A 288,358-nucleotide genomic window follows, 5' to 3' on the forward strand; every position below is an offset into this window, starting at 1 on the left:
AATATCTGGACGAGTGGCTATTATGGCATACATTAAACTGCCCACGGTTGAAGCATAAGGGATCTGGGCCATCTCGGCCCTCTGCTCATCTGTCTGTGGACAATCGGCCTGTGATATCTTCACATAAGAAGGCAATGGACAGCCAATAGGCTTTATGTCCTGCATGCGGAAGTGCTCAAGGACTTTATGAATATACTCCCTCTATGACAAGTAGAGGAGTCCCTGATGCCTGTCACGTCTAATGTGTATACCAAGGATGTGAGAGGCCTGTCCCAAATCCTTCATCTCAAAGCTCTTCTTCAGCTGAGATTTAAGAGCATTTAGCTCATCATGAGCTTTTCCTGCTATCAGCATATCATCCACATAGAGTACCAAAATAAGCAATGAACCATCACGGGCTTTCTTCGTGTAAAGACACGGATCCATAGCACTCCTGCTGTAGCCATGTGACTGCATAAAGGCATCAAACTTATGATACCATTCCGTAGGTGCCTGCTTCAAGCCATAAAAACTTTTCTTCAACTTGCACACTAGGTGCTCCTTGCCAGATTTTGCAAAGCCCTTAGGCTGCTCCGTATAGATCTCATCATGCAAGTCCCCATGTAAGAAAGCCGTCTTGACATCCATCTGATATAGATCTAAGTCAAGCTGAGCAACCAAAGCCAAGACCAAGCGTAGGGTGGTCATCTTAACCACAGGAGAAAAGACTTCATCAAAGTCTATACCATGCTCCTGCTTAAAACCCTTTGCTACTAGTCTAGCCTTGTATGCCGGCTTGGGGTATCCAGGGGTACTTTTCAGCTTGTACACCCACTTGCATGGCAAAGCCTTCTTGCCCTTAGGCAAGGCAACCAAATCCCAAGTCTCATTCTTATGCAAGGAGTCGATCTCAGATTGCATAGCCCTCTCCCAGGAGTGACTGTCACCCCTGCGCATAGCCTCATCACAAGTGAAAGGCTCTCCTACATCTGTAACCAAAACATAATGCATAGAGTGTTGAAATCTATCAGGTGGACGTTTGTCTCTAGCAGATCGTCTCATTGCAGGCTCTGCTGCCTGCCCAGTTGCCTGGCCAACACCCTGACCATGAGTATTTGTTGCAGCTGTAGGTTGTCCAACTGGCTATGCAGGAGCTCTAGGCTCCTCTTGAAAGATTACTCTGCGGATCTCAACCACCTTCTGAGGCTGCATGTGCATCTTGTCTTCATGGAAGATTACATCATGGCTGCGTACTATTTTTTGTGCCTGCGGATCCCATAGGCGATAGCCCATCTCTCCTGAATCACCATAACCAAGAAAGATGCATTTAATACTCTTTGGATCCAACTTACTCCTCTTGTCCTTGGGCACATGGCGGAACGCCTCACATCCAAAGACACGGAGATGCGCATAAGAGGGTGGCTTACCAGCCCAAACTTCCTCTGCAACTTGGAAATTTAATCCACTTGAAGGCGATCAGTTTATGACATGCACTGCCGTACTAACTGCCTCAGCCCAAAAGCTCTGTGGTAGGCCTGCATGGCTAAGCATAGAGCGGACACGCTCTTGAATAGTCCTGTTCATGGGCTCAACCAAACCATTCTAGGGTGGGGTGTAAGGGGCAGTCAACTGACGCTTAATACCCCTGTCATCACAAAACTGCTCAAAAGCACGTGAGACATATTCTCCCCCATTGTCAGTCCTAAGGCATTTCAGCCTATACCCAGTCTGGTTCTCAACAAGAGCAAGCCAACGTTGAAAGACTGCCAAGACATCAGACTTTTGCTTTATGGGATAAGCCCACACTTTCCTAGAAAAATCATCAATGAAGGTAACAAAGTACTTCGCGCCACCCATAGACATACACGGCATGGGCCCACAAACATCTGAATGCACCAAAGCCAAGGGCTCACTCATGCATGGCCTACTCGATTTCTTGTGCATAGACCTATTCTACTTACCATAAAGACAATGATCACACAAGTCAAAACGTGCATAGTCCAAAGGCGAAAGATACTGCAAACCAGATAACATTTTCATTCCCTTCAAAGACATGTGTCCCAAACGGGCATGCCAAAGTGATACATGTGGGATAGAGCCCACTGCCAAAACATGGTCTACAGAAGACCTAGATACAACAAGAGGATAGAGGCTGGCAGCCTTGCCGCCTCTAGCAAGCACAAGTCTGTCTCTGGTAATCTTCCAGGCAGAATCCCCAAAATAGACATGAAACCCTGCATCATCCAACTGTCTTGCAGACATAAGACTGCGCGTAAGCACAAGTACATGACGTACATCCCTGAGCAAAAAGGAACTGCCAGTGGAAAACTGCAACTGAATATCTCCACAACCCACAATATCAAGAGATCTGTCATCTCCAAGTCTGACTGATCTAGATACAGTACGGTAAGAGTGATACCACTCACGGTAAGGCGTCACATGGAGGGACACACCTGAATCCAATAACCAACACTGTGCATACATACTAGGTGTCTCAGTCAAGTGTGAGGCATCAGAAGAACTAGCTGCAAGTATGAACTCATCACCACCATTGGAATCCTCGGTCTGTGTGACATTAATTTTCTCAATCTTGACGCTGGACTTCGCAGGTACTATGCTGCGATCAGAGGACTTCTCCTGCAGTTTCTCTTTCCCCTTATCCTAGCACTTCTCATTGCGCAACTCATGACATTGTGGTCTGATATGGCCCTTTTTCCCACAATGATGACAAGTGACATTAGCATTGCGCCCATGCGACTTACTACGCGACTTTTCATGAGATTTAGACCGACCCTTCTGCGAGTCACGGCCAGGCCATGACCACGATCATTCTTGTCATTCCTGCCTCTAACTATCAAAGCATGTGAAACACGAGAGGCATCCAAGTTTTTGCGATTAACCTCTTCCTGCAGAAGAGCACTCTCAACATCATTCAATTTTAGAGTAGCACTAGAGGCACATAGGGCAGTGCGGAATACATCCCATGACTCATTTAGTGTCCCAAGCAAGAAAGGAGGAGTTACTTCCTCTCCAAAGGTGATATCCTGCGAAGTCAGGTTCTTCAGTATAGCATGGAACTGGCTCAATTGAGCAGACATAGTCGCATTATCCTTCATGCGCAGATCCATAAGCTGCTTCAACCAGTACATCTGACTCGCCGGACTTTTCTTATCATAAAGAATCTTGATCTTATTCCATAGATCCCATGCACTCTGTGCTTCGTCAAATACATTATAATGTACCTGTTCAGTGAGAGACAATACAATCGTGGACTTGCATAGCTCATCAAGTTCAAGCTAGTCATCATTGTCCATAGTTTCAGGCTGATCCCCGCTTAACTGAAGTGGCTTAATCTGAGATTTCTGTACCAAGACCTGCCAAATTTGACTCTTTCAATATGAGTAGTTGGTACCATCCACCTTTGTGATGTTAAATATGGCATTATCAGTCGAAGAGGACGCCATAATGCAGGCTGGAAATACACAGACAATGTAAAACTGTTGGCTATTTTATTGCAGAAAATGCCCAAAATCCATTGAAATGAGCTCCAAATGGCGAGAAAAGTGTGCCAAAAAGATGTTGCTCACTTAGTACTAGGTGCGGTACACCAAATCAAGATATTTCAGCATAAAAAATACTGCTCAGTCCACCAATAAATGGTTGCTGTAATAAATTTCAGAACTGCAATAATGAGAGCAAACTATCCCAAAACTGGATCTAATGTTAACTAAACAATGCTAGGTCCAAAGCCGGAATGAAGAGGACAAAGCAAAGCCAAATGACAGTGAAAATACATGAGCATAACACCGAGAGATGTCAAATAGCATCTGCCAGTAAGAGGCACACCCCTAGACAATCTAAGCAAAATGTACCTGCAACTGCCAAAACCTAACACAAATAGGTGTCTGTTCAAAAGAAAGCGGATCCAAAACAGAGACTCAGCTCATAAGCATCCTGTGAACCAAGATATATACTCAATGCAACATCCAATTGTCGGAGTATAATCCCAAAGTCTCAATACATTTGTAACTGCTCAATGACATAGACTGCTCCAATAGCATGTAATCCCTGCTCAAGGTCAAGTAAACATGCAAGATGCTCCCACTAGCACAAAAGGCGTACAAACGAGCTCAAGGGCTTAAGCAACCCAGGACAAAGTACCAGTGACAAGTGACCAAGTCAATGCGTCATACCCAAGAGCATGACATACATGAAGCAACTGATGGAAGCAACCAACGAGCAATACATAATTCCAAAATAAGATCTCTGTCAACTCAATGACATCCGATAGCAACCAAGTAAATGATCAAACTGAGTCGGAAATGCTCAAATACATCTAAGGAAAAGCTCCCAATGTTGGTAAAGCATAGACGAACCAAGCGGCATATATCACGAACCAAAGCATGTAATGTATGAAGCCTAACTGTCAAGAATAGACATGCGGCATAAGCGGTCCAAGAGCATGCCAAGTCGGTCCAAATGCCAGTGAATACCAACCAAGATGGAGCTTATGCATAGCTCAAATACATTCCATAGATTCAAACATGAGCTCAAAGTTGTCCCCAAATGTCAGATACATGATGGCAAATCCCAAAGCATACATCCGGTACCAATAGGTAAGTGACAAAGCATCCAAAGTACCTTCAGCCCACTGTTATTACAGCCAAGTTTGACTATCAAAACTGAGAAATTTCAGCCAATATTTTAGGCCAAAATCATGGCATAATCATGTGCATACATTCCCAAGGCACTAGGCATCATGTAGACCACATACGGGCATCAAACAAGGTAACGGGAGTAGACTATAAGCATCAAATGCCAATGCCAAGTGTGGTCCCTGTTTCCAACACTGTATAACAGTAAAAATCTGAGCAAACAAGGGCTCAATCGAGCTCCAAAAGCCTATCCAAACAATGCCACATCATCCCCAACCATATAGGCATTTACCGAGCACAAAAGGGGCATCATCGGACCATCACCACTGATCTCAGGCATGAGAAGCAGGGGGTTGCCCTGTATTATAGCATGTAGACTTATGATTTTTAGCCTATCTGAAAATGTGGAGCTCAAAACTCAAAGGTTAAGTGCCATAGATCAGTATCAAAGGGCATAGAGCAAGGCCAAGGTGGTTATTGAGTGCCCAATGAGCTCCAGGAGGAAGTGGGAACTGGAGGAAGAGGAATGCCACGTGTGTAGATTGTTGCCACAGCAGGGCGCAGCCTGCGTGATCTCTGAGCAGGCCTGGACCACCACGTGTGCTGGGAAGACAAATGGGGAGGGTAGATAGGCACTAGTAGTGCTCCAAGAAGCCTTGAGTGGGCTCAAACCACATGGAGCACAAGGGGGAACTGTTGATGGGCTGCCCGGGGAAGCTTCAAATGATGGCTGCCCCTCTTCTTCCACCTGTTTAAAACTGAGAACTGAAGTAAAACCCTTCAAACTCTGATGCAATACCTCAAGGGCAAGGCCCTGAAGAAGCCCAACAATGTCGGGAGGGAGCTCGGGAAGCCGAGAGTGTCGGAAGCTCGAGAGATCGGCTATGGCTACCAGGATGGAGACCCAATGTGTGAAGGGAGTCGATGCGAAGGTAGAGAAGCACCGAGTCGAGCTCGAGCAAGAGAAAGCCAAGCTCTGATACCAGTTGAAAGGTGAGAAGGATCGAAGCTTGCACGCGAGCTATGGCGGGAGAGCAAGAGTAAGAAAGAGAGAGACATGAAATGGGAACTCCAACAGTCACAATGTGTGACCGGGCCTTCCTTTATTTACTAGTCACTAAAATGAATGTAAAGAATAAAGTGACGTGACGGGCGGCCGCCACCTGCAGTGTGCAGTGGTGGGTACTGTCAGTGTAGTAATACACAGGGTGGCATGGCCGAGGCGCCTTTACCCCAACAGTAATAACTTTTTGGGCAGCAAGCTATTAATAGTAAGCTTATGCATTTGAAGTCTACATGCTATACGGGTACACCACTTGAATGTATTGATGCTTAGCATTGATGTTTGGACTCGGATATGATTATGGAATTCTTTGGCACTTGGTTTGAGCTACACTTGATGTCTTGGAGCTTTGGCTATATGATTTACTTGCTTTAGTGATTATCATTACGAGTTTGAAGACTTATTTGGGTTTTTTGCTATTGGATGTATTGATTGATGTCTAATGACACCTGAATGTTATGTATTCAATGTATCAAGCCTTGCATTGCTCTTTTACACTTTGGATAATGTTAATAGATGCACTTTTGAGATATTTACATTTACTTGAATACATTGCATTAGAGCTTTGGATTTTCTATGCAGTTGAGCCTGGTTTACTGAGATAGTGGGACTTTGACCTTATGCATATGCTCTCTTGAAAACTCTTGGATGAAATTACACCTACTAGTGGGCTAATTTGATTTACATGCTTTAGAAACTGGCACTTACCTATGTCGAAAGGATTCAGTGATGTATACATGCTTTTTGGTTATGTATTGAGCTTCATTACTCTTTACTTAGTTAGTTATGTATTTGATGGATCTTTGTACTTAATCTTGAGATCTCTTACATACAGAATATCTATGCCTATGGGATGTATTAGTTATTGACTCCCTTGAGTTTATGATAGAATTCAATACCAATTGTATACCTACTCAATCACTGCTAGTTGCTTTTACATACCCAAGTTGTTACTTGGATATCTTGGTAGGTCATACTACTACATTTATTACAATAGTGCTGTAATTACAACTTGCAACATTGCCTTGGAGAGTAGACATTGTACTTTGATAGTCTATTGCTTGAAGTTGGTGGACAACTCTATACTTTGCTATTTCCCAATGTTTTGTTCTTGTTTTGAGGTTGTTTTGTAGTTATTTACAACAGTCCATTCTCTTGGATTTGGATAATGCCTGGCAATTTGGGAAAAGATTTGGAATATTTATGATAAGTATCATAGTTGTTAAATGAAAGAACTTATGCATAAGCTTACAATGTATACTTAGGTATGGATGTTTGGTATTCATGTATGCTTTTTCATAAGTCTTTTCTAAAGTGATTGCTTTGGAATTTGCTAAGTGAAAGGTCTATAACTCAAATCTTGCAATTTTAACCAATGTATATGTAGGTATGGGATGTTTGCATTTTGTAGGCCTTTAATGAAGCGATTGCTTTGGAATTTCCTTATTGAGTTGGGACCAAGTGAAAGTTTATAACATAATTTTTTTTTAATTTTATGGCTGCTAACTACTCAAATATCTCAAGCACATTAAGAAAGCATATCATTCACAAACAATGACTTCTAACATGATTGCTCAAATTTGTTGAGTAAATTGCATAATTGTTACACATCATTTAATGCAAATTTAATTTGTGTATATATTTGGAATTAGTTATGTTGTAGAGAAATCTGCCCCTTTTTTTTTTGCTAAGTCTAACCATTAGTTCTCATCTAGTGTACTTAGTTCGTATATCTTGTTGCAAGTTTATTCATAATGACCATAGTGTTTTGATGCAATAGAAGATCTCTCTCTCTCTCTCTCTCTCTCTCTCTCTCTCTCTCTCTCTCTCTCTGTCTCTCTCTCTCTCTCTACTAGGATAATTTCCCTTAAATTAGCTTTTAGAAGTGTTTAACTTTTGAAAGTATTGCATGTAAGAGCATTAAACATTGGTTAAATTAATACATAACCCATAAAGATAGTCTAAATTGTGCATGACCCTGATTGGACTACACAGGAGTTTGGTTGTTTTGTAAGATTTTGAACATTTCTTGGACATTTCAAAGTACACACAAGAGAACTTTAAGCTTTTTCAAACTTGACCCCTTGTAGAGCTTGTCTAGACTATCCTATCTAAGAAAAGTTCCCATGAAATCAGCATAATCTTCTTAACTAAAATGGATTTTTTATTCTTGTACTTGACTCATATCCTAGTATGAAAAAAGGTGAGAGGAAGAGCTTTTACACAAGCTCTTCTCCTATCATAGGATGAAAGAAGTTGAATGAAAGAGCTTTTGTATAAGCTTCCAATGTATGTGGAAGTATGGGATATTTGACATTTATGCATGCATCTTATAAGTCTTTTCTAAAGTGATTACTTTGGAATTTACTTACTAAGTGAAAGGTTCATAACTCAATACTTGGAATATTAATCAAATTTCTTGATATATAATTGAGTTAAGCTTTTGATCCTATTGGTAGCCAACACATTGGTTGTTTTCAAACTCAAAGTCTTTGTTGCACTATACTTTTTTTCGCAATACACTTTATTTCTTATTATATGACTATTATTGACTCCAATATTGCAAGTTTATTGTAAAAGATATCGTTCGCAAAATGACTTTTAGCACAATTTTTGAAATTATAAGTAAACAATGGCATAACATGTGCATATCCTTTTATGCAAATTTCTTTTGTGTATTTGGAACTAGTTATAGTATAGAGAAAGCTCACATTAGTTTTCATTATGAAGTCTACCATTAGTCTTAAATATCCACATTTATATCCTAGTTTGGACATGACTTTAGATTGTTGGACACTAAAAACTATACTAACATGTTCTCTCTTGTATGAGTGACCACTACATGGCCAATAATATCGTTTTCTATTATTACCAAATAGTTTTCCAAATTTAAATTTGTGATATAGATTTAACATAGAATTGGTATCTCATAAATATTTTAGCTTCAGTTCTCACTATTTATGAATATTTTGTGCTGTATACCGTGGTAGTTGAGATATAATTGAGGTTTTCTACAACTATTTCTCAAGTTCTCACATGAACCTTTTTCGTGCATGTCTTATGTTAGCTACCATGATTATATATAGTGTTCCAAAATCTCAATGGTTTCTTGAGCATACTTCCAAATCTTATCTAGGTTTTACATCCGCATATCATGAATGTCATGATGGTAACATTAATTTGCACCTTGAGGGTATCCTTTCACCTCTTGAATCATAAACTACAATTGTACCTCAACAAAGGTTGCAACTAACTAATCAAACCACTTGGAGTACTTGTGGAAGCCTCGTTTTGCATGAAGAGCTATCATCTCTTAGGAAACTATGAGAATTCACTATTCTAACTTAATTCCACCCAAAAACCACCCTCAAGGTGAACCACATCCATGGTAGAGTTTTCAAGTTTTAAACTTTTTAGAGTACATAAGTAGCAAAGCCTAACATAAGCCTTGACCTTGTAGGTAGTTCAAAACCCTTTGAGAACCTTCAAATGGCATCCTTCAAGAGAGAATATATAATTTACACTATGACTACTAGGTGCTTTATACTATGACTTCTACAAATGAAAAGCTTTAAGCTACTACCAAGGTGATGGTATATCAAGATAGAGTATGGATGTGCATGAAGATGTAAGTTGAGAGTCAAAGCTTCATGATATAAATGATAATAGATAAGTCATATATCTTCTCAAATAAAACTTTCTTTTAGTTGAGGTTGGTAGGGTGCATGGAAACTCTATCCTTGATTCAAATCAAAATTCAATACAAGTTTGCAAGTAGTCACGATTATGGTGCGTGATTCTAAGTAATCACTAGATGCAATTCTTGTATATAATCATTCCTAGATTGGTTTTGGTTTGCAAGTATTTATTGAATAAGGGTTTTGAGTAATGAAATAATATGGTTTCTAATGTGAATATGAGCACAAATCTTTATTTGTTTTTTTTTTTGTTTCAAAAAAGTTATCTAACAAGTGATCTACCATGTGAGTAAAGGATTTGTTCAACTATCTATGTGAATATGGACTACACTAAATATGGTGTCACTAGATGCCATTGTTGTATATTATCATTCCTAGATTGGCTTTGGTGTGTACACATTTATTGTGAATAAGGGCTTTGAGCAATGAAATAATATGGTTTTTAATGTGAATATGGGAGAAAATTTTTTGTGTGGTTTGTTTTTGTTTCAAAAAAGATATCTAGCAAGTGACCTACCATATGAGTGAAGGATCTGTTAAATTAACTATATGATTATAATGGATCACACTAAACACGGCGTCTATGTCCCAAGTCTTTATGGCTTTGCATTGCAAGATACTATATTTAGTGTTGTAGCTTTTCCATCTAAAGAGATCAAAAGTGATCTATCACGTGAGTAGAGCATTTGTTAAATTATCAATGTGAATAGGAAGGATTACACTAAACATGGTATCCATGTCCCAAGTTTGTATGTCTTGGCACTACAATATACTGCATGTAGTGTCATTATTTTTTCATCTAAAAAGAGGCAAAGTTTACCTCATCTTACTATGCAACATGTTATCCAATGTAGTAACTATACTTAAATGTGTGTAATCTAATGCAAATCTAATGGAGAATCCAATATACAATATTACTAAAGAGATATGAATATTATCAATTTTGGTCAATTTATAGAGTTTAGGAAGAATAGCAAGCAATGACTTCCATTAAATATGGTGTCTATGTTCCATGTCATAATGATTTTGGCACTAATAGATATCATATTTAGTGTGGTTAATTTACATATGAAAATATATAAGTAGTGTGCAAAAGTACACTAGTAAATTTACTTTCTTTATAAGAGCATTTGTGTTTTGTGTATAATCCCTAGCATATTGTATATTGTCGGTGATCTTGCTACAATGCATTGTCTTCCATGGCTCTTCGCCCATTCCACATCATCAACTCATGCTTGCTATTAGTTCTATTTCCAATAGAGCCACATATACATGTTGAAAACAATTATCACAACCATGGCATTAAAGCTACATTGACTATTCAACTTTAGCTTAGCATCCTAAAGTATACTATGTCTTAGCATGTAGTTTATATGGACTAAAGTTATATTTGAACTTCTTGTTACTACATAATTATGTATATACATATTTTAAAGTAAATATTCTATAATCCACATTACACATTAGTGTTTGCCTTAATCTCAAAATTTAATAGAGTAATTTTCAACCATATGAGATGGGAAGATAGAGAGGGGGAGAGATAGCAAGAGATTTTATTGATATGTTCTATTGGTTCAACTTGTCAGATATGGATGCTAAGGAAAAAATTATTCCCAAAGCAATATGAGTAAATTGGATAAAAATATAGTTTTGGAAATATGTAGGTATGAGATATTTAGAGAAATATACTTTCTAGAAGAGAGATGTGATAAATGTGTTGGAACATTAGAAAAATACACATACTAAGATGTAAAGTGACTTCACAAATAAAAAGATACATAGAAAACAAAGGATTGCATGTTCATTTGAAAATATGGATTTGGATGCTATTGCTACTAGATAGATTTCTAGCATGATTGGATATCTTTTTGAAATTTAGAATGTTGGTAAGTCCAACACTTCCAACAAGATTTTGATGTTAAAAATTTACATGCATGGGATGCATTGTATGCAAAAGCATGAATCATAGAATCTAAATATGTTAAAAGGATGAAAAAGTCAATATCATGGGATAATGAGACGTGGTCTACATATGTTGAGAGGATCCGAAGTATAGACCCTTCAAAGTAATTAGAGAGAGAGAGAGAGAGAGAGAGAGAGAGAGAGAGAGAGAGAGAGAGAGAGAGAGAGAGAGAGAGAGAGAGAGAGAGAGAGAGAGAGAGAGAGAGAGAGAGAGAGAGAGAGAGAGAGAGAGAGAGAGAGAGAGAGAGAGATCATGCAATATGTAGTACTTTTTCTTGCCAAGAAGGCATCACCGGTAGTCCCTTCCTAGATTAAAAAATGTTGCATGCTCTCCCTCTCTCATCACTCTATTACTCTCTCATTCCCCCATGCTCTCTATTCTCAGACTTGTGGAATCTGTCTTTTCGCCGAGAAGGGGTTGCCATAGTCCCTTCTTGGGTGAAAAAAACCCACACTCTATTGCTCTCTCTTCTCCCCATGATATCTATTCTCGGAACTGTGGTTTGTCTTTTCACCAAAAAGGGGTTGCTCACAGCCCCTTATTGGGTGGAAAAAATCCACAAATCTAATTGAGAAAAAAATTAATCTTGCCAAGAATGGGTCACAAAAAAAAAAACATTTGATAAGGGGTTGCTAATGACCTCTTTCTGGTGAGAAAAAATTACACATATCGCATGCTCTCTCTCTTTCCTCACTCTCTCTCATCACTCTTTCTTTCTCTCTCCCCCCATTTTTTCTCTCCTTCACCTTTAAAAGGACCCATCCCCCCTTTTCACATTGCGAATCATTCCCATGACTCTCGGTATGTGACTCTCTCTCTCTCTCTCTATCCTTCCCTCCCTCCCTCTCTCTTCTTTGTCTTTAAAAGGACCCCCTCCCCTTGCAATTCAAGTACATGTTTTCTGTTCCCTACCCTCGGCACGGTTCTCTCTCTCTTCCTCCCTCTCCCTCTCTCTCTCTCCATACCTCTTCCCCTCTCTCTCTCCACCTCAAACACACACACACTCTCTCCCCACCTCCCTCCCTCCCTCCCTCCCTCCCTCCGTCTCTCTCTCTCTCTCTCTCTCTCTCTCTCTCTCTCTCTCTCTCTCTCTCTCTCTCTCTCTCTCTCTCTCTCTCTCTCTCTCTCTCTCTCTCATCCCAATGCCATCTCTTCCTCTCCCCCTCCCCCTCCCTCTCTCTTCCTCTCACAATCGGTATTTGATGGTAGGAAATTGAGGTAACAATATATCTGCAACAAGAAGTAACCCTAAGCCCCTCTATCATGGCTAAATCAGATTTCAAAAGACAAGATCATGTCACCCTTTTCGAGGGCGATGAAAGGGTTGTAGAATGTTTAATCTGACAAATGTTCCCCTCGTCGAGCTTACTCCCTGGACAAGCGAGAGTTCTTGTCACCATCATGTATTGGAGAGGTGTGAAGGCCCATCGCAAAGGCAATACTGAGATTGAAGTTAAGGAAAATGCAATTGCGTAATGACCAATGGAACATATGGTAAGAAGCCCCTCTCTTGATTTTTGTTTCAGCTGCTCTATCTCCCCCTCTTACCCTATTTCGGATCATTGTTTGAAGGAAAAAGAGCGCTGACTGGACGAATCTCCCAAGGACTCTGACTTGCCTCCATGATCTAGAGCAGGACAACTATTGTCACTAGCGACATGCAATCACAAGGGGGGAGTTGCCCTCCAAGAGTTAGGGGGAGAGCAACACAAATGTGATCATTGACTTCCATCGAGCTACATGCAACCGTTGCAATTGCATGTGGGAAAGGAGTGACATCAAGAGAAGGTGGTCACACTTTGATGACGCAGACGAGGAAGGGCAAGAGAAAGCTCATAGTATTAGAGAGTGATATTGATGAGGAAAGTGACGACCATTGAAGCATCGAGTCCTTTTGTGCACACAGGAGGGGTGTGGTTGCACACAAAGTAAGAAGAAGAGAATGCAAAGAATTGAAAAGGAGCACATGATAGAGGCTGGTGAAATGACTGGCGAGATTGCTCTCATAGTTACTTGTGATAAATGTATTGTGCGAGCATGCATAGAAGACCAGTTGGAAACATTGATGGTGAGTGCTTATAAGAGATGGTAGCATGATTTAAATTATGGTTTTTATTTCTTTACATTGGTGTGGATATCCACCCCTTTGCCACCCATCCCATTATGTCATTTGGTTTCCATGTCTACAATTAGACAAGTCGCATCAAGGTACAAGCAACTCTCAGAGACCTTTTTCAACAACGGGTACATTAGAGGGATGGGTATATTCATAGTATCATTAGAGACTCCAAGGCACTGATGCAAGGAGGTTGGTGATATGATTAAAAATGAGTGGGACCCCCATTAGCTAAAGAAGCATGAGGACTTTGAGGAAAAAATCAATGGTATCAATTGGGCCTTTTTGTCAAATTGCATATTTTATGTGTGGGATGGTAACCATCGGCTCATAGCATGGATGAATGAGATACACACATGTGAGTGGCCCTAAACCATAGGACCTTAACATTTTGCAATGTGTTTGTTTCTTACGTCATCATTAACATAATTTATTGTTTGCAATAACCTTTCCAAATAACGCGAGGCAATATGTGCATATTGATTGTCGCCTTGTGAAAGTGACAAGTGTAGCAGAGAGGGAGATTTTATTAGCTATTTCTCGTACAAATAGGTATCCAATGGACCATATTCTCATATGCTTGGATTACCTTTGTGCACTAAAGGTCACATGGATGATGAAATATGCATGAGATCCTAATATAGAATGTATGTACACAAGCTGGCACAAAAGGGGGTTGTCCATACCTCGTATCCAGACCTTGTTTGTAAAGCAACGATGCTAGGACAAGCCACGCCACTATTTTTGACAAGTTAATTGATGAGGCAAAGGCATGGACGCAAGTACATAGAAAGCCGGCGCCCATATCCTATAATGTACAAAAAGCACCATTGATTGCACTTACCCATGTTATGTGGAAGGTAGATAGTAGTTCTTCAAGCTAACTTAACACTGTTTTTCCTAATCCATTTTTTCCTAATGCAATGACATTGTCCTTAATTACCAAGTGCAAGATGAGTATGATATGGCAGTGCAACCAATCGAACAGAAACAGGCACAACTCTCCAACTCTAAGTTTAGAACCAAGTGGGGTGAGGCGTAAGTATTAATGAAAAGCTCATCAAGAAAACTCGATGTTTGCTAAGATTTGTAGACCCTAGTCTCAGAGAGAAGTGGTATTAGTAAGTTTCTACCTCTTTGTACCTACCATTTATATGTACTCAAATTACATTGGTCCAAAGTAACAATCTTTTTGTCAATGCAGAATTGTCTCATGCTTGGAGTGGGGCTCCAAGACAGGGGGTGTATTGAATGAGGAGAGAGTATACACATTGGTATCCTCAAAGCTAAATGAGGTAGATCGTGTAAGGATATTAAAGGCCATGGAGAGTTCTGACAAGAAAATTCGAATGTTGATGGGCATGCCTAAACGTAGGTTATTCTTGTTCATCTAAATTATGTGCATCATAAGTCTAAGGAATTGGTATTGAATGACATAACTTTGATTTGAGTGGATGGAAATGCACCGTTTCGAAGTTGGGTAAGACAAGAGACCTTTTGGGCTATGTTGCAAGATGGTGAAAAGAGATTACTTTTAAGTTGGGAGAACTACTGTAACATTTGAGTGGAACACGATTTGTTCTTCCAATACACCTAGAGATAAAGATAAAACATAGAGAAAAAATGTTTTGCACTGTCTTCCATGATTTCAAGCCAGATGAAGATATAGAGTCATAGAAGTCAATGAAGTTGGCAACATGGATGTTTCTGTACAGGTAGTTCACAATATCCTTCTTTAGTAGCATGTATGCGGTTCTAGCTTGCCAATACATTCTAGAAATGTAATGGTGACTTTGAAGTCAGGTTCATGTATGGGAAAATGGAGAGAGGGGCTATACAAACTCTACTAGGGGGAGAATGTGAGGACTGGTGGGAAAACCTGTAGGAGGATCAATGCATTTATGAGGATTACCAAATAGAGAAAGAGTGGGATGATGAGGCATATCAAAGATGCCCTGTTTTCCTTGACTATCCAGAAGGTGAATACCCCTCCAATGAGAAGGGTTTGTACAAAAAATGCTCAAGGAAAAAACAAACACAGGAGAGACAAGGATCCAAAGGCATGGTAAGTAAAACGAGTTGCATTCTTAGGAGTATATTGCAATTTGTTGTCTTCTAATAAAGAGACTGTGATAGGTTCACAAGAAACTGATACTAGTAGTGCACTTACTAAAAAAAGAAAACAGAAGAGCAAGCGCACATCTAATATCGTTGAAGAGAGGCCAAGCAACCCTCATCACCAATTAATTTGGTTTCTCCACACCCAAAAGGTTTGATGTTTTGAAGTACTATAGCCAAGACATCTCTTGTGTCCCTATAGTGAAAATATTTCTTTGAAGATGAATCGTAACCACCAAACCATGTAGGCCCCTTGATTGATACCACTGAAGAGCAAATTGCAATGGAAGGCACCACTGAGGAGGTTCATGCCATCGGTATGGATAGAAGGATACAACAAGTTCTTCCAGATCTTGCAGTGATGGAGAGTGTTACTTTACACACTGCTACATAGAGATGCACGATAATGATGAGAAGCAGTGAGGCATTACATCGAATTGACACACGTATTATAGAGCACTAAGATGGTAAGCATGCTTTTGCATGAAACTCATGATGTGAAGGCACGTAATTCTTGTTCATCACCAAAGTAACAATAAGAATATTTTTTACCATGTAGAGGGTGGAAGAATTGAGTGTCTTGGATTTGAGGTCACATCGGACGTGGCTCATAAGTAGACAGGTAAATAAATGATGCTCGTGAATTTCACACATGTCGTGATTGGATGATGTCAGAACGTTAAAACATTATATCATTATAGGATGTTAATAGTGATGTGTATCCCTGTGTAGGGAAGGAAAGAATGCAAGAATACAGACTAGTTGTGGTAGGGGATGTGGCAGCTATCGGTAAACAAGTGTGAGTCACATTAGGAAAAAAATGAACTCACAAATGGGCCATTAAAAATAATATAGTTTAAGATGTGGGTCTTTTGGATTGTCCAATAGGAAGGCTAGATGTTGACATCCATGGAGGGTGAATCTTTTCTCTCTAAATCTTAGGTTTTTAATTAAAAAAAAGGGGTAGTGGGGGATTAAAAAAAGGGAGAATGAACAGTGTACAAAATTTGAGTTTCTCTCATCTCGTATTTTTTTCATTTTTTGGAGATTTTTCAATTTTGGGTGTTTTTCCTCTCAGGAAATCAGTTTGACCCAAAAGTTGAGCAACAGACCACTTTCCCTCTCTTCTCTATAGTGGCGACTTTTCATGTCCATTGAAGCTCCTTGGTGAGAGTAATTGGGGTTTTGAGTGTTCTACTTACCTCTGCACTTTCTTCTCCTTGAAGCTCTAGATTTTGGGCAAAACACACATGCCGATCTCTCTTTGCATTTTCTCTTGTTTGCTATTTTTTCAATAGAGTTTGATGTCATTTCTTAATGTTATTGTTGTTTTATTACAAAGGTCGTTTTGGGTAGGAGGCACATGTGTGCTCATTTCTCTCTCTCTCTCTCTCTCTCTCTCTCTCTCTCTCTCTCTCTCTCTCTCCCTTTCTTCCCCCCTCTCTCTATATGTTGTTTCTCTTTTATGTTGTGTTTTCAATAGAATTTGATGTTAGTTCTAATTGTTGTTTTCTTGCAAAGTTTATTTGGAGCAAGAGGCAAAGGTGTTAATCTCTCTCTCTCTCTCTCTCTCTCTCTCTCTGTGTGTGTGTGTATGTGTGTGTTTGGTTTTTTTTGGAAGCACACCACCAGGAGGAGAGTCCCCAGCTTCCAAGGCCATGGAAAGAAAGAAGGCATCGTCCAAGGCCTCGTTTATTGCCTATGGAAGCATTTTGACTGTGCTCATCCAGGAGGCAGTGAAGGAGACACAAGATGTAGAAGAAGGGGAAGGAGAAACACCTAACAGGTCACCCCCTCACTAGGACCAAGGGAGGTCCAGCAACAGGACTGAGACTGATAAGGAAGGGCAGGAACAAGGGGAACAATCGGGCAAAAAGCAGGCCAAGAAACCCAAGAAGAAGACGGCACAAAAGAAAAAGAAGCCGGATGAAGGCCGCAAGAAGGAGAAAGAGAATTTGGAAAAGGCAAAAAGACAATCCCTTAAGGAGGTCGAGGAGAGGGAGAAGAAGAAGAAATAGGAAGAAGAAAAAACAAAGGAAGAAGTCAACATGGCTAAAAAGATATCAAAACAGGAGGTCGAGAAGAGAAAAAGGGAAGAACATGAAGAAAAAGAGAAACTGGAGGAAGAGTATAGGAAACCTAAAGAAGAAAGGCAAAGAAGAGCTACTAAGGAAGAAGAGGAACTAAGAAGGAAGGAGGAGGAGGACTTGGCCGAAGCCACATGATGGTCCTTTGAACAATAGTGCATGGCTAATGAGCTGGGAGCCTGGAGCCCACTAAGGGAAGAAGGGCCTAGTTCTAGCACGCATGTACCAGAAGTCACACCGCCCACTGTCCTTGAAGGCAAAGGCAAGGCCCTTCTCCATCCTATCCCCACCCTCATGGTGCCCTCCACCGAACCAACCACCCTCACCCTTAGCATCCCCACCAGCATGGAGGTCTCCAACTTTGTGGCCTGGATGCAATATTTTATCAATAAAGAAATGGCCCGAGGAAAGAGCATGGAGACCACGACCATGGGGCAAAAGAGACCACGCAGATTGTTGAGTCGAGACATGACTAGAAGCGTCAGAGAGTGGAAGCCTCGACCACCCCAATCCACACAACAATGATGCCACCAACCAATTACGACGAGTACGTCATTGAGTTGCTCTCCCAATTAGAGAGGGCTAAGGAGGAAAAGAGGATGGCTGTGGTTGAGTTGGTGGCGGAAAAGGAGTCAGTAGCCACTTTCCAGCTTGAAAAAACCCGCACGATAGCCATGTAACAATGGCAGATCTTTGACCTCAAGTAGGAATTAAAGGCCAAGGAGGACATGGAAGAGAGCTACAAGCAACGGCTCAAGGATGAGAATCAAGAATTGGTATAGATGCAGAGAGAATATAAGCTCCTCCTGATGCAACATGGGGAATTGGAGGCGAAAACTGCCAACATCGAGCAAATGATGGAGGAATTGAATGCGAAAGAAGAGGAAAGAAAGCAAGAGAAGGAGCAGTAGAAAAAGGAGATTGAGTCTATGACTGATCAGCTACACTCGGGAAGGAAAGAGCACGAGAACATGAGCAGGGAACTCAAAGCCCAGGAGGAGAAGCTCATAACCCTGGCACAGAAACATGGGGAAAGCATGGAAGAAATGAACAAGAGAGCAGAGGAATGGGCAACGCAGAACGAAAAAAGGATGAAGACATTGGCACGACACCTTGCTTTGGTGGACAAAGAAAAAATCCTTGCTGAGAGTAAAGTAGACGCCGTCTAGACAACCTTCAGTGCCCAGCAAAAGGCCTTCATCAACACACTGTTGGACACAACCCGCCCAGAGGAAAATGAGTCATTGGAGGTGGTGCAGAAAAAACTGAGCATCCCACGCAGAGCCTTGCATGCAAGGCTACAGATGCCACCCCAACCTGTAGAGGTTAGGCTGAGCCTAGAAGAGCAATGGAAGTACCTGCTACTGGCTGGCCTAACCCCCCAGGAAACGGACACAATGGGCTTTGAACAAGGAGCACACTAAGAAGACCGGTAAGGGGAGGACGCTGAGCTAGAATTCATTATGGGGAGATTCAGAGAAAAGGTAATCCCCCAACCCCCCTCGTCGCATGTCCAAGAACAACAACATGTTGATCCATCCACGGAAAGACAAGCCACACTAAGGGAGAGATGGAGAAAGTTAGTTGAAGAAACCAGGAAGTGGCTGAGAGCCAAACCGGTTGTGCAGCCATCCACACCCCTCCCATCGTGCCTCGATGACCTCCCTGCTGGATTCCATGCAGAGCTAGTGATTTGGGAATGGCAAGAAAAAGAAAAAGGCCCATTCACCTTCACCTTCCTCATGCCCAACAGCTTGTGGAGGGTCCTACCGATCAAGGTGATGGAGGAGGTGATCGTTGACTGGCAGCCAACTGGGACAGAAATGGCTGGAAGAAAGGGAGAGGACCCCCACTCTGTGGGGAAAGGAAGAAGCAGAGTTTTGGCAAAACAAGGTGTTCAAAATACCACATACTATACAGGGCTAAAACTGCTAACCCTTGTGGAGGAGGCGAGTGTGCGACATTAGCATGCTCGCCTGGATAACTTTTTATAACACCCTGCCCTATGAGAGGAATGACCCCACATTCATGGCGTATCCTCGTAGGGTAGGTGTGGATTTTGTTGCCATCCTCCATAAGTGTCATGATTTTCCCATCATCTACAACTCCAATGCCGCCTCCTTCGAACATGCCCTCCTCTTTGACTTGGAAAGCCTAAATGATTCTATGATGCATTTTCTCACAGACTTCTCTTCATGCCCCAATCCAGCCTTTATAACTACCTATAATTATCTTAGGTTACTTAAGTTACTACTCAAGCACCACCAGATCCCACAAGAACGTAGCCTGCCTCCCCTCTTTTTTGACCCTAACGCCATCGACAGCTGTGCCATGGCACGTTTAATGATGAGGGCTAAACTTCTCCCCTCTTTTTGCCTAGCTCTCCTAGAGGATATGACCAATAGCCAGTTCACTAGGTGCAATCATCCCTTCCTCTCCACCACCTCCCTCCACGTCCGCATGAATCTCAAAGGATACATGCAAAGCCATCAATTTTTGAGCAAATCCATCTGACCCCCTTCTCCGCCTAAATCAGACGAGGAAAATTAGGCACAGGATATCATTCTACTAGTGTAATACTATTCAACAAAAAAAAATAGAAAACAAAAGAGAAAAAGAAAAAGAAAAAGCATCCAAGGAAGAGCAAGAGGAACATTACGCATGGGATGGACAAAACAATTAGCACCACATAAAGCACGATCACTGCACCTAGGGATCCTCAAGTTAGGCGTGCCCGATGGCTTCGGTCGGCTGGCTCCGTTCCTAACCCCCTAGCCTTTTTTTCTCCCCCACTTCACGCTTAGGGCCCATCAAGGGTAGGACATACCTAAGGAGGTAACACTCGCCTATGGTTAGACTTGTCACCCTAAGCTACTTGCACTACACCTCCCTTTGCACGAATGGGATCCTCAAGCGTGGGACATCACCCAGGCTAGCCTGTGGTTAGACCCAACTCCCCATTCCACCAACATGAGCACAATGCACTACACAATAAGGTAGACACCCCCCTTAGATAGAGCATCGCATCTTTTCCTTCCAAGCATCACAAAGGTGACCAACCCCATCGACTTCGGAGGCCTCGTCAACCACTTGCTATCCGTTTGGCTTCTCTAACAAACCTTATTACCAAGCTTCCATGAGCAACCGAGTTTACATGTGGCCCTGCCCTTACACGACTATTTCGCCAACTGCTTAAACCCCAACAGTATAGCCAAGAGTGCCATAGGACTGGCACCTGTCTCGGAGGGGATTAATGTTAACTCCAAGCCAAGAAGGCGAAAGAATGCCCAAGCCGGAAGATGAAATAATGAATGAAACACTGGGAAGAAGATGGAAAAGGAGCAAAGACATACATGCGGCCTCTAAAGCTAAGCAGGGGCCAAAAGCATAATTTTAAATGAAAGGTGCCTCAAAAACTCTAAAAACTCTTATAAAAGAGCGCCAGGTTCCCTCCTGTGCCACTTGTAAAAGAATAGATAGGTATAGGCTTAGGGCATGAAGCAAGAAGATGGAATTAGAAAAAGGGGCCTTGCCACAATGGCCGGTCATGTAAAAAGGGATGGGCACCCATGGGGTTTTAGGGTTTGTATATATAAAGTTCAAAAAGTGAATGGAAGCCCATTCTTTGGTGTATGGCTAACAAGAGTTCTTCTCTTCTTCTCTTCTCCTTGCTTGTGTGTACTCTTGAGAGAGGGAGTGTGAGAGTATGAGAGAGTGAGTGTGTGGGAGTGAGGGATCAAGAGGATGAAGCTCTTCACCATCTCCTCTCCTCTTCTTCTCTTCTCTTCTCTTCTTTTATTTTATTTTCTCTTCTCTTCTCTTCTTTTGCGCACACGGCTATGGTGGATGGAGCTTGGAGATGGAGGAGGCTTGAGGATGCTTGAGCTAGCATCTAGGATCGTGGAGCTACCAGTGTCTGCAAGAGATAAGGCAACTCATATTGGTATCAAGGTAAGCTCACTACACTCATAGGATCGACGACGCGTCAGCTATGTGAGAGGTAGCCATTAGAGCTCGCTTGGAATGCTTGAACAATAAGCGGTCCGTGGGTCTTAGCAGTTGAGTGAAAGCTCCCATAGAAAGTAATAACAAACGAGCTTATGGACAAGTAGGTTTTCGCCCTGGTCATAACACCATAGACCGTTTGGTTACTTTATGTGTGCTTATGGATGAGAGTCGACTTGAGGAAGCAATCTTGTATTGTTGTTTTGTGGATTTTAAGAAGGCTTTTGACACTGTACCAAGGGTTGGCTTATGGCAACGAACGCAAGAATTAGGGGTCCCAAATGATCTATGCATGGGAATTTACAGGATATATCAACAAGTGGTGTGCCGCCTCAAAGGTGGCAACGGGCGGTCACAAGTATTTGAGAGTAATATGGGAGTCAAACAAGGTTGCCTACTCTCCCCTACATTATTTGGTTCATGCATTTGATAAGTTAGAGGAAATACTTCTCACGACTGTGAATGAAGAGGAAGCCAAAAGCTTGCATATTGGTATGTTTGCCATCATGCTCTTGCTTTACGCAGATGATGTGGTCGTCTTTACATATATTGGGAAACGTATACAACAGTTCATGGGGATTCTTGAATGGTTTCGTAAAGTTAGCGGTTTGATGGTGAATGTATAAAAAACAAAGCTAATGGTTGTGTGTACCAAGCAATTAAAGACCCCACCAAAAGTACATTATGCAGGACAGCCTATAGAGGTAGTATCTACTTTCAAATACTTGGGGATTGAGATACTTGTAGACCACACATGGCATACATGTGTGGAGCGGCAATTAGCGGCAGGGAAAAGCAAGTATTACCACTTTGAAAACGACATATACTAAATGCTAGAAAATACGTTGTATGATTTTTTATGCATATGTTCTACATATGATATCATATGGAGTGGAAGTGGGGGGGAGCATCATTTGCATGGAACGACATTGAGAAGCTGCAAAAAGCTTTTATTTGTAGACATTTGGGCATCAAAAGTACCACACCATATGTACTTATGCTTTTGGAAATTGGCCATCGGCCAATTGAGGTATATGCTATGATCGAAGTACTGAGATATGCCACACTGGTACGTCAAATGGATGACATTAGGCTCCCCAAACAGACATGGGATGCTAGCACACACCTATAGAAAACATGGAAAAGTAAAGTGCTTTCAACAGGATGGGTGTTGGATATGCGAAAATGGTTTAAAGGGTGGGGAGTGGATAGATATCTAGATATGGCATCCGAAGACATATCCATGGACACATTTCAATTAGACCTCTTACGACCATATTAAGAAAAACGTCAAAGCAAGGGAGCAAATGGAAAACTTGCTTATTACAATATGCATATCTATCCTTCATGTTGGGAATCCTACATGCAAGCAGAGGCACACACGCAGCTATACATAGCCAACCCGCTCTTAGTGCTATTTAGATGGAGTATTGCATGACTTTGAACTCGATCACACACTTTATTGATCGAGACAGGTGCATGGAGTGGACAAGCAAGAGAGATGAGGTTATGCAAGCTATGTGGACTACAGAGTGTAGAATTAGAGAAGCACATGATTATGACATGCCCAACATATGCACACATACGGGTTGACCTTGATATCCCTTTACAAGGGCCACTTCACCAGTTTGTGATCACTACTCCTATATGAAAGTTAGGGGCTCTCATCACCCGCATGTTATGATTTCGAGAGAACCACACTGCATAGATCGTTCTTTCACCGTAGCTACCCTTTCCTACCATGGGGGAGGAGAATCATTGTATATCTGGAAAGGTCCCATGGGTCATAATTTGGCCTTCTGTGGGTGATAATAAACTACTCCACTCTACTCTCTCTCTCTCACCCACATCCACTAACAGACACACACTCTCTCTATCTCCCTCTTTTTCTCTCTCCCTCCCATACTAATCTATATATCGTCTCTCTCTCTCTCTCTCTCTCTCTCTCTCATATGGCACCCACATCCATACACAGACATGCTTCCTCTCTCATCCCAAATACTTTATATACTACGCACACACACACACACACACACACACACACACACACTCTCTCTCTCTCTCTCTCTCTCTCTCTCTCTCTCATGCACATAATTTATATATCCTTCTCTCTCTCTCCATCTCTTATATGACATACACCCCCACACTAAGTCTTTCAATGACACCCATATCTAACATGCATATTCATACATGTGTAGATAGCTTTGGAAATGGATGCAGCATCAAGTGCTAGACCAAACACTGAGATCCGCATATATGTATCCTCCCTCTCTACCAAACCGATTATGCACTACACAAGTAGTCGGTTCCTGATGTTGAAGAAGAAAGACATTTGCAATGGCAATGGCTATCGTGTTCTTGCTATCACCCATGTGAATGACTGAATACAAAGCATGTCGATCTATTGTAACAATGACCACGAGGATGGCTAGGTATATGTTTTGGATACCTTGGTCTTGCAAGAATATCTTATTGAACAAGGAAATGGGCCTATGTTACAGTCTTCCCGCACCATAGACCTCACCCAGAGCCCTTGCAATGTTGAGAAAACTACAATCACCGTGGAAGCCTTACCACCCCCTGGACATTGAGAAAAACAAAACCATCCCTATCGCACTTGATGTGGAAGAGGAGGGGATGCAACAATCCTCTTATGTTGAAGTATGGTCGAGTACATAATGTCTTTGGGGGGTTGACACCGAGTGTTACGCCATTTGCTTTAGAATACAAGTGCTATAGAGAGAGTGGAGGAGATCCTAGTTTTATACGATGGTAATGTGGTGTATGAGCTTCCACCAGTAGTAGACAATATGCATCCAATGGAGGGTATGGAGCAAAAGTACGATGGCCATTGCTGGTCAAAGCCTGCGTCAACATTAAATTATGCTGGCAGGTCAATTTTTGACTCCCCAAATAAAGTGGCATGGATAGGTATAATATTCTTCATTCATCCCCCTATCATTAAAATGATTACAAAGTCACATGACATGGTTCTAGTATCCTATTGCAAGTAAAGCATACTAATAAAGTCTCAATACATGCCATGTAGGTAAACTCAATACCAACATCCAACCGTCGAAATATCAACTGATGGTCTCGCAAGCCTTGGATGCTTCTATTGCAAGAAACCCTCCATCCTACTCTCCAAGTGTGAGTGTGTAGTGTATTATGTGATGTCAGTGAGGCCAATGCCAAGATTGTTCATCCATCAAGGCACACATAACCATGAGGTGCAAAGAGGCACGTGTAGAGCTAATGTCAAAGAGGTGCGAAAGACCATAGAGAAAATGGTAAGAGACTTTAGTGCAGCTAGACCTTGACACCTACAAATGACTGTGGCTAGAAGGCTAGTGATGAGTACCTTGGCTCATGAGCAAGGTGTCTCCATGTTTGACACTAAACTCTCGATGATGCTCAAGGGACTGCAACCACTCATTTAGAGGAACACGTAATATATTATTCCATTCACAACACATTCCAAAATATCATTAAAAAATCCATGGATATGAAGATCAATATTATGTGCATGCAAGTTCAAACACATGGTTCGTGCAACATGTGTTGAGAGTGATCAATCTCATCTTCTAAAGTTAAAGTAATGTTATGCATACATATTTTTCAATGGTAGCCTATTTCTTGGGCAAGCCGTTGACAATGATAGTAGGTACTTTATATTCAAAATGTCAATGATTGGGCCAGTCTCAAGGGTTGACTTAGTGAATCGTATGTGAAGGAATGGCATTGGGGACCTATGCAATAGCTGGATATGCTTCGACCACATGCATCACATTAATGATTGGATCACCATGGCAACACATGTGTATGACCTAAGGTAGTTTCTCTTACACAATTCTACCATCACAACATGAACTTAACTAACATAGTTCTCCTTACTCTTCTAATCCTATCTTGTGTTTCTGTAGTGTACAAGAGTTGATGACTCTGGAAATATGTAAGACGAAGGAAGAGGATACAAATGCACAAGCTCTCTTTTGGACAAAGATGAATGAAGTGATGGAGAAGTGTGGATGCCTAAGCACTGATATTTGAGGATTTATGGCAGACGAGAGGTAGTTGCCAACTAGAGAGCCATCTACACAGTGTTCAATGGTGGTCGAGACAATGTAATGCAAGGAAGGGAGAGATCTTGCTTATTTTATTGGGACCAAAGTCTTCAGATATACACATCATAGTATGTGCACAAGGGTTTCCAAGATGAGCATAAGTGCTTCTTTCGCATGTGGAGGTGTGCAACCATAGAAGATGATGCAACAATGCCATATTGATTCATTTGAGCTTGGTGGGTGCCTCAAGAAAAGTTGTGAATTGCAATATACCAGCAATGGATTGTTGACTTAGTTGGTGGCATACCAAATATCTACGTTGGAGGTGACACTTTGTTGGGGTAAGACTAGTTTGTAATAGTAGGATGTGACGTGTGGTGCATTTGTTTTCTCACACTCCATACCTTCTCATGTTGTATTTTTGTCCAAGTGGTGGAGGACATTCCTCACATGCCAACCATGAACCTAACAGAGCCAATGCATGTAAGTTGGTGGTGGCAGGGGAGGGATTCAAGGAATCTATGAGCTTGTATAAGGCATGTGTCAGTGATTTGGCCAATGCTCTACTACAAAGCACAAAACAACATGCATTCATTGGTGGAAAGTTTCATGGTTGCAGGACCCAGTGCAGAGAAGCTTTTGAGTTGACTACAATAAGGAATTAGCCCCACACCTTGAGCAACGACAAGGATGGTTGAGGAGGTGACAGGAGGAACTAAATTGTATCAACGTCCTAATTTTCAAAGGGACAATGTGACTGTAGCAAGAAAATGCAAGGGTGATGGGAAAGTGGGGTCCGAGGAAGCCAACCCCTCTCATAGGCCTCAGTATGTGATTGAAAACATACCTAGAAGAAAGGGTACAAGAAAACTAAACTTTGAGGACCCTTTGCGTTTCGATCAATCAAGGGCAAGATCACCAAATTATTCGGATGAAATGGTGGTGGAGATAGTCCTTCATGACATAGCTTGGGCTATAAAAGGATTCCAACTCACAGTTGTGTACAATGTCAAGGATGGTTGGGAGCTAGAGAGGGAAAATGCAAAAAACTTATAAAAAATAGGACACATGGGGTGGTTGCATCTTTGTTTTGGGGTATCATGGAGTGGTCTAGTTCAAAAGGAGAAGCTAGCAATCAATATGGAATGCGGCGCCGGTTCATGTGGTTTTGTAATGATAGTGTGGACAATACATGGAATATTTGTTCTTCCATTCATCACGCACCACCCAAGGTTCCATAAGTATGGACAGTGGCATGAGGCATAAATTTGATTGCAGAAGAAATCCACATGTTAGAGAGTGGTGGGTTTGTTTTATAAAATGCATCATAAGAGATGGATGCTAATGAGGGCTTGTGTAGTTATCGAAGAGGTGTTTCACAGGATGTAGGGAAAAGGATAGACTCAACATTGGCTCTAGATGCAATTGTGAAGGACCACAAAGTGGTGAAGCCCTTGAAGCATGAGGTTTTCAAACTAGAGACATCTAACTCAAGTGTCATGCATGAGTATTATGATGTGCACAATGCAAATAATCCAACATGTAATTACCAGGATTTCATGGACCGTGTCACAGAAAGAAAAGTGTACTTGGCATGCAAGCAACTATACTATGTGTACCTTCGAGTGTTTGGAATGGATACAAATGCCAACATGTTTATACACTAACTCATGCTCACTGAAGAAAACTTGCACGTTCTATTTGGAAAACATGAGAACTTTTCCAACACCACCTATACTATGATCAGCAATGCAATGCCAACTGTACCTCTTTGCACAACCGCATTTTATTTTGCCAAGAAAGTATTGTTATACAATCTAGTTGGATGGCTTGTGTTAAAATTTTGACAACACTTTGGTGACCTTGTCTCTCTTAATTTTTCAAGCAAAAGTACTTTTTCCAAAGTTAACACAATATAAAGGAAGATAGATGCATTGAGGTAGAGTAATCCCCAAGCCTATAGGGGCACAAGATACCTCGACACACTTGACCCTTTTAAATAACCTTACACCCAAGTTGAACAAAGGGACCTAGATCATCTTGTAGTCTAGCATAAACATATTTTATTTTATATTTATCAATCACAAAACATAAAATTTAAGTGAATTCATCATGAACTCTAAGAAACTCTTGTAAAGAAGATGAACATTCTAGCAATCATGTTTGAGTTATCATATGTGAACATTTGGAGTGTAAAGATGTCTTTATCTAGGAGAGAAGGCCTTCATAGTTTATTATTGTGTCTTTTCAAGTTAAGGTGATCCTTGAGATTGTCTAACCAACACAAACAAGTGGGCTAAGGAACACCCATGACATATTGATCTCTCAAAAGAAAAGGAAAAACATTTAGAACCACTAGTTCTTATAGTTGTTGTAGCATCTACACCTATATCTTAATGCTTACACCTTAAGACCTTACATTGCTACATCATAGCTTATATCCTTATAGCTTTTACATCATAGAGAGCTTGCATTTAATACGTTGGAAACATATCCTTTAGCTTGAAAATGGAGAATTATGCCTAAAAAACAAGATCAACACTATTAAGAGCATGTATTTTATACTTTGAAAACATCCATACTAAAGGAGAATTGTGCACCTATACTAAAAGAAAAGGAGACCAATTCACAATATTTTATCCTTGTAATTGCATGAAGAAATGTTTTATCACACTTCTAGATCACTTCCTAAAATGCCCTCATCACAACTTGATGACCTCTCTCCACTTGCAGTTGCTACTACATTTAACTTGCCTTGCATGCTCACTCTTTTCTTCTATACAATAGAGGGGAAAGGTTTGGGATAATCATTAACTAGGCCACATCTTCTCCTTGAAGCATGAGTGCTCTCAATGGAAGGTCTTGCTTTTCTCAATGTATTACCAATCCCATCCTCAATGGACTTGAATGTAGTGTAAGGATGTACACGTATATGTGAAAGAGATACTTTGTATTGTCAAAACTCCTTTTCTAGCCACATCAAAAGTGTGTGGGCATATGTTTGGACTCTTCTATCATTCCCTTCATGTAAAGACCATGTTAGCATTTAATTTAATAAAAAATGATAAATAAAAGTATGAGTTATACATACCTATATTAGCACGAATTTGCATGTATAGGGTATCCAAATCTTGCATTGAGGGAGCATGTTCTTCACCCATGGTAGTTACTTGGTCAATATCAATCACACCAATATCCTCTATAGTGCATATATCAATTGATTCAACATGTGACACAATCTCCTTTGAGGGAAGTACTTGTCCAATATCAAAAATAAGATAGAACTTAGAGCATGGATAATAGGAAATGACTAGACAATTTCTAAATTAGTCATGATTGTGATATATTGAATGCATACTTTCATGCTCATGAAATTGTGCACCAAATAGCTCCATGGACTTTCCTACAATGGTCTCCACTTCTATTTCGTTAGCATAAGAACCTCGGTTTGATGTTTATGTATATTTCCTATTTATGACCAATCACAAGTACAACATACCCAACTGCAATCAGCATTTTGAACATGGTAACATTGGCCATTTCTTGTGCAACTTTGTACAAAAGCCTGACTTCTATCACAAGGAACAAACTTCACGTGTGAAGAATCTAGTATGTCTTTTGCTCTTTGAATAAAGTTTTCCACGACCTTCAGAATATTACACACTTAAATTTTATGTTTTGTGATCGATAAATATAAAATAAAATATGTTTATGCTAGACTACAAGATGACCTAGGTGTGTCGAGGTATCTTGCGCCCTTGTAGGCTTGGGGATTACTCTACCTCAATGCATCTATCTTCCTTTCACACACACTCTCTGAAAAAGTGTAATGTTCTAAAGGCCATGTATTTCACACACTCTCTTTTCCTCTATTTTTTGCACATTTATACTTTGTATATGAGACACATTTTAAGCTATAATTGTACTTCTACAGTTAGGTATCCACATGATTCAAAGAAGATAAGGAAATATAAAGTGATACAATGTAAGAAACCCTAACCCTTGCTTATGTGTAGCAATGCACATCTACCTTGTTAAGAATTAAACCTTGTGCCCTAATGCTATCCACTATATGATTTAACTTAAAATTCTTTGAATAATACTTTTGTTCTAATCGATATCACTTGTATTTTGAGAGAGAGAGAGAGAGAGAGAGAGAGAGAGAGAGAGAGAGAGAGAGAGAGAGAGAGAGAGAGAGAGAGAGAGAGAGAGAGAGAGAGAGAGAGAGAGAGAGAGAGAGAGAGAGAGAGAGAGAGAGAGAGAGAGAGAGAGAGAGAGAGAGAGAGAGAGAGAGCACCCTATCCTCTTGGGATTTAGAGTCACTTGTGTGTGTGTGTGTGTGTGTGTGTGTGTGTGTGTGTGTGTGTGTGTGTGTGTGTGTGTGTGTGTGTGTGTGTGTGTGTGTGTGTGTGTGTGTGTGTGTGTGTGTGTGTGTGTGTGTGTGTGTGTGTGTGTGTGTGTGTGTGTGTGTGTGTGTGTGTGTGTGTGTGGGCGTGCGCGCGTGCGTGTGCGTGTGTGCTCGCACACGTGTAAGAAAATAAGATAAGCACATTTGAACATAAACTCTCACATGGATGGATGAACATAAGCTAATTAGCTCTCACTTAACACTCCAAGCCTAGCACAAAATTAGGGCACCCAGCAGTAAAATATATGCATAGAACTTAGCCCTTCACCATGAAACCTACAAATCAACCTCCCTTTCCATGAACACATATAAAACACTCAAGACATGCCCACACTGATCAAAATCTAAGATCAAATGGTCTCCTCCTCTTCCTCTATACACACAAGGTCCATAGTTTTCTATACAAAGATAGAGCAAGAAGAAGGATGGACAAAGAGAATTTGAAAAAGAAAGAAGAAAGAAGTTAAAGAGATACCACAAAAAATAAGTAGTGCTCCAATCTCCTCAACTACCTTTTCCCAAGAATCTCAATTTCATCCTTTTAGATCTTTATTAAATTCCAATGTTTGACCATACAAAAGGACTAAGATATAAGTCTTTAGAGTGTTGTATGCATTTAAGGCAAGTTTCCTAAGGTTGTAATAACAAAAGACATATGCAATGACTTTTGTAATTCCAACCCAAGATTTTACAATCAATGAAGTACAATGAATATGCATATAGCATATGATCTTGGATAAAATCAAAGATTTATTGATGTAGATCCACATGCTTTTGGCGTGTGAGAAAATAAGAGAGTGGGTATGAGTGCATGTGTCATGGATGTCTCTTTGCACACAAGAATAAGAACACATGTATATTTAGTACTCTTGCATTGTATAAGAAACCCTAAGCCCTCGCTTATTTGCAACACTCCAACAATCCCTTTCTCCTTCTCATTTTCAATCTAGCCATTTTAGCCTATCTCTCAAAAGACACATACACATACTCATATACAAAGCAAGAGAGAGTATCCTTCTCTCTTACCCTAATCCTAAAATGAGACAATAAGGTTCCTAAAATACATCTATTATTTATTTTTGAGGTGAAAAGAGTTTAGTACATCTAATAGTTTAATATGGAAATTATTTAACTTTAGTGATAGTTTAATATTCTCTTTCTCTCGATTTCTCTTTTTCTCTAGATCCATACCCTTGCTTATATGTAATAGTCTAGGTTTATTGTGTTAATAATTAAACCTTACACCCTAGCTTTGCCCACTATAGGATTTTGTTTGAATTATAACACTTTTGTTCTAATTGATATCAATTATATTTAGAGAGAGAGAGAGAGAGAGAGAGAGAGAGAGAGAGAGAGAGAGAGAGAGAGAGAGAGAGAGAGAGAGAGAGAGAGAGAGAGAGAGAGAGAGAGAGAGAGAGAGAGAGAGAGAGAGAGAGAGAGAGAGAGAGAGAGAGAGAGAGAGAGAGAGAGAGAGAGAGAGAGAGAGAGAGAGAGAGAGAGAGAGAGAGAGAGAGAGAGAGAGAGAGCACCCTATCCTCTGACAAGATTTAGAGTGACCTATCACACACACACACACACACACACACACACACACACACACACACACACACACACACACACACACACACACACACACAGAGTGCGAGAAAATAAGATAAGCACATTTGAACTTAGACTCTCACATGAATCGATCAAGATAAGCAAATTTGAGCTTAAACACTGAGAAAATACAAGAGTATGAGTGCATGTGTTCATGGATGTCTCTTTGCACACAATAATAAGAATGCACATATATTTTGTACTCTTGCACTATGTAAGAAACCCTAATCCCTCTCTTATTTGCAACAATCCAAAAACCCCTCTCCTTCTCTTTTTCTATCTAGCCATTTTAGCCTATCTCTCAAAAGACACACACACACACACACACACACATTCATACATGGAGCAAGAGAAAGGATCCTTTTCTTGTAGCCTAATCCTAAAATGAGAATTTAAGGTCCCTAAAATACATCGATTATTGTGTATTTTTGAGGTGGAAAGAGTTTAGTACATCTAATAGTTTAAGATATTGTGTACTTTAGTGATAGTTTAAGATTTTATTTCTCTTACTTTTTCTTTTTCTCTAGATCCATTTCAACCTACACCACATGTACACAGTGGTACATAGACACACACATATAACCATATTCTCTTGGGGTTTAGAGTTCTCTCTCTCTCTCTCTCTCTCTCTCTCTCTCTCTCTCTCTCTCTGCCTCTAGGTGTTTATAGTCATCTCCCTCTTCCTCTTTCAAACCTACACTTTGAGAATATGTGTAGATAGGGTAAGGTAGAGTAACACATTGCTACATGTGAGACATGAATAACCATATGCCCTATTTGATTCTTTCACTCTTTGTATTTTCTTTTTGTAAGTGATGAGGTTTTCTTTTTTATGTGTAGAGTGGATGTGAGTGCATGTGTACATGGATGTCCCTGTCCACACAAGAATAAGAATGCATGTATATTTAGTACTCTTGCACTGTCATGTAAGAAACCCAAAGCTTTTATTTATTTGCAGCAATCCAAGAACCCCTCTCTCCTTCTCTTTTTCTATCTAGCCATTTTAGCCTACCCCTCAACACACACACACACACACACACACACACACACACACACACACACACACACACACACACACACACACACACACACACACACACACACACACACACACACACACACACACACACACACACACACACACACACACACACACACACACACACACACACACACACACACACACACACACACACACACACACACACACACACACACACACACACACACACACACACACACACACACACACACACACACACACACACACACACACACACACACAAGCAAGAGAGAGGATCTTGTTCTCTCACCCTAATCCTAAAATGAGAATGTAAGGTTTCTAAAGTATATCTATTGTTTATTTTTAAGATGGAAAGGGTTTAGTATATTTTTGTTAAATATAGTGATATCTTAAGATAGAAATTTAACTTTAGTGATAGTTTAATATTCTCTTTCTCTTGCTTTTTCTTTTTCCCTAGAGCCATTTCCGTCTATCCCACATGCACAAACACACATACATATAAACAACCCCTTCAAAATCATAAATGTACTATTTTAGAGAGAGGGAGACAACCCTAGGACCTATTTAACCTCTATAGAACAAGTCTTCTCTTTTAATAATAATAGAAGTTCATTTCATTTCAGCCACTACATACGCATTTGCCCTATATTCTAATGAAACGAGGTGAAACCAATATTGCAAATGGTATATTTTGTTAGAGAGAGAGAGAGAGAGAGAGAGAGAGAGAGAGAGAGAGAGAGAGAGAGAGAGAGAGAGAGAGAGAGAGAGAGAGAGAGAGAGAGAGAGAGAGAGAGAGAGAGAGAGAGAGAGAGAGAGAGAGAGAGAGAGAGAGAGAGAGAGAGAGAGAGAGAGAGAGAGAGAGAGAGAGAGAGAGAGAGAGAGAGAGAGAGAGAGAGAGAGAGAGAGAGTGTGTGTGTGTGTGTGTGTGTGAATCATGGGCTCTACTTGCCCCCATAACCTAAATGTGAGTCCTATCTTTCTTATCCTATTTAGCCTTGACATCGTAAAATTTCTCTTTCAATGTAGAAGTTTATATTCTAATCAAGTGAGGTAAAACCAATACTCCACATGTGGAGCCTATTTTTCTTACCATATAACTTTAATCGTAGGCTCTTCCACCATGAACCCTTATAATTGTAAACCTGGGCCCTATTCCCATTACCTCTTTGAGAGGCAAAAGTAGAAGATGAGTGCATGCCAACCACATTGGTGTTTTACCCCCTTTAAGAGTTGTTTGTGTTGTTTGTATAGCCATCTAGTTACAATTTAAGAGGCTGTTAAGGAAACTATTTTCAAGTGGTTTCATGGGCCCTTCTTATTTCTCTCTTTGTCTCTCACACATTATACTTTGAGAATATGTGTATATAGGTAAGGTAGTAATACACATTGCTATGTATGTGACCACTTACTCTCATAACACACACACACACACACACACACACACAAAACACAACACAAAGAGAAAGAGAGAGGATCCCATTCTCTTCGGGTTTAGAGCCCCCTCCAAATGGGATGTTTATTCTAGAGAGGGAGAGAATCCTTGGCTCTACTTTCCTCTGTAGCTTAAATCTGGGCCCTATCTTTCTTACCCTATGATTTTAACCCTAGGCTCTTATAGCATAAGCCCCTATGATTATAGGCTCCCTTTAATCTAGATTTTAATTTAGATATACTACAATTATTGTAGCCTCCTCCTACCAACTTAAAATCAAGCGAGACAATGATGCCAACTTTTGTTTGTTGCTTGCCTAATTAATGTGAACTACATGGATGTGAAATGCAATTTTTTAATCCCTATCCATGTGAAATGCATGTTGAAGCTCAATATTTTATATGTTTTTAATGCCAATCCAAATGCATGTTTTTTATATGTGAAATGCATGTTGAAGCTCCATATTTTATATGTTTTTTTCTCCCTATCCATGTGAAATGCATGTTGAAGCTCAATATTTTATATGTTTTTTATGCCAATCCAAATGTAGGTTCCAAGAAAGTGAATGTTGAAAACATAAAAGAAGGAGCAAAGAGACACAAGAAATCTTTCATGGAAAGCGTGCACGCATTATAAATAGTGGAAGTGATGGTACAAGATATGTTGCTAAATATGATTCCTTTGGTTGTTGAAAATATGTCTTCTCTTCCAGAAGCTGGTTACCATAACATTTGACAAAGAACAAAAGCCTCTATAATGAGACATAATATGCTCATTGATATTATGTATTTTGGTCCTCGATGCTCAAAATGATCAAAGTTTAGAGAATCTAGTGATCATTGACTTGGTGCCAACATAATCAATTAGTTCTACATTCAAAAGTTTTGTTAGGTTTGGTGGATATGATTAGAGCAATGGATAACCAATTAGCTTAATTGACTGGTATCTCTAGGGGTAAAAGAGTGATTTTACCATCTTTGTTTACTGGTGGGCAAAGTCATATGTATCAATTATATCAAAATACCATGGTCATAGTGTGAAATAAGGGGAAATTAGACCTTTTTATAACAATGCCATGCAATCCCAAGTGGTTTGAGATAACTAATGAATTGTTGTCTAGAGAGAGTACTCATGATTGTCCTAATTTGATTGTGCAAGGATTCCATATAAATGGCATGTTGATAGGTTATGTTAGTGTGGTTGAGTTTCAAAAGTGAGGGTTGCCACATTCCCATACTTTGTTGATTATGGGGGCATCCTTTTAAACCCTCTAAAGTGTGTCACTATTATGAATTCGTTTGTGTTGAGATGCCTGATAACGATAGATTTTTACATTTATTTTACATAGTTCAAAAAAGCAATATTCTTCCTTGTGATACAATGAATCCCAAGAGTCCTTGCATGCATGATGATCAATATACTAAAAGATTTACTTGAAATTTCACACACATGACAACTATTGATGACAATGGCTATCCTCTTTATATGAGAGATGATCGTGACCACTAAGGTAATATTCTTGACAACCAATGGATTGTTCTTACAACCCTTATTTGACTTTTGTTTAAAATGCACATATATAGGTATTTTCAACTATGGCTGTTATTAAATATTTATATACGTATATATATAAAGGACATAATTGTGGAACCATGGAAATCTATGTTGGGTTTGGTTCAACACCTAACATTACAAGTGTCCATGAGGTGGAGGAGATCCAAAGCTCCTTAGATATAAAATATATTGTTAACTACTTCTGAAGCATGTTGGCAAATGTTTGATTTTTTGCTACATAATGAAAAGCCCAGTATATAGCACTTACAAGTGTATTTGCTGGGTGATAATTCTATGGTGTTTCAAGATACAAAGAATATATCCAATGTTATGCAAAAAATGAAAATATCCAAAAAACTACTCTTACCTAATGGTTTATATGCGAAGGAGTTCATCTAGAGGCTAGGACTATTCTTTATCAAGATTTTTCAATGTTTTGGATATGGAATGCACAATGAAAGATTTGGACCAAGAGAAAACATGGAAATACTACTGGTCAAATATACTTTGTGGCACCTACCTCTAGAGAGTGTCATTACTTTTACATATGCTTTTGACAATATTTAGAGAATGTACTTATTTTGAGGATTTGTATACATATGATATATGATTCTTTTAAGGAGGCTTGCATTGCAAAAGGAATGCTTTAAAGTGATGATGAACAAACTTTGTGCTTAGAAGAAGCTACATTTGTACAAACGGGTATTCAACTTTGAATGTTATTTGTAGCTATTCTAGTCTTTTATGAGATTGCTTGACCTCATCAACTTTGGAGAATATTTTTGGTGTTGATGATGAGAAACATTTTGTATACGTTCAAGAAGATTAGGGAAATGTATCCCATTATGCTCTACAACAAGAAATATCTAACAAGGCTTTATTAGAACTCCAAAACTTTCTACATTAACATTGTACAGTAACAAAGAACTAATATGTGTATCTAGATAGTACTAAATGATAGACAAAGAGTACCACATTGTATAGTTATCATTGCCATGGATCAAACTCTAAGGACATATTCTTTTTGTGGATGGTCTTAGAGGATCTAAAGTTCAATCTAAGAAAAGGATTGCATAGTGGCACAATATTGATATACAAAGTTTTATTAAAAAGTTGATCATTTCAAAAATAATAACAAGAATAACATATACGAAAGGGTTTTTATTATTAGAATCACAATTATTCTTAGCAATTTGCATTTCATTTACCATGAAAGGAAAACAATTTTCTATTAAGTAAGCATTTGCTATGACAATCAATAAGTCTTAAGGTAAAACTTTGTCTATTGTTGGCCTTTACTTTAAAATACCAATATTAAACTGATAACCGATTGTATGTAGCATTTTCAAGGATGAAATCATGTGGTGTAAGTCTTGCTAGAAGAGAGAGTATAGATGAAATAAACATCACTATAAACATTGAGTATAAGGATGTACGTCAAAAAGTGTAATAATGTAAAAATGCTTCTTTTGAGAGATTTTATTGGTATCCCCTGAATCAGTTACGTCAAGTATTTTATGAACATTCTTTATGATGTGTCTAAAAAGTGGTTTCTTAGTACGAGCCTCTTTTTCTTAAGTTTTTTGCTCAACCATTGTAGATATATACTCCAAGTTATGGCTATTATCTTGCTTGTGGGTATCAAAAGCATCTACAATGTGCTTTGCCAACTCTTACTTGCCATGTCGTTATAAGGACTCTAGCTAGAGTCTTTAAGCATGTGGAGTTTAATCCAAATATAGACATTATCTTTCTTCTATTTGTTGAGACCTCAACATAGATTACATTCAATGTTTTCGTGCTCACTTGGCTACCCATGACAAGAACCATAAGTATAATTGACCTCATATGAATAAGATACCCATGGGTTGGATGAAGCATAAAAGTAAGGACTCGGACTACTTCGTAAACATACATGACCACATAGCTCCTACCGAATGGTCTAAGAATATCAAGCTAAATATTTTGATTTTTTGATGACCATATAATATAATGATCTTTGTTAATTTTATACTATATTCTTTATAATCCATGGTATTTAATTTACAAGTTTTTGTTGATTACATGTACAAGGACAAAGGTTGACACATCATCCATTATGCCACTACAAGAGCATGTTGTAGCTTCACTTGCCTATGTTAGACATGGATATCAAAATGTTTTGAATCATTCAAGGGGAAAGAGAAAGCTTCACTTTGATTAGCTAAGTTATATATACTTTTGTTAAATTGGCATTGGAGATTTTCTATATCACTTGGACACATTTTGGGTGGTTTATATATTTTTAATTTCATAAAAAATTGAATATATGTTTTAATACTTTGGCTTTGCTATATTTTTATGTGTGGTGAGATATATTGTTTAATTCTCATGAAAATAATAGATGCAAAGGAAAGAGAGAGAGATTGAAAACAAAGAGTATGGGCAAAAGAGGCAACAAAAAAAGGCCAACAAATGATATAAGTGAAAGGTAGGTTTGTTCCTTTCTCAATGCCTCTTTGTGATACCTTCATGTAATAACCTACCATGAGACCTAAAGTTCCTTGCTAAGAAAACAAATAAGTAAAATACAATGTGCAGAAAAGAAGTGAGGAAAGCAAAGTTTCAAGGGCAAGGGTTAGCATCTTGGGAGAGTAGCTCAAGAAAAGTTTCAAGGGTAAGGGTTAGCATCTTGGAAAAGAAGAGGAGGAGAAGATGGATTCACAACACTACTTCACAGTAGCTTAAGCGGCCTAAGCATGCAAGGAACGCTAGTATATCTTAATATGATACCGCATTGGTTCCATAATTACTCCTAAAATGAGGAAGAGTCCTGTTTCCAAAAGCATATGAAATGAGCCAACATCAAGAATTTGCTAGTAGTAACAATACTGAAATGCACATAACCAGCCCATCATTGCAGGTATCTAATCAAACTTTTAACTTCTTACAAACTCATATACGCATGGTACAAATTGTATTGCAGGTGTTGTCAATTGTGGCTAAGCAAAAAATCAAGCAAAAACCCCGTCCTCCCCTTCAATTACAACCATCTCTGTGAACTCTAGAGGAAGTTTGCCTCCAAAATTGTACGTCATGCCTATGTATAAACATTGTGTATAAGGATGTACATCAAAAAGTGCAAAAATGTAAAAATGCTTCTTTTGAGAGAGATTTTATTTGTATCAGCTTATAATCAGTTACCTCAAGTATTTTACGAACATTCTTTATGATATGTCTAGAAAGTGGTTTCTTAGTATGAGTCTTTTTCTTAAGTTTTTACTCAACCTTTGTAGATACATACTCCAAGTTATGGCTATTATCTTGCTTGTGAGTATCAAAAGCATCTACAATGTGCTTTGCCAACTCTTACTAGCCATGTCATTATAAGGACTCTAGCTAGAGTCTTTAAGCATGTGGAGTTTAATCCAAATATAAACATTATCTTTCTCCTATTTGTTGAGATCTCAACATAGATTACATTCAATGTTTTCATGCTCACTTGGATACCCATGACAAGAACCACAAGTATAAATGACCTCATACGAATAAGATACCCATGGGATGGATGAAGTATAAAAGTAAGAACTTGGGCTACTTTGTAAACATACATGACGACCACATAGCTCCTATCGAATGGTCTAAGAATATCAAGCTAAATATTTTTATTTTTTGATGACCATATAATATAATGATCTTTGTTAATTTTATACTATATTCTTTATAATCCATGGTATTTAATTTACAAGTTTTTGTTGTTTACATGTACAAGGAGGACAAAGGTTGACACATCATCCATTATGCCACTACAAGAGCATGTTGTAGCTTCACTTGCCTATGTTAGACATGGATATCAAAATGTTTTGAATCATTCAAGGGGAAAGAGAAAGCTTCACTTTGATTAGCTAAGTTATAGATACTTTTGTTAAATTGGCATTGGAGAATTTCTATATCACTAGGGACACATTTTGGTATACATATTTTTAATTTCATAAAAAATAGAACATATGTTTTAATACTTTGGCTTTGCTATATTTTTATATGTGGTGAAATATACTGTTTAATTCTCATGAAAAATAATATTCTAGCTTTGCTATATTTTTATATGTGGAGATATATTGTTTAATTCTCATGAAAATAATAGATGCAAAGGAAAGAGAGAGAGATTGAAAACAAAGAGTCTGGGCAAAAGAGGCAACAAAAAAAGGCCAACAAATGATATAAGCGAATGGTAGTTTTGTTCTTTTCTCAATGCCTCTTTGTGATACCTTCATGTAATAACCTGCCATGAGACCTAAAGTTCCTTGCTAAGAAAACAGAGAAGTAAAATACAATGTGCAGAAAAGAAGGGAGGAGAGCAAAGTTTCAAGGGGAAGGGTTAGCATCTTGGGAGAGTAGCTCAAGGAAAGTTTCAAGGGTAAGGGTTAGCATATTGGAAAAGTTTCCAAAAGCATATGAAATGAGCCAACATCAAGATTTTGCTAGTAGTAACAATACTGAAATGCACATAATCAGCCCATCATTGCAGGTATCTAATCAAACTTTTAACTTCCTACAAACTCATATACGCATGGTACAAATTGCATTGCAGGTGTTGTCAATTTTGGCTAAGCAAAAAATCAGGCAGCAACCACGTCCTCCCCTTCAAGTACAGCCATCTCTGTTAACTCTGGAGGAAGTTTGCCTCCAAATTTGTACGTTATGCCTATGCCGCCTACAAAAATCCAGCATCACTTGTCGGGCAAACAGTCGATGATCAAGCAGTGGGAAGACTAGCACATCAAGCTCCGGCTGTGGAATTCTTGAGCCTGCAAGGACTATAATTTGACAGCGTTTGTGCTGCATCAAACATTTGCCCCATTAGATGCTGGTGGTAAGAGGAGACGATCTGCACCAAACGTTAATCTTGCTGACTCTATTATGTCGCCAGTCCTCAGTTGTGAAAGAAGCTCCTTTCCGTTGGTGACATATCTATGGCCGTAATAACAAAAGTTAGTGCAGACAGATCTATGGCAGTGCAGACAGATTATTCTGTTTAAACCTAGCAGCTCACCCGAACACTGAAAACTGACCCTCGTCAAATGATAAGCCGCCAAGTCCAGCCTGTAACATAAGCGCAATGCATCAGCCACTTCCAATTGGAAGCAAAATAAACATATTCGGCGGCATTGTAATCGATTTGAGGTTTGAAGCTTACACTGCGCCGGTCGTACAGATAAAAAAAGAATTGAGATGGGGCTGAGTAATCCTCAGAGGTTGGACTGTGTGCCATGGCTACAGCCCCATACACAGACAGCGGAAGAACTGGAAGCTCTCCATCCTTTCGAATAAGGTTTACAGCAGAAACAAACCGTATTCTTTGTTATTAGAAATAGTAGTGCACACAAATTCTGCAGTCATAGCTTCTGAGGATTGAAATGTATGCAGATCTTGTTGGTTTACTATTGCAACGTGACATCATTTTGTCTTGCCGTAATAAAAATAAGTATCATTCCGAAAGAAAAGAGCATTACAATCCAAAGACCCAGTATCAGACTATCTTATTTCTTGGTAATGAATTCATGTTATTCTTCACTCGTACTTCACATCCTCATTCGATACCTAGAGTGAACACGGTACACATGCATTTCTGAACAACCTACACTCACATCTGCACCTAAAATATGTCACAACTGGAGACTATTTGCTGCACCAGTTTGCTGTCATCTAAATGTTATATGGCTAAAGCCTAAGTGATGTGCACTTCAATTTTCATATTACCTACACAAACTGCACAATTGAATTTCGCTTTGTAACTCTCGATACATTTAAATGTAAAGACATGATTAAGTTGAAAGTAGAGGTGCCATGTGCCACAAAACACGAGAAAAGCCTTCTGTTATGATAGTCACAACATAGTCCTGCCTTAAGTTCAAAACATAACATTGAGAGTAACACAAGCATGCACACTTACAAACATAAGCATACCTGTACATTAAGTGTCGTGCGATAGAGTGGCTGAAATTCACCAGCTGGCATGATTTCAATGGGTAGACTTGCCCCTGCTTCACTGCGCTCATTGTCTGATAGAACAGCTTGCTCAGTTGCTCTTAATGTGATGCCATTGTAATTGCCTTTCATGACCTAAGAATGCATAACAGAGATGATTCTACTAAGACCCGAAATGTGCTGGTGCTTTTTGCTCAACAAAAACAAGATACAGTCTCTCACATTTCAAGTGAAAGCTCAACCTATACATATAAAGCTTCGACAAGCATATACCAGATTAGCAAAATTTCCAGCTGTCAAGGGAGCTGAGTAACCATCCAACACTACCTGGAGATCCACAATTAGACAGAAGTCAAAAATTTGAAGTAGGGAAACTATGTCAGTCTGTAGAAACTCTAACTTCTCCCTGTTTGAGGCATGACAACTTTGCGATCACTCATCAGCAATCATTTTCCAATATGAAACCAGCAATAATCTACTCTTCTGTTGAACTTACTTTATGAGAAGTTCTCAGGCCTCAAAGCCGGTATCCCAAAAGTAAGCCTAGCACTTAGCACTTACTGAATATCCATAATGTTGTGGGTTCACATGGTCAAGGACACCCAAGTTTCTTGCAATGCTGTGGTGGCAGGCATTGCCATTGTTATCTTCTCCAAAAGCATCAGCTTATTAGGGCCTATCCAAACTGTGGTAAGAGCTTACAGACAGTGCTGACCCCCTTAATTTCATTTTAAAGCAAGGCTGTTGTGAAACATTTCAGGGATGAAACATCATCTTCCTTTTCAGGGCCAAATGTTTCAAAGGTAAGTGAGAACCCAGAGAAATGGTGGCCTGACTATTGGCACATTATTTGCTTGGATATTGCACATGCATATGATCATGTCATTGTATCACTTGAATGAGCTCTTCTATGCATAGCCATGTTGTCATTTGAGGTTCCCGTGGCTCTTTGCTCAGCATTAAAGACACACACATCATCTGATATATTCAATGTTTCGGTAAGCCACAGTGGTAGCTATTAGCATGTTATCCAGTTAAATTTTGCACATGCATATGATCATCTCATCGGATCACTTGCTGGGCTCGTATGCACACAGGCATGTTGTCATTTGAGGTCCCCATGGCTCTTCACTTGACATTACAAGATCACAATGCCAAGGCTTCCAAGTAACTTCTTATGTAGTCTCCCATCATTGCCAACATATATCCATGCATCATAACATTGAAAACCATGGCGAACCATGAAATTAAGTCAACAAATCATTATCACAGCACAAGGAATTTGCTGGACATAAACATGCGCATATGGTTCATTGAAAGATAGGAAGAAGATTACCTCAATTGTTCCCAGTTTCTTGGGCCCACCACCTGCAGCAACTGTGAAAGTTGATTCATCTCCTCGTTTCAATGTAAACTCAACTGTTGCCCGCCCTGTCAACCTGAAATTTCAGAACGTTATAGTACAGATAATTTTTGACTGACAGCACTTATTAAATCTAGCCCTCGGACTTGTCATAATAAAACATCTCAAGACAACTCTCTGGGATTGCTTATTGGATTTCTTATTAACAAAAATTATTAAATCATCAGCATTCGACCATACAGGAATTCTAAACATAAAAGCCAGGAGTTTTGCACATGCTGGATATGAAACAAGTTTCCTACGGTATTAATGCCATATTACTTTACAAATGCATACGTTACAATTACCCTTTCAAAAATATCATTGGTTAGGACATCAAGACATGATATTCAAAAGACAACTTCGACAGATAATATTAATGAGCATGAGATGAGCACGGTATCTCAAAGATTAAAAATACTAATGAAAGTGTTAACAAGTGACTTGAGTGAAAGTTCAACATCTAACACATAAGCAGTGAGTACTAGAGTCTTGGTAGCAAATACTACCCTCTTAACTTCAAGCCCTATCTTCAGAGTTGCTTTCTTCCTAGGTAGTTACCTACTCATATCCTTGGATTTCTTTGGTTCTAATATTATTAGATTCCAGAGGCAGTCTTTGTTAAAAGTTTCTGATATTGAAATTACTGTAGCTAAAACATTAAAACCACAACAAATAAATACATAATTAGACAAAATGTCAGTATCCTTTACCTTGGATATCCTTGGTAATCATTTGGCACAAGATATGGCAAGCCAGGAGCCTGTTCAAAAGGAAACCTTGTCACATATAAAACAACATATCACTATAAGTACTCCAAAACATGACAAATCTTCACACGACTGACAGCAATTGAACCCTATGCAAAGCATTCACCTGCAGAAGCTCCAACTGAGCTATTGTTTCTAGAGAGGATGCCAGCCGTAAAGATACTTTATCTGGATCTTTATCAGCAATAGCATCAAGAAGTGCCTGCAGTCCTCCCTGCGTAATGATCATGTCCAAAAACAAGTTATTTTTCTGAAAGGAAGATCACTTACTCTATTTCGAAACAAATCCTGCTTCAATAAGCTCCTATAAAAATCGTATTGGTGCTTTAGAAACTTGAAGAAAACAACAAAAGGTCACCTCAAAAAATATAAGAGCCATCCATCTAGACAGCAACAAGAGTTCACTGCACTTTTCTACCATCAAAGCATGCTTCAATGCAAGACAATACATTTTATGGACAGCAGTGTTTTTCTAACTCCAAAGAATTTCCACAGGTTTCATGGGATAATGCAAGCCTATGCTGTAAGACTGCTCACAATCACAACTTAGTGACTACAAAATTGTTACTATTTCACATGAAAGATAACATATTTTCTTGCTTACAACAATTTCCTAGTTCAATACTTCAGAGAACTTGAAGAAACAATAAGGATGACACAGCATCATGTTTGGTACTCATAGTAGATTTCCATGTATCCTCCCAGAACTTTGTTAAAGGTCATAAGTGTTAAATCTTTAATCGTAGTTCACAAGGAAGACAACAAAAAACACGCACAAAATCTCGATAGATTACATCATAAGTTTCTAGATTATGCAGAGCATTAAGTACTTTGGTTCAATCTTTGAAATATGCAGATGACAATAGCAAGTTGGATTGATCCAAAAACTGGTATTAAGGGGAGAGAGGGAGAGAGAGAGAGAGAGAGAGAGAGAGAGAGAGAGAGAGAATGGTATATTAACATCGATGTTTGGAGCTCTAGCATTGGTCATGTCTATGAAGTGTTCATTCCCAACATTTGAGATTTGAGATGGAGGCACATGGGTGTTGACCCAAAAATTTGCATTATATGCTGATTAGCCTCTTAAACAGCCCCAAAACATGCTTAATTAATGAAAAACCCTAAAATGGGACCCCCCCAAATCTATGTAAACCATGATTTGGGGGGGTCCATCCACATCTATAAATAAACAAGCTGCCCACCATTCAGCCCATCCTTTTTTGAGGTTTTCTCACTCTACTGAGCAGATTTCAACCATCAACCACAGTGCACCTACCATCTCCTGTCCAGCCATCACCAATTGCCACCCATCACCATCAAGCCCTAGGTGGCTTGTTTCCTCCAACCATCGCCCTACTGTTTGGACTTCGGAGGTCTACATCTGCTGCCTCATCATAGCACCGCACAACCTGCAATTTTAGCATCTGGTGCTAGGCAACACACTACTGCCATCTCTCCCACTAGGCGACTGCTACAATCCTGTGTTTTTGTTGTCCAGCAGACCACCTACATCAGCAAACACTTCTTCTATTGTCCAATGTTGCGTGATAGTTCTCTACCTTGGGTGATTATTTTTCAGCCTTTTCTGGTGGTATGCTATTGCATTTACAAGATTTTAGCCTCTAACTATTGTGCCTTGGTGACCAACCTGCTGCCCTTCATTATTCATCACTCTTTCATCTCTGACTAGTGGTTATAGAACTTGGGGTCCGTCTCCAGTGGACGTTACTCTTCGACACTCACCATTGTGCACTCGAGCATTTTGTACAATCTTACATTCATTTACTGCATTGATTCATTCCAGGGTTGCATTCCATATGCACACGGAACGTTTCATGTGGTACCGTACCGTACGGACATTCTATACGGTAACGTGCAATGTTCCATGTGTTCCAACTGGCGCTGACCAGATAAGACCATTGCAGACTGCACACGATTTTCGTTTTTCTCGCCCTTGCACTCATGAACGTTGGGCCTTGGTTGATGGGCATTATGTACCTTTTGAAGGTTATTCTCCTCTAGGCTCTTTCTAGCTTCTCTCCTCTCCTCTCCCTCACCTCAACCCACTATAAAGGGAAGCGCCCCCTTCTTACCTCTTCATCCAAAATTCAACCGCCTCCTTCAATCTTCCCCTCTTGGGCTCAAGCTTGAAGAACCTCCAATACCTTCTCTTCCTCTCAAGTCTTCTCCCCTCTACTATCCCTTTCCCTCACCTTCTCTTCCTCTCCTCTCCCTATTCCTTTCCCTCACCTTCTCTCCCTCTCCTATCCCTATCCCTCTTCCTCTTGCTCTCCCTTTCCCTCGCCTCCTCTCTCTCCTCTATCTCTTGCCCTCTCCCTCCCTCTCTCTTCATTCCATTCACCTCCCTCTTCCTCTCCCTATCCCTATCCACAATGCCGAAGCTCATGAAACTTTTGGTCTCTGCACCACAAATCTTGTGAACACCTCCAACAATGCAAATTGCTATCGTTGGACTTGCAAGTTTTGTGGAAAGACAATGGCTAGTAGTGTGACGAGACTCATCATCCACTTGACAAGTGGGTTGTCAATGCAACCCATGTCCTTCCATCCCTCAATCCATAGTGGATGAGATCATGAAGAAGTACTCTCCCCTCTCCCGTCAAAGTGGCCATGTGTCATTGAGCATGGCAAAAGCTCAAGAGGAGGTGGTTCCCTCCGACATGGAACTGGATGCTTCCGAAACGTCTTCTCCTACACCTACTCCTACACATTCTCCTAGCCCATGCGCCTCAACAACCTCAGGCTCCACCACCACCATTGGAAGCAAAAGGCCGTGTAGACAAGCTTTACTACAAGAAGCTACAAGTGGTGTTTCCAATCCTTTGTCCTTTCTCAAAGAGAGGAAAAGGAATGCGGAGATAGAGATTGCGTGCACTATTATTGAGTGCAATCTCCCACTCCACTTGGTTCGAGTGGATAGATAGAAGAGAATGGTCAAAGCCATTGCCTCAATTGGTCCATGCGAGAGGTGGTATGGTGTTAGCTACAATGACATGTGGACCGAGAAGCTTCATAAGGAGAGAGAGAGAGAGAGAGAGAGAGATCAATAAATCTCTTGAGCGTGTGCAGGCAGAATGGGCAAACTATCGTTGCGCCATACTTTCCGATGGATGGAGCAAATAGAAGAAACAAGGCACCATCATCCTTGCTTTTTCACCTCTTTGCACATTCTTCTTATGGGCCGTGGATGTAGGGCAAAGAGAACGAAGAACTATGTGCGCATTCATATACTCATATATTCACCGAGCTATCATTGAGGGAATCTTTTTTTGGTTTATGATTCAATGATTTGTTACTCGTATTATGTTTCAATATTCATAAATCATGATTCATATTTCATTAAACATTTTATCTCTTCAATATTCATAAATCTCTCTCTTCATTCTACCTTTTCACTCTCCATCATGTTTCATAAATCTCTATCTCCATGATCCATGATTCCATCATAACTCAAACCTATCCCCTCTTTCACTTCTGCCATGAAGGTTGATGTGACCAACATGGTACAAGTGGTCACCAACAATGCTTCCAATTATCGAAGAATGGGCTGCTTCCTTGAAGCGGAGGTCCCCTCCATTGTATGGACCCCATGTGCCACCCATTGCATTGATCTCCTCATGGAAGACATAGGGTCATTGGAATGGGTGAGGACGCTTGTTTCATAGTAGATTTCATCATCGAGAAGGTAAAGGTATTGGCTATCTACCGAACGTACAATGATATAGAGTTAAAGAAGCCATCCAAGACCTATTTTGCCACCGTGTGGTTGCTTTTAGAGCGACTATACGATGTGGAAAACAAAATTCAGCAAGCCATGGTATCGGAGGAGTTCAAGTCATGGCAACAGGAAGATCCACTATCAAGCATGGAGGAGGGAAAATCCATTCAAAGTCTTTGCTTCAAAGAGGAATTTTGGAATGATGTACAAGCACAAGTCATTGCTATTACTCCCTTATATAGGGTTCTATGCATGACTGATATGGAGGGTGCCATCTTGGAGCTTCTCGTGCACTTCATGAGGAAGACCATTGAAGAGATCAAGGCATGTAAAGCACTAGATGTGGAGGACCCAAGGTAACTACACTTGTTTTTGCATAAGTTAATTAAGTTTAAAGTAAAGAGTTTCAATTTTCAAATTCGAATGACTAAATTAAATGTTTTTTTTTAAATGTAGTGTTGACATATTCGATGCCATGCCAAGGTGTGATGACATCCTTTACTTAGTGGAAAAAATATGGAAGTGGATGAGAAGACCCGGCTGCCCTCTTACATCCTACTTTATAAATCTCCACTCCTTTTCATGGATCAAGAGTTGGCAGCCAATGGAGATACCTACCTCCCGAAGGCATTGGATGAAGACCAGCACGCAACATTCTTACAAGAAATCATCAATTATAGTGACCAAAGAGGAACCGTTTTTGCCAGCACTCTATGTTGGAAGAGGGTCTCTTTGGTCAAGCCTCTTTTTTGGTGGGAATCTTTTGGATATCAAGTACCCACTATCCAAAAGCTTGCCCTTAGAGTGCTTGCACAGGAAAATTGTAAGTACCCACTTGTAAGTTGACACCTGAAGCTGAATTGTTGTGTGATCATTGAATTTGAATTTTTTGTCTAATGTAGGATGGTGTGTGTAAGAGAAACTGGTCAACATATTCTCTCATTCACACCAAGATCGAAACAAGCTGAGCACATGATAGTTACAACAACTAATTTATTGTCGCTCTAACTTGCATATGCTTTGAACTATGTATGAGATGCCCATGGCTAGACAAGTAAGTTAGAAGTAACAAGTTGTATTCCACTTATTACATATTCTAAATAATGAGTTAGATTCTAAATATGCAAATTATCATTTTATTTTAATTAGGTGAATGTTGATGAGTTAAGTGGGGCTACCTTGAAGAGTGTCAATAAGGAGCGAAATGAGGAGAATGAGGCCATTTTCATAAATCTCTACATGGAGTTGGAGGAGATCAACCGTCTAGTTTCACGCACGCGTAGGGGCCATCGAGTTGTTGCTCAAGTTGCAAGTACTAGGACCAGCCCTACACCAACCATCACAACCTATGTTAGGCATGTAGTTCCTATAGAGGATGCTCCAATTAGGAAGCCTAGCTATGATGATGATAGAATGTTGTATGTATTGGTGACTTTGGTGAGCCATCTGAGATCTCTACCTTCCGATGTATCTGAGAGCCTAATGATGAGAAGTCCTCATGAGTCTAGACATTTTGTACTTAGTCCATTTGTCATTATATATTTTGAGTCTTTTCATGAGCATTTGTGATTGATGTATCTTTTTGGACCACTCATTACATGACTCTAGTTTCAACTCTTTAGATCTATATGGTATTGCAATTGTTTTCTATACTCTAGTCTCTAATTCATAAAACTTTGTGATCATTTATCTATCTTTAAGTTGCACATTTTATATGTATTTTTATATATACATATATATAATTTTACGTGTATTTTTTAATGAACGTACAAAAAACGTATTTTGTTTTTGAAGTTTTTGTATACGTTCTGTACCGCACTAGTTCACGTAGGAATCGTATCATACTAAACATACAAAACCACCCTAAGTCATTCACTTCAGAATTATCCTTCTCTCTCTATATGTGTTTGTGTTTTTGTGTTTTGAGTTCTAAGTTTGGAGTTTTGCGTCCACGGTTTGAGTTTTGCACGTCACTACCTCTATCTTTGTGTTTTTGTTGTGGTTGTAGACTTTGTATTTGCTCAGTGCAAACCCTAGCAATCTCTACACATGGTATCAAATCTGATACTCTTGTAAAGAGTATCTTGCAGATATTATGGAGGGTTGGTTTTATGCAAGGCACATGAACGACTTGTAACCGAAAAACAATGCCTTAGATACCTTCTTCTCGGGACCCCAAGATGTCTTATAAGGCTTCTCCATCATTGGATGGCCCTGAGCAAACATCATGGACTTAGTGGAGGAAGATGACACTCCACCTTTACATTCGCCTTCTTTGTTTTCTCCTATTCTAGATTTCAATCTCACGACAGAGGAGTTTGAAGAGTACTTGCACATTACATAAAGTCTCAAGCTTACATCCCTTCTATCACCTTCGCTACACCATCCAAACCAATTGGGGAGGCTAGCCACCTCTCCGATCATGGAGGACATACGACATTTGGCATGACTGGTGACCCATCTTCTTCATCCCCATCGCGCCGATGTCAAATTCATACAACCCCTTATAGTTGTATGAATCAAAACCCTCTTATATTTCTCCTTTTCATACGCAAAATCGAGAATATTTTCTATATGTGAACTTCAATAGAGGGGACTCTCGAAGCAAACATCCTTCATAATGTATATCTACATCTTCTATTTCATTTGAGCATGTAAGCCACTCTTCTCAAATCGCTCCCACCCCACCCTTTTCTAATCCACACCTCAATTTTCTCTCTTCATTCCAAAACCTCGGATTACACTCCATTTCAAATCCAGCACACTAGGAGTTGGATCCTCCATCTCCGCTCCTAGTACTTTCTCTTTCTCCATACCATCTTCTACCTACCATTACTTCACTTCCCCTTTGCATCCCAATACATCGTTAGGGAAAATGCCACCCTTTAACATTGGGCCTTTCACATGTTGAGAAACCACTCCTTCAGTTTCCACACTTCGGTTAGGGTTTCGCACTGACAGTCCCAAAAAGGGTTGGCGTCCTCATTCTAGTCATTTTCGTCAGTGGGCACCCCTCGGTGGTGCACCATCCTAGATAACTGAGGCCTATAAATAGGCCATCACTTCATTCATTCTTCACCACTTCAGCCATTCTTCACCCCTCTTCTTCTATCACTCTAACATTCTTCCCTTCTCTCTCCTGCCTCTCCACTATCCTCACACCTCTTCATGCAGATCTTGTTGTTTGTGGCGAGCATCTACCCTTCTCCCCTCAATTTGGCATCATCATTGTTACCTCGCGGCATATCTACACCTTGTGTTGCTGATCGAGGGCACTAACATCCGCTTTCCTCATATAGGCATCAGCCTCCACTAGCTGGAATCATCATACACCAATGTGTTTGGCAATTAGGAGGCATCTACATCTTGCATTTGTCATCATCTGGCCCTAGTTGCATTCCTTCTGTAAACGGAATCATCTTGTTCGATCCGTCCAATCTCGTTGGATCTATCTAATCCGTCAAGGTCAGTCTAGACTGCACCAATGCAAGTGACCTTTTTTTGACCGTTGTCCAAGGTCAAATCTGACCGTTTTTGCCCTTTTTTTTTAAGTTTTTCCCCTTTCAAATTGTTTTTTCGGCCTTTATGAACAGCCCCCTCCCACTTCAATCTTTACCCGTAGCTTTCAAGCATGTTGCCTTCTCCACTCAAGCCTCTTCCTCAAGCTCACAAGTCATCTCCACATCTTCCTCTTCCTTTCTACCAACGTCCAAGTTACCACCTTCTCTTCCTCTTCCTATCTTCCCACCACTTCCTCTTCCTTCCAACTTTCAAGTTCCATCTCCCTCTTCCTCCTCCTCTTCCTTCCAACTTCCAAGTTCCATCTCCCACTTCCTCTTTCTCCATTACCACTTCCAAGTTACTCCATACTACCTTCTCTTACCACATCCTCTTTCACCTCTCTTACCACATCCTCTATCTACAACTCAACCTCTCTTACCACCTCCATCTCTTCACCATGCCTAAAGCCCTTCATGAAGCCATTTCTCTTTACACCTCACACCTTAAGAAAGCCACGAATTATACCAATGCCTATCGTTGGACTTGCAAGTATTGCGGTAAGGTCCAAAAGAGTAGTGTGACATGGCTTCTCACCCACTTGTCCAAGATAGGTGAAGAATGTGGTTCATGCCCAAAGATCCCTCATGCCATGGCTGATGAGATCATCAAGAAATATTCCCCCATTTCAAAGGCATCGGGCAAGGTATCCTCTAGTACAATGCAAGCTCAAGAGGAGATAGTCTCCCCCGACATATGCACACCCACAGCCACCACTTTGCTACTCCTACAGCTACTATGAAGGGATTCATAGATCTGAGTAGTTCCACACACGTCGAACTCATCTACTGATGACCACGAGTCTCATTTGTGTGACACGTCCAAGAATTCATCTAAGTAGTATCCCTGACAGTCTCTACTATCTAGATATCTTTTCAGTCTTGACATTTGTATCTTTTGCCTTTTTGTACATGAGTCTTGCATATGATACTTGTTACTTGTGACTTGCCCAAGACTCTTTTGTTGACTTATTGTACATGTCTTCAGACTTAAATTGGAGTATACACTTTGTCTCAACTACTTTTTGTATTCATGAAGTATTGTTGAAACTTCAAACTTGACTCTCATGTGTATTTGTGATTTTTAAAGGCTAAAACTAAGACTCTCATGTTAAAACAAGTGATATTTACTATACACTCCCTTAATTTTCTATGTATTTTTAAATGGTTATACAAAACACCAAATTTTATCCAACATTTTTTTGTGTATGTTCAATACCGTACCAACTCCACAGACTAGACTGATCATACGGATCATACCTGAGTACCTTGCATCTAGCATCGCCTCCACATCTGGCAACCTTATTCCACATAGGTGTTAGCATCCAAGTTTCTAGAGTTGCATTTTCAGCATTCAAGTCTCTGGGATTTGTGCTGCCTAGGCTATCTCCTCGACGTCCAAGGGCTGCACTTCGCTCCCTCGACAACCCACGCTCATCTTCTTCATCTCCAACTACATCAGAGAAGTGCAATTCACTCCCTCAACAGCTATCCTTCGCCTTCCAATGATTACTTCGATAGCCCACTGCACGAAGGACTCTACTTCACTCCCTTCACTGTGCAAATTCCCCACAAGTGTTGTTGCGTGAGTCAAATAGAACAGTGCAATCATCTTTTGAGCTTCAGCTCCACTATATCAACTTTTCTTCTCATAATATGATTCAATGCATCATCGTCGTGTTCTTTTGTGTTTTTGAGTTTCTCTTCTCTCTTAGTGTTTGTTGTACACACTTTGTGCTTCTCTCCGCAAACCCTACTATTTCTCTGCACCATCATATATCTTGACATGGTATCAGAGCACAATAGCTCAGAGAGCTAAAGACAATGGTCATTAGAGAAGGCAAAGACAAGTTGCAGCTTCAAGAGGCCACCTTTAGGAGCTCTTGGATATCTTCGATACCCCAAATACCTTCTTCGACATGACCGCTAGCACTTCCTTCGTCATCAAATGATCCAGAGTTTGTGATCCATGAGTTTTTAGATTCCCTCTCTCACTAAGGGGAATTCAAAGGGGGATGTAATCTCTTTGCCCTCAAAGGGGACTCCTACTTCGGCTTCAAAGAGGGCCCTTATTTACAGTTAGAGGAGTCACCTACTCATCATAAAGTTCTTCACCCACCATTTACTTTTTGGGGATGGCTAACTTCAAAGCAGTCATTTCTCCTATTGATACCTAAGATCTTCACCCACAGTTTACTTTTTGGGGATGGCTATCTTCGAGTACTCATTTCTCCTATTGATATCTAAGATCTTCAAATACCACTTAGACCAAGTCCTTGGAGGTTCAGCCGCAACTTGGTAATGAGGCCTTCGAATTCCTTCTAGCATGGAGTTATGGAGCTAATGGCTTCTCTCTCCAGGTGGAGGATCCTCTTTATCTTTTTTGTATCTCTTTGCTCTTCTTTCTTCATCCCTTTTTGGGTCTAAGAGGGAGTGTTGAGAAACCACTTCTTCAATTTCCATACTTCAATGTGAGTTTCGCATTGTCAACCCTAACAAGAGTCGGTGTCCTCATTTTTGTCATTTTCATCAACGGGTGCCCACTCAGTGGTGCACCACCCTAGATAGCTAAGGCCTATAATAGGCCATCACTTCATTCATTCTTCACCCCTCTTCTTTCGTCACTCCGGCATTCTTTCCTTCTCGCTCCTATCTCTCCACTGACCTCACACCCCTTCAAGTAGATATTGTGGTTCGTAGTGGGCATCCATCGTTCTGCCCTCAATCTAGCATCGTCATTGTTACCTGGTGGCAAGGTTGTCACATCTGATGGCATCCAATTAGTACCATCTGGTACCAGTACGATACTAATCAAACTAATAAATCTTGGACCTATGTCAAATGCTCGTCTGATGAAAATTTTTTACATATAATTTAAAATCTTTACTTAATGTTTAGACATAAAACATACATTTAGAGACTTTATTCAAAACTAATTGCAAAAGAGAGTTGAAATAAGACTTAACTTTAAAGACTCAAGAATATAGTATGAAATGGTAAACCAACAACTTTATTATGGACCAAATGGCAATCTCATACATAAAACGTTTACAAAAATGGATCATGTATGGTGTGACAAAGATTATCAATCTCATATAAGTCATGGAATAAGCTCCAGAGTCTAAATACTCATATCACTCTTGACATCGGAGCTAGAAGCATCATCGCCGATACTTGAGGGGTCATTTTTCTCCACAACAAAATTACCTTCACTAAGTACATTGCCCTCCTCATCATACTCAAGCTCTCTAAACTCTACACGAGATATTGATGAGTGTATCCTCATGCGCCACACTAGGAGTGCCTCTCGAGCCACTCCCATGCCTCGTATAACACCTAAGGGCCCCATGATCACCATGGGTAGCCGGTGTCAATGTCAAAGCAGAAGCTCCACCACTAGCGACGTGAGAGCAAACAACACGCCAACATGCACGAGTGCGAAAGATCCGCTACTCAAGCTCCTCAAGCTCCAAATAAAGCTCTCTAAATATTTGCTCCTTCTCCAAGTCCTTTTCAGGACTAAATAAATAAAACATATCTAAATATATTAGATGATTCAATTTTATATGGTATACTTGTCTTCCATAGACATCTCATACATAATACGTAGCATACGTAAATTTGCATCCATAAATAGGGAGGGCTCCTTGAATGCAGGATGCAAGAGTATCACAAACCCATGGATGGATTGCTTCATCCAGTCCCATCTCTTTTTCATCAAAAAAGGAATATCATGTTGGAAGAGAGGGGCACAACTGAGAGAGATGGAGGTCGAGCAGGAGTGAGTATGAGTGTGACGGCTGGAGAGAGTGTAAGCAGAGTGAAAGTACAAATCGATAAAAGTGTACCAATAATTGTTGGTACATAAAGAATAAAATGTATTTATACTTAGGACACGTAAAGGGTGCATTCACATGTACAGTGTGCATCTACTATACACGGAGGTTACCGGGCCTTTATATCCCAACAACCTCGCACTCAAAGGTCCGATATGAACCTCTAGCTAACCAACTCCCACTAATCGAATGAAATGCTCATGCTGAGCTTTGCTTAGATTTTTAGTGAGAACATCTGTAGGGTTATCTTGTGTTTTAATCTTGGTCAATGTGATTTGACTATCTTCTAGTATATGTCTGATGAAGTGATAGCGCACATCTATATGCTTTGTGCATGAATGATACATGGCATTCTTAGCCAGATACACAACACTCTGGCTATCACATCCCAAAACTGCAGTAGCCATAGACATGCCGAGATCATCTACAAGTCTGCTCAACCATATAGCTTCCTTAGAAGCTTCATTAGCGGATATGTATTCAACTTCAGTGGTACTCAATGTAACAATGTTCTGCAACTTGGAACACCAAGAAACGGCCCCACCAACAACTCTAAAGACATACCCCTGGTGGACCTACCAGTGTCCAAATCACCTGCCATGTCTGCATCACAATAACCCTACAAACTAAGTGCACCCTGCCCATAGCAAATACTTTTTCTTTGTGTACCCTTAAGGTATCGAAGAATACACGTGACAGCTTCCCAATGTACTTTGCCAGGATTTGACATAAACCTGCTAACAACTCCCACTGCATAAGCAATGTCTGGACGAGTAGCAACCATAGCATACATAAGGGAGCCACAAGCTGATGCATAAGAAACTCCCTTCATAGCATTTGCTTCTACGTCATCTTTCGGGTTGTTGGCTTTGCTAAGCTTAAGATAAGGAGATAAAGAGGTATGGGTACCCCAAAAGGCTTAGCTTCAGCCATGTTAAATCTGTCCAATACCTTTCCAATGTACTTTTCTTGAGATAAAAAACAACAATTTCTACATTCTATCTCTACAAATCCTCATGCCCAAAATGTGCTCTGCGTTCCCTAAATCTTTCATGGAGAAAGCTGATTTCAGTTGATTTTTGGGAGCATCCAAGCTAGTCTTTCTTTTCCCAACTAACAACATATCATCCACATATAAAACAAGTATGATGGGGCTGCCATCTGTATCCTTTTTCATGTACAAGCAATTATCTGCATGGCTGCGTGTAAACTCATGAGATAGCATAAAAATATCAAACTTTTTGTACCACTGCCGTGGTGCTTGCTTCAGTCCATACAAGCTGCATTTTAGTTTACACACCATTTGCTCTTTTCCAGGAACTACAAAGCCCTCGGGCTGTTTCATGTAGATTTCCTCATCAATATCACCATGCAAGAAAGCTGTTTTTACATCCATTTGATACAGCTCTAAATCCAAAACAGCAGTAAGTGCAAAAAGCACACATAAAGTGGTCATCTTCACAATAGGTGAGAAGACCTCTTGGAAGTCAATCCCTTCCTTTTGTGCATACCCTTTAGCAACTAGCCTTGCCTTGTACTTGGGTTTCCCATCAACTGTCTTGACTTTGTACACCCATTTGTTTGGAAGTGGCTTCCTTCCCTTGGGCAATGACACAAGATCCCAAGTATCATTTGCATATAGAGATTTAATCTCTTCCTGCATAGCTAGCTCCCACTTACTGCTGAACTCACATGACTAGGCCTCTTTGTATGTAAGAGGCTCACCCTCATTTGTAAGCATCACATAATGCAAGGAGGGGTCAAACCTACGTGGTTGCATTCTTACGCGTGTAGACATGCGTACCCAATGATCAACATTTTCAAGAATTGGGCTTGCATCTGGAGATATATTATTTTCAGCATTTATTGGCTGTTGTAAGCCATTTTCAGCATGCTGTTCACGCTGTATAGCACCTTCATTTTCATTTCCGACACCTGCATTTTCATAATCAGCAAGCCTATCTTGCTGTCCATGACCTCCTTGTGCTTCTATTTGCTGTCCATCATCATCTGGCTCAAAAATAACCGACTGATCATCAGTTTCAGCCTGTGGTACAGCACCTTGAGGCTCATTTTCTGAAGTAATAGGTGGTTGCAAACTCTGAAACTTCACCTTTTTCAGATCTTCATTAGAGGCTAAAGTGACTTTCAGCAATTGTGCCTCATTAAACATAACATTACGGCTGCGAAAAATTTTCTTGGACTGAGGTAACCATACTCTGTAGCCAAAGTCACCCTCATCACCATAACCCATGAAAATGCCTTTGGTGGATTTTGGTTCAAGTTTATTCCTCACCTCATATCCCTAACGTGCACAAAAGCATCATAGCCAAATATGCGTAAATGGTCATATGAGGCCGATTTCCCAAACCAAACCTCCTCAAGGATGCCATTATTTAAGGATCTATTTCGAGAGCGGTTGCAAATGTGAACTGCGGTTTTCAATACCTCTCCCCAAAATGCATGAGGGAGATTAGCAGTGGACAGCATGCATCGCACTCTTTCACATAAAGTCCTGTTTTATCTTTCAACCACCCCATTTGAAGAAGGGCTGTAAGGGGCTGTAAGCTCCCTCTTAATACCATGCAAGTCACAAAAGGACTTGAATTCAATCGATGTGAACTCACCCCTATTATCAGTTCTCAAGCGTTTCAACTTTCTAGCTGTCTAAGTGGTCACAAATGCATGAAAAGTTTTAAAAACAGCAAACACTTTACTTTTCTTTTTCAGCAAGTACACCCAAATCTTCTTGGAACTGTCATCAATAAAGGAGATAAAATATGCAGCACCACCTAACGATTTCACGGGCATGCTACATACATCAGAATGCACTAAGTCCAAGGCATTGGACTTACGAGAGACACCAGAGTAAAAGGAATTTTTTATTTTCTTTCCAAACTGACACTCATTACAAAAATCAAGTTTAGAGCCTTTTCCATCAACCCTCTTCAGAGAGGTAAGGACATCAAGTCCTTTTTGGCTCATATGGCCTCATCTTTTATGCCATAACTCCAAGTGGCTGCAAATTTCAGCAACTGCAAGAAACTTGCCATTCAAGGCTTTACAATGCAAGCAATACAAAGTGTCCTTCTTAGTTCCTTTTGCAATCAGCATGGAACCCTTTTTTACTTTCCACAAACCACCACCAAACAGTGTGGTGTAGCCATGCAAGTCAAGCTGACCAACAGATAGTAAGCTCTTTTTAATGCCAGGCACATATCTGACATCTTTCAACACAAGCTCTTGTCCATTGTCTAAAAACAAGTGTACATTGCCAATCCCATCAATGCTGCAAGCATGGTTATTTCCAAGATATAGCTTTCCATAACTGCCTACCTTGAACATAGCAAAACACTCCAAGCAAGGAGTCACATGGAAAGAGGCACCAAAGTCTACAATCCAAGTTTGAGTGAGGCCATCATCAACTAACAAGAGTGCATCAATCACATTAGCCTTGGTAATCTGCATATCCTGCATTTGACATACAAGGGCATCATAATCAACTGCATATAATACATCAGCCTCTATATTTGAAAGCTCTTCTATGACCACGCTAGAGGCCACATTGGCCTTCTCTTTGCCTTTGGTTGTCTCCGATGCATCTGTCTTTTCTTCCTTCTTTTTATCTCCTACATTCTTCTTTCTCTCTTGTTCCTTCTTGTAATACCTACAATCAGGTTTCTTGTGGCCCTTATGACCATAGTGATAGCAAGTAATATCACTCTTTTCCTTTCCTTTGCTCTTGCTCCTGTTTCTCTGCTCTGCATTTGCATTTTTCTTTTCAGCCCTGCCTCTTACATTATAAGCTGAGTTGCTGCCTTCTCCACTAGACATACGTCTAATTTCTTCATTCAAGATAGAAACCCTCAACCCATCATATGAGAGATTGGAGTTATTGTTGAGTCAAACCACCAAGGTTTCCCAAGAGTTAGGCAGTGTCATGATTAAAAAGATCGCCCTCAACTTGTCATCAAAGTCCAAATTTGCATCTTTGAGCTGATTTAGAATCCATGTAAATACACTCAAGTACTCAGCTGCAGCCTTTGACTCATCCAATCACATATTCATCAACTTATGCATTAAAGGCACCTGATTAACAGGTGTGGTGATCTCATAAGTAGTTTTCAGCTTCTCCCATATTGCATAACCTGTATCTAAACCCTTAATGTCAGTCAGAATGTCATTAGTGACACTCATCTTTATGTAAGCCACAGCCTTTTTATTCACTCTGGCCCAATCTGCATCAGACATTAGTGCGGGTTTATCTTCCTGCAAAGCATCCTCACAATCCTTAAGGAATAAAATGCCTTGAATACGGTCTTTCCAAAGGTCAAAGCCATGACCATCAAACCATTTGATCTCCATCAAACTCTTGATGTCTGAACTGGAAGAAGTTGCAGCCATTTTATCACAAACACAAAAGTTAATGCACTAATTTGCAAAAGCACAAGCTGTATCAGCAAGATGCACTGCTATTCTTTCTCAACCCTAAGTAAATTTCTGCTGTTTGTACATGAAACAGCCAACAAACGGGTAAAAGATGCAAAAATTTACCAATTCTACGCAAATCCCTAAAATTTCAAGTCCAGAATTGCATTAATGTCATTCAATCTAACCCAGCTAAGTAAAGCTTTGCCAATACATGAAAAGCCCCAAATGTCTGGGATCTAATGTTAGGAAATTTTGCTCAAAGGGGCAAAATTTTGACTAATTTGGCAAAATCCCCAAATTAATTTGGATCACCACTCGCAATGTCTGCAATTTTTGACTCGATAGTCACTGACAGGCATGAGCTATGTCAAATCTAGGAAAAGACCCAAATTTCTAGCTCGAATCCTCACAGATCTAAGATTTGTGCTTCTGGCGTGTGAACTCCCATCAAAAGGGAGAGTGTAATTGAAATAAAAAGGATTTCAAAAAAAAAAAAAAAAACGAGGAGTGTTTGACCCGTTGACCTATAATATCTAACGGCCTGCAGGCGTCCGTCCCGCGCGCAGTGCTGTCAACTGTCGTCCCGTGTGCGTCTGGTTATCATTCCCTGGTGGTCTGCTGCGTGCACCTCATTGTCACATGCGCCTGCAAGCACTACGCTTCAACATCACAACGTCTCCTTGCCCAATCATGTTGATCGCCTCCCCTCGTCGCTCGGACTACCACGTTGGTTCCTCGTGCTGAACCCGCCTGGTCGCGACCTGTCTGCTAGTTCCCATCGGCAGCAGGACTGGTAGTTCCTGTTGGCAGCAGGACTGGTCTCGCCTAGTTGCCGCGAGCAGTTTTTTGCTCGGCTGGTCTTCTTCACTTGTTGACTGTGTATCACCTGTTAGCTATCTGTCGACTGAGAAGACGTTGGAAAGGGTGCACAGAACCTTAAGCTCTGATACCAGTTGTTGGAAGAGAGGGGCACAACTGAGAGAGATGGAGGTCGAGCAGGAGTGAACGTGTGTGTGATGGTTGGAGAGAGTGTGAGCAGAGTGAAAGTACGAATCGATAAGAGTACCAACAATTGTTGGTACACAAAGAATATTATGTATTTATACTTAAGGCACGTAAAGGGTGCGTTCGCATGTACAATGTGCGTGTACTATACAATACGAAGGTTACCGAGCCTTTATATCCCAACATATCATCTCTTTTTGGCGTGGTATCCAAGACATCAGTACAAAGGGATAAAAGTAAATTTTAGAGAGACAGAGACGGTACATCATTCTTAAGACTTGAATGGTGGAAATAGAGAGAGACAATGTGAATTCCAAAATTAAAGAATCTTTGAATCATGATTTTTTTTAAAACTTAAAAAGAGAGATTACCACAAAGAAAAAGCCTCCTCATCCAAGATGGTCAATGCTTCTATCTCTGCTATTGCCTCCATCATAACATGATAGAAGAGACCGATAGTCGATCCCTCCATGTCAATCATGCAAAGCACCTTGTATATGGATGTGATGGAAATGACAATGCCCCTCTCATCCATCCAAAATTCCTCCTTCAAGCAACGATGTTGAGCGGCCTTCACTTCTACTTGGCTCAATGAGAACTCGCCTTCAAGCCACTCCTTGAACTCGTCAAACATTACCTCTTTTGGAGCTTGTTGCAAACATCATAGAGATGCTCAAAGAGAAGCCACCTGGCTGCAAAGCGTGTCTTTGAAGGCTTCTTTAACTCCAAGTCCAAGTACGAGCAATAAATTGCAAGAACTTGGACCTTGCCATTGATGAAAGTGATGATTGTGCAAGCATCATCCACAATCCTCTTCACCCAGTCAAACTTGCCTATATATTCCATAAGAAGATCTAGGCAATGTGTGGTGCAAAACTCCGCCCCCGTCGCGTCGCGTAAGCTACCCCCGCCCCGACTGTTTCACCGCGCCACCATCGCCTGGTCAATCGCACCCACCCGCCTGTTCCCTCTCTGTCACCAACGCTAGAGCCCCCCCTTGCCTACGGCCCACTCCCCTGCCCTAGCCATCACCCCTGTCCTCGCCATCTGTCGCATGTCCTATCACCCCCTGCCTACACCCCCGCCTGCTTAGCAACTGCCCTGCCCATCCCCCCCTACCTGCGCCCCTTGCTTGCAGCCAATTGTACCCACCAACCTGCCTCCCCCCCCGCCTGCGGCTCAGTAGCACGCTTGCCCTACCAAGGGTGGACATTTGATGAATGAAGAAAGAGGCTTAAAGAACCAAGATGCCATGGCTATGCTTATTGTAAAGTCGAGATATTAAAGGAGGCTTTAAAGAACCCCCTGCGCTGCCCCTGTCGCCTCCGCCCCGCAGCACACAGCCCAACTGGCAGATCCACCACTTGTACTCCCTCCCCTCCAGTTGCTCCCTTTCTCTGCAGCAATTTTTCCCCACAGTGGTAGCAAAGCAATGCGATAGGTAGGTTCTCAACAGGGATGTGCAATGGAAACCTCTAGTCAGATACCGGTGCATTCTGTGAGTGCCTCCCAGTCAAACACCTTGCGCATCATCCTCTCTGAGAAACACCTCTTAGCTGTCAGTTTCACAAAGCTGGAGTTGAAAGAAACAACGATCTTGAGTCAAGTCGTTGGACACTCCCCATCAAGGGCCCAGCTTCAAGATTGGCTCCACTCCACGCTGCACATTGGCACAGCACAGATCGTGGATGCGGTCTTCATGGACCAAGGGATCTTCATGGTATGACTCAACTTTGCGGACGTAGCTCGTGAGTTAGTGGAGAGCTCACCCTATGCCTCCACAAAGGGGGTCATTTACATGGTTCCCTGGTACAACGACTTCACAGTGGAGACATTTGCGCTCCATAACAGGTTTCTCAGACATCCAGTCACTTTACTTTTCCCCGGACTGGTGATAGAGTACCGCCAATTAGTGGAGAACTTTGGATGGCTCTTCGGCACAGTTCTTCCTACCTCCTTCGCGGATGCAGTGACAGCTGCAGGAGTCCCAAAGGTACGAGTGGCCATGAAAGACACAAAGAGTATATCAAAGTTCTCGAAGATTGAAGCAAGAGGTCACTCCTTTGGGCGGTAGGTCATTGTGACTGGGCAACCAGGGCAGCGCCTGGGCTGCCGCGACTTTGGGCATCAAGCAGCAAATTGCATGCATTTCGGAGCTAAGGCGACTCTACCGACAGGCCCGCAGGTGGACACTGATGGTTTTACACGAGTCCAGAGACGACAAAGAGGGAGATAGCAGTAGGGCTGTAGTCAGCTCCTCAGACACAGCCACAACAACAGGGAGCAGGAGGGCGAGCAACGGCCCCCCAACAAAGCACCCCGCAGCCCGCCCCACCCGGCAAAACCATAGTCCCCCACATCCACTACTCACACCACAAGCTACCTCACCTGAGATCCCACAGCCCCCACACCCACCCCTCCCATGTATCCCCCACTAACCCTAGTCTACAGCGCCCCCCCCCCCCCCCCCCCCCTTCCAAGGCCACCAAACCCCCCCCCCCCCACACCTGCCATGCACGTCTGACCACCCCACCATCCCTCGATCTTCTTCTCCCTATCACCTCCCCTCCCAAGCACCTCCCTTGATCTGCACCCGCTATAGGTGATCCCCCCCGGCCGCCCCTGTCCCCCCCTCTTCCCACAGGAGGTGATGAGCCACACACACCTACATCCTCCTCTCACCAGCAGTCTTGCCCTCCCCCTCCCCACATAGCCACCAGCTCATCTGTCCTTGTCGCCTGTCACACTTTGCCCGAGACAGGTGCAACTATTACCATAGGAGTCTTCCGTAGTGGCCCGTGGTCCTGCCTGCAAGTTGCGAAGAGTTCCCACTACCTCTGGAGATGGGGATCTTTGTGGTATGCAAGTCAAGGAGTGGCAAGGTCCATCTACTAGCACCATTGGATGGACCAAACTACGCCTTCTTCCTTCAGTCCTCTCACTCAGGCAACTAGACGATGACACAAATAGAGCAGGTGAAGAGTTAGGTGGTGGACCATATCTCCCAGTGGATGGGAGAAAGAAGGACTAGCACCGTTGACACAACAATGGCCAAGTTGCATGATGGACATTAACTCGTGGGCTGGTACCGAGGTCCCACACTTGAGCATTATCTTTCGAGCCCCTCTATAGTGGAGAGCTCCGATGGATGTGATCGAGTGGCCCCTAGCACATGGAGCCCGTTTCTACCAGTGTACAGAGTCACAACTCTCAGCCTGACTGATAGATGCATTGGTGGTATCACCGGGAGCATCTATCACCCCCATGGTCCACGACCATGGGGGACTGGAGTTCGCCGTCCGCGCCTATGGCAAAGCGTATTCGCATGCCCCATAGTTCATCCTCTTCATCAGTAGCTTCCACACCGAACTGATGCATGTTCGGTCAATCACAGGTTTTCCCATGAGTTTACATCTTGCCTCCTAGAATATGAATAGCCTCCACTATAGTGGAGCATGTGGTTCTAGGAAGTTGATTGATCGGCAGGAGGAAGAGGTCATTGAACGTCTCTTGGGGATATACACACCTAGGTGGAGTCCTACTGGAGCGGCTGGACAGGTTCTATGTGGGAGAGTGGAGATGCTCTCGTGGAGGCCACGTAGCGCAAGGGCAGTTGGCAGGCACCACGTTGTCCACTACCTGGTTCTCCTGACACTTGATCCCCCAGCATCGGCCCTAGACACACGACCCTGTCGGATCCTTGACTCGATCTATAGGAGGGAGGCGATGAAGAGATAGATTGAGTAGATCTGGACTAGGGAGTGGGACAAGAGGGACCGCATCGCAAAGAAGGTGGCTGAGATCCTAGCCAAGTCGAGCAGTATTTGCCAGGAGGCAGCCCTACAGGCCAGGCAGCAGAGTTGGGAGGAGGGGAGAAACACTCCGGCCGGACCTTGCAGCCACGCAAAGATTACTACAGGAGGCACTAGGGGATCCCACCCTCCATGCACAGGAGGTGCGTGCGCAAGAAGCCATCACCGGTCTAGAGGACAAGCGCTCGCAATTCTCATTTCGCACCTCAACAACCTTCTGGGTGCGAAAGGAGGACACAATGTGCAAGGATTTTTTCCAAGTGCACCATCCCCGCACCTTAGGAGAGAAAATACGCAAGCTTCGGGATCAATATGGAAGGACTCATTCTAGCGCAGACGAGGTGATGGAGATTGCCACTGACTAATACAGACGCCTTTTCGAGTAGAAGAGAGCCTCAGCGAGGACAGTGATGTAGATCGTAGGTCTGGGATCACATCCCATCCCTCGTCACAGAGGAGATGGGACGTTTCCTCCTAGCCCCCTTCACAGAGAAGGAACTAGAGGAGGCTTTCCATACACAAGACGGGCAGAAATGTCCAGGAGAGGATGGCCTCTCTAAGGCCTTTTTCACTACCTATTGGGAGGTGGTGAAGGACCCCTTACTACTAGCCTTCCAGGAGATTTTCACTTCAGGACACATGCCAGGAGGTCTTTTGCCAGGCCTCATCAATCTCCTCCCCAAAGGGGGAGATCGGTTGGAGCTTTCCCAATGGAGACCGATCACCTTATTGGCAATGGCCTATAAGGCACTGGCAAAGATGATTGGTAGGTGACTCTGCCCTATGCTTCCAGACATCATTCATGACACACAGACAGGCTTTTTCCAAGATAGGAGCATCCTAGACAATGTATTCACCTTCTTTGAGGCGATAGAGTAAGCTCAGCACAATGGGCAGGGACTGGCCGTACTACTCCTGGACTTCGAGAAAGCCTATGACAAGGTGGACTTGGACTTCTTAGAGGGCACCATGTTGAGGCCCCCAGGCATGGATCTGCGAGGTCTTTGTACTTTACAGATCGGCTACTAGTAGGGTTCTCATAGGTGGTAGGCGAGGGGTGGAGTTTCAGCTAGAGAGATCGGTCCGGCAAGGCTGCCCCCTAGCCCATACATGTTCTTACTCTTTGTAGAGGCGATGTCTCACTTCCTCAGGTCACGTGTGAGCGGGTTACGCGGCCTCAGACTTCTAGTGAGAGAGGAGACAGAGTTGTTAGATTCAGAGTATGCAGATGATACAACACTCTACATAGAGGACGATGAGTTGATACTGGAGAGAGTGAGACTAGCTCTTGAGGTGTTCTATACTACAGCGAAAGCAAAAATCAACTAGCGAAAGCCAGTTGGATTCCTTACAGATCCGGACTCTAGCACGGAGAGGGGTGTCCACCTGGGATTTAGATGGGTGTGCAGAGGGCAAACTGTCCGTTACTTAGGGTTCCAGGTGGGACTCGACATCACTCCCGCCCAGTAGTTTCTTCTAGTCCTTGACTCTATTCGGAGGAAGTTGACCTACTGGAGTACTGCTCGCCTTTCCCTAGCAGGCCGAGCCCTCGTGGTTAACCAAGTCCTAGCGACGGCTTGGCACATCGCCTCGTGTTGGTGCTTCTCCTCATCGTGTATAGTTCAGCTTCGCCGCCTAGTACGGAACTTCCTTTGATCTAGGTCAGATGGTCCCAAGGATTCCCGGGACAAGGTGGTATAGGCAACCATCATCCGCTATCGGTCAGAGGGAGGGCTTGGGATCATAAACCCAGAGTATCAAAGTATGGCTCTCTTGGGTAAGCTAATAGTTCGCGGCCTCACACCAGGAGGGCAAACCTAGAAGGTCCTACTACAGGAGGGTCTCCAGGATTGTAGACCGAGGCTTGGTGGTGATTGGAGGCCATCCCTAAGATGAATCTTCACGACGGCCTAGATCCCCCCTCTCCACAGACCCCCCTTCCTAATGTGTTTCATGTGTGGCAGGGCTTCCATAAGGCCCTAATTCAGAGCCCCCCACGCTGCCAAGAGGAGATAGACCATCAACCAGTGATCTGGAACCCCCAGGTCAGAGATTGGGATGGGGTGCAGATTGGCGAGCGCCCCTACATCGAGTGGGCTGGTTGGGAGGTCGGCCCGGCTCGTACCATCAGGACATGGCAAGAGGTGTACAGGATGGTGGACGAGGAGGTGTTGTAGCGAGCATCAGGCTGCCAGAGAGAAGTTGAGTTGAGAAGAAGGGAGATAGACGTAGCAATATCTTAGGAGTGACTTGCCCCCCTGATACAAGAGCGGGTAGAGCCCGGGGAGGTATGGGCTGCTAGGTTTTCACCAACAGGTATCCCCCTACAAGTGGCAGGTAGAGTGGGCGACGTTCCACACGGGACCTTGTTCACCGTGTAGGAGGGGGGGCATCTATGGCCCTTGACAGAGGGCAGCAGGATGAGGGGATAGCTGTCCTTTCATGGAGGAGGATTCGGGTGGTTGTCCTTCAAGGGAAAACATGGCGGCTCGACCCTTATGTCTTCTGGAAGGACAGGCCACTTCATGAGCTGAAGTGGGATTCGAGAGAGTGGCTATGGCCGGCCACTGCAATCGCCAAGAAGCTACTAAGATTCCTGGAGTACACAGCCACGATTGGCAGACACGTACTAATGCAAGAGGACATGGATTGGGCGCCATCACGTAGCAAGCACTGGGCAGAGCACAGCATCACAGAGACTTTCCGATGGACCTTTTGACGCCGCCTATGGGATAGCTGGAGACCAAGGAGGGTATCGTATTTCTTATGACTGGTGATAGATGGAGGCCTGGCAGGGGAAAGTTGGCTAGCCCAGATACAGAAGGAGGGAGGTTGTAAGCGCTGCACACAACCTCTGGAAAGTCCAAAGCATTGCCTTTGGTCGTGTGAGGTGGCGCAGCTCGTGTGAAGAGGAGCATGCCGCATCCTCCACCAATAGCACCCAACCTTGGATGTATCTCATGGGAAGCTTTCTGTTGACAGGCAATCAGCCAAGGCCGTCACCTTTTGTATGAGGCCGAGATGCAAGACACAATATTCACTATTGAGGCAGGGTTGTGCACAGTGGTCGGTTTGGAGGCTCTACCCATCCGCCAGGTACTGGAGCCCACAGCAAACCGCTCTAAGGTATGAAGGATCATAGGGAGTCTTATTGGATGGCATATCTGAAAGGCACGGTGTCAAGAGGCTTTTGGCAGAGAGAGACTTTCAGCACAAGCAACCTTAGCAGAGCTCTGGACCTCTATCATCCACTCCCTCTGTGGCCAATGGAACCAGATGCATGGCAAGTCTAGAGATTGTCAGGAGCTCCATTTCCATTTCATGTGTACTTGGGGCGGCCAAGACCTATTTTTCGTGATACAGGCAGGCAGCCCTAAATGGCGATACACGGTAAACCTTCCCACCATGGCTTCTTGCCCCCATCCCCCCTAGACCGCCGTGAGAGGCTTGTACATTTTATATATCTGTGACTCTGCATTAGCCCCAGCTAGTCTGTTGAGTATGAGCATTTCCTTGTTTTCAGGTTTTTTCTGAAGTAATATAATTAGCCACACTTTATTTGCAAAAAAAAAAAAGGCAATGTGTGGCGCATTGTGTTCATACTATGGACGGAAACCCGGCCTCAAGTTTCCATCCCATAAAGGCACAATTAGAGATATTGTCTGTGACAACTTGCGCAATGTTTTACGCACCAACCTACAACAATCAAGATCGTACATAATGAAGTTAGACTCAATATGTTTGGGAATTTTCAAGTAAATCAATTAATATATTTGAAATTTTGTAACTTGCAAATAAATAAATCAATTACCTCAATGATGGCTTGTCATATGTGTTGATACATAAAGGAGCCTGTGGTTCCCCTTCCCCTTGTGCTAACATGTACCACTCGTAGGAAGTACATACCAAGCCGCCAAGAGACAAGGATATTGATAATCCCTCCTTTTTTACGATTACTCCATCCATTGAATAGGATAGAGCATCCATACTTTCCCCAACCGACACACATAGACTCAATTGACTTATCGATCCTCTCTCTCTTCTCATCAAGCTTCCTTGAACGCATGTCATGGTATGTGACACTATTCCATTCTTCGCATGGACCTGCGTCGGCAATGGCTTCCATTGATCCACTTTAAGGATGTGGAAAGAGAGATTGCACTCAATTATGGTGTGTGCAATCTCTATTTCGGCTTGTCTTTGCCTCTCTTTGAGAAAATAAAGAGGACCAGATACTTGGCCCCTTGCTTGGGCAAGTGTGGCTTGCCTCTTTGGCATAGGTCCCCCTTGAATGGCTCCTTATTGATGGGATAGAGAAGGCTCCTCCAACGGAGGAAACGGAGATGGTTGGAGAGGGATCTTATTCATGATCCAAGGCCCCATGATCGGGAGACACCACCTCCTCGCTTGCCCTTGAAATGTCTTTGCACCAATCAATGGCAAGTATTTTCAACAACATTCTTAGTGGGCATCATTGGGAATGTTGGGGAATGATATGGCCACCCCTCCCAATTTGCATATATGAACGAGAAGGTGGGTGACGGATGAGGTTTGGATCTTGGGACAATACTTGCATTGCCACTTGCAAGTGTTAGATTTCTCCTTCACCCACTCGAAGTAGGCACAATGCAAGCGAAAGACCTTATGAAGAGAAGGTGCCATTGATGATTGAGTGTATGGAGAGAGAGAGAGAGAGAAAGTTATATTAACGTCTACAAAAGGCCAAGTTGGCCTATGAGACCAAAAGTTACATATAAAATGTCTCGAGAGTTTTTTGAGTCCCAGTGAAGCTACTATCTAGTGTTATGGTGAACTAGGTGAGTAGGTACAAAATGGTATATAGACTCCATACAATCTAGAGAGAGAGAGAGAGAGAGAGAAGGCGGATGGGGGGGGGGGGGGGGGGGGATGGCGGCGGGGGAGAGCTTGAGAGTAGAAGATGGAGACTCAAGAAGATGGATTTGGAGACTCAAGGGTAGAGGGTAAGGTGATTGAGGGACTAGAAAGGGTAGAGAGGATGAGGAAGTAGAGATTTTGGGTCATGTCACATCAACATGTGTGAGAGAGAAGGGGAAGGAGAAAGAGAGAGCAAATGAGACAGAGAATGTGTGGACAATTAGTGACAAAGCTATTGGAGAGTGGCTACTGCAGCCTACAGAAAAGACGTAGGGAAATGGGCAGCAAACGCACAAGAAAACGGGCTCAATTGATCAGGCGGCACACCAAGCGAACACACAGCAAGGAATCCACCAGTCAAGTCCATGGGACAGATCGATCTATCCATCGAAGATAGACAACGCTACTTCACAACACATCTACAACTTGCGTTTGCTAGCCAGGGGCACTAGCATCAACTTTCCTCACATCCGTTAATCTCCACTAGGTGGAGTCATCGTATACCAATGCATTCGGCAGTCATGAGGTATTTGCTTCCTTCGTTTGTCATCATCTAGCATCACCTCTACATCTAGTGTATGTATTAGCATCCAGGTTCCTACAGGTTTTCAACATTCAAGCCTCTAGGCTTTCCATTTGCTGCCCATCCCATCTCCTTGGTGTCCGAGAATTGCACTTTGCTCCCTCAAGAGCTGGTGATCATCTTCTTCATCTCTAACGACATTAGAGCACTATTGTTCACTCCCTTGATAGCTATCCTTCACCTTCCAATGATTACTTCAATAGCCCACTACCCAAAGGACTGCGTTTCGCTCCCTTCACTATGCACATTCCCCACAGGTCTTGCTGCCTGAGTCAGACAAGATAGAGTAGTCATCTTTTGAGGTTTGGCTCCACTGTATCAGCTTTTCTTCTCATAGCATGATTTAGTGCATCATCACTGTGCTTTTGAGTTTCTCTTCTCTCTCAATGTTTGATGTACGCACTCTGTGTTTCTCCTCACAAACCCTATTGTCTCTCTACATTGTTGCATATCTTGACATCACATATCCACAAGTGAGCACTTCTTTTCACCCTCGGACCAGCTGCAATGGGTGTCCCCCTCACTACCCCAAGATGGTCACATCCCCACTCATCAACCTTCCAGACACGAAGATTTCCCTCCTCTGCTTATGTTGTGTCATCACACATTCCTTGAGTCACTCCTACGCAAGGATTTCCATCTTTTGCTCCACATATCCCTATCCCTCCTCCATGGGTTCCTTGTGCGGTTACCATACCCATGCCTAGTTAGTCCATGCTCACATTCAAATCCACTATGCACACTTCCCGCATGCATGGTAAGCACTTTGCGATTAGTTCCCAAGTGTACTCCACTTCCCCATCCTATCCACACTACCCTCATTATACCCCTTATCCATCTCCTAGCACTACCACCCTATTGCATTGGCCAAGAATACCTTCAACAATAAGACTCATTTTAACGAGTCGAATTTCACCACTTAGTCGAACTTCATGCAACAAGTACTTGAATCTCACGGACTTTAGGACCTTGGTCTTGAGTCTATGCCGAACCCTCAATCAACTCACCCTGATCACATCCTCAATGGAGAACCTGCAATGCCACAACCAATGTTGAGTTAATGCAGGGGTTGCTTCCTACGTTCCATTCTCAATTACGGCATTTTTCCCTCACATCCGAGTATTGGAGTCATCTCATTGATGACTACTATACAATGCAAGATCATACTCCGCATATCAATCTCCACCTTGAGCTTCAAGAGTTTTCCATTAATGAAGGGGATGATCTGAAAGTCAAGTTGGCCGAATATCGACGCTTACTCTTGCTCTCCAAAGTTAGATGATGATCAAGTTAAGTTATTTTTTTAATAAATTGTCTGGAAAATACTTCCATTTCATTCAAAAGTTATCTCATTGCCCCAATTGCCGACCTTCTATGAGCTCAAATGTTAATTCTTGCATTATGCAAGGCTGCATGATCAAGTCCACAAGAAATCCTCCACTCTCATATTCTAAGAGGGGTCCAAGGTAAAACCAAAGGTGGAAAGGACCACCATGATGCAAGACAACTCAAAACAGGGAACCAAAGAAACAAAATCCATCTTGCAACAACTCCCTAAGAAAAATAGGTTTTGCACATAGTGGCGAGATAGGGCCATGTGGATGAGAAGTGTCATACCAAGGCCCAAGATCTTCCTTCTTAGAAACCCCCAACACATCACTACGACTACCTCCACTCCTACTAGACAATTCAGTGGGGCTATGTCTATTGTTGCTAACCCATCTGCTCCATCTAACCCCACACCTTCTCGACATGGCACATGGATAGTCTTGGCCCTCAGCAACCTATATCTTTTGATACTCTTGAAGGATCAGTTGATTGGTCTACTAGCTCCACACTCATTGCACTCTTTGCATCCATTCCTAGGTCATCCTTTGCACCTTCATCTAGAACCACTTCTCCACCTTGTGACACATTTCATTGGTAGCAACCTGTTGATGAACATATGCAATGGTGGCCCCATCTTTAGTCTCTTTTTTTCTTTAGTCTTCCGTTGCATTCACTCATTTATACACAATCATTCCATTGTCTTCTATTTAGCTCTCATTTTCTATTTTGTTTTGCTTTGAAGCATCTTACTACTAGCCTTTGTTTTGTAGATTCAGATCTCTTTTGCACATTTTTGTATTTTCTTAATCCTCAGTTGGCATTCTTTATGGTTTCATCTTCCTAGGAGTTTTGGTCTTCTACTAGTATGAAGGCTTTCCCTCCCACGGCGAATTGTGCAATGTCTCTCTTGATGCTATCATGGCAGTGACTTCTACCTTGCTTTTCCAATCGAGGTGCTTCATCCTCATATTCATCTTCATCATTAAGGTTCTTGGCACCAAATCAAGACCAACATTAGGCTCCTCTTCCTCCTTCAACATCGCCCTCCCTCCCTTACCTATTGCACCTTCTCCCTTGCATTGCATGATTTCATCCTCTTTGTGGCAAGGGAGCAATTTCCCCATGAGAGACATTGTCCAAGTGGCATCTCCTGCATGAGCATTCTCAGTATGTAGCATACTATGCATCTCATTGAGCAGAGTACCCTTAAGCATGTCCCCACTGGGGGTTCTTACACAACACCACCACTCCAACACTTTTTTCCTTGTCCTCGACACCGCTGAGTGATTGGGTAAGCTTGCTTATTTTAAGGTGTATGGAACCAACCATCCCTTCTCATTCTGTTGTATGGGCACAATTACTCGATCAATCACAAACCATATGTAATTACTAATTACCATATGTAATTACTAATTACCATATGTAATTACTAATTACCATATGTAATTACATCTTTCACCTTTTTTTTCTTTTAAAAAAGTTCAATATGGTTGTATCCACCTTTGCAAGACTTAATAGGCCACTGGGCAACCGACAACAAGTACCCTTTTTCTTATTCCATGTCTTCTCTAGGGTGACGACTTGGACTCCCTCTGTAAGATAGCCATCCCCTCTCTAGTCTTGGTAGGCCACTGGGCAGCCATTGTGCACCCTTTGTCCGATGCCCTCGCTACTTTAAGATGGGATGCCTTGGGATAAAACATGGGTTGACCTTCCTTTCTAGCCCTATTTTTGGCTTAAGAGGGGGTGTTGAGCTCAAAAATGCATTACATGCTAATTACCCTCTTAAACAACCCCAAAACATGCTTAATTAATGAAAAACTCTAATCAGGGAGAGCGATTCGAGAGAGTTTCTGTGTAAACCCTAATTTGGGAGGGTCCATCCACATCTACAAATATACAAGCTGCCCACCATTCAACCCATCCTTTTGTGCAGGTTTCTCACTCTACTCTGCAAATTTCAACCATCAGCCACCTACCATTTGCTATTTAGCCATCACCAACTACAACCCATCACCATCCAAAGCCTGTTTCTAACCATCACCCTACTATTTGGACGTCTCCGTCTATTGCGTCATCGTAGCACCTGATCGACCTGCATTTCCAGCATCTGATCCCAAGCAACAAGCTACTGCCATCTCTTCCACCAAATGACTGCTGCAATACCTACGTTTTTTATGTCCAGTAGGCCGCCTACATTAGCAAACACCTCTCCTACTATCCAATGTCTCCTCACAATTCTCTGCCTTGGGTGATAAGTTTTCAACATTCTATGGTGGTACACTGTTGTGTTTACCAAATTTCATCCTTCAACTGCTATGTTTTAGTAACCAGCCTACTGCTTTTCATTATTCAATACTCTCTCATCTCTGACTAGTGGTTAAAGCAGTTAGGATCCGTCTTCGGTAGACATCACTCTCCAACACTCACCGTTGTGTCCTTGAGAATTCTATACACTCTTATATTCATTCATTGCATTGATTCATTCACTTCGAAGTTCTCCTCTCTCTGCATTTATGTTTGTGTTTTTGTGTTTTGGATTTTGCATTTAGGATTCGAGTTTTACATGTCACTATCTGTGTCTTTGTGTTTCTATTCATGGTCGTACACTTTGTGTTTCCTCAGTGCAAAACCTAGCAATTTCTTCACATTGGGCACCCAATTTTGGATATTTTCTATTCATTTAGGGCTACCCAGTTCACAACATTAGGTTGTTTACACATGGCCTTTTTTGTTGCAAGTTGGCCACCTTTTGGGATAGTCAACCAGTTTTTGCAAGCTTACTTGCACTAAATGCAAGTCAGGTAGTTATGTCATGAGAGCTCCACTTCCCAGTCACTTTCAACTAGAGCAACAATCTTTTCTTTCATTTTTCGCAAGTTTCTTAAAAAACATCTATGATAGACTAGGGGTATCATATGGATTGGGACCATGAGGATGACAACCAAGACCATCAAGACTAGAGTTAACAAACCATGATTGTGAAGAGTGTCATTCAGACCACCAAGATCAACACACTGATCGTGATGTCGAGACGTATAATGGACTATGATTGCGTCCCTTCCCACCCACCATCTTATCATTCTCTCCCTTCTATAACTACCAGGGGTACCCATCTCCCATTGGCTATTATGGCACCCCTTGTGCAAGTGCTTGTTGTACCCTCTCTATTCGCATCAAAGAAGCAGGCTAGGATGAACCTCCCTCTATGGTCATGCAAAGTCGAGTGCATTCTCAACACTTTTGACCTTTTGAGCTTTTGTGATAGTCCGTATTTCTTGACCTACCATGGATCCCCATGTTAGAGTGACCTAAAACTAAGCAGCTTTATAGAGCGACCTGAATGCTAGAGCCCACTCTTTTCTTTTCTTATATTGTGCAAATTCTATGCTCATGCCTATGAGATACATTTACATTGTTGTAGAGCTCTGGAAAAGATTGGCATATCTTAGCTAGGTCCAAACATTTGGGAATCGCATATTCCTCAACTTTAAGGTTGGACAGCTCTCTATCGCAAATTCCCATACAATGAATGAATGCAAGACCACATCACTAAGATGCAAGAGATTTGGGATGAGCTTACATCACTTGGAAGTTGGTAAGATCATGACTTTGGAGGACCTGCCTATGACACTTCTCTCACATCTCCCATCACCAAAGTATGATGTGTTCTAGATCAACCTTCTCACCCTTGTACAAGGAACATTATCACTTGGGAGAAGCTAGTCTCAATGGTCATAGCCATGCCTTTGCAACACATGAGTCATTGTTTCCTTACATCCATGAGCTCAAGGAGCCTTCTTCAATTACATGGTTTTCTAAGAGGCCTTGGCTCATCAACAATGGTGCTTGGAGTCATATGACTGCTCAAGGAGATTGGTTCTAGGATCTCCATTTATCTAAGGGTACAATCACTGTAGGTGGCATTTAATCGATGCCCATATATGGTGTTGCCACCTTGCCTCTATTACCAAATTGTTGATCTTTGAGCTCTGTTCCAACAGTCCTTATGTTGCAAACTTGGGCTTCCATCTCCTCTCAATTCATAGCCTTTTGAGATTCAGTACGTGGGTTGTCTTCACCAAGCAAGAAGTTGTTGAGGGCTCTTCTTCACGAGCTATTCTTGCAATAAGTTGGCAAGAGAGGGGGCTATACATGCTCCATTCCCCTCCACTGTGAAGGGCCCTCCAAGGAAAATTTCCATTGCCCCACACAATTGTGCATCACCCATCCCACATGTTCTATCCCATCCCCCACCTCCTCCAATGGTTCCCTCATACCTCTCATTCCTTTCGAATGGGAACGATATCAGTGATGCCATTGTGGGTTCCTTGGCCCTTTGTGTTTCAAAGAGGGATTCCCAAGATCACAAGGAGCTTATCCTCCCTATTGCTCTTCTTTGGCAAGTTACAGTTTCTTTGATAGCTCCTCACTATCATCTCTTAGTTGGGTTTTCAAAGGCTTGTTGGCCCATCCATTCCCAACAGGAGTTTTTCGGAGTTATCTGTTTGAGGCCTCTCCGCTCCCTTTGGTATATGATGGCCGCCCATTGCATCGGACTTTCACCTCAATGATAGAGGCAAGATGAGGGAGGGTGCCGAATGGAGATAGAAGACTTCATTGAGGAGAGGAGAGAATTAGAGGCTGGAGGGAGAAGACTATGATCAATAGTAAAGTGACCACGACCACCAACAAAGAAACATGAGAAGATGACATAGGCACAACAAGAGAGGAGCCTAGAAAGAGGACTAGTTGACCGGCATTTGATGCTGGTGGTGTTAAAGATTGTCACCTTCAGGGTGGGGCTTAGGCAGGGCAGTTTAGGTTGGCACCATGGTGTATAGGAGCCGGTTGGGCAAGTTTGCAATCGCCTTGGCAGTTTTGGGCAGTCGCCAAAGCAGTAGGAGGACCCCCCCATCAGCACAAGCAGCGGGCAGAACAGTCCGGCAGGCTGGGCAGGAGTCAGCAAGTCAACGGGCAGCAGATTGCACTGTGCCACGTGACAACAGTCAACAGTTTGCTATAGCCACATGACCTGCATTATTTTTTCATTATTTCGCGCTATTTATAGCAAACTTCCTGCCGAGTCATTTTCACTTCTAGTCATGTAGGTTGAGAGAGATCTTCAGCTATATACACATTCACAGCCCGTTGTACATACTACCTTATATATTGAGCATTCATTCTTTGCAGTCTATTGTCTCATTCTCTCTTCTCTCCATGTTCACTCTTCCCTTTTAGTCTAGTCACACGCTTTTGCATCGCTGCACTCTAACATGGTATTAGAGCAATCTAGGTGTCTATTGTAATATACTTACTTCAAATGACACAAAACATTGTTTCTACGGTCCACGTTTTTTTTCCTACATTAATCCAAAGTGTTACTCCTACATCAAGTGTAGCTCCTACAACTTGCCACATCACCAGATCTTGCAACGTGCCATGTCATATTTTTTGCATCGACTGCTATGTCAAACAATCACACCATTACAGCTATCACTAAACGCAGCACCAGCTAGCTGTCACATCATCATTTCAACCAAAGACCGCTATGTTTCAACTTTTTACTGTCCTTCCCTTCTATGGAACTAATGGACTCATCTAAAGCTGATTGTGCAGCCTAACAACCAAGAGGCAGCTGGCCACTTACTCAGGATCTACTTGTATGACCCTCCTCATACCAATTCATGGCATCATCAACTCCTTCAGCGCCCTAAAATAGCCCATACCTCCACTAATATATTCTCATTTGGTTTTCCACGTCTACTTCAAGACTTCACCTCTACTCTAGCCACACCACTATTGGCTTCCTTAATCCTTGACTATCTATTCATTTGTACCTCATTGCTTCATATGTTTTATGATGCTTTCATTTCATTTCACCTAAACATGCATTTGTTAGGCTTGTTGTTTGTATACTATGTGCATTCTGCCCTAGGGTTCTCACTAATGGAGTCAAGTGCTCTTGAAAAAAAACCCATGTTCCAAAAACTCGTATTAAAGTGTTGAAAGCAACAAAGAGGAGCCGAGAAAATGTTATTACCAAAGGGAAGCCCTTTCGCTGTGATTGCCTCATGAGGATAAGTTTAGAGTTCTTTTTTCACCTTTTGCTAGAGGTAGAAGTTTGGCCAAATTAGTAGAGTCAAATGTTACATTGGACCACACATGGTAGTGTCCCATTGGCCTTTTCACGAACCTTGTCAGTTGCTGACACCAATCAAAAGGTCCATTTTCCTCAAAATTGGCCATGCTGCCCATGAAGCTAGAAAGTGACTAGGGAATATAGCTCATTAATCAAATTGTTTGGCATTCTCTCTCCATATTCCTAGTTGTTTACCAAAAATATGGTCCATATTATCCTCAAGAAAATGGCCGAGAAAAAATATACAAACAAAATCTTGATCAACAAAATATTTATCCAAAATATGGTCCATATTATCCTAAAGTAAATGGCCAAGAAAAAAATCTACAAATAAAATCACAACAAGCTCTATCTCTAGGAGCTATAGGGATAGCTGTTAGACAGTCATTTCTTGGACAGTTGTACAGCAGAGGACACGTCAGCAGTCGGACAGTTTACTGTTTGCGCATGCAGCATACAGGTGACACAGCACTGCTATAGGTGCCATTTTTTTATGGGAAGTCGGACAGATTCTGCAATTATTGAGGTGCAGTCGGCTGCATTTAATGCAGCTTAAATGCAGCCAACCTGCTGCTGGTGATTGCTCTTTTCCTGGCTATAAATAGCCAGCCCCTGGTGCACACTTCTATTCATTTCATTTTCAGATTCTGATCTTGAGATCTGTTGGCTGAGACAGACTGTGCTCGGGCTGACAGAGATCGAGGTCATCCAGTCGAAGACATACACAGATATTTCCTCTGCCCCCTTGTATATTTCTGCACTCTTATATAGCATACTACACTGCAGATTTTCTGCGTTTACAGTCTCCTTTTCTCTCTTTCTCCTCTCTGTGTTCACTCTCTCTTAGTCTTTGTCCTACGCTTCCGCATCACTGCACTCTGACAATAGCAAGATCATTGCAGATTTATGGGCCTATGAACAAACAACCATAGCTCTAAACCTTGAATGCATACATATTTTTAACAAATTATTTTTATTAACGGGATTAAGAATGAGGAACTCTATAAAGCACTAGCAAAAGTAATTTGAGTCTGCAAAGAGACATGCTAGCCAAAGTTTTCGAAGAAGTGATCCATGTCGATGACCTAATGAAGGAGAGGAATGTCAAACCTCTATTCGGCATCATCATCATTCTGTGTTGCTAACAAATCACAATGAAATTTTGGACCGCAAACACCATCACCAATCCTTTCCTCTTAGTCAAGGAGTATTTCATCTTTGTGTGAGCGAGTTGTCACCTAGCAAAGCCCATTGATAATCCGAGTTGCACTCTCCAAGCTAGCATAGAACTACTGCTATGGTAAATTTTGAGGCATGAATGTGCACATTGTAGGGTAGAGAGAGAGAGAGAGAGAGAGAGTGTGTGTGTGTGTGTGTGTGTGTTTTTTTACGAAAAAGAGCGGAGAGAGTCTGACGCTAGTGAGGAGCTCCTAAGGCTCCACAAGGGTTTTTTGCCCTATTGCCGCCCTGGGACCAATTGTCCCTCGCCCCCCTGAACTGGTGCAGTGAACTGGTGCAGTGCACTAGCTTGCCTACCCTGTCAGCCTGGTGGACCTGCACCCTAGCATGATTGCACTTCCCTGATTGCAGTGCACAGACCCTGTCCGTTTGCAAAGCCTGCCAAACAATCTATCACAGCTTTTTAACACTAGCTAGATTGTGTTTTGTCACCGTACCCTGCTTGCGACCAAAGAAGAGATGATATTGCTAAGTCATCTGTCCTGACCTACACCACTCTTCCTGTGACCACCTACCCTACTACAATAATAGACACACTGACAGATAGAGAGAAAGAGAGAGGCATGCCACCCTGAAATTCAGCTTACAACTACCTTCGACACGGGTCATCTCTGCCGTATGCACATCTGTGAAGGCAAAGGGATAGAGAGAGATAGAGACATTGAAGAGTATAGTAGGAACCCCTTAGGCAGCCTTGTTGTGGGTCACCTTGTGTACTTGTTCCGGATTTGAGCCAACCCTCAACCCTAGCCTATGCACTGTTTGTGTCCCTTGTAGGACAACGTGTGTGCTCCCCCATGGTTGAGCTGAATAGTGCTTTTAATAATGGAGTGGTAGACGCCTTGCAGCCGCACATGGATGAGGATGAAATGGACTCACACTCCGACATGGAACATGCTAAGCCCCTTCTCAAGCATTCCAAGTTTACTAAGGTCCCCCTGGTGGAAGAAACAAATGTATTGCCTTGTGAGGAATCACAATCATTGCCTAGTTCTTCAGAGATGGCTCATACTTTGTCCTATGCTCAAGCAACAAGGCAACGAGATGACTCCCAAGATTTGGATTGGAAGCATCTTTTGGAATTTGCCAAAATGTTGCTTGGGATGTATGTGCAACATAATCAAGATAATTACAGTGACTTTGAAGATCATCATTACTACTATGGATACTAAAAAGTTATTGCACTTGTCTTCCTCCTTTCATGAGAAAGCGGTCATCCTATTTTTTACTCCCAAAACTCCTACAATGTCTTCAGTAAATTCATGGGTGATGAGCATTGCGCAAGAAGACTGTGTGGAGAACATCTTTGTGAGCTCAAGGGGGTTTTATGAGGTCCTACTCCAATCCCCTCATCAACATGAAGCACTCTTAAGCAAGCCACCATTGTTTTATGATCGCAAATTGATGCATGTTCAGGGCATTTGTTCACGTGGCAGCATGTTATGTGGCAAACCTTGCACTCTAATGCCTGGGATGTTTTGGTATGAGGGAGCATAAAAGTCACCAAGAAGTAGGAAGACTACTACACTACCATGGCTTTAACCTTTTCTATGCTAGTGTTTCAATGGGAACCCATTCAGGCATCCTACTAATTGTCAAAGAGAAATTTCAGCCAGTAGTGATCAAGAGAGATGCATCACAAAGATTCATAGTTGGGACAATTACTTTTGTTCCTGGTTGTTGTGAGTTAAGGCACCAATTGAGAGCATGCCTCTACCCGGAATTATCATGGGTGATTTCAATATGTACGTTGACCCATCGCATTCGACTTTCAAACCTGGACTCATGGATGGCTGGGAATGCCAAGACTAACACCTTTGCATCAACAGTTTTGAAACAGGATCTGTGGTCTTGGTTATCTCCCCTAGACCACGGCTACACCTTCCATTTGGTGCAACACCTAGAAACTTGGAGCCACTTAAATCGGCTCTACATTATGCATGATGATTCCTTTTTTCCAAAGGTTTTGGAGATCGGGGTTTTGCAAGGTTACGGTCTCTCGAATCACTTCGCCGCAATATTTGAGATGCATATGCATCCAGTTGATCCCTTTCGAGCCCTTTCGAGCAAGCTACCATTGCGTTTAACTCCTCCTTCGTATGGCATGAGATATTTGATTGCTACATGCAACAATTGCTACATCAATTTTCATTGGATCTTCCACTGCAAGGGGTAGCTTCCCTTGACCAATCGATATGCAATGTGCAAATGGTCGCTAGACAATATGGCATACACCATGCTACCTTGCACAACCAACGGTTGCAAGCTGCCAAGCAACTCTTGGCTCTGACACAAGATGGATTGGCCACAAGATCCCCTTTTGCTTTCCATCTCCACATGATTGGCACAACTTGATCATACCACCAAGCCAAACTTGCGGCACTATCACAAGGATTGCAAGACAATAATTGTTAGTCGCACAAGTTTTATCATAGCTTGCATGCTTCCTTTGCCGCTTGAGCAACTACAACAGTGAAATGGTCACGGATCCGCGAGCTACTTTGCAAATGTGTAGAACCTATTTCATGGACTTGCTTGGATCACAACCTTTAGTTTCTCATGCAATCCATATGGCCCACTCATTTGGATACTGATATTACGTAGGATGAGGTCATGGACGTCCTCTTGCATTTGCCTAAAGACAAGAGCCTGGGTGCGATTGTATCATCAATGAGATTATGGAGAGCTATACCACTCACTTGGCTGCACCTTTGACAACCTTGTGCTAGTCAGTTTGAATGATGAGACACATGCCGTCCTCTTGGAAGGAGGGTCTCATTAAATTGATCCCTAACGAGCTATCCCCCTTAGCCTTGAAGCATTGGCGACCAAACTCATTGATGGGCTCTACATATAATATCTTTACCAAAGTCTTGGCTAATAGATTGCATGAATACCTCTTGAACATTATTAACCTTGCCTAGTATGGATTCATCAAAGGGAGAAATATTCTGCACGACATCTTGAATGTCTAAGCAGAAAATGTTGATGATTCATCTCGACCTTGAAAAAGCCTTCGACCGTTTGGAATGGTCCTTGTGTTAGCTGATGCAAAGCATGGAATTCGGTCCGAGGATGTTTGGACATATCAATACTATTAGCATGGATTCCTCTTCAAGGGTTCTCTTGAATGGTGGTGTCACAACACCATTTCTCCTTCGTTGATTGGTTAGGGAGGGTTGCCCATTGAGTCTTTTGTTTTTTGCCTTGGCCACTCACCCCATTCCGATGATGTTGTCTCATCTAGTGGCTAATGGTGAGGTGGTCAAACTCTCTCTCCCTCCACAGGAACAATTGGTGGGGCAAGCCTTGGCACACGACACCATGTTTCTTAAGGCTAATCCAGATAATATACAAAGAGCGATGGCCACATGGGACTTCTTTGCCCTTGCCTCGCCACTACACATTAATGCATCTAAATATGCCTTTATGAGTTGCACTAAGAGTGATCTCTAAGCCTTGGGCTAGCAAGGCGCGGTGGTGCTTAAAAGCTCTGTCTTCGAACACTTAGGCTACCCCTTGGGGGTGCAGGTTTCACCTAAAGTGCTAATGGATTGGATTTCCTCGCGCATTATGGATAAGTTTGTGTATTGAAAATCACAAGCTTGGCCTTTCCATGTGAGATTAAAAATAGCACGAAAAATCATGATACTAATGGTCTCATATTACCTTCCCTTGCTCCCTTGGCCAAAGTCTCATTTACAACAAATTACTCAACCCGTCTAGTTTTTGTTATGGAAGAAAGATTCTACACAAATGGGTATTTTCTCAATTTCCTAGCACCATGTTTGCGCTCCCAAAAAAATGGGCCATGGGGCTGTTCTGGACTTGGAGACACGTATGATTGCACTCCATTGGTTGTTGTTGCTTCAAGCTTTGTGCAAGGGTAGACAACCTTGGTCGTTGATTTCCAGGGTTTTCATTGAGACTCAGGGTATGTGGTTAATATTGAGCAACCTTTCCATCTTAAATCTTCCATGCTACTAAATCATTCGGTCCACTCCTAGAGATCAATTCTTGTCAAAGCTTCTTGGAACCCACCTCCAGATCAAGAGGCAACAAACTCCTTGACATCAAAAGTACTAGCGGTTTCAAAGCTTCTCTCCAAGGCAAAGAGGAACAATGGCCAATTTTGAATAGAATGGCGTGTTGCTGATGTTCTTCTACCGGTCTTTGCCGTTTCCGTTTCCCCGTTTCCAATAATTATGCTTTGGACATCCCAAGTTTGTGGTCATGGATCCCATGGAGGCTGATATGAAAGCCCTCTTTCACTTCTTATGCTTCTGGGGCTGTTGGCATATATGGACCATGAGGAATGCAATCATTTTTTATGCTTCATTAGGAATGCAAAGCCATATAGCCCACTTGAAAAGGACTTCTTCATTGGCAGCTGAACTTGATTAAGTTAACAAATATTCTCCCTAGGCAAGATTTGCTTGCTTGGTACACTGCAGTTTCTTAATCCCCCCTCTAGTGACTCTACATCCTTTGTACTTTGACTATGATGTCTCAAATTAGTTGAGTGCTAGTCCCATGGCATTTTTCATCGAAGGAAACAGCATGTTATAACTTGCACTGTAGACAAGGAATGTTGGGATAATGGGATGGCCATTGTGAGGAGAGCAATGCTTGTCATTAAAGCTCGATGTGCTTGGTGGAGTTGCCTTATTAGATGTCCAATAGGAATGGTTGATTGGGATTAGATGGGACTCTTGAGATTGGGATCTTCTATTGCTAGACTTGTTGAAGTTAATGGTCAATGCTGGTCAAATCACTAGTGAAAGATTGGTTTGGGATAGAAGCTATAAGCTAACATGCTTGTTTGTACCCATTAGGGCACAACTAAACTTCTTCTTGGGGAGGTCTTTAGGAGGGGAAAGTGTCTCGAAGATGTCTCTTAAGGCACCAACAATCCATCATGATTTCTACAAGGAGACAAGATAGGCTTGATAGTCAAAGTCCATAGACGGTCCAACAAACTTGTAAGTCAAGTCTTCGGGAGTCTCAAGCAGTTTGCTAATTGAGAGGGTTGACCATAAACCACATTGCTATTAGCGGATCTCCATTAGTTGTTGTGGGGATGGGGATTGTAGCTTGCAAGTAGAATGCGGTAATGTGCATGATTAGAACCCCTTCTTAGTTTTTGAGGATCAATACGATTGCTTTGGAAATGAATGTAAAATCTATTTCATTTAGAAATGTTATACTAGGCATGTTTCTTGTTTAAGGATAATTAGAGGAGAAATCACTCGTTTGAGGACTTGTGTTCCCTATAATTCTTACCACTCCCTAATGTCCCCTTCGATGAAGTGAAAGGGTTGGGTCCGCTCTTTAGTAAGAGTATGAGAAGTACTCTGTGTGGACTTGGTCATGCAACCTTTTGTAATGTAGAGCTAACACTCAAAGAAAGTCAACGATTTTGTCAAGGAGATGACATGCAATATAAAATAAAAGCTTCACAAGTTGGGCAAAGAGGTGACATGCTACATAAAATGAAAATATTAAGGAGAAAGCTTGTTGAGAAATGATATGGCATGACTATCATCTAAGTTGGGGGAACAATGGTAGTGAACTCAACGAGCAACTATTGATATGAATCACAACTTGATTTTCCAATCATCCCCTTCCTTAATGGTAACATGTTCGTGTCACAACAATGTGAATTAATGCTTAGCTTTGATATTATTAAGCTATGCACATGTGAAGTGCAAATCAGTTATGTAATGTTGATGGCCTAAGTACCCTAGGCAAGCAAAAGGTAACATTGATAAAAGTTGCATAAAGTTATATTGGACAAGTACTTGTGGGTGCTGGTGTCAGCTTGGGTTTAGACCATTAATTGGTCCATTAAAATATACAATGGTGACATCGGCACACTAGACATTAATAAATATATTAATGCTGGAAAATGCAATTAGAAGGCTGTCCAATGGCAAAAATAGGCTGCCATTGTAAAAATTGCCTATGCAAGCCTGAGAGAGGGCTGTTGGGGCTCGCTGAGAGTCATTCCAGCCCTTCAGAGGTTGGTGGAGACTCAGAGAGTCAAAGGAGAGGCTGGTACTACAGGTGCTAGCAGTTCCAAGGCAATTCCAACCAGCTAGGGGGTCTCCAAGAGCAAGCGGCAACTTCCAGGGTGGCCAGCAGCAGGCAACTGCCTTTTGGTGCTGGTGACAGCATTTTGGAGGGGCTAGGCAGCTGCTGACAGCAGTAGATGCTATCCCACAGCAGACGACAGTAGACTTGATCCTGTTTTGGTGACAAAATCGAAGAATTTCTCTCTCCTCAGCTTCCTCTCATCTATTGATAAACCTCAATAGTTCTAAGCCATTCAGCACAAGGTGAAGAGCAATTGAAGAAATTGCTGCTGAAACCCTAATTTACAGCAGGAAACCAGGAACCAAGGTTTCCACAACCACCTCAGGATCAATGGCCAATGACTGAAGACCTCGTACTGAATGTAGCAGCTGAAGGCAAGAAATTTGTAGCTCCTTCGAGAGGTAGCCCATTCTTGATTTATTGTAGCCCACATGCAAGAGACTGAAGACCAATTGTGTCCAAATTGTAGTACAATCAAGGGGCAATTTGAACTTGACAGCAATTGTATTGATTATTGAATGAGATCAGCCCGTGTCTTAGTGTACTTCAACCTTCTAGTAATACCAGATAAAGAAATACCGCAAGGAGTGCCAGTTGTTGGGGCCAATCTTTTGCCAGCTGTCCAAGATCAAGTGGTATAGTTTGCATTTTCAGATTTGTGTATCTGTTGCTTGGTGTAATTTCTGGTAAATCAGGTCATCTACCACCCTTTCCAAGAAGGAAGGCTCGTTTCAGGCTGATTTTGCATGTATGATCTCTTGCTGCGTAGCCATCAGTAAGATGAGTCCAATCAGCTGATGCATAAGGAACCAATGAGCTGATGCATAAGGAAAATGTTGTAATTGATGAGAGTGAAATTCAGGCATCCAACCCTACATGAACTTAACATTTGCTGTACCATTGCAATGTGTCCATTAATAGACAAGTTCAGGATGAAAGATCAGAGTATCAGGTTAAGGCTTTCACCCCTAGACAAATTCCTGAAGTCCTCGAAATGGAACTTGGGCACTTGCTTCATAAGATTTGACCAAGTTGTGAAGGTTTACGCATTGAAGCGAGTCTCTTTATCAAATGCATTCTTGGCCACAATAATGGATATGTAAGTGCTAGGTGAAGGATAGCTTGAAGGGGTGAAGTGTAGTTGGGGGTTTACTCCATAGTGCCCACCATGCATAATAGAAATTCTTGTCATTGTGGTTCCATGTGTAACTTTGGGAATAGGATGAGTGGTAGAGGCTGCACAATAAGTGTAGTAAGGCTGACTTGAAAATGCATGGAAATCATTTGAGTAGCCAACAGATGAGGAGTAACATAAGCAAGGCATGAATATCCTTGAATTTGAGCTATATAAGAGTGGAATGCAGTCTGTGAGCATTGGAACACTATGAGTCAAAGTCGTACTCAGCTAAGGGTAGATGGAAGGTGCATAGTATGGAGTGGTGTTCTTGGCAATGAAGCACCATAGGCTAGAGTGGTACTCACTTGCCGATAGATGCAAGCTAAAGGTAACCTAAAACTTACATTAGGACCTAAACCTATGTGAGGTAAGGAAGCTCAAAATGAAAGCTAAATTCACCCAAGAAAATGAAACTGAACCTATATGAAAACTTGGAAAGGGTAGGAGCAGTAGGACTTTAGAATGTGAAGTACCGCATGAAATAAAATGTGAGATTTGAGCAACAACAAGTAAACCTAATTGGGATCTTCCACTTCTAGAGCCTTCTGTATTGATGTTTTAGTTACTAGTACAGGTCTAGGTATCTGCAGTGACTTACGATTAATATTTACATGCGGTAACTTACAATTTATCTGCACATGTTGGGAAGAGCAACACACACACCCACACACAGAGCTTGGCTCGTAAAACCATAAGGTATATACTAGTGTGCATGAACCATTGTACCTCATATACAGTCATGCAAGACCTTCAAGGCAGCTTGGGATATTTTGGAATGCATGTTAGCAGCTCATAATAAAGCCAAAATCTCCTACTTTGGGAGCGAACTGGCTAATGTTTTGGTAAAACAAATGTGCCTTGGAAGTCATTTCACTTCCTCTCTGAATCTACCCCTAAGAATCCAAATTTCTCTTGTTGAATGATGGTCCCCCGCTCCAGATGAAGAGTCAAGAGAACTATGAGAAAGCTATACAGGAAACCTACGAGGAAGCAATGCCTGGCTGTGCCTAAGACCTTGGATCGCTACTCATCTTTGAAGTGGTTTGTCCTCCCCCATCTCAGAGCTACACAATCTTGCTAGTTGACTGCTTTGACTGAGATGCACTTCCCTCCAGCCTCATCTTAGGTGTGCCAATGGTGATGCTAACGTGAGAAGTTGGGATGAACAAGATGGAGGATGATGTAGAGGAGGGGAGATATGCCTCAATAATGATGAATACTTTTAACTCATATATTCCCAAAACTCTGCTTCTGTTAATTGCACAGGGTTTGTGTCCAGAGCACTTCGCTGTGCATTTCGAAATATATGAAGCAGCGATGTACAATGAATAAAATGCTCAAGATGCTCATGCCAAAAGTCACCACTAGTAGAAAAACAAGTTTTTAGCCTGACTACCCAGATTTTTCAATGCTTATCTTCTGTATCAACAGGACAACCCACCCAAAAAGAAGAGTAATTGAGGAGAACTCCCACGTAAGAGACCATCAGCCTTCTAACATGCAGCTTCATATCATACCAATAGCAAATAACAAACCACCACATTTTTAAAGACTATCAGCAAATGGATCAAAAATTGGTAGTTTGTTAAACAACATCATAACAAATAGAAACTACCTTGCCTGATGTTAGATTATCAAATAATTCAGTGCCTTTCTCTTTCTGATCAAAAGGCACTGAAGCCAAAATAGAATCCTTCTGATCATTTGCAAGCTGCACATAAAAAATTGCAAATTTTTAATCTGAGCTTTATCATGGGAATTCAACCATAGTAAAACTTTTATATCACGCAAATTCAACATTACCAAGAAAGACAGAACAATGTGCATCTAAGATATGTTTAGTCGACAATGAAAAGCTGTAAAAGTGTTCAATCAGCAGGACACACACTAGGCTATAGACTCTAAAACTAACCATTCATAATGTACTTGGACATGATATAAGGTGTATTCTTCCATGGTGGTCCCCAACTGCTAACCTAAACTAGGAAAACCCCCCTTTGTAAGGGTATGGACTTTGTAGCTATACCATGGCGTTAGAGCCAAAAACACCTATATAGGGAGTACTAGTGACTTTGAGCTCTACTTGGATTCCACTCTATGTGTGATTCCCTATACTCAGTGGTGAACCCTTACATGCCAAAAACACCTATATAGAGAGTAGTAGTGACTCTGAGCTCTGCTTGGTTTCCAAGGCAACAATGGCAGAAAGAATGAAATCATACTAATCATAATGCATTGAGCCACTTTTAGCCTAACATGTAGAGGCCAACTCTGAGATTTCCGGTACATGAACCTGTCATGAGTTCGAGATGCCATCCAATCCAACAAGGCACGAGGAGTAGCCTCTACACCATAGGATATCCCATGTGTCTGGTTATATTGCCCCTCGGGATCACAATTCCATTCCATCCCAAGACCTGCAGATCATTCTTTGTATAGGAAAGAAGGGTGGATTTCTGAGTATTAATGTGAAGACCCGATGCCAAAGCAAAAAGGTTCTAGCCTCTAGGCCATCATTGCCCGATTGACATTAATATGATCCGCCTTGAGGAACATGAAGGAATCGTCTGCCAAAGATTGACCCACCAGCTGATCACCGCCAGGAAGAGATAAGTCAACTATCTCACCTTGAGCTACCAACTTATCCAATAATGAGAGCATCGGGTGAGTTACCAAAGCAAACAGCAAGGGGCTGAGTGGACAACCTTGCCGAAGAGACCGAGATAAGGCGATTTCCTCTATAATCCCTCCATTAAGAGCAATAAGGGCCACAACACCCTGACTAATGGTATCAACTAGAGAAATCATACGGGGCCCAAAACCCATTGTGGACATCAATTGCCATAAAAATGACCAACTAACATGATCAAATGCCTTCTCAATATCTAGCTGAAGCATAACAACCTGCTGGCTAGAAGCTTTGGCATAATCGATTCCCAACTGGACATTCAAAATGTTGTGCATTATATTCCGACCTTTAATGAAACCGTATTGACGTGGATGAACGAGGTGCGGAAATACTTTCTGCAATCTATTGGCAATAATCTTGGAGAAGATTTTATATAACGATCCAATAACTGAAATGGGTCTCCATTGTTTCAAAAAGGTCGGAGAGGGAACTTTGGGCAACAACCTGATGATTGCAATCTTCCAATCTAAAGGCATCATACCTAAGTTCCACACCTGCTGACACAATCGAGTTAATGGGTCCTTAAGTAGTTGCACATTGGCTGAAAACAGCTCATTAGGAAGCCCATCCCAGCCTAGACTTTTCCTTCGAGGCAAGTGAGACAGCACTTCTTCCACTTCCTCTTCAAAAATATCGGCCTCCATTAAATTCACCCATTCTGGTTTGACCTGATTACTAACCAGATCACAAATGTATGTTCGAGCAGAGAGAACAGCGTCCAAAAGAATCTCTTGCGGATCCAACAAGGCCCTATAAAAGTCAATTGTCATCCGAATAATGGACGCAAGATCAGTCACCATATTACCTTGCCCATCCTTTTAAGCGCACAATATTTTCCTGAGCATATTTCTTATGCAAACGAGCCAAAAATTGATAAGTTTGATAGTTGTTATCATGTAAAGCTTCGGCTCTAGCTAACAGTTTGTATTTTGCATACTCCTCTTCCTGAAGAGATTGGACCCTGCCTTTCAATCATTCAATGCAAGTGAGCAAGTCATCATCGGAATCTCCAGTTTGACACAAAGACAAGGAATGAGCATGTTGCAATTCAGCTCGAAACGAGGAAGCATGCTGAATACCATATTATCCCTAATAGCCGCCCATGCTTCCATCCCTCTACATAGAACCTTCAAGCTAAAAGAAGCTATCAGGTGCTGAACAACTTCCAAAAGCTGATTTTGCTGCAAAAAAGATTGATTAAACCGGAGAGGCAAATGGGCAAGGAGAGCCTTGAATGCATGAACAGGCTCATGGCTCATTTCCAGGACCAAACGGTAATGATCTGATAGAACATGTTGTCTTTCCACCCGCATATCAATGACTGCAAGAAGAAAGGACTCACTTTGGTAGATGTAGATCCTATCCAATCTGGCCCAAGTATTTGGATGTTGAAAAGAGCGATAAGTATATCCGGCTTGTGATGGATACATCCAGGACCACATGTCCTATTTCAAAGATGCCGCTACAAGCGCATCCCAAGCCTGTCACTCACGACCATCCATAACCGAATGCGGAGAGGTCGCTTGATCTGCAAAAACACGAGCATTAAAATCACCCCATAACAAAGCCTTGACGAGCCAAGGCAAGGCAATGCAGGTCATCCCAAAGCTGATGATGATCCCTTGCATTAGAAGGAGCATACACACCTACAATCCACAAAACCTCCCCCTCGTAACATATTTCCAAGATCAGAAATCGGCCACGGGTATCTTGAGAAACCAAAGCTAGTTGCAAGGAGGATTTGGCAATCAACATAACTCTCGATTTATGTGGAGCACGACCACTAAAAAAGACCGCATAATCCTTATACACATAAGAAGATCCAGCCAAAGAATGTTGTTTGTGCTCCACATCACAAAAAACATCCCAATTTCCGGCAAGCACAACTTTCCACAACCAATACTGCTTGCTGCCTGAAGAAGTACCTTTCACATTCCACAAAGCAAGTTTCATGATCAATCAAAAAATAAGAAAAACTACTAAACCAGTGCTTTCCCTTTTACATCAATAGCCTTGGCAGCCCGAAATCTCTCCATTTCAATACATATAGCATCTACAAGATCTGCCCTCTGCAGGCCTGCAATTGAAGCTCAGGAAGGAAACTGCAGTTGCTGGGAGGGGAAAACGTCTCGAGAGGGCACAAGCCTTCCACGAGCATTGAATCACAAGGCTGAATCAGAAGCCCTTCTATCTTCCACTGCTAGAGTACGCAAAGATTGAGGTTTCATATAAAAACCCCTACCTCTGATTGGAAGGTGTGAGTGATTAGGGGCGGCAGAGGATGGGCAGGATTCAATCGAGAATCTTGCCTAGTATTACGACGAACCACAGTGACCCAAGAATCCTCCCAAGGAGACAAATTTTGCCCAAGCACATTTAAAGGATACTCCCCACCCTCTTGCGAGTCATTCTTCTTGCCTTCCTCGCGACCTTGTTGGGGAAGCTGCTCTGGATCAGGTGTTGTTTGCTGAATCATCTACTGAGGGTGGTGGTCTTGCATTTCCATATCTTGATCCATAGGGCCCTGCACTACACCAGTAATTTTGTCGCATTCCAAAACGAAATGGCCCAACTAGCCGCATTTGAAACAGTGTCATACAAAAGTACCCCATGTCAACTCATACACCAACATTTGTAAGCCTGGAACTTCAAAACGAATTTTTATCGGGCGAGGTTTGCCTGTACTCCATAGCATATATGCCCTGTTCTTGTTGCAAGAAGCCAGCCGAGGTTCCATCAAAACCTCACCAAGGGTTCTCAGTACCATAGGGAGGAGTCTCTAAAGATGGGCAGGAAAATCCACCACCTCTACCCAAATCGGGCATGCCTGTCTCAGCATGTCTTGAAATTCAGCCATGGGCCTCCAAGGGACCACGTGAACTAGCTGCCCAACCATAAACAAAGGAATGTGTTGCATAACAAAAGCCCGTACTTCCACAGAACGAAAAAGAACCCCTTCAGGCCTTCATAAATCTCTTCAACCAGGGGAACTTGCATATGCCCTGAAGCATCATTTGAGCACTGTTCAGAATTGACAAGCATAGACTACAGCCAAGCACGAATTCTGGTGATCAAAGGAGTCCTAGTAAAATAAAATATGAATGCCCTCTCACGGAAAGCAACTATCTATTGTAGGACCAGGTCGGCTCCCATGACTGCTACTACTTGATCCCCTTCAGATAATGTGTTAGCTTTATCCTCATTACAATGGACATAATACGACATAAGATGATTGGCAGTTGCTACTAGCATGAACTGTAAAGACCCATTAGGTTGCGGACGCGAAACATGAACCTCAAGCTAAGGCAAATTCGGGCCGAAGGCCAGTTCTTCAATCGACATCCTACAACGTTTGCCCATCTCTTCACTATCCAACAACAGCCCAAGTTCGTCTGCCAACGAATCAATATCCCAATCAGCCAAGTCTTTGTCATTCCCTTGCCTGATCTATTGATCAAGAAAGGCCATATCGATACCATTAGATTCTTGCAAATTCGCCATAGCAGAAGAAATTCCAATCCCAAAATTATTCCTCTCTCTCTCTCACTCTGTGCAAAACCCTCAGGATGTGCTGCAAGCTCTCTACGCCAGTCTTGGAACTGCGAACTGACAGTTCGCTATTAAGTAGGCTGTCTGAAGTGGCATTCTCTCTCTCTCTCTTTTTTTCGTAAAAGATAATTGTATTAATTACGAAAAAAATACAAGATTACTCGATTACAAGATACATGATGACACTAAGCCATCATGTGAAGAGGTTCTCTCTCTTTTTTCTGATTACAAGAGACACGAGGGTCCTAGGCCAACTCTCTCTCTCTCTCTCTCTCTCTCTCTCTCTCTCTCTCTCCTATATATATATATATCGCAAAGCAGGGCAGCACAAGGAAGAAGGGCACGTATCACAAGGCGAAGACTGCTCGTAGGCAAGGTAGGCACAAGCAGATCCAAACGAGCCAAATGGGCGCACAGAAGAAGGGACTCGCAGTGCCTTGGTCCGACAGCAAGGCGACCCAGAACGGCAGGTCACACGCCAGTAGACTGTGCCAATAGACTGTGCAGGGTGGCAGGGTACTTACAAGTCAGCAGGGCGACGACTCAATGTTGACGCCAGAGGTTTGAGGGGAGAACTCCCGCAACGCACGGAGCATGACGCACGTCACCAGGTTAGGGGGGATCCAAATCGTCCACACACACACACACACACACACTCTCTCTCTCTCTCTCTCTCTCTCTCTCTCTCTCTCTCTCTCTCTCATAAAAGGTAATTGTATTCATTACGAAAAAAGGTACAAGTTTACATGATTACAAGATACACGATGGCTCTAAGCCATCGTGTGTAAAATCTCAGCACTAAACCACCAAAGAGTTACAAAAGTCATGGCAAAGACCGAGAGGAAATTGCCATATGCCAAGGAAGTAAGTCCTCCCGAGTAAGTCAGAGTGCTGAATGAGATCCATCTGCCAAAGGAAGAGACCTTTAAGCCTCGCAATATATCCCAGAACATTAGAGGTGGAATCAAAAAGAAAGGCGTTCCGAGTGGTCCAATTGTGCTAGCATCCCCAAAATCTAAGAAAGTGAAACAAGATCTTCATATGCGATTGTGCCAGTGTGGGGTATTTTGGCTGTACAAAAACCCAATCAAAAGGGCTTAGCGAGAAACCAACCACTGCTTGCCAAACCGCTGACAAGAGCGACCAGATATTCTTAGCGAGAGGGCAAGAAATAAATCGATGATGGGCCGATTCCACAGTAGTGGTGCAAAAGAAGCAATTGCCGTTAGAGATTCAACGCTTGGAAAGGGCTGAAGCAAGCGGAAGACCACCAATCATCACCCTCCAAAGAAAGACCTTGCATTTAAAAGGTGTCTTGTTCAACCAGCCCTCCATCACAGTTGCCTTCCACCATGATTGCAATTACCGCAATGCCCATACAGTATTAGCTTTAGTAACCAGCACACACACCTTCTCTCTCTCTCTCTCTCTCTCTCTCTCTCTCTCTCTCTCTCTCTCTCTCTCTCTCTCTCTCTCTCTCTCTCTCTCTCTCCGTAAAAGGTAATTATATTAATTACGAAAAAAGGTACAAGTTTACATGATTACAAGATACACGATGGCTCTAAGCCATTGTGTGTAAAATCTCAGTACTAAACAACAAAAGAGTTACAAAAGTCATGGCAAAGACGCAGAGGAAATTGCCATATGCCAAGGAAGTAAGTCCTCTCGAGGGAGTAAGTCGGAGTGCCGAATGAGATCTATCTACCAATGCAAGAGACCTTTAAGCCTCGCAACATGTCCCGAAACATTAGAGGCCGAATCAAAAAGAAAGGCATTCCGAGTGGTCCAATTGTGCCAGCATCCCCAGTATCTAAGAAAGTGAAACAAGATCTTCATATGCGACTGTGCCGGTGGGGGGGTATTTTGGCCGTACAAAAACCCAATCAAAAGGGCTTAGCAAGAAACCAACCACTGCTCGCCAAACCGCTGACAAAAGTAACCAGATCTTCTTAGCGAGAGGGCAAGAAATAAATCGATGACAGGCCGATTCCACAGTAGTGGTGCAAAAGAAACAATTGCCGTTAGAGATTCGACGCTTGGAAAGGGCTGAAGCAAGAGGAAGACCACCAATCATCACCCTCCAAAGAAAGACCTTGCATTTGAAAGGTATCTTGTTCAACCAGCCCTCCATCACAGTTGCCTTCCACCATGACTGAGATTTCCTCAATCCCCATACAGTATTAGCTTTAGAAACCAGCCATTGAAGATCTTTAATCAGAAGATGATATACCTGGTTAGCCGAGACCTTTTCCAAATTCAACCGACGTGCAAGATCCCAGTCCTGCCAAGAATGATCCAAAGCAAGGGCAGGAAAGGGTTGCCTGCACTGGAGCACTAACAAAAGTTGTTCCCATAAATCACGGTATCCACGAGGGATTCTGAAAAGCCTCCTGGATGTACGAAACGATATCAAGACATTACGACTGGCAAGGGTGGCATCTAACTGAAGTCAAGCCCAAACGTGCCATGCGGTTAAATTTTGGTCTAAGCTCATATTTGCCTTCCCAAGAAAGTAATCGCGAGGCTACCAACAATTTCAGTATAAAAGAGTTAATATGTAAGCGGTCCTCCGTTGGATGCCAACGCGCCTTCTGGAGAACCAATTTCCAAGAGCAGACCAAATGAACAAGCAGGGATGAGGAAGGACTAGAAAACCCGGAGTCTGCATTAAGAACATGCCACCACGAGCTCCGAATTTATGTATTACCATGCACAAGCCCGTGATCCTCAAGAAAATAACGGGCTATAACGACCCACGGGTGATGATTGACGCACATGGCACGAAAAAGAGACCAACGAAGTGCCAGCATATGAGTTTCGGCATCGAGCCCCACCACCCATGCGTTTGGGGATACATGTATGTGACCAAGAAATCCATGAAATGTTTGCATGCAAGAAATCCTTCTTCCATAACATGAAACGAATGTGCCGAGTAAGAGCATTCAAAATAGTAGTAGTCCAAGGCAGCAATGGCAAGAAATATGTGAGCATTGGCAATATAATTGTCTGAGCCACTTTGAGGCGAACATGGAAGGGCCAAGCCTACAACTTCCAATACAGAAACTTAGCTGCCAGTTTGGGTGAAATCCACTCTAGTAGTTGCTTTGGCCGAGCATCAACACCCAAAGGGTACCCAAGATGCCTAACAATGGAACCACGGGGAACAACTTGTCCCTGCCAACCCAATGATTGTAAATTGGACTTCGTGCATCTGAGAATGGCTGATTTGAAAGCATTGATATGAAGACCAGAAGCATGACCAAAGAGCATCCAAACATCTAATGCTTTGCGAAGATTGTCCTTGTCTGCACGCAAAATCATAAAGCTGTCATCAGCCAAAGATTGACTAATGAAGTGTTGTCCAAAAGGAAGAGGCAATCCAGCCAACTGAGCAGAAGCTGCCATAGAAGATAACATCGAAAGAACCGGATGAGTCGCAAGGGCAAAGAAGAGAGGACTCAAAGGGCAACCCTGTCTCACCAAGCGTGCAAGGACAAATGGCTCAGTAATACCACCATTTAGCATAACTCACGAAGAAGCCGCAGCACTAATGGTGTAGATCAAGTGGGACATCCGAGTACCAAAGCCCATAGTAGACATAAGTTCTGCAATGAAAGACCAGTCTAAAGAATCAAAAGCCTTTTCCAGATCCAATTGAATCAATACCACTTCCTGATTAGAGTGCCTTGCATAGTCAATAGCCATTTGCACATTTAAGATATTATGCAGAATGTTTCAGCCCTTAATGAAACCATATTGAAGAGGATGCACAATGGCCGGAAGATGCTTGTGGAGCCGATTCGCCATCACTTTGGAAAAGATTTTATACATCGAACCCATCGAAGAAATTGGTCTCCAATGCTTCAACATTGATGGCAAAGGAACTTTTGGAAGCAGTTTGATAAGACCTTTTTTCCATGAGGAAGGCATGAACCCTGTTTTCCAAACCTGCTGAAATATAGTCGTCAAAGGTTTCACCAGTTGGGTAGCAGAAATCTTAAAGAATTCATTGGTGAGACCATCCCAACCGGGACTTTTATCCTTGGGCAGGTGTAACAAAACATCCATAACCTCCACCTCACAAATATCTGTCTCCAAAGTAGTTTGTGTATCAAGTGAAACCTAATTGCGGACCAGATCATAGAAAACCGAGCGTGCATGAGTAACTTAGTTAGAAAGTGAAGGAGAAGAACCAAGAAGGTCTAGAAAATAATTCATGCACATATTCACAATAGTCTAAGGATCAACGACCATTTGACCTTCTGGATCCTGGAGTCTAGTCATATTTTCTCGAGCAGGAGATGCATGTAGAGCTCGAAAGAACTTATGAGTCTGACAAGCACTATCTTCCAAATTCTCAATCAAATTGTGCAATTTGGCCTGCTGATAAGATTTCAATTGAAACTCTTTAATAAGATCAGCCAAACGCATCGCCAGTGATAGCAGAAATACATCATTTGGAGTATCCACCAGCAGAGAACGAACCAAAGCCAATAAGTCCTCCGCTGCTTGTCGACGCCGCCGACAAAGAGAGGCGTGATGGATCCCATACTGTCGAACAACCCGCTGCACATTAGAGAGCAATCGTTCAAAAGAAGCATTGTCCTCAGAGGCAAAGTCCAATAAAAATCTATCAATCAATTGCTGCATGTAGCCCTGAAAGATTGAATGCTTCAAATAAGAGGAGTTGAAACGCAAAGGGAGTTTATCTAAAAATTGCTTAAAAGGTGCAATGGGTTGTGCAAGTATCTCAAGCTGTAGCAGGAAATGGTCCGACAAGGCATATTGCTGCAACACTTTCATTTCCAGCATCTCAAGAAGAAAATCATCATCTTGCATGATGTACATGCGGTCCAACCGCGACCATGTAGTTGCATACTGCGTAGAATGGAAAGTAAACCCTGTAGAAGAAGGGTGTAGCCAAGACCAGAGATCTTGCTTAAGTACAGCAAGAGCAAACGCATTCCACACACGGCTTTCCGGAGCGTCCATCACCGAACACTCTGATGTGGACTGTGAAGAATCAACACACACATTAAAATCCCCCATCAAAAAACCCTGTCTGCCAAGTGACAAGGAGGTCTGCAAAGTATTCCAAAGATCCCGGCGGGATAAAGGGTCATTCGGAGCCTAGAGACCCAGCAACCATAAGATCTCTCCTTTGAATAAAACTTCAATCACCACAAAATGGCCATGTACATCATTTTTAATAAGAGCAGGCTGATATTTCTCATGTACAATCATAAGCACACCAGAATAATGCATGGCATGTGTCCCTGCATAAAACAAGCAAAACCCATGGCAATCCACAACTTTTCCTGCTTCACCATGACTCTTATGCTCAACAGCACACAAGACACCCCACTGATTCTCATGCAATATAGTCCACATGGCATGTTGCTTATGGCGAGAACAAATGTCTCGCACATTCCATGTGGCTATCTTCATGTGTAACAAAAAGAAAATCATGGACGAGACACAGCATGCCTCGATTTAACCTTTTTTGCTAGAATGTCAAGGACTCCCTCATCCAAAAAATCAGCTAACACGGCAAAAAAGTTCTGATGGCCAGCTTTAGAGGTAGACGAAATATCCAGTATCTTGGGGATGGAACGGGGATGACAACGATCCCATGGGGTAATCACATTACTTCTAGTATCAAAAGTAGTAGACTGATTACGGGGAGCAAAAGAAACCATAGTACGAGCAATATGCACTAAAGACAACATTTCTTTCCTGCGCATATAAGTGCGCATGGAATCCTGTGAAGCATTAGGCCCAGTATCCGCCAGGCCAGTATCAAACCTTTTACCTTTTTTGGCACATACATCTACCCAATCATTGCCACGCGAATCCAAACCCGAAACATGTTGTTTACCTTTATCCAAAACTTTAGGTGGCTAGGTTGCATCCTGCGACGGAGCATCAAGCACCATATCTTCCATGGGCAACACAACATGCTCAGCATCTGAAGTCGGTTGCTTCTCTGGGCATTCGGCCATAAAATGCCCCAATTTTCCACACGAAAAGCAATGCCCTGCAAAGTTGCCCCATTTCAAACGAAAGTGCAAAGGATGCATGCCAGAGCAATTAAGACGTAACCAAGCAGGCCTTTTCCTAGCAGTGTCCCATAACATACACAAACGGTTACGATTCATGGCCCTTAGGCTTGGGGGGACCAGAACAGTGCCCACAACAACCATGGCATCCTACAACAATGGCCAATAGACCACCAGACAATTTTCCACTTCAACCCACACCGGGCATTTACGTTGAAGCAGGCGCTGAAAATCTGCCATTGGGCGCCATGGCACAACATGGACCAAACGGCGATCAAAGAACAAAGGCAGTTTAGACAGGAGATCAGCACGATGCTTGTTAGATTTCAACAGCACCTCATAGAAGCCTCAGGGCCCAACAAAAATCTACTCAACACACTCCCCTTGTAGTAGATTGTGCAGCCACTGGCGAATATGGGAAAGCACTGGGATCCTGCCAATGAAGAAGAGTATAACAGCACGGTCATAAAACACCAAAAATGAGCGCAAGACATTTTTCGGGTCCACCGTGGCTTCCAAAACATCTTCAGTTCCAGAGTCAGAAAAAGCTTCATGATTATGTTGGTCATAATCGCCAAGTAGAGTGTTGGCAAACTCCAGCATAAGAACGTTCCTAATGATCCATTGTCTCTTCGAAGTATGCTTGGTGTGTTTGCCCGCAGGCTGGAAGTCAGGACCAGGAGGCATCTCCTCTGTGCAAGGAATCTGGTTCCTCTGTATCAGAATCTGGACCAAGGGCTGCCACTGTTTGGTCGATAAAAGCCATGTCCAGACCAGCCATGTTGTATCACCACTTGTGCAATGCAGAGCCAGGAGCACACGGGAGGTAGAAACGAACGCAGGCCTCTCTCTCTCTCTCTCTCTCTCTCTCTCTCTCTCTCTCTCTCTCTCTCCCCCCTGTACAGAGGCGCTGTCCAGGGACGTATTCTGCCAGCACACCCAATTGAACCTGGAAAATCTGCGATACGCTGGTCAGGGCGTCCACGCTGAGTCTCTGCAGGACTGCACCTCTGCAGTACCACGTCACTGCAGGCCTGGTGCAGAACAAACAGCAGCAGCAGTTCGAGCCTATTCCCTTTGACGGTCTGCCCTGTGCTGCAGTGCGCTTGTGGCAGAAACCCTATGCGACGATTCTCTGTCACTTTCTGGCACTTTCTCTCTCTGATGCAGGTCTGCAGTCCACACAGGTAGAATCAGGCAGTCCTGAAGCGGCACAAGACTGCTTTACAGCCAGACGGGCAGGTATGGTGGGCGAGACCTCAGGCCTAATGCAGGCTTATCTCGTGCAGCATCGAGCAAGAACACTTGAGCCTCTGAGATATCTTGTTTGCGCTGATCTCTGACAGCACTCTTGGAGGGTTTCAGAACGGTCGATGAGCAGGAAGGGGAGACGAGACAAGTGAAACAGCAGCCCCTCTGACGAAAAAGCAAAGCATGGTACAACGGAGATGCAAAGGCGGACTTGCAACAGAGACCGAAGGTTTGGCTATGGCGATGAAGCAAGCCGTGAATTTCCATGTCTAGGGCGCAGCGATCGTCATACTCTCTCTCTCTCTCTCTCTCTCTCTCTCTCTCTCTCTCTCTCTCCCACCACCGAGCCCCCACCAGCCCCACCGGCCTCCCGACCCTGGGGGACCACCTCAGAAATAGCCACAGCGAGAGGCAAAGCCCGGCGCCCACGCCCCACCGGCCCCCGTCCCCACAAAAGACACATGTCGAAGATTCAAGGGATACTACGCCGCCACCGGAGGGCCCTGCCCGGCCGTTTTAGTCTCTCCATGTTAGACCGACCCATGCGGGACATCCTAGGATGAACACTCCAGGAGCACTTCCACACCGCAATGGGAGTACCTCTAGACTGTATCCAGCCTAGATATCATTTTGTACCCACTCAATTTAGTTCAACATAGTATAAACGTTAGCATCACTAGGACTTTTGAAATCTCCCAGACATTTTGTATGCAACATTTTGGTCTCATAGGCCAACTTGGCATGTTATAGACGTTAATATAACTCTCTCTCTCTCTCTCTCTCTCTCTCTCTCTCTCTCTCTCTCTTCGTAAAAGGTAATTGTATTAATTACGAAAAAAAGGTACAAGTTTACATGATTACAAGATACATGAGGGCTCTAAGCCAACGTGTGGAAAATCCCAATACGAAGCCAAGAAAAAGTTACACAAGTCATGGCAAAGACATAGAGGAAATTGCCATATGCCAAGGAAGTAAGTCCTCCCGAGAGAGCAAGTCCGAGTGCCAAATGAGATCTATCTACCAATGCAAGAGACCTTTAAGCCTAGCAATGTGTCTCGGTACATTAGAGGCCGAATCAAAAAGAAAGGCATTCTGAGTGGTCCAATTGTGCCAGCATCCCCAACATCGAAAAAAGTGGAATAAGATCTTCATATGCAACTATGGTGGTGTGGGATATTTTGGGCGCACAAAAACCCAATCGAAAGGGGTTAGTGAGAACCCCACCACCGCGCACCAAACCTATGACAAGAGCGACCAGATATTCTTAGCGAGCGAGCAAGAAATAAATCGATGTCTGGCCGATTCCACAGTAGTGGTGCAGAAGAAACAATTGCCATTCGAGATTCGACGCTTGGAAAGGGCCGAGGCAAGAGGAAGACCACCAATCATCACCCGCCAAAGAAAGACCTTACATTTGAATGGAGTCTTATTCAACCAGCCTCCAGCACAGTTGCCTTCCACCATGAATGAGATTTCCGCAATCCCCATACAGTATAAGCTTTAACACCCAGCCATTGATGATCTTTAATCAGAAGATGATACACCTGATTAGCAGAGTCCTTTTCAAGACTCAACCGACTTGCAAGGGCCCAGTCCTGCCAAGGACGATCCATAGCAAGGGCAGTAAAGGGTTGCCTGCTCTGAAGCACTAACAGAAGCTGCTCCCATAAATCACGGTATCCACACGGGATTCTGAAAAATCTCCTAGTAGTACGAAACGATGTGAGGACATTGTGACTTGCAAGGGTGGCATCCGCAGCGGAAGTCTCACCCAAACGGGCCATGCGGTTGAATTTTGGTCTAAGCTCATGTTTGTCTTCCCATGAAAGTAATCTCGAGACTGCCAACAATTCCAGTTGAAAAGAGTTAGTATGCAAGCAGTCCTCCGCTGGATGCCAATGCGCTTTTTGGAGCACCACTTTCCAGGAGCCAACCAAATGCAGTAACAGAGAGGACGGATTGGAAACCCGAGAGTCTGCATTAAGGACATGCCATCAAGAGCTCCGAAGTTGGGTATTGCCATGCCGAAGCCCACTCTCCTCAAGAAAATAATGGGCTATAATGGCCCACGAGTGATGATCCACACATATGGCGCAAAAGAGAGACCAACGAAGTGCCAACATATGAGTTTCGGCATCCAAAATAGCTCCACCACCCAGGCGTTTGGGGATACATGTATGTGACCACGAAATCCACGAAATACCTGTGTGCAATGAATCCTTCTTCCATAACATGAAATGAATGGAGCAAGTGAGAGCCTTCAAAGTAGTAGGAGTCCATGGCAGCAATGGCAAGAAATATGTGAGCATTGGCAGCATATATGTCTGAGCCACTTTGAGGCGGACATGAAAGGGCCACGCTTGCAACTTCCAATACATAAACTTAGCTGCCAGTTTTTGTGAAATCCACTCTGGTAGCTGCTTTGGCCAAACATCAACACCCAACGGGTACCCAAGATGCCTGACAATGGAACCACCTAACCCTGCCAGCCCAATGACTATAAATCAAACTCCGTGCAACTGAGTGGCTGATTTGAAGGCATTGATACGAAGACCAGAAGCCTGATCAAAGAGCGTCCAAACATCTAATGCCTTGCGAATGTTGTCCTTGTCCGCACGCAAAATCATAAAGCTATTATCAGCTAAAGATTGGCTAATGAAGTGCTGTCCCAAAGCAAGAGACAATTCAGCCAGCTGAGTAGAAGCTGCCATTGAAGATAACATTGAAAGAATCGGGTGGGTCACCAGGGCAAAGAAAAGAGGACTCAAAGGGCAACCCTGTCTCACGGAACGTGCAAGAACAAATGGCTCTATAACCCCACCATTGAGCATAACTCGCGAAGAAGCCGCAGCACTAATGGTGTAGATCAATTGGGACATCCGATTACCAAAACCCATAGCAGACATAAGTTCTACAATGAAAGACCAGTCTAAATAATCAAAAGACTTTTCCAGATCCAATTGAATCAAGACCACTTCCTGACTAGAGTGCCTGGCATAGTCAATAGCCATTTGCACATTTCAGATATTATGCAGAATGTTGCGGCCCTTAATGAAACCATATTGAAGAGGATGCACAATAGCTGGAAGGTGCTTGTGGAGCCGATTCGCCAGCACTTTGAAAAAAAATTTATACATCGAACCCATCAAAGAAATTGGTCTCCAATGTTGCAACATTGACAGTGAAGGAACCTTTGGAAGCAGTTTGATAAGTCCTTCTTTCCAAGAGAAGGGCATGACCCCTGTTTCCCAAACCTCCTAAAACATAGCCGCCAATGGCTTCACCAATTGGGTAGCCGAGCTCTCAAAGAATTCATTGGTAAGACCATCCCAACCAAGACTTTTATCCTTAGGCAGGTGTAACAAAACATCCATAACCTCCTCCTCACAAATATCTGCCTCCAAAGTAGTTTGCATATCAAGCGGAACCTAATGGCAGACCAAATCATAGAAAACAAAGTGTGCATGCGTAACCTGGTGAGAAGGCGACGGAGAAGAACCAAGAAGATCCAAAAAATAATTCCTGCACATATTGACAATGGTCTACGGATCAATGACCATTCGACCTTCTGAATCCTAGAGTCTAGTCATATTTTCTCGAGCCGGAGAACGGGCACGAAAGAACTTGTGAGTCTGACAAGCACTATCTTGCAAATTGTCTGTCAAGTTGTGCAGTTTGGCCTGCTGATAGGATTTCAACTGAAATTCTTTAATAAGATTAGCCACACGCAGCGCCAGTGACAGCAAGAATTCACCATCTAGGGAGTCCACCAACAATGAACGAACCAAAGCCAGTAAGTCCTCCATTGTGTGTCGACGCCTCCGACAAATAGAGGCATGATGTATCCCATACTGCCGAGCAACCCGCTGCACATTAGAGAGCAGTCGTTCAAAGGAAGCCGAGCCCTCAGAGGCGAAGTCCAATAAAAACCTCTCAATCAATTGCTACATATAGCCCTGAAAGATTGGATGCTTCAAATAAGACGAGTTGAAACGTAAAGGCAGTCTATCCAGCAACTGCATAAAAGGTGCAATGGGTTATGCAAGTATCTCAAGCTAGAGAGGGAAATGGTCCAACAAGGCATATTGCTGTAATACTTTCATTTCCAGCATCTCAGGAAGAAAATCATCATCCTGCATGATATACATTCGGTCCAGCCGCGACCATGTAGTTGCATATTGTGTGGAATGAAAAGTAAACCCTGTAGAAGAAGGGTGGAGCCAAGACCATAGATCTTGCTTAAGTACCTCAAGAGCAAAGGCATTCCACACTCGGCTTTCCAGAGCATCCATCACCGAATGCCCTGAAGTGGACTGAGAAGAGTCAACACACGTATTGAAATCCCCCATCAAAAAACCCCTTCTGCCAAGTGACATGGAGCTCTGCAAAGTCTTCCAAAGATCTCGTCGGGATGATGGGTCATTCAGAGCATAGAGGCCCAGCAACCATAAGATCTCTCCTTCAAATAAAACTTCAATTACCACAAAGTGGCCCTATACATCATTTTTAATAAGAACAGGTTGGTATTTCTCATGGACAATCATAAGTACGCCAGAATAGTCCATAGCATGTGTGCCTACATAAAACAAGCGAAACCCATGGCAATCCACAACTTTTCCTGCTTCACCGTGGCTCTTGTGCTCAACCGTACACAATACATCCCACTGATTCTCATACAAGACAGTCCACATGGCATGTTGCTTGAACAAATGCCTCGTACATTCCATGTGGCTATCTTCATATATCTTCAAGAAGGAAATCAGGAACGAGGCACCGCTTGCCTCGATTTAACCTTGTCTGCTAGAATGTCAAGGACACCTTCATCCAAAAAATCAGCTAACACAGCAAAAGAATTCTGACGGCCCGCTTTAGAGGTAGATGGAATATCCACTGCATTGGGGTGGAACGGGGATAACGACGATCCCAGGGTGTAATCACATTACCTCTATTATCAAACGCCAACTTAGCAGGTGGGCCCTGTGGACCGTCTGTATATACTTTCCTGGTAGACTGATTACGGGAAGCAGAAGGAACCATAGTACGTGCAGCATGCTGTGAAGAGACCATTTCTTTCCTGCACATATACGTGCGCACAGAATCTTGTGAAACATTAGGCACAGAATCCGCCAGGCCAGCATCCAACTTTTTACCTTTTTTGGGCCGTGCCTCTAGCCAATCATTGCTACGGGAATCCAAACCCAGGACCTGTTGTTTACCTTTATCAAAAATATTAGGTGGCTGGATAGCCTCCTGTGACCGAGCATCAAGCACCATGTCCTCCATAGGCAGCACAACATGCGCATCATCTGAAGACGGTTGCCGCTCTGGGCATTCGGCCATAAAATGCCCCAATTTTCCACATGAAAAGCAGTGTCCTGCAAAGTTGCCCCATTTCAAGCGAAAGTGCAAAGGATGCATGCTAGAGTAATTAAGGCGAAGCCACGCAAGCCTTTTCCTGGCAGTGTCCCATAACATACACAAACGGTTTCGATTCATGGCCCTTAAGGTTGGGGGAACCAGCACCGTTCCCACCACGGCCATGGCATCCTTTAACAATGGCCAATAAACAGCCGGACAATTTTCCACTTCAACCCACACCGGCCATTCACATTGAAGCAGGCGCTGAAAGTCTACCATAGGGTGCCATGGCACAACATGGACCAAGCAACGATCAAAGAATAATGGCAGTTTGCACAGGAGCTCCGTCCGATGATTCTCGGATTTCAGCAGCACCTCATAGAAGCCTCGGGGCCCAACAAAGATCTCCTCAACACACCCCTTGTAGTAAATGGTGCAGCCACTAGTGAATATGGGAAAGCACTGGGATCCTGCCAGTGAAGGAGAGTATAACCGCACGGTCATAAAACACCGAAAGAGAGCACAAGACAGTTTTCGGGTCCACCGTGGCTTCCAGAACTTTTTCACTTCCCGCGTCAGAAAAAGCTTCATGATTATGCTGGACATAATCGCTAAGCAGAGTATTGGCAAACTCCAGCAAGTGCTCCCAGTCAATGTCCTGTGAATCCACCGAATCAGAGGCAACCTGCGCATAGGAACGTTCCTAATGACCCATTATCTCTTCGAAGTATGCTTGGAGCGTTTGCCCATAGGCGGAAAGTCAGAACCAGGAGACATCTCCTCTGTGCAAGGAACCATATCCTCCGATTCCTCTGTATTAGAATCCGGACCAAGGGCCGCCACCGTCTGGTTGATAAAAGCCATATCCAGCCCAGCCATGCTTCTGTCCTCTCTCTGTTTCACTCTCTTGCTCTCACACACACTCTGTGTGTGTGTGTGTGTGTGTGTGTGTGTGTGTGTGTGTGTGTGTGTACAGGAGCAGATCAGCTCTCTGATCTGCGCAGGGTTGCAGTCACGTGCCGCCAGGTTAGGGTTCCCTGTCTCTGTCGCGGCCCAGCAAGATGCACAGGGCAGGCACATGCGGGCAGACGCCATGCAGATGACTGACAGGGCAGCAAAAACGAAAGGTACCTGTTTCTGCAAACGAAAGGCGTGCAGTCTTCAGGTGTCGACGAGGCAGTTTACCAAGGCACTGCACGCTGACGCAGGGTAAGCGACCACAGGCGGATCAGGCGGGCACAGGCGGATCGTCGAGCGTCGACGGTGCGGACTGACGGGGCGCCAAAGTCTAGGCGACGGCAGGGCGGAACGAACCAGCAGCACCATCGCGACAACTATCTCTCTCTCTCTCTCTCTCTCTCTCTCTCTCTCTCTCTCTCTCTCTCTCTCTCTCTCTCTCTCTCTCTCTCTCTCTCTCTCTTTCGTAAAAGGTAATTGTATTAATTATGTAATATTTCCGCACACTCCGTACCGTAAATATTAACTGTCCGCACGCGGTGTAAACCCTGTGCAAAGGTATTCCCTACTTCGCAAGTTATTAGTAACTTAAACCATACCATTCACGAGGTCTCCACGTCGATAATTAAAAGCCGGGGTTGAAGACCGTATAACCGCAAGGGAACGACCGCTTGGGAAGGGCAATAGGATAAATTAAGGCAAATTTTTTTTTTCTATTATCCCTTCCCCCAGCCGATGCATGGCTGGAGGAGAGGGAGTGTGGAGGGGGGATGGCCAAGTGAGGGACTGCATGAGGGGAGTCCTCCACGTGTGTGGAGGCCCTCTTCCCCACCCCCATGCCTATATAAACACCCCCCATCAAGGGGGTGTGCTAGGAGGGAGGATTGTGGGAGAGGAGCTGAAGGAGAGGACGAGCCGTGGAGGAGAGGAAGGTGAGGTCGCCGCCAACGCCGCGCTGCAGTCGCCCAGCCCTGTCCGCCAGCCGCCATCGCTGCCGCTCAGATCGCCGGCCCGCTCAGGCCGCCCCGCCACGCTGATCACAACCCCCCCCCCCCCGTGCTTCTGTGGAAGCTCAGAAGCTTCTTTAGAAGCTTCTAAGAGGGGGGGCCTCCTTAAGGTCCCTTCCCACCCCATTTCCAAGAAGACCTCTTCATACCCTTCCCGGGACTTTGAAGAGGGGACGGTGAAGCCATAAAGACCCCCGCAAGACCCATCGAAAAGGCTTTCGCAAGAAGATTTTAAAGCCGCAAGCCGTCCGAGATTAAATTCCGTGCCGATTCGAGTTTTCTTGAAAGACTCCTAAAGCCTTTGCCGCAAGCACCATCCCGAAAAGGAAATCTCCCGCATACAAGGATAAAGGCAGAGGTCGGAAGGCCGCATTCCGAGGGCCGTCACTCCGTAGACCACAAAGGCAAATCGGAAGTCGAATTTACGACTACGATGGCCCCAAAAAGATCACAAGGTGCGACCGCGGAAGGCTCATCTCCGAATGTACAAGTGGACATCTCCCCGACTCCACAAGTCCAGGTTCTTTCGAGTTATTTCCGCATAAGGAAAAGATTAGGCGCGCTTAGCTCATAAAGGCAATTGCATTTTTACGTTTAATTTTAATGCATACGGAAATTGGAAAGAAATACATGTGACAAAGCATCTCCTGAAACATTAGGTAAGATTGAAATATGTCGTGAATTTGAACGAGTAGAAGGCTAGTTGCATGTAGTTCTGGTACCTTATCAAGGTAATGAGTCTAAACTTAGGCAAAGAAATGGAATTTATAAGTACATTATCTTCCGTCCTAGACATGGTAGAAATAACCGTGTGCCGCACATTAGGCAACATACTTCTCGTAATGATTTCATGAGGCAAGGTTAACCCCATAAGGTATTATCCGAAAAGGAATAATAGAGTACGAAGATGATCTTATGAACTTGCAAATAGCTTGTAAGATGGAATAAATTAACACTAGTTTTCTATGAGTTTCATTGACTACTTCGTAGCTAGGAGAATGTTGTGTATTGCGTAGCCGTCATGTGAAAAATGTCATTCATTAAGAGCCGCAATTAGGAGTCAAAAGCATAAGATGCCAAAGTGTAGACAACAAGGTTGTAGGTACGACTATTGATGTAAGACCTAGTAGGTCCTAGGCAAAGTTAGTAGCCAGATTATCGTGCACCAAAGAAGGATAAAGTTATCATGGGCCATGTGATGCGTAAAGGCAATAAATCGCATGTTTACGCGTGTTGGTGTAGTTGTAAGTATTGATACCCGTTAGATTTAGATTATTACCCTTGAGAAGGATCATCCTTGTCGCAAGACAAGCATAATTGAATTGACTAAGTAATCTAAACCACAAGGATTCGTATGGACATGATTGAGTCGATATGATAGGAATCCTAAGTGTTAACTAGGGTTTAGTGCAATAATAATTCGACCTAGCTTTAGACAAAAACTGTGAATCTAAAGATCCTACACACGTTCACAAAATGTCGAAGCAATTGGATGTTCATGCATGAAATGATCTAAGGTTTTATCCTAAGGATCATGATGAAACTCCGACGGAGTTGCCTATTTTTAGAATCATGGGCCAACATAATTAGGAATGGTTTGGAGGATACCCTAAAACCCTGCCACTCGGCTGGAGGTAAATTCCGTGACCGGAAAACGCTAAGCAATTGGGTAGAATGATCCCGTGGAATAGATGCAATACATGTGCAAAAAGCTGCAACTTTGTATAGACTTGAGATTTGCCCACAAGAGAGCTTTTTCATCTCTCGAAATGAGGTTGGCAAGTTATTGAAAGAATTTAACTTACAAGAGGATGGGTAATCATCCTGTTACTCACTTTTCTTGGGGGATAACTGCCAAGGAAAAGGAAAGGTTAGGTGTTTGCCTTGAAGCAAATGACCAGACAATAAACTAAAGCGACATGGTCGCTGGATCCTGCCACAACAAAACCTAAAGTATTGATAGGGTATAACCCTAACCCAAGAATGATAGGAATCTTGCCAAGTTGCAATTGATTCCGGATCGAATGCGGGTTGCATTCAGAGGAAAGGAGTCACTCCTTAACAGTTTGCCAACCAAACAACCATTGGAATTTGATTGTGCTTGTAACAGTTTAGAAAGCACTGTTTGCATTGTTTGCTCAATGAACTAAAGGAGGAAAACATATCTAAATACTTCAGGTTGAAGCCTGAAGGGAGAGGCAGCTTCAGTTACCCCCGACTGCCTGCCTAACCCTAACCAAGGGGATTGTTAGCCGCGCCGGGAACGTGGACCGAACCCGCCGCGAGAGGTCTCTCCGTTGAGTTCTACTTGGAGCAGGAGGACGCTTGGGTGCCAGAGGGGGTTCTGGCCGTAAATCCCTCGCCTTCCGGGCCCTGCACAAGAGACTAACGTGACTCGGGATTGGATCTCGAGGCCCGCATACTAGTCTACGGGCGGAAACTTGGATTAGTGATCCTTGGTGGATTACTGGATAGCCTTCGGGCGGATTATGAATACGCCTACAGGCGGGAACTCCTTGTATTGCAAAGATAAAAGGATAAAATGATAATAAAGAAGTTGTTTGGCATTGTTTTCTTTATGTCCTGTGATAAGATTACGTGAAGGAACCAGTGCTTAACAGGGTTAATCAAGGAAGCTGTTTGTTATATGTCAAACTAATGTGGTAGGTAATTACATAACTAAAACAAACCGAGGAAAGTGCGGAGGATGGACCATGGGTCCGTCCTATGGATGGGTGGTCCCGGTTAGCCGGGAACTTTTCTCAAAGCATTCGACGAACAGAAGGACGATCGACATCACCGAAACAAGTAATGAGAACGATGACTCGAAATTACCGATTACCCGATTCAAGCTGTTTTAGGGAAACGGAATGGGACTATGCCTTTTGGCAGAGAGGTTGAGCCTTGCATCCCTCTCGTTTCCCATTCTCCTTGAACCAAGTGCAGCGTGAATCCGCTTCGGACCGGGCGCTTCTGCGTAAAGTAGTTCGCTCGGGTCTGACGCTAGTTGTTGCTAGCTAATGACCAAACAGGAAAACCCAAATTCAGGTCGATCCTAAGTGGGAACGGCCAGGATACTTCCGCTACGTGGCAGACGCGGGAAAACCTAGATCGCAAGTCCCGTAACATTCCATGGGAGTGCCGGGCGGAGCTTTCTAGACATCCTTCCCGATGGACTGCTAAGACGTGTCCAGAATGATTCTAGCGGACACGTTACAAATTACGAAAAAAAGTACAAGATTACATGATTACACGAGTACAAGAGACACGAGGGCCGTAGGCCAACGTGTAGGAAATCCCCGGACTAGTATACTAAAAAGGTTACACCAATCATGGCAAGGACCCAGAGGCAATTGCCAAATGCCAGGAATGCAAATCCTCCCGAGGGAGCAAGTCAGAGTGCCTGATGAGATCTAGCTGCCAATGCAAGAGCCCTTTAAGCCTTGCAATATGTCGCGGTACATTAGAGGCCGAATCAAAGAGAAAAGCATTTCGGGTGGTCCAAATGTGCCAGCATCCCCAGTATCTGAAAAAGTGAAATAAGATCTTCATATGTAACGGTGGCAGTGTGGGATACTTTGGCTCTCTCTCTCTCTCTCTCTCTCTCTCTCTCTCTCTCTCTCTCTCTCTCTCTCTCTCTCTCTCTTTTTTTTTCTTTCGTAAAAGGTAATTGTATTAATTACGAAAAAGTACAAGATTACATGATAACATGATTACAATAGACACGAGGGCCCTAGCCCAACGTGTGGGAAATCCGCGTACTAATGTACTACAAAGGTTACACCAATCATGGCAACGACCCAGAGGCTATTGCCATATGCCAGGGATGCAAATCCTCCCGAGGGAGCAAGTCGGAATGTCGAATGAGATCTAGCTGCCAATGCAAAAGCCCTTTAAGCCTGGCAATATGTCTCGGTACATTAGAGGCCGAATCAAAAAGAAAAGCATTACACGTGGTCCAAATGTGCCAGCACCCCCAGTATCTGAAAAAGGGAAATAAAGTCTTCATATGTAATTGTGGCGGCGTGGGGTACTTTGGGCGCACAAAAACCCAATCGAAAGGAGTCAGTGAGGACCCCACCACCGCTTGCCAGATTTGCGACAAGAGAAACCAGATATTCTTGGCGAGCGGGCAAGAGAGAAAACGATGTCTGGCCGATTCCACGGTAGTGGTACAGAAGAAACAGTTGCCATTCGAGATTCGACGCTTGGAAAGGGCCGAGGCAAGAGGAAGACCACCAATCATTACCCGCCAAAGGAAGACCTTGCATTTGAAAGGTGCCTTATTCAGCCAGCCTTCCATCAAGGTTGCCTGCCACCATGTCCGCGATTTCCGCAGTCCCCAAACAGTATTAGCTTTCACACCCAGCCAGTGGTGATCTCGAATGAGAAGATGATACACCTGATTGGTAGAGGCCTTTTCCAGACTCAACCTGCCTGCAAGGTCCCAGTCCTGCCAAGGACGATCCACAGCCAGGGCAGGAAAGGGTTGCCGACCGTGAAGCTCCAATAAAAGCTTGTCCCATAGACCACGGTATCCGCGCGGGATCCTGAAGAGTCTCCGAGCAGTCCGAAACGATGCAAGGACGTTGCGAGTAGCAAGGGTAGCATCTGCAATCGACGTCAGACCTAAACGGGCCATGCGGTTAAATCTCGGTCTGAGCTGATGCTTGTCTTCCCACGAGAGTAATCTGGAAACTGCCAGCAATTCCAACTGAAAGGAGTTAGACTGCACACGGTCCCCTACTGGATGCCAACGGGCCTTTTGGAGCACCACTTTCCACGAGCCGACCAAGTGCAATAACAAAGAGGAAGAGGGACTGGAAAAGCGAGAGTCAGAATTAAGGACATGCCACCAGGAGGCCCGAAGTCGTGTGTTACCATGTCGTAGCCCGCTGTCCTCAAGAAAATAACGGGCTATGATGGTCCAAGGGTGATGATCGACACACATGGCACGAAAAAGAGACCAACGAAGAGCCACCATGTGAGTTTCTGCATCCAAAATCGCGCCGCCACCCATGCGTTTAGGGGTACATGTATGCGGCCATGAAATCCATGAAATGCCTGACTGCAGGGAGTCCTTCCATAGCATGAAACGAACAGGATGAGTAAGAGCCTTCAAAGTAGTAGGCGTCCATGGCATCAATGGCAAAAAATACGTTAGCATGGGTAGCATAATGGTCTGAGCCACTTTGAGGCGCACATGGAATGGCCACGCTTGCGACTTCCAATACATAAACTTCGTTGCCAGCTTTTGTGAAATCCAGTCCAGTAGGTCCTTTGGCCTTACATCCACTCCCAACGGGTAGCCAAGATGCCTGACAATGGATCCACGGGAAACCACCTGACCCTGCCAGCCTAATGACTGTAAATCAGGCTCCGTGCAACTGAGAATGGCCGACTTAAAGGCATTGATGCGAAGACCCGAGGCCTGACCAAAGAGCGTCCAAACATCTAATGCCTTTCGAATGTTGTCCTTGTCTGCCCGCAAAATCATAAAAGTATCATCAACCAGAGATTGGCTAATGAAGTGCTGCCCCAAAGGAAGAGACAATCCGGCCAGCTGAGCCGAAGCCGCCATTGAGGATAACATTGAAAGGACCGGGTGAGTTGCCAGGGCAAAGAAGAGAGGACTCAAAGGGCAACCCTGTCGGACCGAGCAAGCAAGGACAAATGGCTCTGTAACCCCACCATTGAGCATAACTCTTGAAGAAGCCGCAACACTAATGGTGTAGATCAATTGGGACATCCGTGTACCAAAGCCCATAGCAGACATGAGATCTGCAATGAAAGACCAGTCCACATAGTCAAAGGCCTTTTCCAAGTCCAGTTGAATCAAGACCACTTCCTGACTGGAATGCCGCGCATAGTCAATAGCCATTTGCACATTCAAGATATTATGGAGAATGTTGCGACCCTTGATGAAACCATATTGGAGGGGATGCACAATAGCTGGAAGATGCTTGTGAAGCCGATTCGCCAGCACTTTGGAGAAGATTTTGTACATCGAGCCCATCAAAGAAATTGGTCTCCAATGTTGCAGTTTTGACGGCGAAGGGACCTTGGGAATCAGTTTGATAATGCCTTCTTTCCATGAGGAAGGCATGACCCCTGTTTCCCAGACCTGCTGACACATGACCGTCAATGGCTTCACCAACTGCGCGGCCGAGTGCTCAAAGAATTCATTAGTGATACCATCCCAACCAGGACTTTTATCCTTAGGCAGATGCAACAAAACATCCATAACCTCCTCCTCGCAAATAGCCGCCTCCAAAGTGGCTTGCATGTCAAGTGGAACCTGCTGACGGACCAGATGATAGAAGGCCGAGCGGGCATGCGTAACCTGGCTAGAAGGCGAGGGAGAAGAGCCAAGAAGTTCCATAAAATAATTCCTGCACATGGTGACAATGGCCTGCGGATCAGTGACCATGCGACCGTCCGAATCCTGGAGCCTGGTCATATTTTCGCGAGCCGGAGAAGCATGCAAGGCGCGAAAGAACTTATGAGATTGGCAGGCACTGTCTTGCAATGTGTCAGTCAAATTATGCAGCTTGGCCTGCTAATAAGATTTCAACTGAAAAACTTGAATAAGATGGGCCAAACGCCTTTCCAGTGACAGCAGAAAATCATCATCTGGGGAATCCATGAGCAAGTGACGGACCAAAGCCAGTAAGTCTTGTGCTGCCTGTCGACGTCGCCGACAAAGAGAGGCATGATGAATCCCATACTGCCGAGCAACCCACTGCACATTAGAAAGCAGGCGCGCAAATGCTGCCAGGCCGGCAGAGGCAAAGTCCAATAAGAATCTCTCAATCAATTGCTGCATATAGCCCTGAAAATTTGGATGCGTCAAATAAGAGGAGTTGAAACGTAAAGGGAGCCTATCCAGCAACAGCGTAAAAGGTGCAATGGAGTGTGCCCGCATCTCAAACTGGAGGGGGAAATGGTCCGACAACGCATATTGCTGCAAGACCTTCATTTCCAGCATTTCGGGAAGAAAATCATCCCCCTGCATGATATACATTCGGTCCAGCCGCGACCAAGTAGTGGCATATTGTGCGGAATGAAAAGTAAAGCCTGAAAAAGAAGGGTGAAGCCAGGACCAAAGATCTTGTTTAAGCACGCGCAAGGCAAAGGAATTCCACACCCGGCTTTCCGGCATATCCATTACCGAATGCCCCGAAGTGGACTGAGAAGAGTCAACACACATATTGAAATCTCCCATCAAAAATCCCCTTCGGCCAAGTGACATGGAGTCCTGCAAAGTCGACCAAAGATCCCGTCGGGAGGCAGGATCGTTGGGAGCATAGAGGCCCAGCAACCATAAAATTTCTCCTTCAAATAAGACTTCGATTACTAGAAAGCGGCCCTGCACATCATTTTTGACAAGAACAAGCTGGTATTTTCCATGGACAATCATCAGCACGCCCGAATAGTGCGTAGCATGTGTCCCTGCATAAAACAGACGGAATCCCTGACAATCCACAATTTTGCCTGCTTCAACGTGACTTTTGTGCTCAACTGCACACAATACATCCCACTTATTCTCATGCAAGACAGTCCACATGGCATGTTGCTTATGGCGAGAGCAAATGCCTCGCACATTCCAGGTGGCTATCTTCATATATCTTTCAAAAAAGGGAGTCAGGAACGAGGCGAATAAAGCTGTTGCCTCGATTTCACCTTTTCCGCGAGAGCATCTAGGACACCCTCATCCAGAAAATCTGCCAATACTGCATACGAATTCGGGCGACCTACTTTAGAGGTAGAAGGAAAATCCACTGCCTTGGAAGCAGGGCGGGGATAGCGCCGATCCCAGGGTGTAATCACATTACCTTTTGTATCAAACGCCAGCTTAGCAGGTGGGTCCTTGGGGCCGTCTGTATAGGCTTTCCGTGTAGACTAATTACGGGGGCCAGACGGGGCGATAGTACGCGCAGCCGGCAGTGAGGTGAACATTTCTCTCCTGCGCATATACGTGCGCACGGAGTCCTGTGAAGCAGTAGGCCCAGGATCGGCCATGCCTGCATCCAACTTTTTACCTTTTTTTGAACGGGCCTCAATCCAATCAGTGCTGCGAGAGTCCAAACCCAGGACCTGTTGCTTGCCTTTATCCACAGCATTTGGCGGCTGAAGGGCCTCCTGTGTCGGGGCATCAAGGACCATGTCATCCTTTGGCAGCACAGCCTGTGCATCCTCGGAAGACGATTGCCGTTCAGGGCATTCGGCCATGAAATGCCCCAATTTACCACATGAAAAGCAGTGGCCTGCAAAATTGCCCCACTTCAAGCGAAAATGCAAGGGATGCATGCCAGAACAATTGAGGCGAAGCCACGCAAGCCTCTTCTTGGCTGTGTCCCATAACATGCATAGACGGTTGCGATTCATAGCCCTGAGGCTTGGGGGCACCAGCACTGTGCCCACAACGGCCATCGCATCCTTCAACAATGGCCAATAAATTGCCGGACAATTTTCCACTTCCACCCATACCGGGCATTCGCGTTGAAGCAGACGCTGGAAATCGGCCATCGGGCGCCATGGTACAACATGGACCAAGCGGCGATCAAAGAATAATGGCAGCTTGGACAGGAGGTCAGCGCGATGGGTTTCTGATTTCAACAGTACCTCATAAAAGCCGCGAGGTCCAAGGAAGATCTCCTCAACACATTCCCCTTGCAATAGATGATGCAACCACTGGCGAATATGTGAAAGCACGGGGATTCTGCCAGTGAAGAAAAGTATGACTGCACGGTCATAAAAGACTGAGAAGGACCGCAAGATTGATTTCGGGTCCACCGTGGCTTCCAGCACATCATCAGTTCCCGCATCCGAGAAAGTTTCATTGTTGTGCTGGACATAGTCGCCAAGCAGAGTATTGGCGAAGTCCAGCAAATGCTCCCAATCTATCTCCTGCGAATCCACAGGATCAGAAGCAACCTGCGCATAAGAACGGTCCTGAGGACCCATTGGCTCGTCAGGAGTATGCTTGGAACGTTTGCCCGCAGGCGGCAGTTCAGAGGCCGGAGGCATCTCCTCCGTGCAGGGCACCATATCCTCCAGCTCCTCGGTATCGGAATCAGGGCCAAGGGCTGCCACCGTCCGGTCGAGAAAATCCATATCCAGGCCAGCCATACTACTGTCTTCTGGCGTTGCCCGCTCTCTCTCTCTCTCTCTCTCTCTCTCTCTCTCTCTCTCTCTCTCTCTCTCTCTCTCTCTCTCTCTCTCTCTCTCTCTCTCTCTCTCTCTCTCTCTCTCTCTCTCTCTCTCTCTCTCTCTCTCTCTCTCGCGCGTGGAACAAAGACGGAAGGTCGCACGCAGGGAGGCAGCACGGGTCGAGAGGATAGACAACGGCAGGGTAGAACGACCTGTGCACGAGGCTAAGGGGGGACGTCAAACAAGACGCAGAGCAGTGAGGCACGCTCGCACAGTAGGGTTCCGATCTGGGCAGACGGCGAATGGCCAAGGCAGAAGGCGGGAAGGCAGGAAACGAAGCAGAGACGAGGCAGAACGTGCAGGTACGGGCGTCGAAGCAAAAACGAGGCAGAACGTACTGGTACGGGCGTCCGCAGCGACTTGGAACCAGCCACAGGTAGGCGCCCGCAGGTCGACATCCGGCAGCAGGAGGCGAGAACGCGGCAGCTAAGGTCGTCGTCCGGCAGCAGGAGTCGAAAACGCAGCGCCTGAGGTCAACGTTCGGCAGTAGGAGACGATAACGCGGCGGCGCAGGTCAACGTCCGCGGCAGAAAGCAGCAACGTCGACGGCTCAGGAAGCGGGCATCCACAGGTAGGTCACGGACAGGGCACGACGGTCCTCCATCGCGTTCCTCTCTCTCTCTCTCTCTCCACAAACCTCTCTCTCTCTCTCTCTCTCTCACACACACCCTCTCTCTCTCTCTCTCTCTCTCTCTCTCTCTCTCTCTCTCTCTCTCTCTCTCTCTCTCTCTCTCTCTCTCTCTCTCTCTCTCTCTCATATAAGTGTATATTAATGTTATAAATGTTGGAATATTTACATATGGCCTTCAAGCCAACCAAATAGAAACGATACAAGTCTCACATCAAGTCTTCTCGCCAGCCAAGAAAATTGTGCACAAGTCAAAATCAAAAGGCTATTACAAATAGCATATAAATATCATGCTGGTTGCGGAATAATTAGAGTAGAGCAAATAATATCCAGCCAAGGAGCAGCCACATCAAGGAGGAGAACATTGCTGCAATCATGGAAGAAATCTTCCATAAGAGTAATCCTTGAACACGGGCTACATGACCACAAATACCTGAGGCGGAGTCAAAAATAAAGGCATTTACAGGTACACCAAATATGCCAGCAAGCTGTCCATCTGAGGAACTAGAAAATGTAGGCATAATCTAAATGCAAAGAAAACAATGAAGGCATGCTTCCCAAGACCCAAGAACGGATGGCTGTCTGCTACTGACGAGTTCCTAAGATCCACACACGAGAAACAAAGCTCCAAATCTATCTCACTAGAGGGAAGGAGATGAAGAGGTAAATCGATGTCTCATCACACATAGTGCAAAAGACACAATGGCCCTGCAAGATCTTGCGGGCACCCAATAAGCAACCTCCACACAAAAGGAACCTTAGACCTCCATAATTGAAGAAGTCTATTCCGCCACTTATATTTGCTATCCTAGGCACACTATACTTTATTTACTTTCTCAATGACCCGTCACACTTGTCCTCTACCATCTCGTGGTAGATCTAATTAGCCAATCTTTTTTAAAAATCATTGATGTCACAAACATCCAATCCTGTCACGGTGAAGCAAGCTGAAGAGCAAGCAATGGAATATACCACTGAAGCAAGTCTTGTAGGGTCGACCAGATCTGGCTATAGCCTCTAAGCACCTGAAAGCGTTGGCGTATGCACCGGAAAGAATAAAAACGGGACTGCCTAGAAATCACAGCATCCTGTAATAATTGCAATCCATATTGAGCCATCCAATTAAATTTATCTCGCTGCAAATCTTTGTATGACCAATGAAGCAACCAAGATGTGGCCAACACTTTTGCCTTTAATGAATTAGCCTCCTTTCAAAGATCTGGATGATGCCAGTTTATAAGGCAAAGTATCTCTTACCAAGAGACAATCAAATGAGTCAAAAGAAAAATGATAGTTTAAGAGGCCTAGTAGAATTCAGTGTGTGCCACCATGATGCCCAGATAACCATGCGACCATGGGAGATACCAGTCTCCTACATAAAGAATTTTGCAACTTCAGTCAAAGGATGAGTCTACATGCAAAGAGCTTGCAAAAGCGCCATTCTCAAAGTTGTCATGTGAAGATTAACATCCAATAAAGCAACGTTGCCCAACCGTTTCAAAGTTCCTTTCTTGTCCAATCGAGATCTCCAAACGTGCTAGCAAAGACAACTCAGGGTCCTTACATTGTTCCACATTGGCTAAAACCACCTCATTAGGGAGGCCATCCCAAACCGGGCTTTTCCTATGGGGTAAATGGCATAGCACTTCCTCCACTAATTCCTCTGTGATATCAGCTTCCATCAAATCCCTCCATTGAAGCTTGACTTGATTTCAAACCAAGTCACAAATGTATCTTTGAGCAAAAGAACTGAATGTAGTATTCAAGGCATATCCGAATGATCAATGTAGGCTCAACAACCATTCTCCCTTGCTCGTTTATCAATCACACAACATTTTCCCAAGCACATTTCTGACAGAAACAAGCAAAAAGGTGATGAGTCTGGCAATTATTATCATGCAAAGCATCTAGATAAGCTAGCAATTTGAACTTAACAATTCTTCCCCTTGCAGAGCTTGAACTCTGCCTTTCAGCCATTCAGAATATGTGACCAAATCCTCAAAGTTGTCCCCAGTCTATTGCAAACTGAGAAAATGTCCCATGTCTAGACCTAGTAAGTTTCCCCGTGTTGAGTCAAATTAAGCCGCAGTCTCCACTCCTGGTGGTGCCCTCCGTCAATTCCTTGAAGTTTCAGCCTTGCGACCATACTCCCACAAGGAGTTCAAATACGAAAAGTAAAGGCATGCTAAATACCATACTCTTTGGACAAGACACATACATTATCCCTAAAAACAGGCCATGCATTAATGCCCCCAAATAGAATATGCATGCTAAACTGACCAATCAACTACTGCATATACCCAAAAACCTAATCAGTCAAAAGAAGAGACTAATTGAAACACAAAGGAAACGGGCAAGAAGAGCCTTGAAGGTATGCAACGGCCATAGCATCCCACGCTTGATGCTTAGGGCCATCCATAACAAAGTGAGTCGAAGTCACCTGTTCCATAGCTACACAAACATTAAAATCACCCATAAGATACCCTTGATGAGCCATGTAAAGAGACTCCAAATCCTCCCAAAGTTGACAACGGTCTCAGGCTCTATTAGGTTCATACACACCTACCAACCACAGGGTCTCCCCCTCATACATAATCTCCACCACCACGAATCTACCCTGCACATCCTAATGAACCAATGAAGGCTTCAATAAAGACCAAACAGCCAACATCACTCCCGATTTATGAGGAACCCAGCCACTAAGAAAACCGTAAAGTCCTTATACACATAGTTGGAACCGGCCAACAAGTGCTACTTATGCTCCACCACACAAAGTACATCCCAATTGCTAGCAAAAACCGTCCACAATCTGTACTACTTACTAGGCGACGAAACCCCTTTGACATTCCATAAGGCAAGTCTCATGAGGAACAAAGAGGAGAAGATCCACTAATTTGGCAACTTGAAATCTCTGCATTTCATTGCAGATCACATCCACAAGATCCACCCTCTGCAATCCAACAATCGATGCACAAGAGGGAAAGTGATGTAGATGAGCACAAAAGTGTTGTTTGACCATAGAAACCTAAGGAGCATCCTTCGGCGTTTGATCCTGACATACAGCACATGACTCACCAGCAAGCCTGGCCTGAAATGAACCTGTATTAGCATTTCCGTGTTGCCTCAGAGGTGCAGGGGGAGAAGTGGAGTGTTGCGGCACGGGTTGGGGTTCACACTCCTACATATCCACCTCAACATCCAAACCACACTGCAAACCCTCTAGAGCATGATCGCATTCAATGACAAAATGACCCAGCTGCAAACCCTCTGAAGCATGATCACATTCAAGGACAAATGACCCAGCTGGCCACATTTGAGACACTGTCCTACAAAAGTTCCCCATTTTAGCTCAAAGACCGACATATACAATCTTGTCACCTCAACGTGAAGTTTGTTGGGCCAAGGTTTGCTTATATCCCAAAGGCTACAAGCTTTGTTTCTATTCAAGGAGGCCAAATGAGGCTCCACCAAGACTTGACCTAGAGATCTCAATACAAGAGGAAGAAGCCGCCAAAGGTGAGAAGGGAAATCAACCGCTTCCACCCAGATCGGGCATGCTTGCCCAAGGATATCATGATATTCCTCTATGGGCCTCCATGGGATGGCATGAACCAACTAACCATCCAGATGATGTGTGCCCGAGCACCTGAAGAACGAAAGAGAATCTCAAACAACCCTTTAGGACCATGATAAATCTTCACTAGAAAAGGGGCTTGTAGTTGCCCAAAGCATAAATTTGACTTGCATCATCAATCAAAAGCATGGACAGCAGCCACACTCTAATACAGGGAATCAAAGGAGCCCTTCTGCAAAATGAAAGATGGCTGGCCTCTCATGGAAGGCAGTAATCTGCTGTAATACAATTTGTCCCCATGGCTGCTACCACAAGATCACCATCTAGCAAAGAACATGCTGTTCTGTCATTTTCATGTGCATAATCATGCATGAGATTATGCTGAGACGTGTCACCTTGGTACTTGTCCCCTTACTCCTCCAAAAGTGGGCAACCACCTTGCTGTGGGGGTTCCAAAACAGTCATATTTGTAGGCTCATTCACTACCTTACAACGTTTGCCCACTTCATCAGTTTCAGCATCTTCAAGGATGTCCTCAGCCCAAGACTCCTCATCCAAATCCAAATCATCTTTACCTTCTACCCCAGCCAAGTGCTGATCTACAAAATCCATATGGATGCCACAGGTCTCCATCAGTCTCTGTTTCTCTCTATCTCACAGGCTTGGTCAAACATCTGCAGATCTGTAATTCACACAGGCTAGGTAGACTGAAGTACTGACTCTACTCTGCCTATCTGATTTTCCAACAGCCTGCAGTCTGTCTGCCTCTCTCTCCCCTCATGTCTGTCCCCTGCAAACTGATCGTCACTGTGCTGCAGATGTATTTCCGTCTGCCTGCTGGTTTGGGCATGCACAAGGTTGGACACCTGTGCAAACTGAACACAAAGGAAGGTAGAAATAGCGTGCTGCAGGTAAGCATCCACACAGGACTGCACACCTGTCTGACCTGAAGGCAATAGAGCACAAGATTGAATGCCTGTCTGAACCCTTCTGTAGTACACACAGATCGGACCCCTGCAGGCGGGGTGCAGGACAGGTAAGGCACAGGGCAGGCTGCATGCTGGGGTGGCAGGCCCCCAAACCAGGGCAAGGCTGCAAAGCAGGGCCCTAGGAACAGGGTGAGGGGAAGAACAGGCAGCCTGAGGGGCACATGCCACACAACAGAACCCCCAGCCCACGAGAAAACAGGCAGGCTCACCTGAAGGTCAGGAAACCAGCGCCAGGCTCAGTCCCCCCCCCCTCTCTCTCTCTCTCTCTCTCTCTCTCTCTCTCTCTCTCTCTCATAATGGGGTTTTTTAATTAATTACAAAAAAAAGTACAAGATAACAGGATTACAAAGCTCAGGGTGGCTCTAAGCCATCATATATAAACCGGTTACAATGGATTCAACAAAGACAAAGGAACGAGTGTGCAAGAGGTCCCTCAGGACTCGGTAGACACACAATATCAAGAGGGTTGACCAGAATTCGCCATATGGGCCTCGGCCTTCACTGCCAATGTCTCCAGTACACCATCTTCAAAGAAGTCTTCCAATAGTGCAAAAGGATTAGGTCTCTGAGGATCAGCCCCTAAGAAAGAGGGTCAATCTACAGTGTAAGAGGTTGAACCTAGGTGCTTGCAATCCCACAGAATAATCACCCGACTATCAGCATCAAAAGCCAAGAGGGATGGTGTTGTTGCAGCTCTTTCGGGGGACTGAAGTTCCTTGAGAGTGGTAGGGACTGAAGGAGACAGCACATCTTGAAGACACAAATAGGTGCAAAGAGGATCCGATAATGAAGAAGGACCAACAAGCATTGCAGGCACAAAAGTCTCCTTGGCTTTTCCTTTAGTACAAAGGACCTCCATCCATCCCATTGTCTCAAGATTTTAGGGCGGAGCCGGTGGTTTGGATTTAGACTAGCTGGGTTCAATAATCTCTCACTCAGCAAGCAGGACGGGGAGGGGGGGGGGGGGGGCGGGTGGTGGGGATGTGTGCAATTTCTTCTTTCTCCATAGGTTGTTCCACCATGCTAGTCTTTCTATGTAAACATTCTGCAAGTGACCTAATTGACCACAAGAGAAACAATGCCCAGCAAAAGTACCCTACTTGAGGTGAAACCAAAGAGGCTGCATACTATTGCAATCAAGGCACAACCAGTTGGGCCTCTTTCCGGTTGTATTACAAAGCATGCACACCCTATTTCTATTGGCTACCTACAGACTAGGGAGCACCAACACATGGCCCAAAGCAGACATAGCATCTTTGAGGAGGGTCCAATAAACACTTGGGCAACACTCCACCTCCACCATACCGAACCTGCCTACTTGAGCACGCATTGAAAATCTGCCAACAGGTGCTAAGAAACAATATGCACCAATTGTTTTTGTCAAAAAGGAGGGGCTGCTAATGGAGAAGAAGTCCCGTGCTAAGGGAGATTGAAGGACAACCTCATAGAAGCCCTGCGAGCCAACAAAAATCTCCTCCACACCATCTATTTGAAGAATAGATACCAACCACTCACGGATCTTGATAAGGACATGAATCTGGCCTATGAAGAAGAGAATAATCCCTCGCTCATGAAAGGCAAAAAAGGAGCTAAGAACCTCATCAGCATTCACCCATGCAACCAAAATCTCTTCCTTCACACAAGCAAGAATATCTCTATAATTATGCTCAGCATACTCCTCCAAAAGAGAGTTAGCAAACTCTAACAGCTGCTCCCAATTGGCTATTGCAAATCCGGTAAGGTAGAGGCCACCTATGCAAATGAACGTAGCAGAGAATCACCTAGATCAGGGGCCTCAAGGGCAACAACAAATTCTTCATGCTTGCTACATTTGATAGAAGGCTGATCATCACGAGGTGAGGAAACCATCTCATTAGTGCAAGAGACCATATCTACTTCTGTTACATCAGCTTCAACATCCATGGTTGGGCCACCGAAGGCAAGTCAATGCAGTCCATGACTAGGTATCAGCCTCTAACTGAGAAAATGCAACAAGGCCTCCAAAGGGCAAGGCAAATGCACAGCCGAAAGCAAGGGCTTAAGGCAGGTAGCCCAGGCCTAGTAATGGGCAAGCAACACGAAGGTACCTGCTCATTGTACAGGGATCGCTGCCTCCAATAGACAAGGAGGGTGGGGGGCTGGTGGTCATGGCCAAGGCAGCCACACTAATTTGCAAGACAGCGCCCTGTGCACAGGGCAATCACAGCTTGTCACCTAGTGGACAGCAACAGTTGTAGGTCTTCAGTAAAGGTTACAAACAGGGCAGTCGCAATTGTCACCTAGCAAGTTGTGGCATTGCTGACAACTGCCTCCACAAGAGTACAGGACCTGCACCCAACAAGCAGCGTGGCATGGATAGAAGACGAGCAACACGAGGCAAAGCAAAGGCAGAAAACGAGCAACAAGTGGAAGACAAGGCACACACACCCTAGGCCCTCTGTGTGTGTGTGTGTGTGTGTGTGTGTGTGTGTGTGTGTGTGTGTGTGTGATAGGTAATTGTATTAATTACCAAAAAAGTACAAGATTACATGATTACAAGATGTAGGATGGCTCTAGGCCATCGTGCATAAACTTGCTTTACAGAAGATCAAACAACTAAGAGTACAATAGTCATGGCAGAGAAGCAGCTGAGATTGTAGTATGCCAAGGAGCAAAATCCTCCCTAGGGAGAAGATCAGCAAGCTACACAAGATCTAACTACTAGTGTAGAAGACCCTTGAGTTTGGCTATGTGTCCTTGGATGCCCATAGTAGAGTCAAAGATGAAGGTATTCCAGGTGATCCAATTATGCCAACAGTCCCAAAATCTGAAAAATGGAACAAGACCTTCATATGTGGCTGCAGCAGGGTGGGACATTTGACCCTAGCAAAAACCCAACCAAAAGGGCACAACAATAGACCAACAACTGCTTGCCAAATATCTATCAGAAGAGTGAGAATTTTCCTAGCCAAAGGATGTGAAGATTCCACGCTGATTGTACAAAAAAAGTAACTGCCATTTGAGATTCAGCAGTTAGAAAGGGCCAAATCAAGGGGAAGCCCACCAATGATCACTCTTCAAAGGAAGACCTTGTATTTGAACAAGGTCTTGTTCAACCATCCTTCCATCAATACCATTTTCCACCAAGCTTGGATTTATGCATGCTCCAAATTGCATTGGCTTTAGTAACCAGCCAATGCTTGTCCTTAATCAAGAGATGATACACCTAGTTAGCTGAAACCTTTTGAAGACAAAGATGACTGGCAAGATCCCAATCTTGCCAAGGGCAATCCAAGTGAAGTGCAAGACTCTCTCTCTCTCTCTCTCTCTCTCTCTCTCTCTCTCTCTCTCGTAAAGGAGCTTAAATTAAATAAAAGCATGTACATCAAGCCTTCTGGCCAGCTATAAAAATCCTAACAATCACAAGTCAAGCCAAAAAGCTTTCGAAACATAGCACACAAATATCATGTAGGTGACACAATAGAAGTAGAGCGAATAGTATCCAACCAGGAGCAGCCACATTAGAGAGGACCAAGTCCACTAAAACCATGGAGGAGACATGCCATAAGAGTAATCTATGAACATGGGCCACATGGCCACATATACCCAAGACCGAATCAAAATTAAAAGCATTATAGGGGCGCCAAATATGCCAAACAGTTGCCAAAATTAAAAGCATTACAAGGGCACCATCTAAGAAAATGGAAAAGGCAAGGATGATTTGATTGCAAACCGAACAAAGAAAGCATTTTTCCCAAGCCCCAAGAATGGATGGGCGTCTACAGCCAAGTCATCAAGGTCTACATCGGAAACAGAGCTCCAAATTTGTCTCGCTAGAGGGCAAGAGCTAAAGAGATGAATCAATGTCTCATCCCATGTAGTGCAAAAGTTACATCGGCAATGTGAGATCTTGCAGGCACGTAGCACATTCCCAATGGGAAGACCTCCGATAAGCAACCTCCATATAAAAACTTTCCCTAATAAGGAATCTTGGACCTCCACGATTGAAGAAATCTATCCCACCACTTCTCTCTATTATCCCGAGCACGCCAAACCTTATTGGCTTTCTCAGTTACCCATCTCTTATCCTCTACCATCTTACCATCTCATGAACATCCAATCCTACCAAGCAAAAGTAGGCTGAAGTGCACACAATGGATTATACAATTGAAGCTACTCCACCAAGATCAACCAAATCTAGCTAAAGCCTCTAGGCACCCAAAAGTACTAGCCTATGCGATGGAACGAATAAAGAGGGGACTCCTGTGTTAACTCAAAATTAATGTAGCATTGCAAGCTCTCCATTGACGGATGTGATCAGGATGAGCCAATCGAGGATCCCCAACAACAAGGTCCCAAAGTCCCTAAGATTCAAGCACTTGTTGTATGAAGCTTGACCAAGTGGTGAAATTCGACCCATTAAGACGAGTCTTATCAATGAAGGCATTTTTTGCCATTGCAACAAGAGTGGTAGTGCTAGGAGATAGAGAAGATGTGTAATGGGGGTAGGGTGAATAGGGAGGATAGGAAGGTGGAGTGGAGTACACTTGGAAAGTAATCCTAGAGTGCCCACCATGCATTCAAGAAGTGTGCACAACAGATCCAAATGTAGGCATGGGTGGATTGGGGATGGGCATGGTAACCACCTGAGAAGCCCATGATGGAGGGATAGACATACAAGGAGCAAAGGATGGAAATCCCTATGTGGGAGTGAGCCAAGAGATGTGTGACAATAGACCATAAGTAAAGGATGGATATCCTTGCATCTGAAAGGGCGTGTGGGGAGTTTGTGAGTGTCGAGGAGTAGTGAGAGGGATTCCCATCACAATCGTCCCAAAGTGGAAGGATATGGTAAAGTGGGGGTACGTGGAAAGTACAATGTTAAAGGGTGGCATTCACCCCTAACGATGTACCAAGAGATGGAGTGATTGGAGGGTAGATAGATGGTGGGATGGAGAAAGAGAAAGTGTTAGGAGCAGAGATGGAAGATCCAACCCCTAGTATGCTTTGAGCAGAAGTGGAATATAATCTAAGATTTTGGAATGAGGATGTAAGTAGGATCAAAATGTGGAGAAGATAGTGGTGGAATGGAAGGGAGTTGAGAAATGTGGTTTACGTGCTCAAATGAAACAAATGGTAGAGATATACATGATGAAGGGTGTCTACTTCGAGAGCCTCCTCTATTAAAGTTAGCATGCTGAAAATGGTTTGGATCCTCCACAACAAAAGAAAAAACACAAGAGGGTTTTGTTTCAAACATCTCAAAAGCGCTATACGAACCTAACACAAGGCCTGGCTGAGATAAAGAAAATGGATCACCAGATGCGCTGAATGTCGTGGTCCCTCCAAGATCAAAGAGGTGGCCAGTCTCACCAATCGGTCCAAACCGAGTAGTGGCACTTATTGGAGGAGTGTAAACCGAGCTATACATGATGTGCAAGTACTCGTCAAACTCTTCATCTGTAAGATATCCAAAACCAAAAGAAGATGTCTATCTCCTCCTCAAGACCATAATGGCTTCTCGAAGCCTCCAATGATGAAGAAGCCTGATAGGGCATCATAGGATCCCTAGAAAAAGGAGCCTGAGACAATAGGAGCCAGAATTGAGTTGCATGTAAGTCTCGCAGAGACTAGCCTCCACAATCACCACAAGATACTCTTTAGAAGAGCATTGTTGCTAATACCATGTGAAGATATACTAGGGTTTGCACTGAGGAAACACGGCACGTACAAACCAAGACTGAAATACAAAGGCTTAGACAGAGACAAGCAAAACTCAAACCCTAAACGCAATACGCAAAAACTCAAAACTCAAACATAAAGAGCAAAAAATGTTGTTGCCCTTTGAAAACCAGGCCACCCTAGATAGATCGCAAATGACTCGCTCCTAACTGCTGGAAATTGTGACCTACATGATGTGAACACTCCTAACACTAACCGAAAAGGAAATGCACACAAACTAAGTGCTCTACAACAATTAGATCTCCAATGTCCTTGTCAAACTCTAAAGAGGCCCACAACCAGGAGATGACAAACTGAAAAAATGTGGCAGGCTAACAAAGACAACATTCAAAACTTCATTTGGATTGTATAAGTTTTTAGTGATGCCATTTGATCTCACAAATGCTCTAGCCGAATTTAATCAGATGATGGATAGGATTTTTCAACCACATTTATGGGTACATTCTTGAATGGCATGATAGTGTGTACGAAGAATGAAGCAAAGCATCATAAGCATTTGGCAATTGTGTTCAATGAACTCAAAAAGCACCCAGTGGTCATTAATGACAAGAAAAGTGAATCCTTTTTGCATGAGATTCATGTCATGGGTTGTATTCTATCAAATGATGGTATTTGGAAGGATCCTACCAAGGTCAATGCTATATGTACTAGGCCTCATCATGAGGTTCAGAGCTTCTTGGGATTATACTCCTATTTTCATTGGTTTACTCCTCTTTTGATGAAATTGTATCCCCTTTGCATGCTTTTAAAAAAAGGGAGTGCCCTTTCACGCAACAAAGGTGGAAATTTCAGCATTTGAAAAGATGATAGAAAAGTCGACTTCAAATCATGTACTTATCTTGCCAAATCTTATGAAGTCCTTCATGGTTCACTGTGATGCTTGTGGTAACAGCACTCATGCTATTCTTCTACAAGGGGGTCATGTCATGGCATATGAAAGTCGTGTTTTGCATGGCACTGAAAGGAATTCACAGATTTATGAAAAAGAATTACTCGTAATTCTAGCCCTTTCCACATGGAAAGACTATCTTTTGAGGTCAGATTTCACCTTGCAAACTGAACATCAAACTTTGAGATATTTTCTTAGTCTAAGAAGCATGTGAGACAAGCCAACTTTCTCTATGTCTTTTATTTTCAGATTTTGCACATTGAAGGTTTTTTTTTAAATTAGTGGGTGGTGCACTTTCAAGGAAACCACAAATTTCAGCAATTACAATGGCTTATCACTTAGCTTTGGATGTCATAATGGAATAGTATGCTATTGATTCAGACCTTGTGAATGTGTATGATCAACTTTGCAATGGCCAAAGACCTAAGAATTATGTACTTGAGGATGGCTTTCTTATGATGCACGGTTGGTTGTGTGTCACGAAGCAATTGCAGCCAAAAATGTTGATTGAAAGTCATGCTCCTCCTTATGCAAGACATACATGGTAACATGGGAGAAGTTTTGGGAACCGTAATGCAAACAAGAATGGGGACAACTACCATCCCTGTCACCATGTGAAGGGATTCTGACATGGGGATGAGATTGGACCAGTATGGGGACAAGATGGGACTAGGATGGCCGGAAGCTAGCAAATGGTTGTCTCATCTTACTATGGGAACATAACGGTGTTGATGCTACCATCAAGGCAATTGAACACTTCTTTTTTTGACTAGCTTTGAGGCAAGATACTGAGGAATTTGTTCACACAGGCATCATATGCCAAAAGGTCAAATAATCCTTTGCCTATTCCTGATAGGCCTTGGTAGAGTATTTGCCATGGATTTCACTTCTTAGCTTTTGGCAATGATGGTATTTTGGACTATTATTTATGGGTTTAGCAAATGAGCACATTTCATTCCAGTTCACAAGAACATGAAGGCTGATTTTACGGCATACATGTTTATGCGATAGATATTTCTATATCATGACATGTCAAACTCCATAGTCAGTGGTAGAGATCCATCCATGACTACTTGCTTTTGGAAGGGCATGTTTGAAAACATGGATAGTATGTTGAAATTTTCATCTTCCTTCCATCCATGGATGGATGAACAATCAAAAGAGGCAAATTTCACAGTTTTGGATTTTTGATATGCTTTCTGGGAATAGTATTTGCCATTGGTTGAGTTTGCATACAACAACACTATGTATATTTCTACTGGTAAGGCTCTGTTTGAGACTGTGGAAGATGGAAAGAGATTTCCACCTATCTTGCAAACCAAAGACAAGATCTTTGAGGCTGTTAAGTATGTGTAAAGCATGGGTTTTGCTTATCAAAAGGTTAAACATCCACTTCAAAGGTCACACCTGAAAAGAAAAAGAGGGCAGTTGATCATTGTAGATGTGCATTGAAATTTACAAACGGTGATTGGGTGCTTCTACGCTTTGAGAAACCAAGGCTGAAAAAGATGAAACACAAAATAGCACTTCTATCCAAAGCTGAATATGTAATACTGTGGGGTGTTCCAGGTGTTGGAAAAGATGAGTAATGCGGCTTATGGGTTGAAATTGCCTCAGCATTGGAAGATACACTATGCCTTTCATGTTAGCTTGTCGAGACCCTTCCATGGGGTAATACTTTTTGGGATTGTATTGAGAGCCAGAAATATGCCAGAATAACTGATAAATTTGTGGCAATTTGTATGTTGCTTAACAATTAAGGCTCAAGAAAATGTTCTCCAAGACATCATGTACAGATTTAGTCCTCTCTATATAAGATGATCTTTGCAAAAGCAATAGGATTACTACGATTGCAATCATGAATAGAAGACTTATTTGTACAGCTCAAGCTGCTTTTGATTGTTTTCTTTAACAAATCAGGATCTGCTAAACAGCACTCCATCTCCATATTCTCTTGTCAGGGTCCGTCTTATGGGAATCATAAGAAGCTCCAAATATTGCAATTTGCAATAGTGTTAGCTGATGAAGTAGGTTCAATATGGCTGTTATGAGCAGTCCTTTGCAAAGCTCTCTCCAAAAGAAGCAAGTCTTTCACAAGCAGAGCTGTTACCATCACTCCCTGATGAGGTAAAACAGTATCTTCATCTATAAGAAGTCATAATCTCTGTATGTGCCAATTTCAACCAGCATTTCAGCTGGCTCCCAAGGTCACCTTTAATTTGACTTGGCAAGGAAGAACTCATCCTTTAATCCCATTGAAACTCAGAGCCAAACATACCAGCAACTAAAATCTGTTTTCTCCTCCAAATCTTGCTTCAAGCTGCTTTTACAGTTTGAAAGTAAGAAAAACAGCAATTATCCCCGGAATGGTCAACACACCAAACACCACACTCACTCAGAACATCTGCCATCAAGGAAATGATTCCAATACAAAGAGTAGTGATGACTGGTCTACCACCATGATAGCCAAAAAAAAAACACGATCTAGACTACCTACTATATACTCTGCAATCTAGACTACCTACTATGCAAGATAGCTACACTGCAATACACACACTCTTTCTCTCACTATCTACCCAGCAACAATCGTATATGGTCAACAAGTAAACTGGTCAGGATATCTTATTGTAATACTCCACCCTCAAGGTGGCTAACCAAGAGGAGCAAAACTACGAGTGCAAAGGAAACGCCCCTTGTCAAAGCAGACTTCCAGCAGCAACTAGAACTTCCCTCACTCCCCACCTCAACTGGCAGTAGGAAGGATGTGGCAAACCACCAATGTTTGAGACTACATGGCTGCCTTTTGATCCAAAGCCCTGAAGAAGAATCTGACTGCACACATCGAAGAGGGATCAAATACCTAGAACATTTGCTGAAAAACAACTTGTATCACTAGTGCTTGAAATTGTAATTATTGGCACTTCTCAAATATTAAAAACTGTGCACAATGATGCTCGATCCCATAGTAGGAAACAAATGTTCCTTCTTTTAAGCGCTTTTCTAAAATGCACAATTATGTCATTTCCTCAACTAGACCACTAGGAATAAAAACATAGAATTTACTCAACATGTGTTTGATGAAAATGTTTTGCATGCAATGAGTGCTAACATCAAATGCGGCACCTAAAAATGATTTATAGGCCTAAAGATGTTCCTCATGCTCCCTTCAAAATCCTTTCTTTCAGCATCCGCTTGTCCTTTCATGACTCAAACCATCATTATCTTCACACATCATGATGGCAAAATGTACTCATTTGTTGTTCACATAATTAGCCTGCATTCTTGTGGCTATGCATAGCAGCAAATAGCACAATATAAAAAACATCCTTCTTGTAAGTTCTATCAGCTCGACCTTTTTCCTTAGTGCAAAAGGGTGCTCGGTGATTTTTCATTAGTTAGTTGATTGCATCTTTGCAAGGATACCATAGCTCTCTCTACATATTTCCACGTTCTATTGTCTTAGGGTGCTCAGTGATTTTTCATTGGTCATGAACCCCAGTGATATAAAGCAAAACAGTCTAACTGGATGCCAAGAACCAGTGTACCCATCAGATGAGCTTCACAGCCACCAAGTTCGGACTTGAAAAACTCTTTTCCTTAAAGTGGATGTAAAGATGATGCTGTTGAATGAAGGGTGTTTTTAGGTGTAAACCATCAAATTGTGCATTTTGAGAGCTTGACACAAATGGCGCACAGCCACTTAACTGAGTTGACATCCTTACATAAGACACATCAAGATAGTGTTTTTCCAAGTCACAAAAAATCTTGATAGATAAAACAAGGTATCACTTCTTTAAAGTCTAGATAAACAAACAAACATGCACAACCACTAATCATTACATTCGCAAGATCCTTATAAACCAATAAAGCTTGTGGCAAAAATTCCAGACATAATCTTGATTCCCTATTGAAGAGTAAAAGGCCAAAAAGTAATAAAGCTCACCTTCAAGGCTTTCTTGACATCACTTTCCATTGTACCATAAGGCTTTCTTTGAGGAATTCGAAGCAGATAAAATATGTCTTCAAGTGAGTCCTGTTGGCAAGGCATTCAGTAAGTAGGCTTTCTTCCTTCATCCTGCATTCTTCAAAAAAGGCATGTCATTTACCTGTATTTTCCTTACAGCTGAGTTTACAGCAGGTATTGCTCTTCTCAAAGCAACTTCTGCACTTCGAGGCACCTTTGTATCAGGGGAATATAGCACAGCCTCAGCTGGCTTCACTGCCCAGTCAAACAAAAAATCTTCCGAAGATACTGAAGTGGTGAGTTGAATAACAGTGAAAGCAACCACTGCTGCTTTTCCAACAGAAAATCTCCATTGACTGTGCACCTGAAAGCAAGTAAGAAGAACAGCTCTGTGTGTGTGTGTAAAGTTTGCTGGGATTAAAGAATAATGTCACAAGGATGTGAGTTTTGGACTTAGTGCTCTTTAGACACTTGAGCTGTGCACACAAGGTGCACATGTGAGGTTAAGTTGAATTCATCGCAATGATAGATAATCCTAGCTTTGGCAATCAGGGACATTGCTATCTTACTAAGAATGGTTTTTAGCAGAAAACTACGCATGTACTAGATCTCTTGGGATTGGAGATGTCATTCTAGGTGGCTACAACTTATCATGGTTGTAGAATTGAAAAGAGAGCTATAATATTCTTTCTATTGTTACATATTGAAATCTAAACTAGTTGCATGCAGCAAGTCATAATGTATAGACTTCTCCTTGAGCATACTCTTGAGCTCTATGTATGTACCTAAGACAAGGAGGGGGAGAAGAAAGTAAATGGAAGGGGAAACCATAATCAGGCCATCTCTTTCTTTCTTTTTTTTCTTTTAAGATATATAGAAAGAACAAGTAGCACACCCTTTTGGTAGATTCTCGTGGAATTTGATGGTTTTGTTAGAGATTTGGCCATCTCAAGGAAAAGCACAAGCATGTACAAGGCAATTTAGGGCAATTAATGCAATCGCATCATGATCAGGAGCAGGTCGGCCGCAGTTTCTGCAATCGTGAGCAGTTTGGGCACGTTTCTAGGCAGGTTGGTCAGGCTAGACAGGGGGGACAGGCTGTGCCACGTGGCAGGCAGCTGATTGCTGCATTTATTTTATTATTTTATGAGCAGTCGGCCACTACAGTACCTATCAGCCAACTAGCCGGCCTGATTTATTTAGTGCATTTATGGCTGGCCTACTTGGGGTCACATACACTTCAGTTTTTGGCAAGTTGAGAGAGAGCTCCGGATGTTGATACTCCAACAACCCATTGTATATATCGGCCTTTAGTATTCAGCATTCATACTCTACAATCTTTTCCACACACACTCTCTCTCTCTCTCTCTCTCTCTCCATGTTCGCTTCTTTCTTTTAGTCCAGTCATACACTTCCACATTCACTGCACTCTTGACATAGTATAAGAGTAGTGTTGAAAGGTTGATTGATTGTAGGTAAATCTAAAGAACAAGTTTCAACACAACAGCAAGGCTGCATTTTTAGCGTTTGAGGGCAGGCAAGAGGGCTACACATCAATACAAGGCTAAATATGAGCAGAGACGCATGGGAAACGAAGTGTGTTGCGAGGACGTGTAATTTTATTGCTTTGCTTAGCATTTGATTAAAAAAGACAAATGTTCAAATGTGACTTGCACATGTGAGGTGTACAACAATTATTTCACAATGTGGGACCCACAACCCTAAGATATCAACTGGTGCCAAAGGCAAAAGTTATAACAATTATGCTCATAAGTACTAGGTGGTAACGAGTGTCAAAACTTGGCCTAAAACATTTAACATTCAATTAGCCATTAGTGTCGATGGTGACACTAGGGAATTGGTGTGTGTCACGAGGATGTGAAATTTTATTGCTTTGCCTGGCATTTGATTAAAAAAGTTATTCAAATCTACAAAAGTGTTCAAATGTGAGCAATTATTTCACAATGCAGGATCCACGACCCTAAGATATCAGTTGGTGCCGAGGGCAAAAGTTGTAACAGTTGTGCTGACAAGTACTAGGTGATAACAAGTGTCAAAACTTAGCCTAGAACATTTAACATTCAATTAGCCATCAATGTCAATGGTGACACTAGGGAATTGGCATTCATTAATTAATTAATATCGATTTGGAGCTAATGAGTATTCAAGATCACTTAGGTGATAAATTCACTTAGCCAATTTAATTGTTGGCTAGTTAGATATTTTTGGGGCACAAAATAATTATTAAATTAATTTTCAAATATCTACATAATGGGATGGATAATGCTCGAAATTCAATTTAGAAGGCTACTACTTAGTAAAACTTGCCCATACAAGTTTGGGAAAGTTGAATTGGGGCTCAAGGGAGAAGGACATCTCATTTTTGCATTTTGGAGTTGTTGGAAAGAGAGGTCGGGCTGTTGTTGCCTACTTTTGGGGCCACTTCTCAACCATTGGAGACCATTTTGGTAAAGGCGATTACACATCCCTGACCAGGGCAAGCTATAATCATGGTCGATGTACTCTCTCTTAAAAATTACAGCCTCTAATGCTCCTTTTGCTGTTGATGAATCCATTTAGGGCTTGAAAACTAAGTCAACAACTCAATTTCACCCAAATTCTTGCGACAAATCTCTAAATCTTCTCTCTCTACAACACTCTCTCTCTTTCTTCAACCATTGAAGGTGGAGACTTTGGCGAATCTCTACTATAAACCCTAATTAGTAAAAACTGGGGTTTGACAGCCACCTTGGGAAGCGTTCCCACATTTGAAGGCTTTAGACTTGAATTTTCAAAGCTGAAATTAGTGTATTTCAAGAGGATTCAAGAGGCCAACCAATCAGCATTAAACTAGGGGCTAATTTATTTCCCAAGGAGCACAAGTGAAGGCTAATCCCTAGCAAATCAAGGGGTAAATCGATTTGAAGCCTTGTTGGTCATTTATGATAGTAAGAGACACTTGGATTATTAAAGGAGATTGAAGAATCTCAATTGTACTCCATCCACTTGCAATACAAGTTAAAGAAATACTCCAAGGGGCGCCAAGTTTTAAGGGCAATATATTGTCTAATATCCATTACTAAGTGTTAACATTTGCATTTTCAATTCAATGAATTTTTAATTGCCATTCCAAGGAAGAAGGTTGGTTTCAAAGTGATTTTGTTGTTTTTGTTCAAGATTTATTTCCAAAGAAGGAGAAACCCTGGTACGCTTCCTTTTCAAAGGCAAAGGGTTTGCTACCCTTTATTTTGTGAAAGCTATACAGGAGCCATATCTTCAGAAATTGAAGTGGAGGAGATTATGGAAGGTCTCGATGTTACCAGCTCTTCCATAAGATAAAAAGCTAGATGGGGAGAACTGCCGCATTTGGCAAGCGATGATGCTTGCCATCCTAGAGTCTTATTGAAACCAGCGTTCCTTCTCAAATAGGGTGGTATTTCCCTAATCAAGCACTTAATTATAGCAATCAACAAATAAACATAAATTGAAATGCACAATTTACCTTAATAATCTTGAAAACACCCTATTGGCCCCAAAGCTAGCACCCCTTTAGGTATTTCTTTAACTTCAATTGCACAAGCTAAGATTCCACAATTTCCTTGGCTAATCCAAAAGTCATTTTCTGATACAACAATTAGCACTCAAATTGGGCAATTTGTCCCTTGATTTTTACCCAACACTTGCTCTAATTGGACCCAACTGATCAAATGCTAACCCAAATTTACAATGGACGTCTAAGCATTTGAAATCCCTAACAATATAACAAATTGCAACTGTTGATTCCAATATACGATGCCTTCTCCTATTGGCACATGTCTTAAGGTGGCTACTAAACCCTAATTTTTGCAAAAATTTACGGGTTGCAGTAGAAATCCTCTTACTATCCACCAAATCTAGCTAAGATCTACCCCAAAATGGCTGAAGATAGCTGAGATCTACTGAGAATGAGCTAGAATAGATGAGAAAATGTCAAAGAGAGAAAATTCTGACTTTCTTTGTGAGGAAACCCTAAAGTCTGTCTGCTGTCTATTCCAACCTACATTAAATGCAGTCATCTACTGCAAGAGATACCAAAAATTGCTGTCACCAACCATTTGCTACTCTTGCCAACTACTGTAGGCTTTAAAATTGTTGTCAACTGCCCTAGACCAATTGGTTGTTGTTGTAGCAGCCTCCAAAAGGTCACCCACTGCAAGAAAATCAAACCAGCAACTTCCTCTCTCTCTCCTGCAAGTTGAAAAAAACTCCTACATGGTTGAGACAAACACAAAAAACATTTTCTCAATTTGCATGGGCATTTTTGCCAAGTGACATGCAACCTTCTAGGCCCATTTTTCAACATTATCCAACCATTAAATTAATTTTTAAATTTAAATAATTCTAAAAATTAATTTCAGTCATTTTAACTGTGCCCAACATAAGTATGTCCATCCATAATTAAATTGAATAGGCCATTTGCAACCTAGAGTGGTCCCCATTCTTTGTTGATCCTTAGACTGACATTAATAATTTAATAAATGCTAGTCCCTAGTGTCACCACTGATACTTATTGGCGAAACAACTGTCCTAGGGTCAAACTTGACACCAATTCGCCACCAAAATTCAATTGGCATAACTTATCACAACTTTTACCTTCGACACCCACTGCATCCTCCGAGTCCATTAGCTTGTTACCATGAAATAACTTGTGCATCACATGTGCTAAACAACCTTGCATATTTGATTAGTAACTTAAACAAATGTTATCAACAAGATTAAAACATCTCAAAATTTTACATCCCCTTGACAGACCTTGTCAAAACACAACAATATATAATCACCCTATGCAAACTACAAAGCACGTCTATGGCAATTAGCTACCTTCTTTTGCTTTTCTTGTGATCTTTGAAGTGCATACTTTGTATTTGCATAGGCTACATCCAAGTTTTTCACATAACAATCAGCCTCAAAGATCTTATCCTTTGTCTATAAGATAGGTGATCCCTTCTTATCACCCTAAACCACCTCAAATGAAGCTTTGCCAATGGAACTATGCACTATCTTGTTGTAAGCAAAATCAACCAATGGCAAATATTGCTCCCATTATGTCTTGTAGTTTGAAATCTAGCATCTCAAAAGATCCAACATTGTGGAATTTGCTTCCTCAGACAAACCATCTATCTGCGGATGGCATGATGATGAGAATTTCAACATGGTACCTTTATTCTAAAACAAACCCTTCCAAAATAAACTGGTCATACGAGAGTCTCGATCACTTACGTCCGGCATACCATGATATTTAAAGATCTGCTGCAAAAACAAGTGTGCCATATAATCAACCTTTATTTTCTTTCTCACCGGAATGAAATGGGCTTGTTTGCAAAACCTACAAACGATAGTCTATATCCCATCATTAGGTGTCCTAGCAAGCTCAAAAATAAAGTCTATCACAATGCTCTATCAACGCCTATTTGAAATAAGCAACGGCTGCAACAAGCCGAAGATCTTTTACCTATCATGCTTTACCTTCTGACAAGTGATGCATGTCCTAACAAAGTGCTCTACATCATGCCTCAAAGCTAGCCAATAAAAGAAATGCTCCACTACCTTGACTATGGCATCGATACCTTTGTGTCCTGTATACGAAGAAGCATGACTTTCAGTTATAACTCTAGGCCTCAACTACTTTGTGGCACACAGTCGTCCATCCATCATCAAAAATCCATCTCTAAGCACAAAATGCTCATGTCTCTGGCCATTGCAAAGTTTATCATAAAAATTAGCAAAGTCTGAATCAATAGCATACTGCTTTTTCATGGCATCCAACTTAGTGTGATAAATCATGCTAATGGCTGAAATTTGTGGCTTGCATGGCAATGCATCAACCACAACATTCTTTTTACCATCAATATGTATAACTTAAAAATGAAACATAGAGAGAAAATCTACCCATCTCATATGTTTCTCTGGCAACTTTGTTTGTATCACAAAGTATGTAACCAGTCTTTCTTCCGTGGATGGGTGGTAAATCCCTGATTACAACTTAATTACAGCAGCAAACAATAAATGCAAATCTGAAAGTATAAATTTACCTACTGATCTTGGACAATGTACACCCGATTGGCCCCAAAATTGGCATCCCTTTTGGTATTTCTTTAGCTTTATTGAAGAAAAAGTTGATTTACAATGGGATTCTCCTGATCTCCTTTGCAATCCAAACTCCCCTTACTGTTCAAAGTGACTAGCAAGTCTTCCATCTAATTTGTAAAAGGAGAGAAGGATCAAAGCTTGCTTGGAAGAGTTATTGCGGGAGAGCAAGAGCAAAAAAAAGAGAAAGACCAAATGGAAACTCCAACAATCACAATGTGTGACCGGGCCTTCCTTTATTCAAACTATCACTAAAAGAATAAAAAATAAAGTGACGGTGACGGATGCCCGCCACTTGCAGTGTGCAGTGGCAGGTACTGTCAGTATAGTAATACACAGACGGCTAGGCGAAGTCGCCTTTACCCCCAACAACCTCCCACTTAAAGGCGAATCTACCCCAATGAGGAGTGAAAAGAAAAAGCAAAGACAGTACAATGTGCATATGTATAACAAGATGAGGAAAAACATCATCTTATCCAACGTCCATCAATCTCCTGAGAAAGCAAAGCGTTCAATAGTGAGGTTTTTCATAAGCAGATCTACAGGATTTTCGTCAGTGGAGATCTTGGCAACATCAACAAACTTGTCCTCCACAACCCCCACGTATGAAGTAATACCTCACCTCAATGCGTTTCGTCTTCGAATGGAAGACTAGATTCTTGGCTAGCAAAATAGCACTTACAAAATTCGAATGCAGCATAAGTATAGAATCAATCCCAAGGTCATGAACCAAACAAGCCAACCATATGGCCTCCTTGCAAGTCTCAGTGGCTGCAACATACTCGGCCTCAATGGTAGAGAGAGCCATACACTTTTGAACCCTGAACATCCAACAGACACCACCTCCAGCATAGGTGAATACATAGCCAGAAGTGGACTTCCTACTATCTGCATGTCTTGCATAATCGGAGTCTGTGTACCCCACAACTCCTGTATCCTAGCTGCCATGGCAAATACATATATTTGCTGTGCCTTTCAAGTATCTCATGATACCCTTCACACCATCCCAATGTTTCTTGCCAAGTGTAGCCATATAGCGTGCCACAACACCAACCGCAAAGGTAATATCTGGGCAAGTGGCTATCATGGCATACATCAAACTGCCCACGGCTGATGTATGAGGAATCTTGGCCATCTCAGCCCTCTGCTCATCTTTCTGCGAACAATCGGCCTGTGAGACCTTCACATAAAAAGGTAATAGACAACCAATCCTGCATACAAAAACGCTCAAGGACTTTATGAATGTACTCCCTCTATGAGAGGTAGAGTATTCCCTGATGCCTATCGTGCTTAATGCACATACCAAGAATGTAAGAGGCCTGTCCCAAATCCTTCATCTCAAAGCTCTTTTTCAGCTGAGATTTAAAAGCATCCAGCTCATCATGAGCTTTCCCTGCTATCAGCATATGATCCACATAAAGTACCAAAATAAGCAATGAGCCATCACAAGCTTTCTTCGTGTAAAGACACAGATCCATAGCACTCCTACTGTAGCCCTATGACTGCATAAAGGCATCAAACTTATGATACCACTCCCTAGGTGTCTGCTTCAAGCCATAAAAACTTTTCTTTAACTTGCACACTAGATACTCCCTGCCAGGTTCTGCAAAGCCCTTAGGCTACTCCATGTAAATCTCATCATGTAAATTCCCATGCAAGAATGCAATCTTGACATCCATCTGATACATGTCCAAGTCAAACTCCGCGACTAAGCCCAAAACCAAGCGTAGGGTGGTCATCTTGACCATAGGAGAAAAGATTTCATCAAAGTTAACTCCATGCTCTTGTTTAAAACCCTTAGCAATAAGTCTTGTCTTATAATCCGGCTTGGGATGTCCAGGGATACTTTTCAACTTGCACACCCATTTGCATGGTAGAGTCTTCTTGCCGTTAGGCAATGCAACCAAATTCCAAGTCATATTCTTATGCAGGAAGTCCATCTTAGACTACATAGCCCTCTCCCAAGAGTAACTATCACCCCTGCGTATAGCCTCATCATAGATGAGAGGCTCTCCTACATTTGTAACCAAGACATAATACATTGAGGGCTCAAATCTATCAGATGGACGTCTAGCTCTAGTAGACTATCTCACTGCAGACTCTGTTGCATATCTAGCATCCTGTCCAACACCCTAGCCATGTGTACCAATTGCTGCTGCAGACTGTCCAACTAGCTGTATAGGAGCACGTGGTTCTTCCTGGAATATAATCCTATGTATCTTACCACCTTCTCAGGCTGCCTATGCATCTTGTCTTTATGGAGGACTACATCATGGCTGCGGATGACTATCCGCGCCTGCGGATCCCAGAGGCGGTAACCCAACTCGCCTACATCTCCATAGCCAACGAAAATGCATTTAGCACTCTTAGGATCCAACTTAGTCCGCTTGTCCTTGGTCACACGGCAGAATGCCTCACATTCAAAGACACGTAGATGCGCATGAGACGGAGGTTTCCCAGTCCATACCTCCTCTGCAACCTAGAAATCCAAACCACTGAAAGGTGATCTATTGATAACATGCATAGTTGTATTGACTGCCTCAACCCAAAAGCTCTATGGTAGGCCTGCATGGCTAAGCATACTGCGTACACGCTCTGGATGGCTCTATTCATCCACTCAGCCAAACCATTCTGGGGTGGGATATAGGGGATAGTCAACTCACGCTTAACACCCCTCTCATCACATAATTACTCAAAGGCACGTGACATGTATTCTCCCCCATTGTCATTCCTAAGGCATTTCAACCTATGCCCACTCTGATTCTCAACCAATACAAGCCATCTCTGAAACACAACCAAGACATCTGACTTAAGCTTAATGGGGTAAGCCCAAACTTTATGCAAAAAATCGTCAATGAACGTCAGAAAAAACTTTACACCACCCATAGACTGACAAGGCATGGGGCCGCAAACACAGCCACAGACATATGAATGTACCAATGCCAGCGGCTCACTCATGCATGTCCTACCATACTTCTTATGTGTATTCCTAGTCTTTTTGCCATAAAGACAATGCTCAAGTAAATCAAAACATGCATAGTCAAGGGGCAGTAAGTACTGTTGAGAAACCCTTCACCTGCAATTTGCGTTTTTGCATTTCTGCGTTTTGCATTTAGGGCTTGCAACCCCAAAAAGGAGCGCTATCCTAGACTGACTATGCCTATTTATAGGCCACTCTCTCATTCATTCCTCACGACTGATTCATTCAGTCCGTCACCTCTTCTCTCCAATCTCTCCACTACCCTCATACGTCTTCACGAGGACATTGCGGTTCGTGGTTCGTGGCTGTCTTCATCATCCTCCTTGTGCTACGGCACCCTTATTCCCTTGTATCACATTCACTCCATGATTCACAACTTCCTCATCCATTCATCAGAGTTTTTTCTCTCTTCTCTTCTCTTCTCCATTTTTGCCGAGTTCACTCCGTATTCCTCCCCGCAAACCCTACTGTCTCGCTGGTATGTCATCTTTTGACATGGTATCAGAGCTGGATCTGCTCACCTAGCAGCAAAGATCCTCCACTCCAGTGAAGGCAAAGACCGGTGGGGGGTTCGGCTTTCACTTCTCCTCTTCTTCTGCTACATCAAAATCTCGTTTTTGCAGGTTTCAAGTGTTTTCAGTTTGCTGCCCACACCCCTTTTGAGAAGGACATCGCAATCTCAACTGTCCCTTGCTGTTATCTACAGTCTGGCGTTTGTTTCCAACCTTCCACCTGCAGTTTGCAGCTGTTTACAATAGAACAGCTGTTGCTGATCACTCTCCATTCAGAAAACAATCTCGTTTTTGCAGATTTCAAGTATTTCAGCTTGCTGCCCACACCCCAAACGCAGAGAACATTGCAATCCAAGTTGACCATTACTGTCTACAACAGTTTGGCGCCTGTCTCCAACCTATCACACACTGTTCGAATCTGATTTCAGCATATTGACTGCTGCTGCTGTTTTTTCCTGCATTTTTAGTCTCTCTTGCATGCTGCCCTGCCTGCATTATTAGTCTTTCTCTCTCCTGCTACCTGCGTTTTTTGTCTTTCTCTCCTACTGGCTGTCATGCTTGTGTTTTTAGTCTTTCTCTCTCTTGCAGGCTGTCTTTCCTGCGTTTTTAGTCTTTCTCTCTCCTGCAAACTATCTTGCCTGTGTTTTTAGTCTTTCTCTCACCTGCTGCCTGCGTTTTTAACTCTTTCTCTCTCCTCACCTGCCTTTTTCTACTGATTCAATCTCTTACTGCTGGTCACATCCTCCTCCCATTGGCAGCTCACTTCTAGCCCTTCCACTACCATTCCACCCCTTGAGGCAGACATTGCGGTTTGTGCTTTACACTGTCCTCACACCCCTTGAGACGGACATCGCGGTTCGTGGTTCGTGGTGCCTGACCTCTTCCTTCTTCCGCAAGGCACACTGGTATCCATGGCTTGTTTACCAACAGATGACCAGACTACTGGGTGTTCTTGCTGTGGCATCACCGGACACACCACCAATGCTTGCCAACTTCAACCTTTGCTCCCCACCCCCCGGAGTATATACGTCTTCCACCAGGCACTCCTTGTGCCACCTCTCCTTTCTAGGCCACAGAGATCATTCTACATCGGCTATTAGAGTACTATGCTCAAGGCAATAAGACGCATCTGATGCGCACTAAGTCCTTTTGAGCACATGGAGGATCGATTGGCGCTACGACCTCCTGGAGATCATCGCAATGCCAACGATAGTCTTCTTCCACTTATTTTCAAGTACAGTGGCTTCCACGACCTACGGATCTGCAATCTACTCCATCGAGAGACAGTGATTATTTGATGCAGTCTCCTTGTCAGTTTGCTCCTTCGAGAGACAATGGCTGCTCGACTCCTTCCTCTTCTTCGGCTACCCAGTCTGCTCCACTGAGAGACAGCGACGGTTGCACACCTCTTGCTCATTCCGAGCCCTACCCTTCCCCGCCCTCAACTACTCAGGTTTGAGAGACTACCTCTGGGAGCTCTTCAGCACCCCAGATACCTTCTTCGGTACGACCGGCGGTACTTCCTTCGTCATCAGACATTTCGGAGTCCGTGATCCATGAGCTTCTGGATTCCCTATCTACTTCAGAGGGGGATGTTATTTCTTTGCCCTCAGAGGGGACATCTACTTCTTCTTTGACTTCAATGGGGGCCCCTCCACTTCCCACCTCAGAGGGGAACCCTATTCCACATGACGTTCCTCACCCATCCTCTACTTTCTTGGGGTGGCTGTATTCGACCAGTCATCTCTTCTACAGATACCCAGGATCTTCAGGTACCACTTAGATCGGGACCTCAGAGGTTCAGCCGCGACTTGGTGACGAGGCCTGCGTATTCCTTCCAACATGGATACACGGAGCTAGTGGCTTCTCTCCCAAGGTTGTGTTTCGGATTCTCTAGTTCACTCTGTCTACTGGTCTTTACTGCAGGTTTCCTTTCCGGTGGAAATCTTGGATCTTAGGGATCCTCTACATCTTCTTTCCTTGGTCACTTGGTCAGCTTGGAGCCACCTCCTGAGATCGAGTACGGGCATATTCTTATGGTTCTCCACACCACACAAAGTCTAACATTCCTCCTATGCATTGCATGTTTTCCTCATCTTTGTACTAGGATACTTGGGCAAGTGAACAATTTTCCCACAAGAGACACTGTCCAAGTGACACCTGTTGCATGCATTCTTCAGCATGTCGCATTGCATCTCCACCTCACTCTTCTCTTGTTCCCCTTTTTGGGCCTAAGAGAGGGTGTTGAGAAACCCTTCACCCGCAATTTGCGTTTTTGTGTTTCTGCGTTTTGCGTTTAGGGTTTGCAACCCCAAAAAGAGGCGCCATCCTAGACTGACTATGCCTATTTATAGGCCACTCTCTCATTCATTCCTCACGGCTGATTCATTCAGTCCGTCACCTCTTCTCTCCAGCCTCTTCACTACCCTCACACCCCTTCACGACGATATTGGGGTTCGTGGTTCGTGGCTGTCTTCATCATTTTACTTATGCTACGGCACCCTTGTTCCCTTGTATCACATTCACTCCATGATTCAAAACTTCCTCATTCCATTCATCAGAGTTTCTTCTCTCTTCTCTTCTCTTCTCCATGTTTGCCGAGTTCACTCCGTATTCCTCCCCGCAAACCCTACTGTCTCGCTGGTACGTCATCTTTTGACAAGTACTGCAAACCAAAAAGCATTTTTATTCCCTTCAAGGACATATGGCCCAAACGGGCATGCCAAAGAGATACATGTGGGATGGACTTTTCTTGTCATAGAGGTTCTTAATTTTATCCCAAAGCTGCCAAGCACTCTGTGCTTCCTCAACCGCATTGTAATACACATGTTCAATAAGAAACAAGATGAGGATGGACTTGCATAACTCATCAAGCTCATTCTATTCATCATCAGTCAGTGTCAGGCTGCTCGCCATGCATCCTTAGTGGCTTGATCTGAGATTTCTGCACCAATACCTGCCAAACTTGGCTCTTCCAATAGGCATAATTCGTACCATCAAGCTTAGTGATGTTGAAGATAGCACTGTCAGTGGAAAAATATATCATACTGCAGTCCAAAATGGTACAAACAGTTCAAAATTGCTTGCTGTTTTCTACTGTAAATAGCCAAAATACCACCAAAACCAAGGCAAAATGACCATGAACTGATAGCTAATTATGTTGCCCACCAAGTACCATCAAAAATACATAAAATTAGAATGATTTAGTATGAAAATTCCATGTCAGTCCATGCATAATTGCTTGCTGTAATAAATTACAGCCAAGTACAATGAGAGCAAACTATAGACAAAATGAATACATCAAGTCAACCATTGACTGTCAAAGCGTAGCCAGCATCAAGCGGGCATAAATCAGGATGTGACAGTCATACGGATATCAAGCAAATACCCAAGCATGTCAAATGAATCCGTCAGTAAGTCGGCACACCCCCTATGTAATAGGGCAAAGTGTACACAACACTAGCAAGACCTGACACAAAGGTGTATGCTCAGGGAGTGCAAAGCCTAAATCAACCCAAGTACATCTATGAGGACCACGGCATATCAACTATGCAACATCCAAGTGAAGATCCCAGTCTCAAGTATCCGAATGCTCAAGTAGCATAAACCACCTATCAAGCATATCAAGACGCTCCCACTGGCACAAAAGCTGTAAATATCAAGTAAAGAAGCTCAACAAGGGCATATAAGAGCACCGGTACCAGAAGATCCAAGATCAAGCATCAATAAGACCTCATGAGCATATAGGCCGTGTAGCATCCGGACATAGCATCCATAGACATCAAGTACATCCACTATAACTTTGACAAGCCGATAAATAGCCAAAGTAAGCTTCGAGCAATCAAATGTCAAGCCAAAGCAAGGCTCAATAGTATCCAACTCCAAACAATGTAACAGGTATATAGTAGTGGCATAGGCCAAGCATGTCAAGACCGGACAGACATAAGCAAAGTACATACCATAAGTACGTAAGAGATGAAGATCCCAATGCTTTGCGAAGGGAGCTCAAGCTCAACCAATGATTCGAGAGCAAATCCAAACTCTATGTCGATCCTCAAGTGTCACTACATCAATGTATACATCTAAGACAACGCCCGAATCCAATAGGCATATCCAAACATAAGCAAAAGAGCTTCAGCCCTGAATATTCCAGCAGCAAATAAACGTCCAAAACTGAGCAAACAGTGGCTCAATCCAAGCTCAAAATCATAGACAAACCATAGGCATACTTTCCCATATATAAAGGCACCAACCAGATATAATCGAGCATCAAATGACTATGTAGCATGAGCATAGAGTGTAATGACAGAGGGCTGCCCTGTTTTCGGCTGCCTGTGAACTGTGTAAAACAGTTAGTGGCTGAGTAAATTCAGCCCCAAAAGTATCTCACATCATAGGCATACATGTCCCTAGCATTCGGGGTACATTCGGGACCAACCGAGCAACCAATGTCAATGCCAACCAAGCATAAACATAAAGTGTGATGTAACACTGTTTGTGGCTATCTATGGAGTGTGGAAACTGTCTTGGACTGAGGTAAATCAGTCCACAAATCAATGCCAATGATAACCACCAATGTCGAGCATCAAGGGGGTATTCCCAAGTTCCAAATGAAGTGTTTTCAAGTTGCCAATGAGTGCCAAGGGAGGGCTTAAGTAAAAAATGAATTTTTGCAGATCTTCAAGCTAGCCTAAATTGATCTGGGGCCTGTGGAAGGGCTGGGCAAGGTCAAGGCAAGGTTGGGGGAGTAGTCAAGGACCCCCAGGAGTTCCCTCTTGAAAGGAAAAGTCACCGGTAGAGAGTAGGCATCACAAGAAGCAAGAGGATATGGCTGCCTTGCTTCGCAAAGCCTATGGACTGAAGTAAAACAACAAAAGAGAGCTCCAATATCTCTAAAGAAATGCCCTGAGGGTCCCCAAATGGGTCAGATAGGTGCTCGGGAAGCCGGGGAGTGACGGGAGCTCGGGAGAGTTAGCTATAGCTACCGGAAAGAAGACCCAAATTGAAATATTTATTAGATTAATTTTTAGTATTTAAAGATTCAAAATCGATATTTAATTATTGATAATGCTGGAAACACAATTTGGGAAGGTTGCCACTTGTCAAAAATGCCCATGCAAGACTGAAAAACCTCTGTAGAGGTTGGAGAGAGGCAGTTTTAGTGTATTCAGCTTGCAAGAGAGAGGAAGGAGATACTATTGGTCTGATTTGTAGCCATTGGAGGACCTTTTTGAGGCAGCTAGGGGCAGGAGAACACCAATCAACAACAGGAGACAGCATCTACAGGCTGTTGAAACAGGGGAGCAGCAGTAAATGATTGATTTTCTTCAGTTCTTTGCATCTACAAGCTATTGTGGAAGGGCAACAGCTGCATTTGACTGATTTTCAGTCATTCTTTGTGACAAAACTCTGAATTTTCTCTCTCTACAGCTTTCTCATCTCCCAGCCATTTCACAACCTTGCTCCGAAGATCTCAGCATTTGGATCCTTAGAGGCAGAGAAATTGCAGATTTCTCTGATGTAAACCCTAAGTCACAGCAAAAATTAGGCTTGAGTAGCAGCCTAGGAAAGCGTGCTAGAAATTGAAAGCAAGGTGAATTTCAGCTAAATTCAGGTGGAGAACTACATAGCCATTGAATTTGGGGCATTTCCATTGTCTATGAAGTCAACGAGAGAGAGAGAGAGAAGAAAAAGCTTGAGAGAAAAAGATGGTGTGAGAAGCTTGAGAGAGAGAGAGAGAGAGAGAGGCTTGGGGGAGAAATTTTTTAATAAATGAAAAAAAAAAAAAGATGTAGACTTAAAGGAGTGGTAAAAAAGTACTCATTTTTTCGTACTACATCGTATGGATATGTATCGTACCATACCGTACCGTACGGATCAGTTCGTACTACATATGGAGACAACCCTAGAAGTGGGTGAAGGCCAATTAAGTGCTCGAATCAAGGGGCAAATTATTGGGGGTAAAAGTACCTCTTCCTACCCGCCCGTGTATTACTACACTGATAGTATCCGTCACTGCACACTGCAGGTGGCGAGGACTCGTCACCGTCACTTTATTCTTTATTCTTTTGGTGACAATTTGAATAGAGGAAGGCTTAGTACAACTTCCATTTCCGAGTGTCTTTGCGCCATCTTTGACCATCACATTGACATTAGGTACCATTAAACGTCACTTCTCTAGTGTCACCAATTGACAATTATGACCAAAAGAATGAACTAGACCAACAACTCGTACCAGATACCACAAAGTACCTGTGTAGCATAACTTATAGCAACTTTTTCCTTTGACGTCCCGTGATTTCCTGGAGTCTTGGTCTCGTAAATTTACTCTAACCCCAATTGCACCTCACATGTACAACCTTTACTTAATCATGTGATTAAAAATTAATCCACATGTTAAGTGAGGTTTTAAAAATACATGTCCTCATGACAAAGTACCTCAAAATATAATTGTCTATCTGCACTGTAAAATCAGCCCCCAACAAATAATGTTTCCATGTAGAAAGTTCATGAATTACAGCTAAGAGCTCTTTCTCAAAGACCTACAAATCTTTCACTACATTATGGAGCATTCAGCTCTCACAAGCCATAACTCGGCCATCCTACATAAAAAGTGCCCCAATGTTCTTAACACATGCATCACACTAAACCACCAATGACTTTCTTAGATCACACAACATAAGCACACGATTTGAAGTCATCTTTTATCTCAATTTTTCAAACTGTGAAATTTCCACCACTGTCTAGCTAAATGGCAGATTCTTCTTCTGCAAAGCATGCAAATGAAATACACAAACCCAAGAAGTTGCGGATCTTACATACATTTCTCAAAGGTGGACATGATCATATTGCCTCAACCCTTGCAAGATCCATGCGAATACAATCAACCAATACAATATACTCCAAGAAGTAAATCTCATACAAAAAGAATTTACTTTTCTTATCATTGATAACCAACCTATGCTTACACAGTTCATTGAACACGATGTCCAAACATTTTCTATGCTCTACCTCATTCTTTGAATAGACAATCATGTCATCAAAGAAAGCATTAGCATCATCATTGGGCTCATCACTGGTAATCCATTGCTATTTTGGGCTTCTTTTCATTTGAATCTCCTTGATTTTCTAATTTTCCAACTTGTTGCCTATTGGGACAGTCCTCTACAATGTGACCCTCCTATTCGCAAATAAAACATCTATTTACAGCCATCAATTCCATACACTATACCAAGGTTTCCAAGCCCTTTCTTTGCTGTTTTTCCCTCTTTTCAAACTGAATTTCAGATTTTCCCCTTTTCTCAACCTTAAAAAACTTTTTATTTAGCTTCTGCCCCACCCACTCTCTAGGAAACTCCAATCCTTTCCACACAACAAAGCATCTGCTATAGCGCTAGTCTCTATGAACTATAAGACATGTTAGAGATGGTGGATATAATGCAAAAATCCTTGATTCCTTTAGGCAACCCACAAACATATTGTTTAACTTGCTCATGAAAGGATATGGGGGGATAAAAAGTAACAGACAACAATGCATGCCAAAACTTCTTATTGTATTGCTCCAACTTTTTGCATTCCTTAGCATTCAACTTATTCCAAGCTATCAGGATGTCCACCTCAAAGGTACTTGCCAACCAATTCATTCCATGCAAATAATTGCTTGAATTGTGTCCATGCCGACAATGCTCTACCTTGCATCAAAAGAGTGGACCACTACTACAATGCATTCCCCTTCAAGAAAGTAGCTGCCTTTTAAATCTTTGAGGACTCTGTGAAGTTCCTCACTAATAGGCTGTAGCATCAAACTATTGAATGAAAGTCAAAGCTTCCAGCCTATCTTGTAGGCCACTAAAGAACTCAAACTTCACTACTTCTCCACCCTCATCATAGTCTTTTGCTGCCCCTTTGGGTGTCAAGTTGTTATACACTAGCTGCTACAAAAAGGATGCATTTGCTGAATTTACATCAAAACCAACACCAAACGAAGCATTTGCATGACCAACACTCATTCCTTGAGCCCCATAAGCATTCACGGGTGCAAATGCATTACCAAACATGCTACTTTGTGCCCTAAGCATCAAGCCAATGCTGCCATACATAGGGTTTTGCACATTTCTAGCCATACCTGAATACATTGGGCCTTGCACACCATGCATTAGCTATTGCATACCATAGGGATTCATGCTATACATTCCCATATGCGGTCCCTCTCCAACCATAGCATGAAAAATCGTGCTACCACCAAAGTATCCTGGCTACCCTATTATAGCATGCATGCCCAATTGTCCAAAATCCATTGGATTGATACTTCCATCATGACCTTGTGTTTGCATTCCTTACCTATAGATACCAACTGTTTTGCTTTATTAGCATCTTTGGGAGCTTCAAGTGAAGGCTTTGGCATTACCTTCAATGCGCATTGTTGTCCTAAAGGTGTAAAAGATGACTTCTTCTTCTTGCCCTTGCTGTCCTTCTTGAAAGCATTCAAAAATCAGGTGACTCACGATCCTTTGCCAATTCAACAAAGACATTTGCTGTTGTCCTCATTCGATTCTTGAACTGGTCATCAAATTCCTCTTCACTTTGCTGGTCATCAGCCTCATCATGCCTTAAAGGCCCTGCATCTTGCCCCATAGCAAGATTTTCACCTTGTTGTCCATGGTTTGAGCCTTGTCCAAGATCAAGCATTGCATTTCCTTCTTTCCTATGTGAGTGTCCATACTCTAAGGCATCATCACTACTTGATTCCATCTCACTATATGAAGATACATTGCTGTAATTTCTCAACTAAGAGCAAAAATTAACACTAGCACAGCTTTGCCTTGCAATCAAGTGTTTCAGGCCCAACAAATGAAGGAATTGAGTGGTATCCCAACAAAGGAACAATAAAACCAACCTCCCTTTTTGGATAGGGTGATAATTCTCTAATCAAGCACTTAATTACAACAATCAGCAAATAAACATAACTTGAAATGCACAATTTACCTTAATAATCTTGGACATTGAATACCTTATTGGCTCCAAAACTAGTGCCCCTTTTAGTATTTCTTTAACTTCAATTGCCAATGGATTGATTACAAGCTGAGATTCCACAATATCCTTAGCTAATCCAAAAGCCCTTTGCTATTCCAACCATGAGCAAACAAATTGGGTAATTTATCCCTTGATTTTCACCCAAGACTTGCTCTAACTAGATCCCAACTAACCAAATGCTGCCCCAAATTTAGAATGGATGGCTAAGCATCTGAAATCCCTGACAATATAACAAATTGCAAGTGCTGATTCCAATGTACGATGCCTTCTCCTGTTTGTACAAGTCTTGAGGTGGCTACTAAACCCTAATTTCTGCAAAAGTTTATGATTCACAGCAAAAATCATCCTATTGTCCACCAAATCTAGTTGAGATCTGCTCCAAATGGCTGAGACAAGCTAAGATCTCCTGAGAATGGGCTAGAATAGATGAGAGAATATCAGAGAGAAATTTTTGAATTTCTTTGTGGGAAAACCTTAACGTTTGTTTGTTGCCTGTTCCAACCTGCATTGAATGCTATCTACTGCAAGAGATGCCAAAAATTGTTGTCGCCAGCCATCTGCTATTGTCACTAGCTCTTATAGCCTATAGGCTTCCGAACTACTGTCATCTAACCCCAACTGATTGGGTGATGCTGTCCCACCCTCCAAAAGGTCACCCACTATAGGAAAATCAAACCAACAGCTTCCTCTCTCTCTCCCACAAGCTGAAAAAAACTCTTGAATGTCTAAGACCAGCCCCAAAAAACGTTTTCTCAATTTGCATGGATAGTTTTGCCAAGTGGCATGCCGCCTTCTAAACCCATTTTTCAGCATTATCCAGCCATTAAATTAACTTTCTGAATTAAATACTTTTGAAAATTAATTCCAACCCTTCTACACCTACCCAAAATTAAATGAGCCCATACATATTTAAATTGGTTAGGCCATTTGCAACCTAGAGTGATCCCCAACCTTTGTTGACCCTTAGACTAGCGTTAACTAATTAATGTTGGTCCCTAGTGTCACCACTGGCACTTATTGACCAAACAATTGTCCTAGGGTCAAAACTGACACCAAAACTAACCACCAAAACCCAATTGGCAAAACTTATCACAACTTTTGCCTTTGACACCCACTGCATCCCCCCAGATCCATGAGCCCGTAACCATGAAATAACCGACATGTGCATCACATGTGCTAAACAACCTTGCATATTTGATTAGTAACTTTATCAAATATTATCACAGCAAGATTAAAGCATCTCAAAATTTCACGTCCGGTGACACTTATGATTTGGTGAAGCTTGTGACAGAGACCATTGAGAGTCATGGGCCAAGATCTTACCAATCTTTCTTCTTTAAAGAAAGCGGAGTTGGCAACGATAGCAACACACTGGGACAAGCTAAATGCCTATTTCTCTCATGCATACCAATTGTAATAGCCCATATAGAGCATCTGACCAATGCTCACGAGATATGGCTGCACACTCGACAAGCACAAGGCATGGTTCGTTGCCAAGGTTTTTGCATGGCGGCCAAGTGTTGACTTTGATAATATTTTTGCACCCAGAGCTTATATGCCCACAATTTGAACAATACTTTCCCTTGCCAACTATGGGACATGGCCAGTTTATCAGTTGGATATCAAATCCACATTCTTGAACGGTGACTTAAAGGAGAAGATCTATATTCAACGACTTTTTTGCTTTTCTTTCTTAGAAGGTGAGGTATACAAGTTAAAAAAAGGCCCTATATGGTCTCAAACAAGCTCCCTATGCCTGGAATGAGGAGATAGACTCATTCCTTGGAGTCAAGTTAGGTTATTGCAAATCCACATCCAACCCAAATTCATACATCCATACATCAACTGGAGAGGATGCAATGCATGTGCTTTATGTGGACAATCTCATCTTGACATGTGACCATGCCCAAAAGATCAATCATACTCAGCAACACTCCATGAGAAGTTTGAGATGCAAGAGTATCGAGCCATTTCCACTCCCATGGATCCGAATTAGAAGTCTATGGCTCATACAAATTCCCCATTGATGGCTGCTTCTTGCTATAGACAGTTGATTAGGTCACTGATTTGGATTTTGAATACTCAAATTGATTTGTGTTTTGTAGTTGGTCTGCTTGCTAGCATTATTAATGAACCTACGAAGGTGCATTGCCAGGCTCCCTTACGAATACTACGGTTCCTGAGGCGGACTCCCAACCTTGGCCTATTTTATCTAGCAAGTGCAAATGATTCAATTTTGGTGTTATGAGGCTAGACGAACTCAAACTAGGCTAGAGATGTTGATCACAAGAGATCAACTATAGGCTACTACTTTCTTCTAAGTACAAATGCAATTTATTGGAGCAGCAAGAAACAGCCTACAGTTGCACTTTCATCTATAAAGGCTAAGTGCTGAGCTTGTTCTACCACTTGTGAGACCAATTGGCTTCCAAGGTGGTTAGAGAAGCTTGGTTGTTCATAGGCAAGAGCTACTACACTTTTGTGCGCCAATGAGAGTTGCATTGCCTTGGCACGGAATCCTATTTTCCATGCTAGGACAAGCATATAGAGATCTAGTATCACTACATTTGTGAGAAGATTTTGGATGGAACCATTGATATGGAGTACTGCAACAAAGAGGATAATGTAACTAATTTTTTTACCAAGGCACTTTCTTAGGCCATTCTTCATCATCATTCCAGATCCCTTAGCCTTATGCCACATCCGAGATCTGAGAGGGGTTGTTAGAGATTCGCTCATCCCACGTCAGGGCAACTTACGCAACTGCATCGTGATCAAGAGTAGGTCAAGCAGTAATATATGCAATCACCAGCAGTTTCATGTTTCCAAGCAGGCTAGGCAAGCTAGACTAAGCAGACAATCTGTGCCATGTGCCAAGCAGCTGATCACTGCACTTATTTTATTATTTTATTATTTTATGAGCAGTCAGCCAGTGCAACACTTGTCGACCAGTTTTTTACTGGCTGACCTGATATATTTTATGCATTTATGACAGCCTATTTATGGCTAGTCTGCCTAGGGCCACATACACTTCAGTTTTCTACAGGTTGAGAGAGAGCTCCAGCTGGTGATTCCGATAGTCCATTGTATATATTTGCCTTCAATATTCATCATTCATACTCTACAATCTTCAGCATTCTCCTCTCTCTCTCTCTCTCTCTTCGTAAAAGGTAATTGTATTAATTACGAAAAAAAAAGTACAAGATTACATGATTAAAAGAGACACGAGGGCTCTCTCTCTCTCTCTCTCTCTCTCTCTCTCCTTGGTTACTTCTTTCTTTCAATCTGGCCATATGCATCCACATTCGCTGCACTATGACACTATTTGAGGATATGGATATGGATGTTGGTCACTCTTTTTATGACCCAATTTTAACATGTTTTTGGGAAAGATATGGATGTTGCTCACTATTTGAGGTCTGAATTGCAGAATTCTCTCTCAATTGCCTCTTCTCTCTCACATATGCTTGATGTTTGTACCATTTGGTGAAGGAAATTTGAGACTTCAGCCTTGGATTTGAACCCGATATGTTGTGGATTGCTGATTTGTTACTCTCAGTATTTCCAGCAAGGATTAGGATTTGCATAGCAACATAGGGATGCCTCATGCATGCCTCTGAATTTGATGAGGGTCGTTGATGCAAATTTGTTTAGTGTGTCAAAGTGAAGTAGTGCGGAAGCATATGACCAAGACAAAGAGTGAATTGAGCGAGAGAGAGAGAGAGAGAGAGAGAGAGAGAGAGAGAGAGAGAGAGAGACACTGAAACGCAGAAAATCTGCAGTGAAGAATGCTGTATAAGGATGCAAATGTGTACATGGGTGCAAAGAATATGTTTGCGTATATCTCCACCCTGAAGATCTCACACTCCATGAACCCCAAGGGCAATCTCCACAATCAGCAGCTTGGAAACCCTAAGGTCAGAACTGAGAATGTGTGTTGAGACTGGGGCCAATAAATAGCCAACAAAAAACGCAATAAATAATGCAGGTCGGCTGCAGCCAACTGTACAACAGCTGTCCCAACCTGCGTCTGACTGACCTGCAGTAAACTGTCCAACCTGTCCTGTGCCACGTGGCACCTATATTGCCTGCCACCTGCTGATGTCAGCTATACGAACTGTCTACCATGTGGCCTGCCTGGTACAACTGCAGAAAACTGCTCAGAACTAGAGCTGCCTGTCCAAGGAATGTCAATCTTTAACCCCCCTCTCTGATCCTGGACAAGGCAGAAGGCTAAGGGATCTGGAGTGCTATGAAAGTAAAGCCTAAGGAAGCCCCTTCATAAACAAGTCTACAAGATCGTCCTCTGTGTTGCGGTAGACCAAGGCAATAGTCTCATTCAAAATCTTCTCCCAAATGAAATGGTACTGGATCTCAATGTGCTTCGTCCCAACATGAAACACACGGTTCTTGGCCAAGGCAATGCAACTCTCATTGTCACACTAAAGAACAATAGGACCTGTCTATGGGCAACCAAGCTCCTCCAAGAGCCTGCGAAGCCACACTGTCTTACATGTAGTAGAAGACACCGCCCAATGCTTCGCCTCAGTCAAAGATAGGGCAACCGTGGATTGCTTCTTGTTGCTCCATGAAACAACACCGAAACCCAAGGTGAAGCAATAACCTGTCGTGGTCCTCCAATGATCCACGTTACCGGTCCAATTTGAATCACTCCATCCTATAAATACCAAGTCTACATCACTTGTACTTGTTGGATAATAGATCCCAAGATCAGGGGTCCCCCCTAGGAACCACAAAATCCTCTGAGCAATGTACAATGCACCATCTAGGGTTCACTCATCTCACACGTAGTCAAGAGCTCCTATATATACCGTTGCTGGAAAATAAAGATTCCTCTCGGAGTCTAATAGATCTCATGATCGAAAAAAAAATGAACAAGTCCCATATCCGTCATCTCAAACTTCTCATGAAGCGTTGCCTTCATCTACTTGACCATCCTGGCATGGTCACCTATCACAATCAAGTGGTCCACATAAAGCACAAACAACACACGACCTCCACCTGAGATGTAAACAAGCCAGGAACAAGTCAATCTTCTCATTACAAGCACATATAGCCTACTTAAGGCCATAGGGAGCCTTCCTCAACCTACACACCTTACCATCAAAAGAACCAAAGCCGAGAAGCCCATATATCTCCTCCTTCAACTCCCCATTCAAGAAGGCAAACTTCGCATCCAATTGATAGACCAACCAACTCCTATGGCTAGCCAAGGAAAGAACTATGCGAATAGTAGCTATCTAAGTTGTAGGGGCAAAAGTATCATGGAAATCAATGCCTGGGCACTGTGCAAAACCTTTAGCAACAAGGCAAACCTTGTGCTTGTCCAACATGCCATCAATGTTGTACTTGGACTTGAAGACCCATTTGACTCCAATGATCTTCTTATGAGGAGGCTCCAAAATAAGGGACCAAGTGCCATTCCTCTCAATTGACTCCAGCTCTTACTCCATCGCTCTCTGCCAATGATCATGCTGTAAAGCCTCCTTCATGAAGGTGGACTTCCGATCCTGCATGGCATGAGTCATCAAACAGTAATAACTGTGCACAAACTCAGTGGGGTGTGTTCGGTTCCTCCGAGAACACCACAGGCCATCTTGTGGCTACCACTCCTCAAGGACCCCCTTAATCCCTACAACACAAGAGTGTCACGAGCCCAACGAGCAGGAGGTCGAATCTCACCTTGTCGTTCACTATTTGCTAAAGTTTTTGGAAGGTCCACTAACTGCAAGGGCACAATTGGTGAGTCCGGTGGCTGAGAACTAAGCTCCTCATTAGAAGAAGAGTCCGAAAGAGGCACAGGCTCCAAAGGAACATTCGTTGGCGCCCAGCTATCATCGAGATCTCCGAGAACAGGGTGTTCCCCAATCCCCTCTAAGGCTAGAACTTCTACGAACCGAACATCACGGCTCGTATAGACCATTAACACCTGTCTTTTCAAAGCCGCTTCAAATTTGTCACACTGTGTTTTCGGGATGTGAACATAGGCATCACACCCAAAAACCCTGAAATAAGAAACATCTAGCTTTGACCCAAAGTACACCTCATAAGGGGTCATACCAACAACAACAGAAGTAGGGAATCAATTAAGAATGTGAACTGCATTAGCCACAACCTCAACCCATAGACATTGAGGTGTCTGCCGATGCTCCATCATGGTACCGGCCATCTCAATCACATTGCGATTCTTCTGCTCCAATATGCCATTCTCCTAAGGGATGTTTGTGTTGGCAAACTCCTGATGAATACCACGATCTCCACAAAAATGAGCATGCTTACCACAAACAAATTATCCACCCTTATCCAATCGTAAAGTCTTCAATTTCCAACCTGATCAGTTCTCCTCAAAGAGTAACCAATCCGTAAAGTTAGAGAAAGCCTCCGACTTCAGCTTTAAGAAATAAGCCTATGTCATCCTGCTATAATCATCCACAATTAGCACAAATACAAGCTCCCTCTAAAAAACTCCATCCGCATCGGTCCACAAAGATTGGTTAAGACAAGCTCCAAGGGTACTAAAGACCGCCTTGAAGCAGAGCTAGGAATAGCATTACGAGTTTGCTTCCCATGGATGTAGGATACACAAGGCTACTGGCTCACCACAATATCCGGCAAACCTAGAACAAGCTGGCCCTTAGATACCTTCCGAAGGTAATCATAGTTAAGGTGGCCAAACCGAGCATGCCAAAGCTCGGACTGTGTTTGAGAGGTAAGAAAAAGAGAAGTCAAGGCAGAAGAAGACCACAATTTATAGAACTCGTTCTCCTCATAACCTAAAGCAAGGACCTGTGTTGATCCACGACCAAGAATCTGAAAAGAATCTGCATTAAACTCGACCAAAAGACTGAGGGCACAAATCTTGTGCACTGAAAGTAGATGGTATCCCAAGGCTGGCACATAAAGCACCTCGGATGTATGGACACCACCTCTCTCATCTAGAATAAGATGTATGTTACCCCGTCCTTGAATAGGGATAGAAGAACTATCACCAATCAAAATCTAGCCTTGCAAAGGCCACAAATTATCAACACCTACTAAAGATGGAGTCATATGCCGTGAAGCACCACTGTCAACAATCCATTCCTAAGTGGATTGGGTCATCAACGCAATATCAAAGGCCTTCAAGGTCAATGCCTCAACCTCCTCCAAGTGGAGGAATGCAACTTTCAACCACCTCCTTTGAAGATTTCTCCTTCTTCTCCTTTTCCTTTTTCTCCTTGTCGGGACAATCCTTCTTCCGGTGACCTATCTTGCCACAAATGTGACAAGTGGACTTCTTTTCCTTATTCTTTTTTTATTTGTCGTCCTTCTTTTAATCCTTCCCCTTCTTCTGACAAGACTGACTAACCAAGGCCTCAAATTTAGAAGCATTGGTCCCTTTCAACTGCTGCTCTTGGTCCAAGACCATAGGAACCAACTCCTCCCACCGAAGAGTCTCAGACCGCCCTGAAGCAATCAAGGCGAAATAAAAACCACAAAAACGGGGTAATAACTGTAAAAGAAGAGTTATCGCCATATCTTCAGAAGTGATCACCTTCCCTGCATTTTTTACCTCCTCTGAAACTGCCTAAGCTTGTTAATATGCTTCCGCATAGAAGATGACTTTTTGACACTCATGGTCCTCATCTGCACTTCCAAAGAAACTTGTTTCATGATGGTTATGCGATTATACATTTGATCAAGCTCCAACCATATCTCCCAAGCCACTGTCAAATGCTCTATATAAGAGAACACAGCTATAGTGCATGAGAGAAATAAAAACAATTGGATACGAGCATTTAGTTTATCCCAATTTGCTTAAGCCTTTGCAAACTTCAACTTATCACTAGAAGAGAGTTTGGACTTGTCTCATGAAGAAAAATGATGAATAGTCTCCGTAACAAGCTCCACCAAATCATAGGACTCCAAAATGGCAAGCATCATAACCCACCAGATGCGATAGTTCTCGCCATCGAGCTTTTGATCTAATGGAAGAGCTGGTGACACAGGCACCTTTCGGTCCATGATCACCTAAAACTCTGTCTCGGCCTCAAAAGATATCTCCACCTACAATGCCTGCACAAAACACAAAAAGCAGTCTCCTCTAACTGTATACAGCCTGCTATGGCTCTTCACCACTCATCCCGCTCCTTCACCTCCGATAGAGGCAGTGGAAGGTAAATCTGTACTTGAAAGGCCCAAAAAACAACCTTCTTCCTTCTCAAACAGCAAAAATCAATAGCAGATTCAACAAATCTGCTCCTTTCTCACACGCCACGCTCGCCTCAGCCTTCTTCTAATGCGTAGCCCTCCTGCTCACCCTTGAATGCTGAAAACACAGCCTTGTGTCGCGTTGAAATCTCCTCTTCAAGTAGATCCACCCTTGGTCACTCCTTCAATGCTCTGATACCATGTCAAAGTGAAGCAGCGCAAAAGCGTATGACCAAGACAAACAGTGAACAAAGAGAGAAGAGAGAGAGAGAGAGAGAGAGAGAGAGAGAGAAAGAGACAGTAAAACACAGAAAACCTGCAGTAAAGAATGTTGTATAAGGATGCAAATGTGTATACGGGTGCAGAGAATATGTTTGCATATATCTCCGCCTCAAAGATCTCACACTCTATGAACCCCGAGGGTAGTCTCCACAATGAACAGCCTAGAAACCCTAAGATCAGAGCTGAAGTGTATGGAGGCTGGGGCCAATAAATAGCCAACAAAAAATGTAATAAATAATGCAGGTCGGCTGCATTAAATGCAGTCGACTGTACAGCAGTTGTCCAACCTGCACCTGACCAACCTGCAGTAAATTGTCCGACCTGTCCTGCTGTACAGCAGTTGCCCGACCAACCTGCAGTAAACTGTCCGACCTGTCTTGCTGTGCCACGTGGCACCTACGCTGCTTGCCGCCTGCTGATGTCCTGCTGTACAGCAGTTGTCCGGCACCTGGCCAACCTACAGTAAACTGTCCGACCTGTCCTCCTGTGCCACGTGGAACCTACACTGCTTGCCGCCGCTGATGTCAGTTGTACAGTCTGTCTACGACATGGCCTGACTGGTGCAACTGCAGAAAACTGCTCAGAACTGGAGCTGCCTGTCCAGGGAATGCCAATCTCTAACATAGTGAAGAACAAAATGGGAGAGATTCTAGGTCTACAAGAGGACAGATTTGCAAGCAACAAGAATGGATTTGATTTCAGCCCCCCTAATGGTGGAATCAAGGGGCAAATTGAATATTGTGATTGGTCGTTACAAAAAACAGCAAAGTATTCCAAGTGTCATTGGACAATTGGCTCAGTCAATAGAGGAAGAGAGTATTCTTGGAGAGCACACCTCTAGAATTCAAGACAAGGCGTGACTCTTCTCGAGGATTCCAGGAAAATCTCAATTGTACAACAGGTTTTTGGAATTAATTTGAAAAGAAATACCACAAGGGGTACCCACGTTTTGGGGCCAATCGTATATTTACTGGTCTCAATTTCTAGAGTTAATCGTGAGTGATCGAGACCCTCGGGCAACCAAATTGTTTTGGAAGGGGTTGTTTGACAATACCACACTGAAATTTTCTTCATCCTTACATCCGCAAACCAACGGTCTTTCAGAAGAGGCGAATTCTACAGTGCTTCTTGAGATGGTATGTATTTGAGCATAAGTCACAATGGGAGTAATATTTGTCTTTGATAGAGTTCGCATACAATAATACAGTGCATAGTTCCACTGGCAAGATCCATTAGAGGTTGTGGAAGGTGGCAAGAAAGTACCCTCTATTTTTGCACACAAATGACAAAATCTTTAAGGCTAATTGCTATATAGAAAATATGGATGCAACCTATGCAAAGATTAAGTATGCTCTTCAAATGTCTCTAAGAGAAGGAAGGAAGGCAATTGATCACCATAGACATGCTTTGCAATTTGCATAGGGCGATTATGTGTTGCTACATGTTGAAAAGGCGAGGCTAAAAAAGATGAAAGGTAGAGAGATTGTATCCCAAGCTCAAGCACTTTCAAGTGTTGGAGAAAATCAGTGGTATTCCTTATACGCTAAAATTGCGTCCACACTAATAGATACACAATGCCTTTCATGTGAGCTTATTGAGCCTTTTCATGGTGATATACCTAAGGATGTATCTGCTGAAATTCAGCCAAAGGTTGAGAAGCTAGATGAGATTTTCATACCCAAGCAGATTTTGGCACATAAAGAGAGAAAGATCAAAGCTAAAGTTTCCAAAACGTATTTCATGAAGCTTCAAAATTACTTGCCAATGGATGCTAAGTGAATGGAAGAGGTTGACTTAGGACCATCCTTGGTTATTGCAACTTTTCCTCGAGGCTTTTCAATTACAACTGACTTAGGATAACCGACTTAGGATGATGGAGTGCAATCAAGTTCAACAAAGGAGGGGTTGAGAGTATTACCTGATGCTCAAGGAGGAGATAGAACTTCCATTCCTCCAATGATGGACAACTATCGTCTAAAGCCAATCTCAGATATATTTAGCATGCACCCAAGGTACTATGCTGATAGTCTGTCTGCCATGAGGTTTGTCACAAGAATGTGAAATTTTGAGATACTTTGATCTTACCAATAATAGCCAATGCATATTGTGCAAGGTCCAATGTATTCGGGTATGGCTGGAAATGCGTAAAACCCTATGTATGGCAGCACTGGCTTATTGCCTAGGGCACAAAGTAGTATGTTTAGTAATACATCTACACCCCCAAATGTATATGGGACTCAAGGAATAAGTGCTGGTCATGCAAATGCTCTGTTTGGTGTTGGTTTTGATGTAGATTCAACAAATGCACCCATACTTAAGTTTGAGTCCTTCAATGGTGCACAAGATAGACTAATCAGTTTGATGCAACGTATTCGGAGGAAAACTTCATTGAGTCCTTGAAGATTCGAAAGGTAACCGCTTTTTTTAAGGGGGATGCATTGCAATGGTGGTCCACTCCTTTGATGCGAGGTAGAGTACCATCAACGTGGGTACAATTCAAGCAAATGTTTGCATTGAATTGGTTGACACGTACCTTTGAGGGGGACAACATGACAACTTGGAATAAGTTGGATGCTAAGGAATGCAAGAGCAATACAATAAGAAGTTTTGGGATGCATTGCTGCCCCTCACTTCTTATCACCCCGTATCCCTTCATAAGCAAGTGGAAAAATATGTTTGTCCATACCTAAGGGAACCAAGGATTTCTGCATAAAATCCACAATCTCTAGCATGCCTCAGCTCATAGAGACTATTGTTACAGCAAATACTTTGCTGTGTGGGAAGGATTCGTCGGGCTTCCTAGAGAGCGAGGAGAAGCCGAATAAAAAGTTGTTTAAGGTTGAGAAAAGGGCAGATCTGAACATCAGCCTAAAAGAGGGCAAAATAGCAAAGAAAGGACTCGAAAATTTTGGCACAACATAGGAAGTTGATAACCACCTATCTTCTAGACTAAGGATGAGATCTTTAAGGCTGATCGTTATGTGGAAAACTTGAATATAGCCTATGCAAAGATAAAGTATGCACTTCAAAGATCATGTGAAAAGCAAAAAAAGGCAACTGATCGCCATAGATGTGCTTTGCAGTTTGCAAAGGGCGATTATGTATTGCTGCATTTTGAAAAGGCGAGGCTAAAAAAGATGAAAGGAATAGAGAGATTGTATCCAAAGTTGAGTATGAGATACTATGTGCCCTTCCACGTGTTTAAAATTTTTAGCAATGTGACATATCGGCTGAAATTACCTCCACATTGGCAAATGCACAATGCCTTTCATGTCAATTTATCGAGGCCTTTTCGTAGAGATGTATGAGACGATATATCTACTAAAATTCAGCTAGATTGAGAAGCTAGATGAGATTTCGGGATCTGAGCAAATCTTGGCATATAAGGAAAGAAAGGTTAGAGGTAAAGTTTCCAAAAGATATTTGGTGAAGTTTCAAAATTATTAACTATATGAGACGATATATCTACTGAAATTCAGCTAGATTGAGGAGCTAGATGAGATTTCGGTATCTGAGCAAATCTTGGCATATAAGGAAAGAAAGGTTAGAGGTAAAGTTTCCAAAAGATATTTGGTGAAGTTTCAAAATTATTAACTAATGGATGCAAAATGGATGGAAGAGGATGACTTGGCAAACCATCCTCAGTTGTTGCAGCTTTACCTAGATGCCTTTCAATTAGAGCCAACTTCAATTAAGCCTCAATCAAATTCTGTAGAGCAAGGGTCCAAAGTATTACTTGATACTAAAGGGAGAGGTAGCACTTTCACTCCTCCAATTGTGGACAACTCTCATATGTAGTGGATTTTAGATGTATTCAGCATACATCCAAGGTACTGTGCTGACAGTATGTCTGCCATGAGGACACTACTCAATGTTGAGCTAAAACATGCATTACTAGCTGATTAGCCTCTTAAACAGTGTCCCGAAACACACTAAAAATGCTCTTTTAGAGTAAAACCCTAAAACAGGGAACGGTTCGAGAGAGTTCGATGGAAACCCTAAAGCGGAGAGCAGTTCAAGAGAGTTTAGTGAAAACCCTAATTTTTGGGGCGCCCTTCCATATCTATAAATAGACATGCTTCCCCCATTCAATCTCATTCCGTCTATGCAGGTTTCTCACTCCACGTACAAATTTCAGCCATCAGCCTCCTCCCACGTGGCTGTCCATCCCTTGAGACTATAGCCACTCCATCCGTGTTTGCTCCTGCTGCTGGCGCCTTCATCCATGATGACGTCAGTTACTAGCGACATCATTATTTGCTGCGATCTATTCATCCAATCATCGCCCGCCAGATTAGACAATGTTTCAGCTTGCTATTTACAACAGACTGTGCACAGTTTCCAGCCTCTGATCGGTGGTACACTACTGCGTTTACCAGTTTCCAGCCTCCAGACTGCTGCGTTCTGGTGACCAGCCTGCTGCCATTTACTATTCAGCACTCCTACACTTCGACTGGTGGTCACAGACTTGGGATCCGTCTCCGATGGCCGTCACACTCAGACATTGCTCTGCCCTTGAGCACAATGTACACTCTTACATTCATTTACAGCATTCATTCGCTTCAAAGTTGTGTTCTCTCTCTTCCTTCTTCTGTTTGTGTTTGAGTTTTGAGTTTTGCCCTCTGTGTCTGTGTCTGTCTCTCTATGTTTCTATCGTGGCCGTACACACTCTGTGTCCTCAGTGCAAACCCTAGCAACTTTCTTCACACTCAATGTACTAGTCACTCTGAGATGTATGCAAATGAGTATGGTTGTTACCGCAACTCTAAGACTATACTTTAGCATCAATTTGGGATGAGTTCATAAACAGTTGGATATGAGCCTTTGCCTCAATTTTAAGATCAATTTCTATTCAATTTCAATTTAATTTTTGATGAGTTTGAGAACCATTTATGGTCACTTTGGGATCAATTTTGCATCAATTATTGATCAATTTTGCAATGACTTTGTGATTAGTTTAGGATCACATTTGCAGCCCTTTGTAATCAGTTCTCAGATCAGTAAATGATCGGTTTATGATCAGATTGTGCTCAGTTTTCAATGGTTTACAGCTGGTTCCATGGGCAGCAACATGTTAGTAAATACCATTGACAATTTCAACCATGGTTTATGTTGAGAATATGCTTTACTATGGTTGTGAAGTCAAAACAGTTGAGAAACGTGAAGTCTGTCGTGGGGACGTGAAATTTTGAGATGCTTTAATCTTGTTGATAACATTTGATTAAGTTATTGATCAGATATGCAAGGTTGTTTAGCACATGGCAGTTATTTCATGGTAGTAGGCCAAGGACCCCAAGGACACAATGGATATCAAAGGGAAAAGTTGTGATAAGTTATACCAATTGGGTTTTGATGGTCAATTGGAGTGAGTTTTGAACATAGGACAATTGTTTGGCCAGTAAGTATCAATGGTGACACTAGGGACTAGCATTAATTAATTAATTAATTAATGTCACTCTAAGGGTCAATAGAGATTCGAGATACTCCAGATTGCAAATGGCCTAACCAATTAAATTATAGATTGGCATATTATTTTTGGATAGGGTTAGAAGGGCTGAAATCAATTTTCAAAATTATTCAATTTAAAAATTAATTAAATGATCGGATAATGCTGAAAAACGGGGTTAAAAGACTGCCACTTGGCCAAAATACCCATGCAAACTAAAAAAACATTTTTGGAGGCTAGGTCTCAATCATTTAGTCAGTTTACAGCCTGAGAGAGAGAGAGAGAGAGAGACGGAGAAACTGGTTCATTTTTTTATCAAAGAACAGTAATTTGCTACAGAAGATAGCCATCTAGGGGCCTCAATAAGCAAGGGATAACAAGGAAACACCTTCTAGGGGCTAGCAACAACATTGTTGATCAAGAAATAGCATTTTGGAGATGCCTGGCAGTAGGTGATTGCATTAAATACAAGCTGGAGCACACAATAAAAGATCTCGGTATTTCCCAACCATTTTGAGTAGATCTTAGCCAAATTTGGTGAACAGCATAGGGATCTCCGTTATAAGCCCTAATTTTTTGCAGAAATTACGGTTTAGCATCCACCTCGAGACACGTGCCAACATGTAACATGCCTACCTATCAGCTGTCCAGGCACATTTTTAGCAATCCATCGAGAGACAAATCTAAACATCGCTGCCCGACACTCCCATGGAATGTTACGGGATTTGTCACCTAGGGTTTCTCGAGTTCACCTTGCAACGGAACGTTCACGGCCAAACCCACTAGGATCGACCTGAAATTTGGGTTCCTAGTGATCAAGGTCTCCTAACAACATTCTAGCGTCAGGTCTTGGATATCCTACTTTACGCAAAGATACCCAAGCCGAAGCAAATCTATGCCACACCTGGTTCAAAGAGAATGGAAAACAAGAGGCATGCACCGCTCAACCTTTCTACCCGTAAGGCATAGTCTCATTCCAGCCCCCTAAAACGGCATGAATCGGGGTTCTAACCTAGCAATTTCTAAGGGTTGAACATCGGTAAAACCTTGTGAAAAGCCTTCCAATTCTTTGTGACCACCCTACCGTAAAGACCCGTCAGGGGTTTCGTCCACCCACTTTCCTCAATAGGCGTTCTTTAGTTATTTAATTAGGTCCTACCATATTTATGTGTGATATTTAAAATCAACTTCCTTAATTAAGCCTTTTAGGAAACAACGTTCGTTTGTGTAATTTATAGCACAAACACAAATACAGAGCAAGTAGTCCTTTCGACAAACAAAAGTTCCTTAACTTATCTTCAAGTTAACCTTTGTCTCCTGCCCATACAGAAGAAGTTACATATCCCTTCTACCCTGCAAAAGTAGCTAGTCCAAATCACATGGCACCACAATTTCCATCTGTTATCTAAAATAGGATCTTCCAACGCCATAGACGTTGGGGCCACGGATGTCTTTCAACTCCATTCCGGACTTGGCAAGGGATGTCTAGAGCTCCCCTAACCCGCAAGCTGCCTACGAGTGAAACATTATCCCCGTGGTTAGCCTTTTCACCACTCGACCTTTGGCCCGTGAATCAAGCAGTGCTCTTTTCAGGTTGATCCGTTGTGCGATCATGGAGGTGATCCACCCGTGCAAAGAACCTTTCCTTAATCAATTCATTTAAGAATCAAGCACAGTCAAGGTGGTTAGCCCTAATATCATCTTCCAAGAAAACATTCCTTTATTTCCATGGCAATTTGTCATTACAAACCCCCGCCATGAATTTACCATCACAATCACTTGGAATAATCATCCAAACGACAATCCAACAATCAATTGAATGTAAAAGCATTTTGGATGTTGTTTGATCAACCAACAAAACCAATTGTATTTTTCCAAACAATGAAAAAATAGACTCAATAATATTTCCATCCGCATATTCGCTCTCCCCCTTGGGATATAAAAGTGATACTATGCACAATTTTACTTAACACCCCCTTCCTTCGGCTAAGGCATATGTTAAGGTCTCATACAACTATACAAGATGTTAAATCTATTGATCACTTACATTGATAGACAACCCAACCTTCTTCCCAACAAGTATAAAAGTATCAGTCTTTTCTTTAATTTAGGGTTTCCTAATCCTTAAGCTCTCCACTTGCCTTTGAGGCCTGGAGTTGCTGTTTGTATCTAGCCTAACTCCGAAATTGAATTGATGAAACTAGTAGTTAACTGAAAGATCTCAAGGCATCTTAGTTTTAATCGTTATGATCATTGCTTGTACTAACTATGCACATCATCAAGATCCCAATCTATCAAACATGAGCTATCAGTTCGTGATATTAGCAAGAGCTTAGGCAAAGATCTAGAGTGTCTAAAATGAATTTCCTTTAGGCTAAATCACTAACCATGCAATCCGTAAGGTGTGTAGGCTACAACATATCCCTTCAATGTGGCGAAAACATACCTATTAATTGGCAAGAAGAGGGAGTCGACAACCCTCCGACAGGATCAAAAAAGCTGGTATTAAAGTTCCAATCGGTTAATAACATAGTAATCGCACCTGCTAATACAGGTAAAGATAATAAAAGTAGAAATGCACCTTGGAACCTTATGTGTTGTATATACTATGTAATAATTTATCGCATAGCATCTAGGTGCAATTTACTTCTCTTGGTACATGCATTTTGAAAACTCAATCTTTCGAATATTTAAGATGAAATTTAAAAGGGGAGGTGTGTGTATTCTCCCTCTAAGGAGGGGGAAAAAAAACCTTCTAGAACCTTCTCCCTCTCTCCCTCTCTCTCTCAGTAGCGTACCAGGCATCTCCTTCATTGTCTTTCACTTTTGGGGGGGGGGGGGGGGGGGGGAGGGGTTTGGTTTTTATGGAACACACAAAGGGGGGGGTTATTACACAACAAGAGACTACATCGTACACTAAAATCAACACCTAAAATTCGTGGAATTGATAGGAATTTCAAATGCCATGCCATCCATTGTGAATTGGGGAAACATTTGGCCAGTTGGTGGTTCCATTTGTGCAATTCCTGGATAAAAATCAAGGGAAAATTAGCCCAAATTGCTTATTGATTGTATGTACAGTAAGGGGCTTTTGGATCAGCAAAGGAGATTGTCAAATCTCAACTTGTAAGCTTGTACTCAATCAATTAGCAATTAAAGTTAAAGAAATACCAAAAGGGGCGTCAGTTTTGGGGACAACCAGGTATCTATTGTCCAAGATCGATAAGATAATGTGTCTATTTCAGTTTATGCTCATTTATTAGTTGTTGTAATTAAGTGTTTGATTGGGAAATCGCCACTCTTTCCAAGAAGGAAGGCTGGTTTCAAGTTCACTATTCAGTGTACTAGTCACTACAGTTGGTATGCAAATGGTTATGGTTTTCACTGCAGCTCTAAAACAATACATTTGCATCATTATGCATTAGTATGCATCAATCTATGATCATCAAAGATTGATATCGGTTTTGGTTTTCAATGATGATTATCAATTTTTAGTAGTATTCAGCTGGTTTTGTGGACAGCAACGTATTTTATGAATACCATTGACAATTCAACAATGGATTATGCTTAGTTTATACTTTGCTATGGTTGTTTTGCTTGAACAATTAAGATATGCCAATGGAAAATACATTCTATGGATCTCTGATAATGGTATTAGATTCTTTAAGAGTCTTATGTTTTATGTATGCTGGTTGGAAACTTTCAGCAAGTCTTTGGCACTAGAATGGTTAAGCAGCACTAGCTAATTTTGTTTCTACAATGATGCCTTTTGGAAAATTATAGTACAATATGTTTTGCTTTGGTACATTGAGACCAGCCTTCTTCTTCAAATAGGGTCGTAAAACCTGATCGAGCACTTAATTATAGCAATTAATAACTAAACATAAACTAAAATACACACATTACCTTAACAATCTTGGACACTAGACACCTGGTTGGTCCCAAAACTAGCGCCCCTTTCGGTATTTCTTTACCTTTGATTACTAATGGAATGAGCAAAAGCTGATATTCCACAATCTCCTTCATTGTTCCAAAAGTCCCTTACTATAATAACAATCAGCAAGCAATTCGGAACATTTGCCCCTTGACTTTTCACCCACGGCTTGCACAATTTGGAACCATAAACTAGCAAAATGCTGCCCCAATTTACGATGAATGGGCTAGTATCTGAATTCCCTAACAATTACACAAGTTTCAACTATTGAATTTAGTGTATGATGCCTTCTTCTATTGGCACGGGTCTCAAGGTGGCTGTCAAATCCTAATTTCTGCAAAAGTTTAAGGTTTACAGCAAAAATCCTCCTATTGTCTACAAAATATGGCTGAGATCAAAAATGTTTAGGTCTTTTGAGAAATTACTAGACAAGGTGATAGAAAACCAACATAAGAGAGAAATCTGATTTTCTTCGCAAGAAAACCCTAAAACCTATCTACTCCAGCCTGCATTTAATAGAGTCACCTATTGCGAAGCACCTCCAAAATGTTGTCACCTAATCAGCAATTCTATTGTCAGCCCCTAGAAGGTGTCTCCCTGCTATGTCTTGCCTGTTGAGGCCCCCAAATGGTTGTGTTCTATATCAAGTTGTTATTCTTTCATCAAAAAATGGACCAACAGCTCTCTCTCAGTCTCTCCCAAGCTGTAAAACTAACTGAATGGCTGAGACCAAGCCCCAAAAAACGTTTTCTCAATTTGCATAGGCATTTTTGCCAAGTGACAACCTTCTAAACCCATTTTTCAGCATTATCCAACTTAATAATTATTCTAGTGCTCAAAAAATCAATTTCACCAACCAACAATTAAATTAGCTAGGCCAATTTTTTTCCAAGTATCCCTGGGCAGCTATTGACCCTTAGACTCGCATTATAAATTTAATTAATTAACGCCTAGTCTCTAATATTACCACTGACATTAGAGGGATCTAGACCCAAATCCGACACCAAGTACCACCTAGTACCTATTGAACATAACTTATTACAACTTTTGCCTTTGGCACCCGCTGCATCCTCAAGATCCTTGGCCTGTTACCATGAAATAACTACCATGTGCATCACATGTGCTAAACAACCTTGCACATTTGATTAATAACTTAATCAAATGTTATTGGTAAGATTATAGCATCTTCAAATTTCGCGTCCTTGTGGCACACATTGCAGTGTAATGGAGAACAATTATAAGGATTTCAAGGGGGTGATATGTCACGAGAACATGAAATTTTATTGCTTTCCTTAGCATTTGATTAAAAATTAATCAAATGTGCTAATGTGACTTGTTATATAAGGTACAAGTTAATTATTTCGCAATGTGGGACCAAGGAGCTCGAGATATCAATCGGTGCCAAAGACAGAAGTTGTAATAAGTTATACCTGATAACTATTAGATAGTACCCAATATCAAATTTGGACCTAGACTAATTTATTAACCACTAATATCACTAGTAACATTAGAGACTAGATACAAATTAATCAATTAATGTCAATCTAAGAGTCAATAACTGCTCAAGGACACATGGGAGAAAAAATGGCATAGCCAATTTAATTATTGGTTGGTGGAATTATTTTTTTAGACACTAAAATAATTATTAAATTAATATTTAAAAATTAATTTAATAAGTTGGATAATACTAAAAAATGAAATTAGAAGACTATCACTTTGCAAAACTTGCCCATACAAGTGGGAAAGACATTTTTAAGACTCTTAAGAGAGAGAGAGAGAGAGAGAGAGAGAGAGAGAGAGAGGATCATTCCAGGCTTGTGCAAGCACAGAGAGAGAGAGAGAGAAGGCTGCCATAACTGCTAGAACAATTAACATGCCATTTCTAGCCAGCAAGACACCCTCCAAGAGCTAGTGACATGCCTTAAAGAGACTACATCAATAGTGAAAGCAGTTTGAGAACTGTTTCAACCAAATAACATCACATTCAGTGTGTTTCATCAGTTGAGGTTGCTTTCATGGCTGTCTAGATAGGGCACCAACCAATTTCTTCTATTTTCTCGCGATGGATATCTCGACTTCCTCTCTCTAACGTTTTCTCTCATCCTACAGCCATTTCTCAACTCCCCCCAACATTCTCCAACAATTTGAGTTATCAGAGGTGAGAGAATGGAATATCTATATTGTAAACCTTAATTTACGATAGAAATTACAATTTGACAACCACCTAAGGATGCATGCTCAAAATCGAAGGCCTAGAACTTGAATTCCAACAATAGAAATTAAAAAATTTCATGGAGATTCAAGAGGCCAATCAGCCACTGTCAATTTGGGGCTAAATTTGGCTCGCAAGGAGCGGAATGAAGACCAATTCTCCAAGCAAACCACGAGGCAAATTGATTAGACTTACTGGTCAGTTTCGATAGTAAGAGACACTTGGATTAGCAAAGGGGATGAAACTAGCCTTCGTTCTCGGATAGGGTGATACTAACCTGATTTACCACTAATTACAGCAAGTAGACAATTCACATAAACTCAAATGCACACTTTACCACTTTAATATTGGACAACGGACAACCTGTTGGCCCCAAAACCAATGCCCCTTGTGGTATTTCTTTTACTTTTATTGCAAATGGATGGAGTACAACTGAGATCTTCTGATCTCCTCCACTAATCCAAAAGCCTTTTGCTATCAAAACTGACAAGAAGTCTCCAAACCAGCTTGCCCCTTTGTTTGCTCAAGGATCAGCTCCTTGAAAGACAAATTCTAAATCTGATATTGGTTTGTTGGACTCTTGAATCTCCCTCAAATTCCTCAATTTTAGTTGCTAGATTTCAAGTCCTAAATCCTCAATTTTGAGCACACATCCCAAGGTGGCTATCAAATCCTCATTTCGACTATAAATTAGGACACAACAAAGATTGACTGAAATCTCTTCCTCTGATGGCTCAATCTGCTACAAAATGCCAAGATAACTTAAGGAATGGTTAGGGATGAGAGAGAAGTTGTACATAAAGAAATTTCATAGTTACAACACAAGAAATGCTGAAAAACTGTTGCTGCCCTTCTCAAACAGCCATGGAAGCTGTCACCTATAACTTAGGACCACCACAAAGACTATTGCTCCCTCCTGTATGCTATCACCTATACCAGAAGGACCTTCGATTCCGGTCACCTACTCCTTTAGGGCTCCAAACTGCTGTCACATGTGTAGGACTGATCCTTGGTGGCTACAAATCATATCAACAGCCTCTCCTTGCTCTCTAATACCCTCCTCTCTCATAATGGCTCAAATAGATTTCCACTAGCCCCTAAAAACGTTTTTCCCACTTACATGGGCAAGTTCTACCAGTAGCAACCTTCTAATCCCATTTTTCAATATCATCCAACTTATTAAATTAATTTTTAAAATATTGCTAATAAGTTTAGTGCTCAAAAAATTAATTTCACCAACCAATAATTAAATTGGCTAGGCCAATTCATCTTCCAAGTATCCCTAAGCAGTTATTAACCCTTAGAGTAGCATTATTTAATTAATTAATGCCTAGTCTCTAATATCACCACTAACATTAGTAGACAATAAAATGGTCTAGGCCAAAATCTGACACTAGGTACCATCTAGTACCTGTCAGGCATAACTTATTACAACTTTTACCTTTGGCACCAACTAACATCTTGCGGCCCTAGGTCCCACATTGTGAAATAATTAACTTGCACCTCACATGTGCAAGCCATATTAGCACACTTGATTTAACTTTTAATCAAATGCTAGACAATGCACTAAAATTTCATGTCTTCCTAGCAGAAATTGATAGTATCCCAGTGATGGAACCGTGAAACCAACCTTTCTTCTCAAATAGGTTGGTACTAAACTAACTTAACACTAATTACAGCAAGTAAACATTCACATAAACTTAAATACGCACTTTTACCACTTTAATCTTGGACAATGGACAGTCGGTTGGCCCCAAAACTTGTGCCTTTTCTAGTATTTATTTAACTTTTATTGCAAATGAATGGAATACAACTAAGATCCTCTAATCTACTCCACTAATACAAGTGTCTCTTACTGTCAAAAGTGACAGTAACCCTCCAAACCAATTTGCCCCTTCATTTGCTCACAAATTGGCCTTCACCCTGCTCCTTCAAAGACAAATTCAGCCGCAAAACTAAAATTGACTTGCTCGCCTCTTGAATCTCCCTAAAATTCCTCTATTTCAGCTGCTCAAATTCAAGTTCTAGGCCCTCAATTCTGAGCATACATCCCAAGGTGTGACCATCAAGGCCTAATTTCTACTGTAAATTAGTATTTACAACAAAGATTCCACTCTCTCATCCTACTCCTACTATTCTTTCATCGGCACAACCACTCCTATTGCTACCTCAAAGAATGCCTTCACAAATAAAACTCGTTTTAATAGATTAAGCTTCACTACTTGGTTTAACCTTATGCAACAAGTGCTTGAGTCTCGTGGTCTTTGGAATCTAGTAGTTTGTTTAAAGTCTATGCCGAACCCTCAATTAGCCCACCCTAACCGCACTCATCAAAAGAGAACTCGCAATGCTACAACAAATTTAGAGTTAATACAAGGATTACTTCTTAAGTTCCATTCTTAGTTACAACAGTTTTTCCTTGCATCCAATCATTCAAATCCTCTCTTTGACTACTATACAGTGAGATCACACCTGACGTATCAATCTCAATTATAAGCCGCAAGAGTTTTCTATCGAGGAAATGTATAATACCAAGGCCTAATCTAATTTAACATTAATTACAGCAAGTATAAAATTCACACAAACTGAAAATGCAAATGTTACCACTTAATCTTGGACATTGGACAACCTATTGGCCCCAAAACTTGGCACCCCATGCAATATTTCTTTAACTTGTATTGCAAATGGATAGAGTACACCTAAGATTATTCGACCTCCTCTACTAATCCAAGTGTCTCTTGCTGTCATAAATAACCAGCAAGCCTTCAAATCAATTTACCTCTTGATTTGCTGGAGAATTGATCTTCACTCGTGCTCCTTGGGAAATTAATTAGCCCGAAATTCAATGTTGACTGGCTAAGCTCTTAAATCCTCTTAAAATACACTTATTTCAACTCTGAAAATTCAAGTTAGAAGCCTTCAAATTTGGGCTTGCTTTCCAAGTTGGCTATGAAACCCTAATTTCTATTGTAAATTAGGATTTACAGCAAAGATTCACCAAAATCTTCTTCTCCAATGGCTTGCTGTAAAACTTGAAGCAAAGCTTGAAAATGGATGGAGAAAGAGAGAGAATGTTGTAGAGAGAAAATTCAAAGATTTGTGACGAAAATTTGGTGAAATTGAGCTGTTGACCTTGTTTTTTATCTCCAAATGGATTCACCAAGAGTGAAGGGAGTATCATGGGTTGAAATCTTTAGGAAAAAGTGCATCAACCGTGATCATAGCATCCCTTGGTCAGGAACATGCAACCATCTTTACCAAAAAGGCCTCCAATGGCTAAGAAATGAGCCCAAAAGCAAGTAGCAGCAGCCCCAAACTCTCTTCCAACAACTCCAAAATGCAAAACTGAGATTTTCTTCTTTCTTCAATCCCAATTCAGCTTTCCCATAGTTGCCACGGTTTCTAAAACAAGACGTATGAAATAGGTTTCATACGAGTTTCATAAAATGTTTGAAACAAGTTTCATTCGAGATATAGAAGTATGAAAGTTTGATATACATATATTGTATGACTCATGTGACGTAGAAAACACAAATTGATATTATTAATTATTCTATACAAGGCCAATGAACATTCAACATAGCATCAAAATTTACATGCATCATAGTCCACTATCCATGCCCAACATCAACTTTAGCTGTAAAAGAAGCCATTAATATATGCAATCATCATGGATAACAACTCAAAACAAAACTCCAACGATCAATGTCAATATCCATATCAACATATTAAGTAAATCCATGAAAAACGATAATTACAAAAGTACTAAGACATTTAGGGTGTAGCATTTGTGAAAGTTTAAACAAGTGTTTCATATGTTTATGAAATGCCTAGGTATGAAACGAGTTTGCTAACCTTATGAAATGTGTTTCTTAGCAACCATGAGCTTTCCCAAACTTGCATGGGCAAGTTTTACCAAGTGGCAACCTTCTAAACTGAATTTCCAGCATTATTCAGCCCATTAAATTAATTTTCAGAACATAAATTCTGAAAATTGATTCAATAATTATTTCTATGCCCAGAAAGATAATCTAACTAGCCAACAATCGAATTGGCTAGGCCAATTTATTACCCAAGTGATCCCGAGCACTCGTTAGCTCGAAACTAGCATAATTAATTAATTAATATCCATTCCCTAGTGTCACCACTGACACTAATGGCTGATTAAATATTCTAGGCCAAGTTCTAACACTCGGCACCACCTAGTATCTGTCATACATAACTTATTACAATGTTTGCCTTTGAGATCCAACTGATATCTCAAGGTTCTAGGTCCCACATTGTGAAATAATTGACGTGCACCTCACGTGTGCCAACCATCGCGAACACTCATTAGCCCAAAACAGGCATTAATTTATTAATTAATGTCCATTTCCTAGTGTCACCACCCACACTAATGGCTAATTAAACGTTCCAGGTCAAGTTTTGACACCCAACACCATCTAGTACCTATGACACATAGCTTATTATAACTTTTGCCTTTGACACCAACTAATATCTTAGGGTTGTGCATGCCCCACTATGAAATAATTAACGTGCACCTCACATGTGCAAGTCATATTTGCACATTTGATTAGCTTTTAATCAAATGCTAAGCAAAGCAATAAATTTCACGTCCTCATGACAATAGGCCACCATTGCCTCCACTCCCCTAGCACAACCAAGTGGGGTTGCACCTCCCACAATTGTCCCATCTACTCCTCCTAGCATGCATGCCACTAAACATGTGGCACACGAACAACCTCATCTTCCCCCACCTTACAATACTCTAGTGTCAAAATAGTGTAACAGAACGATATGCACTCATACCATATTAGAGAGAGTAGGGTTTGGGGAGAGAAACACAATGTACAGCAAACACTGAGAGAAGAAAAAAACCAAAGAAAACATAGAAGAAGACAATGATGAATGACGAATCATTGAATCATGCTAAGAGAAGCAAGCGAATATAACAGAACCGAAGCTCTAAAGAAGCAAGCTAATACAAAGAAGCCAAAGCTCTAAAGATGGCTGCACTATCTTGTCTGATTAGGCAGCAACACCTATACAAAATCTACACTGCAAAGGGAGCAAAACACAATCCTTTGAGCAATAGGGTATAAAAGGTAATGTTGAAGATGAAGAACGACTGCCAAGGGAGTAAACTATAGTCCTCTGAGGCCGTCGAAGTGAAGGAAGAAGATCACCAACCTATTGATGCAAACTCCGAAGGGTGAAGGACAAGATGGCCTGCCAAATGAAGAGATCCAACCCCAAATGGAACAAGAGCTGCAAAACACAGCCTCCTACAATAGCAGGTGGCCACCAAAGTTGATGCCGATGCCGATGCCGAGAAGGTGTCTAGACGGCAAAACATAGCCTAGTAGGTGACACTAGATACTGGGAGACACACCAAATGGAAAAATACTACAAACGTAGTATTGATGATGGCGCCAAGTGAGGAGGGTTGATGCTAGATGATGTAGGCTGCAAAATTCCAGGTGCAAATGGATACAAAATCCACGAACCATAATATCCTCCTCATGGGATGTGAACAACAGTGGAGAGGATGGAGAAAGGAAAAAAGAATAAGGAAGAGAGTGACAGTGTTAGATGGAATGAATATGTGTGTATCCCTTGATGATACACTAGAAGTGGAGGAAATTTGAAGGTGATGCCAAATCCGCAACCTTTGTTTGCCTTCGCCAATGAAGAGGATCTTTAGATCTCTAAGCTTCTCGGCTCTAATACCATGTCAAAACAATGTGATGCAATAGTATGCACTCATACCATATCAGAGAGAGAGTAGGGTTTGTGAGGAGAACCACAATGAACGGCAAACACTGAGAGAAGAAGAAAAACAAAGAAAACATAGAAGATGATGATGATGATGAGAATGATGAATCACTTAATCAATTATCATACTAAGAGAACCACGTTGATACAACGGAGCCAAAGCTCTAAGGAGGAGTTCATTGTCTTATCTGATCGAGGGCAATACCTGTAGGGAATCTACAATGTAGAGGGAGTAAAATGCGATCCTCTAGGCAGCAAGGTATAGAAGGTAATGTTGAAGATGAACGATAGCTGTCAAGGGAGAGAACTGCAGTCCTTTGAGGCCACTAGAGTCAAGGAAGAAGATCACCAACTACTGATGTGAACTCCGGATGGTGAAGGACAAGACGACCTACTAGATGAAGAGATCCAACCACACATGAAGCAAGAGCTGCAAAACATAGCCTCTTGGGATAGCAACTCCCTACCATAGTGGATGCCAATGTGAAGAAGGTGTCTAGACAACAAAATGCAGCCCAATACGTGACAGCAAATGCTAGAAGACTCACAATAGATGGAAGAATGCTACAAGCACAAACTTGATGATGACACCAAGTAAGGAGGGCTATCACCAAATAATATAGGCTGCAAAATGCCAGGTGGAGATGGATGCATAAGCCACAAACGGTAATGCCCTCCTTGTGGGTTGTGAACAGCCAATGGAGAGGATGGAGAAGGGAGAAGAATATGGAAGATAGTGACAGAGCGTCAAAAGAATGAATGTGTGGCATGATCATTGGGTGGAGTCAGTGCCATATTTATAGGCACAGACTATCTCAAGTGGCACCCACTGAAGTCTCTTGGGTGGCACCCGAACACTAACTAGTGATCCAAATAAAGCCTTTTTGGGGCTGTACATGGAAACCAAAATAGGAATGGAAAAGAAGAAATGTAATGAATGACTTGGTTTCTCAACATCCAAAAGGTTTGGGTCACTAGTCTACTAACACTACTCGATTTGCACTCATTGCATCCATTCCTGCATCTCCTCTTGTATCCCCACCTAGGACCATTCCTTGCCTTGACATCAGGTTTTTGTATTTCAATCTAGGACTGATATGCAGGTTTGCACCGATCCTTCTTAAGCTAGAGACATGGGGAGTTCACCCTTCCTTTGTGGTTTCATATTCCTAGGAGACTTGCTCTTTTACCAACATGGAGGCTTCCCCTCCTAAGGCGGATCTTGCAACATCTCTTGATGCTATCACAACGGTGGCTTCTCCAACTAGGATGCTTGATCCACATCCTTCTTCATGGTTCTCATCACCACACATCCCCCACATCAAATTCCTCTTCCTCCTTGGACATCAATATCCATGGTTGAGAGGGGGTTCATACCCTTCCTTGGTATTCTACAAGTTTTCACATTTGTCTTGGACATTAGCCTCCCTTCCCTGTTGTACCTACCCTTTGCATTGCATGATTATCATCATCTTTGTAAAAGAGCCCTTGGGCAAGTGAACAATTTCCCCATGAGGAACACTGTCTAAGTGGCACCTTGTTGCTTGCACATTCTCATCATGTAGCATTACTCTTTGTATCTCATTGTATAGAGCACCCCTCAACAGATCCCAAGCTATCTCCGTCGATGATTCTTTTACCACCTTACCAACACACCCCCTTACTTCTTCACCCCTTTACCTCTTCTACATTGTACTTCGTCACCAATACCCATGGACCGTTAGGATAGCTTGTCTGTTTTCACCATCCCTTTTTATTTTTCCCCTCAAGCATGGTTACTTGATACGACAAAAATATTTTTTCAAACCATTTACCCACAGAGAGAGAGAGAGAGAGAGAGAGAGAGTGTGTGTGTGTGTGTGTGTGTGTGTGCTTCCATCTGCCTTTACAAGTCTTGACAGGCCACTAGGCAACTGCCACCAACAAGCACCCTTTGTCCAATACCTTGGCCTCTCTGGGGTAATCACTTCGGCTTCCTTGGTTAGATAACCATCACCTCTATAGTCTTGCCAGGCCATTAGACAATCGATGTGCACAATGCACTCTTTGTCCAATGCCCTAGCTACTTTGGGGTGGGACGTCTTTGGGTAAAAATGGGCTTGAGCTTTTCTTACAATCACTTTCTAGCAACAAGTTTAGACATGAGAGGGGGCATTGAGATAAAAATGCATATTAAAGTGATTAACTCTTTTCAACAACCCCAAAACATGTAATTACCAAACTTTCATTAAAAAAGAAATCCTTACTAGACAGTTTCTATGTCCCATAAGCCAAACCCTAATTTGGAAGGATCCACTCATCTATAAATAGATAGGCTGCCCATCATTCAACCCCATCGCATTTTGCACATGCAACCCCAAATGATACATGCCACGTCACCATCAACCCCCTAGCAGCTCCTTCAACCCCAAACAACCACGTTTTCAGCTCCTATTGGCCACCCTCCTAATCAGCTTCCTTGTGGGCATCTAACACATGGAGTTTTGCTCAGTGCAAGCTCATACAACATCAGACTCATCTTCCTTAGCTATGACCCTATTGTTCTCAGCCTCGACGATCAGTTTCCAGCATTTTTTGGGTGGTACACTACTACGTTCAGCCAGATTCAACCTCCAAATTGCTGTGTGTTGGTTACAGCCTTCTGCACTTCCTATTTCAATATCTTTTCATCCCTCTAGTGGTTACAACACCCTGGATCTATCTCCGGTGGACATCACTCCTTGACTCCTTCCATTGCTCTACCTTTGAGCAGCTTGTACACTCTTTCCATCATTTACAGCGTTGATTCAAACACCTAGAGCTTTGCTCAATGCAAGCTCGTACAACACCCGACTCATCTTCCTTACTAATCACCCTATTGTTCTCAGCCTCAACAATCAATTTCCAGCAGTTTTTAGGTGATACACTCCTGTGTTCAGCCAGATTCAGCCTCCAAATTGTTGTATTTTGGTTACAGCCCCCTGCCCTTCTAGTTACAGCATCCTTTCATCTCCGACTGGTGGTTACAACGGTTGGGATCCATCCTTGGTGGACTTCGCTCTTTAACTCCTCCCATTGCTCTACCTTTCAGCATCTTGTACACTCTTTCCATCATTTACAACATTGATTCATTCACTTCAGAGTTCTCTTTCTTCTCTGTTTGTGTTTGTATCTTTGCATTTTGCGTTTGTGTTTTTGCATTTTGTGTCCTATGTTTTTGTGTTTTTGTCTTAAGTTATTGTGTTCTAGCCATTTTATGTCCTCTCGTTGCAACCCTAGCATATCTTCACACGAATCGCTCACGAACAATTAGCAACACACCAGAATGAGTTCTAGCAAGAACACCAATGTGAAAACACTTGAAGCCAATGCCCCTTAGGGACACAAACCTCCCAGCTCATTGCCATCCTACACTCAACCACTCTCCACACTCCACACACACTAACAACTTACACAACCTAGAACCATGGCCCAGAACAAAAGGTGAGATGATGAGTGCAAGGAGCTCTATACTCGCTCTATATCACCAGCCATAACAAAGTACACAACATGCATCCAAATAGACTACCTAGGAGAGCCTTCCAGGTCTCTAGGCAACTAGCTCAGGCAAGGCATGAGACTTCATGGTATACACAGGTCTAGCTATGGCTCACAGGCTATGGGATCGACATGGACCACCTCCCCCTTTCAACATGACCCTGATTCCCCTTTCATATCCTTCAACATGGACCACCTTCCCCTTTCAATATGACCTTGGCTCCCCATTCACACACCTCTCCTGCATTGAGAGAAACTTGGTCATGCAACGCGACCTTTACCAACTACACATGCAATATACATGGATTTCACCCCAATAACTCCTTCCCCCAAAGATGTCGCATTACAAGCTTCTTTATGAGGACTACAAAAATTGCTTCATTAAGAGACCAAGATACCTAGACATATACATGCCACATGAGATGCGAATAGCCATTCGCCACCTTAGGTTATCCTCTCATCAACTTGAGATCAAGACAAGAGAACAACCCACATTCCTAGAGATAAGTGGATCTATAGACCATGCCGAGAGCAGGTGGAGAGTGAGAATCGCATCTGCAGAGGCAAAGTCTATAGTACAGTCTAAGCTACATACCCTACGCTATTTGCAGGAGAGACCTCCCTCACACTAGTCATGGAGTCCCTAGACTAGTGCTGCTTGGGCCAATTCCTAGTCGAGATTGTTGGCAATCATGTGTCATGCATAGTCATCTCCTATCTGTGAGCCTCCGTCAGAATCAGACAAGGACATTAGGAGCTCTGACACTCAGTCTATCGTGTGTTTTGACAGAGGAGGCAGCTCTTTCTATAGCATGGGTTTCTTTTTCAATCGGTTTTTGGTGTGTTCACACTAGTTGAGGTTTATTTCCATGCCTACATTTCTTTTTTAGTGGCTAGTGGGGTGGGCAACCTGCATTTATTAGGGGTGGCTTGCTGTTTATTTCTGCCAGAATTATTTTATTGCTCCCACATTTGATTAATCATTCACATGTTCATCTTTTGCAAGTTTCAACACACTCCAACATACAAGACCTCTTCTCCATCTTCCGATGCTGCCTTCTATCATCAGCCTAATCCAATGTCCTCAAGGACGCCTTGGGCTATACACAAGGACTAATCAATCCTCTTTTGTATTCAGCCTTCATTCAGTTCAGTGCAGATTTTCTCCTTCCATTATCTTCTTCTTTCATTGCAGTCTTTCTCTTCCCTTCTCTCTCCATGTTCATGTTTCCTCCTTTGTTGCACTCTCATATGGTATCACTGCCAAAGTGAGGACTTGGAAGTTTTACAAAAAAAAGGACCACACTCAGCTTGCTGTTTGGAGCAGAAACGTCACAAAGAATGTAGAATTTATGCATTGTTCAAGCTTTCTATATAAGTGTGCAGGCCAACTACAATCTTCATTTTGAAGGGTCTAACAGGGCTTACCTCCCTTTGGCCTCCTGACACAAAAAACAAATTTCCTAGCATGCTTGCAAGTCCTTTTAAAGAGTTATGAACTACCAATTTGACAGGTTTAATGACTCAAATGCGGAGACCGTTTAGTCTTCCATCGTTCAATTGTCACAAAGAGCAACACGAAGATCGACATTTAGAGCCTCATTCTCGATTTAATAGATCAAGGCCCCCTTCTTCCCCCCTATTTCTCTACATCGTTCCCACACATCCCATACTATTGGTCCTTGTGTAGCCATGATGGCTCCTTCTGTTCAAGTGCCCATGCTTCCTTCTCTCCTCAAAGAAGATCAACTTGATGGTGCAAACTACTCCCATTGGTCCAACAAAGCAAAGTATATCCTTAGCACCTTCAACTTATGGGACTTTGTTACTTACCCAATCCATTATCCAACGGAGGATCTTTGCATTGGTTCTACAATGGACCTAGCAGCCCTCTAGGATCTGCTCAATTCTAGAGAGCAATCTTCTCTCTTTACAAGTCTATAGGATTCTATCCTTGTCATGTCCCTAAACTTCGCACCACAATGGAGGTGTGGACAAAGCTCTCTTCTCTATACCACCACAAGAGCTTTGCCCACCATATCTACAATCCCCATAGAGAAGAATCTCCGAATGCTTTCAAGTGATGATTTCCTTTTTATAAGTTTTTATGCAAGTTCATATAAACAAGATGGAGGATGTGCAAGATGAGCTTGCATCCCTTGGAAGGACGATTTCATCAGAGAACATGGTGATGATTCTCATTACTCAATTGCCATCTCCCAAGTATGATGTCTTCTATACCAACTTGCTTACCTCCACGGTTCGAGAGACTCTTCTATGGGAAGAGCTAGCTTTGCTTATTTTGAAGCACAAAGAGTGACTCAAAGAGATTGGTACCATTGGATCCAACCTTATTAAGGCTTTTACTGCAAGTTTGGCTAGGGGGCAACAAGAAGGGCAAGAAGGCAAAGAATAAGAAGAGTTTGTAGGTTCAACGTTTGGCTTTTTCCTCAAGCTCTAACACAAATTCAAAGACATATAAATGCCCAGACAGTGGGAGGACACTCATCGAGGAGAAATATTGGAAGAAATACCCTCATCTTCGTCCAAGAGCGAAGGATAAGTCCATACTCCGTCACATCCATGAGATGGAGGAGCCTTCATCAACTATCTCATCTTTAGAAAGGCCTTAGCCTATTGACAATGGTGCCTTTGAGTCATATGGCTCCTCAAGGAGTTTTGTTGCAAGATCTTCATCCATCTAAGGCTATAGTCACTGTTGATGATATTAGTTCGGTGCCTACTAGAGGTGTTGGCACTTGGCCGCTATTGCCTAACCGTCCATTGAGCTCCATTTCAAAAGTCCTATACATTCCAAACTTAGGCTTCCCCCCTCCTCACAATTGATGGCCTTAATAGACTTAGTACTCAAGTTGCCTTTCCTGAGCAAGCTATCTTTGTTGAGGATTCTTCTATAGGAACCATTTTAGTGATGGGTTGGCAAGAGAGAGGGCTTTACAATCTCTATTCCCCTTCCCTTGTGCAAAGTCCTCCGACAATTGTCTATTGCTACACCTAATCTTGATTATGCACCATCTATCCCACAAGTTCCGTCCCATCCCCCACCATCTTCTCTCATGGTTCCCTCATATTTCCCATCCCTTACAAAGGGGGTGATATCATCAATGCAGCTCTGGATTCCCTAGCCCCTTGTGTTTCAAAGGGGGACTCCTGGGATCGTGAGGAGCTTCTTAATCGACGGGTTTCATTGAGGAAGGTATCATGTGAAGTAAGAAACTACGAGCATCTTTGGCGTCAAAAAACGAACTAGCAATCCAAGGATCAAACTAGGAAGTGCAGCACTAAATATGAAAAATGAAAATCTAATAGGTGGAAGACTCTATCTGCTTGTAAACTTACAATGATTGTTTGAGTAAGAAAGAGCTGCAATCCCTTGTTCAATGTGTGACTATGGAGTATGTTAGGAAAAAGGTTAAGAGAGATAAAAAGTGGCAATCTAACCTTCACTAGCTAATTTTTAGTGAAATGAAGTCCCTCAACTTTCATACATATTTAACATTGTTAAAAGATGAGCTTAAGGTGGAGACATAGAGACGGCCAAAGCAAAGAGAATTGCTAAGAGACTAAGAGCACATCAGAAAACAAAATAGATTTTCGCAATAAGCAACAAAATAATGTTAGTCGCCCAAATGAGCTCTCTTCATTAGACCTTGTAGTACAAGGTAAGATCTAGATATATTTGACAGATATTCTCAACCTCCTTGTCTCTACTTCTCATTAACCCCTAAGTCAACATTTGCACAACAATCGTTCACATAGGCTACTGCATAGAGCAGTGGTAGGATTAGTCTTAATAATGCAGATGGTGCATTGTAAGCCTCATCCAGCAAGCATAACAAGCACATCTCCAAATGCAAGATGTATGCCCTTGTCCTCCAACCATTATAAGCAGGATACCGTAATTTGTTGCATCATACAAATCACTGAATAGGGCATCAAGTAGGTTCAAGAAGTTTCTGAAAATTGATTGCAGCAGTAATAGGTGATGATAAACAAGAGCAGTTCTCCTGTGCAGCGACACAAATATGCTAGATAATGGATACGAATAGCAGAACCTAACCACGATATTCAGTGCCACAAGAATACAGAACAGACACACAACGTCATCCAGTTAGCCTGTATACATCGACCAAATATATGATGTGACACAGCAGTATGAAGCGGGCTTGCATACATTGGACACTAAATCCTTTGCCTGGCTGAAACACGTTATCAAACTCGAGCAGGAGGATGGAAACATGAGGGAAGAACTGTTGCTGCGTCCAGGGACGACGTGTGATAACACGGCGCATTTTGCCCCGTGCTCTGGAACAGAAGCACACAGCCTACAGTCTGGAATGCTTGTTTATTTAATGCATCGTAAGCGGCTTGTATTTTCAAGCCCCATACCCAAACAACAGAAGCACGCTGCGCATGGTCTATATATGCTCGCGTCGTGCATTGAACCGAGGAGGGGGGACGATCGATGGCACCTGTGCATTTACTTCCTCTGAAACCTGAGCTCTGACGCGAATGAGGCGGTTACTGCGCTGGGGAAGACGATCGCGAAAGGCATCTGGATTGAGTGGCGAGCGCGCGAGGCACCAAAGATGTTGAGGGTGTAAGATGGCCATCGATGATCGAACTTCTTTGTTCGCGGCGCTGGGTTTCCCGGCAAGACAACAAGATCAAATCAGATAAGGTACGTACCAGTTACTAGCGAATCGTGTCACTAATGCTTCACCATCACCCTTGCAATGGCCTAACTCCCTTACCCAACTTGCTTGGTGTGGCGTGGAACACTAGGCAAGACTTTCATGACCTAAGATGTCCGAATGTACAAGAAGTTCCATAAAAATCAAGGTGGTAGAATGCAGAACCCATTGTTGTTAGGACAACGCATTTTAGTCTCTCTCTCTCTCTCTCTCTCTCTCTCTCTCTCTCTCTCTCCATGTGTGTCTTTGAGTGTACATGCACACACAGGACACTGCATGATGTTTGTTAGCATTCCTCCTAGTCCAAGCTATTAGCATGTGAACATCCTTTGATGTGGTGGAAATGAGGAGGCTATGCACCAAACGATCACTTGAGATAGAGAAATGAGATGTTGTGATGACGAATTGGAACAAACATAAGCATGTAATGTGGTAAAACCTTGCATGGACTCCAAAGGCCTAGCATCAAAGAGCCTAAGTGCTCAAGGGTTTCGATATGCACAATGTGCTAAACCCTTGCATGAACTCCAAAGGGCTAGCATCGAAGAGCATAAGTGCTTAAGGGTTCCAATTGAAACAATGTGCCTTCATGCAATAGGGAAGTGTGTCGGGATAGCTTACGAGTTGTAGTCCTATTGTAGCTTCTACATGCTACCCATGCAACTCATTGCATTAGCTAGTATCAAAGATTCTGGACCAATGGCATAGCAAGTGGATCCAACCTACAATTGAATATGTGAGGTGTCTATTTAAGATGTTGGAAATTTGATAAGAAGGCTATCCAACAAATCAAAAAAATATTGTTCGAATGCCACACACCCATTTCTTGCCATTGTACAACAATAGTGTGGATCTTATGTATCTGTCACTAAATTGATTGCTTATTATGTATTCTCTATTTTAAAAATTTATGTAAATAAATTAATAACTCACTTTTCTTTAAGTGTTGATGATGATCTAGCATGGCCATGAGACCATTTAGAGACCAGTATTCCTAGTGCATCACTTAATGGGCTGATCAAAGCACTATGACGGGGATATTTAGTACAAGCAGTACAAGTTATGAAGGGCAAAAGAAGTGTTTGCCAAATGTAATAGTGTACACAATAACTAAGGAGTTACACATAATGAAGATGGATTAAGTTCTAAGAAGAGAAAGTGCATTAGTATTGTGTATATGTATTTTGTGTGCATCGAGGACACTTGGGAATGTTTACTTCTGTGTAATGAGCATTGCATTCATTTGGGATCATTGTCTCCCTTACAAGTCAAGGTTTAAGGTATTTTCTTTCATTAAGAAAGACGAGAGAGGGAATTCTCTCACTAAGAAAGATGGTAGACGTGATCCTCTGGAAGTGAGGAGAGAATTAATTTTCTCTTTCTAAGGTCTAAAATGACACAAGCTTTTGTGTGGAATTCAATCTTAAGATTGAGGCCCAAAGGCAACTTTATGAACTCTCCTTAAGGTGGTTGCATGGACCACAAGTTAAGAGTACAATTTAAAAAACTTTTTTTTAAAGACATGGTAAATCCATTTTTAAAATATCTCACGATAGAAACAGAATCTCTAAAAATGGCTTGTGAAGGTTATTAAAAACAACGAGATCTACAACTTTTGTGTTGGACGTTTTTTCATCCAAATAATACACAAAGAGATATCTTGAAATTGGTGCTACAGAGTAGGTCCTAGAACAGCCACATCTTGCATGAAGATCAACTCAAGTCTCTCTCCAAGAAAAGAAGCTCTTGAAAGCCTATAAAAGAGGAGTCTCTCCTTGGGTGTGAGAGAGGTGAAGGAAGCATCACTTTGCATGCATCCAAGAGGAGAAGAGAAGGTGCAAGTGTTGCGGAAGCTCTGCTGAAATCAAGTGATGCGGAAGCTCTACTGAAATCAAGTTCTAAGAGGAGAAGAGAATATGCAAGTGTTGTGGAAGCTCTGTTGAAATCAAGCGCCAAGAGGAGAGCCCTACACATATTGTGTAGGAGAGAAGGAGACTCAAGAAGGATCAAAAGGTGCCAACTTCCAAGTTATGCGAGTGTTAGCCGGTTGTATACCGTGCAAGGAACCATAATCTTGTTTCCAATATCTACAAGAGCTGGTTTATGTGTGACAGAGGGGCTTGCTCCTTGTCAATAATATAACTCCAGAAGAGGGGGGGGACTTGCCCATCTTCCAGTCCCTAGTGCGTTGTCAATCTCTCTCTCTCTCTCTACATCTTTCTTTTCTCTTATCTGTTATCTCTTTGCGCCAGCATAATATTCACCATACATATTTTAAGTATATAAGAAAGTCGAGTGTGTATCTCGGATATTATAACAGTGGTATTAGAGGAGGTCTCTTTGCTTTTCTCAAAGTAAAGGCGATCCTTGCAAGAAGAAAGTAAAGATGGCAATTGATGAAGTGCCTACAAGTGAGCAATTACATGCTCGATTGATAGAGTATCGTAGCTTGTTGGAAATTCTCAAAGTAAGTCAATTGATTGACAGCTTAATGGCAAGGGAAGAAGTTACTTATAAAAAACCAAATCCTCCAAAAGATGGTGATACTGGAGGAAACACCATTGCACCAATTGATGGTGAAGGTGCAAAGTATCCAATTGCTAAGAAGCTTCCTAGAAGGAAGAAGGACTCTCGGGTCAAGAAAAGTAAAAATACCTCACCTTGAGTGAGGCAGATAAGGAGGGAGTCATCTCAGCAACCAGCTACTCCCTTGATTACTCAAGTTCCTCATCCTCCTCATCGTCTTCTAGTTTCTACTCTCTTGGTTCTAAGTCTTGTGCAATCCGTAAACAGACAAAGAGGGACCATAAGAGGAGCAAGCTTAAGAAGACTAAGACTTTCAAGTCTAGGGATAAGGACATAAAGTTTGACTCTTACTCTGGTAAAAGAGATCTTGCTAAGGCATTAGCCTTTGTCAAGCAATTTTAAGTTACTTTTTCTTATGGTAATTTCTCAGAAAAGTCCAAGCTCATGCATGTAGGTATGCACTTGAAAGACACTGCTAGCAAATGGTGGTTGACTCTCATTTTGGAGGGAAGGAAACCTACGACTTGGAAAAAGTTCAAGAATAAGTTTTATGCTCAGTTCTTGTCTCCTGATTTTAAGAATGATGTCAAGGAGTGGGATTGGCTAGGTCAGAAAGAGCATGAGAAGGCCATTAGTTATGTGAACAAGTTTTGGTCTACTCTTCTCATGGTTACTCCTTTCATGGAGATCAGTCATGAAGAGAAGAAAAGGAAGTTTGAAGCTGGCCGACTCACTCATTTACACAGAACCATAAAGGTGTATCCACATGAAACCTTATCTCGCATGATGGAGTCTGCCATCATAGTTGAAAGTTTGCATACACCTGGTACATCTCAAAAGTTGGAGATGAGTTCTTATAGAGCTAGACAAGATCAACTCTATGGTTAACCAAGAGATAGGACTAATCGAAGAAGACCTACCTTTACCCGTGACCAATATTCAAAGCTAGAGGGTAACAAGAAGAAGCGCAAGTATCTCTCACCCTTTGAGATACAAAAGTACAAAGAGGAAGGAAGGTGCTTTCTATGTGGTGAATTAGGGTATATGAAGCCTAATTGTCCTCACAAAAGGAAGCAATAAAATGTGGCTAAAGATCCTCCTCCTCCATCTTCAAATTCTATTCCGGACGAGGAAGCTAATATCATTCAAATGAGAAGAAAATACAACTGTAAAAGGGTTGGGGAACACTTAGCAATCAACGAGTTTTGATACTCTTTGATCCAGGGTCCACATATAATTTTGTGTCAGTAGATATTGTTGAAAGGCTAAAATTCCACCGAATTGATTGGGAACACCAATTGGATCAAGTTCAGACTTTTAACCAATTCTACTCCTATCCAAGGGAAGTTAAATCTTAGAATTGGGGAATTACCGTGACCAAGAATATTTTCTACTTGCACCCATTGGTAACTGTGATGTTATCTTAGGCATGCCTTAGCATTACAAGATTAGACCTCTTCCCGATTTTGTTAAGAAGACCCTTGCATTTCAATTCAAGGGTCGGAACATAGTATGCATTGGTGATGCTAGAGATTGGCATGTGCCAATGGTTAATCATGTTAGCATTTCTAAAGAAATGAAAAAAGCTATTTGTGCGTACATGATTTTTGTGAGAGAGTCAAAAGAAGGTAATGATTCAAGGGCACTTGATGCCTCTAATGAACACACAATACCAACTAATGCTTCTAAGTCTTAAACTTTAAAAGAACCCCTCTCTTCAATTGATCAAGCCAGTTGTTAAACAATATGAAGATTGTTTTAGTGATTCACTCCCAGGAGAGTTACCTTCTAAGCACCCGGAAGATCACACAATTGATCTTGTCCTAGGCAGTTCACGACCTAACCAACCGCCTTACCAAGTAAGTGCAAGTTGGCAAACAACAGGAGATCCTAAAACAAGTAAACAAACTGTTGGAAAAAGAGTTAGTTCAACCTAGCTCCTCTCCATACCGCTCTCCAGTCTTACTTGTTCAAAAGAAAGATGGTTCTTTCCATATGTGCATAGATTGCAGATCTTTGAACAAGATCACAATCAAGAATCATTTTCCTATCCTAAGGATAAATGCTATCTTGGATAAGTTGCAAGGGGCTAGTATCTTTAGTCGCATTGATCTCAAGAGCAGCTATCACCAGATACGGATAGCACCTGAAGATGTTCATAAGATAGCTTTTCGTACAACATTTGGACTATACGAGTTTTTAGTCATGTCATTTATTTTGACTAATGCACCCACCACATTCAATCGAATGATGGAGAGAATTTTCAAACCTCACTCAAAGTTCATAGGTGTCTTCTTTGATGACATTGTAGTATTTTTATGGTCTGAAGAAGAGCATAGAAAACATCTATCTATTGTTTTTCAAGAGCTTCGCAAGCATAGACTACATGTCAATGCTAAGAAGAGTGAATTATTCCTTTCGAAAATTCATTACTTGGGCCATATTTTCTCACAATTTGGTGAGAATGGATATTGAGAAGATTCGAGCCATTGTTGATGATTGGCCTACACCTGCTTCTGTACATGAAGTTAGAAGTTTCTTGGGCCTATGTTCATACTATAATAGGTTCATACGAGGTTTTGCAAATGTTGCATCTCCTCTACATGACCTTACTAAGAAGCGAATGCCTTTTTGCTGAGGATCAAGGCAACTACAAGCCTTTGAAAGAAATTAAGTTTCTTGTAGCTCACTACGATGCTTCTAGGGATTGCATTGGAGTTGTGCTTAACCAAGAGCATCATGCAGTAGCATTTGAGAGCCGACACCTCAAGGATCATAAGCTACATGCTCCAATATATGAGAAAGAGCTTATGGTAGTGGTACATGCTCTTCAAGTATGGAAACACCATTTACTTAGTGCAAATTTTGTTATTAAAACAAATCACCAAAAGTCTAAGATACTTCCTCGCTCAGAAGAAGCTCTCAGAGAAACAAATGAACTAGGCAAATTTATTATCTATGTTTCATTTTTAAATCCTTCATACATCTGGAACTAAGAATGTGGTAGCAAATGCTCTATCACGGCGACCTCGAGTAGATGCAATCACAACTGTTTACCGTAATGAGTTCATGGATTTACCCAAAATGTATGCAACTAATTCCGACTTCTCAACCATATGGAATTAGCTTAACTCAAGTCAGTCGATTACACCTTACTCAATTCAAGATGGTTATTTGTATCATCATCAAGCAATTTTTGTAGCATTACCATCGCGACACAAGGTAATGGATGAAGCACATGCATCTCCATATGTTGGACATAGGGGTATTCTACCCACCATTCAAGCATTGGAAATACATTTCTTTTGGCCCACTCTTAGAGCTGACATTAAAAGACATGTCCGTGAGTGCAAAATATGCCAAAAAGTAAAGTATCACATGCATAAACCACCTGGTCTACCGAAGCCATTATCTATTCCCAATGAGCCTTGGGAAAGTATAGCCATGGACTTTTGTAATGGAGGGGAAATACTTAGGTCAAGTTGACCTAAGTATAAAAGGTGTAAGGGACACTGCATAGGCACCATTTGATGAATACACATTTGTCCTTTCACCTTCTTCCCTGTCCTTCCATGGCTGCTAGCCATTTCTCTCTCCTCTTCTTGCCTTTCTATCTCCTCGTCACCCTCTTTCTCTCTCTTCTTCTTACCTTTCTCTCTCCTCTCCCTCTTTTTCTGTAGTCCTTCTCTCTCTCTTTCCCCTTAGTTCACACAGTTAGGTCTCCTTCATTACAATTGGTATCAGAGTCTAGGTTCTTGGTCCCAGTTAATCCCTCATTTTACCCAATTACAACTTTCTAGTTACATGGAATTTTGAGTCATAGGTACACAAGTACAGGGAGCAGTAGGGGAGTTTCCAAAGATCTCTAGACCACAAGGACTGCATGCAGAAGCATTAATGGCAGCTTTCTTGAAGACCACACAGACCATGGCAGCCTTTCTTGGAGTCTTAAATGGAGCTTGGACCAAAAATGGAGGCAGAAAGACAAAAATGGCAGGTCATTTTTCAACATTAAGATAAAAATTCTAAGGGTTTTAGTGGAGGAGGACACTGAAGCATTTAGAGGGAGCACTGGAGTGACCAGTGGGCATTCCCAAGAAGAAGACTGGCAGCATCGAAGACTTTTCAGAAGAAGACAGGCAGCATTGATCCTTCCTTTCTCTCTCCTCCTTCCTCAACCCTTGCACTAGTTTTGTTGGGTCTGAGTCAAAGTAATGGCTCACATCTGTGAGTGATATCTTTGAAGCGTCCAAATTCTGGAATTGAGCACCCGCAGTGACAAGGGCCATTTCAAACACTTGCCGCTTCTCTTTCACTCCTATGCCAGGAGCATCTGAGTCAAATTCGAATGACTTACGCTTCAAGTACATCTCCTGGAGTTTCGCCTCCTCCCCATCACCAATTCGGTAGCCACAGGTTTGTTGTCGTACTCCTTCCACAGCCGCCATTGTTCAATTTGCTTCTGCCTCCCTCACAACTGCGATGGAAGAGAAGTTAGGGTATCCCAACTCCTTGAGTAAGGAGGTTCATGTGGCCGCCAAACTGCCTGTTCTATGCCTTGAGGTTACAGGCCCCAGTGGCAGCGGAATCAGTGTCCATCTCCGCTGATTACACATTGTGAGGATTCTGGGCTTCTCGCGGTTCAATCCATGGCGTCTCTCTCTCACTCTCTTTGTGTGTGTCTAGTGCTTCTGAGAGGAGCATGTGCAGATATGCCCTCACTTGACTCTTCTGGCCCCTCTGAAGCTCGGCAAGTTCAATCTTAATCACAGGGTTGTGTTGGCCCTTGTAACTCGTTGCAGAGCCCTTAATTATGTTCCACAGTGTGCCCACATCGACTATTATGCCCAAAGAACAACCCCTGGTGGCCTGCTCATGTCTGAAGCTGTAGCAGTCTCTCAACAAGGTAGTGGGTTTCCTCATTCCCCTGGTATTTGGAATGATGAGCAAGTGGAAGCATGGAAGAAGGTTGTAAAAGATGTGCATGATAAGGGGGGGATCATCTTTTGCCAGCTATGGCATGTGGGCCCGGCAACTTGAAGGATGTAAATCTGTTTCCTCAACTGAGAAGAAGATTAGTGAGGATTGGTCCATAAGGCTTCCTGATGGACTTATGAATCAGTACTCATAGCCACGTGCCCTTGCGAGCGAGGAGATACCAGCTATAGTCGACCAATTCTGCCAAGCTGCCAAGAATGCTCTTAAAGCAGGTTTTGATGGGGTTGAAATCCATGCAGGACATGGGTACTTGGTGGATCAATTCTTCAAGGATGGGATAAATGATCGAGATGATGCATATGGTGGTTCTATTGAGAATAGGTGCAGGCTTGGGTTGGAGGTGTTGTCTACTGCGGCAGGGGAGGTGGGCCCAGAGAGCACTGCCATACGAGTGTCACCTGTCATTGACCACATAGGGGCCACGGACTTGGATCATCTCTACCCTCTATATCAACTACATCCGGACCAGCATTCAAATCGAGGGATGGCCTTGACCAGGATACACTGGTATCTCCACCAGGCAGATCCGAAATGCCCACAACACCCTGAGACATGCCACTTCTTTGCTGAAATGGGAGTTGATTCAATGTAGGTATGTGCAAAGAACTAGGTCCATCATCTCTACCCTCTATATCAACTACATCTGGACCAGCATTCAAATCGAAGGATGGCCTTGACCAGGATACACTGGTATCTCCACCAGGCAGATCCGAAATGCCCACAACATATGACCTCCCAGAAGCACCGGTATGAGGCAAGGAACTTATATTGATGACCTCATCCTTGTGGCTCTTCCCCTTCTTGTCCCCCTCCGGAGATACCTCTACTTCCATATCCGTCTGAGTTGCATTAGAGACTAGGATCTCGGGCAGCTCAGACACTAATGCCTGAATTGTTGACTAATTGTGCAACCCCACAGCTTTGACCATGCTACAGCAGTTCCTGAGCCAGCTGCAATTGATGGAATTGTTGTAGCTCAACCAGAAAGGAAGCATTCTGTGGCGGTGCTGCATTTTTGTAGGAACAATTCCTCTTCTGCTCCTCATAATCGGGATCGTCTATAGGAAGCTCATATCTACACACAGGGCATGAGTTTCTTGAATTGAGCCAAGGAAGAATGCAGACACTGTGATAAAGATGCAGGCATGATAGTTGCTTGGCAGGATCACCAAGTGCAACCACTTCTTTGCAGATGACACACAATGCTGAGCCATCCTCAAGATTGAGTTGTTGTATAAGAATGGAGGGAAGGCACTCCACAGCCGACTTAACTGCTGGGGGAGCTCACCTCCGAGAGTTTTCAGTATCAATCTGTTGAAGCAGCTCTTCAAAACCTTGAGCATCCACATAATCCCCTGGATTTCCCACATGATTGTCCACATCAGAACCTTCCATGTGAAATTCTGAGTCATAGTTCTCTAAATCTCTTCGAATCACTTGCAGGCGCCGTGGGAGAGTCTGACGGAGAAAATTTCTGGCACGGGACCTATTGTTCTCAAAGCTGAGCCAATCCTGATTGTTGCTGCTGACCAGAGCACTTAGCTTGACTGATTGACTGATGGCAACCTACTGAAGGCCAGAGAAATTTGAGACTGCAGCTGTTGGTGCTGCTGGTGCTGCTTAATCAGCTGTGGTTGCAGCTATTGTAACACAGCTTCTGTTACCTGCTGCTGCACCATTTGATAATGATGATGTTGTTGCTGCTGAAGAAAAGCCAATGAGTTTGGGTGGTATTGCTGCACCATTTGCTTGTGAAGATGCTGAGGTACAGGCATAGAAAGATCCAAATGTCCACCAGGTATTGATTGCTCCACTTTGATTGAGCCCCTGAACTATTAAGCATGGCCTTGGTCTCTTCACCAGTGTATACAACCACGCGTACTACCCATGAAGTGTTCTTCAGCTTGCAACCCGTAAGTATGATATTGGCGGGGCCCAGAGGCAGTTGTTCCCTGTCATCCAGCTCCAAATAGGCGATGAATCCATAAATGTTTCTGTTGGGTTTTTTCTGCCAGCAATCGACCTGTCATAGGACGAGGATTTGACACACTTTGTGATTCCTCAAGACGGGTAGCTGTCTCCAGCGGTGCATACCTGCTTTTAAGATTGGACTCACCATCAAGATTGATTGTTTGAACAAAGGCTATGCCATTTGGATCGCTCGTTCTCAGAACCGCAAGGTCACAAGTGATAATCAGCACAAAGGCAAGGGGAAGAGCCGATGCAAATCTTCCAAAAACAGCAAGCTGAGGGATCTGGTTCAAACATAAGATGACCAGAAAATAGATATAACCCGCTTGTTTGGAGAAGCTCGGATCATTCAGAGTGCTACAAACTTTTTCTGAAGCACAGTGACACATGGCCGCAAGTTCAGGTCTAGGATGCTGTATTGAATTGCAATTTTAGTTTTGCTGCATGCAACAGACTTTTCTGGTGGGTACCTCACTAATCCAACAGGAGGATAGCCATGAGTACCAGAAGCATAAGTGCTACCGCGGGCCTGAGGATAGCCAATGTTTCCAGTATAGTTATGCTAGTATGGAGTATGCATGTATGCATAACGAGGCAGGACAAACTGGTATCCAAATATATTGGTGGGGTATGGTGAAATTGTGAGCATTGTGCTTGCATGTTGAAGCATCCCAAGACGGCTGCTACCTCCCAGCTCCGCAACAACAGCAAAAATTTCATCAATAGCTTTGCTATCTCCTAAGTCAGCAAGGATGAACTGAAGTCTATCAGGCTCTGGAAATAACTCTTTCAAAGTCAGAATAGCTCCCAGATTGCCTCGTGAGAGGCTGTCCACCATCGAGCAACACGCAGGCTGGAAATCTGGTGTTGGGCATGTTGGTCAGAGATGCAATGCAGCTACTTGCTCACCATCAAGTTTTGAGCTAGTAGGTCACTGATATAATTCTGAGCATAATTCTCACCATTGTCTCAACAGGTGCTCTCTTAACTGGAAGAGCAAGCTTGGGGTCCTTGAGACATCCTATTATGCTTATTGGATTTTATATGGGATGATTTGCAATGCTTGAGAGTTATATGGTCAGAGGAGTCCACTGTTGATCTTGATGCGGAACTTGACGTGTATACTCTGAAAGTACTATGGCATCCAATCCCTGCATGGTAAGCATGTTGATTGCTCAGCTAACAAGTGCTTAGCTTGGGGAGCTTGTTTGCTGCCACCAATGCCGCAGATTTGCAGATGCTAAGTGGAGAAAGCATTGGATGATAAGTCTAATTAACTCTTAACACACAGTGAACAGTGTGTTGTATAGAGTGAGCGACATACAATAGCAACCAGCATCGTGCATATTTGATTTTCAGCGGTAACACTAGGGATCTTTGATGCTCTGATGTGGCAAACAATATAGGTTAGTTGCTGGTGCTAAGCTAAATCACATATGGGCAATTTTGATAACCAAAGTATTGTACAATACGACTTTGGGCAACACCTAGGCTATGTACCTTGTCATGAGGGTGGATCATACTCCAATGGAGTTGATCAGCAGTATGGCTATCATGGGTAGCATGATTATGGCCGCTATGGACATCATGATTACGCTTACAAGCACTCTTATATGCAGCAACACAGTTCTTATGCAAGTCATGATCATGGACATGTATATGGTAGCTCATACAGCATTGGTCAGCATCATGCATATGGAGATTCTTACGCCACGCAACCATATGGGCAGTTGCCTCATGGAGACCCTGATGCAATGCAGGAGCGGCAAGCAAGTGATTATGACCAACATCATGCCGATACCTATGCTCATGGACTTGCCAATCATCATACTTATGGTCAGCCTAGGATGCAAGGACACCATTGTAGTCATGTTGGACAGTCATCATGCAATCTTGGGCAGCATGTTTATGGGCAACAATATGACCAAAATTTTGGTAGTAGGCAACAACAAATAGATGTATTTGGGCAGTAGCATGAACATTCTTTTGGACAGTCATCATGCAATCTTGGGCAGCATGTTTATGGGCAACAATATGACCAAAGTTTTGGTAGTAGGCAACAACAAATAGATGTATTTGGGCAGCAGCATGAACATTCTTGTGACATGCATTCTCATAGAGCTTATGGACAGCATGACCAATGCTGTGGGATCAATGATCAAAATTATCACCACATGCAATATGGACAGCATGAGTATCATTATGAGCAGTAGCCTCATTGCTACGACCATCCATATGGACAGCATGAGCATTATGGTCATGAGCATGGACAGCCATCTGTTGAATATGAGCAGCATACTTATGTATGTGAGCAACAAACATCAGTGGAAGCAAATGCATATGCTCAACCAAATTGTCCCTCTAATGCGCAGCAGGGCTATTATCACCATATGCAATATGGACAGCATGAATATCATTGTGAGGAGCAGCCACATTGGTATGACCATCCATATGGACAGCATGAGCATTATGGTCATGAGCATGGACAGTCATCTGTTGTACATGAGCAGCAAGATGACTATGAGCAGCATGTCAGAACTATTACTGAGTTGACCAATGGTGATGAGCAGGTGTGTAAATTGCTATCTAAGACTAAATGCATTAGACACCTTACTAGTGATACGATACGGGAATTGCATGTTGCGGGCTTATGCTATCGATGTGCTAAGCCAATATCTTATAATCATCAAGCCACATGCAAGGCAAAGACTGCCAAAATACTCTTGGTATTAGATTATTATGATGCAAAAGATGGAGAAGATATTGTTGAAGACCATTTTGGTATGGGTCCACAACAAGAACCTCAGTTTAAGAAAGAAGACCATGGGCAGCATGTGGATTTGGATGATCATGACCCCATGCGGGAGCCCCTTCAGTCCACAGACCTGCAGTTTAAATGCTTGGACAGCACTAAGAATGCAGGGTCCATGAATATGCAGCACTTAAGAGGTTGATGCAGTCCATGCAATGGTGACTTCAACCTCATATGCTGCAGTCATACAGAGCATGGTGATGCCTGAGAGGCTTATGGAAGAGTTAGAGAATACCACCATGCTGATCATGCTTCCAGCTGTACTTGACTTTGACCTTATGAAAGCTGATCCAATGCATGGCAGCGATACCACTTTCCCTTTTGACCCGGGTGGCTACAAGCTGACCTTGACCCTCTGCATAGACTAGTACTACTCTTGAATATTAGGCAATCTTTTACTGGGTCTATGCCAAGAACCTTCCCCTCCCCCCTATCTTTTGCCACTTGTAATGCTGTACAGAGTAGTATTCTACAGCCCACTACTTGGCTATACCAATAAGTCCGATCTTTGTTTTTTAGGACAAAAACTTCATTTTGAGTGGGGATGGATTGTAATGGAGGGAAAATACTTAGGTCAAGTTAACCTAAGTATAAAAGGTGTAAGGGACACTGCATAGGCACCATTTGATGAATACACATTTGTCCTTTCACCTTCTTCCGTGTCCTTCCATGGCTGCTAGCCATTTCTCTCTCCTCTTCTTGCCTTTCTCTCTCTACTTTTAGTCTTTCACTCTCCTCATCACCCTCTTTCTCTCTCTTCTTCTTACCTTTCTCTCTCCTCTCCCTCTTTTTTTGTAGTCCTTCTCTCTCTCTTTCCCCTTAGTTAGGACAGTTAGGTCTCCTTAATTACAACTTTATCGTGGAGCTTCCTCGCACACAAGCAAGCAACGATGCAATCTAGACTATCATTGATAGATTCAGTAAGCAAGCTCACTTTATACCTGTGCGAAAGACAATCAAAGCCGATCATATGGCTAAGCTATTCATTGCTCTATTTTCAAGCATCATGGCATGCTTAAGTCCATTATAAGAGATCGAGATCCCCGCACGACCAAACTCTTTTGGCAAGCTCTCTTCGAGAACCTCGGGACAAAGTTAAAGTTTTCATATTCTTATCATCCTCAAATTGATGGGCATAGTGAAAGTGCTAATTCTACTATTCTGGACCTCTTGAAATCCTATGTCTTTGATAATCAAAGAGAATGGAAAAAGTATTTGCCTTTAGTAGATTTTGCATACAATAATACGGTGCACTCTAGTACTGGTAAGGCACCCTTTGAGACCATCTATGGTAAGCCACATTTACAACCCATTTTTCTTACGAAGGATAAGATATTTGTAGCAGATGAGTTTGTTAGAGACATTGATACAACTTTCACTCAAGTAAAATCTGTTATCCAAAGGACACAAGAGAAGCATAAACGCGAAGCTAATAAGCATCGTCGTAAGTTAGATTCAAGTTGGGACAATATGTTCTTCTTAAGTTTGAGAAGGCTTGCTTGAAGAAGCAAAAAGGCCAAAAGGGTAAAGTGGTTAAGCTTTCTAATCGCTATTATGGCCCTTTCAAGATCACAAATAAGATAAACGATGTGACTTTTTGTTTGGATCTATCAAGTCATTGGAACATTCATAATGCTTTCCATATAAGTTTGCTACGTCCCTATATTGGAGAATCTCCAATGAAACCAATAAAAGAAGATTTACCTGACATAGAAGAAATAGAAGAGTTCCTCGTGTGCCTGAAAGAATTTTACACCATCAGGACAATACTCTAAGGTCAGGTAAGATATTACAGAAGTAACTGGTTAAGTTTAAGAATTATCCCCCATTGGAAGCTCAGTTTATGACTGAGAGAGAACTACAAGACTTTCCAGATCTTCTTAAGGACTATGTATCCCCTCTAAAGTTGAGGTCAACTGTTTAGAAGCTAGAGGTATGTCACTAAATTGATTGCTTATTACACATTCTCTATTTAAAAATTTTATGTCAATAAATTAATGACTTACTTTTCTTTAAGTGTTGATGATGATTTAACATGGCCATGTGACTATTTAGAGACTAGTATTCCTAGTGCATCTTAATGGGGTGATCAGAGCACTATGATGGGAATATCTGGTACAGGCAGTACAAGTTATGAAGGGGGAAAGAAGTGGCTGCCAAGTGTAAGAGTGTACACAAGAACCAAGGAGTTACACATAAATGATGATGGATTAAGTTCTAAGAAGAGGAAGTGCATTAGCATTGTGTATATGTATTTATGTGTGCATTCGAGGATGCCTAGGAACGTTTACTTGTGTGCAATGAGCATTGCATTCATTTGGGGTCATCCTCTCCCTTATAAGTCAAGGTTTAAGGTATTTTCTTTCATTAAGAAAGACGAGAGAGGGAATTCTCTCACTAAGAAAGACGAGAGACATGATCCTCTAGAAGTGAGAAGAGAAGTGACTTTCTCTTTCTAAGGTCTAAAATGACACAAGCTTTTGTGTGGAATTCAATCTTAAGGTTGAGGTCCAAAGGCAATTTTATGAACTCTCCTTAAGGTGGTTGCATGGACCACAAGTTAAGAGTACAGTTTAAAAAGCTATTTTTAAAAGAAAAGACATGGTGAATCTATTTTTAAAATATATTACGATAGAAAAATGATCTCTAAAAGCGGCTCATGAGGGTTATTGGAAATAACAAGATCTACAATTTTGTGTTGGATGTTTTTTTTCATCCAAACAACACATAGAGAGATATCTCGAAATTGGTGCTGCAAAGTAGGTCCTGGAACAACCACATCTTGCATGAATATCAACTCAAGTCTCTCTCCAAGAGAGAAGCTCTTGAAAGCTTATGAAAGAGGAGGCTCTTCTTAGGTGTGAGAGAGGTGAAGGAAGCATCACTTTGCATGCATCCCAGAAGAGAAGAGAAGGTGCAAGTGCTGCGGAAGCTCTGCTAAAATCAAGTTCCAATAGGAGAAGAGAAGGTGCAAGTACTGCGGAAGCTCCGCTAAAATCAAGTGCCAAGAGGAGAGCCCTACATATATTGTGTAGGAGAGAAGGAGACTCAAGAATGATCAAAAGGTGCCAACTTCCAAGTTGTACAAGTGTTAGCCGGTTGTATATCGTGCAAGGAACCGTGATCTTGTTTCCAAGATCTACAAGTAAGAACTAGTTTATGTGTAATGGAGGAGCTTGCTCCCTGTCAATAATATAACTCCACAAAGGGGGGGGGGGGAGGGGGGACTGGCCTATCTTCCAGTCCCTAGTGTGTTGTCAATTTCTCTCTCTCTCTCTCTCTCTCTCTCTCTCTCTCTCTCTCTCTCTCTCTCCATCTTTCTTTTCTCTCATCTGTTCTCTCTCTCCGCCAACATAATATTCACCATACATAATTTAAGTATATAAGAAAGTCGAGCGTGTATCTCTGATATTATAATAGCATCACAAAGTTTCTAACTAATGGGGGGAGGAAGGGGGGATTTGCCTTTTGTGTTCTTCATGGTTTTTCTTGTCAAATTGAGTTACATTATATATCTCGATTGATTTGTCCAGTGGTAAAACTTTGTTCCATGGTTTATATTAAACAGTAGTATGTTTGTCCACAAGTGCTTAATGGTGGTGGTTAGATATAATGCTGTAAGTGCCATGATTAATTGTGTTGCATTATACATTTATAGCAAGTTTTGAACTGTGGTAAGTTCAATTATGGTTTTACAGTCATCAATGTTAAAATCTCTTGAAATGATAAAGAATCCTCTCTTTATTATTCTCTATTGTCATTTTGTTGATATTGTTACTAAAGGTGTGATTGAGATAGAGTTGTTAGTATTTCGATATTGCTATTGAATGTGTATTCTACATGTTTTAGTGCTTGTGACTTATCATATTATAGGGAGATGTCTTGTCCATGCATAAAGTTTACCTTATTAAAGCTAGGAATTATGTGTATTTCTTTAAAAAATTGTATGTTCAAGCTATCGATATTGTTGTATTTGTTATGCCAATAATATGTTTACATAGCGATGACATGTTTAGTGTTTGAATAAGCATGCTATTAAGTTTGCTCTTATGTTGCATTTGTGTTCATTAAGGCTCGTGGTTACTCATTTACAAGTCTATTAATTTTTGTTTTGTCATTGATTTAGTAAAACAATTTATTAGGTAAAAAATGCATACAATGATGTGTAAATAAGACCATGGGAGATTATCAATATTGAATCGTTTGTCATTATAGTATGTTTGTGATCATTGTACAATGCATCCAAGTTATTGTTGGGCAAATGTTCTATTCAACTAAATGGTAAATATAGCACACATTTCTTGAGGTAATAATTGTTTGGGTCCTTATACTAATTGAAATGCATAAAGAGTATTAGTTTGTGTTTTGTTGCTTTAATGGCTTTTCATTTCACAATTAAGCATGATATTTCTTATATATTGGATTGTTTTTTACAATACTTGTATGTAATATCAGTAAAGAGAATGTATATATCAAAATAGTTGTTATATTGCATGTTCTCATTTTAGTAACATTGCAAACTTAAAACTAAAAGTAGTTTACAAAATTTGTAACACAGAATGCCAGACATAGAAACAATCTCTTCCATGCACCATACTTACAAACTTTCCTCTTAACGTCAATGTAAGCAATCATATGCTTGCATGCGCGATACTTAGAAACAACAACGTTATACTGAAACGGGTTATAATCGAGACAAAGACCAAGTACCACGAAAAGAATTTCTATAAGATACCAAGTCAAAATGAAGCCACAAAGGCCAAGTATAAGGCACGGGAGTGTTTCCAAGCACCATAGGCAAATGGCCGATGCTAACAAAAAAAGACAATGTCTCCAAGATGCCTAATAGAAAGAAAGCTTCATCTTCTTCGAGTAATCATTAACAAAACCTTCCTCATTGAGCAAAATATGCGAAGGCGAAGCACGAAATGATCCCATAGTTTCCATTGCTAATCGCATGGGCGATGCAATAGTCCTACCTCTCTCTTTACCACCAACGTTAAAACAAAAATCACAATATAAGTATGTGAAACAACAACGTTACATTGAAATGGATCATAATCGAGACAAAGACCTTTCTAAGCACCACAAAAAGAATTTCAATAAGAGACCTAGTCAAAATGAAGCCACAAAGGCCAAGTATAAGGCATCGGAGTGTTTCCAAGTACCATATGCAAATGGTTGATGAAAAAAAAAAAAGACAATGTTTCCAAGATGCCTAATGGAAAGAAAGCTTCCTCTTCTTTGAGGAATCATTAACAAAATCTTCCTCCTTGAGCAAAATATGTGAAGGCAAAGCAGGGAACGATCCCATAGTTTCCATTGGTAATCGCATGGCCAATGCAATGGTCCTACCTCTCTCTTTACCACCTGCATTGGAACAAAAATTACAATATAAGTATGTGGAACAACTAACAAAGATCATTTCATCCCAACAATAATAATACCTAGTCGAGCATTTGTGAACCATTCCTAGTCGAACATTTTTTTTTCAAAGTATGCAAGTTGCAAGTGTGTACAATCAATGCCCCATCAATCCCATCCACTCAAGTGGACAAGCCTCATATTCCATCGCATCATAGAACGTGAGAGCCTCAATGGTTGCACCATTCTTGGTCCAAGCAATGGAACCAAAGTGTTAGACTAAACACACAATAGTTAGGACATTAGATGATTTTCTATTTTTTAAGAAGCTGCAACTCACTTCGATAATAATCTCTCACCTTGTCTCTTGATACTCTAACTAACCATGCATTCTCTCCAAACCAAGAAATCAAGAACACGAGACAAGCTTCGATGTATTGAACTCACAAACTTACCCTCTTGTGTTATAGTCCAAGATCTTGAAGGCTCGAAAATGGTTCCACAACCCAAACAACACAATCTGATACCATCACTCCTTCACATCCACCGCCAAGCATACTAACGATGAGAGAAGAAGATGGAGAAGAGTAAGAAAATGGAGAAGAGCTTCACCTTTTCAAATCCCTCTCTCCTGCAATCTCATAACCTTGTATACAACTAAAAACTCAATCCTCTTACCATGAATGGGAAGAAGATATAGAACTTCACTTTCCCTTAGTCCTTCACTCAACACATCTCTCACTCTCTCTCTTATCCTCACTTTTAATAATGGAGGTAAGGTGATAGAATAGAAGAAGAGAATAGAAAGCTTCAATAGTTGCACTAATAGAGCTTTTGTGGCATGGATGTACCAAAAGGCTAAGGTCTCCCACCTTTATATCGACACAAATTAGGGTTAGGGTTAGGTCACTTCTCTAGGATGACACCCCATTTGTGTCTTAGGGTTTGCACCCCACTTTGTGTTTTAGAGTTTCCACTAATATGAATTAGGATTTGTGCCCTCCTTTGGGCGTCCTATCCACTTTGTGGGATCTATGTCGATCCTTCCTTATATGTTTGCACCTTAGCCTAAATGGGGCCAACCTATGCTATTCTAGTCACAAATCCATGTGCACAACCCACACAACTATTGCGAGTGCAGCAAATACAATTGTGGGTGATGATACAATGTGCACGGGAGTGAGCTCACTCTCACACAATAATATATCCATCAATATAATGTATCCATGAAGTACACAAATACTATAAGAACCCAAAAATAATCACTAAAGTGCTCCAAAATTAATAATTCACCATTAAATATATTTGTCACTTATGCTTTGATGTTTCTTGACTTTACCCTTCACAAAATACTATTAACATTGATTTGGTTGATTGAGTGAGATAAGCATTATGGAAGTGTGGAATTGTCACCCAATTTATGGGGCATTGAAGAGATCGACAAAATGCTTTCATAGCCTAGGCTTAGCAATTTGATTTGGCAGGGGCTCCCAATAGCACAATTCAAGAGATTCATTTGCCAGTGATGTGAATTGGCAGGGGCGGAGTTTGGAAGATTCATCTTTATTTACCATTAATGAAGTAAACCTTAGGAATTAATTAGATTCCCAAGAAAGTTGTGTGCATATGCAATAGTGTATGGGAATATGTTTGTGGGCACTCCTAGTATGCAAGTATGTGCCCATGAGTTGCTTCTTTTGTTGGCTTGTGGAGTAGATTCATGGGTGTTATTTTTTTATGGAAGTAGGCATACATCAATGAGCTTTATGCCATATCCTCTAAAGTTTGCAAGTAGAGTACCACATTTATGTGTGAATGTCTTTTTCATGGTAGAGAGAACAAGTTTAGTGTAATAAGCAAATGCTAATGATATTGATTTTGTGAAATTAAATTATCAAAATTTTTTTTTTTTTCATATATGTGGTATGGTGGTGACTTTGCTATAAGTTAGTGGGTGGATGTTCTTATTTCGTGTGTTTATTTTGTTTTCTTTTTTAATGTTTTATTGTCCATTCAAAGTGCATATATGTTTGTTGGTTTAGTTTTAGTTTTTTGTTTTTTAAAATTATCATTTTCAAAAAAGATTATTTGTTTTTTTTGTTGTTCTTTATTGGTGGAAATATGGATTGCTTGATCGTGGATGTGTAGGTGGTTGTTATGAATAGATAAGTTTGGTTATTAATTTTTTCAAAAAAGCATATTAAAAAGTAATATAGTTTTATTTATGAGTAAATTTTGTATAAAAATAAGCAAAGGTCTAATATAAGAAAAGTAAAATAGGTTTAATGGTGTGATTGAGAGTATCAAAATGATGGAGTGTGGAGTGCATGAACAATCATAAATAGAAAGGGAGATCGTGTAGAAATATGCTAAGCAAATAGCAACTAAACCACATAGAGAAAATGTATGTGAATAGTGGCAATTTTTTTTTGCAAAATAAAATGTGTATAAGCAATGCCTAAAATAAAAAAGATCTCTACACATGAACAAGGGTAGAAAACCTATAGAACAACCGATAAAAGAACATTGTAAGTCATACTTTGTGTGTGAACAACCACTAACTAGAAAATTCCTCAACACATGCTACACATGAACTAACTTTGCAAAGCACAAAATGATGATTGGCATGCGAACACTCGCTCTTAGCAGGATAGAGAGGAGGGGTGGTGGAGGGGAGAGGAGAAAAAAGAGAGGGACATGGTTGAGGAAAAGGAAAGAGGTGGGAGGGAAGGAGCAAGGAGCTAGAGGGAAGATGGAGTTTGGAGGAGGATGGTGGAGGAGAGAAAGATGAGAAGAAAGAGGAGGAAGAGGAGGAAGGAGGTGGAGGAAGGAGGGGCTAGGGGGAAGAGAAGGTGTAGAGAGCAAAAAAACCACAAGGTGGGTAGTGAACACGCGACAACGAAGAAGGCCATAAGTGGACTTGGGGATGGCCGGATGGTGGAGGGGTAGCCTAGGAGGACTGATGGGGATGGGGGGAAGGCTAGGGGATAGGGAGAGGGAGAGAAGGAAAGCAGAAGAGGGAGGGAGGAGCACGCAGAGAGAGAGAGAGAGAGAGAGAGAGAGAGAGAGAGAGAGAGAGAGAGAGAGAGAGAGAGAGAGAGAGAGAGAGAGAGAGAGAGAGAGAGAGAGAGAGAGAGAGAGAGAGAGAGAGAGAGAGAGAGAGAGAGAGAGAGAGAGTAGTTTATTATCATCCACGAAAGGCCAAATTATGACCCATGGGACCTTTCCAGATATATAATGATTCTCCTTCCCCATGGTAGGAAAGGGTAGCTACGGTGAAAGAACAATCCATGCAGTGTGGTTATCCTAAAAGTGTAAAATGCGGGTGATGAGAGCCTTACTTTGATATAGGAGTAGTGACCAGAAATTGGTGAAATGGCCCCTGTAAAGGGATATCAAAGTCAGCCTGTATGTGTGCATATGTTAGACATGTCATAATCATGTGCTTCTCTGATTCTACACTTTATAGTCCACATAGCTTGCATAACCTCGTCTCTCTTGCCTTTCCACTCCATGCACCTATCTCGATCAATAAAGTGTGTGATCGAGTTTGAAGTCATGCAATACTCCATCTAAATACCACTGAGAGCGGGTTGGCTATGTATGGTTGTGTGTGTGCCTCTGTCTACATGTAGGATTCCCAACATGAAGGACAGATATGCATACTGTAATAAGCAAGTTTGTCATTTGCTCCCTTGCTTTGATGTTTTGCTTGATATGCTAGTAAGAGGTCTGATTGAAATGTGTCCATGTATATATCTTCGGATGCCATATCTACATATCTATCCATTCCCCACCCTTTAAACCATTTTTGCATATCCAACACCCATCCTATTGAAAGCACTTTACTTTTCCACATTTTCTGTAGGTGTGTGCTAGCATCCCATACCTATTTGGGGAGCCTATTGTCATCCATTTGACGTACTCGAGTGGCATATCTTAGTACTTGGATCATAGCATGTATCTCAATTGGCCGACGGCCAGTTTCCAAAAGCATAAGTACATATGGTGTGGTGCTTTTGATGCCCAAATGTCTACGAATAAAAGCTTTTTGCAGCTTCTCAATGTCATTCCATGCAGATGAGGAGATGCTCCCCCCCCAACACTTCCACTCCATATAATACCGTTTATAGAACATATGCATCAAAAATCATACATCGTAGTTTCCAGCATTTAGTATCTGTACAACTACAGTCATTTTCAAAAGTGATAATACTTGCTTTTTCCTGCCGCTAACTACCGCTCCAATGTATGCCATCTGTGGTCTGTAGGTATCTCAATCCCCAAGTATTGGAAAGTAGATACTACCTCTATAGATTGTCCCACATAATGTACTTTTGGTGGGGTCTTTGATTGCTTGGTGCACACATCCATTAGCTTTGTTTTTGATACATTCACCATCAAACCACTATCTTGACAGAACCGTTCAAGAATCCCCATGAACTGCTGCATACGTTCCCTAGTGTATGTAAAGAAGACCACATCATCTGCATAAAGCAGGAGCAAGATGACAAACATACCAATATGTGGGCTTTTGGCTTCCTCTTCATTCATAGCGGTGAGAAGTATTTCCTCTAGCTTATCAATGCATAAACCAAATAATGTACGGAAGAGCCGGCAACCTCGTTTGACTCCCATATTACTCTCAAATACTTGTGACAACTCGTTGCAACCTTTGAGGCGGCACACCACTCGTTGATGTATCCTATAAATTCCCATGCATAGATCACTTGGGACCCCTAATTCTTGCATTCGTTGCAATAAACCAACCCTTGGTACAACGTCAAAAGCCTTCTTAAAATCCACAAAATAGCAATACAAGGTTGCTCCCTCAAGCCAACTCTCATCCATAAGCACACGTAAAGTAACAAAATGGTCTATGGTGTTATGACCAGGGCAAAAACCTGCTTGTCGTTTGTTATTACTTTCTACCCATTTACTCAATTGCATTTCTAGGATAGTGCTGAATAGCTTTGCCATGGTCGAACTGACCATAATCATGTGGTAGTTTGTGAGTAAATTGTGATATCCTCCCTTATACAACGGTTGTATCCAATTCTCTTGCCATTCTTGGGGAAAACCATATGCAAATGCATGATGTATCACATGCGAGAGAGAGAGAGAGAGAGAGAGAGAGAGAGAGAGAGAGAGAGAGAGAGAGAGAGAGAGAGAGAGAGAGAGAGAGAGAGAGAGAGAGAGAGAGAGGGAGGGAGGGAGGGTAGGTATTTTTAAATAAAATATATTGTTTAAATTTCACCCCCTCCCCCTACCCCAAAAAATGGGTGGTTAGTCCTAGATGAGGGGTGTACATAGGGTTTTTTAAATAAATAAAGTTGATTAAATATAAGGTGTGGGGTGGAGACAAGTTCGAGTGTTAGGTGGGTTTTGTTTTAATTTAATGTTGTTTTTTGGTTGTGGTCATGTGGTTTTTGGGGAGTCATTTATATTTTTTATGTTGTTTTCTAATTTATCAATAATAAGCTAAAAATAAAAACGAATTTCTTAAAAATTCTAAAGTAGAATATTCATCACATTGACAAGGGAAAAGTAAAGAGAAAATATGGCAAAATTTTATGGAAGAAAAAGAGAAAGGAATGCATTTGAAAATATGAAAAAGTAGATATTCACATAAAAATAATAATAATGGAGGATCCATAACTCAAAATGGGACACTATAAAAAGGAAGGATGTCCAATTCAAAGAGATGAACAAGATAATGATGTCAAGTCCCACTTTGAGGTTGAGTCACAAGCATTTGCATGAAGCCAAAAAAAAAAAAAAGATAGGGAAAGTATAGAAACACTATTTTGAGTGGTGGAAGGGTTAAAATAAATTGTAAAGGCACCTTGAGAAAGGTAAATGAGGCTTAAAGGATATTGAGAAGCCAAAAGGATACACATGCATGGAATAAACCATAACAAGTAAAACCTAGGGGTGTGTCCCTACACTTAAAAAACCAAAAACCATCTAGGGTAATTAATCATGCATATATGTTGGAAATACACAAACCACATTACCTAGATATCCCTACACTTGAGATGACATATAGACACATATGCACAAATAACCTAGATGTCCCTACACTTGAAACGACGTAACCTAGATGTCCCTACACTTGAGATGGCATACAAACACATATGCACAAATAGGAGGAAGTAGGGGTAGAAAAAATTGGCCTATCTAATTGTTGAGGGAGACCATGGGAGCCGTGTGAAGTGTTCCACCTCGAAACAATAATATACAATGAATGTGGAAAGGACTACATGACCTTTGGATTTGTTGAAATACAACAATATTTGATAAAAACAAGTGGGAAAAATCTGCACGCTACCCCCATCATATGCTCAACCACAACCCACTGTGTAGTGAATTAATATGTTACTTTGAATTGTGCCACGACATGTTTGATCCTAACAATCCCCAAAATTGGCCACTCCGTAAATTGGAATTTAAACTACCAATGCCCAAAGGATAAAATACTTCTTATAAAAAAGAAGATCATGTTTTCAATGTGCACATTTGAGGGTGCATCAATGTGTCCCATTCTATGTTGGCATAGATGCAAGAATTGAAAACTAGGGAACCACATGGTATAGTGCACCAAACAAAAAGTGTCATAATGTGTTTGAAGGAGGCTCATTCCATGTGTGCATAAAGAAATGAGAACATACCTAACTCCAATTTTCATAACATCCCCCAAACCTCACATCTCATTTGTTGGAAAGAGGATTGGTCACACTGAACCCCCTACTGTCTCATGCTCTATTGAGAATATAGAGGAAAATACTTACTCATAATGCCATCTAGTTAGGATGAAAGTTCACATTGCTCAATTTTTTGCTAATTAAGATACTGCTATTGATAGAGAAATTGTTAAAGAATAGGCATGCCACCCAAGGAGGTAATCGATGTAATAGAAATTAGTAATGTTGTTGGAAATAATGCACTCTATAGGGGACAAAAGTACAACAATGTATAAAAGATGATCTATGCACCAAGGGAGGCACATTGGGGTATAGGAGTGTATAACTAAGGAAGCAAGATATAGTGCATTAAGGGAGGTAACTTAGGAACTATATCCATAATCCAAGATTGTTGAAGAAGGATTATTCTACACAAGGACATAGATTGTACTAGCAATCATTGAATCAAAGGGTTTGAACTAAGGGGTGTCACCACCTTTTCCTTAGTTAGCTTCCCACTCTAAGAGTGTTGCCACTTTTTCTTTGGTCAATTCCTATTATGATAGAGAATTGCTTCCTTTTCTCCTTGGCTTTTTTTTCACTCTTTTATTTCTCTACTTAGCTTCTCTCTCTCTCTCTCTCTCTCTCTCTCTCTCTCTCTCTCTCTCTCTCTCTCTCTCTCTCTCTCTCTCTCTCTCTCTCTCTCTCTCTCTCTCTCTCTCTCTCTCTCTCTCTCTCTCTCGGGTGTTTCCACCTTTTCCCAAAGAATAGCTTGTTATGGAAAGGACCAAAGTCATTTTCTCCCCCTTTTTGGTTTTCTTTTATTTTTCATTTTCTTTTCAAGAGGGTAGTAGTATTGTTTGTCAAAGCCAACCATACCACGTTTTTTACTTTTTATTTTTATTTATATTTTCAAGAGGGTAGTAGTACCATTTGTCAGAGCCAACCATACTACATTTGCAAGATTGAAGGGGTAGCCAATGGAATTGCATGGAGGATACTAGGGAAGAGGGTACGAAAGGATTATACTACTCCATCAGAATCATTGTGAGGGCTACTATCACCAGTACTATCAAAAGATCAAAGAGATCAATGCTAAGAGATAGAAGGTACAAACTATCATTATTATCTAAAGAATATGACTCTTTGCTGTAAGAGTTTACCTTAGAGGAGTTGGAGGAGGCCTTGAAGAGTTTAGGGACGAGTAAGTCTACCAATTTTGATGGAATCTCTATTAGAATGATAATCCATTTTTTGCTTAGACGTTAGCATAATTTATTGTCCTTGATCAATGAGAATTGAATTGAGGGCTTCTAGACTCTTGGACCAAAAGCATCATGTTCCTTATTCCAAAGCAGGAGCTTTGTACTTAGTTGATCCAAAGGAGGCCAATTCCCTCAATGGGGCATTGTACAAGATTTCCACCAAAGCCTTAGCAAGAAATTTGGCCCTTCTTATGTAGAGATGCATTAATCCACATTATTAATGCTTCATAAGACAGATGAATATTTTAGACAATATAATCAATGCGATCTTGGCATCTGACTGGGCTTCAATCTCTTTGACCAAAAATATATTATGCTACAAATTGATGTAGAGAAGGATTTTAATGAGGTTAGTTGGGATTATTTAAAAGAAGTGAAGTCTAAGATGGGGTTTGTTGACCAGATTTCCAATCTTTTGTAGTTCCTTGTAGATAGTGCCCTTTATCTCGATCAATGGCTAAAAAAGGCTTTGTCCTTGGTTAGAGAGAGGAATCATTAGGTTCAAGCAATGGATAAATGTAGATGGCAATGTCAACCATGCACTCTTGGGTATTATTGCACAAGGTCTTTTGAGGTCCTTCATTCCAACTTTGGAATATGTGGCTAGAGAGATTATCTGTGTGGTAGGGCATGGCAATTGGATGATAATAGAGAAAAATCTCGCACTCATTCTAGGCAAGATGATTATCATAGACAACCTCAACACTTCAATGGTCAAGTAGCTTTCAAGGAATAAGAGTATTGTGGTGGCTAGAATCAAAAAGTTGTGGAGTTTGGATCATTACGAAACTCACTGACATCTTTGGGGGAGTTTAGGCATTGAAGCTTCCCTATAAAGATAGGCTGTTTGCTTAGAGGGTCATCACATAGGTAACATCTTGACTACTAGCAAGTCGAACTAGAGAGAGTTCACTAATGTGAAGTGTTAATGTGGAGAGTAAGAGACCATGGAACATGTGTTTAGAAATGGGTGCTTGGAATAGTTTCTCACCATATGTTGGGATTTATGCTTTTAATAAGATAAGGCTAAAGCTATGCATTTTCAGATATAAAGTACGAGTGAGTAGAAGTAGGTTGAATGATTTTCACATAGAATTGCTTTTTATCTCTATTTCTACGTCAAAGGATCTTGCTAAATTACTAGTTTTGCTAGAATAACTGCTTAGGCGAGGTATATTCTATTTTTTAAATAAACCCTATCTTTTAGCATGCAAGTTATTGATTTTTCATTTGCAACAAAGTTTCAAAATAAAGGAATTCAACATAACCATGTGACATCAAGATGTAACACACACAAGACCAAAACACAAATTATATTATTAAAATTGCAAGCAAATATATTACAATAAACAAATCTAAATTACATTATGTATACAAAGAAATTTAAGCACTACAACTTGTAGAAGTAAAATGATACGAGAACTAATGACATCAATAGCTAACAATAAAAGTTAACATTACAACAAACTAATTAAAAATTAAAGCACACACTCAAAAACACTAACATGAATGGCTCTATGATTGCATATGACTAGCTTTACATATATTTGCAAACTATAACCTACAATAACCAAAGGCTCTCAAATGGAAAGTGTGCAAAATAAAAACAAATAAATTTCATGAAAGATTATCTCTACTTGAGGCATGGACATTGATATTCAATATATCTTATGTTAACCCCAAGCCGAGAAGGCGGAAGAATGAATGAAAAAGCGGAAAGAAGATGGAAAAGGAGCAAAGACATGCAGGCGGCCTCTGAAGCTAAGCCGGGGCTGAAAGCGTAGTTTTAAATAAAAGGCACCTCAAAAACCCCAAAAACTCTTGTAAAAGAGCGCCAGGCTCCCTCCTGTGCCACTTGTAAAAGAATAGTCGGGTATAGGCTTAAGGCATGAAGCAAAAAGAGGGAATTAGAAAAAGGGACCTTGCCACAATGGCCGGTCATGTAAAAAGGGATGGGTGCCCATGGGGTTTTAGGGTTTGTATATATAAAGTTCAAAAAGTGAATGGAAGCTCATTCCTTGGTGTGTGGCTAACAAGAGCTCTTCTCCTCTTCTCTTCTTCTCCTCTTCTTGCTTGTGTGTGCTCTTGAGAGAGGGAGTGTGAGAGTGTGAGGGAGTGAGTGAGTGGGAGTGAGGGATCAAGAGGGTGAAGCTCTTCACCATCTTCTCTTCTCTTCTTCTCTTCTCTTCTCTTCTCTTCTCTTCTCTTGCGCGGGCGGCTATGGTGGATGGAGTTGGAGATGGAGAAGGCTTGAGGATGCTTGAGCTAGCATCTAGGATTGTGAAGCTACTAGTGTGTGTGTGAGAGATGGCAACTCATATCGGCATCAAGGTTAGCTCACTACACTCGTAGGATCAATGGTGTGTCGGCTATGTGAGAGGTAGCCATTAGAGCTCACTTGGAACACTTGAAACAATAAGCGATCCTTTGGACTTGGCGGTTGAGCGAAAGCTCCCACATTTTGGTTCCATTACCGGGATCAACGATTTCAAGCTTGAGCGCTTGCGCGCCCCATATCGAGCATCGAAGTAAGGGATTCACCCCCGAAATGGAGCTTGAGCTAGGTAGGAAGGTTGGGTGTTTTGATCTTTGAAACAAGTAAGTATTTTGGGTTAGTTAATTTGTTGGATGATTGGAAAACATAGAGAAATCATTTCAGTTTGTTGCTTTCGATTCTCGTTGCATTTAATATAGGATAGGATTAGGAAATCGAACCGGGAAAGGGTAGGGTGTGATTGGAAGCGTCAAAGCCTTGCCTGGGAAGGGGTTTAAGAGCCAAGAGGCCAAGGGAGAGCTCATTTGCAACCATTGCACAAAGAGAGAGAGAGAGAGAGAGAGAGAGAGAGAGAGAGAGAGAGAGAGAGAGAGAGAGAGAGAGAGAGAGCCCTTAAAGATTCGATTCGATCTCGTCATCGGAGAGTCTAGTGCTCACCCCAGGTATACCAATCACTTCCCTTGGTGCCTTAGCCAGGATTTGGAAGTCTATGCTTGGAACGATTGCTTGACTCAGGAGATTCGATCAAAATCGTCATTGCGTGGCTTTCGTCGCACCGTGTTTGGCCCATCAGAACGGCCTTTGTTAGGCCGAGTCCCAGAGTCGGCCCTTGGACCCGCCCATTCGTACCTCAACCCGAAAACCCTAATCAGCCCCCTCGGCCCATCATTTGATTCGGCCTGTCTGAGTTATGCCACTCGGCCCTTTGACCAAACCGACACTCAACCCTCGGCCCAACATTTGACTCAGCCCGTCCAAGTTACGCCGCTCATACCTCGACCCGCGAGAAACTTTCTGCACTCGAACAAGTGCGATTCGGCCTGTCCAAGTCACTCGCTCGGCCCCTGCAATTCGGACTAGTTGGGCCGAGTATGTGTCTACCCCAATTTCTCAGAAAATTGACCTGATCCAACTAGAGCTCAGCAGTGCAACCTGTCATAAGCCCTCCTGACGTTTAGAACCTGATTCTGGCGCATAGAGTAGACAAAATCGTAAGGCGTAGCCGCTTAACAGTTTGAGTGGGCTCTCGCGATATCTAGAAACCCAGAGACCTAGAGGCAACCCACTGAGCCATAAAACCCTGATTGAGCCCAAAAATGGCAAGGCAACGTAATCGAAAGGCCCTAAATCCCATCTAGACGGCTAGAGAATTGATTGACCAAGCCTATCAGGCCCGAAATGAAGCAAGGGTGCGTAAGACACTTAGAGGCTGTTTGCCGCACTCACCTTGAATTTCCACACTTGAAGTGCACTTAAGAAAAACTGAAAGCCTGTTTGAACACAAGTGCACCAGAAAGAACACACGCACTGAGTGGAGATAAATTGGGGACTATATTTAATAAGTCAAGGGACTCACTTAGATAAGCCACTCAAAGAACCCATGAATAAGAGAGAATCCACAGACAGAGACAAACCATCAATATGCCAAGGAGGATCAAGCAAGTGGCACAAGCGAAGGGGATTTGACAAACCCACTCAACCTGATCGATAGCTTGGCGAAGCACAAGAACTCAACTATGGCAGAGGAAAACCCAGACTGTAGGTCTAACATCGACTTAGGTGTCTTCCCAGAGGTCATTCAGCAACTAGTCGACAGCTATGATGTGCATGCCCGGTATGAGCACCGCGGTTGGACAGCAAATGCTATCATCGCAGACTTAGAAGAAGAGAGGAAGCTAGCCCACAAGGCTTTGCAAGGCATAGCCACATATAATAGAGACCAACAGGCCAGGAGTCAAAGGCAAAGCACAGAGTTGCGTGAGGTACAATGAGTGCTAAACTTAGCCGATAGAAACCGAACGGATCAGAGAGAGCCCTAGAATGAGACTTAATGCTGAGTGAACTTCTTATGAAGCGATTGTTCGACAACACTGCAGTAGAGCAAAGTGTTGCAGTATTGGCAACCTCACTGCTGGCAGGGTTAGGAGCAACCCAAGGCTCTAAGAGCCAGTCTAAAATCCCAATAGTCACGAAGCAGCTTGACAAGTACCAACCCCATGACGACCATATAGCTTTGTAGAGCAGTTCGAGCAAGTTTGCGAAGCCAATGGCCTCAGTGACTTGACTCAGCATTCTCAAGCATTCGGGCTCTACTTAGGTGACAAGGGTAGGACTTGGTATACAAGCTTAGACGCCATAGAGCGGGCAAACTTCAATAACCTTAAGAATCTCTTCATTAAGAGATTTGCCGAGCCTGGATACTCCGACAATTTGCTAGTACGACTGATGAATGTCAAGCAGAAAGAGAAGGATGACATTTACGATTACATAACCCACATAAGGAGTCTCTTCAAGAGAATCCCTATAGGTGAACGACTGACTAAAAGAGTAGTATCAACTGTGTTCATCAGTGAAATTTGAAACGAGGAACTATATAAGGCTTTGGCAGCCAACTCGAGCTTGCAGCGAGACACGCTAGCTAGGGTTTTTGAGGAAGCCAACAGAGTTGATAATCAATTGAAAGAGAGAAGCTCCAGGAGCTCCAACTCAGAAGAAGTCATCTCGCGAAGTTTAGAAAGAACAACAGCCTCTAATGAGCGACCAACCCCATCATCCCAAGATAAGGGGAAAGCCATCCAGACGAGATGTCAAGATGGAGATAGTCAAACTGCAAGACCTGTGGAGACTACCAACGCGGCCACACGTTCAATGTGTGTACTGTGGCGGAAACCATTTGCTGGCCGAGTGTCAAGAACCTCGGTTAAGACCTTGCGCTAGTAACTGCGGTAGGTTCGATCATGACATTATGGCCCAGGAGACTTCCATACTCCCAACCATACAGTTAGCCTTATCTAGCGAATAGATCGCAGTCACCTTTCAGAAGGGGAGCCCCATTGGACCTTCCTGTGCCTAACGACATTAAGCCGGCTGTCCCCAAGATGGACATAAACCCTACAGGTATACCTAGGCCGCCCGGTCCCTATGTGACCCATCCACCGAGTGACGCTCTAGTCCACTACGTGGAAGAGCCAAATGAGGAAGAGACTTACTTATACCCTTATGTCTCTCATGACGACGAGGGCAACACAGTCCTTATGGACTATCGACCAGTACCAGTGATGGCGTTAGGGAGAGGACGAGGTAGAGGCCTAGGAGGGCAGACGCAGGATCGAATCATCTGTTGGACTTGTGGTCACCTAGGTCATGTCTCATCACATTGCTCTGAGAGAGAGCAGCAAAACAGAGATAAAGCTGACCTAAGGTGTGTTGAGTCCGGAACCACCCATCTCTTTGTCGACTGCCCAAAGCGGAAACCTTCTGCAAGTTCGGCCAATATACCATCTGTTCCATTGGGACTGTTTGGTGTCGAGAACCTTGATGGGGAGGCCATATCCATCCCATTGCGGGTCATGACCCGTGCCTAGATAAAGCAAGTCGGTATATTACTACCGAGACCCAGCAACCTCGATGCAGCCTCGATAGGGAAGAAGAGCCGCATGCGAAGGAAGAGGAGGCCGGAGGCTAAGATTGCACTGAAAGCTAAGAGTGCTACAATTGTGCCTGTTGGAAAGAAAGTCACAGACGCAAAGGCAGAGACTTCAGCCCCCAAGATAGCCGAAAAGGGAAGTGCCAAGATAGGGGAGTACCCCCATCCGGAGCGCCAATGCGAGGCCATAGAGAAAGTGAAGGACTGGGTAGAAGAGGCCCAAGAGCACTTAAGGGATGCTGAGCCCATCCTAGAGGACGAGATCGAGGATCTCACTAGCATGAAAATGACAGTCTCACCCCCGCAACCAAAGTCAAGAGATGCAACTACACCACAGACAATACCCCTTAGGCCAAGCCTTGATGCTGCAAACCCATAAATTTGTCACGGCTGTTTGCCAAGACAACTTGATGTAGGAGAGGAACGAGTAGCCGATACCCTCCTTACCACGCCAGTGACTACCCCAGTGACATTAAGCCTAGGAGACCTGCTTAAGCAGCATCCTACCCTATGGCAAGACCTCAAGCAGTCATGAGAACAAGCTGCGGATTTGCATGATCAAGATGTAGAAACACAAATACTGAGTCTAACGCTACACTCTGTGTCAAAATCCTTGCACATTAATGCTTTCTGGGAAGGTATTGAGATGCATGCAGTGCTACCAGTCCTAGCCTTAGGGGACACAACGAGAAAGGGGATCGTAGACACGGGAGCCAGGGTTAGTGTGCTAAGCCATGCAGTACTACAAACCTGGGGAAACCCACCTGTTGAGACCGCTTGGTTTAATATCACATTAGCAAACGGCATGAGGGTGAAGCCATTCGGGGTACTTAAAAACTGGCTAGTGAAAATTGCAGGTGTCTAGTTCTCTGTCGACTTTATAGTCATGAAGGGGATGGACTACAATGTCCTGTTAGGCCAGCCTTGGATGCGCAATGCCAGAGTTATCGAAGATTGGGGTAACGGCTTGATATTCTTAGGCAACAGGACGGAAGCTATGAGGGTAGAGATGGACACTTGGAGGACCTCACCAGTCAACTTGGATGCCATCTCCACGATGCTCAAGGGTGACGGTCAAGTCAAGGAGTCTTATGGGTCCTTGACCAAGTATATTCCATGCCCAGAGGATGAGCGGGATTGGGTACATGTCCTTGCTATAGTCGACCTGCCGTTCTTGGATCAAGAGGTGTATGAGCAAGCCACCAAGATGATGGGCACGACTAACGGCACTCCCTTTATACCGGTTTGCATGATGGAAGGAACCCTTCTTGGGAGACCTAAGCCCGTCACCTTCCAAGTGCCAGGCAACAAGAGAGAACTCCGCTGGGAGGCTATGGAATACTTAACAGACAAGCTGGCTGACAATTCAGCAGCAAACTTCAAACCACTCTAGGATCTCTTAGGCGAGTCCAAGTGGCAATGGACTAGGGTGCATGACTTGAACCTTATTTACAACTGGGCCTTAGTCCCGCATCAACGAAAAGGGATATACCAAGCCCTACGAGACGATGAGCAATTTGACGCAGAGGACTCTGATGACGAGTATGAAGACTGCCAATCCTTTAGTGATGGAAGTGAGGGTGAGATGGACTCGGTAGAATACGACACTGAGGGACGTGAAATAGAACAAATACGGGCAGACTCCAAGCCGCAAAAGAGAAGTGTCTACAGGACAGAGCAAGGACTCATGGACATAAATTGTGATCGCACCTGGTTAGAACATGCAGGAGCCATAGACCTTGAGCAAGTGGGCCTAGCTCAGCCAGGAGCGACACCAGTGCTTAGGGCATAATCACCATCTGAACTACAACCACTAGGGGAGACCCCCTCTTCTAGCGAAGACGACGAGTTAGACTCTGAGTCGGTGGTAATCTTGGATAGCGACCCAGAAATACCTAGGCCGCTCAAGACCCTCACGCACAATCGGGGACTTACCTATCCACCTGAGGCACAGACAATTGAAGCAGGGAAGGGCGAACCAACCCAAGGACACACGAAGAGACGAACAACAAAAACCGCAGGACCTCCCTAAACGATTTACGAAATTCAAGAAAGGAGATAGGGTAGTGATCTTGTTGGGTGCCAAACGATAAGGGCAAACGAACGAACCAATCAAGGGATCAGCCAGGGTTAAAGAGGTGAACTTAGCCCGGGAAGGGGAGACACCCGACCAGTCTTCATTGCCGATGACTTGACTGAGGAAGAAGAAGCGAGTTTTGTTGCTCTCTTGCGAGAGTATATAGACGTATTTGCATGGTCCTTGGAAGAGCTTAAAGGGGTAGACCTGAGTGTAGTAACTCATAACATACCTATGACACTAGACACAATGCCGGTGAAGCAGTGACCGTACCAAATGAATCCGAAGCACGCTCATGCTATCAAGGAAGAGATTGATAAGCTGATGAGAGCAGGATTCATTTACAAAATTGAGCACACGGACTGGGTATCACCCATAGTCATTGTGATGAAGAAAAACGGAAAAATTAGAGTGTGCGTCAATTACAAGAAGGTGAATGCTGCTACTAAAAGGGATTATTATCCATTGCCATATATCGAGCACATGCTTGAAAGAGTGGCAGGCAAGGAGGCCTGCAGTTTTTTGGATGGCTTCTTAGGATACAATCAAGTGCAAATGCATCCTGCCGACATGCATAAGACTGCCTTCGCCATCGAGTGCGGTGTCTTTGTTTACATAGTCATGCCTTTCGGGTTGACTAATGCCCCTGCCACCTTCCAACGTCTCATGTGCACCATATTTAAAGACATGCTTTGCAAGGAGTTGGAAGTCTTTGTCGATGACCTCTGCGTTCACTCGACCTGGATGGAACACTTAAACAAACTCCAAGCAGTCTTTGACCGGTGTCGCCTATATCGTCTCTCCTTGAACCCCTTGAAATGCCAGTTTTGGGTGAAGCATGGATGCATCCTCGGCCACATGGTGTCGAAGAATGGCATTGCCACTGACTTATCGAAAGTCACAGTTATTGTCGACCTTCCACCCCCAACCAACTACAAGGGAGTTCAATGCTTCTTAGACCATACGGGATACTATTGACGGTTTGTGTTAAATTACGCATTGATAGCTAGATCTTTATACAAGCTGCTGATTGTCTTTGAATGGATTGAAGCATGCCAACGAGCATATGAAGAGTTGAAGAAGGCTCTAACGACAACACCAATTCTACGAGCCCCGGATTGGACCATAACCTTCCACGTGCATATCGATGCTTCTAAATTTGCTGTGGGGGCAGTGTTGTGCCAACCTGGCGAACACAACCTAGATTATCCAGTGAGCTTTGCTAGCAGACAACTCATGGAGACGGAAATCAATTACTCGAAGATGGAAAGAGAGGGCTTGGCCATGGTGTTTGCTGTAAAGAAGTTTTGGCATTATCTATTGGCTACACTCTTTACCTTCTTTGTAGACCATCAAGCCTTGCTATACCTAGTGAACAAACCTTGCGCTACAAGATGCATAGCTCAGTAGCTCCTTTTGCTTTTGGAGTTTGACTTCTCCGTGGTGGTACGGAAGGGAAAATAGCACTACATGGCTGATCATATGTCATGAATCCCCAGAGGAGAATCCGTTGGAGAAGGCATTACTGATGAATTGCCAGACGCCCATCTCTTTAACCTCTCCAGCAGGAGGGATTTATTCAAGGCCAATCTAACGCCATATTGGGCAGATGACATAGTACAAGTGCTTGAGCACAGGCTGCTTGAACAGCCAATAGAGAAGGCAAGACTGAGGCGACTTATTTTCAAAATCCAACCATACCAGTCGATAGCAAGCCAGCTATATCGCTTAGGGCAAGATGGATTGCTGTGTAGATGCGTGTGCGAACATGAGATGCACGACGGGCTCTTGGAGGCACACAGTGGGATTGCTGGTGGACACTTTAGCGGAGACACAACGGCCCGCAAGGTGTTGCAATCTCAACTATGGTAGCCAATGCTATTTCATGATGCCACACGATTTGTTAAGCATTGTAATGAATGCCAGTACAAAGGTCTCGATTCGCAAGGATTAAATGGAGTTGACCCCAATCATTGCACGACAACCCTTCGAAAAATGGAAAATCGACTTCATAGGACCCATCAGTCCCGCTGCATAGTATTCTTAGGCCAAATACATCATTGTGGGCACAGACTACCTAACAAAGTGGGCAGAGGCGAGAGCAACTCGAAAGAACGATGCTCGAACGACTGCCAAGTTCTTGTGGGAGCAGGCGATCTCACGATTCAAATGCCCTATCGAACTAGTCAGTGACCAGGGGACACACTTCATCAATGAAGTGATAGCTCATCTCCTATCCACCTTCCTAATTATCCATCGAAAATCCTCTCCATACTACCCTCAAGCAAACGGCTAGGCAGAATCCACAAATAAGATTATTGTCAATGTCCTAACGAAGGTAGTCTCGGCCTCACGCAGCGACTGGGATAACAAGCTGATGGTAGCCTTGTGGGCTTACCGCACACCTTACAAAACGGCAGTTGGACAGACCCCCTTTAGGTTAACCTACGAAACCGAAGCAATTCTCCACGTAGAATTCTTCATGCCCAGCCTACGAATTGCACTTCAGGAGTGATGGGAAAGAAGGAGGCATGGACGCAACGCCTAATAGAGCTCGAACTCCTCTCGGAGACTTGCCTTCTAGCCACTCATGCACTCATATGTGAGAAGGCACAACGCAAGAGCATGTTTGATAAGCATGTCAAGCAACGCGACTTTGAACAAGGCGACCTAGTGCTCCTATACTCAGTTAAGGGGCACAAGTAAAAAATGAAGTTTCGGGGTCTTGGACCTTTTAGAGTCCGTGCAATCAGTCGAACGGGCAACGTCGAGCTCGAGACTCTAGCCGGTGAGGGAATAGGCTTCTTCAATGGGGTGGCAGCCTTGTTAAGAAATACTATGCCCCCATGCATCCTTTACATGAACCACCGATGTTGGAACCACCTGTCAAGGTCCGAGTAGCCACCATCACCGAAATCAATGACAAGGATGAGGAAGTCATGGAGCCTGCATACTTACACATCACGGTCACTGCCAAGTGAACATACGTCTTCAATGCCTTAATTGATGAGGGAGCGGACTTCAATGTCTTGACTTACGATCATTAGACCCAACTTGGCAAACCACCATTACAACCCACTAATGCCAAATTAAACCCATATTGGGGCCGCTCCTATGCAGTTCTCGGCAAGTGTATGGCCTCCGTTTCTATCGAGTCTGAAACTGTACCAATGGCCTTCTACGTGCTGCCAAACACCAAGGATGCAGGCACGGAGACGCTGCTAGGTCAAACCTTCAAGAAACAAACTTGTTGCAACATTGATTATGAGTTGCAGTACATTCACCTCACCATAGGCAATATCTGCATTGATACACCTTTCAGCAAGGGTTGCGTGATGGAACAGTCCGCACGGCCATCGATAGAATTATTAGCAGCCAAATCTAAGGAGAAAGGTAGTGCTCGGCCACCACCCACCACCTCTCAAGAACCACTGCTCGTGGTAGCAAAAGCTAAGGCTCAACAACCTAGTTTCCAATGGAGGCCTAAACAGCTGCAACCGTCGCCTAAGAGTCGTCGCACACAACCGCATAAGACCCAAAACTCTAAACCTAGGACACCAAGGCGCAGTTACAGAAATCGGTGCATGATCAAGCGAAGGTTGGTCCCTACAACTCTCTTGCACACGCAAGGCTACTATGAGGGGAATGCCTGGTTATGGATCCCTAAAGCCCACACGGCCAAAAACACCACTCGTATGCTACCCCCAAGCTTGATCACCCCCAGTCCCATAAAACCTCAAAACCATAAACCACAATGCTCCCCAGGCCCACATCCATCAAGCTCATCCACACATATGCCCGAGAGAGTTGAATAAGCCTAACGGCCCAAACGACAGACATCGCCACATGACCCATCACCCACTAGAGCCCATCCGACTACAATGATCCACTCTGAAGGTAGCAGTCCATTAGTAGTAGCTACTGCTTCCCCAGCCCTAAGCCAGGAAGCCCAACCGCAACCTAGGGCACACCTGCAACCACAACTATCCATTGTCAAAGGCTCTAGTGGCTATCAAACCCCAACCACCAGCATGTCTTAAACCCTCCTACGAGCAAAAATCATTTTTGACACTAGCCTCAGATCTAGCAGAAGATATAGGGGATGACGTGGTTGATTGCATTAGACGGCTTGATGCCACCTTTAGAGAGCTAGCTCTGAGCTATGACCGCTTGGACTTAGGCTTGTTGGCCGTACGATGCCTTGTTCTTGGGAGATGTTTGAACTTGCCTTCACAAAGGCAACAAACTCCGCTGCTGTACTGCTCAACAACGAGGTCTCTAAAGAGCAAGCCCTCAAACATCGCCTCATCACGTCATACGATCACTGAACCACTTCTACCATCACCGACCAAGAAATTGCAAAACTATCCAAACTTGCTCAGACTGAATCCCCATTCTTGCAGCACTGGTACACTCTTAGGTTGCAATGGGAAGTAGAGGGATGCCGAGTCATGACCAACGCTGAGCAGCAGAGTACGACCCCACTTATATCGCACCAACCTTGTATAGAGTGTTAACCACTCTTCGCGATAGTTCCCTGGAAGAGCACATCAAGGGACATCCTTACCTCGATCGCCTACTGACTGAGGAGGAGCTACATATTGCTAGCCGCGGTGCCTCTAGTGACTTCCTAACATGTGTTCTTACTTACATTACACACGTTGGCACTCGCTCTTTTGATCTCAATTGCGCAGCTCAGTTAGAGTACAACCCCGATTTCTACACTTGGTTCCTACGCTGGTAACTCCTAAAACCCATTGTAGAATGTCTTCAACCTCCAAAACCTTCAATCCTAGGAAGGATTCTTTTCAAGCTGGGAAGGGAAGGGGAGAGTGAGATGAATCAAGATAGGTGAATCAATTAAAACCAATGAAAATCAAGCAAAACGCATAAGCACACAAACAACGAGCGAGGTAGGAAAATGTCAAGAGAACTTTGAAATAAAGAGAAAAAAGTTAAAGCTAAAAGAGAAGGCTCTGCATTGGATAGGATTTTAATGCTTTCATTCAATAAACATATAGAGTCTTTCTTTTTAGACTATGACTTTTCTTGCGAATTGTTAATGTGAAAGCACTAATGGAAACTTGGGATTATGACAGGAACAAAAGATGTCGCAGCAGGATTGTGCCCACCAAATTCAATTCACATAAGAGGAAAGAGCGCAGTACAACATCACTCTTGAGAGCCGCGCCTACAACCAGCTAAAGTTCTGAACCATTCACAACGTAGAGGGTTTGGTGGTGGCCAAGGAGGAAGCAGCCAGGAGAGTCATTGAAAAATGGAACTTCACCAAGTACCTTGAAAATTTTGTGCAAGAACCTTTCCACACAAAGTGTGTGGAGTTTCTCAGGTCTTACAACCCCGACAATGAGTGCGGCATCGTCACGATAGGAAGGGGACAAAACACCAAATAGGTGCAGGTTCGCTTAATATTTGCCTTGGTGGAGAAGGTGTTGGGACTGGAGCCAAAGATAGAGAAGAAGCAGAAGAGGGATGTGTACACCATGCTGAAAATGAGAAAGGAGGATGTGTTAACAAACGACGGCATCAACATCTAGGACATCCCTGATGCGTAAACTAGATTGCAAGTAAAACTAGTACACGCACTCTTCTCCAGCCAGTACTACAATGCCTTAATGCACCGAATTAGTGTGCATGTGCTGGAGAATATAGCGGCTCACACGCTGCATGAAGTCGACTCGAACGGTTATGTGCGCAAAACTATCAATCAGGCGGCTAAAGCACTAGGAAGCACACCCGCAGGAGGAGAGTCCCCAGCTTCCAAGGCCACGGAAAGAAAGAAGGCCTTGTCCAAGGCCTCGTTCATTGCCTATGGAAGCATTTTGATTGTGCTCATCTAGGAGGTAGTGAAAGGACACAGGATGCAGAAGAAGGGGAAGGAGAAACGCCCGACAGGTCACCCCTCCACTAGGACCAAGAGAGGTCCAGTGTGACAGGACCAAGACTGATAAGGAAGGGCAGGGTCAAGAATAACAATCAAGCAAAGAGTAGACCAAGGAACCCAAGAAGAAGACAGCACAAAAGAAAAAGAAGCCGGATGAAGACCGTAGGAAGGAGAAAGAGGATTTGGAAAAGGCAAAAAGACAATCCCTCAAGGAGGCCGAGGGGAGGAAGAAGAAGAAGAAACATGAAGAAGAAAAAACAAAAGAAGAAGTCAAGAGGGCTAAAAAGGTGTCAAAACAGGAGGCTGAGAAGAGAAAAAGAGAAGAGCGGGAAGAAAAGGAGAAACTGGAGGAAGAGTACAGGAAAGCTGAAAAAGAAAGGCAAAGAAGAGCTTTGGAGGAAGAACAAGAACTAAGAAGGAAGGAGGAGGAGGACTTGGTCGAAGCCACATGACGGTCCATTGAGCAGCAATGCAGGGCCGATGACCCGGGAGCTTGGAGCCTGCTAAGGGAGGAAGGGCCTAGCTCTAGCATGCAGGTACCAGAAGTTACGCTGCCCGCTATCCTTAGAGGCAAAGGCAAGGCCCTCCTCCATCCTATCCCCACCCTCATGGTACCCTCCACCGAACCAACCCCCCTCACCCCTAGCATCCCCACTAGCATGGAGGATTTCAACTTCGTGGCCTGGATGTAATATTTTATCAATAAAGAAATGGCCCAAGGAAAGAGCATAGAAACCACGACCACGGGGCAAAAGAGACTAGCCATAGATGCTGAGTCAAGACAGGACCAGAAGCATCCGAGAGTGGAAACCTCGCCCACCCCAACCCACACAACAATGCTGCCACCAGCCAGTTACGGCGAGTACGTCGCCGAGTTGCTCTCCCAATTGGAGAGGGCGAAGGAGGAAAAGAGGATGGGCTGAGTTGGTGGTGGAAAAGGAGTCAGTGGCCGCCTTCCAGCTTGAGAAAACCTGCACAATAGCCATGCAACAACAATAGATCTTCAACCTCAAGTAGGAATTAAAGGCCAAGGAAGACATGGAAGAAAGCTACAAGCAACGGCTCGAGAATGAGAATCAAGAACTGGTGCAGATGCAACGAGAATACAAGCTCCTCCTGATGAAACATGGGAAATTGGAGGCGAAAACAACCAACATCGAGCAAATGATGGAGGAATTAAATGCCAAAGAGGAGGAGAGAAAGCAAGAGAGGGAGCAACAACAAAAGGAGATCGAGTCTATGACTAATCAACTACACTTGGGAAGGAAAGAGCACGAGAATATGAGTAGAGAACTCAAAGCCCAGGAGCAGAAGCTCGTAACCTTGGCATAAAAGTAGGGGGAGAGCATGGAAGGAATGAACAAAAGAGTAGAGGAATGGGCCTCGCAAAACGAGAAACGGGTGAATACACTAGCATGACACCTCGCTTTGGTGGAGAAAGAAAAAATCCTTGCAGAAAGTAAAGCAGATGCCGCCAAGACAGCCTTCAGTGTGCCCAGCAACATGCTTTCCTCAACACATTACTGGACACGACCCGGCCAGAGGGAAAGGAGTCGTTGGAGATGGTGCAGAAAAAGCTGAGCATTGCACGCAGAGCCCTCCATGCGGGGCTATAGATACCACCCCAACCTGTGGAGGTTAGGCTGAGCTTAGAAGAGCAACGAAAGTATCTACTACTAGCCGGCCTAACACCCCAAGAATTGGACGCATTGGGCTTTGAGGAAGGAGCGCAACTAGAAGACCGGCAGGGGGAGGAGGCTGACCTTGAATTCGTTATGGGGAGAATCAGAGAAGAGATAATTCCACAACCCCCCTCGGTGCATGTTCAAGAACAGCAACAGATTGATCCACCCACAGAAAGACAAGCCGCGCTAAGGGAGAGACAGAGAAAATTAGTTGGAGAAACAAGGAAGCAGTTAAGAGCCAAACCGGTTGTGCAGCCGTCCGCACCCCTTCCACCGTGCCCCGATGACCTCCCTGCTGGATTCCATGCGGAAGTGGTGATTTGGGAATGGCAATAAAAAGAAAAAAACCCTTTCACCTTCAGCTTCCTTATGCCTAATAGCCTGTGGAGGGTCCTACCAATCAAGGTGATGGAGGAGGTGATCGCGACGGTCGACTGGGACAAAAATGGCTGGAAGCAAGGGAAAGGACCCCCACTCTGTGGGAAAGGGAAGAAGCAGAGTTTTAGCAAGACAAGGTGTTCAAAATACCATATACTGTACAGGGCTACAATTGCCAACCCCTATGGAGGAGGCGAGTGTGCAATATTAGCATGCTCGCTTGGATGGCTTTTTGTAACACCCTGCCCTATGAGAGGAATGACCCGACATTCATGGCACATCCTCGTAGGATAGGTGTGGATTTTGTTGCCACCCTCCATGGGCGTCATGATTTCCCCATCATCTACAACTCCAATGCCACCTCCTTCAAGCATGCCCTCCTTTTTGACTTAGGAAGCCTAAATGATTTCATGACGCGTTTTCTCGAGACTTCTCTTCATGCCCTGATCCAACCTTTATAACTACCTGTAATTATCTTAGGCTACTTAAGCTACTACTCAAGTAGGATCCGACCCTACAAGAGCATGGCTTGCCTCCCCTCTTTTTTGACCCTAATGCCATTGACAGCTGTGCCATGGCGCGTTTAATGATGAGAGCTAGCCTTCTCCCCTCCTTTTGCCTAGCTCTCCTAGAGGATATGAATGACAACTAGTTCACTAGGTGCAACCATCTCTTCCTCTCCACCATGTCCCTCCACGTTCGCATGAACCTCAATGGGTACATACAAAGCCATCAATTTTTGAGTAAATCCATCCAACCCCCTTCTCCACCTAAATCAGACAAGGAAGATTAGGTATAGGCTATCGTTCTACTAGTGTAATACTACTCATTAAAAAAAAAAAAGCATTCAAGGAAGAGCAAGCGGAACATTACACATGGAATAACCAAAACAACTCACTTATAGAAGCACTTAGCACCACATAAAGCACGATCACTGCACCTAGGGGTCCTCAAGTTAGGCGTGTCCGGTGGCTTCGGTTGACCGGCTCCGCCCATAACCCCCTAGCCCCTTTTGCTCCCCCACTTCACGCTTAGGGCCTATCAAGGGCAGAGCATACCTAGGGAGGTCCACTCGCCTATGGTTAGACCTGTCACCCTAAGCTACTCGCACTGCACCTCTTGCACGAATGGGGCCCCCAAGCGTGAGATATCACCCAGGCTACCCTGTGGTTAGACCCAACTCCCCATTCCTCCAGTAGGGGCACAATGCACTACACAATAAGATAGCCACCCCCCTTAGATAGCACACCGCACCCTTTCCTTTCAAGCATCACAAAGATGACCAACCACTGACTTCGGAGGCCCCCGTCAACCACTTACTATCCGTTTAAATTCTCTAACAAACCTTATTACCACGCTTCCACGAGCACCCGAGTTTACACGTCGCTCTGCCCTTACATGATTGCTTTACCAACTGCCTCTTAAACACCAACAGTCGACAAGAGTGCCATGGGACTGGCACTCGTCTCAGAGGGGGATAATGTTAACCCCAAGCCAAGAAGGCAGAAGAATGAATGAAAAAGCGGAAAGAAGATGGAAAAGGAGCAAAGACACGCAGGCGGCCTCTAAAGCTAAGCCGGGGCTAAAAGTGTAGTTTTAAATAAAAGGCACCTCAAAAACTCCAAAAACTCTTGTAAAAGAGCGCCAAGCTCCCTCCTATGCCACTTGTAAAAGAATAGTCGGGTATAGGCTTAAGGCATGAAGCAAAAAGAGGGAATTAGAAAAAGGGACCTTGTCACAATGGCCGGTCATGTAAAAAGGGATGGGCGCCCATGGGGTCTTAGGTTTGTATATATAAAGTTCAAAAAGTGAATGGAAGCACATTCCTTGGTGTGTGGCTAACAAGAGCTCTTCTCCTCTTCTCTTTTTCTTGCTTGTGTGTGCTCTTGAGAGAGGGAGTGTGAGAGTGCGAGGGAGTGAGTGAGTGGGAGTGAGGGATCAAGAGGGCGAAGCTCTTCACCATGTCCTCTTCTCTTCTTCTCTTCTTCTCTTCTCTTCTCTTCTCTTCTCTTCTCTTGCACGCGCGGCTATGGTGGATGGAGGTTGGAGATGGAGGAGGCTTGAGGATGCTTGAGCTAGCATCTAGGATCGTGGAGCTACTGGTGTGTACGAGAGAAAAGACAACTCATATCGGCATCAAGGTAAGCTCACTACACTCGTAGGATCGATGGCGCATTGGCTATGTGAGAGCTAGCCATTAAAGCTCACTTGGAACGCTTGAAACAATAAGTAGTCCGTGGGTCTTGGCGGTTGAGCGAAAACTCCCACATCTTAAGGGCTCATGGCATACAAACTTATTGTACATCATACATAATAAAACAAGGAAGCACAATAATAAAAACACTAACATGGGCCTTTAAAAATAAAAACATTAACAAAGGCCTTCAATTATTTTAGAATTGATAAATTTATGTGCTTCTAATCATCTTTATAAAATAAAAATGCAATGTTAAGTACACAAAAAGTAAGCCATTAATAATTATCATCTATACTACATATTATTTGAGCTACAGGTTCGAAGCACCACGGAGCTCCCGAACCTAGCTCCTGAACCTAGTTCCCAAACCAAACCAAAGTGGCATTAATTACTCACATGATTAGGGGCAGAGGGAAACATAAGTGGCCATTTATCTCACATGATTGGGGGTAGAGAGAAACATGATCTCTTTCCACCACCTTCTCCTCTCACTCACTCTCACAGGTAGCAGGCAAGAGCCAAACAGGACACAGGAGCATGCATGCAGCAGGCAGGAGCAGAGGGTCAGGAGCGGGTAGCAGGCAACAGGTAGCAGGTAGGGTAGTCCTCTCTCTCTCCCTCCCCTCTCTCTCTCTACGTAGGGCCACAGTCATCTACCGGATGAGAGGTAGGGCCACAGTCATCTGTCGGATGAGAGAGAGGTGCAGTCTCTCCCTCTCTCTCTCTCTCTGCGTGTTAATTTGTGTGTGCGTGTGTGTCTCTCTTTCTCTCTCTTTGTTAGTCCCTAGTCATTATATGAGAGAGAGAGGGAGAGAGAGGTGCCTCTCTCTCTCTCTCATCCGGGCGACTCGAGACTAACACAGAGAGAGAGAGGCGATGTCTCTCTCTCTCTCTCTCATCTGACAGACGACTTAACACGAAGAGAGAGAGAGAGAGAGAGAGAGAGAGAGACGTCGCCTCTCTTTCTCATTCACTTTTTGAGTTTATATACAAAATCCTAAATTCCTTTGGGGAAGTCATCCCCTTATCCCCTTTTTTACATGGCTGACTATGGCCTAGGCCCTCTTTCCCATTGTCGTCCTATCTTCCTAGCTTCCTTCCTACCACCTATCTATCTTTATAATTCGCATAGGAGGGAGCTTGTTGCTCTTTTACAAAAATTTTTAGGGGCGCCTTGCATTTAAAAATGCGCTTTTGGCTTTGCCGTATCTTTTGAGACTGCCCTTGCGCTTTTGATCATTTCCCTTCCTGCTTCTTCCATTGTGTCTGATTTTCTTATGGGCCACCTCTTTTAGCTCCCAATTTGCGCTTTTCCACATTTTTCACTTTTTCTAGATCTAAGATTAACATTACCCTCTCCTAGCCTAGTGCCAGTCCCATGGCACTGATGGGTAGTAGTTGGTAGGATGGGTGTAGTCAAATGGCTTTTTGAGTTTGTATACAAGCCCTTGTGGGGAATGGTGTTGGATGGATCAGCCCTTGGAGTTGAAGATGGTGTTGGGGCTAGTCCCTCCTTGACGCTGACGGTGTGTGGATCGGTCCTTTGAAGTTGTAGTTGTTTTTGGTGGATGGATCCCTCTTAGAGAATGGTAGGTGGGCGAATCTATCTTTGAAATTTAAGATGGTGTTGGACGGATCCCCCTTGGAGATTGGCAGGTGGATGGACCTATCTTTGAAATTGACGATGGTGTTGGGCGGATCCCCCTCTCGCCCTCCAAGGTTGCGATGATGTGAGCTTTACATGGATTTTCTCTATTCCCTTCAAGTTGCCTTATCCCTTCACCTATGTCCGTTTAGACTTTACCACTTGCACAGGACGAAACCTGGTAGTTTTTATAAAATGAATTACATTGTGCCTTGCACTTTCCTTATGAGAGCCTTTAGAGATTCTCCCTCAGCCTTGCTAGAATATTCAGTGCTTTCCTCCATCCTTTTTTAGCACCTTGCTAGAATCTTCGGTGCCTTCCTGCATTCTTGAGAGAGCATCCTTCATCCTTGATAGGACCTCCCTCATCCTTGAGAGGACCTTGTTAAAATATTTGGAGCTCCCTCATGTTTTTTCTGAGGTCTCCATCTTCTGAACTTTTCTTGTCTAATGAGAATGAGCTTCTTCATTCACTTTTTAACTTTGGTTTTCTTGGTATCCCTTTGCTTCATTTCAGTTGCATGGTGACATGTCGTGCAACACCAGTCGTGTAAGTTGATGATGATAGGGTTTCATGGGGATTGATCTTGGGGGCCGAGAGTGAATTGAGCAGATGATGGGGACTCGAAAGTTGGTGGGTTGCATCATTTATATTTACTTGAAAAGAGAAGAAGGTGCACTATTTGGGGGCGTGTCTACCTTAGCGTGTGGTGCATTGTGCTCATGTTAGTGGAACTGGGAGTTGGGTCAAAGCCTAGGTATTGTCCCACACTTGAGGACCTAGTTTGTGCATAAGGGAGGTGTGGTGGGCGTAGATTAGGGGGATAGGTCTAGAAGTCCTGCCGTTGGGGTGCCCTAAGTGTGAAGTGGGGAAGAAAATGGGCTAGGGGGTTAGGGATAGAGCCGGTAGGGACAGAGGGCATCGGACGTGCCTACTAACTTGAGAACCCCTAGGTGTAGTAACTGTGGCCAATGTGGAGCTAATTGCTTTTTCTTATGATTTCAATCTCTTTTCATTTTAGCCTCTTCTTTCTTTTCCTTTTCTTTTACCTTTTCTTTTTTCTCTCTCCTCCCTCCTTTTTTTTTGGAATTACATAGTCATGACAAGGGCTAATCTTCGTCATCCGTATTGGGAAAGGGTGAAGTTGGGGGCTTACGAGATTTACTAAGGAATTGCTAGCTCTACAAGTACCCTCTGAGGTTCAGGTGTACTTGGAGAGTGGTGGTGGAAAGAAATGGATGATTACAGTGTGTGAAGTGGCTATCATTCATATCTTCCAGGAGGGCTAAGCAAAATGAAGGAAGTAGAGCAACTCACATCATTAATCTTGCCATGGCGTAGCTGTCAATTCCATTGGAATTAAAAAAGAGGGGTGTAAGGCAATGCTCTTGTGGCACATGATCATGTCTAACTAGTATCCTAAGTGGTCTAAGATAATTATAGGTTGTGATGAAGGTGGGATCGAGACATGAAGAGAATTCATCGATGAAGCGAACTATTGAAATATATAGGTCCTTTGGCACGAAAACGAGGGCCTCTTCAGGTTTAGTAGCATTGGCATTGTGGATCCATGGAAAGTCGTACCAGTTGTGGATGCTTGGGTTAAAATCCACTCCTACCCTTCTCGGATATGGCATGAAGGTTGGATTATTCCTCTCGAAGGGTAGGGTGTTACGAAAAGCTATCCAAGTATCCATGTTACATAAAAATGTGCCTCCTCTCCATGTGGGTTGGCACTCATAGCCCTTCACAGCCCTGGGCACTTCAAAAAATTTATCTTGCCAAAAATTTGCGTCCTCGGGCCCCCGTAGGGTGGGATTGTGCTCTCTTTTGAGGTCTGTTTGTCTCCTAGATGGCTTCCCACATTAATCACCTCTTCCATCACCTTGACTAGAAGTACTCTATGCAAATTGGTGAGGAATCGAAAATTAAGGTCGAAGGGCCTTCTAGCGGTCTCCTGTCCTAGATCACAAGTTTGGCATTAAAGCTTGTTGGGCCATCGTCTTGGCTTGGTGAGATGGGCACGATCAGCATCATTGCTGGCTTGGAATTCAATCTTCACTTTGCTTACTCCACCATCCATTGTCTCTTCCTCTTTCTTTCAGTAGAGGTGTCTACTTGTTGCTTATTGTTCTTATGGACATGGGGAAGGAGGCTATGGGACAAGTTCTTCTTCATGAGGTCCCATGTCAAGGCTTGTGCTAGCCTCTTCTCCTTGCTAGCTTGCATGTTGTGCCCCCTCAGTGAGCCCTAGTGCATCGACTTCTTGTGGGGTCAAGCTTGCAGTAGATAGTTTCGTTGCTCCTTAAGGCCAAGGTTGACACCCACGGGTTGCATTGGTATCTGCAGGCCTACTCTCAGGGCCTTGCATGCAATCCCTAGGTTTTTCTTTATGGAGTCAGCGACTTCCCCTTCCTCTGTTTGAGTGACATCCAGTAGTGTGTTCAGGAAGGCGTGTTGTTGGGTTTCGAAACTCACTTGGGTGGCCTTTGCTTTGAGCTCTCAACTAGCACTTTGTCCTTTTCCACTTGAGCCAAATGGTGTGCCAAAGCTTTGACTCTTCTCTCATTATTGTTTGCCGAGTCCCCTGCTCTCTTCTTCATTTTCTCAAGGCTTCTCCTTGCCTTTTAGCCAATATCATCAACCTCTTCTCTTGATCTTCGATCTCCCCTTTCAGTCTTTGTTGCTCCTCTTGCTTCGAGGTTGCCTCTTGCTTCAATTTCTCTATCTCTTCTTGGTACCTATGTGCCCTTTCCTCTCTTACCACCACTAACTCTTCTATGGCTTTATAGACCTTTTCCATCTCCCCTTGTTGTAGGTCTTCATAGAGCCCTATGAGCTCATCATTATGGCATCGCAGGCTCACTAGGGCTTGAGTGTCTTCATCCAGCCTTGCCTACTAATTGATTTCTGCTTCGTCCTTGGCTTGCAGCTGCTCCTTCACTCACTTATCTCCCTTTGGCACATGGCTACTTGATGACTTTTCTCTAATTGGGATGCAACCATGGGATCCTTTTCTGCCTCTAGTTTAGCCACTACCATCTTCTTATCTTCCTTTGCCTTCTCTAATTGTTGCGAGAGAAGCTCCTTGACATATTCGTCATAGTCTGCAGGTGGCAGCTCTATCATGGGAATGGAGGTTTCCCTCTTTTGCCTCTTGGGATCCTGCCTAGACTTGGCATCTGTTCTGTTGTTGGTCTTTTAGTTCCTATTATGGGGGAACCCTCTCCCATTCCTTCAGCCATTTCCTTATTAACAAAGTACTATACCTAGGCCATGAGGTTGGTAGCATCCACTTTGGCTGTGGAGTTTGGTGTGGATATGATTGTGGGAGTGGTGGGCACTATGAGGGTAGGGGTGGGATCGATTGGGGCCTTTCCCTTGCCTTCTTTCATTATAGGTGGCATGATATCTAGTGCTTGTGTGCTTGAGCTCGAGCCTTCATCTCTAGATGGGCTCATGGCACCCAACTCGTCTTGCCTCCAACATAGCTGCTCTATAGATAAACGTGTTGCCAGAGCCATGTCTTCGTCTTCTTTCCTTTTCAACTCCTCCTCAGATTTTCTTGATTCTTCCTCCAACCTTTTAGACTCCTCCATTTCTTTCTTCTTCCTCTTTGAAGAAAGGTGAGAAGGATCGAAGCTTGCTTGGAAGAGCTATGGCGGGAGAGCAAGAGCAAGAAAGAGAGAGAGACCAAATGGGAACTCCAACACAATGTGTGTTAGGGGCCTCCCTTTATTAGTTAGGGTTTTTAACAAATGGGCACCCGGGCAGGGCATCACACACATATGCCTTTATCCCCAACAACATCCCACTTAAAGGCAAATGCGCCTCAATGAGGAGTGAAAAGAAAAAGAAAAAACTGTAGTACAACATGTACATATAGGACAATCGGGACAAACCTGAAAACAGGATGAGGAAAGAGGTCATCTCATCCACTGCCCATCCACCTAAGGAAGGCTAGCCCACTGAGATCTCAACACATAGAGTACTCCCAGCCAGGCTGTCATCATAGGCAAAGGACATCATAATGGTGACTACATTTGGGTCTGTAAACGAGGCAAGAGTGGAGTAGACAAGACATCCTACTTGCCAAGAGAACACCATGAATAAACAAGCAAGAGATAGTCAAGACCATAAAGGTCAACATCGCGTGAAGGCATGGAAATAAACCTTGTGTAAGCATGAAGGCTAAAAATGGGCATAACTGCATATAAGTCATATAAGACATGTCCCAATAAGCAACTAGAGGCATAGGGAAGCCAGGGTTATGCATACGCATCAACAACCTCCTGCATGGTAGTGCATAAAAGCCATAAGGTAGTGGACACAAGTCCAATAGTAGCAGCAAAAGACACTGTCGAGCAATGTACATGTAGAGCCAACCAAGTCCAAGAAGGCTTGGAAAACAAGAAAGGCGGGGTGCTACACACTAACTGTAGGTAATAAATTGCCACATCCAAGTCATGGCCCTCAATAGGAATGCATAAACCTGCAAGGTAAGCACAATTGCAACATAACCAAGTGTAGGCAATTGATCAAGGAGACATAAGTTCCCACTGGCAAACAAGTTGGAATAAAACTAAACAATTGGCCAATAACACCATATTGGGGAATATGGGAGTTTCCCATAAGTTTAAGACACGTGGTCAAATATTTGGATTTGTCATAACTTGAACACTATAACTCCAAATCGAGTGCTCTATAGCTCAATAGATTCCATTTTTCAAGCGGTTTCCAATGATAGGTCACATCATATGGTTTTGAGAAACTTATGAGCATGTTATCCGGGTGCCACCTTTTTAGTATTCAAAAAATGGGAATTGGGAGATTCCCAAACTCACTAATATTGTGTTCAAGGCATGCCATCATCCGTACTCATGTCTGACATAGCCACTTGTGTCAAAAGAGCATACCCCCAATAGGCATAAATTGGAATGCATGACATGTTTCGCAGGGCCCTCGAAGAACTGCCATACACATAACCAAATGAGAAAAGGCTCAAGCCATAAACAAAAGGCATGTCACTGTCACTGATAATAGGTTGGCAAGACCGTAATTGGATCCAAGGCATTACCCAAATCAAAACAGCCCACATAGGTAAGCACTGCATATAGGCAGTCGTATGGAGCACGTTACAAGCATCTCAACATGTAAGTGACCCAAAGTCAATGAAAGCAATAGGCCTACCATAGTCAATGAAAAGAGAGGGCAGAGTGCATAGGCATCCCCAAAGTCAATAAACAATGCATGGGAGGAGGTGTCCAAATATCCTACCAAGTGCCAAAGTTATACAAGCATCCATATGTCAAAGACAACAAGAGCATAGACAAGGGGCGGAAGCCCACAGTCTCATCATCCAAGCTCATCTGCAACTAAGCCATAAGACTCATAAAACCACTCTACAATCCAAGCTAGGTGTGCCGAGACATAGCTCCCACTGGAGGGAAAGGTAAGATGCCAAGGGAGAAACTGTTGCAATATATCCAAGACATCCCAGGGTCCAAGTCCAGATAGGCATAAAGCCTGAGCATATCCAAGGTCCAAGTGGCACAATCCAAAAGGCATCCTGGATCCATAACTGCATAATGATGTCACACTCCAAAGTAGCTGGGCATGATAGATACGGAGCAAAACATCCGTCATAGGGCAGCCAGGTGCATATCATCCATCCAATACATAAGACTCCTGCTAAGAGGAAACCCACAAGCATCACATAGTGATAAAGGGTACAAACTATCCCAAATGAATCCATGCTGTTGTCATGACAGGGATTGTCACAAGGACAAGGCTCCAACATCAGTCCAAAGCATACATGAAGCATGATCAACCATATAGCCCAAACGAGAAGCATAGATCAACCAAGCATCTTCAAGCTCTTCATGTAGACCTGTAAGTACATTACCATAGCCAAAGTCACAACTGACAAGCACTATTTTAGTCCCAAATAATCCCCAAATGCATATCCGAGTGTTTACCATCCATGGAAAGCATCAATACATCATGGGAAACACCCGAATCATACCCCGTAAGCCATATGCATTAAATAATCCCTGTTAATATGATCAACCATGTTTAATATGACAACAAATTTCTATCTACACTAAGTAGATAGTGGCTCAAATCAGCCCCAAAAGCATATCCAAGTCATGTGGCATCATCCCCAAATTTTTAGCATCCAAGAGGCATAAATATGCATCAAGTATCCACCTCACAAGCATGATCCATTAGCATGTAACACAACCAAACATGTGTTGCCCTGTAATGCAGCTTGCTGTATGAAATTTCTAGCCACCAAACACAGTATAGGCACCTCCAATGTCAAGAGTTAAGGCTTAGTATCAAAGCCAAGCAACCAGATGTGGTAGAAGTGGGTAAGAGAGTGCCAAGAGGTGTTTTAGGGCATGAGGAGCCAATTGAGAAGGCATTCAGTCAATAGGTGCCATGTGGGAAGACCACGTAGCCTATTGGGAGGGGATGAAAAAGCCACCGGCTATTGAGAGAGGGTTTGGGGAGGATTAAGGCGGGTACAAAGGCGAAGGGATGGAGGGGCTACTTAAGAGCCTTCAAAGGAGCTAAAGGAAGAGAAACGTGAGATGTGCTCGATGCTACCCTGCTGGTGCAATGTTTTAGCACATGTGAGCTACCCTACGACTCCCCAAAGCATGATACAAAGGTTGGAGAGGTTAAAAGAGGTGCCAAAGTGCCCAAAATAAGTCTCAAACACCATATATCATTGAGAGAGTGCCCCAAACCAACAAATCAAACCTGTGAGTGTTGCCGCCCTATTTGATTGCACCCGATATACTCTCAAATTTGAAGATCTGAGCTCCTGGCTGAGCCTAATAGAGCCCAAGAGTGGCCTACAACAAGTGGTAAATGGCGGGAAGGTGGGAAGATAAAGATACATACCATGAAGGTCAAGCTATGGTTGCCATGAGCCTGAGAAAATGGTTGTAGGCATTCGTTTGAAAGCAGAATTAATGCGAGTTGAGGTTGAGCTCCATGAGATCCAAGCTCTAATACCAGTTGAAAGGTGAGAAGGATCAAAGCTTGCTTAGAAGAGCTACAGCGGGAGAGCAAGAGCAAGAAAGAGAGAGAGACCAAATGGGAACTCCAACCCAATACAATGTGTGTCAAGGGCCTCCCTTTATTAGTTGGGGTTTATAACGAATGGGCTCCCGTTGGTAGGGCATCAAGCACATATGCCTTTATCCCCAACACTCTCTTCCTCTTCCTTCTTAGACTCTCTTTTAGCTTTTTGTAAGTCTGCTTTTTCTTTTTTCCTACTTTCCTCCTCGGTCTTCTCTTGCGAATCCTTCTTCTTTGGATTTTTGGGTTTTCATTGGCTACTTTGCATTTCTTGTTCTCCTTCCTCATCATCACTCACATGTCCTTTCATGGAGTGTGGTAGTTGTTTGTGGTGAGAAGGTGATCTCTTTGGTGTTTCTTTGGCTCCTTCTTCTTCACCTTGTCCTTCCCCCAATGCTTCCCTTATTATAGTTGTCAAAACCCCACCGAATCCGATGGTTGAGGCCTTGGAGAATGATGCTTTGCTTTTTGCCTTGGTACGAGGGGACTCTCCTCTTGCAGTCTTCCTCCTGTTGCTAGTGCTTTTGCTGAAGACTCAATGGTCTTCTATACAAAGCCATTAAGGTTCACTTCGTCAAGGGATCCTGTTGTAATGCTCTCCAGCATAGGCACATTGATTCGACTCATTATTGAGTTGTACCTATGGCTGGAGAATAGTGTGTGCATCATTTTGGCATGGAGCTAGATTTCAGGGTCAGGGATGTCAACCAAGTTAATGCCATCATTTGTGTGGACCACCACCTTGTCCATTCCTAACATGGCGTACACATCTCTCTTTGGCTGCCTTTCCACCTTATCGGCTAGGCCTGATGCTTTCTCCACCAATTTTGGGGTTACCTTGATTTGGACTTGGTGGGTTCTTCTCTTTCCTATACTATCATGGTGTTGCGGTTTCTACCGAAGGTCCAGAGAAATTTTGTGCACTTCTTGTAGTTGATGGCTTGGCCGACTGCTTCCATGTACTTTTACAGATGGCATTGTTCAACAATCTGCTTCATTGCTTGTTCCTCCATGGCAACATCCTCCAAGTTTAAGACGTGCCTGAACTTGAACTGGTTAAAGGCCCTTGCTTCCACAGAAAGGCCATATTTTGCCTGCTCTTCTTCTGAAAACAACAACTTGGTGTCTTTCTCTTGGCCTGCCATGTTGGGTGCTTGTCATGAAGCCATGTTCACCATTAGTGCTTTTCAAAACAATTATTTGCAGAGGAAAAAGATCGCATGCTTGCGAAATTGAAATGCTTAATTATAGAATTAAACTTCTCCCTCAAGCAGTCCATACATCCCAAATTTTATGACCCTTTTTCTTAATCATGAATTGGTTTTGATTTGTTTTCCTTTGCTTTTGAGTTTTATTTTATTTCCACCTTACCCCCTCCCCCTACGAAAATAAGAAGAATCCTTCCTAGAATTATGGTTAAGGGCATTCCGTGCATGGTTACTATGTTTAATTTTTCATGAGCCAAGGATAAAAATTGGGGTTGTATTCCATTTGAGCATAGTGGTCCATGTCGCAGGGTCTGGCACATACATGTGTAATGTAAGCGAGGACATCGAGAAGGAAATCCTTGGAGTTGACGTTGCTAGCAATATGGAGCTCCTCTTTTGTGAGGACTCGATCTAAATAGGGACGCCCTTTGATGTGGTCCTCAAGGGGTCGATTACAGACGGTGGTCAACACCCTATAGGAAGTTGGAGCTACATATGTTGGGTCATACTTTGTGGTTTTGATCGCACATCTCTGTTCAGCGTTTGTCATGACTTGACATCCTTCTAGTTCCCATTGAAGCAAATAGCATATCATTTGCATAGGAAAGAGGAGTCATTGTCAGTGAGCTACTTCAACTTCCCAATTTCCTAGTCTATGGAAAGGTTTTTGCTCTTGTCATAAGATGTGATTACACATTGTTTGCATGCTTGCTCAATGGAAAGCTCAGTGGCAATAAATTCCTTGGCTACCTGGCCAGCTTTAACAAATACAAATTCAGACTCCTCCCATGAGCAAGGTAGCGTTCACACTTCTGTTGTGCTAAAGGCTTATCCAAAGACCTAATTCTAGCCAATCATAGTTGTTAGCAAGTATGGTAAGCGTGTCATCCAAGCACTTGAGGCAAGCAACCAAGTGGGCGCGTGTATTCTTATCTATGTCGGCGGCCAAGGTTAGAATGGATCTCCACTGGTAAGAGCGTCTAAGGCCGACATGTGGCTTAGGTTTGGTTGGGCTTGACAGTTTAGCAGCAGCAGTTGATGGGTGCAGCTCTGGTTGCAGTTCTGGCTGGGATTGTGGCCTTGCTGCACTAGGCGTGGCTAGTGTAGTGGGTGGCGCGCTACTCGATGCTTGGGCGGTGGTTGGGATACTAATAGGGCAAGGTTGAGGTGGTTTAGGAGTAGCAAGGTGTGGTTTGGGTCGATAGACTTGTTAAGTCTTGATGGGTTTAGGTTTTGGAAGGATAATGGGCGTTGTAGCCATAGGCTTTTGTGACATTGACACTTGGTTCTTGATGCTTTGTGTGGTTAAGCTTAAGGGCGGTGTTTGAGTAGTGTCATTGGCCATCTTGGCTTTAGGTATCCAAATCTAGGCACTATCCTCATAATAGCCTTGTGCTTGCAATAAGGTATTGGGGACCCATCATGGCTTGGACCGTTCGTCAATGCCTGTAGTTTCTTTTAGGCCTCCTAGGTTTTGAGGGAAGGTTCCTAGCCTTGCGAGTTCATGGTTGGGTGCTCCTAGGCTGTGGTCTTGGATGTTTTAGTACCCATTTGAACTGGTGTTCAAGGGTTTTAGCTTTGTGGTTGACTTGGTGATGAGGTTTAGCAGGCGGTGATGAATCACGACCCCCCTCCTTAGGCTCAATGATGGGTTTCTCAATCGGTGGCTTTGCGGATTGTGATGGATTTGTGTAGCCCTTGCTAAAGGCCGTGACAATTTTTGTGTTATTGTTGCCGATGGCCAGGTGGATGCACTGGGACTGGTAGTCGATTTACAATGGGCCCATTTCTTAAAGGTTTGTCCTAATAGTGATTCCGTGCCTGCACTGCCACTTTGCATTTTCCCAGAAGTGCATATGATGGACTGCCAAATGGGTTGAGTTTGGCGTTAGTAGGCTGTAACTACGGTTTGCCGATTTGAGTCCAATGATTGTGAGTTAGGTCATTAAAGTCAGCGCCCTCAATCATCGATCAATGTATCAATGGCGTGTGTCTGGTGGGTTGTAATGGTCATGTGCAGGTAGGCCAGAGCTACTGCTTTCTCAACCTCCTCTTCAATCCCCATAATGGTTGCTACTCATACATTGACAATGGCTTCTAGCATCGGGGGTTCATGAAGTGGATGCATGGGGGGGTGGCACTTCTTTATGCGGCTGCCATTAAAGAAGCCTATGCCCTCACCTTCGAGGGTTTCGAGTTCGACATTATTGGTTTGACTTATGGTGCAAAATTTGAAAGGTCCTAACCTCCTAAAATTCATTTTCTACTTATGTCCCTTGATCGAGTACAACAATACTAAGTCTCCATGTTTGAAATCTCGTTGCTTGACGTGCTTGCCAAACTAGCTCTTACATCATGCCTTTTCGAAGATCCGCGCATGGGTGGCTAGAAGCCGAGTTTTCGATAAGCGTTCTAGCTCAACTAGACGTTCCATCCATGCTTACTTTCCCTCCCATCTCTCTTGAATAGTGATTCTCAAGCTAGGAATGAAGAATTCTATAGGTAGAATTGCCTCAGTTCCGTAGGTCAACCTGAAGGAGGTCTGTCGTCCACCATCCATTTTATAGTCTTTTCGACAGACCCATAAGGTTGCCAACCCATTAGCTTGTTATCCCAATCACTGTGTGAAGCAAAGACTACCTTGGTCAGAACATTTACCAAAATCTTATTTGCTGATTCCACTTGGCCGTTAGCCTAAGGGTAGTAGGGTGAGGATTTCTGATGGATGATCGGGAAACAAGAGATGGGCAATCACCTTATTGATGAAGTGTGTACCTTGATCATTGACAAGTTCGATGGTAGCCAAACCAAGAGATTACCTGCTCCCATAAGAACTTGGCAGTGGTTTGTGCGTCGTTCTTCTTGGTGGCTTGAGCTTTGCAATGATGGGAATTAGCTCCATTTTGCCCTTGCAAACTAGCACCTTGGTCCATTGGCACTGGTCACAGTGTTTCATGAATCATGCTGCATCTATGAAAAGCGTGGGCCACCACATTTGAGACTGCACCACCTTACGGGCTGTTGTTGTATATATGCACTGAAGTGTCCTCCTGCAATTCCAACGTGCACCTCAACTATTACGTTGTGTATTTCATGCTCACATACACATCTTCGTAGTAATCCGTTTTGCCCTAGCTGATAGACTTGACATGCTATTAATTAATAGGGTTGGATTTTGAGAATGAGTAATCTCAGTCGGGCCTTTTTTATGGGTCGGTCAGGTAGTCTGTGCTCAAGTGCTTGGACTATGTCATCTGCCTAATATGGCATCAAGTCGGCTCTAAATAGATCTCTTTCGCTAGATAGGGTGAATAGATGTGCGTTTGGAAATTTGTCTCCAATGCCTTGTCCAGCAATCTCTCCTGTGGGTATGCAAGACATATGATCAGCCATATAGTGTTGCTTTCCCTTGTCGACAGAGAAGTCAAAATTGAGAAGTAGAAGTAACCATCGAGCTATGCATCCTGTAGCGAAGGGTTTGTTTACTAGATACAACAAGGCTTGATGGTCCACAAAGAAAATAAGATAATGCCAAACTTTCTTTACGACAAACACTATGGCTAACCCCTCTTGTTCGATTGTGGAGTAATTCATTTCTATATCCGTGATTTGTTTGCTAGTAAAACTCTCTGGATAGTCTAGATTATGGTGACCAGATTGGCACAACACAAGTCTCATTGCGAATTTCGAAGCATCAATATGAACATGAAAGGTTATGTTCGAGTCTGGGGCCTTTAAGATTCATGTGGTGGTTAGAGCCTTCTTCAATTCCTCATATGCATGCTGGCCTTCTTGGGTCCATTTGAATATTGTCAATAGCTTGTACACTGGCCTAGCAATCAATGCATAGTTTAGCACAAACCGTCGATAGTACTTGTATGACCCATGAAGCACTGAACTCCCTTGCAATAATTGGTTGGGGGTGGAAGATCAACAATAAGCCCAACTTTTGAGAAGCTAGTGGCAATGCAGTGGCAATGCCATTCTTGGACACCGCGTGCCCTAGAATGCATATGTGCTTTACCTAGAACTGACACTTTGAAAGGTTCGATGAGAGACGATATAGTCTGCATTGTTCAAAGACTGCTCGGAGTATGTCTAACTGTTCCTTCCAATTGGAGTGAACACACAAGTTGTCAACGAAGATCTCTAAGTCTTTCCTAAGCATGTCCTTGAATATTGTGTATACGAGCCTCTAGAAAGTAGCATGTGCATTAGTCAATCTGAAGGGCATGACTATGTAGGCGAAGACACCCCACTCACTGGCAAAGGTGGTCTATCATCAGGGTGCACTTGCACCTGATTGTATCCTGAGAAGTCGTCTAGAAAACTGTAGGTCTCTTTTCCCGCTACTCTTTTGAGCATGTGTTAAGTGTATGGCAATGGATAATTGTCCCTCTGTTTACCTTCTTATAGTTGATGCACACTCTGATCTTTCCATTCTTCTTTAGTATGATCACTATGGGCAAGACCCAGTCCGTGCGCTCAATCTTGTAAACGAATCTTGCCCTTAGTAGCTTGTCAATTTTTTCCTTGACAACATGAGCATGCTTGGGATTCATAGGGTACGGTCACTGCTGTGGCATTGCGTTAGGGGTCATGGGGATATTACGAGGGCGATACTTGAAACTACCCCTTTCAGCTCATTGAGGGACCAAGCAAAGACATCCATGTACTCTCACAAGAGAGAAATGAGACCTGCCTCCTCTTCCTTGATCAAGTCATCGGCAATAAAGATAGGTCGGGGTGCCTCCCTTTTCTTAGCTAGATTAAGCTCCTTGACTTTTACTGGTCCTTTTATTGGTTCGCTTGCTTGCCCTTTTCATTTGGCTCCTAGCAAGATCATTACCCTATCACCTTTCTTAAAATTAGTAAATCGCTTTGGCAGGTCTTGTGGTTTCCTTTGCTCTTTAGCTTGCGTATCCCTAGGCTGCTTGTGTCATTCTTCCTTCAACCTTCGGCACCTTAGGTGGTCTGGCAGGTCCCATTTGGTGCGTTTAGTCTTAGGTGGTTGTGGCACCTCGGGATCACTGTCTGAACTTACCTTCAACTCAGAATCAAACTCTCCATCTTTGCTAGAAGAGGGAGTCTCGCTTGGTGGTCTTAGTTCATAGGTGACTCTTTCCTAATAAGCACAGGCAAAGTGCTTGGCTGGGCAATGCCTACTTATTCATAGTCTATTTCCCCTATGTGCTTCAGCTAGCTTTGATTGCAACCCATGCGCATGGCTCCTCTCTCAATTCTAAAGGCGCTCTTCCTACATGGTTTGGAGTCAACTCGGATTTGCTCTATCACCCTTCCCTCAATATTGTATTCTAATGTATCCATTTCTCCTTTGCTTTCATCATTGAAGGAACAAAAATCCTTGTATTCTTTGCTAGAACCATCCTCCTCTGATTGCTCATCGTCTCCTAGGTCTTGATAGGGCTTTTCCTTCTCGTGACTAAGGACCAATTGTACATTAAGTTTAAGTCGTGCACTTTGGTCCATCACCACTTAGGTTCATCTAAGAGATCTTGGAGAGGTTTGAGGTTAGCAGCTAGATTGCCAGCTAGCTTGCTTGTCAGATATTCTAGGATCTCTTGGGATGTGGAGTTCAACGGGGTTGGATCGTCCATTTGAGCATTTGGCCATCATGCAGATTGGCCTTGAGGGTGAGTTTCTGGGCTTGTCATATGTCTTAGGAAGATTTCTCGTACTGTTCACTATTCGAGAATGGCAAATCTATCGTGACAAGTACGTGCATCCAATCTCGCTCATCTTTGGGACATGGGATATATTTGGTCAGTGGCCCGTAAGATTTCTTAATCCACTTGTCACTCTTCAACATGGTGGAGATGGCATCCATGTCTATTGGTGTGGTCTTCCATGTATCCATCTCTACTCTCACTGCCTCCATTCCGTTGCCTAAGAAGATTAGACCATTACCCCAATCTTCTATGACCTGTGCATTGCGCATCCAGGGGCGGGCTTAACAGGATGTCATAGTCCACTCCCTTCATGACTATAAAGTCAACAAAGAATTGGATTCCTACAATCTTCAATGGCCAGTTCTTTAATACTCCAAATAGCTGCACTTTCATTCCATTGGCTAGGGTGACATTGAACCTAGAATTCTCAATAGGCGGGTTACCCCAATCCTAGACTACTGCATGGCTCAACACATTAACTCTTATTCATGTGTCTATAATTCCCTTTCTCGTGGTGTCTCCTAGAGCTAGGATTGGTAAGACTGCATGCATTTTGGTGCCTTTCCAAAAAGTATTGACTTGCAAGGACTTGGGCATTGAGTGCAGCATCAGACTAGATATCTGAGTTACTGCATCATGATCGTTTAGATCAGCTATCCCTTGCTCTATTGGTCCTTCAACCCACTGCTTTAGTTCTTGCCATAGCGTCGGATGCTACCTAAGCAGATCTCCTAGGCTTAGAGTCACCAGGGTGGTCACTAGTGTGGTGAGGAGGTCATTAGCTGCTTGCCTCTCTCCTAACTCTGTGTTTCTTGGCCAATGGCCCTGACTAGTTTGTTAGCGCGTAGCGTGTAGGTTTTGTTTAAGCGGCACTACTTGTGGTACAATCGTGTCCCTCGACTTTGGTCGTGGAGGCGAGAGTGGTGTGCTTATGCTTGAGAGATCATCGATCTCATCTTCCAATATGGGCTCAACATCCTTTAGGTGCTCTTGGGCTTCTTTCACCCACTCCTTGACCTTTTTGATGGCCTCGAGTTGGCACTTTGGGTTGGGGTACACCCCGACCTTTGCACTCCCCTTCTCAATCGTCTTTGGAGTTGACGTTTTTGCCTTTGTGTTTGTCACCTTTTTTCCTGTAGGTAGCGTCGTGGCACTCTCGGTTTTCATTGTGACCTTTGCGCCATCTTTTTTTCTCCTTTGCCTATGGCTTTTCTTTCTGATTGAGGATGCATCTAAGTTGCTAGGTTCAAGCAGTGATATGCCGACTTGCTTTGTCTACGTGCAGGTCATGACATGCAATGGACAACCCCAATGGTACAAATGGCTCGTTTGCCACACTAGAGGTAGCTTTCCTCTAGGGAATTTGGAAAATACGTGAGTGATTCCACATTGTGGGCATCTAAGATCGGCCTTGTCTTGATGTAGCCTGCTCCCATTCAAGGAAACATCAGGAGATGTGTCTTAGGTGACTGCAATTCCAACAAGAAATTGGTTCTTGGGTCTGCCTCCCTAAGTCTCTGCCTCTACTCCTACCTAATGCCATCATCGGTACAGGTTGGTAATCCATAAGGATTGCATTGCCCTCTACGTCATATGATACGTAGGGTGCACATAGGCTCTTCATCGTTTGGCTCCTCAACATAGTGGACTGGAGCGTCGCTTGGTGGATGGGTTTCGTAGGGTCCAGGTGGTCTAGGTATGTCTGTGGGGTTTATCTCCATCCTAGGAATGACGGCCGATTTGGCATCATTAGGTGTCGAGAGAGCCAATGGAGCTCCCCTCCTAAAAAAGTTTTGCGGCCTATTCGCTAGGTAAGGTTGTCCATATAGTTGTGAGTATAGGAGTGTCCTTGGTAGCCTGCAATGTAGGGTATCATGGCTGAACCTACTGTAATTGATGTAAGGTTAGGACCTTCGGTTCTGACACTCGGTTGGCATGTGGTTTTCACCACAATACATGCATTGGACATGAGGACGTGTTGGTCGTATCATCATTTCATGTAATTTGGCTAGCTTCGTCTTCATCTCCACTAGCTCCTAACTTGCGTCCATGCCACTTGATGTTGAAACTCTCTTAGAGTTTCTAGCGTTAGTCTCCTCTTGGGTTGAGCTCTTGGAGCTTCTCTCCTTGAGCTGGTCATCCACTCTAATTGCCTCATCAAGGACCCTAGCTAGCACATATTGCTGCAAGCTTGAATTGCCTTTTGCCAAGGCCTTGTAGAGTTCCTCACTTTGTATCCCATAGATGAAGACTGTGGAGACCACTCTTTTGGCGGGTCGCTCACCAGTTGGGATCTTCTTGAAGAGACTTTGCATGTAGGTGATGTAGTATCTTATGTCCTCGTATTTTTTCTTGACATTCATTAGCCGCACTAGAAGGTTATTGGAGTACCTAGGTTAGAGAATCTCTTAATGAAGAGGCTCTTGAGGCTATTGAAGTCAATTCATTGAGCATTGTCCAGACTCCTGTACTAGGTCCTACCCTTATCTCCTAAGCATAGACCAAAAGCTTGTGAGCGCTAAGTAAGATCAATGAGGCCATTAGCCTCACAGACTTGTTCAAACTACTCCACAAAGCTGTATGGGTCATCATTTGGCTAGTACTTGTCTAACTGCTTAGCCACACGATAATGATTCTTGATTGGCTCTAAGAGCCCTGGTTAACTCCTAATCTTGCAAGCAATGAGGTTGCCATTGTAGTGGCGCTCTGCTCTGCTGACGATTTGTCTAGCAGTCACTTCGTAAGAAGCTTGCTCAACATGAGATCCCCTTTTAACACTCTCTCCCTCTCTATGCGTCAGGTCCTGTCCTATTTTTGCTTTCTAGAGCTAGCACTCGTTGAATCTCACACATTTCTATGTTCTATCGCAAGCTTCTGGCTTGTTGTTCCTGATTGTAGGCCACTATGCCTTGCAAAGCTTCTCGTGCTAGTCTCCTCTCCTCTTCGAGGTCTGCTATGATATCCTCAGATGTCCTACCATGATGGTTTGTTCGGGTCTTTAGATTGTAATTAGTGACTAGCTGCTGGATTTTTGTTGGGAAACTGTCAAGGTCAAGCTCTTCACTATGTTTATGGTTAGTGCTTGACTCTGCCATATTCGTGGTCTCATGCTCCACCAAGTTGTCGATTAGATTGATCAAGTCGAGCAGATCCACTCCTTCAATGGTGTTGGCCCTTTGCTGCATCTGACTCCTATGTCGTGTCCTTGCTTGGTCCTATACTTGGGGTTCTTGATCACTCAACTATGTTTTAGGGTCTTCTTCTACTAGTGGGTTCGTTCTGATTGTTAAGTATGAGTGAGTTCCCTATTATTTACAAACAATCCTCAACTTACACATTTTGTGTGTGTGCGTGTGTGTGCTATCTTTTGTGCATCATGGGTGAAGTCAAACTTTCAGCTTTTCTTAAGTGCAATTTAGGTGTTGGAAAGCAATGTGGGTGCGAATACAAAGTGACAATTGTAGCTCTAGCACTCTTGTTTAAGTTCTCAAACGAATAGGGCTTTACGCTCGGTTTACTAGCCACTTCCTCAAGTCTCTAGGGTCTGTGCTGCGTCATTCATCTCGATCAGGGTCAAATGGGGTCTGTTGGTTAGCTAACGGCTCTAAGTGTGTTGAATATGCTGATATGAGTGTCAGTACTATTCTTGTTTATTTGACTGTGGTTTCTAGGGTTAGATTTTCTTGTAAGACTCTTGATGAACTCTCCATCGTCTCGGACTCGCTAGATTTGTGAGTTTTGATGTGTCAAAATTTGGTCCGATTCTGCAAGGTCCGATTTTAGGAATCGGATGACTGATTTGATAGGTGTCCGATTCTGAGATGTTCGATTTTGAATGGTCCGATTTTCGAAATTGGACAGGGTATGTCCGATTAGATAGGATGGGTTGGTTCAATTTGAGTTTGTTTGATTGCCATAGTCAGACACGGTGGTTTGAGAGTCCAATTTCCAAAATCGGATGAGGTTAGAGGTCCGAGTGGGCCAAATGGTTGAGGGCCAATTCTTGGGGTGTCCGTCTAGCATGTCCGAGTGTCCAAGTTCGATTTTACTGAGTTTTATTGGACAGGTTAGGTTGGTGGTCCGAGTTTTGGCCATCCGATTCTCAAAATCGGATGGGTGTAGGGTGTTCGAGCGTCCGATTCTGAGAATCAAACCCTTGCGGACCGTGTCTGATTCCATCGTCATGCAACCACAATAGCAACAAGAATCTCTTTGTGGCAACGATTTTGGCCACATCCATAGGCAAGGTTCTCCAGAATCTAAGGGTAGATGCACATGAAGGTTTCTACACACTTGATCCAAGCAAAAAACTCTTATGATTGCCGATTGATTCGCCGAAAGCTCCAAGTCTCTCACAAGCGCTCAAACTCTCTCTTCATCGTAGAAATTGAAAACGAGGTCTCCCTTTGATTCCTAGGGCCTTAAACCCTTGCTGGACTCAACCTTAATCTTCCCAATCACTCCCCGTGCGATTCTAACACCTCTAAGCACTCTTTTTCCCCATCTTTTCCCTATTTGTGCCCTGTTTGGGCCTGTTTCACAATAGAAATCCTAAAGCTTTTTCCTTTGATCTCTTGGTCCTATCCTACTCTAAATGCATTAAAAATCGAAAGCAAAATACTGAAGATATTTCTCCTAGTTGCCTAATAATCAAAAGACCAAAATACTTACTTGTTGCAAATATTACAAACCCAACACCTCCTACCTGTCTCAAGCTTCGGTTCGGGGCTTGAATCCATTGCTCCCAAAAATGGAACCAAAATGTAGAGGCGAGCTCATGCTCAACTGCCAAGACCCATGGATTGCTTATTGTTCAAGTGTTCAAGCTAACACCTATGGCTATATCTCACCTAGTCAACGCACCTTCGATCCTATCGGGGTGTAGTGAGCTTACCTCGATGCCCAAACGAGCTATCTCCTCCCTCAATCACACTGGTAGCTCCATGATTCGAGATGTGAGCTCAAGCATCCTTAGGTCTCCACCTCCAAGCTCCATCTTCCATACCCATGCACGAGACAAGAGAAGAGAAGAGAAGAGAAGAAGAGTGGAGATGATGGAGAGTTTCACCTCCAAGATCCCCCACCCTCACATACTCACTCCCTCACACTCTCACACTTCCTCTCTCAAGCACACACAAGCAAGCAAGAAGAGAAGAGAAGAAGAGAAGAGGATGAGTCCACTTTGCCACACACCAAAGAATAAGCTTCTCATTCACTTTTTGAGTTTATATACAAAACCTTAAATCCCTTTTGGGCAGGGGAAGTCCTATGGCCTAGGCCCTCTTTTCCATTGTTGTCCTATCTTCCTAGCTTCCTTCCTACCACCCACGTAGCTTTACAATTTGCACAGGAGGGAGCTTGGCACTCTTTTATAAAAAGTTTTAGGGGTGCCTTGTATTTAAAAATGTACTTTTTTCTTTTGAGGTCGCCCTTGCGTGCTTTTGGCCGTTTCTCTTCTTGCTTCTTTCGTTGTGTTCAATTTCCTTCTGGGCCGCCTCTTTTAGATCTCGATTTGCGCTTTTCCACGCTTTTCACTTTTTCTTGTGCTGAGGTTAACAACCATCTCGGCCTTTTGCTTATCAAACTACATACAATCGGCATGACTAACTTGCATATGCAAAGGTAAAGGATAACCAATAGATTTAACATCTTGCATATGAAACCACTCAAGAACCTTTTGGATATACTCCTTGTGTGGCAAGTAAAGGAAACTCTTAGAGCAATTCCCTGTGATGCGCATCCCAAGAATATGTGAGGCTTGTCCCATGTCTTTCATCTCAAAGCTCTTCCTGAGTTGATTTTTCAAGGCATCTAGCTCATCATGAGCACTCTTAGCAATTAGCATATCATCAACATAGAGTGTCAAAATCATAAGGTTGCTATCACAATCCTTCTTTATGTATAAACATGGATCTATATCACTATGGTTATATCCATAGGATTGCATGAAAGCATAGAACTTGTGGTACCATTCCCTAGGTGCCCGTGTAAGGCTATAAATGCCCTTTTTCAACTTGCACATCAGGTGTTCTCTACCTTTTTCCTCAAAGCCCTTAGGCTACTACATATAAATATCATCATGTAAGTCCCTATGTAAGGAAATTGTCTTGATATCCATCTGATAGAGGTCCAAATTGAGTTGTTCAAACAAATCCAAAACTAAGTGTAGGATAGTCATCTTGACAACAAGAGAGAATATTTCATCGAAGTCAATGCCATGTTTTTTCACTTAAAACCCTTAGTAACCAATCTGGCTTTATAGACTTGGCTTGGGACATCCAGGGGTACTCTTGAACTTGTATACCCACTTGCATGGTAAAGCATGTTTTTCACTAGGCAAAGGAACCAAATCCCATGTATGATTTTTCTGCAGTGAGGCATACTTTGATCACATGGCCCTCTCCCAAGAGTGACTATCACCTCTACGCATGGCCTCACCATAAGTAAGAGGCTCACCAACATCATCTGTCACACCACAAGATAATCCATAGAGGGCGCAAATTGTTCAAATTGACATCTATCTCTAGTAGATTGCCGCAAAATAGGTTGTGGGGCATGGACCTCCTATCTAACATCATGGTCCTCAATCACTAGAGCATCAACTATTGAAGGCTGTCTAGTTGGTTGTGCAGTATTAGGAGACTCCTCTTGAAATATCACTTTGCATACCTCTTTATCCTCATGGAAAACAACATTATGGTTGCGGATGACCTTCTAAGCCTATGGATCCCATAGATGATAGCACATCTCATCTACATCCCCATAATCAAGAAATATGCATTTCACGCACTTAAGATTAAGCTTATTGTGCAGTAGTAACTACCTTAACCCAAAAGACTTGCAGTAAACCTGCCTAGCTAACCATACTACGAACTCACTCCTCAATCATCATATTCATGCGCTTAGCCATATCATTCTAGGGTGGAGTATATGGCAATTAATTGATTCTTAATACCCCTCTCATTACAAAACTAGTCAAAGGCTTTAGATACATACTCACCCCCACCATTATTAGATTGTAGGCATTTCAACCTATACCCAAACAGGTTCTCAACAAAAGCAAGAAAATGCAGAAATATAGCCAAGACTTCCGATTTCTGCATTATGGGGTATCCTAGACCTTATGCAAGTAATCATCAATAAAAATAATGAAATTCTTCATGCTACCTAAAGACTTGTAGGGCATAGGTCCACAAACATTAGAATGAACAAGAGACAAAGACTCACCCATATTCATAATGCGAGACTTCTTATGCGAATTACGAGTTTGCCTACCATAAGGACAATGATCACAAGAATCAAAACACTTATAGTCAAGGGGGGGAAATTTTTCATTCCTTTAATGACATGTGCCCAAGGTGACGATGCTATAACAATACATGTGGTATTGCAACCACTGCCAAAACATGGTTGATAGAGCTAGACACAAGTAAGGGGTAAAGAGTGCCAGACTTGGCATCTTGTGCCAAGACAAGATTCCCATGGGTAAGCTTCCATAAGCAATCACCAAAAGAGATAGCATAACCTACATCATCCAATTGTCTAGTTGAAAGTAGGCTTTTAGTCAAAGCCAAAACATAGCGTATATCATGCATAATAAATATACTACATGAAGACATCTCCAATATCAACAATACCCAATGCCAAGTTATTATCTAATGTCATAGATCCTATTGTGCTACGATAGGAGTGGAATCACTCTCAATAAGGGGTGACATGAAATGAAGCCTCTGAATCCACCAACACTGAGCGTAGGTAGATGGAAGCATCAAGGGAAGAAGTTGCAAGTATATAATCATCATCAGAATGAGTCTACACAACATTAATCTCTTCAATCTTGATATTGAACTTGCTAGGGGCAATGTTGCGATCATCATTCTTTTTCTACACTTTGTCCTTTCCCTTTTATTTATGCTTGTCATCATATATTTTATGGCACTGTGGCTAAAATATAACCCTACTTTCCATAATAGTGAGACAAGTCAATGCAAACTTATGGCCACGAAACTTATTGCGAGACTGTCTATGTGACTAAGAACAAGACTTCTGAGGGTCTCTTCCATGGTAGTCATTACCACTTCTACTCTTATTATCTTAGACTATCAAAGTATGAGGGGTGCGGGAAGCATCAACATTCTTTCTATTAAATTCTTCATTCAAGAGCACACTCTCTACATCTTGCAATTTCAGCCCATCAATAGGAATATTTGCGTTCCATGACTCAAGCAACGTAATCAACAAGAACAAGGGAAGAGATTGTCATTAAATTCAATTTCCTACAAAGATAAGTGGTTGAAAATAGAATGAAACTCATTCAAGTGTGTGGATATGGAGGTCTCTTCCTTCATATGCAGGTCCATGAGTTACTTCAACCAATACATCTGAGAGGTAGGGCTTTGCTTGTCATAGATATTGCGAATCATATCCCATAACTCCCATGCAGTATACCAGTTAGAGACAACATTATAGTAGACTTGGTTAGAGAGTGATAAAATGATTGTAGATTTACATAACTAATCCAGTTCAGCAGCCCAATCCTCTGGATTAAAGCATTTGGGCTTTTCATCCTTATGTCTCAGTGGCTTAATCTATATTGTTTGTTTTCCAAACCAAGACTATTTTGTTCTATATAAAATAGAGAACATAATATGACATAGAATCAACTCTATGAGTACCTAATCTGTTGCTCTCATTGTGCTCTTTGTTTCTAGCTATAGAACAATTAAATCTAATATTGTACACAAAAGTTATGGCCAAAATACAATAGTGTTATCAAGTTGCCATATCTATCCATGACTTCTATAGCATGCTCTGTATCCACTCAGTAAACACTTAATAAGGCTTAGCTAAGCCTTACGGAGCTCCTCAACAAGCACAGAGTAAGATGGGACAAGTTGAAAGAAGAAAAACTCAATGCATACCTCGAGAGAGGAAGAAACAATGACTACCATGAAACCTTGCATTGAAGCTTTGAATCCAGGCTAAAGTAAAGGATGAAGAAGCTCCTCAAATGGTTGGCTTTGATATTAGTTGAAAGTTAGAGTGTGAGTGGAAGCACGCAAGTGGAAGTAAGAGCAAAGCGAGAGCTATGGTGAATGGAGCAAGAGAGCAAGAGAGAGAGATACTGTATGTGGGAACTTCAACAATCACAATGTATGATTGGCCTTCCCTTGTTCAAATGTCATTGAAATAATAAAGAATAAAGTGATAGTGATAGTGTAATGTTCCCATTACTTAGTTTATTTTAATGTGCATATACATTCCAAAGAAAATTGATTTCTGTTGCAAAAAAAAAAAACTAGCTCGAATTATAAAACTCACTCTCATTATGAAGATAATAATTATTATTAATGAGGTATTATATGCCAGTTCATGGAAGAAAGACTTGGGAGACCCTCCCAAGACTAGCTTATTAAAAGGCCAAGATGCCAAGGTCTATGCCTTGGTCACCACCTTAGTCGCGTAAGCCTTGGAGTGACGACTGCTCGACGACGCACCGCGCGGTGCTCGCCCATAGATTTGTAAATTTTTATCTTCGCACTACAAAAATGGAGCTCCCTCTCTGAGTCATCAGTGATGTCATTAGAAGCGCTAAAAAAAAGCGTTCTCTCTTTGTCATTAGAAAATGCTAAAAAAGCAAGTGTCCTCTCTTTTACCCCCTACAAAACTATAAATTGAGGGCTTGGGGACGACCAAGAAGGGGAACAAGAGCAATCTTGATGAGGACAAGACGTTGATCGAGAAGGAGGAGACTCTATTCCACGAGATGAAGAGTTATAATTCAATTCAAACCAAGGAAGGGGATATGCACAATGTCTCTTATCTTCTTCTACTCTAATCCAAGAAGAGAAAACACTGAAGAACTTTATTCTATTCTACCAATTTGGTTAGAAGCCATACCTCTACTCTTGTCCCTATTGTGTCTACTAGAGAAGGAGAAGTATTGATATCCATGAGGCAAGAAGAACCATCCGCGAGGCGTACATCATTGATTCCTGCAATAACCATCATCATCATCAAGAGTCTTACACCCTTGCCAATCGGTATTACTACTGTGTTCTTATTCTTCTATGAATCATATTTCCGTCATGGCCCCGAAGAAAAAGAATTCAAAAGCAGAAATCGTGAATCACCCTACTAACATGGAAGCAACAGTTGGAGTTGCGAGTATGGGAGTCACTAAACGGAGTCACGGACGTGGATAACAACCCTTTACCAATCGCGATACCACATGTTTTTCTAAAAAATTCTATCCAAATTCAATAGAAATAAGATAAGTCTATGAGAAATACTGCGATCTTAGAGTATTCACTTGGTAAATTATTAGAACATCTTTTAGGCTAGAAACTGTTAGGGGAACTATGAAAACCTAGACCTCAAGAGAAATCACGAGGAATTTTAATGTTAACCCCATAGAAAAGAAGAAGTCTAGTGAATTCAAGACGAATTTACTAAGAACGAAACCCTAAAGAAACTAGCCAAGGATATAGTTTTAATCTAGAAGCTCTAATAGAAGACTTAAAAAAAAGCCAAAAATAATTCTAAGTTAAAGAAGCTGACTTAAGACCAAGAAACTTAGTTACAAGAATAAACCTTAAACTGGGAAGTTAGAGACCCCAAAATCTAGATACCCTTAGTTAAATTCCAAGGGGAAGAGTTCATGATATGAAATTCAAGTGTCGATTGCTACTAGATCAATCGTCACTTGAAAGTTGCATGATTGATTGAAGTCATAACTACTTGAAGACATCAATCTTGTTTGTGATTTTCTAGATTAGATCCTGATTGAATTAAGTATTGGAACAAATAAAAATTGAGGAGGCCTATACCTTCCCCAAGGATAGGTGCTAAATCCCCCATACCAAGAGGGGATTTTTTATCGCCGCGGAAGCATGGACCGAGGTTTCCCAGCAGGATCATATTAAGTAGGAGGTGGATAGGGTGCCAAGGGGGCTCTGGGTAGTAAATCCTTTATGCACCTAGGAACTACTTGGTCCAATGTATAGCCCAAGTTCTACTTGGGACACCTAAATTAGGTGGATTTGATCTTGGTGACGTGCAGATGCACCGGATGAGGCAGCACATGAAATTGTAGATTTTCTCTTGTATAGGCGAGAGAACATACATTATGGAACATAATCAATGAATTTGTTTTATTTTCATTGTATGTTCGTGAGTAAATTACGCAAACGAACAATTGTGCATAAAAGGATTCTTTTTAATTAATGAAGTTGTTTTTATATGTTTCACGTAATATGGTAGGTAATTAGATAACAAAGAAATTCCATAGAGGGAAGTGGGTGGATGGATTCCTAACAGATCCAGTCCTATGGGAAAGGTGGTCTCGGTTAGCCGAGAGATTTCCCCAAAAACAAACGCTAGGAAGAAACTCTAGGAAGGGCCGATTCGCTGACTTACCTAGGGTTTGGTCTCAGAAATTGAACTGTAAATTACCTTAGGGGAAAGATATGGTGGCTGTGCCAGAGCACTGCGAGGAATTTCATAAATCCTTAGTCTGCTATTGGAAAAAAGTGTTGTACTCCATGAGCCAAGGGTAATGGTAGTCGCTCCTTCCGGATAAGAAGCCTCTCGAAGGACACCTCTGGATGTGAGCTAGTTGTTGATAGGTGATTGTTAGGTCAATTAGGAACCTTCAGGTCAGCCCTTTGTGGATAACGACAGGACGCTTCCCCTGCAGGGTAGACCTAGGGTTATAGAGCCAAAAAAACTCCGATCATTTTGGTTAGAGTACGGATGGTGACAGTTGGAAGGTAAACTCTAGGAAACTACTAAAACATTACTCATCACGTAATAAAGGCAGGTACGTTATAGATAGGTGCTTGCCACACCTACAGTGTACATGTGTGCGGGTATTGTCAATGTAATGAATAAATGAGTGGTTAGGCATAGACGTCTTTACCCCCAATAATATTTCGGCTCCCAAGATGTTGTTGAGGTAACCTTGATGCAATAGATTTGAATAGTAAACATTACAGATTGGTTCTAATGTTTGCCAGCAAAATCAAGTTTGATCTATAGTCAAGCTATGGACTATTCAAGCAAGATCAAATAATTCATATTCGAGATTTTAGGCTTCAAGTCAAAATGTGCAACATGTATCAATCCACAAGTAGCATGCAATGAGTTGAGGTGATGATTTTTACTCAAGATGGCTCCAAATTGATGTTGATGATGGAGGGAGATGTAGCCTGCATTATAGATGAATTAGATGATAAGTAGAATCATGATTTGTATACCATTAAGGCGATGTGTCTAGAGAGCTTATCAAATCTACTCTTGTGCCTTGCAAGGTATAATCAACCTAATCATGATTGCTTCTAGTGATGATTTGCTACAACTCTCTATGCTTTGATATAGTTGTGGTATACGAGGGAGAGGTTTATGTTTCTTAAAGTTTGGCTCCAACACTTTGTACCTTTTTCCCAAGACAAGTTGATTTGTGGCACCTATTGGAAACTTTTCTCACCTTTCTCATTAGTGGACACCTTCAAGTTTACAATGTCATGGATGGATCTTGTCTTCTATTAGTAGATCTTCTCACTTTTATACACTAGAAGTGATGTTTGGTCTCATTAACAATAAATTTCCTCAATTTTCTAGCCATTTGAGGCGATATTTTTACCTTCCAAAATGCTTTGATATACCTTCTACATGGTAGCATCCACTTTTTCGATGGGGGTGAGATAAAATCTATTTAGGGTTTGTGGAGGTATGGAGGTAATTGTTTGCATTAGAGATGATTTAGAAATAGCATGGTCTATTTACATTCAGTAGAAGTTATCCAATCAAGGTGATTCCAGTTGAGGTGATGCTAGTCACCTTACGTGGTTCACATTGAGTATTTTTTATGTGGTCCAGTCAAGATGATTATCATCTTGAGCATAGATGATGGCCTAGTGTGGATTATGATGAGTTTTTGCATTTTACATGGCAAAAAATCACCTTTTGAATACTTACAACAATGTAGTCAATGTGATGATCACCTTGACTCAAAATGAGTCACCTTGAATGGAATTACTATGAGTTTTTCTTGATCAAGGTGATCCAATCAAAGTGATGAGGATCAACCAAGGTGGAGATCACCTTTGAGTGAGTATGGCTTGATCTAGATGCTAGATGTAGGAAAATGCAGATTATGTTGAGTGAAAAGACCCAATTGAGGCAATGGACGTCAACACAATTGATTCAGTTAAGATCAAGATAACCTTGATCACCTTGAATGGCGATCGTGATATGTCACCTTGAGTGGAATGTGACCAATCATAGTGATGAGGTTCAGTCAATGTGATGATCACCTTGATTAGGGTGAGGGTCAATCAATATAATGATCACTCAAGGTGAAGATCACCTTGAGTGAAGTTGATGGATGATATGTGGTAAAGGTACAGACCACCTTGAGAAAATTGAGTCAATAAAGGTGAATATCACCTTGAATGGATGTGGTTATTGGTCAAGTTGATCACCTTAATTTGGGTGAAGACACCTTGAGTGGATGTGGCTGTTGGTCAAGTTGATGATCACATTGATTTGGGTGAAGGCCACCTTGAGTGGATATGGTTGTCAAATCGAGGTGAATATCACTTGATTGAATCCTTAATGGTTCTGCATCAATCAAGGTGAAGGATCACCTTGAGTGGATTTATATAGTATGTAGTTAATTAAGATAATGTCATAGAGGTTATATAGTGAGAGGAAGGCAATGGAAGAAGTCAGCATGAAGAATCAACCATGTGGTGATGGGCAAAGCTAGCCACGTTGATTAATGCTAAAGTTCTTAGACTAGTCTGCTTTACCCTAAAGACCTCCTATCTAATTGGTAACACCTAGAATGTACTATTTAGAGGTATGCCTTGTGGTTCGTAGCAACGAAGTCCTATCTAGGAAGGTTTTTGATCCCCATTTGTGCAATAGGTGGTCAAGGTTCCAATTGAGGTGATGCTTCCCTATAGATTTTTCCAAGTGTGTTTCTAACCCTTTGAAAGTGTGATGTGATACATCTTAAGGCTAGAAAGAATTCGTTTGAGTGATGGCTTCACTTAGTCAAGGTGAAGATGTAGACACTCTACTCTAGCTTTGAATTAATTACAGCATGTTGAAGCACTTTGGCATTTTTACATTATGGACTGTATTTTCTCTCTTTCTTTCTTAGTCTGCTTGCCAAACTTGGAGTGCTTCTTTTATTAGTGTAAGTATAAAACAAAGTCAATTTCAGTTTAAAAAAATCCCTCTATAGCGATTTACTTTGATATACTTACTAGATTATTTGAATAATAAGGGTCATGCCACTTTTTACTTTGATATCCTTATTATCTGAATAGTAAGGTCATGCCTCTTTTCACTCTAATTAGAAAAGAAAAAGCATTTAGAAACTTAATATTTTCTAATTTATATAAGACTTATTCATTTGATTGATTTTTTAAATAAAAATTTGTGTATTTTAACTAATGTAGAAAGTTCAGTCTTATAATCTATTCTAATACATCACATACTCATAAATGTGCAAGTCTGCTTGAAGATTAAATATGTCAAATAATATCCTCATTTGATGTTCACCCTAAGCAAGTCTACATGAAAAATAAATTCAACAAGTAGATATGCTAACTTAACAACCACCATGAGCAAGTCTACTTAAATACTCAATCATAATAGAGCCACTTTAATTCCATTTCATTTGCTAATATCTCTTGGTATAATTTGTTAAGTTGCTAAAATGTTTTAAAGCTCATCTTATTATTCTATTTGAACCTAAATATTTGGAAATTAGAAATCAAAAGTTTAGATAGCCCAAGTTAGGCTACCTTAAATTTTTTGGTTAACTTTAGATTGTAATGATTGTAACTCAAAATTTAAACTTATAATTTAATATAAAACCATTAGAAAATAAAGTTAGATATCTAAAACAACCTTATTTAGGGCTAACTTAAAATTTTCAAATGTACTCTAGCTTTTGATTTTTCTATATAAGATTAATTGATTTTTTTGTTTACCTTAATGTGAGCTTAGTCTCTTCAGTTAGAGGCCAATATACTCTAGATTTGGTTGTGCTGAGCCACTTGAGTATATTTTATAAGGAAATATTAGGTCATACAATACATTAGTGATATTGAATCCAACACTGTACTTCACTAACTTGTTAACGTATCACCATTTCAAATGCTTTGTTTTGCCTTGTGACATGTGAATACCTACATCTCCTATGTGAATTAGACCATGAATGAGTTTTCACATATATTAGCAGTAAGTTTCATATGGTAGGGAAGACTCAAATTTGGGATAGAAAATATGGATGTGTATTGCCTTATCCATATAATGCATGTAGAAGACAACCCCTCTTATTACATGGGTATGATTCTATGGGTGGAGAATGTTGGCTCCTTAAAAGTAGAGATGTGTTTGGGTTCATGGGTAGATTTTGGTAAAAAATAGACATGTTCACTTTGTAGTCACTTAAGGACCATTCATACTTATGGATCTTAACCTCTTGAAGATGAAGAAAAAGTATAAGCTAAGAAACACTTTATACAATTCTAGGTTATGCTAATGCTCATTAATGCAACTCTAATACACCCCTAGGGATGTTGTAAGGTCGCATTATTCTTATAATTACTATCTTAGGGAGAGTTGCATTAGCTAGCATTAGCATGAGTTAGAATCATATAGATTTAATGGTACTTGATCCTACTTCACTTGGAAAAATATTGGTATCCTAGAGTGTGAATGGTCTTTAAGAGAGTAGAAAGTGTGGATGCCTTTGTTTTTAGCTGAACTTGCCCATAAACCTTGGACCATCTTTACTTTCAAAAGCCAACCTTCTCCCTTCATATAATTATACTAGTAGTAAGAGAGTTCTTTTTGCTCCTATTTTCTATCCTCCTCCTCAAAATAACATAAGGATGCACACTCTTTCACAACTCAAATATAAATGGAGTGGTAAAATGCGCTGTCAGAGGATGCTCAAAGCCTTTTATGACACCTAATAATGGTGTTATGTAGATTCTTCTCATGTTTTGTAAGCGTCATTTTGTATTATCAAGATTTTTTTTCTATGGTCATTCACTTGGAAGTATTTGCGTGGCATTGATTTTGCTCGTGCTAAGTTTTCAAATTGTTTGAGTTTAGGTTTGCATGCTTCTATTATCATGTCTCTCAACAATTATGGCCAAGAATTTTCAAGAACATATGATGAATTTAATAAGAGAGACGTATTAGTTGTTTGAAAGTCTAGTCATTGCAAGATTGGTCTCCTTTATTGCTTGGTCTCCTTCTAACATGGAAAATTTTGATTATGGAATGCCAACTAACATCATAACATTGTGTTAGTGTTAAATGCTTTATCAAGTCATCTCCTTAAATGCTTTATCAAGTCATCTCCATGTGCCATTTTACTTGCATGGTAAAGCGAAGTTAGAAGGGCCCTAAAAATAATATACCACTATAGAATATATAAGGTTGAGAGAAGGTCTTGCATATCGTGCACATTTATAAATACTTACAAAAGGACCGAAGGTTTCCTAGGATTTGCATAACCGAGTGGAGGTTTCAATGAAGAGAAAAACCTAAAAATGCAGTGGAAGAGTTTGAAGGGGAAATACCTACAAAATAGGCATTGGAAGTGGGGCCATTTTCCATCTACACTTTTTGTCAATCATTAGTTGAAGGCCCTGCACTTGTTTTGGGCCATTTTCCTTCTATCCTTTGTGTCAATTATTAGTTGAAGGCCCCTCACTTGTTTTGGGCATGTAGATAGACCGAGCTTAAGAAAGGTTCAAAAATGGTTGAGAAGTTTTGATTTGCATGCCTAGCTTACTTAAAGACATGCTTAAGGGTGATGCCCTTTCATTTGTATTAAGCATGCAAATGGATTGGCTCTTTAGACGAAGGTTAAGAGATGATTGAGTAGCTCTAATTTGCATTATGGGGCTCACTTAGAGACATGTTTTACATAGGAGAAATAGGAGAATGCCCCCTACTTTTATTGACTTCTAGCAAGTGGTGAGTGTTGTACTACTGCCTATAGTTTGGTAGCATAAGAGAGCAATGCATGTCATGCTCCAAGTGCACGAGTATGGTTGTAAGTAACTAAACTCAATGACTCATTTTGAGTTTTGAGTCCATACTATGGAATGTAATTGTTACTCCTTATGGTATAATGTGTTTGACATTTAAAAACATAGTAACAAGGGAGTCATATAAAGCAATCCCACTTACTATGGTGCGAATAATTTCATGGCTCTATTTATTCTTAAATATCCACTTTCTTGAGCATGAGCATGTGTTCAAAGTCAATTTGAGGCTTGTTACAAGCTATTAAAAGGTTTTTTAATTACATGTGTGCTCTATAGATTTAAAAGCATCAATTGTGTGATAGTACAATCTTGTCTTGTCTATGCATGATGAGTACAAATACTTTACATAAAGATACGAACTTGTATTTTACTAGCAAGTGTGTTGATGCCCTCAAAGTTTGAAACATGTTATGTCATGTATTTGACATTTTACATTAAAGTTAGGAGTTGCTTAAGAGCTATTTACCACTTTTGTAGTCTTGATGTGATCGTGTTTAAGTAAGATAAACCAAGAATTGTTGGTGCATGTATATATGAAAGTTGGTGAATGCTTTTTAAATATGTAGTCTTTATAATGTGTTTGACTTGACTTTAAAAAAAAAAAATATGGATGATCTTGAAGATTTGAAGGAAAAATGTGTCGCAAGCTACGTGCAAGGTGGTGCAAGCATTTGTGGCTAAAGTGTTGATTGTCTAAATATTCAGAAGGGCGCCCACTTATAGTTTTCACGCTTTGTGTTGAAGGTTGGTTCCTAAGCATAAGCAACAATGAGTCTTTCGTAGTTATTTAATTTGTTAGTATGTAGCATATGATGTAATGCCCTAGTGTTTTGGAAAAGAGTCGATTGTTTTCAATATGCTTCATTGTAAGTAAAATATATGGGTTCGCAACACTTTTGTCAGGAAAAAGTTTGTCATGTAATGTAACTTAGTGTAAAGTGTTTTACTTCCTTCTTTTGACTTTGGCACCCCATTCTTTTTTGTAGACCCTTCTTCCACACATGCCATTGTTTGCCAAAAGAAGGCAATTACATATGATGGCTATATGTAGATGTTAGCATATTTAAATTTGCATGAGGATTGGGAACCTCTTGCACATAGATCTGAAGGAATAGCACGGATGCACTAAGACAAATTGGATGCTATCTTTGCATATTAGGAAGGTACAAAGCATGCCCATGAACCATCAAGTCCTAAGGATTGTGTGTCGACAAAGGCTATAGTAAGGTATAGCAAATTTGCATAGTAAAATCTATCGATGAGAAGGGTTTGGTGAAAGGTTTTAAAACTTGCTAGGGTTCTATGTGGTAATATTAGTGCTAGAGTTCTTAGTGGTTCTCCCACTTATTCCTTTTCAACGAATAGATTTAGTAAATAGTGTGTCTCCTTGCCTTTCTCTTTTTGGTCCCCTCGCCCTTCTCTTTTATGTCATTGTTTCAGATGCTCTTGATTGATTGATTGAAGACCAGGTGTCAAAAGTCTTAGAGCCCATCCATGAGTTTTCTTATTTGGGTAAACTATGCTATGGTTCAATAGGAAATCCGAAGTCCTTCACACACAAGCAAGGCTCTTTCAACTTATGGTTTGCTTCACCTTTGCTATCATTTGCAGTTTTTGGAAGCCTGTTGGCTATTGAAATGCTGGTAATTCGATTGTAACATTTTGGGGGACAATTGAAGAGCCTTTAACTTGGAAAGGTTCTATGGTCTGTGTCCACCACTGCTAGAAACTTCCATGATCAACATAGGCAGGCAGAGGGATGATGAGATGTGGGGAGTTGAGGTAAGAGGCTTGCTGAGCTTTTCAAGGGAAAACCAAAATAGGTGAGGATAGAGTGTGTGCTTGGGGGACGTTAGGTTCATAATGGGTTGATAATTAGTGACAAGCGCCATTGTGGTTGAAGCCCCCCCCGACCCAGAGACGGCAGGCGGCAAAGGATGGTTGGCGTACGCGTACACACACACACACACATATATGCTCCTCGGAAAGACACCATTATGAACCTGCTTTAGGTCGCTTTAAACACGTCTCTCATAAGGAACAATATCTCAACCGAATATTAAAGGAAACGAATCAACGTGACTCATACCTCAAAACCCTTCCTCCCGACTCACCCCCCTGTTCCTTGATGTGGGTGGGTGGGTGGGTGCGTGCGGGAGGCGTACATTATGTTCTCGTTGACAAAGAAAAGACTCTCTAGTTACCCCCCCCCCCCCCCCTTCCTTGCCTCCCCCACTCCGTCTCTTCTAGGATGTATACAAAACACGCCCCACACACACCCCCCACATTTATTTATTTTTTTAAAAGAAGAAGCAAAAAATTACATTTATAAACAAAAGGTGATACATAAAACCACCTTTATTTATTTTAAAACACACACACACACACACACACACACAAACAAAAAGTGACTCAATACTACCACACAACCCTTGTTCCCATCATTTCTCTAAAAAATAAGTAGATGAAAAATTATTTCGATTATTTAGGTATATGAGGCTTATGTTGAGTCCTTGTTGGCAAGGGGAGTCTGTACCTTTAACAATTAGGTGCCATCTAATCCCTTCTACAATCTCTACAATGCTGACTAGCCAAGTAGGATTATAAAATACACCCTTTCATAGCATTCCTCTTGCTCACTACTACCTCTAAGAATGAAACCTGTGACTCTTCTATCAGCATCGAACACATCTAATACAAGCTTAACAATGATGACGGCACAAGCTTTCAATTCATGCCTTCTTTTTGGATCTATTCAAGTTTAGTCCATGAGGTGGAGACAACACTCATACATAGCCAAAGAAAAAGGCTTAAACCAACAGATATGTATAACATGATTGAGAAATATTCATAAACATTGACATGTGTCAAATGAATGGACAATTTAGAAGGAAGACGGTCAAATCTGAAAGAAAAATGTTGCAAACCTTCAAAGTTTGAAGCTTCAAGCAATAAGTCCGCAATTTGAAGTTCAAGGGTTTTGCATTAGCTTTGAACAAAATCTTTTGTGAACCAAGGTTGAGGACTAAACAATGTGGAGGCCCCCTAGTGCCATCACACATTTGATCCATCAAGGCAATAGTACAAGAAAGGCGAGCTCACTGAGTGGTGATGTGAAACACTTATGTTTTTGGTAGTGTGGTTCAAGCTATCATGGTTTAAAGTGCTTAAGTGAAAAAATTAATGCCTTGTGTTTCCATAAAGATATTTGCAATTCCATTCAAAGAGTTTAAGCAAACATTAGCATCTATACTTTGCAAATAATGTCACATAGTTTCACCAAGGATTTGGAGATGATTTGCAAGTCCATTCATGAACTTTATAGGTATTGAAAGCATCTCTAGCATTTGAGAACCTTGTTATAAGCAATCCATGCTAATCCCACAACCAATCCAAGTTTAATCATTTTTAGGGGGCATCTCTTCTACAATGCAAATTTATGCTAAAGTAAGTATTTATAGCATCACATGTGATGCATCGTGGATTGTGCCATCATATAGACTAGAGGTCTTGGCCTAAGTAATCTAAAAAAGGCATATGTGTAAAAGGATTTGGGGATGTACCTCGTCCATGAAGCTCAATGTAAATAGATGGAAGTTGACGGTGGGGAAATTACATAACTCAAGATAGGTTAATGAGCAACTATATAGTCTCTCCATTGTGCGTTTCTTGCAAAATAAAGGATGAAACCTTGATCCATCCTGTTTGGAAGTATTCAAGGGCAAATATGTTATGGACTACCCTGCATAAGTTAGGGGACCATCTTGCCAAAATATCTCAAGTGTCATTAACATGGGCTCTTTGACCTAGGTCATGTCCAACTTGACTCAAGAGATCTTACCATTTTACTTTGTGTGTTTCAACGATCCTATATGAAAAAGGGTCTTAAACATTAAAAGCCATTTCTTTAGAAAGGGGAAAAATACTTTCTTGTATACTTTACTAGATGCGTGAGAGATTTTATTGTGACACTTTTTCTAGAGTCCCTAATCTTTCATGTAAAACACTAGGCTAGAAAGAAGCCATTTCATTCACTATTCTAGTAGGCAAGGATGCTAGTGCATGCTCAATAGATAAGTGAATGGATAGATTCTATCCATTTTCATGGAGTGGCTTGATTAAAAGTGAGGTTTTTGTGTGGAGCAAATGTTATGTCTATCATAAGGGGCACATTGGATGGCTATTATATTTTGATTCTCCCCTTTTGAGGTTCCTTTCTTATATGATGAGACTTGATTTCACTCATCTTAGAGGGTGGAATGGTGACGAGTCAAAACACTTTATCAAATACAACATGTTGCATCAATGTTGTTTCAAATGTGCTCATTCTGTGGTTTAGCATATGAGACTTGCTAGGAATCTATTATGAAAATGCAACACCTTAGTTTTCCTAAGATTAAATACTTGCACATTTGCATCACACCTATAACCTTGAGCGATTATCTTTTGTAAAGTCAAAGGTAGATGCATATATAAATGTATGTGTGTGATACATTTGTAGTTAAGATGACTAAAAACTAAGGAAATGTTCATATATCAAGTGAATAACCTTCAGGTGATGGATAATACCTTTGTTTTCGGCCTTTGTGGATCAACGTCATTAAGAGTAGAAACATGTAGATCCTAAAGTATCCATTTTGTACAGCTATTGTAAACCTATATATTGTGTCTCCTCATGGCGATTTTGGTTTGGGAATATTTTAGACATTTTCATTCTCACTTTTGAAACTTATTTGCTAGCCCTTACATGACAAAAAGGAAAATTTGTACAAGGTGTGGTGTTAGCCTAAGTACTCGTGATATACACAAAGAATTCAATCAGTGTGTATATAAATATTTCCCATCATTTTAGATTTTAATTAGTCTTGACAATACATAGCTAAGTTTCCCTATGCACAGGTTGAAAATATCTAATCAGAAGAAAATGTAGTTCTTGTTTGACTTTTGCACTTTCTTTGTACTTGTGGTGTAGGCATTTACTAGTTTTGCAACATTGAATTTGGAGTTATTGCTATGGAGAGTAGAACTCTTTGAACTAATCTTCATTGATGGAATCCCTCGAGGCCACTGCTACATTTGAAGAAGGCTTAGCACCTACAATAGAGCTTGTGAAACTTCACCATATGTTCGATAACATCCATACATGCTAATTGATGAGCTAGTTACTAAGATGTTATTCTATAAAGCTAAGAAGCTTCTTTGTAGAAGTATTTATTAAGCTCAACTTTGTGACAAAATGCAAATCAATGCTGATATTTTTACTTTGTATAGGATTTGAACACGCAACATAGATCACAAATAGTTATGGTGGATTGGATTCGAACATGCAACATTGAATAAAACTATTATTTTTACATTGTGTTGGATTCAAACATGCAACATAGATCACAGATAGTTATGATGGATCCATTTTATGTATCCCAAGCTTATGCACATGATCCATTCTTCGTTTTACTATGAAACTAATGTGACTTCAAGGGAGTAGAATGGCACATAACACTATGCTAGCTTGCTTTCTTATGTCTATTGTCATAATAAGACATTTGAATTGTCCACTTGGAATCTTTCAAATATGTAATGGAGTGGATCCTTAAAAAATCAAAAGGAAACTAAGATACATCTACATGGTAGTTTTCTTATAAGTCAATGAATTGTTAAAGCCTTTATTTTATGATGTGTATCCAATAGCTCTCACAAGTGAGCATTGCCTATTTGGTTTAGAAGGCGGATAAACTTCTTCTTGATTTATGCAACTAAGTTGTTGTGGAAAAGTGACCAAGCAAAAGAGCACTAATATTATTGTCTTATGAAAATGTTTTGTTTCATCATAAATGCATGGAGGGTTGTGCATTTAGTTAGTGATTGCCATATTTTGGGAAGAAAAACTACATTACCACTAAAGTGTAATAGGGACAAGATAAACATTTTAAGCTCCTTTCGTTATAGTCACCAATAGTAATTTAGATCGTTTGGAAAATTGCAACTGAAGTCATTGTGCCCTAGACATCTGCATAATTTCTATAGAAGTCCATAGATGTCCTCACTACTTATATCATCCTACCATACTTAATAAAGTCATGTATCTATATTGGTTTGGATGCTTGTAGAAGTGGACAACCTTCTTAGATAAGAAGTTATTACTAGTGAAGTATTACTTTGAGATTATTTTGGCCCTTTAATAACGTTACCAACTTATGTTGTAGTAATGTGCCAAGCTTCATACTTTAGACATTAGGTAATACTTAGCACTTACCTAAAGTAGGGTTCTAGAATGATGATGTTTAGGAATTTTGAAACCCTTATGTTTATTAATTTTTACATGTAGAAATTTCTACTAATGTTTTCTTTATTTTAAGAGTCCATTAGTTTAAAGCAAAGGAAATGGAAGTTAAATTTTGTTTTTTCAAAAATTAATCAAGCACTTGATGTAGTGATGTATGATAGTAGAACTCATCACTATGGTTCCAACATTTCAATACATTCTAAATTTTGAGTTCTAGATAAATATTTATGCTTGTTTGGATTTCTATCTCAAGTGCAATAATTTTCATGTGTGAAACATATGTGAATGCAAATGAGCACATCTTTTTGGCTTTTTTGGGAGGCCACTCTATCACAAAGCAATAAGCTTTTCTAGGCCTTAGAGCCTTCACTCAAAAAGTGTATAAAGGACACGTGGGATCAATACCTTGTAGGTCTTGTTGATTGTTAAACGCAAGAGCTCGAGGGATGAAAGTCTAATTGCATGGGTGTAGAAGGCCAACAAGAAAGTAAAGCTAGATTTTTTTTGATATAGGTTGTGTTTACATTCCTCTTTTCAGCTATCCTGTAGAAGTGCTACTCACAATTCACCTAAGTCTTTATTGGAGCCTTCCCTTGCCATATTGATCTAAGTGAGTTTGAGGCTACCAACCAAATAGGCTATATGACTACATGTCATCACTCATATTGCTACCTTGAGAACTACAATCAATGAGGATGTGGCAAGCACCTATTATGGAGGATGTCAACCCTATCCCCACAAATGGATTAATCAATGTACTAATTATTGAGGCCTAAGCTAGAATTGGCCATTGTGTTGTAAGTTGTTGAAAACAAGTAGAATACTATTTGGTAAAGGATTTCTCAAGAAGTAAAGGAAAGTGTACTGTTAATTCATTGTGTAGCATCTATAGATGGGGTGCATTGTGATGTCAATTGGGCAATGTCTTCTAAGGATACATAAGTGAAAACTTCTTTTATTTGCTAGTGGAATTTTTTAAATGCATTATTGATAGAATGATGTGTTGGGCCCTAATTATTGTATGTAATGACCCTTGTCTTACAAGTTAAGTAATGATGTCATTTGTATATGAAAAATAGTGTGGTAGCATAAACTACTTAGATACCTAAATCTTCAACTGGATCCATCCTATTGACAGTTGGGCCTTATTAGTCAAGTTGCTCTCTAAGTTATTGTTTAGGATTAGGTGTGACTGATCATGACTATCTATGTAGTAAGATAGAGTCCAACCTCACATTGCTTTAGGGAAATGAAGCATGATATGCTATGGTAGAGGGTTGGTGCATCCATCCCCACCCCTCAACACATGCACCCAATTTCACACTTTTGTTGAACCAAATGCCATGTTGATTACTACTATTCTTAAGAGACTATCAAGTTTTTTCCTTTAGGAGGGGTGTTAGATGATTGGTTTTATGATTACTTTAGAAGTTAAGGGATCATGAGGTTTGATAATTTTGGGTTGAGGATTGATATACTTGAAGAAAAATTAATCCATGCATCCTATGGGTTCCAAATGATGCTACTTGTGGAGGTCTCTGAGCAAATACTAAAGATTTCTTGCTCTATCCTAGCTAGGGGCAACTACCTCGAAGTTGTTGGTTGAATGAGTCAAATTGACTTGATGTAATCTCTCTTGATAGGTGGTGATGACATTTTGTAGGCATATTGAAGTGGTGACCGAGCACCATTATTATTTATCATATGATAAAATCCAAGATCCTTGATGTATATTTTAATTCGATAATGATATGCAATAGGGGAAATTTGGACTCTTTTATGGGCCTTTTAAGCTCTTTGGGATTCTAGGGAACATTCCATAGGGAGAAATGAGGGCATAGCTCTTGTTACAAAACTCTCGAGTTTGATTTTGGTCAAGAGGCCATAACTTTATCATGTAAACTCCAACTTTATCAAAGGTTACTACATTAGAATCGTCTCATCAAGACATTTCCAATGATATGTTATATGATATTTTTTTGATGTACTATATTTATAATTATCAATGGGACCCCTTTTTTTAATAGGATGATAACATGGAAATTCTTAAAAGTGAGTCCAAATTTTCCCTAGTGTATAGGATTTTAGAATATTGAGCTAGACTTTGTAGAATCAAAATTTAATTAATAAAGTATATTAATTCAATTGACAATTATCAAGTTGAAAATGGGTTGTTGATTTGCAACAAGCTACCAAGAACTTTACCACTAACTATCATGCCATTAACGAAAGGGGTTGCTTATTTAGGATTACACTTAAACTTTTTGAAAATATGTGGCTTTCTCCAAATACATAACATCCTTGATGTTGTTTGCATTCTCCACCCTCTTGTATCCCATTTCTATTAAGGAAAATTTGGACTCAGAAATGACCTCCTAAAGGAAAAATTTGCTTAGTGATACTTGACTTTAAGCACTTTAAGTGAGGGATCATGGTGGGGTCATGTTGGTCCAAGAGAGGAGAGGCAAAAGTTTAAAAAGCACATTTTTCCCTAAGGGTCCCTTTATTTCACCTTTCTTAGTAGAACTTATTATGTAAGTGAATGGTCAAGACTATTACTACTATGAGAGTGAATGGTTAAGACTAGCATAGTAAGTTCTACCTTCCTTTCGGTAGGACTCACTGTGTTTGCTCAAGAGTTGAAGATCCTAATTAAATTGTAATTTCTAAAGCCTCATTCTCTATGAATCGTGACAAACTACTATGACATCAGACTTAGGAGGTAGATCATAGATAAGATTCCACGTATAATTGCATGCTTGCACATGGCAATCTAGATTTGCATTGCTAACTCTTGCTATCACTTAGTATTAAGGCACTTGATAATACATTAGGAATTGTGTGACATTGGTTGGTTGTTGTGTGATCATTGCCTTGTGAAAGATCAAAAAGAAAATGGAGGGTTATAATTGCTTGCTTGATTGTTGAAGAATAAAAAATTATCTTGGAAAGCACAAAGCTTGTTTGAGCACAAATGCACAATGATTCACATTAATACTCTTAAACTCATAGTGTTTGGAAGAGAGAGTTTGCTTGAGCACGAGGCATTACTAGGTTTTAACTTAAGATACATGTTGAATTTTAAAACACCCCTACAACTAAAGAAGAGATATCTAAGGGAACCATTATTAGCAAAAGGAACCCACTACATGAAATACCTAGAAACCAAAACCACTAAGGACAAACCTTGAAGACTTAAAAGGAACAATGAATTGATTGTTAGATAGATCAAATTCACCCTAAGTTGAAAGCCACACAACATAAGCTTCATTAGGTCACCATGTTAGAGTATGCAATAATGGAGAAAGAATGACTATTGAGGAATGCATTAGAGCACTTGAGCACAAGACTAGTTAGCATCCAAGATATTGCCAAATAAAAGTTAGAAAATTTTCATTGATGGGAATGGAGGATCGGTATCAAATTGCAGTTGGGAAAGGTAAGGACATGCTAGATAAACTAATAGATTTGGCCATAGTTGCCCTATGCCAAGAGGACATGCAATGAGAGATCAACGATATTAGGAGGCTACTACATAATGCAAGCATCATAGGATCTTCAAGTGACTCAATCACACACTGACTTAGTATAATAGAGACTACTGATAACTCATACACCCTCCACATTGGAATGCATGTAGCCAATTCTCTATTTACAAGACTTGCTGTCATGCCTTGTTCCAAATTTAAGCAAATATTCCCTTGGTTGCCAAGGAAATTGATAAGTATAGAGTAGGGGACAACCCCTATAGCTTCATAGAGCAATGTGAGTACATTTGTGAAGCCCATAACTTCACTATTGACATAAATAAGTCTTAGGCCTTTAGACTATACTTGAGTGACAAAGAAAGAGTGGCATTCACAAAGCTTGATGCTAATGAGAAAGCTCTTTTCTCTACCTCGAGGATTTGTTCATCATGTGGTTTTTGCAAAAGCCAAATATAAGGACAACCTCATCATACAACTCATGAATCTATAGCACCAAGAGGGGGAGGTTAGGCAAGATCATGTCTCTAAGGTCTGGAGTCTATATAACCAGAGAGGCCAACCATCATGAGCATTTATGAAAGGGATTCAAGATGAATGTAGAGAGGCCCAATCCCACTGTATAAGTTGAATGCAAACTTTGAAAAGCCATGTGCATTGATGATTGAGACAAGAACGATAGGTTAAGAAGAGATGTTGTATCCACACGAGAAATAGTTCAAAGCTAGTGTAGCACAAGACCTCCTCATCACATTCAATTAGCACCAAACTGAATTGTGCTTGGTCTTGAAGAAACCTATTGCCGAGCTCCTAGATGGATCCATTTTAAATCAATGCATGTTTGGTAATGCAATCCTCATGGACTTTTGACCCATACCTATTATGATGTGAAGGCGAGAAAAGGGGAGACTCCAACATAGTTCAATGATCCCATTGAATGTTGAAACTATGGGCAAACCAGACATGTCCTTAAGATGCCTACAAAATACTAAATCACCCAAAGATGGCCAAGTAGATCAATAATGCATTGAATGTGGCATAACCCATATGTATTCTAACTATCTAAGGTAGAAGGCCAACGCACATAAGAGCATAGTCCTGTTAGCGCCTCTCACTCTTTTTAGAGTAGAGATGATGCATGATGAGGACACGATACCAATCCCAATGCCATCACATGAGTGCATAGCAAAAAGCTTGACACCATTATTCCAGGTTCATCCACTACTCAAAAATCCATAATAGAAAAAAAGAGTGCTAAGAAGAGGAAGAAGAAAACTGTAGCTAAAATAGCATTGCAAAGCAAAGGGTCACAAAGCTATCGATCAATAAGGTTGCCTCCAATGCAGAGAATGCCACTATGGCTCCTCAAATTGAGAAACTTATAATTGCAAAAGAAAAAAAGTATCCCAATGCAAAGTGATAGCTAAAAATAATCCACAAGGTTAAGAAACGGGTGTAAGAAGCTCAAGCAACCGAGCAAGTGACACAATGCCACATTTGACATGAGCATTATAGGATTACCTAGCATGATACTAATATCTTATCCAACACATGAGCATGATACAAAGAAGCTAGCTTCAAAATTGATTGAACATTGAATGAGCTAGAGCATGAAAAATGGTAGACAAAACTACAACCAAACAAACTATTGGTTCCAAGGCAATGAAGTGGAACCTGGCCTTGTTGCCACACCAACCTCCATTAGCATGACAATGCTGTTAGGGTTATTGATGTCAATTAATCCCAACCTCTAGAAAGCATTCAAATGATGGATAGAGGGAGGGGAAGGACCTTTAGAATCACCACTCCACCCATTTTCCAAGAGCTCTCATAGTCAACATGTTTTAGAAGGAGTAGAGCATCACACTATACTTCCTGTGGAGGCTTTAGGTGACTAATTGAGAAGAGGTATCCTAGAAATGGGTGTAGAAATTAGTATTATCAATCAATCTTAGTCCTAGAAGCATTGGGAAATCTACCTATTGAGTGTTCCTTTCAACCTTATAGTGGCTGGCTAATGGCTATAAGATCCAACCGCTAGTATTGTTGAAGGATTGGCATGTCAAAATCATAGGGATTGATTCCACTATAAATTTTGTGGTCATGGAGAAAGTGGATTACAACCTACTATTAGGCCGCTTGTGGATGCAAAACACTTAAATTTTTGAGGGCTAGGATAATAGATTGGTCTTCTTGGGTAATAAGTGCGCGGTTGTAAGAGTGGAAATAGAAAGTTTGAAAACCATGCCTCTAGACTTAGATATTATATCTACTATGCTTCGGGGGGATACAAATCGTGAAACCACTGCCAACTCCTTGAACAAATACATTCATTGCCTAGATGATGAATAGGATTGGATGCACATCCTTGCCATCCTTGGCTTATCATTTACAAAAGGAAGAGTACAAAAGACCATGTAAACTGATGAGTTAAGCAAGTAGAGAAGAGCTCATTGGACACAGGTTTGAGCTGAGTTGATGGTCCTTGTCCTAACGATGAATCCCTAGGAGGTGCACCTATAAAAAATCATCTATATTATGTGCGTTCAAAGAAGATTAAGAAATGCCCTTTCTTTACATGCTATAAGGCCATAAAAAGACCCCTTTTACTTTACTAAACTTATGAATTTTTTTAAAATTATAATTAACAACCCCCTTTTATAAGTCCTCTAAATTTTTATAAATAAAATACACTTTCCTTTGAACTCACATGGTATCTTACATATTCTATGAGGTGCACTCCCTAGGGATGAATCCAAGACCATCTTGACCTAACATAATAAGGTTACATGTTCTAGTCAAGTATTAGAAGTTGAGAAAAATCCTCACTCAATGGTAATGGTGTCTCAAGGACAATCTTGAAGTCAACCTTTTGATTTGCAAGGCATTGCTTCACCAATAAGAATGGAGGTGGACTAGGTTGCATCAAATAATATTTGACTATCATGCCAAATCAGTAGCATCACTAATGAAACTTGATTGATCCAAAGAAGAAGAATTCTAAGAGGATTGAAATTGCAATCCCAATGACACATAACCTAAAAATCACATATAAAATACATCCAAAAGCAAAATTGCATTGAATGCAAACATACCTTTAACAAGTACCATGAGACCATAATTGCCAATTTGAATGGTCAAATACCACCTATCAATCAATGTACCAAATGGCCATGAAAATGGCTAAAATAACTTTCCAATGGTAAAATTTTTCACTCAACTAGATAGAACATTTGAAATGCTTACTACCCATTCAATCTGGGAATTGTTAATGAACAAACAAGTGAGCTTGTCTCCTTTTGGAAGGCTACTTGGGAGGGTAGTGAACACATTTTTCGAAAAAGCATGACTATTTAACATGATCCAAGGTAGCTCCAGATACAAGTAAGGGATAGAGGCTACCAGACTTGGCACCTCTTGCAAGCACAAGCCTGCCACGAGTAATCTTCCATGCAGAGTCTCCAAAAGACACAAAATACCCTGCATCATTAAGCTGTCCAGTTGACATAAGGCTGCGAGTCAACATAAGTACATGGCGTACATCATGCAAAACAAAAGAACTACCAAAAGGAAATTGTAGCCTAATATCGCCAATGCCCACAATGTCAAGAGACCTTTCATCACCAAGACGTAGGAATATGTTTTTGATTTCTTGGATTGATGATGTTATGGATAAATTGTAGATAGAAACCATATCCAGTTGTATAGATTTGAAAAGTGGGTATTGTCAGATTCGCACTAGAGCGGAGGACGTGGCTAAGACAGCTTTTGGGACATCTTTTGGGTTGTACAAGTTTCTTGTCAAGCCAGTTCCATCTCTGTTAACCAACATCGTGACCTATCTTTGCAAGACCCTGTGCCAACCTTTTGATTTGGATACTCTTACCAAGCTCTATTTTTTTTTGTAGAACCTCAAGTTTTATAAATGGTGGCTCCCCAAGGATGCCACAATATCATCCATTCCTAAATAAATCACCCACCTTATATATACATAATAAAACTTTTTCTTAAAATACACATACACTTGAAAACTTAGCACGACTAATCTCCAGCTAGGAAGCTATCTATTGCCATTTGAGGGGTAGGAAGGGATAACTAGAAAAACTAAAAGTTAATACCAAGAAAATCATAATAATTATAATTTATATTGCCATCAAATAATTATAATACAATAAGGGCCATATTCAAATTATCCTCTTGAGTGCATTATTTTCTTATTTTCATATGATTTTCATGGTGATTTATTGTTGCAAATGTGCATATGGTAGGATTCCTAGTTCCAATAATGAAGATCATTAACCCTAAGTTACCTTCCCTAATTAATGACCCTAGAAATAAAGACAATATTATCTTCACTATGGAACAACGTAAGGAGCATGACTTACAACCCACTATTTAGGGCTTAGGTCACCTTAAGAAGCATGAGGGAAAGTATTAGCTAGCAAAATGTGCATTTGTCTAAATGTTGGATAAGAACCACAATGGATTAGTCGTTTCACATTCATGTTTTTTTCATTGGGCAAGGATACATTGAGTTCAAAAAGGTCAAATTCCAAAGGATCCACCATAGTCTATTGTACATCCACTATAAATACATAAGGTGCACATACGACATAGCTCTTGCAATCAATAACCTTAAATGTAATTGATGGAACCATTAACCTATACTCATATTTGTGGGTGTTTTTCATGGCTTACTAAATGATATATGCTAACAAATAAGTGCACTGAGGAATACCAACTAAGGCCTATAATTCTAGAACCCCTACTATACTTCATAGCCACATGGGCATCTTCTACAATCCTCATTAGTTAGGTTTCTTGGTTCATGCACATGCCTCTCTAAACTATCCAAGTGTAGCATTGGAATACTTGAGAACTATCCATACCCACACCCATAAGATGTGACCTTGTGATCCTAGTTGTAAAATAGAACTCCCCTTCTCACAAGCACTTGGAATTAGATATTTGAATAGAGCCAACCTTAATGCTTGTATCAAAATGGAACAAAAGGTGTTTGAGCAAGCAAGTTGTAAAATGGAAAAACTATGCAATAACAATTGCCTTGAAATGTCCTCCCTTCCAATGCTTCTTCAAGTCATGTATATTATGAACCAAGTGGGGCCCCAAGGCAAAGGACTACAGTGCAACAATGAACCAACATTAAACTCCTTCTTCCCCCATTTACATTATCATCTCTTGTGTTTCTTCAGGTGTAATGCAATCCCTTGGACCAAATCTTCTTGAGAAGGAAGCCATTTGCAAGAGGTTTGTGGAGATTGTTAGAGAAAACATGTTCAAACAAGCAATGGAAACTCTAATTTATGGCAAGAATGAAAACTTTTGTGGATAACAAGTTCTACTTGGTAAAGGAACTCTAAATTATGCCAAGAACAAAGGTTCTAGTAAATGGGTGGGTGAAGGTTAAAAAGTGAGTGTCTTGGGGGGGAAGTGATTTTTTGAGCCCTATTCAACGTCAATAATTTCATTTTGGAGGTGGTGTTAGACTCCACGAGAGCTTAGCTATGGGACATTAGATGAAGAGTCTTATTTCAAGAGATCAATATGCCTTTAACTCAACTACCTATCACCTAGTTGGCTACTACTCTTGCTTTGAACCATCTAAGTCCTCTCTCACTCCCCATTTATAAAGAAAGTTAGAGATTCAGATATATAATAGAGTCATCTACTTACCTTCACTATGATGTAGTCCAAAAGCATGAAAGGCTCATTTTGATAATCTCCCAAATCATGTGTTGCATTTTGAGGTGCCACCTCTACTCCTTTGCCTCACTCAAAAAGCACTTAACTCACACTCACACACTCTCTCCCTCATCTCAAGCAATGGTTACCATAAGTTGATAGACAATAAAATAGTAGAGTCGAAACACAAAAATTGCACACAAAAGAATAATATCTATCTTCAGTTTTACACATTATATACAGGGTTTGGGTTTTCACTTTGGTTCCTCTTTTCCATTGTGATTGGTCCTTCTCCTTTATGCATGCACTAGCTATTTGTTCACCTGACTCATTAGAAAAAAATAGAGATTGCCCGCAACCCTCACATTTGTTCTAGGTCCTCTAATGTAAACTTGGGAATTATTTCCACTTTTCACAAGAGTGAATCAGCTCTCACTAAAATGGTTGAAAAATAAAAGTATATTTCACTTGAATTGATAGGTTAGAAAACATTCATGAGCACCTTATGGATAAATGGTGCCTAAAATAATACATTGAACTCTTTAAATTTTAACACACTTAGGAAATTAATTTCTAGCATCCTTGATCAGTCCTCTTTGCTCCTAGATTTGGGATTCCAACTTGTCTTCAACAATTTTTGTCTTGTGAAGGTTAACAAGTGGGTCAACCATCCTCAAAATGTGGTGCAAGTGGATCCAAAGTGAAAAGCTCCAACCAATAGAAAAGAAGTGGTGAAAAAGGTGACCCCTTCCAATGTGTAGCCAACCTTCTTTCCATAGGTCTTTATTTTCATTAGCATGAATCCTTGAGACTAAATATGAGGCTCTTTTTGAGTTCAAATTTTCCAAGATGCCTTAACAACCTATGTCTTGTTTTCCTTTCCTTCATGCTCGCAATGCAAATGTTGACATGTTCACTCGCCTTTGGTTGTTTGCTACTTTTAGAAACCTATGCTTGATTATCAACAATGAGACATTTTTCATGTGATTCTTTTCTTTATAGTCAGTGATCATAAACCATGCTTATGTTTTGTAATGTTCTTAAGACTACACTAGGGCTATTTTTCAAGGAAGCTCAAGACATAATCTTGGAGCTACTCCCCTTATAATGGTCCTTCTCAAAACATGGCATATATATGGCGCAAATACATCCGCAAGTAAGATGCATAATTAGCACAACCATTTTACATATCCACAAGAACAAATATTGTTTTCTTACTTGCTCTTCTACCTTAGATATATTAAACCTTAAGTATTTGTCAATGTACCACTTTAACTTCTGAGCATTTTATATGAAGTTAGGGTTGAATGGTCATTGGAATTTCTTCATGCATGCTATACGGGGAGAGTGTCCTTACTTTAAGTAACCTATCTTGCTATTTCAAGGAAATTTTTTAGTTGTATATGATTGTCTAAATTACATTGACATTTTTATACTGTGGTTCACCATTGGCAATCAAAAACTTGGAGGTAGGGAAGTCTAGAATGTCAAAATATTGCCTACTAGATGATGGATTGATTCCATAATCTAACTTCATTCATTAATCCAAAGATGCTTTGTCAATTTGGTGTGTGTCAAAGAAGATTTGAGATTGCTAAGACAGTCTCTCGATTTGTGTTAGGGTAATCAACTCATGTGAACATGGAAATGCCGACAGGGGATAATGACTCTAAATAATATAGAAAATGGAAGAATTTACTCCATGGTGATGCAATGTGGACATGGACATGTGTTTCTTTGGATGTGTTTTGCAAGATGGATAAGTTCTACAACTAATGAGGTTAGTTTACATATGTCATGCATTCATAGTCCAAAACCATGTCTTCATTATTCATCTATAGAATAACAACTACAAGCCTTCTTTGAAAAAAGTAAATTGTAAATTCTTTGCATTATTTGAGAATGTGACATTTTACTATATGTCAACATGCATATACTAAATATTTCTCATTTGTCATTTGCATGTGACATGCCATGCTTTGTATGAAACTTGTGTAGGGTTAGGGTTCTTGGCGTTTCCTCTTAAGAGTAACATGTGGCTTTAATTTGGTTTTCAAACATAGGCAATTGAACTACAACTTGTTGTGGCATCACAAGCTTGTGTGAACTCCACCAGAATACATCCATATGAGAGAGAGAGAGAGAGAGAGAGAGAGAGAGAGGTCTACAATCTCCATTAGATATCTCCATATGAGACAAAGAGACAGAGAGGTTTGTGATCCCCATAATATATCCATATGAGATAGAGAGGGAGACATCTGTAATCCCCATTAGATATATCCATAAGAGACAAGGAGACAAAGAGACAGAGATAGAGACAAAGAGAGAGAGGTCTGTAATCCCCACAATATATCCAAATGAGATAGGGAGGGAGACATCTACAATCTCCCATCTCAATCTCCATTAGATAGTACTATTTTATTGGACCTTCTTCTAGCTAATGATGGCATAGAAGATAGTACTATTTTATTGGACCTTCTTCTAGCTAATGATGGCATAGATAAAACTGCTGCCCCCCCCCCCCCCCCAATTGTTGAGAATAGATAGTACTATTTTATTGGATCTTCTTCTAGCTAATGATGGAATAGATAATATTGCCCCCCCTCCCCTAATTGTTGAGAATATTTCATGTAGGCTTTGCTTGCTTGTCCTTGCTCCATGCCTACTTGAAATTTAAAGGCTAGGTAAAGTCTCAACTTTGAGAGACAAGTAGGTTGTAAGGACACATAGCAACTCAATTGGTTGGATCAGACATGCTAGAGATTAGGATTGTTTTATGATTTAAATATTTTGTTTGTAGTCATGCAATGCACAACATAATCGAACAAACAAAGACTTGTTAGGCTAGTGAATGTGTGTATGTTCCAAGGATGAGATCGAGTGGACAAAAAGGGAAGACCTAGAAAGGCTAAGCCTATGGGCCTTTGCAAGTTTGATCTTATAAAGGAAGGCGAGAGGAAGAGGAAAGGAAAGGTGAACGGAAGGAGAACATCCAAGTGCAATAGAAGGTAAGGAAAAGATGCGAGTATGGATGCATTAGAAGAAGGAAGGAAAGGGAATGATAAGAGGGTGTGGAGGGAGGGGAGGTAAGGTAGTGTACGTAGTAGTAAGCTAACGATCAATAATCTAAAAGGGAACCTTGGGAAGGTACCTACCTTGAACTCGCCAAGAGAGGGAAGGGGAGGGTGGCAACAGCGGCGGCGCCAGCCTTCGTCGTCTTCTAGTAGAAGTACCTTCTCCGCCATGGGGGTTGTCTTCTTGTTGACGTTATTGTTAGGCATAACATCGTCATGGAAGAAGGAAATCGATGCAGGCCTAGGGACCCAGGCAGCAGTACATTTGCGCTCGTCGTCGTCGCCTGCTGATGATGCTTCGGCGGCGGCGGCGGCGGCGTCAGTGGCAGATGGAGAGGCGATTGTGGAGTTCCTCGAGACATTCGGCTCAGCCGGGGTGACAGCCACTTCTGCGGCCGCACGGGAGGGCGAGACCAAGCAGTGTGCGTGGCCCGGAGCAGCCTGCGACCCCGCCTCCGGCCGCGTCCTCAACCTCTCCCTCCCCGGCGCCGGCGCCGCTGCTGCCCTCCAAGGCGGTTTCCTGGCCCCCGCCCTCGCGCGCCTCACCGCCCTCCAGGTCCTCTCCCTCCCGGGCCACAGCCTCACCGGTGGTATCCCAATACCTCTCCTGGCCAACTGCACCGACCTCCGCGTCCTCGACCTCAGCTTCAACAACCTCTCAGGCCCCATCCCGCCCGAGATCGGCCTCCTCCGCAACCTCCGCGTCCTCCATCTCGAATACAACCAGCTCTCGGCCGCCATACCGCCCTCACTCGCCCTCTGCTCCTCCCTGGCGGTCTTGAGCCTCCACGACAACCAGCTCAGCGGGCCCATCCCGCCCCACATCGGGCAACTCTCGCAGCTGGCGGTTTTCCGAGCAGGCGGTAACTTCCTCCTCTCCGGCAGCCTGCCCCCCGAAATCGGCAACTGCAGCGCCCTGCAGTACCTGGGCCTGACGGCCACTTCCCTTTCGGGAGAGTTGCCCAGGGAGATCGGCCAACTGCAGAGGCTCTCGTACCTCACCATTTCCGACGCCAATCTCTCTGGCGCCATCCCTGTGGAGCTTGCAAACTGCACTCAGCTCACCGAGCTCTACCTCTATAACAATCATTTGGTCGGGCCCCTTCCCGTCGAATTGGGCAACCTCATCCGTCTCTCTAAGCTTTACCTTTGGGGCAACCATCTCTCAGGGCCCATTCCTCCCCAGCTCGGTTTTCATCTCTCCTCCATCCAAACCATTGAGCTCTCGCAGAATTCCTTCTCGGGCGCCATCCCTTCCTCTTTTGGCAACCTCACCTCCGCCCTAGGCATCTTATTGAGTTCTAACCTTCTCACCGGTCCCATCCCTCCTCAGCTCGGCAATTGCAGCAGGCTCACTGACCTCCAGCTTGACGGAAATGAGCTCACAGGGACTATCCCAGAGGAGCTGGGGAATCTCTCGTACTTGACTCGGATCTTTCTGTGGAATAACTCCCTAGAAGGAGGGATCCCCAGCTCTCTGGGCAACTGCAAAGAGCTCCAATCTCTTGATTTCTCCTGGAATCATCTGAGTGGGGCTATTCCTGCAGAGCTCTTCACTCTGCAATCTCTCACCAAGGCTCTCTTTGTGTCGAATCAGCTGACCGGGCCAATCCCAAGCTCAATTCGCTCGTGCACCTCTCTCTACAGGCTTCGTCTCGACAACAACAGACTGAGTGGCTCCATACCAAAAGAGATAGGGGAAGTCAAGAACCTCACATTTTTGGATGTCTCAAGGAACCAACTGTCGGGCTCTATACCATCTGAGCTTGGAAAATGCATGGTCCTGCAATTGTTTGATGCTAGAGAAAACAAGTTGACTGGCAGGATTCCCACTGAGCTTGGGCAACTGTCTTGTCTACAGCTGTTGGACCTCTCGAGGAACACCCTCACAGGCTCTATACCTTCCCAACTGGGCAGCTTGCATCAGCTCACAAAGCTCAGTCTCAAGGAAAACAGTCTCTCAGGCAGTATCCCCCCTCAACTGGGTAATTGCGTTAAGCTCACACTGCTGGATTTGAGCTCCAATAATCTTTCTGGGACCATTCCTCCATCTCTTGGCCAACTTGAAACCCTCAGCATTTCTCTAAACGTGAGCTGCAACAGCCTATCAGGAGCTATTCCTGATGAATTATCTGGCCTGTTTGCATTGGCAGACCTGGATGTCTCTCACAACAAGCTCTCTTCAGGTCTTGAAGTCCTCTCTAGAATGCAAAGCTTGGCCACCCTCAACATCTCCTTCAATGACTTCTCTGGCAGTCTCCCAATGAGTTTGCTCCTCAGGGAACTACCAGTAATCGATTACACAGGCAATCCAGGATTGACATGCAAGCCATATTGCTTCTCCAATGACTCCACCACCTCAAACAAGAGGGGGAGAGCTTACTCAAAGAGGAAGGTGTTTGTGATGGGGTTCTTATTCGGGTGTGTGGGAGTAGTGGCGGTGATCGGAATTGCGTTTTTGGTATCGATGGTGGTGGGAAGGAAATGGGGCTCAGAGGTGGATGAGTCAGACAACATGGCATGGCCATGGCAGATAACACCATTCCAGAAGCTAAGCTTTACACTGGATGATGTGTTGGAGAGGCTGGTGGAATCCAATGTTGTAGGGAAAGGGTGCTCAGGGGTTGTCTACAAGGCTGAGATGCCCTCTGGAGAGGTGATTGCTGTCAAGAAGATCATCCATGGCCGCCGCAGCTGCTGCAGCGAGAAGGAGCACAACCCCTACCATGGTGTGGGTGCCGCCGGCCATTACCACCAGCATGACGCCTTCTCGAGCGAGGTAGACACCTTGGGGGCCATCCGCCACCTCAACATTGTTAGACTCCTGGGTTATTGCACTAACCACGAGACTAATCTCCTCATGTATGACTACATGCCTAATGGGAGCCTTGGTGAGATGCTCCATGTGAAACGAAGGGTGCTCGACTGGGATGCCCGATACAAGATCGCCTTGGGTGCCGCCCAAGGCCTCGCTTACCTTCACCATGATTGCGTGCCACCCATCATCCACAGGGACATCAAGGCTAACAATATCCTGCTCGATGCTAGCATGGAACCTTACCTCGCCGACTTTGGCGTGGCTAAGATCATGGAGTCACCCTCCACGATTATGCAAAACTCTTTGTTAGCAGGTTCATATGGCTACATTGCCCCAGGTTGGAGTGTTTCTCTACTTATGTTGAGGATGTTCAAGCCCTTATGCATCGTGAAAGTGTTGCAGGTCCATGCACCATAGTCCTCATGTGGAACAATGTCTTTGCATGTAAAGCAAGAAGATTTTGTTTAATGTTAATTTTGTGCTATGTGCTAGCTTCAAGAGAATGTAGAGAAGAAGTTGTTCAATTTGATTAAAAGAGGATAAGATGTAGCCTATAATCAAGCCACATTATTTCTAATATCTAGACTATATTTGTCAAATGAAAGAGATCCATTTCTTTAAGGCATTCTCACAATGACAACCGGTGATATTGCATGATTTTCCATTTAGCATTGATGATCAACAAATTGATACACCTTTTATTGCAGTTGATGTGGTTTTAAAAACCAATATGCTCACTTAGATGTGTGAAAGTCAACAAGGCATATCTTGTGTAACTTTCAACCTCATAATGACATTTGTGAGGTTTCTTTTTAGTTAATAAACCAACAAAATTTCACAAATGAGACACTCGTGAGCCTCATTATCAATTTTCAAAATTACATGTGCTTTATTTAAGTCAATAAATATTGACTAATGAAATGTTTCTTGCACATTTTGCAGAGTATGCTTACACAATGTTCATAACTGAGAAGAGTGATGTGTTTAGCTATGGTGTACTTTTGTTGGAGATACTAACAGGAAAGAAGCCAGTCTTAGATGAGGGGCAACACCTTATTGAATGGGTTCAAGAGATGCGACATTGTCACCATGATGTGATTGACATTTTAGACCCACGCCTACGTGGCATGCCTGATCCCTACATAGAAGAGATGATGCAAGCCCTCTACATCGCCTTGGAATGTACCCATCATGTCCCTGAGGAGAGGCCTAACATGCGACAGGTAACCAATTTACTAATTGCGATTCGACGAGATGTGGAGGAGTATGCCAAGTTGGATGTGTTGGCTGCTGTTGGAACCAAATCCCGCCCTGACATGGCTAATATGTCAAAAATACCCATTTTCACCAATAGCCACTCTTTTATACATGAAAATTTGTCCTCTCTATCCTATCCATGCACACCATACAAATTTGCCTAGCCCATAAACATTACACATATGTCACCTCTCAAGGTTCATTTTCTCAAGTAACCTACTAAAACATACCTAATCTCATCCCATCTATAATAGTTAAAGTTTAACCAAATAGATGTCTTTGAGGTTGAAGTATGCCTTGAGGTGTACTCATTGCAAGAAGGCATTTTTTAAAGCAATGTTCTTAACAAAGGAAAATAAGAGAGACATGTAAACATCATATAGTCCATGCTTGTGAAGTAATTGTAAATTATTGAGATTAAGCATGATATATAAGTATACTATCTTATGCTTCTCAATGAATTGTAATATGATCTGGAAAGGATTGTTTTTTATTTGAACCCTTTCTTTCTGCTCTTTCTTTGGGGCCATCATCCATGCAAGTGCCATGATCCCTAAGACTTTTGTCGACATCAATGCTAAAAGCAAGATCCAAAGAAACAAGTAGTCACATCTTATTAACCACACAAATAGATAATGATTGCACATTCTCTTAATTGTAACAAAAATCGTCATTTCCACTTGGTTGTTCAAGGCCTTTCAATGCATTGTGCATGTTGGAAAGTAAGATTCCTATCATCTCATCTAGAAATAACGGAATATCATTCTTTCTCATAAACTCTTTCTTTACTTTGCTATATACATCTAGTGATCAAAATGACAAAAATCCAACTTTAAGAGCATAATTTTCTCAACTATGTTGACCTAATGGTACAAAAGTCTAGCATAAAATTATAAAGAAGGTTGTGGAAAACTATGAGTGCACATGAAATGTATTTTCACAAAATGCAACATTTTTTGGAAATCATCAAAAGTGATGCTCAATTTAAAGGGTTTAGACAGTTCCTTACATGTAAATTACAAATGAAACTTTATTTCATATCAATTCAAGGAGCAAAAACATGTGGTAAAAGGTGGGGTGGGGTGTGTGTGTGTGTGTGTGTGTGTGTGCGTGCATGTGTGTGTGTGTGTGTGGGAGAGAGAGAGAGAGAGAGAGAGAGAGAGAGAGAGAGAGAGAGAGAGAGAGAGAGAGAGAGAGAGAGAGAGAGAGAGAGAGAGAGAGAGAGAGAGAGAGAGAGAGAGAGAGAGAGAATAAACTTTGGAGTGTTTATCCAAAAAGTATCTAGGTGATATTGATATTAAATTTTTCCACAAGACTTTCGTGGTGTATTAAATTAGTGAAGTTTTTAAGACTTTATTTCCTTTGGAAAGGGTCTTATCTTGTTATTCTTCACATGCTTAAAGCATCCATTGTTCATGTAGTCATAAAAATGTTACAATTCTCCAAATACAAATGTTTTAAAAGCTCAACTTTATTCAATTGCACATTGATTCCTAATAAGGTCCATTTCTAAATCTAGTAAACATAATGTTATAGAAGGATTTTGAATATCTCAATCTTATCATAGGGTCAAGTGCCTATAAAAAAGATAACATCGGCAATATGATTCTAAGACTAGCACATTGTAAACCTTAGCAAGTCAAGATCAAGGAATATTCATCACTCAATTTTGTAAGGATTCTCAATCCTTAACTTTAGAATAAGCTAACTATCAATAACAAGGACAATACTAGTTGTAAAAATTTAAACGCCTTTAAGAAGGATTACATAAGTAATATCATTTCTCTATCATTTTAAGTAAACATTAAACATTATACTTCTATTAAGAATACTTAATAGAAGATTTAAAATGACACAATTTAGTCTCAAACCAAGACCAAGGTTAACAAAAAAGAACATTTAAGTAAACCAATTAACACATTATGCAATGATTAGTAAGCCCAAAAAGTGATGCATCTAATTTGTGCTTACTTGGACATATCATAAAAAGTATGACTGCTACTCATGAAATACAACCAAATATACACAATGCTAGTAGCACCACATTCTTTCAAGTATTATCAAACTTGCAAACTAATTACCATAGGTAGCCTAGCCATTAGTGAGGGAAAATGAGTTGCAAGTTTATCCTATTTTTTGTTTCTATATGTACAAGTCAATCATATGCCGACAATTACAATAATCTAGTGAAGGATCATCGTGTGCAAGAGGGTGCTCTTGTGATCAAATTGACTCTATAAAAATCATCATAACATGTAGATAGCCATAATTTTAACATTAATGTTAGACTCTCTCAAGATTTCTAATGCAATTGTATATTATATTACCAAAAGAAGTAAAGTAGAATATGTAGCATAAGAAATGCAACTAGGCAAAGCCTAAGCACTCAAAGATAACTTCCTAGCAAATAGCTTCAACATCCAATGGGATCTTGTCAATCTTCCCAACACTACCTCCATATGGGCCTTTAACTCAAATATCCTATCCATAAGGGCCAAATTAGCTCTAGAACCAAAATAGCATGATTCCTACATGACCAAATTAACTTGACAACAATAGCCACCATGAAACTATGTAATCTATTGTGACTCCCTCAAGCTTGCAAAGGTAGTTATCATATTTTGCACATAAAAGGTTGATGTGCTCACCTATGCTTCTACTACAGTTGTGAGCTAGCATTCACAAAAACATTTTACTTACCCAATATAATGGCATGCATCATCATTTATTTTCCATTTTTACATAAATCTAAGAATTCAAGGGCTTGGACAATAAAATTTGATTATAACAAACTTCAAACTATACTACTTGATATTTAGAAACTATTTGCTATAAAATCACACACTTAAATTATTTTCGCCCTCAAAATTTAGACTAGATGGAAAATGATGTGATTCTCATGTTATGATTTGGTAATAACACCTTTCCAAGTGAGCAATGTGACCTTTGGTAAATTTTAAACCTAAGAGATATCTAAGCACATATACAACATGAACTAAAAGAACCATATTACAAACATAAGACTACCATACCTACAGCAACTACACATAAAGAGGTCAATGCTTTTGCAGACAAAAACCTCCAAGACAAAGTCACAAAAGTCAAAGCATCATAAGTAGTGTTGCATAAAGCTAACTTTTGATGTCAACTTTAGGAGATGAGGATTTTTATGTGCATACACAACAAATGCCATTAGATTACTAAACGAATAGGTTCATTCAATCATGTCATCTTTATAAAATACATCATCAACCCAAAGAGCAAAGGGATACCATGTATAGAAGAGCAAAAAATCAACTATATAACTAGTAAAATAAAGCTTCAACCTTGCAACTTCATATTCTCCTACAGACAAAGTTATAATATTTAAATCATTGGAATGTAAAGCTAACAAATAAATAATACCTTTTGCATTAAAACTTATCGATATTAGAGATAAAAATATAATAACTAACTAATAAATCTTAAAAAGAAAAGTAGCTTGGCACACTTACACAATCAAGGTTGACAGTAGACCATAGATATGCCTTAATGTTTTGTAACTTTTCCATACTTCATTTGACTTTGCGAAGTTCATTTCTTGCACATTTCCCCTTTTATTTTTTTTATTGAAAATGACCATGTGGATTTTGGAAAATAGATCTATCCATTCAAGCATGGAGCACTTTGATGCATATATTAGAACACTTTTTGAATCTATCTAAGTAGCAAATCCTTTAGGGTAAAAAATTCTAGTTTTTTAAATCTTTACTTATACAAAAGGTTTAGTTATATCAAACAAAGAGTATTATATACTTGTGTATTAACTATTTTAGTCCTAGGTTTACAAGTGCTAATCAAAATTTGTTGAATTCTTTGACAGTATAGTAGATACAATCACATCCCTTGGTTTGCAAAGGAATATAATATATGACAATCTAATCAACTTAAGGTATAGAGAAACCATGCTATCAAGCTCATTCGAGTTATTCGACCATGCTATCAAAGAGTTTTGAGTTGAGGTTTCACTAAAGCACCACAAGAGTTCCTAAGCAAGGTTTTGCAACTTGACAGTATCCTTCTGGTAGGAGATAGTCATAGGAGCACAAGCTAACACAGGCCAAGGTGTAGAGATCAAGAATGGACTGGAAAATGGATACTGAATCGTATGCTACACAAGTGAAAGAGAACATCCTGACTTACGGTCTATTGTCCAAGCCTTTTTGGTTGATATGCATAAGATGAGCGATGCCAAAAGGAAAACAATACTGTCGACTACAAAGAGAGTGCATAATGTGGAAATGGAGCTTCGAATGGAGGCTCTATGCCAAAGATATTACTATTTAACACAATTTTGGTGAATTTGGGAAACTTTCAAGTCCCATTTTTTATTATTTAGAACATTGGGACTCAAAAAAAGATGCCTTCAAAGTCACCCAAAGCTACCATCTAATACGTAATTGGAAACCTTATGAAAAATGGAATCTATTGAGCTATTGAACACCAATTTCAGAGCCATGATGTGAGAGTTATAGCAAAGAGAAAGTTTTGACCTTGAGTCCTAAACTTGTGGGAAATTCCCAAATTCACTAACGGCATGTTATTTCTCTATTGCTAGGCTTTACTTTTATTTTATGCAAAGGGTCCACAACTGATGAGAAGTTCTCTAAATGGTTTTGTAGCACCTATCAAGCACACTCTAACCTTGTTTATTACTACTTTGTGGGTAATGGCTTCTATCACATAATACTGATGGGATCCTAGGTTGAAAGAAATGGGATTTTATCATGCTCCATTGGCTTCAGAGGAAACTTGGTTCATAACCACCCATGGTTAGCCACTTTCTTTCCTAATGAAGTGCTTCTCTTTGAATGCCCTATTTGGTTTTCAGTTCCAAATATCCACACCATGTTTGAAG

The 288,358-nt window shown here is 42.2% G+C and overlaps 2 protein-coding genes and 1 pseudogene across 2 annotated transcripts; 2 read left to right on the top strand and 1 right to left on the bottom strand.

The window, feature by feature from the left end:
* Positions 1-40,273: 40,273 nt before the first annotated feature.
* LOC148035558 (Cyclophilin-like peptidyl-prolyl cis-trans isomerase family protein) lies at positions 40,274-184,332 on the bottom strand. Its single transcript, XM_087677519.1, has 12 exons — positions 184,115-184,332; positions 131,737-131,958; positions 131,574-131,663; positions 87,362-87,457; positions 44,011-44,118; positions 43,848-43,897; positions 43,069-43,171; positions 42,006-42,059; positions 41,712-41,867; positions 40,942-41,064; positions 40,798-40,847; positions 40,274-40,715 (listed from the first exon to the last, which is right to left on the bottom strand). The coding sequence occupies exons 1-12, from the start codon at positions 184,253-184,255 to the stop codon at positions 40,589-40,591; spliced, it is 1,320 nt and encodes a 439-aa protein (XP_087533645.1). The 5' UTR covers positions 184,256-184,332; the 3' UTR covers positions 40,274-40,588.
* Positions 184,333-191,344: 7,012 nt separating this feature from the next.
* On the top strand, positions 191,345-192,924 carry LOC148035559 (putative 12-oxophytodienoate reductase-like protein 2A pseudogene; annotated as a pseudogene).
* Positions 192,925-279,219: 86,295 nt separating this feature from the next.
* On the top strand, positions 279,220-283,960 carry LOC148035560 (uncharacterized). Its single transcript, XM_087677520.1, has 2 exons — positions 279,220-282,541; positions 283,147-283,960. Exons 1-2 carry the CDS (start codon positions 279,556-279,558, stop codon positions 283,623-283,625), a joined length of 3,465 nt encoding a protein of 1,154 aa, XP_087533646.1. The 5' UTR covers positions 279,220-279,555; the 3' UTR covers positions 283,626-283,960.
* The last annotated feature ends 4,398 nt before the right edge of the window (positions 283,961-288,358 follow it).

Source organism: Lygodium microphyllum, chromosome 5 (assembly GCF_053477565.2).
Source record: "Lygodium microphyllum isolate KBCC chromosome 5, Lygodium_microphyllum_v1.1.10, whole genome shotgun sequence".
NCBI classification, from domain to species: domain Eukaryota; kingdom Viridiplantae; phylum Streptophyta; class Polypodiopsida; order Schizaeales; family Lygodiaceae; genus Lygodium; species Lygodium microphyllum.

Bases quoted from the DNA above. Each gene is read 5' to 3' on its own strand.
- LOC148035560 (XM_087677520.1), top strand. From the start codon at position 279,556: ATGGGGGTTGTCTTCTTGTTGACGTTATTGTTAGGCATAACATCGTCA. The intron at 282,542-283,146 runs GTTGGAGTGTTT...CACATTTTGCAG, and splicing joins ATATGGCTACATTGCCCCAG to AGTATGCTTACACAATGTTC.
- LOC148035558 (XM_087677519.1), bottom strand. From the start codon at position 184,255: ATGGCCATCTTACACCCTCAACATCTTTGGTGCCTCGCGCGCTCGCCA. The intron at 131,959-184,114 runs GTGCCATCGATC...ACTTGCTTTCAG, and splicing joins CAGAGGAAGTAAATGCACAG to GTGCACAGTCAATGGAGATT. The intron at 40,848-40,941 runs GTAAGCTTCAAA...CTTATGTTACAG, and splicing joins ATCTGTACGACCGGCGCAGT to GCTGGACTTGGCGGCTTATC.